At 41.7% G+C, this 282,559-nt stretch overlaps 7 protein-coding genes, 1 long non-coding RNA gene and 1 other non-coding gene across 23 annotated transcripts; 4 read left to right on the top strand and 5 right to left on the bottom strand.

Annotated features, from left to right (window-relative positions):
• The first annotated feature begins 17,856 nt into the window (after positions 1-17,856).
• On the top strand, positions 17,857-25,519 carry Ensa (endosulfine alpha). The gene is made up of 4 exons (XM_076861782.2): positions 17,857-18,049; positions 19,836-19,961; positions 21,562-21,728; positions 24,432-25,519. Exons 1-4 carry the CDS (start codon positions 17,993-17,995, stop codon positions 24,445-24,447), a joined length of 366 nt encoding a protein of 121 aa, XP_076717897.1. The 5' UTR covers positions 17,857-17,992; the 3' UTR covers positions 24,448-25,519.
• A 40,477-nt stretch (positions 25,520-65,996) lies between these two features.
• On the top strand, positions 65,997-70,870 carry Mcl1 (MCL1 apoptosis regulator, BCL2 family member). Of its 2 annotated transcripts, XM_076861779.2 has the most exons (3): positions 66,006-66,788; positions 67,005-67,252; positions 67,897-70,870. In XM_076861779.2, the coding sequence occupies exons 1-3, from the start codon at positions 66,122-66,124 to the stop codon at positions 68,011-68,013; spliced, it is 1,032 nt and encodes a 343-aa protein (XP_076717894.1). In that variant the 5' UTR covers positions 66,006-66,121; the 3' UTR covers positions 68,014-70,870. The 2 variants fall into 2 exon arrangements, with proteins under 2 accessions (XP_076717895.1, XP_076717894.1); XM_076861780.2 differs by lacking the exon at positions 67,005-67,252 and having other exon boundaries at positions 65,997-66,788.
• Positions 70,871-81,433: 10,563 nt separating this feature from the next.
• On the bottom strand, positions 81,434-92,742 carry Adamtsl4 (ADAMTS like 4). 5 transcript variants are annotated; one of them, XM_076861775.1, is made up of 19 exons: positions 92,656-92,741; positions 92,287-92,335; positions 90,257-90,361; positions 89,998-90,055; positions 89,343-89,683; positions 88,471-89,167; positions 88,135-88,237; positions 86,974-87,110; positions 86,499-86,703; positions 86,085-86,257; positions 85,873-85,984; positions 85,585-85,770; positions 85,287-85,416; positions 84,226-84,430; positions 83,775-83,951; positions 83,246-83,452; positions 82,962-83,141; positions 82,523-82,667; positions 81,434-82,384 (listed from the first exon to the last, which is right to left on the bottom strand). In XM_076861775.1, exons 3-19 carry the CDS (start codon positions 90,274-90,276, stop codon positions 82,248-82,250), a joined length of 3,213 nt encoding a protein of 1,070 aa, XP_076717890.1. In that variant the 5' UTR covers positions 90,277-90,361; positions 92,287-92,335; positions 92,656-92,741; the 3' UTR covers positions 81,434-82,247. The 5 variants fall into 5 exon arrangements, with proteins under 5 accessions (XP_076717890.1, XP_076717891.1, XP_076717889.1 ...); XM_076861776.1 differs by lacking the exon at positions 92,287-92,335 and adding an exon at positions 90,469-90,525 and having other exon boundaries at positions 92,656-92,716; XM_076861774.1 differs by lacking the exon at positions 92,287-92,335 and having other exon boundaries at positions 92,656-92,742.
• An 11,306-nt stretch (positions 92,743-104,048) lies between these two features.
• On the top strand, positions 104,049-112,723 carry LOC143403666 (uncharacterized). The gene is made up of 3 exons (XR_013091890.1): positions 104,049-104,314; positions 108,489-108,539; positions 112,401-112,723. It is a non-coding gene; the product is annotated as an uncharacterized LOC143403666 (long non-coding RNA).
• Positions 112,724-115,738: 3,015 nt separating this feature from the next.
• On the bottom strand, positions 115,739-121,680 carry Ecm1 (extracellular matrix protein 1). Of its 3 annotated transcripts, none has more exons than XM_076860475.1 (11): positions 121,507-121,680; positions 120,364-120,414; positions 119,991-120,092; positions 119,764-119,841; positions 119,601-119,681; positions 119,062-119,076; positions 118,594-118,916; positions 117,967-118,341; positions 117,246-117,466; positions 117,003-117,090; positions 115,739-116,418 (listed from the first exon to the last, which is right to left on the bottom strand). In XM_076860475.1, the coding sequence occupies exons 1-11, from the start codon at positions 121,574-121,576 to the stop codon at positions 116,188-116,190; spliced, it is 1,635 nt and encodes a 544-aa protein (XP_076716590.1). In that variant the 5' UTR covers positions 121,577-121,680; the 3' UTR covers positions 115,739-116,187. The 3 variants fall into 3 exon arrangements, with proteins under 3 accessions (XP_076716590.1, XP_076716592.1, XP_076716591.1); XM_076860477.1 differs by having other exon boundaries at positions 119,764-119,820; XM_076860476.1 differs by lacking the exon at positions 119,062-119,076.
• Positions 121,681-122,449: 769 nt separating this feature from the next.
• Tars2 (threonyl-tRNA synthetase 2, mitochondrial) lies at positions 122,450-139,943 on the bottom strand. 3 transcript variants are annotated; one of them, XM_076861764.1, is made up of 18 exons: positions 139,716-139,943; positions 139,286-139,482; positions 138,589-138,712; positions 137,352-137,476; positions 135,991-136,108; positions 135,803-135,867; positions 135,354-135,432; positions 132,496-132,642; positions 131,500-131,598; positions 130,820-131,037; positions 130,237-130,399; positions 129,708-129,845; positions 129,445-129,522; positions 125,103-125,203; positions 124,824-124,925; positions 124,608-124,680; positions 123,722-123,836; positions 122,450-122,903 (listed from the first exon to the last, which is right to left on the bottom strand). In XM_076861764.1, exons 1-18 carry the CDS (start codon positions 139,779-139,781, stop codon positions 122,755-122,757), a joined length of 2,157 nt encoding a protein of 718 aa, XP_076717879.1. In that variant the 5' UTR covers positions 139,782-139,943; the 3' UTR covers positions 122,450-122,754. The 3 variants fall into 3 exon arrangements, with proteins under 3 accessions (XP_076717879.1, XP_076717880.1, XP_076717881.1); XM_076861765.1 differs by lacking the exon at positions 138,589-138,712 and having other exon boundaries at positions 139,716-139,804; XM_076861766.1 differs by lacking the exons at positions 137,352-137,476; positions 138,589-138,712 and having other exon boundaries at positions 139,716-139,938.
• An 8,763-nt stretch (positions 139,944-148,706) lies between these two features.
• On the bottom strand, positions 148,707-243,795 carry Rprd2 (regulation of nuclear pre-mRNA domain containing 2). Of its 6 annotated transcripts, none has more exons than XM_076861760.1 (12): positions 242,798-243,795; positions 195,605-195,734; positions 171,220-171,320; positions 170,224-170,301; positions 168,921-168,973; positions 168,035-168,161; positions 165,372-165,547; positions 160,047-160,329; positions 157,438-157,698; positions 155,364-155,564; positions 150,454-151,635; positions 150,124-150,313 (listed from the first exon to the last, which is right to left on the bottom strand). In XM_076861760.1, the coding sequence occupies exons 1-12, from the start codon at positions 243,000-243,002 to the stop codon at positions 150,225-150,227; spliced, it is 2,886 nt and encodes a 961-aa protein (XP_076717875.1). In that variant the 5' UTR covers positions 243,003-243,795; the 3' UTR covers positions 150,124-150,224. The 6 variants fall into 6 exon arrangements, with proteins under 6 accessions (XP_076717873.1, XP_076717874.1, XP_076717875.1 ...); XM_076861762.1 differs by having other exon boundaries at positions 151,216-151,635; positions 242,798-243,794; XM_076861758.1 differs by having other exon boundaries at positions 148,707-151,635; positions 242,798-243,791.
• LOC143405314 (U6 spliceosomal RNA) lies at positions 220,798-220,900 on the top strand. The gene has a single exon (XR_013092028.1). It is a non-coding gene; the product is annotated as a U6 spliceosomal RNA (small nuclear RNA).
• An 8,967-nt stretch (positions 243,796-252,762) lies between the features above and the next one.
• Positions 252,763-280,529, bottom strand: Prpf3 (pre-mRNA processing factor 3). Its single transcript, XM_076861861.1, has 16 exons — positions 280,406-280,529; positions 277,767-277,956; positions 276,371-276,501; positions 274,168-274,314; positions 271,685-271,768; positions 271,285-271,505; positions 269,286-269,592; positions 268,544-268,710; positions 266,481-266,560; positions 263,586-263,729; positions 261,796-261,895; positions 261,512-261,625; positions 260,004-260,122; positions 259,638-259,721; positions 257,500-257,561; positions 252,763-253,119 (listed from the first exon to the last, which is right to left on the bottom strand). The coding sequence occupies exons 2-16, from the start codon at positions 277,909-277,911 to the stop codon at positions 252,973-252,975; spliced, it is 2,052 nt and encodes a 683-aa protein (XP_076717976.1). The 5' UTR covers positions 277,912-277,956; positions 280,406-280,529; the 3' UTR covers positions 252,763-252,972.
• Between the last annotated feature and the right edge of the window lie 2,030 nt (positions 280,530-282,559).

The following is a 282,559-nucleotide window of genomic DNA, read 5'->3' as shown; positions in this document are numbered from 1 at the left end:
CTGGCTGCTCATCACACAAGAAGCCAAAAGCAACCTCATCCTTAGCTATACCTCCCCTTATTCTAGCTAGTGTGTTTTTCACTTATTACCTGCAACCATCTGCAGTCCAGATTTTTTTTTTTTTTTAATTTTTAGTTGTAGATGGACACAATACCTTTATTTTGTTTTGTATGGTACTGGGGATTGAACCCAAGGCCCCACACACACTAGGCAGGAGGCGCTCTACCACTGAGCCCCAGCCCCAGACCCTATATTTTTTTTTTTTTAGATTGTTCCCCTATATTGGCCAGGCTGGCTTCAAAGTCCCAAGCCAAAGCAATCCTACTGCCTCAACCTCCCAAGTAGCTGGAACTACAAGAGGGTGCCACTGCACCTAGCCTGAAAATATTAAGTGAAAAATTCCAGAAATTGGGGTTGGGATTGTGGCTCAGCTGTAGAGCGCTCGCCTAGCACGGGCGGATCTGGGTTCGATTCTCAGCAACACATAAAAAAAGGCATTGTGTTGTGTCCATCTACAAAAAGGATTCTTCTCTCTCTCTCTCTCTCTCAAAGAAAAATTCCAGAAATAAATAATTCATAAGTTTTTTGTTTTGCAGTGCTGGGAAATGGAACCCAGAGCCATGCACAAGCAAGGCAAGAACTCTACCATTGGAGCTACATCCCCATCCTCTTCATAAATTTTAAATAAATTACATTACCATACATTGTTTGATTTTAATGCTACTTATTAATCTCTCTTTTTTAAATTTTTTTAGTTGTAGATGGACACAATACCTTTATTTTATTTATGTGGTGCTGGGGACTGAACCCAGTGGCCCATGCATGCAAGGCAAGTGCTCTACCCGTGAGCCACAACCTCAGTCCTTATTAATCTTTTTTTTTTTAATTTATTTTTTAGTTGTAGTTGGACACAATATCTAATATCTTTATTTTATTTTTATGTGGTGCTGAGGATCGAACCCAGGGCCTCACACGTACTAGGCAAGCACTTTGCCGCTGAGCCACAGTCCCAGCCCCCCTTATTAATCTTTTAATGTGCTTAGATTATGAATTAAATTTTATCATAGAAATATATGGGGAAAATATATCATTATATATGTAGTGTTGGTACAATCTTCAGTTTCTAGTATCCACTAATTGACTCAGATATACCCACTACAGATAAGGGAGTTGGAGGCAACTGTACCCTAAAAAACTGCTCCTGATTTTGGATCTTTGCTTTTCCTGTTCCTTTCTGCCTGGAGCACTTTTCCTCCAGGTAACTTCTTGAATCACATACCACCCAGATGTTGGATTACACATCTCAGGTATTTCCTAATCTATCTAATCAGTCAGTCACAAATAGAATAATTAATGCCCCAGACATTGTGCAAGTTTTTATGAAACTCCTCTGTTTTTCTTTATTGGATTTATTATATTCTAAGTTCCATCTTTCCTAACTATATGTCAAGTGTAAATCTATTATTTATTTAGTTAGTTTGGTACCAGGGATTAAACTCAGAGGCACTCAACAACTGAGCCACATCCCCAGCCCTATTTTTGTATTTTATTTAGAGACAGGGTCTCACTGAGTTGCTTAGCACCTCTCCAGTTGCTGAGGCTGGCTTTGACCTCTCAATCCTCCTGCCTCAGCCTCCTGAGCCACTAGGATTACAGGTGTGTGCTACCACACCTAGCTTATAATTTAATAAATCATTCCCTTAGCAATTGTAGTTGTTATACATTACTGTATTTTATATTTCTGCAATTCAGGGAATGAAACTCAGGACCTTGCACATGCTAAGCAAGAGCTCTGCCACCGGGCTACATCCCCAACCCCTTAGGTACTGCATCCAACTCTTTCGACATTACTCTTAGGCAAAGTTTGGAATGAGAAGTTTCTTAGTTTAAACTAGGCCTTGGCTTGATGTGGTTGGCATACACCTGTAATCCCAGAGAGGAGGCTGAAGCAGGAGGATGGCAAGTTCAAGGCTAGTCTCAGCAACTTTGTGAGGCCCTGTCTCAAAAAGGAAAAACAGCTGGGGATGTAGTTCAGTGATAAAGTGCCCCTCGGTTCAATTCTCAGCACCAAAATAAAAACAAAATTAGACCCTGTGGTGGATGCCTGTAATCCTAGCTACCTGAGGGCTGAGGCAGAAGGATCCCAAGTTCCAGGCCAGACTGGGCAATTTACCCAAACCCTGTCTTAAAAAGGGCTGGGGAATGTAGCTCAGTGATAGAGCAGTTGGCTAGCAAACAGGAGGCCTGGGTTCAATTCCCAGGACTGGGGCAAAAATAATTCTCAGCTTATATTATGCCAGTGTGTCCCAAAGAATCGTTCTTTTATTTATTTTAATATTTTTTGTTGTTATTGTAGATGGACACGATATCTTTATTTATTTATTTAATTAATTTATTTATGTGGTTCTGAGGAACAACCCAGGGCCTCATGCATGCAAGGCAAGTACTCTACCACTGAGCTACAATCCCAGCCCAAGAATTGTTCTTTTAAACATTTAAACTCATAAACATATTGTTTGTGTGTGTGTGTATATATATATACTTTTTTTTTTTTTAACTAGGAATTGAACCCAGGTCCTTAGTGTGTGCAAGGCAGGCACTCTACCACTGAGCTATATCCCCAGCCCTCATAATATATATATTTTCACCATAATTGCCTAAACTTGTATTTAACTAATAGTTTCCATTTTCTTTACCATTTAACTTGTCTTAAACGGCTTTCTTTTATCCCTTTCCTATAGCCAGTTATCAAGTTCTGCCAGCCTTTCTTACTATCCCTTATCCTTCTGTGCCCTTCCCTTCCCGCTGCCAATGCCCTTGTCAATAAACCAAAATCCAAAACCGGGGTGAGTTACCAGACCATGGAAAATGAGCGGAAGTTGGTGATACTGGGCCAAAATATGAAGATCTTTTCCTACAATTCTTTATGCCTCCTTTTATCATCTACTCACTTCCTTGAAGGAGATGAAATTTAAACTGATGGGATTTTTGTTTTATATTGTATTGTTTTAGTTTAAGCCTTTATTGAAATATACATAAAAAATGAACATAAGTGTACACCTCAATTTGTGCACACTCAACACACCCACATAATGAGCACCAAGGTAAGAAACAGAACTTACTAGAACTTCAGAAACCCCATCTTGTCCCTTCCCGACACTACCCTCCAAGGCCAACCGTTCTTACTTCTAACAACTTTGGCAGTGTTTACCTGAACACAGCTTACCTTAACAGTTTTTGAGGTAAATGGAAAAGATATAGATGGCAAACAATTGAGGAAAAGTGCTTCTTAGAAGCCTGAAAGGAAAAAAAAAATAATAATAAGCAAAAGAACAGAAGGAGGAACAAAGGGAATGAGGGGAGGGAGAATAAATAGAAGAGAGAATGGTGTTACCTGGTTGGTTGCCCCAGATGCCAACTGTGACTCTTCTTAAGCTTGTCTCTCTTCCACCCCCATCAGCCTCCCACCTCTCCCCATTTAACAGGATTTTCAAGTGGCAAACCTTTGACTCCAACTCTTCCTGCGTTTTAGATAGCACATTTGATTTTATAAGTGATCCATTGCTGGGGGGTAATAGTTGCCCCTCCTTTGAGTGCTTTTAAAATACAGTGCAATAACAAGGAGTTAGCTGATGTTACAGCAGTTAAAACTAACTTCTTAGGTCTGGAAAACTGATCAATGCAAATGATGTTTGTACATGGTGACAGATTATTTTGTCAAGTGAAAAACAATTGATTTTCACACTGTGAAAGATAAATGTTACACACACACACACACACACACACTCTTTGTAGTTGGACATAATACCTTTATTTTATTTATTTTATGTGGTGCTGAGGATTGAATCCAGTGCCTCCTACTTTCTAGGTGAGTGCCCAGCCCCTAAATGTTACAGTTTATATCTTGTACATACTGACCACAAGTTGGTAAACATGGCACCTGGAGCGGTTCTCTTCCAGGAACTCAGGCCCAAGACGCACTGAATGGCACGGGAACCCTCACCTCAAATCCCTGTGAATGGCCCAAACTTTGAATGGTGCACCTCCAATCACTGAAGTGGCGAGAACTCTCAGCCAATGAAGAAGTAGCAGCCCGCCCTGCTCCTCCTCATCCTTCATTAAGCCCATAAATATCAACACCCTGTTCCTGTTTGCTCTCTTACTCTCCCTCTCTTACTTTCTCTCTCTCTCTCTCTCTCCCTCTCCCCCTCCCTCTCCCTCCCTCCCTCCCTCCCCCCCTTCTCTTCTGTGACTGGCCGCCACAGTCCTGCTAATAAAATCTTGGACAGATAAACTGTTGTTTTGGCTTGTTGAGTTTACGGAGCTTTTTCCACCGTTCCTTACACCAAATATATTAGAAAATTAATATACGCTTTTTTTTTTTCTTTTTTTTTTTTTTTAGTGCTAGGATTTGAACCCAGGGACTCCCTACTACTGAGCTACATTCCCATCTCTATCCTCATTTTTTTAAGACAGGGCTCATTATGTTGCCCAGGCTGACCTTAAACTTGAGATCCTCCTTCCTCAGCCTTCTGATCCCTTGCATACATCTGCATTCTCTTTTGAGCCATCGTACTTGTTCTCTTATTTATATAAACTAATTTTCTTAGGCTACACTTAAGGCCAGACCTAAGTGTAAATTTGTGAAGGAGACAAGGACAGCACAGAGCTTGGTTAATTTCCTTGTATTCTCAGTCTGGCCCACCAGAGGGAACTAATGATGTTTAAACCCAGCTATTTCTGAAGCTTCGTAATTTTTTTTTTAATATCTTTATATTTTATTTATTTATTTTCATGTGGTGCTGAGGATCAAACCCAGGGCCTCGCACTTGCTAGGCAAGCTCTCTACCACTGAGCCACAACCCCAGCCCTGCATGACTATTTCCATGGCCATTTTTCTGCAGAATGCTACTTGAATTTTATAGTTATTTCAATTTATAACTTGGAATAATTTAGAATCTGCTCAGAAAGAAATTCAGATATAAGAAAGACTGGTGCGGTGGCACATGCCTGAAAGGCAGGAGGATTAAAAGTTCAAGGTTAGCCTGGGCAATTTAGCAAGAACCTTAGCAACTTGATGAGATTTGGTCTCAAAATAAAAAGGGCTGGAGCCAGGCACATGCTTGTATTCCCAGCTGTTCAGGGAGGCTGAGGCAGGAGGACTGAAAGTTCAAAGCCAGCCTAAGAATTTAGCAAGGCCCTAAACAACTCACTGAGACCTTCCCTCTAAATAAAGTATTTAAAAAAGGGCTCAGGATATGATTCAGTGGTTAATCAACTAAAAAACTCATTGACAACTAAAAAATTTTTTAAAAAAAGGAAAAACATTTATTGCTTTGCTACCAAAGGAGAAACCCAGCTGTGATTCTCCCTATCGTCAGGAACAGAGGGCTTTTACAGAGGTAACTTAGAGGGTCCATTCCACCTGTTCTTTGTCTGAAGTTGTAATTCACTTGTTAATTTGGAGATAGTCATTTCTGAGATTTTCTGGTACCATCCCCAAAGTGTGTATAACTTCATTCCCACCGTGGCTGTGTGCTCAGGGACAGATAACTGGGCCTAGGATCAGGAAGAAAGGTAATCCTGTTTCCCCTGAGATTAGGGACAAGGAGAGATTAGGGAGGAGCAGGGAGAGGAAGAGAAAGAAATATGTCCATTTAAAAAATAAGTCGCAGCGGCAGAGCAGCAAGGGCTGTATTCAAAGCATAAAGTGGACCACTGTTACACACCCTGGGTTTAACTCCTGTGCCAAGGGGAAACAAAGGGTGGACGCTGGGAGTGTATCTCAGCGGTAAATCACCCCTGGGTTCAATTCCTACTACCCACTGCCCACAAAAAGGAAAAAGACTGAAAATAAATATGTAAGAAGTTCAGGTTCTTTGTTTCTCCTTAACCCCTCAGTCCTCTTTGCTCTGCAGTGAATGGTATTCTCCCAGGAATCTAGGATTTATGACTGCTCTCCTTACCATTATCATCACCTCCATTATCATACCTGCTCAGGTTCTTATTCATTCCCCCAGTCTCCACCTCTGGTTAGGCTGCCCAAATCTTGAGTGGATCATCAGTCACAGAGATCTAGCTTCTGCTTATCCTCTCTTGTCCAATCTCTACACTCTTCCGCCATTAAACCTTTCCAACACAATGGAATATTACTCAGCACTAAAAAATAACAAGATCATGGCATTTGCAGGGAAATGGATGGCATTAGAGCAGAAAAAGAAGTGGGTCACATTAGACTGGGTAGAGAGAAGTGATGGGAGGGGAGGGGAGGGGAGGGGAGGGGAAGCAGGGAAGGGAAGAGCAACAAAATAAAATAGACAGCAAAATAAAATAGACATTATTATTGCTGTGGTTATATAGGTGACTGCATGACCAATGTGATTCTGCAACCTGTACACTCAGAGAAATGAGAAATTATATCCCATCTGATTCAAATGTATGTCAAGGTCATTGTACTGTCATGTGTAACTAATTAAAACAAATAAAAAGAAAAAACGATTTCCAAATCCCAAATTTTAAGGATCTAATTTTCCTGCTTAGAATTGCAGTTTCCTCTCGCCTTCTGAATCTCCAATACTGTAGCATGACTTATAAATCTCAGGATTCCAGCAACCTGAAAACCTCATGTACCGCTAATCCACAGGGGTTTCCAGATCACGTATTGTCAGACTTTCCTTAGGAAGCTTTTGAAAAATACATATTTCCAGGCTGGGGAATATAGCTCAGAGGAAGCACTTGCCTAGCATGCACAAAGCCCTGACTTTGATTGCCCAGCATTGTAAGAAAAAAAAGCCATTCATATATATAAGGTCCTTGCTTAGCATCTGGACACCATCTTCAGTGACAGCTGCCATTTTAAGGAAAATGTTACACTTTCCTGCCCAAGGGCATTTCTTAGAAAGGCTCACCACTCCCCGTACCAACCCCACCCCACCTGCCTGTTTTAGGACCCGCCCAGCTGATTCCTGAGCTTCCCCATAAAAGTCCCCAAACTCAAGCTTGTTTTGCCTCTCTTTCCTATAAACAGATGTCCGTTATTTGTCAGCTCTGACAAGTAAACTCTTGTGTGTATCTCTGCCTCCTGGCCTCTGAGTTTCATTTCTGGCTTACCCGTATATAATTTCCAGTTGACCTGGTGGTGCACACCTGTAGTACCACTTGGGAGGTTGAACCCAGGAGTTCAAGGTTAGTCCTGTCCTCTCCATCTTGAACCTTGTATGTCACTTAATGTTGACAACCTCCCCTCTTATTTATTTGCGTTCCCTGCTTCTGTTCTCTTTTGTTTCTCTCCTCAGCACTCTGATCATTTTTCTTTGTGTCACTTGCCAACTTTTCCCAGTCTTCCTGTCTTGGGATCTCTTTCTTCAACTTTCTCCATTGTGATCCTATCTATTTCTATGACTTTATTTACATTCATGTGAAAGTTCAAAATTTATACCCGTTTAGCCTCTACTTTTCTCCTAAAGTCCACATCTGCATTGCCTACAACCCTAAAATTTCAGATATGGAAGAGATCTCAGAGGCCATGTGTCCTAAGTCTTCATTGCTTGATTATCTCCACCAACAGGTCTGGTACAAGGGGTTGAACTCAGGGGCACTCGGCCACTGAGACACATAGCCAGCCCTATTGAAGTGGCACCCCCTTTCTCCACAGAAAAGCCCTCTTCACCATGGCTGATTTTAGGATTGTCAGCAAAAGAGTCTCTGCAGAAAAGTTCAATGTAGATAAACTTCCTATTTTCTTTTTGCCCTGTATACTTGGGCCACTGGCCGGCCCGGAAGATACCAGCACTCCAGGTGCTGGACACCCCTTACTAGTTTTTCACAAATGTATCCATTATAGTACTTTGTAGAAATGTGCAAACAAGGCTTCTCAGAGATGTCTGCATTTTTAAGATAAATTACAACTGGGCTCCATGGTAACAGCTGGCAGGGGAGGAAAGAAAGGGGAGAAGAAGCTCTCCCCTTCTCAGGTGCTGTCCTTGAAGAGTTAACTTGCCCAGAACAGTGAAAGAAAAAGCTACTTTTATGTGAACTTCTGTAGACTGTGAACTTCTGAGCCCCTCCCCTTACACGCTGGGTATAAAACTCTGAAATTCCCTGAATTCGGGGTTCAGGGGATTGATTGATTACAGCAAATGCTGTGCCCCCTGAACCTGGCTGCAGCCAAATACAACTGTTTCCTGCTATCTTTGGTGCCTTGCCTGGTCTGTCCTTACAACACTATTTTGTATTTTGCTTAGAGACAGGGTCTCACTGAGTTACTTAGCGCCTAGCTTTTGCTGAATCTGGCTTTGAACTCCTGCCTTGGCCTCCCAAGCCACTGGGATTAATGGCTCGCCTGACCAAGGTCATTGTCTTTTAATGAATCAGTGCTTTCAAAACTGAGATGTTCATTTTCTCTGTGTCCATTTCCATTCCAAATTAACTCCTTTTCAATTTGTTTCTACAAACGCTACCCCTGTTTTCGGGTGACGAGTCCTTGCTTCCCCAATGCTGAAGTTTAACACCAGAGAAGCACGCGGAGGCAAGTGTGGAGTGGAGAGTGGAAGCTTTATTAAAGGACAGCAGAAAAGACTTCTCCCTGGAGGAAGAAGGGGACCCAAGAGGTGGGAAGCAAGGAAGGGGGAGGTCTTCCCTCTTTTATAGCTAAGGTCTGCTTTCAGCTTCCCCACATTCCTGTCCTTTGTTCTCCGTTATCCGCAGTGATGGAAATGCAGGTGGGGATAGGTGGGCTGAAGCAGTAATCTAGGCAGAAGGACCTGGGGCGGCTTTTGGATTAGCATCTCCAGTTTGCTGGCAGCTGCTTCATTAACTTTTCCTTAGGATGGGCTGGGGCCTTAGGGACATTAACATTTCGATTTCCCCAAGTGCTGCTCTGGTTTCCTGGATTCCAATCTCAATAATGGCCTCCATTTTATTTATTTTACCCGATTTAGACCCGATTTACCTAACCACACTAACTACCTATCTGTAAATCTGGCTTCACAAATAGTCACCTAGAGGCAAACAACTTTTCTGTCAGGGGCTAGAAGGAAATTCTCCTTCAAAGAATAGCCTGACATTGGGCTGGGGATGTGGCTCAAGCGGTAGCGCACTCGCCTGGCATGCGTGCGGCCCGGGTTCGATCCTCAGCACCACATACAAAGACGTTGTGTCCGCCGAAAACTAAAAAAAAATAAAGAGATATTTAAAAAACTCTTTCTCTCTCTTAAAAAAAAAAAAAATAGCCTGACAGCCCCCTGGGAGGCATCCTGCAGCCACCTATCTCCCTGGAACATCCTGTGGTTATCAGGATCATCAGACATCTTGCAGCTGGCAGTTTTACCACCCACACCCAGCAACTGCCAATAAGAGAGCTTCCCCATCCCCAGCAAATAAATACCCCGTGTGAACAATAAAAATTTGCAGCTTGATCAGAACTCCTGTCTTGCTGTCATCTCTTGTGTCTCTTGTCCCTTCATTCCTCTCCACCTAGGTTCACTGCCCACGTTGATGTGTCCTGCCGGACGGGACATTTGGCGCCCAACGTTGTGTGCTCCAGCCTTTCACTGAGAAGGAACGCCGTCCTCCGGGAAGACTTGGCCAAGCGGAGCTCGCGATCGCTCGGCAGACACGACCGAGAGACAGATCCAGGAGGAGAGTGGGGATGACGCAAGGTGAGTGACCCACCATGGGACAAGCAGTTTCGTCACATGATTTGTTTTTGTCAGGCCTCAAGGAGGCCCTCAAGACACGGGGGGCGCGTGTTAAGAAAAAGGACTTAAAATTATTCTTTTCATACATAGGAGAATTGTGTCCGTGGTTTCCCCTTGAAGGGACCATTGATGGTAAAAGATGGCTTAGAGTAGGAGACTGTTTAAAAGATTATTATGAATCCTTTGGCCCAGAAAAGGTGCCTGTTCCCACCTTTTCTTACTGGAACTTAATTAATGAAATTCTTAAAAGTTTACCCTTTGACAATGGTACCTTAAAACTTGTCAGGATTGGGGAAGAGGCTATGCAAAAGACCTCTCGTCCCTCTCGTCCCCCCTCGGCATGGCCTTCAGTTAGTATAGACATAGACCCTTCTCAGTCTCCCCAGGACCCTGGGAACCTTCTTGATCCCCCTCAAAATCCCACCCTAATGAATAAGGCTCCAATGGTTACCAACCTCCTTTATCCAGTTTTAAATCCCGGAGACACATTGACCCCTGAGGAGGAGGCTACCTTGAAGAAGGTAGCAGCTCGCTACCATTCAGAAGACCCACCACCTCTCAGGACCCTGCCACAGCCTATAGGACTTACACATCCACCTCCCTCCTATATCCCTCCTGCCTTTTGTGCTCCGGCCCTTCAGGGGCCAACTGCCCCCTCAGATACTTTTTCTCCACTTCCCCTGCCTAACCTGGCTCCCTTGTGAGAGTCTCTCCAACATAGATGGGAACAGATCCAACTCTTAAAAGAATTAAGATCCCTTGACTCTGAGCTCCGCTCATTAGCCTTAGGCAGGGAGTCAACCCGAGCTGGCCCAAGGCGGTCTAATACAAAGACTAAGCCATGCCATTGGCCTGTTCTCACCTTCCCAGTCACCCGCAGTCAGACAGATAAGCCTGCTCAGGCTGAGGACAAAGACTCAGAGGAGGATCAAGAGGAGGAAGCGGAAACGGATCTAGGGGACAAAGCAGGGGAATGGCAAGAGGAAGATCAGGACTCAGAAGATGAGGAGTTCACCCCTAAGCAGAAAGGAACCCAGAGTGTCTACGAAAACTCAAGACCCACTGCGCCCTACCCGTTGGCTTTATTAGAAATCCACAGCGCACAATGGCTTACTCCTAAGGATTGGAAATTTTTGGCCTGAGCTACCCTCAGTGCCGGAGACTTCCTGTTATGGAATGCAGATTTCAAAGAGCACTGTCGGGAAACTGCTCAAAAAATTTTAACTAAGACCTCCTCTAAATTCTGGACTTATGTTAAGCTAGTGGGCCATGCGCCTTTTGACACTAACCCTAAACAGGCACGTTTCCCTGCTGAACTTTTGGCGCAGATTCAGATGGCTGGCTTACATGCTTGGAGACGCCTCCCTCAAAAGGGCTCGGCTACCACTTCCCTGGCAAAAATCCAACAAGGGCCTAATGAGCCTTATAGCGACTTTGTTGCCCAGCTTAACCTAGCCACGGAACGCTTGCTTGGACCAAGCGAAAGCAAAACCACCTTTATAAAACATCTTGCCTTTGAAAACGCCAACCCGGCATGTCAGGATGTTCTTCGACCACGTAAGGATAAAGGGGAACTTTCTGACTTTATTAGACTCTGTGCCGGGGTGGGTGCAGCCCATGCCATGGATCTCGCCGTAGGTACCACCTTTACCAAGGCCTTTCGCAATCCTGGCTCACGTACTTACTTTACTTGTAAACAACCTGGCCATTTTGCACTCGAGTGTCCGACAGGCAAACAAAGCCTAGGGATAGTGTCTCCTCAAACTGGGGCTAAACCGCCCCCAGCCACCCTTTGCCCTAGATGTGGTAAAGGTCGTCACTGGGCCAGTGAGTGTAGATCTAAGACAAATGCCCTTGGACAGCCTATTTCTTCCTGCTTCTCGGGGAAAACTCCCTGTGGGGCCAGCCCCAGGCCCTGACCTCCCCCAGGACAAACCCAGGGGCAATAAGGTTTGTTCCCTCCCAAACTTCCTCCTTGCTTAATAATTCCAACCCCACCCTTGCTGGTGATTGCTGGCTCTGCATGACAACAGGGGCAATCATGCCTATGGCAGTTCCTTTTAATTCTATCATAGACAATGATAATACATGCCAACCCGGATTTCCTTTTAAAGTACAGCCTATAGTTTGATCCTCAGCACCGCATACAAACAAAGATGTTGTGTCCGCCAAAAACGAAAAAATAAATATTAAAATTCTCTCTCTCTCTCTCTCTCTCTCTCATTTAAAAAATAAATAAATAAAAAAATAAAGTACAGCCTATAGGCACTTTTACATTATGTCTTTTAGGCACGATGCAGAATAATACCTGATATTGATGTTGGAGTTACTTTCTTTGGAAATTGCTCAACAGTACAAAATTATTTCTCACCCACCCCATCTCTTTGTCCCCCCAATGGCACAGTTTTTATGTGTGGAGGAAACTCAGCCTTCCCCAGGCTTCCAGTGAATTGGACCCGTGGCTGTGTTCTTGCCTTATTACTCCCTGATATAACTATTGTCCCAGGAGATGAACCTCTACCCATTCCTAGCCTAGACACCTTAGTCAAAAGACACAGGCGGGGCAATACAGGCCTTACCACTCCTTGCCAGCCTTGGAATAACAGCTGCTGTGGGCACAGGTACAACTGGCTTAGGCACGGCTATACACTCTTACCGTCGCCTATCTCAACAACTTATAGATGATGTTCAAACTCAATCAGGAACCATTAAAGACTTACAGGACCAAATAGACTCCCTGGCAGAAGTGTTCCTTCAAAACACTTAGATTTGCTGACAGCTAACCGAGGAGGTATTTGCTTGGCCCTAGGGGAAAGATGCTGCTTTTATGCCAATAAATCAGGCATAGTATGCACTAAAATTAAGCAGCTTCAAGAATATTTAGAAAAGAGACGAAGGGAACTATTTGAAAATCCCCTCTGGACTGGGCTTAATGGATTTCTACCCTACCTTCTTCCCCTATTAGGCCCTTTGTTGGGTTTACTTTTAATGGTGTCCATAGGACCCTGCATTATAAACTGGCTGGTACAATTTATTAAAGAACAGATTAATATTTTGGCCTCTAAGCCCATACAGGTCCACTATCATCATCTGGAGATGGAAGACCGCGCTGCGAACATTTAAAAGGATGTTCTACCCTTCTCTCAGGCTTATTTCTTAAGTTTACATCCCCACAGATCTCTCTTTCTTATATAAAAGTATAAGTAACAGCTCTGACCAACCATCTTCTGCCCTTGTCATAAGGGTTAAGTTATCGCTCCTCCATGGGCCCCTCCGCTTGGGGGAGGACACACCCATGGAGTGAAGACTTAGGCCATAATAACAGAGGGTGCAGGAAGGACTGCAGGAGGATGGATCCACGGATCCCAAAACCCAAGACCTCTGAGTGACACGCTCTGGTGATGGCGGTTGGCATGCTCTCCCCCCCTCAAAGCCATCTCCTCCAAAAACATGCCAAGGCCACCATGAAATCTCTCTAAGGCCTCCTAGAGGAACAGAGCCTCTATCACCCCCTAAAAACATGGCTGGTAAGGTATGGTCAAATATTTTATATAAGAAAGGGGGAAATGTCGGGGACTAGAAGGAAATTCTCCTCCAAAGAATAGCCTGACAGCCCCCTGGGAGGCATCCTGCAGCTACCTATCTCCCTGGAACATCCTGCGGTTATCAGGATCATGAGACATCTTGCAGCTGGCAGTTTTACCACCCACACCCAGCAACTGCTGATGAGAGAGCTTCCCCATCCCCAGCAAATAAATACCCCTGTGTGAACAATAAAAATTTGCAGCTTGATCAGAACTCCTGTCTTGCTGTCATCTCTTGTGTCTCTTGTCCCTTCATTCCTCTCCACCTAGGTTCACTGCCCACGTTGATGTGTCCTGCCGGACGGGACATTTTTCTATGTTCACTCAGCCACTATCTTGTAGGTCCCATTGTCACAGACACTCTCAATTAGGTTTACTGTTTTGTATTCCTAACAAAAGTATTTCTAAGTTAAATCCCAATTATTTTCCACCTAAAATTTGCAGGAGAGTCCAGGCTAGGCTGCCTATTGCTAATATTTTCCTGCTTGGAATTCTAAATATTTCTCAAACTCATTATACCAAGTTAATCCTCCTAAAGGACAGTTCTGTTTTGCCAATCTCTGTCCTACATTATCTTTCATTGATTATTGAAGTATTCACAAGTTCTTTACTGGCATTCTAAACCCTCCTTCTTCTGGCCTCAAGTATGTTTTGTTTTGGTTATTTAAAAAAATTTTTTTTTAGTTGTAGCTCTCTTCCTTCCTTCCTTCCTTTCTTCTTTCTTTTTTGTCTCTTTTTCTCTCTCTCTCTCTCTTTCTTTCTTTCTTTCGTGGTGCTGAGGATTGCAAGGCAAAAACTCTACACTAAGCCACAACCCCAGCTCAACTATGTTTTTTGGTGCCTATGTCTGAGAATACCCTCCTTTCTTCCCTTGTCTTTATCTGTAGAATGCCTAAATTCTTTTTTTTTTTTAAGAGAGAGTGAGAGAGAGATAATTTTTTTAATATTTATTTTTTAGTTCTTGGCGGACACAACATCTTTGTTTGTATGTGGTGCTGAGGATTGAACCCTGGCCGCATGCATGCCAGGCGAGCGCGCTACCACTTGAGCCACATCCCCAGCCCAAGAATGCCTAAGTCATTTAAAACTCATTTTAAAAATATATATTTTATTTATTTATTTATCTATCTATTTATTTATTTTATGTGGTGCTGAGGATCAAACCCAGGGCCTCGCATATGGTAGGTGAGCTCTCTACTGCTGAGCCACAACCCTAACCCCTAAAGCTCATTTTTTCCCTTTTTTTTTTTTTTAAAGAGAGAGAGAGAATTTTAATATTTATTTTTTAGTTATGGGCGGACACAATATCTTTGTTTGTATGTGGTGCTGAGGATCAAACCTGGGCCCCATGCCTGCCAGGCGAGCGCACTACCGCTTGAGCCACATCCCCATCCCTAAAGCTCATTTTTAATATCACTTCTGTCATTAAGTGTTTTTGGGGACTGATGAACCCAGCCTAATCCATTTTAAGATTGAGAACCATCGCATCACAAAGTCATAAAAAGTTAATTTCTGTTTTACTGTAAATTACTGAGATTTCTAAACTTGTTTGGAAGTCCTGCCCATACTCTGAACTCACCCATGCCTGGCTTTCCTTGACAAGATAACAACCCTCCTTGAAACTTCAGTGGCGCCTCATAAATTCTGATGTTGGGATCTGAATTTACTTCTATCTTGAAATATCACGCCATGTAGATCTTTAACCTGCTAGTTGTCTTTGTATTACACTTGTCAAAATCCTGTTATCTGTAAGTTTTCAAGACACCCCCCCCTTTGCAACTTTTTGTGCTATAAAACCTTGTTCCTATGTTATTCGGGACCCCCAAAAGACCACCAGAGACCCAAGATCGATGTAGGCAGCAAAGAGGTGTTTATTGCCAGCTAGCTCGGTCCTCTGCGCACACACAGCAACTGGTGACGCTGACAGCCCAGGGTTTGCAGCAGTTTTATACATTCTCTGGGGAAGGCAGGGACTTCACATACATCATAGCATCTCTTAGCAAATCATCACACACCATGGGAAAATCAAATAACAACTCTAAAACATGATTAGCACATTCACTGGCGGGAGCAAGTTGGGTAAGGGTGATTGGTTAGTACAAAAGGAGGATTCCTTTGAACTGATTGGTTTAAACCAAGAGGGGTGTACGTGCATGGTTTCTCAACACGTTATCAACCACCATAAATTACTGGGAGGGTCATCTGGCATCCCAGGTATTTCCCTGTCTCATGCTAATTGGTGGCTGCTAAGGGGTTGCTATGGGTCCCCACCTAGCCTGACTGAATCAGGGACACCTGGCGCAGCAGATCTCTCCGGTTATTTGTAGATAAACAACTCAGCAGGGTGGGAATGTGCCTAGGAGTGCTCTGTGGGTCTTTCCAAGGACAAGGGTCACGCCTGCTTCCTTGAATAGGCTTTGCTCTGAGGTAGAGTCTGGTTTCTCACCTGGAGAGCTGTGGTGCTGATCTCTAGCCCACCTTGGGGAAAGACAATCCTTGGTGACCAGCTTTCTTTGTATACACAATATAAGCTTACTTATATACTTCAATTTTGATTTAAAATTGGAGTCGGTGGTTGTGGTTCAACAGGACCTTAAACTGAATATGAGTCTTCCTTTGAACCTTTATAGAACTTTATACACACTTTTATTTCTATGCTTACCAGATTTTGCTTTATGGTAATAAATTATGGTAATAATCTGTGTATTCCAGTGTTTCTCAAACTATTGCATTAGAAGTGCACCAAATTATATAGAAAAATGAACAGAGAGCCCCAAAGCTGTCACAGAAGCTGTCTAAAAAATTAAAATCTAGGGCTAGGGATATAGGTCTGTTGGTAGCATGCTTGCCTCCTTGCCTCACATACAGGAGGCCTTGGGTTTGATCCCCAGCACCACCAAAAAAAAAAAAAAAAATTAAAATTTAATGTGAAAAAAATTAATGTGAACTGTGCAGCCTTATTAGGCCAATTTTTTAAAAAATAACTTTAGTTGTAGATGGACACAATGCCTTTATTTGTTTTTAAAATAAAGATTGAATCCACTGCCTCACATGTGCTAGGTGAGCACCCTACCACTGAGCTCCAATCCCAGTTCACAATTTTTTTTTTTTTTTTTTGAGAGAGAGAGAGAGAGAGTGAGTTTTCTAATATTTCCTTTTCAGTTTTTGGTGGACACAACGTCTTTATTTTATTTTATGTGGTGCTGAGGATCGAACCCGCGGCCCTGCGCATGCCAGGTGAGCGCGTTACCGCTTGAGCCACATCCCCAGCCCCCACAAAAATTTTAATATATTTTATTTTTTAGTTGTAGTTGACACAAAACCTTTATTTTATTTTATTTATTTTTACATGGTGCTGAGAACCCAGGGCCTCGCACACGCTAGGCGAGTGCCCTATCACTGAACTACAACCCCAGCCCCCAATTTTTGTTTTTAATATAAATATAGCATACTATTCAACTAACACTCCAGGAAGATATGTGTATTTATTAATCCTAGGGATCTGGGTTACAAAGCCCTTCCTTGCCACACCTCCACTAAAGTGTAATCTTGCTAAAAGGCAGAGACTGCTTTATTGTTATGTGTATCACCTGTCAAACCAATACAGTACCGTCCACAGAGGTTATAGTATTACATACACAAAAGTATATTTAATATATATAAAAGTGTATTATTCATTTATCTTTAAATATTTATTTTTTAGGTGTATATGGACACAACACAATGCCTTTATTTTTATGGGGTGCTGAGGATCTAACCTGGGTCCCGCCTGTGCTAGGCGAGCACTGCACCGCTGAGCCAGCATCCCAGCCCCAGTATAAAAGCATATTTAATATACACTTTTGTTTTGTTTTTTGGTGCTGGGCCTTCCACCTGCGAGGCAAGAGCTCTGCCAATGAGACATGTCCAAGCCCTTTCTCATTTTTTATTTTGAGACAGGGTCTCCTCAAATTACCCAAGTGGGCCCCGAATTGCAATCCTCATGTTCGCCAGTGGAGTAGGAATTTTAGGCACCAGCCACCTTGTCCGGCGCTAAATGTTCAGTGTACCTAGAACTGTGCTCCCAGTTTCCAGGAGTTTAATCCCATGGGATGGTCCTGACCGATTATGAAGCCCACCTAAATAGTGTTCTGAAAAAGGACTCTGGTTGGGATTCAGGCTCTCGGTTCCACACAGTAAGTGACACATCGAAAACTGAGTATCACTTTAAAGTCGACTCACTTTGATCTCGATATTTCATTTCGGGAAATCGATAATTTCCTGTTAACCTTGTGAAGAGCTTAATTCTCTCCAATTAAGAATACGGACTGAGGGTCTGCAGCCTACTGAGCAGTGGGTGATTGGAGCTGAAGGAAGTCGGAGCCCGCCCAAGAAGCAGCCCTCCCTCAGGTGCCCCGCAGGCTTCCAATTGGGTCTTGTGGCTCACTCTCTTTCCAGGTTGGTGTTCCGGCTTGCCCGTCGCCGCTATAGAACCCGCCTTTAGCCAGCAACGATTGGTAAATCGTTACGTCACTGCCCCATCTATCCCCTTCTGATTGGCTCTCATAGGAAGGGGCGGTGGCAACGTCACGGGCAAGAGCCGCCATTTTGACAGAGCAACCATAGTGACAGGAGCCGAAGCAGCAGCGCAGGTTGTCCCCGTTTCCCCTCCCCCTTCCCTTCTCCGGTTAACTACCCGGGTCCCCTACACTCCACAGTCCCGGTCCCGTCATGTCCCAGAAACTAGAAGAAGAGAACCCTGCGGAGGAGACCGGCGAGGAGAAGCAGGTGAAAAGGAGGGGGTACGGGTGGGCGAGCCGGGGGCGACCGTGATGGGGCGGGAGACAGTCTTTTGCCAGTGCGGATTGGTCGTCATGGGCTCAGGCTCTGCAGGGGTTGGTCACGTCTTGCGTCACGAAGGGTGAGTTTCAGTACGGGCTGGTGTTTTGGCTTTGGTTAGTTAGGTCCCTTGTCAGTCAGGGCCATACCCTTACTGATTGGCCAGTACTTCCTGGGCCCAAACCGTGGAAACTCTGCTGTAATTGGCCGAGCTTGAGCGTGGGGCGGGTGTTTGGAAAGGGGCTGGTGGTCCTGGATTGTGGTGTCTCCTTCGGTTATGGAGGCGGATGACCCAGCTGCTGGCCTGAGGCCCGCGTCCTCAATCCGCGAAAACATGCAGGTGGAGGCAAAGAAGTTGAAAAAGAACTCGCGCGGGGGGAGGGGAAGTAATCCCTGCCATGTCGAGTTCAAGTTGGCAACTTTCTTAGAGACCTGTGTTGGCGGTCGGGGATGGTCTGTCGTTCTCCTTCAGTGAGGACCACCAAGATTGGAGAGGACCAACGGGCGCCGTGGCGCTCGCCTGTCATTCCAGCGACTCGGGAGGATCCACGCTGGTCTCAGCACCTTGGCGAGGCCCTAATCAGTTTAGCAAGACCCTGCCCCAAAATAAAAAATAAAAAGGACTGAGGACGTGGATGGTTAAGCGTCCCTGGGTTTAATCCAAGGAATAGGACTAGGTTAAACCTAGAAAAAACGCTAACAGAGTCTTGACAAGAAAGACTGTTCCTCCAGATTTCCAAGGCAATGGAACTGGCCACCTTGATGATTGTATGATGAAAACACGAGCGCTGGGGTTTGTATTTTCACTTATGATATTTAGTGTTGGGCTCAAAGATTCATGAAATACACTTGGTGTTATAGCTAAGGGAAAATCCTCTAAAAAGAGCCACACATTGACTCCAGGTTCTTAAAAAAAAAAAAAAAAAATCAGTAAAGAGGAGCAGGGCACACAAAAGCAAGAAGATGACACTAGTGAGAGCCCCTGAAAGGCTTTTGGTCTCTCTGCATTCCCCAACTTCATCACTTGCCCCACTAAGATAGGCATTGTTTTCTTTTCTTTTCTTTTCTTTTTTTTTTCAATGAAAACTCACAAATAAGTACTAGTGAACCCACTGTTTCTTAATTTTCCTGAGGTTAAAAACTGTTTTCATCTGTAACTATGACCTTCCTACCACAATATTTGAAGAAATGTTGAAGCAATGCTGTGCCATTACTCAGGGGAAATCTTTGGAGAAAGCCACATAGCTAAGCCTCCTCCACAGGGAGATTTACCAGATGGGTTTCTTAGACTCTAAATAAGGAGAGAACATCTCAGAAGACTTATCTCCTTTGATTTCCCATTGGGCCTGCAGGACAGCCTACGGAACCCTCCTACTCATCTTGTATCACCAAATGCTCCCTCCAGCTTTTTTCTCTTTGTCTTTCCTTTCTGTGCTGAGTGAGCTATGGCTCACTCTTATTCAAGTATTGTATTTATACATTACCTTTAACCCAGTATTCACAGGTCACTGGGTTGGTTTCTTGGGTGTAGTGTGAGAAATAGCTTGTCTTCTCACAATAGAGTCATCTTAAGCTTTAGTGGTTTGAACAAAAGTCTAGCTTTAAGAGCAGAGTACAGATAGCTTGTTTATACCTGGGTGGATCTCCAGGAAAAGTTGATGGTAAATGGTTATCAGATATTGGAAGCAGTTGTTTTTTGATCTATAATTTTACTTCAATCATTTGTTTTCTTTAGGACACGCAAGAGAAAGAAGGTATTCTCCCTGAGAGAGCTGAGGAGGCAAAGCTAAAGGCCAAATATCCAAGTCTAGGACAAAAACCTGGAGGCTCTGACTTCCTCATGAAGAGACTTCAAAAAGGGGTACGGGGCACAATCTCTTACCCTCTTTCTTTGGACCAAAAAGGAGTTCTACGGATGATGTCTACAGAGGTTCTGTTGGTTGGGGGCAATTGAGAAGACAGGAATTAGAAACTTCAAAAGAGAGCTGCTGCAGTGACACACACCTATAATCCCAGTGACTCAGGAGGCTGAGATAAGGATTGCAAGCTCGAAGCCAGCCTCAGCAACTTAGTGAGCCCCTGTCTCAAAATAAAAAATAAAGAGGGCTGGGAATGTGACTCATTGGTAAACACACATGGATAAAACCCCCAGTACCAGAAAGAAAAGAAACTTCAAAAGAGGAAAAAATATATATATTGTACATCCCTGATATAGTATCAGTTCCCTTCTGGTCTCCCTCAATTAAGGCTTAAAGTAGTGACATTTGGGTATGTGGAAGAACAAGGGAATGAGGAAAGGATGCTCATAGAGACTGAAAATGCAGACTAGCCCAAGGCATTTAAATGTTTAAATAGTAGAGGTTTTAGGGCTGTGTTTTTTAGGGTTCAGAAATAAATTTAGGGGTATATTATTTCAGAGAAAGATCAAGCCATCTGTCATATAGAAATCAACTTGAAATGATTAGTCAGTTTGTTCATAGACCCTTAAAGTTAGCACCAGCCATCAACTGTAATCCCTCAAAAAACTTATTTTTCCTGTTCCAAGTGGTCTTTCTCACAAAGGGAAAATCTACCTTCATAACCATCTAGCTCCTAACCAGACTTCTTAGCCCATAGAGGTACCTTAAGCTGCTGAGGAATTATAAGACATTATACGAGAGTGTGCTTCTCTGGATGACATGGAAAGTGAAACACATCCCTGTGGAGAATCCCAATTATTGAGTCTTAGTCACAGATGATAACGTGATGCTGATTTGTGGTTTACCTCAGTGTAGGCAAGACAGGCGTAGGCAGGCTGTCGCAGCCATGGAACATGTGTGGGAGTGGTGGAAATCAGAGAGAAAACACATTATCCTCACCAGCAAGCCCAGTTTCTAATCCTGGTTTACGAGAATAATTTTTATTTTGAGGTTGATCTACTGCTAATTACTGAGACCAACCCAGATTGACCCCTTTATTCATCTTATTCATTTCTTTTTAGCACCACATTATTGCTTTGTACCTAGTAAAGTCCTCAGTCAGCCTTTATGAATGAAGTAAGTTATTTGGGTTAAACCATCCTGTACTAAGTAAGATTCAAAGGATGTAGGACTGTCCCTCAGCTCTAAAAATGCATATTCTTGCTGGGAACCTGCTTATATACCTGAAAAAGAACATACTGGGGAGAAGACATAGACACATGTTGGTTTTTTTTTTTTTTTTTTTTTAGTTGTAGTTGGATACAATACCTTTATTTTTTATGAGGTGCTGAGGATCAAATTCAGGGCCTCAGATGTGCTAGGCGAGTGCTCTACCACAACCCCAGCCCTGTACATATTATTAATATTAAACTGTGTATACATGAGAAATTTAAGAGATCTGAGTGTGGATGGGAGTTTATAATGGATGGAAGATGTGAATCTTCTTGCTTTTGAGAAATGCCAGAACTCCTTACTCACCTAAACCTTCATCTTGTTTCCTAGCAAAAGTACTTTGACTCAGGAGACTACAACATGGCCAAAGCCAAGATGAAGAATAAGCAGCTGCCGAGTGCAGGACCAGACAAGAACCTGGTGACTGGTGACCACATCCCCACCCCACAGGATCTGCCCCAGAGAAAGTCCTCACTCGTCACCAGCAAGCTTGCGGGGTAACCTGGGACCCCTCTCCTCCCCTTCCTCACCCCCTGGACTCTTATATATTGTAGGCAGGGATGGAATGGGCACATAGTCACATCTTCTCAGCGTGCTAGCTAGGAAGGACTTGAGATTCTGCTGGGGGATACTGAGAAGGTAATGTAGGTTGAAGAGGGGCTCCAAGTTTGTTTCTTGTGGCTGAGACTTCCATACCCTCACTGTAGCCCAGGTAGGTGCCAAGAAATAGGAAAGACTAGGATTGGATAATGCTGCATACTTTTTCTTTTGTGAGAAACTGGAAAGATATGATTTCTCCTTTTTAAAAGAGAATGTCTCCAGATTGGGAATAATGTGGCAGGTTTAACATCCTAAGACTAACCTGACATATTTGGGAAAGGTAGATTGAGACATGTTTTTTGTGCTTCTAAGTGTTTTGTCCCGTTAGGCTGCTATTGCTTCATGTTTTCATTATGGGAGGTTTAGAGAACCTGCAAAAAGGAAAACCGATTTGCTTGCCTAAGACTATAGTGCCCACTTAACCTCCTTTATTTAGTGTCTCTTACAGTTTGTCCTGGCTTGCAAATGATGTAAACTTTGGTGAACATTTCTGATGGAAAATGGGCACCTACTCTCTCTCTTCCAGCATGTTACTTTTGAAAGTTTTGTTGAATAGTGGATCTAAGAGCACTGATTCAGGAGTCAGAGATGTTTGGATTCTAGTTCGACTCAGTGTTGGCAGACTGTTGTATAACTTGGTAATGTCATTCAGCCTCTCAGCATTTCTGTTTCCTCATCTGTAAAATAGTTAAATATGTATAAGACTGATTTGATCCTAAAATTCTGTATCTGCCAGCAGAAAAACTTTGTGCTAGTTCATTATAAAACCAAAAGTGAGAAAGGCCCATGGGTGAACCTCTGCTTTGTATTACTGGGAAAATACTACAGAGGGGAACTAACTATTCAGGGCTACATGAAAAGGAAGTTTGAGATTTGAGGGCTTTATTCAGGCAACAGAACCTTACAGGTATCATGGTTTTGAGGGTCAAGAAAAAAACATAAGACGCTAGCCAGCAAAGATTTTTACCTCTATTCCACCCACTTTCCCTGCCTACTCTAGGTCTTAGCTGCTAAAAAGCTGCTCTGGCAGAGTTGGAGGGCCTGAAGAAACATGCTCAGTCAAGCCCATTTGAAAACCCATGTTTTTAGATGTAATTAGTTGCCAGGTGCATTATTAGGGAGAGAGAAAGAAGGGATAAACTGAGCTAGCCCCTCCCCCAGAACTAAATTCTACTGCAGGACTGGGGCAGCAGCTTCTTAGGAGTTCATTCACCCAGGAATCTGGGAAAATCTGCCTTTCTAGAGCTCAGTAACCCAGCTTTTGTGTGATAAGGAGAGGTAGCAGTGCTGATTCAGGAACAGGTGTAAGGTTCATGGTGACAGCATGTTCAATCTGGTTATTAACAGCTTGGCCTGAATCTTATTGAATGCAACCTGCTAGTTATGACAAAGAGGGTCAGGCTGAGAACCAACTGTTCAAGAAAGCAAGATTCTGTAATCCTTTCTTGCCCTTTCACCTCACAAATTCGAATATGTCAGACATTTGGCCTGTTGAGAATAACTGAACTTGCTGGTGTGTACAGGGGGGATGAGCTGGGTGTATACTACTCTCCTGACTGGCTGTTTTCTGGCTGTTATTCAGATTGGATAGGAAAAGAGGCTGGTGAGGAAGGAATGGAGAGAGCAGGATCCCTGAATTCCCTGGATCCCAAACTCCTTGACTGTCACTTGTAATTGTATATAATTTTTTTTGTGTTTCTTGCTTCATTTCCTCATGCTGTCATTCTTAATCTAAAGTCCATGTGGGAAGGGGAAAATGCCAAACATCATTGTATAGTTTCCTCAACTGTCCCAGCCATGTTGTACATAGATATGTCATGTTATTATATATATAAATATATATATAATTTTGTACGTTTTCTTCATCTCCGATCTTCTCGAATTCTGTACTTTTTTCTGTCTGAGCTGCTTTCTCTATTGGTCAGTTTGAGTCTTCAAGACTGATGTTCACAGTGAGTCTGGATTTAAGGAAAGAATAGAAGGAATAGGGAAATCAAACAAACTTTTAGTCTTACACTCTCACTACCAGATCATCTTCAAGGTTAAGAAACTAAAAAGCTACATTTCTATATGTGCCACCTGTTTACATAGTATGAAGTACACAGCTTCCTTAGCAAGAATGGGTCATCTCACGATCCAAATACAAATTGCTTTGGTCAAACCTAGATTATTAAATACACTCAAAACAACATGTGCCTGGTCTGTCCCTGGCCTCCACACAGTCACCACCTCTTCACTGTGCTGCCTCAGGCTTCACTGTAGCTGAGTGACTGTGGCCATGCCTCTGAAACCAAACCTGCTCTGAGCCTGGCAGTTACTCCCCTGGAAACCAGTTATTTTGCTCTTGTCCAAAGAATTGTTTTTCTGTGTTTTCCATGGGTTTCTCCAAAACGTCAGGAAACATTTTATTTGTGGATAGGAATTATTTTTTAATTTTTGCAATTCCCTTAAGGATAAGATTGAGGCATATACCAGGTAGCCTAATGATTAAGTGTGGAAGAATCATGGGATAGAGACTGGGATGGAATTCAAGGTTTTTCCCCTATTACTTGACAGTGTTTTGTTTTGTTTTGTTTTTTTCCTTCTGTGTTCGTCCGCAGTGGCCAAGTTGAATGATGCTGCCCAGGGCTCCGCCAGATCCTGAGACGCTGCCCTCCTGGGTCCTGTGCTGGCTCCTGCCCCTCCATGCTTTTGCAGCCAGGGGTCAGGAGGTGGCTTGGGCGCGGGCTGGAGAGGCAGAATCCCCTGCCCATTGGTGTCCCAGCACATGGAGCCCCTTGGGCTGAGCACCAAGACCTTGAACCTTTTTTGTTTTGCCTTTTTTTCCAAATAACTGTTGAGAAATCTCATGGGTGGGGTTGAGAGGGTGGGTGGGAGATTTGGGATTTAGAATTGATAAAAATATTCCTTACAATCCTCCCTCTTAACCCAGGGGCTAATGTGGGGAGATGTGAGGGGGAGGAAGTGGATAAGGGGTTCTAATTCAGCTCTGTAGACAAATGCCTAGTGTGGATAAAGAGGCTGTTGATGTACACAGAGCAGATAGGCCCTCTGGTTCTGCAGAGCAAGACTCAATGTTAATTGTTCATTTAAAAAAAAAAAAAAAAGTGCTTTCCTTGAAATAGATTTGCTATGGAGAGAAGGCTAGTGAATGTTGGGGAAAGGAGCCATGAGTGTGGGGAGCCCCAGTGAGCCCAGGGGACTTTTTCAGTATTTGAAATAAAAAACAACAAAAAAAGACCCATGAAAAAACCTAACCCAGAAAAACTCTGAAGCAGTTGGTGTGTTTATTGGGTTTGGGAAGGGGAAGAAAACCAGTGTGAAAACACTGTTCAGTGGAAAAGCTGGTGGGTGTCCCTGAGTTTCTAAGGAACACAGAGACCTTTAATATGGGATATGGCTGGGCTGCCTGTTTCCATCATGTAGGAAAAGGGAGCATTCCTTTGGCATACAGACTTTTCTTAACCCCTATACATTTCTTAAGATGCATCAAACTCAGGTCATGGCTCACAAAGTGAGGGATGTAAGGTATTTGATCCAAATGGCTTGTTGACATAAAGCGTAGTCTAGACTCAGCAAAAAAGGAAGCCTATTCTTCCTTTTCCCTTTCAACTATCTTTTCCTTTGCAAGTTCCCATGCCTGTGAAGAAGAAATGTGTATTATTAGTAATAAACCAAAAGAAATTAAGTCTTTCTGCTTGTGGTCAGCAGAAGGCAGAGTGACTTCTTTCATCATGACATGCCAACCTGCATTTCTGGAATCCTGCCACTGAAAGGAGTTAAAAGCTGCTTGTGAATGAAAGGTACTAAAGAAACATTAGCGAGGGAGAAACAACTCAGCTGCCCCTCCCTTCCACCATGCATCCCATAGATACTAGTAGATAGAAACCACTGGCCCATTTAGCCCTCCTTTGATTAGGAGAGTTGATCATGGTTTTTTGGCCAAATGTGATTAGCTTTTGTACTATTTATGCTGTGTGAGATAAACAAGGTCTGGGAGACAGATATTCCAGAGAAATCCCCATTGTGTTAAGGGATGGGGAGCACCTTGGAAACTGACAAAGGAATCTTGCTTTCAGCATCTGGCTGTTCCTACCTGCCCCCCAACCCCTGCCTTTTTTTTTTTTTTTTTTTTCTTAATCAGAAGCTTTCCAAGTAAATTTTCAACTACTTGGGATGTTTCTGGCTTGCTCTCTCCTGATTTAGCCAGGGGATTGTGGTATATCCTAACCATATGTCTGTCAATTATTTATTTAATTAATTTTTGTGGTATTGGGGATTGATCCCAAGGCTGCATGCAAGTCAAGCATTCTACTTCTAAGTTGTATTCCCAGCCCTTAATTTTTTTTTTTTTTTTTTTTTAAAGAGAGAGAGAGGTAGAGACAGAGAGAATTTCAATATTTATTTTTTAGTTATCGGGGCACAACATCTTTGTTTGTATGTGGTGCTGAGGATCGAACCCAGGCCGCACGCATGCCAGGTGAGCGCGCCACCACTTGAGCCACATCCCCAGCCCCCCCAGCCCTTAATTTTTTTGAGACGGGATCTTGTCTCACCAAGTTGCCAAGGCTGGACTTTAACTTTCAATCCTGCTACCTCAGCCTCCTGAGTAGCTAGGAATGTAGGATGCCTGGTCGCATCTGCCTTTATGAGCAGCAGGCTAGTCCTTAAGTGAGCAAGGTGGTATGCAGATATATTAATCTTTTATTTTTTTGGTACTGGGGATTGAACCAAGGGCCCCTTTACCTCTTAGCTATATCTCCAGCCCTTTTTACTTTTGAGACAGTGTTTCGCTAAGTTGTGTAGGGCTCTTCTTGAACTTGGTGTCCTCCTGCCTCAGTTTTCTGAGTTGCTGGGATTACAGGTATGTGCCGTTGCTCCCAGTGGCATGAAGATACATTAAAAGCACTCTCCCTCATTGTGAAGTTTATTGTCTAACTGAAAGAAAATGATATATGAAAAAGTTGTTTAACAGTTATAAACAAATCTTAAAAAGCTATATATTCTAGGGATGCAAATTAATTTATTGTTTATCATGGTGGATTGGTGAATGTTCTCAATCCCATGACTTCTTTCTGAGTACATAATCCCTGGTATAAGTTTGCCAAGTGGATAGGCTGGGGGATGAGGTCAGAGAAGCTGAATGTGGGATCATTTAGATAGTGAAATTTCATTTTAATACAGGTGAGGAAGTTGAAGTATAAAAATAAGTTACTTGGTGGGACTGGGGTTGTGGCTCAGTGGTAGAGCGCTTGCCTAGCATGTGTGAACACTGGGTTCAATCCTCAGCACCACATAAAAATAAATTAAAAACAAAGTCATTGTGTCCATTTAAAAAAATAATAAGTTACTTGGGCTGGGGTTGTGGCTTGGTGGTAGAGCACTTGCCTAGTATGTGTGAGGCACTGTGTTTGATTCTTAGCACTTCATATAAATTAATTAAAAGTCCATCAAGAACTAAAAAGTTTTTTTTAATAAGTTACTTGTAGGGCTGAGGATATAGCTCAGTTGATAGAGTGCTTGCCTCACATGCACAAGGCTCTGGGTTCAACCCCCAGCACCACCAAAAAAAAAAAAAAAAGTTACTTGTAAAGTGGCAAGGCAAGTTAGCTGAAGAGCCTGAGTTAGTATCTAGGTTTTCATATTATTTGGGTTTCCTTGTCCTTAATTTTAAGCTGTAGCTTTGGTAATCTTGAGTACAAAGAAATGTTTGTGGCTACCTATATTTCTGTTTGAAACTTGACATTTATTTTCTTTTACTCCCATATTACATACTCTCATATTCTGAAGAGCTAGGCAGCCAGGGAAAATGAATTCTGCAGTGCTTCAGATAATTATTCCTACTTGATATGTTAGCTAGGCATTTTCCAAAATCTATCATAGAGTTAAGCCAAAGACTCTTCTGCTCCAGCATGGTTGGGTGGTGATCATGCTGACAAGTTCTTGGCTGAGCCATCTTTATGGCAGCAGGAATGGAGTCACCATGATTGTCCAGCAGCATATTAAGCTAGTGTAGCCTGGGCATAGAAAAGGCAGACAAAAGAAAAGTAGCTCTTCTCTGTACATGTATTGGGATCTGTTCTACCCTAGAGATAAAAGGACAATATTGGCATAGTTCCGAAACTAAGGGAAGGAGAGTCAGGAAATGAGTTGTCAGCTGGATGTTATTAGAGATGGATGACTTATTAGTAAAGATAATGTAAAACTTCCCATGCTTGTGAATATTTTAATTTACAAATAATTGTTGACTACTCACTTTTGGATTGCAAATGTTAGCTATTGTTGAGTAGATAAACAAAGTAAGAGATGCTGTCTACCCTACAAGAACGTGTATAGCTTCACTGGAATTACAACTTGTAATGCAAGATAGTGTATGATTAATCAGGCAGTAGAATTCTGAGAAGGGAAAAATCCATCTGGACTTCTAGGTAAATATTAGTGAAGGAAATAGAAATCAAACTGGGCCTTGAAAGATAGGTAGTATTTAAATAATACAGTAATCATTTAGTAAGTGCCCACAATATGTGAGGCACTAAAATGCAAGGTGAGTGATATAGATTAGCTTTTTTTTTTCTTTTGTACTGGGGGAGATTGAACTCAGGGACACTCAACCACTGAGCCAAATCCCCAGCCCTACTTTGTATTTTATTTAGAGACAGGGTCTCACTGATTGCATAGAACCCCGCTGTTGTTGAGGTGGCTTTGAATTCGTGATCTTCCTGCCTCAGCTTCCAGAGCTGCTGTGATTACAGGTATGCACCAGCACCCTGGTTCCTTTTTTTTTTTTTTTTTTTTTTTTTTTATATGTAAGCATTCTTACTATACAAAAGAGAAAGCTAAGACAAAAAAAAAAAAAAAATCCCTTTAAAAGGAGAAAAGAGGAGGCTGGGGTTGTGGCTTAGTGGTAGAGTACTTGCCTCATATGCATGGGGCACTGGGTTTGATCCCTAGCACCACAGAGAGAGAAAAAAAGATTAAATTAACAAAGCTGTTGTGTCCATCTATAACTAAAAAAAAAATTTAGAAAAAAAATAAAGGAGAAGGGCTGGGGCTGTAACTTAGCAGCAGAGCGCTTGCCTAGCTGGCATGGCACTGGGTTCGATCCTCAGCACCACATAAAAATAAACAAATAAAATAAAGGCATTTTGTCTATCAACAACTACAAAAAATAAAAAAATAAAAAAGGAGAAAAGAGAAGAAAAAACAGAGGCAAAATTATTTTTCCCAAGCCTAAATCATACAGCTTCTTTTTTCTTTCCTTTTTTTTTTTTTTTTTTTTGTACCAGGGATTGTACCCCAAGTGTACTTACTTAACAATTGAGCCACATCCCAAGCCCTTGTTAATTTTTTGAAACAAAATCTAGCTAAATTACTGAGTCTGGCTTTGAAATCCTGATCCTCTTGCCTCTGCCTCCCAAGTCACTGGGATTATAGGCATGTGCCACCATGCCTGGCAAAGATTATCCATTTGATTTAACCTTTTTGAGACCAATTTTAATAGACTGGTTGAGATGGAATCTGGCTTGTAGAAATGAGTGATGTGGGAAGGTATTTTTTGTTTTAGAATGAAAATAAGTTAGGAATATTTGTTGGCTGAGCAAAGAGAATAAATAAAAGTTGAAATTCAAACAGAATGGTAATAAACAAAAAGCAGGGTTCTTAAAGATAAAGGAGAACATGCAATAAGAGCCCAGTAGATGTGGTTGAATTACACAATAGTCCAGTTCAGCAAGCATTTGTTGAGCACTTACTGTGTGCCAACGTCCATATTAGTGTGAGACTGGTTGGGAAGCCAACTCAGTAAGCACTTAGTCTCATCCTGCTTGAGATTGAAGGTGAAAACAGAATATGGATAAATTCCCAGATGTTTGTGATTAGGGGGTAAGTAATCAAAGGGAGTCCTTGTCTGACAATCAATTTTCTTTGTAAAGTAGGATGTTGAGTTTTTGATTGGGAATTAGGCAGGGAGCTTAAGAATAATAGCTAAGCTGCTCTCCCTCTGGAGATGGCCAGCATTCTCTCTTGAATATGTATTTTTTACTTTGCCCCCAAAGCTTCTCATTCTCAAGATGGCCAGTAATTTCCCTCGAATGCTGTGATTGTGTATTTACCCCAAAAGATGGCTGTCCCTTAAGATAGCCTACACTTTCCCTTGATTATGTATCTGCTTTCCTAAATAAATTTATGTCTAAAAAAAAAAAAAAGGAAAGAGAGCTTGGAGATGGTAGCTCAGTGGTAGACAGCTGGCTTAGCAAGCAAAGGCTCTGAGATCAAGCCCCCACACCACAAGAAGGACCGTAAACGGAAAAGGAAGAAAGCTAGCATTGTAGCTCTAGGGTAGAGCTTTCCTAACATGTGCAAAGACCTGGGTTCATTCCCCAGTACCACAAACAAAACACAATATTAAGGGCTGGGGATACAGCTCTGTTGGTAGAGTGCTTGCCTCACATGCTTGAGGCCCTGGATCTGATCCTCAGCATCACACAGACACAAAAGTATATTAGAAAGATATATTTAATTAATTTTGGTACTAGGAATTGAACCCAGGGGCACTTTACCACTGAGCTTTACCCCAGCCCTTTTTATATTGAGATAGTGCCTTTCTAAGTTGCCTAGGGCCTTGCTAAATTGCTGAGGCTGGCTTTGAACTGCCACCCTCCTGCCTCAGGCTAGAATTACAAGCATGGGCCACTGTGCCCAGCTATTAGTGCTGTTTTCTACAGCAGTACTCAGCTGCCTGGGTTCAAAGGCAGAGAAGAAGACATTGTGTAATTCCTGATAATTTTTTTTTTAATTTTTTTAGTTGTTGATGGACATTTATTTTATTTATTTGTACTTGGTCCTGAGAATTGAACCCAGTGCCTCATACATGCTAGGCAAGCGTGCTACCACTGAGCCACAACCCAGCCCATAATTGCTGATCATGATTCGTAGACACAAAAAGTAGACTGACGAGAAAAAGGGAAAGAAGGTCCTGGTGAAAGATAGTTTAAGGAAACAACCTAATTCTAGCTTAAATAAGAAACTAGGCTTGGGGCTGGGGTTGTGGCTCAGCGGTAAAGCGTTTGCCTAGCATGCATGAGGCACTGGGTTCGATTCTCAGCACCATATACAAATATTAAAAAATAAAGATCCATCAACAACTAAAAAATATCTTTAAAAAAAAAGAAAGAAAGAAACTAGGCTAAAGAGTGAGAAAATACTCAAGAAAAATCTATAAGGCCAAAGAGCAGATGATTTAGAGGTTAGAATTAAGCTAGAAGCTCTGAACATTGTAGTTAGAATGATGTTAGAGTTTAATATTTTGAGCTGGGCATGGTGGCACATGCCTATAATCCCAGCAGCTCAGTAGGCTGAGGCAGGAGGATTGTGAGTTCAAAGCCAGCCTCAATAACTTAACAAAGTCCTAAGCAATTCAGTGAAAGCAATTCAGTGAAACCCTATCTCTAAATAAAATCTAAAAAAGGGCTGGATATGTGGCTCAGTGGTTGAGTGCCCCTGGTCTCAATCCCCAGACCAAAATCAAAAAAGATTTTGATTTGATCTGGAACAGTAGTGCACACCTATAATCCCAGCAACCCAGGCTGGGGCAGGAGGATCAGAAAGTCAAGGCCAGCCTCAGCAACTTATCAAGGACCTAAACAACTAAATAAAACCTTGTTTCAAAAACTAAAAGGCCTGGGGATGTAGCTCAGTGGTAAAGTGCCCTGGGTTCAATTCCCAGTACAAAAAAAAAAAAATGATTTTAGAGTTGGAATTCTTCAGTGTAATAATATGGGCAATGGAGATGGGTGTTTGAAGTAAAGTAGGAGTTTTAAATTACTAAGAGAATATTTATATCCAGCTGTGAAGGTAGGTGGCTCCTACATCTGGTTTTGCACTGGTCTTGTTAAAAACTGAGGTGTTTTACAAAAGGAAAATAAAAGTCTCTGATTAGAAAAAAATTATGGAGGTTAGAGAGTTGGATCAATAAATCAAGATGTTTAAATGAATCCAGAATTTTCAGGAGTGGGTAGGAGATGAAGCCAAGTGCCAATACTGGCAAAGAAGTAACCAAAAATAGCAGAGAATCTAAACAGTTTGGCCTGATGAAATTAACTCCAAAACAGAAAGGGCCCTTGGAAGGGCTGAGGGTTAGCCCAGTAGTAGAGCACTTGCCTAGCACATGCAAGGCTTTGGGTTCAATCCCTACCACCACAAAATATAAAAATAAACATATTGGAGGAACAGTGGTCTGAAAATGATACCAAGAGGCTGTGTATCTCAATTCTCCCACTTTTTGGTATAGCGGGTGGAGGAACCCTTAGGTCAGCCAATAAATCAGTGTACTAGGAGAAACCTAACTGTAATTTGAGTAAATATGTTGAGGGGTAAGGGGTAAGTATCAGAGAAATGAGGGGACCAAGGATGAAAGTATGGATGAGTGGGAAAGTTCTGCATTTGGGGCACGGTTCAATGATTATAAAGATGGAAGATAGGCCTGGTGTGGTGGCATGTGCCTGTAATCCTGGCAGCTCAGGAGGATCATGAATTCAGAGTCAGCCTCAGCAATTTAGCGAAGCCCTAAGCAACTTAGATCATGTCTCTAAATAAAAATATAAGAAAGGCCTGAGGATGTGATTCAATGGTTAAGCATCCCTGGGTTCAATCCCCTGAACCAAAAATAATAAGATGGAAGATATCCAGGCATGGTGGTGTACACCTATAATCTCAGTGACTCAGGAGGCTGAGGCAGGATTGCAAGTTAGAGGCCAACCTCAGCAATTTAGTAAGAACCCTAAGTTGCTTAGCAAGACCCTTTCTCAAAATATAAAAAGGGCTGGGGATGTGACTCAGTGGTAAAATGACCCGGGTTCAAAAAAAACCCAGTACAAAAAAAAAAAAAAAAGGGGCTGGGGATGTGGCTCAAGTGGTAGCGCGCTTGCCTGGCATGCGTGCGGCCCGGGTTCGATTCTCAGCACTACGTACAAACAAAGATGTTGTGTCCGCCGAAAACTGAAACATAAATATTAAAAAAAAAAAAAATTCTCTCTCTCCTCTCTCACTCTCTCTTTAAAAAAAAAAAAAAAAGGAAAATAATTGTGCAATGAAATAAAATAACGTTAAGTTTCCCAACTTTGGTTTAAAAGTTGTCTCCTTTGCCGTACTTCTTTCAAGCAAAAACAAAAGAGAAGCAGAAGAAATTCAAAGAGCTAAATTAATTTAAGGCCACAGGGAATGTGCCCCTGGCCACAGCTGAAATTAACAAAACTAAAAAAATAAGCTATTGCTTCTGTCTGAGATGATGCTGACCCTTGATTTCATTCCTATTTAAACATCTAGATTCCTTACCACAATATCTTTTGCCACTTAACATCTAGAAAGAAGTGTTGTCTTGGAGTCTTACACATTTAAGAATAAAATTTTAGGCTGGGCACCTGTAGTTCCAGCTACTCAGGAAGCTGATTGGGAGGATCATTTGAGCATAGGCTTTCAATACCAGTCTGGACAATATAGCAAGACCCTGTCTCCAAAAAAGGGGGTGGGGGGCTGGGGTTGTGGCTCAGTGGTATAACACCAAGCATATGCGAGGCCCTGGGTTTGATCCTCAGCATCACATATAAATAAATAAATAAAGTTAAAAAAAATGGTAAGCATGGTCGCACATGTCTATAATGCCAGCTACTCAGGAGGCTGAGATAAAAGCATTACACATTACACAAGTTCAAGGCCATCCTGGGCAACTTAGGAAGACCCTGTCTCATGTCTCAAACAAAAGGGCTCGGGATGTAGCTCAGTGATAGACTGCTTGCCTAGCATGTGTGAAACCTGGGTTTGATCAGGCCCACTTCTCAGGGTGCTGGTGGTAGACAGGTCAAGATTCCACTCCTGAGAAGACACTGCAGGAAAAAGATAATAGAGTATTATCTTTTGATTACAAAGAAAAGTAAATAAACAAAAACAGAAGAGGATCCTTCATTCACTCATGTAAATTTACTGAACTATCATATAGCAGATCCTTTCTGGATTCAACAATAAACAGAGTAAAGCCTCAAAACCAACAAATCAGGAAATACAAAGCATACAGAAAAGTATTCTGTCTAGCTTTGAAGGGCCTTTGAATTCTACATTCCTCTGCTCTTGGGTTTTATAGTCTGATCCTGTGCTCAGATGCAATCATAGATCAAACTGTCTTCAATGACTTCCAACTGTCCTTTGCTACATCTTTCCTTAAAGAGACAACTGACCTAGAATTGCTCTTGTGAAAGAAAGGTGGTAGGGCTGGGGATGTGGCTCAAGCGGTAGCGCGCTAGTCTGGCATGCCTGTGGCCCGGGTTCGATCCTCAGCACCACATACAAACAAAGATGTTGTGCCCGCCGAAAACTAAAAAATAAATATTAAAAAAAAAAATTCTCTGTCTCTCTCTCACTCTCTCTTTAAAAAGGAAAAAAGAAAGGTGGTAGGTCTAGGTAGAGCCTTATTTTCTGACTCCCCCATAACCCTTCCCTTTGTACTTCCCAAAAGGCTAAAGCTTATGTAACTGACAAGGACCGGATTCACTGTGTGGTTTGGGTCTGTGAAACCCTAGGGTACAATTCCAGAACAATGGGAATATAGTGTCCCTTAGAGTTATACAAGTGGGTGGCGTTCAGCCTGCTTTCACAAGTTATGTAATCAACCAAATATATCTTAGGCTTGGCGAAGTACCCTTTTTCTTTTTCTTTTCTTGTTTAAAAATAGTTTTAGTTATAGAATGGACACAATAAGTTTATTATATTTTTGGTACTGGGGATTGAACTCGAGGGCATTCAAACACTGAGCCACATCCCCAGCCCTATTTTGCTATTTTATTTAAAAACAGGGTCTCATTGAGTTGCTAAGCACCTCACTTTTTGTGTGTGTGGTGCTGGGATTGAACATGTGTGCCTTGCTTTTGCTGAGGTTGGCTTTGAACCCTCAATCCTCCTGACTCGGTCTCCTAAACCACTGGGATTACAGACGTGTGCCACTGCACCTGGCTTATTTGCAGCGATTTTTTATGTGTTACTGAGGATTGAACCCAGTACCTCACATGTGCTAGGCAAGAGCATAACCACAGCCCCAATGTATCCTTTGATTTTTTTTAATTTTTTTTTTTAAGAATTTGAGAGAGATGAGCTAGGGATGTGGCTCAAGCCGTAGCGCGCTCACCTGGCATGCGTGCGACCTGGGTTCTATCCTCAGCACCACATACAAAAAAAAAAAACTAAACTAAAAAAAAAAAAAAAAAAAAAAAAGTAAATAAGGATTTTGAGAGAGAGAGAGAGAATTTTAATATTTATTTTTAGTTATGTTTACTGCTACCTATCTCTCACTTGAATTGCTGTAGTTGCCTCCTAACCGGCTTCTTCATGCATCAGCATAGTTTATTATCTAAGCATAGACAGTGTACTTTTTAAAACATATCAAGCTGGATGTGGTGGCACATGCCTATAATCCTAGTGAGTTGGGAGGCTGAGGCAGGAGAACTCCAAGTTCAAGGACAGCCAGCAGCTTCCAGGTCAACATCAACAATTTATCAAGACCCTATCTCAAAGAATAAAAAGGGCTGAGATGTAGCTCAGCAGTAGACTTGCTCTGGGCTTAATTCCCTGGTACCACAATAATAATAATAGTTAAATAAATATATATCAGATCACATCACTCCCTGATCAAAACCTGCCAGTGAGCCATGTGTGGTGTTGCACACTGCCATCCCAGCTACTTGGGAAGATTGCAAATTTAAGGCCAACCTGGGCAATTTAGCAAGAGTCTGTCTAAAAAATAAAAAAAGGCTGGGGGAGAGCTGGGTGTTATGGCACACACCTATAATTCCAGTGATTCAGGAGGCTGAGGCAGGGAGATTAAAGTTTGGAGGCCAGCCTCAGCAAATTAGCGAATTCTTAAGCAAATTTAGATCCTATCTCAAAAAAAAAACCCCAAAAAGAACTGGGATATAGCTCAGTGGTAAAGCACCCCTGGGTTTAATCCCCACTATTAACCAACAACAACATAAAAAGTCTAGAGATATAGTTAGTGGCAGAGTGCTTGCCTAGCACGTACAAGTCCAATTTTGCATTGCCAGCAATCCAAAAAAAAGTGGAGGGAGAGGTCTGGGATGTAACTCAGTGGCAAAGCATCTGCTTTGTATTCACAAAGTCCATTCAACCCCCAGTTCCAAATAAATAAATAAAAGGCATCTGGGGAGTAGCTGTGGATATAGCTGAATAGAAGAGTGCTCCTAAGTTCAGTCCCTAGTACAGCAAATAAATAAATTAGATAGATGATAAACAGATTTAAAAAAAAGGTGGGGGGCTGGGATTGTGGCTCAGCGGTGGAGCACTCCACCCACCACTCACCTAGCACGGGCGGGACCTGGGTTCAATTCTCAGCACCACATAAAAATAAAGGCATTGGGGGCTGGGGATGTGGCTCAAGTGGTAGCGCGCTCGCCTGGCATGCGTGCGGCCCGGGTTCGATCCTCAGCACCACATACAAACAAAGATGTGCCTGCCGAAAACTAACTAACTAACTAAATAAATAAATATTATTAAATAAATAAATAAATAAATAAAGGCATTGTGTTGTGTCCATCTACACCTAAAAAATAATATTAAAAAAAAAAAGACTTAATGGTGGTAGAGTACTTTCTTTAGTGTACTCAAGGCCCTAGATTCCATCCCCAGTACCACAAAAACCACCAAACAACAATAACAAAACACCTTCCAATGGCTGTCTATTTGGGATAAAATCAAAATAAAGCCAAATTTCTGGGGCTAGGGTTGTAGCTCAGTGGTAGAGCACTTACCTAGCATGTGCAAGGCATTGGGTTCAATTCTCAATACCATGTAAAAATAAATAAATAAATGTCCAACCACACACACACACACACACAAAATATATATTGGGGAAAAAAAATTCCTTTGCATGGCCTGTAAGATCTTTTGTGCTTTGGTCCCTGCTCTTTTTGTATTTCCTTTCTCTATAGCCACATTATGCTCAAAACACACTTGCTCTTTAAATATAGTGAAACTTATCCAGGTGCGGTAGTGCATGCCTGTCATCCCAGCAGCTTGGGAGGCTGAGGCAGTAGAATCATGAGTTCAAAACGAGCCTCAGCAAAAGTGAGGACCTAAGCAACTCAATAAGACCCTGACTCAGTGTGTGTCCCTGAGTTCAATCCCTCATATAAATAAATAAATAAATAGATAGATAGATAGATAGATAGATAGATAGATAAAGTGAACTTGTTCTTTATACTGCCTTTACATTTTGTGTTCCCTTTACCTGTAATGTGCTTCCCCTAGATTCATGCCTCTTCACCATTTTCAGGACTCTACTCTTCCTTGGAGATGCCATTCTGATTATGCTATCAAATCATCCTATCTATCCCCTTCACTTTCTGCTGCAGTTATATGGTAAATAATCATATTGTTTTCTTCTTCATTACTTTCTTCCAAGAATGAACATTTCATTAGAATAAGAACTTTGTCGTATTATTGATAAATTCCCAGCATCAAAAATGGGAATTTAGGCCAGGCATGGTGGCATTGTCAGCAACAAAAGGAATGGTGTTTGGCCAGGTATGGTGGTGCAAACCTGGAATCCTAGCTACTCAGAAGGCTGAGGAAGGATGATTGCAAGTTAGAGGCCAGCCTTGACAACTTGATAAGACCTTGTCTCAAATTTTTCAAAAGAAAGTGGAGATGTCACTTGATGGTAGAGTACTTGCATGGCATATGCAAGAAAAAGAGAGAGAGAGAGAGAGAGAGAGAAAGGGATAGAAAGGAAGAAAAGAAAAGAAAGAAAGAATGGTGTATGGCACATAAGTGCTCAATAAATATTTATGGGAGGAATGAATTGTTCACTATCTTTATAGTTCAGATTAATATGTAAATATTCAAAAAATATAAAGACTTTGCTAATCACCGTGGCACACATGTATAATCCCATTGACTTAGGAGGTGGAGGCAGAATGATTTAAAGTTAGAAGGCAGCCTCAGCTACTTGACACTATCTCAAAAAAAGTGGGATGGAGTCGGGGGGGGGGGGTTTGGGATGTAGCTCAGTGGTAAAGCATCCCAGGTTCAATCCCCAGTACCAAGTAAAGAAGAAAAATAAAAAAGATTGGCTTCTTTAAACAGGGTCTGGATGGCAGCAGCAATGGATAAATAAGCAGGAAAATAAAACCTTTAATGAGAGAACATAGACTGTCACTCTCCAAGCAATGCTGTGTCTACCTTTTGGGAAACTTCTACATGAGCCAAATGCTCATATTATCAGCCAAGGGATGGCTTTCTCTATAAGAGGTTAAAATGTCTTCTTGGGCTGGGGATGTAGCTCAGTGATACACTTGCCTACCATGTGCAAGGCACTAGATTTGATCCTCAGTACTGCAAAAGAAAAAACAAGTGTTATTATGACAGTAAGAGAGACAGCATTAACTACTGATAACCACACTGTGGTGGTGACTCCTGCAGGTAAGAAACATTTTGGTATGAATTGCAGCTAGGAGCTCATACTCCCATGTATTAGTCATGTGATAATTTTTAATGTTCTTTTTATAGTTAAATATACAGTAGCCAGGAATAGTGGCACATACCAACTCAGGAGACTGAGGCAGGAGGATCCCAAGTTCAAGACAGACCTCAGCAACATAGAGATACCCTGTCTCAAAATAAAAAATGAAAAGGACTGGGGATATACTCAATGGTAAAGCACCCTTGAATTGAATCCCCAATATGGGGATAAAAAAGAATGAAGGTCTGGGAGTGTGACTCAGTGGTTGAATACTTGCCTAGCATATATGAGGCCCTGGATTCAATCCCTGGCACCACAAACAATAATAATAAATAAACTTCAATTTATTGATAGAGGCACTGGATAGTTAAGTAGAAAACAATAATAATAAATGAACTATAGTTTAGTGACAGAGGCGTTTAGTATTTAGGTAAGAGTTTTTTTAAAACCTTTTCAGACATTTATCATGGATGGGTAATAGAGATTAAAATAAAATATGAACTTGGTAATTAAACTTATTATAATATTTAGATTGAAAATACTGGACTGAATAGAATTTGGTTCACACAATATATGAACTTTTCTCATATTATCCATATATTAACAACTGGACTACACCATCAATAAGCATCATTCTGCATTCAGTGGTACATGTCTGTGATCCCAGTTACTTGCAAGTCTGAGGTAGGAGGATCACAAGTTCAAGGCCAGTTGGGCAACTTAGCAAAACCCTATCTCAAAAAATAAAGAGGGCAGGATGGGGGGCATGGGAAGAATAAAGGAACTTTGATTGGGCAAAGCGGGGGAGGGGACATGAGGACAGGAAAGATGGTGGAATGAGGTGGACACTATTACCCTAGGTACATGTATGACTGTACATGGTGCAACTCTACATTGTATACCACTAGAGAAATGAAAAGCTGTGCTCCATTTGTGTACAATGAACCCACATGCATTCTGCTGTTATATATAACTAATTAGAACAAATTTAAAAAAAAAATAAAGAGGGCTGGGGATATAGCTCAGTGGTAGAGCACCCCCAAGCTTCAATCTGCAGTGACTTTTTTAAAAGTGTTTTTAAAGAACAGACGGGTTTCATTTTTTGTTGTTGCTGGGAATGGAAGCCCAGGGACTTGTGCGTGCTTATCAAGTGCTCTGCCACTGAGCCACACTCTCAGCCAACAAACATCATTCTTTCTTTTTTTATACTAGGGATTTAACCTGGGTGGGGCTTTATTTCTGAGCTACATCCCCAGCCTTTTTTTTTTTTAAGGTAGTCTCACTAAGATGCTTAGGGTCTCACTAAGTTGCTATGGCTGGCCTCAAACATGTGATCCTCCTGTATTAGCCTCCCAAACCAGTGGGATTACAAGGGCATGCCACCACACCCAGCTCACACACCATTGTTTCTTTCTTTCTTTCTTTTTGGGTACTAGGGATTGAACTCAAGGGTACTCAACCACTGAGTCACATTCCCTGCCCTGTTTCGTATTTGATTTAGAGACAGGACCTCACTGAGTTTCTTAGCACCTTGCTTTTGCTGAGAATAGCTTTGAACTCATGATCCTCCTGTCTCAGCCTCCCGAACTGCTGGGATTACAGGCATGCACCACCACACCCAGCTCTCAAACATCATTCATTGGGGGTAGGGGCAGTACAAGGAATGGAACTCAGGAGCACTTGTCCACTGAGCCACATCCCCTATTTTGTATTTTGTTTAGAGACAGGGTCTCACTTGAGTTACTTAGGGCCTTGCTAAATTGCTGAGGCTGGCTTTGAACTTGCAATCCTCCTTCCTCAGCCGCCTGAGCTGCTGGGATTACAGGCATATACCACCCTGCCTGGCTCAAGCATCATTCTTTTTTTTTTTTTTTTTAAGAGAGAGGGAGAGAGAGAGAGAATTTTAATATTTATTTATTTATTTTTAGTATTTGGCGGACACAACATCTTTGTTTGTATGTGGTGCTGAGGATCGAACCTGGGCCGCACACATGCCAGGCAAGTGCGCTACCGCTTGAGCCACATCCCCAGCCCCAAGCATCATTTTTGATGTAGTGCCAGTTACCTGCTATATAGTCCCAAACTCAATTAGTAGCATCAAATATTTATAGAGTATTTACATTTTTAACCAGATACAAAACTCTCATGTTTGAAATTCAAATATCAGCAGATTTATAGGGGAATTTTTTTGACACAGCAACTTACTGTTACTAAAATCACTCCATGTTGGTACCACTTACTCAGATACACAAACGGAAGTCCTGGCATCATTCAGTGATCATGAGTCCTGGCTTGACATTTATGTCCGTGTCTGGAGTGTTTTGTATAATTAGGGAAGTCTGAGTCATCCTCAAGCTGTTGCTATTGCATTTCTGAGTCATTTCCTTTTCCACTGACCCATACTAGGTATAGCTAGTTACAGAAAATATCCACGAGGGGCATGGTTGCACAAGCCTGGAGTCTCAGTTACTTGGAACATTGAGGCAGGAGGATCCCTTGAGCCTAGGAGTTTGAGATCAGCCTGGGCTTATCTCTTAAAAAAAGAAAGAAAAGAAATATCCCAAAGTACAGAGTTTTGTAACTAAAGGAACATAAAGATCATTGAGTTCTATGTTCTTGTTTTACAAATAGTGAAACCAAGATCTAGAAATCATATATGCTGCAGTTTGCTTTTCTTATACCCAAGGCCCTCTGTAGAAGCCAATTTCAAAGCAAATTTGGACTCCAGTTTAGATTATTTTTGTTAAAACCCTCATACTAGTTTGGAAGTCTAAGAGGAACTCAGAGCCAGGGAAATAAGTAGACAACTGGTATCCCTGTACTGTTGTCTGATTTATCACTGGTGCTTCTACAGTGGACGAAGGAGAGGCCTCCTGACCTCCTGTCTGTTCTTAATTTAGGGTTTCTCTTTCTTTTTTTTTTTTTTTTTTGGTACCAGAGATTGAACCCAGGGGCACTTAACCACTGAGCCACATCCCCAGCCCCCACTTTTTTTTGAGGGGGGGTTGTCTTGCTAAGTTCCTCAGAGCCTGGTGAGTTTCTGAGGCTGGCTTTGAACTTGGGATCCTCCTGCCTCTGCCTCTAGAGCCACTGGGATTATAGGCCTGTGCCCCTGCCTGGGTTTCTCATTCTGAACCAGGTAATTCTTTGTTGTAGGGGCTGTGCTATGCATTTCAGAATGTTTAACACCATCTCTGTCTTCTTCTACCCATGAGTTGCTTTGTTGGAGCAATCAAAAATCTCTAGGAGGTCTGGAGATGTGGCTCAGTGGTAAAGTGCTTGCCTAGCATATACCAAGGTCCTGGGTTTGATACCTAGTATGACAAAAACAAAAAGTCCCTGGAATGAGAACCTAAGGTTGATTCTTCTAACTCAGGCCTGGACCCATTTAGTTCTTATGATACTGCCTGTTATTCCTGAACCCTTGTACCTGGCTTCTCTTCCCCACCTTTCCCCCTGGGGCTACCGCACCTTTGCATTGGATCCTCCAACCTCTGTCTACCCTCAGTGGCCCCGAAAGTGGCACCTGGGTGAAAATGGGAAGCAAAAACTTCTGCCCTTCCCCTCTTGCACTAAGGGGATCCCCCAATTGGATAGGAATTTACATAACTGGTAAAAATAAGACAAAATATGTGCAAAGCTTAGCTATGAATCAGAGCCTTAAAGCCCTTTCTGGACTGGGGTGCTCAATAGGAGAGTTTTTGACATGTGTGAGGCCCTGCAATCAATCTTTAGCACTGCCAAAAAATAAATAAATAAATAAAAAGAGCTGGAGTTGTGGCTCAGTGGTAGAGCACTTGCCTGGCATGTGTGAGGCCCTGGGTTGGATCCTCAGCACCACATATAAATAAATAAAAGGTCCATTTACAACTAAAAAATATTTTAAAAAAAGAATTCTTTCCCCACCTTGAGGGTGTGCTGAGGGCTGCAATAAATGAGGACATACCAAGGGATTTTCTGTACTTAACTCAGTGGTCCCACTTACTTCCCTTAGCCTATACTCATCCTCACCGTCCTCACCAGTGCCTAAATTAGACAACACTGCAAGCTGTGTTGTCATAGAAAGACAGAAAACAGATGTTGCTATAGAGACTTAAACACATCTAGAGTTGTTTAGTTGAGTGGTTAGAAGTAACAGCAGTTCTTCCTAGGACCTTCCTTTTTTTTTTCTCCTTCTTAATTTTCTATTTCCCTGTCTCTTCTATTCATTTTTATGGTCTCCCTACTCCCAGATGCCACTTCCCACCCACCAATGATACTATTAAACATCTCCTTTGCCTCAGAAGTTACATTTTAAGAACACAATTATTTAAGTTTTTGAGCCTCAGTCCCTTCATCTATAAATGGAGCAGTGGTGCTCACCTGTGATCCCAGCAGCTTAGGAGGCTGAGGCAGGAGGATCACAAGTTCAAAGCCAGACTCAGCAAATTAGCTAGACCCTAAGCAACTCAGTGAGACCATGTCTCTAAATAAAATACAAAAAAGGGCTGGGGATGTGCCTCAGTGGTTAAGTGCCCATGAGTTCAATCCTCGGTACCCCCACCCCCCAAAAAAAGTAATATGGGAATAACAACAAAATAAACTTTATATAGAATTTGTTAAAAATGAAATCAGATATATTAGCTGGGCATGGTGGCACACACTTGTAATCCCAGTGGCTCAGGAGGCTAAGGCAGAAAGATTGCAAGTTCAAACCCAGGCTCAAATCTGACATAATTTTCATATGTATATATATGAATATACCACAGTGAATCTCAATATTGTGTACATCCACAAGACTGGGGTCCTAATTAGAATAAGATATATTCCATGTTTGTATAAATATATGAAACAGATTCTACTGTTATGTATAGCCAAAAAAAAAAAAACAAAATTTTTTAAAAAGCCAGCCTCAGCAACTTAGTGAGACTCCAAGTAACTTAATGAGACCCTGTCTCAAAATAAAAAATAATAATTAAAGAAAAATGGGGGATCAGGGATATGACTCAGTGGTTAAGTGTCCCCTGGGTTTACTCTCCAGTACCGGAAAAAGTAAAGAAATTAGAGATGTGGGCCATGCATGGTGGTGCACACCTGTGGTCCCCTAGACTCAGGAGACTATGACTCTGTAGTAAAGTGCTCCTGGGTTTTCCCTAATACCCACCTGGCACATACCCTGACTCAAAGTAAGAGGTTGGAGATGTACTTCAGTGGTAGAGCACACCTGGCTTCAATCTTCTACCCAAGAAAGAAAGAAGGAAACTAGATATGTGAAAAGGAATATGTATCGTGGCTGGCAAAGCAGATGCTTAATAAGAATTTGGTTCTTTTTTCTTTCTTTCTTTCTTTTTGGAGACAGGCTCGCTAAGTTGCTTAGGGCCTTGCTTGAGTTACTGAGGCTGACTTTGAACTTGTGATCCTCTTGCCTCAACCTACCGAGCCTTTGGGATTACAGGTGTGCCCCACTATGCCCAGCTCCTTTTTATTTTTTGAGACAGGATCTTGCTAAATTACTTAGAGCCTCGCTAAATTGCTGAGGCTGGCCTCAAACTTGCAATCCTCCTCGGCCTCTGGAATGAATGGGATTACAGGCGTTTCCCATTTTAGAAATCTTGACCATACTTCTCTGACAGTAGTGAAGTAGGAGGGTCCCTTATCCTATTTAAGTGACAGAAGAGCAGAATTGTACAAGAAGCTGGTTGCTTTGTTTTATCTTTGTTCTGTTAAGCTGGAAAATTGTTTTAGGGAAACAATCTAGAATGTCCTCTATGTAATCTGAGATGAAAACCACAGGGAACAAAATATATAGGACACAAAATCATCCTTGCCTAGCTAAAATGGCAGAGGATGAAGGAAGGAAGCAGAATGCTCTCTGAACCTTTCCAATTCTTCTTTTCTTTTTTGGTACTGGAGATTGAACCCAGGGGCACTGTACCACTGAGTTACATTCCCCACCCAACACCCTTTTTAAAAACTTGGAGACAGGGTTTAAATTGCCCAGATTTGCTGTCTGAGAACATCACATATTTATCATAGAAATAGATGTTGATACTCGTATATTTTTACCTCCTCCTGTCTCAGTCCTTCCCTCCCGGCAGCTGGGATTATAGATGTGCATTGCCATGCCCTGTGGCCTTTGGCTTTTCCTACCATCTTCCAGTAGACCCTTGTCGCAGAGGCTTACTACACTGGTGTACAAGCCCCAGGCTTCAGCTTGTTCCTACTGCAGAATTTATGTGTGCCCTTTGAGGGTTCTGACCCCCTCTAAAAACAAACAAAAATACACATCTTGTATTTTGGGCAAGCATGATGGTAATCAAAGCCATCTAATTTTTTTTCCCTTTTGGTACTAGGGATTGAACCCAGGAGTGCTTAATCGCTGAGCTACATCCTCAGACCTTTTTTTTTTTTTTTTTTTTTTTTTTTTGAGATAAGGTCTCACTAAGTTGCTTAGGGCCTCACTAAAGCCGATGCTGGCTTTGAATTGGAAATCCTCCTGTCTCAGCCTCCTGAGTTGTTGGGATTATAGGCATGAAACACTGTGCCTGGCTAGAATAATTATGGTATTAAAAATTAAATTTCCAGGGACTGCAGTTGCAGCTCAGTGGTACAGTGGTACAGCACTATATATATATAAAGTCCATTGCAGAGAAAATTCTAAAATAAATAAATAAATAAATTTCCAGCTGGGCACAGTGGCTCACACCTGTAATCCCAGCAGCTTGGGAGGCAGAGTCAGGAGGATTGTGAGTTCAAAGCCAGCCTCAGCAAAAGTTGGGGAGGTGGGCTCAATGGTTAAGCACTCCTGGGTTCAATCCCCAGTACCAAATAAATACATTTCTAATATAAAGATAATACTATTGGGCTGGGGATGTGGCTCAAGCGGTAGCGCGCTCGCCTGGCATGCGTGCGGCCCGGGTTCGATCCTCAGCACCACATACAAACAAAGATGTTGTGTCCGCCGAGAACTGAAAAATAAATATTAAAAAATTTAAAAAAAAATAAAGATAATACTATTTAATAAAGCTAGGCATAGTAGCACACATCTGGAAACCTTGTGACTCAGAAAGCTGAGGCAGGAGGATCACAATTTGAAAGCCTTTGAAACTTAGTGAGACCCTGAATCAAAATAAAATAAAAAGCAGGGCTGGGGATATAGCCCCCTGGGTTAAATCCCTAGTACCACATACACACACAAAAAGACTATTTTATAAAAATTTAATGAAGCTCAGAAAATATCTTTTTCTCCACACTAGTGTTTGAACCCAGAGATGCTCTACTACTGAGCTACAACTCCAGTCCTTTTTTAAAATTTTGAGACAGGGCCTTCCTAAGTTTCCCAGGCTAACCTCAAACTTGAGGTCCTCCTACCTTAGCTTCATAAATAGCTTAGATTACTGGTATGCGCCACCATGCTTGGCAGAAAAGATAATTTATCTAAAATCACTGATTAATGACAGACTTTAAAACCCATGGCTGTTCCCCCAACCACAATGTACAATTTTTATAGAGAATTAAGTTTATCCTAGTCATAAGCAATGGATTTTAGTGGGCTATAGACCTTAATGTGGTTATTTAAAAAAAAAAAAAAATTTTTTTTTTTTTTAGTTGTAATTGAACACAATACCTTTATTTTTTATTTATTTATTTTTATGTGGTGCTGAGGATTGAACCCAGTGCCTTTCACATGCTAGGCAAATGCTCTACCACTGAGTCCCAGCCCCAGCCCCTGTGGCTATTTTTATCCCTAAGGAGAGCATGGTCAGTCTCCTTCAAACCAATTTGATGACTACTCTATGACTTGTCTATGAAATATGACTAGATCACATAGACTGCAAATAAGGAATGGGAAAGGATGTAAAAAGGATGAGAAAAGACATTTTACACATAATATTTTAGCTTTATTTATTTATACTTTGACAGTCTGGGGATGGAAATCAGGGCCTCACATATGCCAAGGAAGCACTCTACCACTGAGTTATCCCTGAGCCCTTTTTTTTAAAAAAACTTTTCTGTTGGTGCATTATAATTATACATAATAGGGGGATGCATTATGCCATATTTGTCCATGCACACCCCAGCCCTTTTTAATATACATGTAATAACCACACCTAGCATCACATAAAATTTTAAACTATATGTTTCAGGTAAGGTACCAAAATATAATAGATATGAAATTCCAAAGGAAGATATAATTCTAAAACAAATTTCCAAGGACCAGTAGTTCCACAACTCTTGACCCTTCTCATCTATTTCAAGAGTATAAAAGTGAAGATAGCATTTACAAAAGAACCTACTTTTCAGGTAGGTAGTAAGATAGGGATTTAGGATAAAGAGAGAGGTACTGAATCTTAAAACATTCATAAGCCAATAAGATGCAGAAAACACAGTTGAGCAACAGGCCCTTGACCCATGCCCTTATAACTGAGGGAAATACACAAGTACAGGGAAAAGTGGCATGAAATTGTGCAGCTCCACCCTGGATCCACCTCCAGCCAGGCTCCTGATACAGCCTTCTATAAACATTGGACCCCAACCCTCCGAGGGGCTTCTCACTCTTGAGATAGCCTGAATTCTCCCTTGAATATGTGTCTACTTTCCTAAATAAACCTCTGTCTATAAACGGACAGCTAGCTGGGGATGTTGCTCAGTGGTAGAATGCTTGCCTAATATGTGCAAAGCCCTAGGTTTGATCCCTGGCACCACAAAATAAACAAACAAAAATTGACAACTAATACAAACCTTGAGCCACTTGTAGTTTCGTATGCCTGTAATCCCAACTACTCAGGATGCTGAGGATTGCAAGTTTAAACCCAGCCTGAGAAATTTAGAGGGACTCTGACTCAAAACAAAACTCAAAAGGGCTGAGGGTATAGCTCAGTGGTAGAGCACTTGCCTAGCATGTGTAATCCTTAGTACTGAAGAGGGGAAAAAAACATTGTGATGCAAAAAGCCCAGCTGTATATTTTGAACAACAGGCCCTTGGCCCATGATCCTATAGAATGAGGGAAATACACGAGTGCAGGGGAAATTGGCATGAAATTTCATACCTATAGGCACTTTTATTTTTATATCTTTTAAATTTTGAGACCAGGTCTTATTAAGTTGTCAAGGCTTTCCTTGAACTTGGTATCCTCCTGTCTCAGCCTCCCAAATTGCTGGGATTACAGTTATGTACCACTGCCCCCAGCCTATAGATATTATTTTGGATTGTTTTGATTTCATAATAATATATGAATGAACCAGGCATGGTGACACACAAGGCTAGCTTCAGCAAATTAGTGAGGCCCTAAACAAATTAGTGAGACCCTGCTCAAAATAAAAATAAAATGGTCTAGGGCCAGGCTTGGTGATGCATACCTAGAATCCCCGTGGCTAGGGAGGCTAAAACAGGATAATCCCAAATTCAAAGACAGCCTCAGTGCAAGGTGCTAAACAATTCAGTGAGAACTTGTCTCTAAATAAAATACAAAATAGGGCTGGGGATGTGGCTCAGTGGTCAAGTGCCTGAGTTCAATCCCTAGTACCAAAACAAAACAAAACAAAACAAAACAGCTGAGGACATAGCTCATTGGTAGAGTACTTGCTTAGAATGTGCAAGACCTGATTCAGAACCCAGCATTGGGAAAAACAGAAACCTGCAGGAGAGGTCAAAGCCTCCTTTGCTATTATCCAAAATCCCTCTTTCCTTCTTTCATTCCAGAGATAAACACTGTTTCCTTTTGGTTATGTATCTTTATTAAATAAACATGGAAAATATGGAAAGACACATAACCAAAAGAAGTTTTATACTTACAGAAGTATATAGTTGTATGAAACATTTTTAAAAAAATTTAAAACTATATTTATTTATTTTCATGTGGTGCTGAGAATTGAACCCAGTACTTCACATGTGCCAGGCAAGTGCTCTACCACTGAGCTACAGTCCCAGTCCTGAAACTTTTTAAATAAGGTAATATAATCTCAGAGACTCCAGTGGCTGAGGCAGGGAGATAGCAAGTTTGAGGCCAGCCTCAGCAACGTAGAAAGACCCTGTCTCAAAATAAAAAATAAAAAAGGACTGGGAATGTAGTTCAGTAGAAAAGTAACCCTAGGCCCTAGGTTAAATCCTCAGGAAAAGAAAAAAAAAAAAAAAAAAAAAAAAAAAATCCTGCATCAGCCTCCTGAGTAGCTGGGATTGGGATTACAGGCCTGGGCCATGAGGTCTGGCTAATTTTTTTCTTTATGATTATTATATACAGTATCTCATAGCAGGGATGTATCACAGTTTAACCATTCTGTTTTGGGATATACAGAATGTTTTCTTGTTTTCATTCTTTTTCCTACTATGTTTCAGTGAAAATTCTTCATATCTCTTACAGATAAATACAAATATTTCTCTAGGGTAAATATTGAAAGATTCAATTGCTGGGTCAAAAGGAATGTGCATTCAAAAAATTAATGCATGGGGGCTGGAGATGTGGCTCAAGCTGTAGCGTGCTCTCCTGGCATGCGTGCGGCCCGGGTTCGATCCTCAGCACCACATACAAACAAAGATGTTGTATCCGCCGATAACTAAAAAATAAATATTAAAATTCTCTCTCTCTCTCTCTCTCTCCTCTCTCATTCTCTCAAAAAAAAAAAAAAGAAAGATGAACAAGTTACTAAATACACACATGGATACACACAATTATATATAAATATATATATGTGTGTGTGTGTGTGTGTGTATATATATAAATATGTGTATGTAGATTTATGTATATTGTGGGAGACCAACCTCACACATGACTAAGTTAACTCCCCTGCTGGGTGATGTGGCGTCAGGCACCCATGCTGCTAGACTGCCCTGCTCTTCTAGGGTTCCAGGGACTGTGTCTTGCTACAGCCCCATGGGTGGAGCTAACTCATCTGTTCCTTTGTAATATAACCCCTTGCTATGTTTAGGGTAGAATGGTCCATGGAAGTGCCTTGTGTGTGTCCCCTTCTCTTACTGTGCCCTTGGGTGTGGCCTACCCAGGTGTCAGTCAACCTGCTGACAGTGGACATCATGAAAATAGACTCAGCCCCCTGAAACCTGACCCCTTGTCTCATCTGAATAGCTTCTCCTCAATAAAAGGGGTCAGCGTGTGCTCTTGCTCTCTCTCTTCCTGCAGACCCTTAAGGTAAGAGGAGCTGGGCTGGGGATGTGGCTCAAGCGGTAACGCGCTTGCCTGGCATGCTTGGGGCACTGGGTTGGATCCTCAGCACCACATAAAAAAAATAAAATAAAGATGTTGCATCCACCGAAAACTGAAAAATAAATATTAAAAAATTCTCTCTCTCTCTTTAAAAAAAAAAAAAAAAAAAAAGGTAAGAGGAGCTGCCATCACAGCGACCCCAAAGAAAAAGGTACTGTGTCTCTTGTGTGGTTATTCTTCGCAGAGCCCGGTTCACCTGGAATGACCTCTGAACCTTTTTTTTTTTTTTTTTTTTTTAGAGAGAGAGAGGTAGAGAGGGAGAGAGAGAATTTTAATATTTATTTTTTAGTTATCGGCGGGCACAACATCTTTGTTTGTATGTGGTGCTGAGGATCGAACCCGGACCACACGCATGCCAGGCGAGCGCGCTACCGCTTGAGCCACATCCCCAGCCCAACCCCTGAACCTTTTAGTTGTGAGAACAGAAACCTGGCAGTATATGTCACTTGCATTTTTTTTTTTTTAAATTTTAGTACTAGGGATTAAACCACTGAGTCATATCCCCAGCCTTTTTTTTTAATATTTATTTTTTAGTTGTAGTTGGACACAATACCTTTATTTTATTTATTTATTTATTTTTATGGGTGCTGAGGATCGAACCCAGGGCCTCACATGGGCTAGGAGAGTGCTCTACCACTCAGCCACAGTCCCAGCCTTCAGCTTTTTTTTTTTTTTTTTTTTTTTAACATTTTTTTAGTTGTTGATGGACCTTTATTTTATTTTTTTATATGTGGTGTTGAGAATCAAACCCAGTGCCTCACACATGCCAGGCAAGTGTGCTACTGTTGAGCCCCAGCCCCAACCCCTCCCCAGCCTTTTTTAAGTAGTAGACAGATACAATACCTTTATTTTATTTATTTTTATAAGATGCTGAGGCTCAAACTCAGTGCCCTCACACATGCTGGGCAAGTACTCTACCACTGAGCTACAACCTCAGCCCCATCCCCAGACCTTTTTATTTTTTACTTTGAAACAAGTTCTCACTAAGTTGCTAAGACTGGTCTTGAACTTGCAATCCTGGCTCCTTGTATGTTCTTTATGTTTTAATTGCTTTGCCTATATTTCTGTTGGTTTTTCTAAGCAATTTTTACTGCATATTATGCCTTATCTCATGTATATTCTTGAACTTTTTCTTTTCAACCTTGTCCTGGAGGTTAAAAAGAAAAAGTTCATTTGACCCATTTAAACTACATCTTGACTTGGCCTGCTAAAATCTCCTTGTATTCTGATTTTGCTATCCAACATATTCATTATCCTTCCACATTCTTGATCTTGATATCTACAAATATAGTTATCTATCATCAAAAAAAAATTTAAGCAGTATTGGGGATTTAATCCAGGGATATTCTACCACTGAGCTATATCCCCAGCCCACCCCTTTTTTATTTTTGAGACAGAATGTCACTCAATTACCAACCCTGGCCTGGAATTTGAGGTCCTCCTACCTTAGTGTCTCAGGTAGTTTTTGTTTTTGTGGTAATGGGGAGTGAACTCAGGAGCACTTTACCACTGAGCTACATCCACAGTCCTTTTTTATTTTATTTTTTGTATGTAGAGACAGGGTCACATTAAGTTACTGAGGGTCTCTATAAATTGCTGAGGCTAGCCTCAGCCTCCTGAGTCACTGGGATTATAGGTGTGCACCACCATGCCCAGCTCATTCTTATATCACCTGTTTGGGTCAATGACAGTTCTGCCACATTCTTTCTGGCTTCATTTCTTCCCCTATCTACCCTAGAGTCCACAATGTCTCAAGATACTTTTACTCCATCCTTAATTACCTTTGTTCTTTGGTCCCTCACCACTCCCTAGTCCTAGATCAATAACCTTTATACTTATTTATTCATTCAAGAACTATTTATCAGCTGGGTGTGGTGGAAGGCTGAAGCAGGAAGATCACAAGATCAAAGCCAACCTGGACAATTAAGAGACCCTGTATCATAATTTTCAAAAAAAATTTTTACAGGGTCGGGGATGTAGGTCAGTGGTAGAACACTTGCCTAACATGCACAACCGACAACAACAATAAAAGGAAATGTTTCTGAGGCACTAGGTATTAAGGATAAAGACAAGTTTTCATCACTCTGGCTGTTGACTGCTGATTTATGGGAGATGGTTAGTTAGCTACCAGAGGGAACTGGAAGGGAGACAGATGCCTTGTGAAATCCCCACAGATGTGCTCCTTAAAAATCTTTCTCTAGTCCCAACTCTGGCTTGTGTAGACCACCTTGTAGTCTACCTCTAAAGGAAAATAGATAAGTGCCAAATTCCCCAGCATTTATCTGTTGATGACATGTAATTTCCTGTCTGACTAAAGACAAGGATCTTTTTGCAAAGGCTTTTTAACTCAATCCTTTGCTCTTCTCTCTCTTCTGCAGTATTATACTGTATCAATTGTGTCTTCTCCTTTGTTATTTCTTTCATTCCACAAGGCAATTCTCTTTAACCTACAATCCCTTAACCTTTTTCCTCCTTATTCTAAAAGTCTTCCACTCAACCACCCTTCAGCAACTTTGGGGGAGTGGATAAGTGCTGAAGCAGGAGGATCGCAAGTTCAGGGTCAGCCTCAGCAACTTAGCAAGACCCTCAGTAACTTAGGGAGACCCTGTCTCAAAATAAAACTAAATAAATAAATAAATAGGACTGGGGATGTAGCTCAGTGGTAAAGGGTCACTGAGTTCTATCCTCAGTACTGAAAAAAATAGTTATACTTTCTGGGCTGGTGATATAGCTCAGTTGGTAGAGTGCTTTTATACATAAGACCCTGGGTTCAATCCCCACCACTACAAAAAAAAAAAGAAAAATGTTGTACTTTCTATCCCTAATTTAATTAAACTATTGACTCTTTCAGCTTTTTGCTTCATTATTAAATCTCCCTCAAAATATTCTAATTTCCAAATACAATGGCTTCTTTTCAGTCTTTATCTGAATTTTATTCTCTTGCCTTTCTAACTCCTGACTTTCTTCCCTTCATACATTCAAAATAAACAAAAAAAAATTGTGTGTGGAACTACTAATTTAGCCCAGGAACACCCTACCACTGAGCTATATACCCAGCTCCTTTTTTTTTTTTTTTCTTTTCCATATTTTTTGATTGGTGCTTTATAGCTGTACAACCACCTTGTTTTTTATTTTATTTTGAGACAGGGTATGACCCAGTTGCCCAGGCTGGCTTTGAACTTGTGATCCTCTTGTCTCCCCCTCCTGAGTTGCTGAGGTTACAGATGTTGGCCACCATGTCTGGCTCTCAAAAGTTTTTTATTGATTCCTTTCTGTGTGCCAGGCACAGGGCCAAGGTGCTGGGAAGACAACAGTGAAGACAGCTCAAGACTGTGCTCTCACAGAATCTACAGTGATGGAATAGTAACAAATAACCAGACTTCCATTTCCAGCAATATAACAGACTAGATGCTCTAAACAATTACTCTACTATAAAACACCAGCTTGACTGTATAAAAAACAAAAGCATGAAGCCAGAAATATAAAGCATGTGTGACATCATACACCTTTAATCGTAGCTACTCCAGAGGCCAAGGCAGAAGGACTAGAGGTTCAAGGTCAGCTTTGGCAATTTAGGGAGACCTGTCTCAAAATAAAAGTAAAAGGGCTGAGTATGGAGCTCAGTGGTAAAGTGCCCCTGGGTTCAATCCCCAACACCACACACACACAATAAAAGTAAAGCTGAAATGTTTGTGATCATTCTAGAGACATCTGCCAAATCCTCAGTGACAGAGCTTCGACCTTAAGGGTTTCACAGGGGATAGTGGACACAATCTGCGTAAAAAGTAGCTGAGTCAGGATCCCTCTGAAGCCAGATTTAAAGTTAGGTAGTTAGTGTAGTTAGGTAAATCGGGTCTAATATCGAGTGAGATCTAAAATGGAGGCCATGTTGAGAATGAATTCCCGGAAAAGTTGAGCAACTCTTGGAATGTTAATGAAGTCCCCAGAAAAGCCCTAGGCCCAAAGTCCATCCCAAAGAAGTGTTAATGAACAGCCCCCAGCAAACTTGAAGATGCTGACTCAGAAGTGCCCAGATTACTTCTTTGGCCCACCTGTGTCCCACCCCTCGGGCCTTCCCACCGACATTCCATCACTGAAAGAACTATAAAAAGGGGAAACAACCGCACTTCCACGGATTCCATCTCTTGGGTCCCCTTCTTCCTCCGGGAGAAGTCTTTTCTGCTGTCCTTTAATAAACTTCTAATTTCTACTCTGCCCTTGCCTCGGCGTGCTTCTCTGGTGTTATTCTTCAACATTGGGGAAGCAAGGACTCGTCACCGGTCAACAGCAGTACCTCTATGTAAGGGAAGGATTCCTACAGGCTCTCAATGAAAGAATAAACCAGAAAATACCCATTGTGAGAAGAGAGACAACAAAGAAATGTCCCTATGTCAATATTACCTTCGAATCAGGGGAGAAAAGACCTTCCCTAGCAGTTCACAAGCTAGTCCTTTAATGAGCTTATGGCCTAAATTCATACTACCTTAAATAAAAAGAAAAATTTCACACTTTTGTACTGGGAATTGAATCTAGGGCTTTATGCTTGCTAGGAAGCCTCTCTACAGGGGACACTGAGCTACATTCCCAGATCCCAGAATTTAAAGTATAGGTTGGTAGTATCACCAGGCACTTCAGAGAAATAAACATAAATCCTCTCTTTTTAAAAAAAAAAAAAAATGCACCTTTAATTCAAATCTTAAAAAATTCCTCACAGGGCTGGGTTGTAGCTCAGTGGCAGAGCACTTGCCTTGTGTGTGTGGTACTGGGTTCAATTCCTACCATTGCCCAAAATAATCAATCCTTAGAGATAAAGTTTCTTCAAATATGAATTCACCAATAAAAAGCCCCAAACTCAAAATAACAGGAAACAAGGGACCATGAATGAGAATGAGCAAAATCATAAGCAGAATTAGGCCTACAGAGACTATGGATATTAGAATTATAATACAGCAAATAAATGTTACCTTTTAAAAGTTTTTAGTTGCTGAAGATATTGCTAAATTGCTGAGACCAGCCTCAAACTTGTGATCCTCCCATGTCAGCCTCCCATGGTTCTGGGATTATAGGTGTGAGCCACCACACCCCCTGAAAATAGGATCTTTAAAAAGGTAATTCAAGTTAAAAGAGATCAAGAGAGTGGGCCCTAATCCAACACAATTGGAGTCCTTATAAAAAGAAACTAGGTGGCTATTTCTGCCTCTGGAGATTGCCAGCATTCAATGCATGTTCCTTACCTTACCCTAAAGGGTCTGTCTTTTTTTTTTTTTTTTTTTTTAAGAAAGAGTGAGAGAGAGGAGAGAGAATTTTAATATTTATTTTTTAGTGTTTGGCGGACACAACATCTTTGTCTGTATGTGGTGCTGAGGATCGAACCCAGGCCGCACGCATGCCAGGAGAGCGTGCTACCACTTGAGCCACATCCCCAGCCCAAAGGGTCTGTCTTGAGATAGCCTCTTCTTCTTGAATAAGTATCTGCTTCCCTAAATAAACCTCTGTCTATGCCTTTGGAAAAAGAGAGATTAGATCACAGTGAGGAACAGAAAAAGACTGTGAAGATACAGGGAAAACGGGGCTGGGGATGTGGCTCAAGTGGTAGCGCGCTCGCCTGGCATGCGTGCGCCCGGGTTCGATTCTCAGCACCACGTACAAACAAAAGATGATCCGCTGATAACTAAAAAATAAATATCAAAAATTTCTCTCTCTCTCTCTCTCTCTCTCTCTCTCTCTCCTCTCTCACTCTCTCTTTAAAAAAAAAAAAAAAAAAAAGATACAGGGAAAAGATAACTCTCTATAAGTAGCCTCAGGAGAAACCATCCTTCAAAACCTTGACTTTAGGATTGCTAATTTCCAAAGAAAACTAATTTCTGTAAATTAAGCAATTCAGTTTGGTGTTTTGTTACAGCAGCTCTCATAAACAAAGACATAGAAGATTTAATCTTTGATTTCTCTTTTCCTAATCCACCCATAGAATGAGTCCCATTAGATCCTCTTCTCTCCTCCTCTGTAGTCTCCTGAAGGAGAAAGGATCTGAAATTAGACCTGAATGCTAACTACCATTTAAAAACTGGCTTAGATTAGTTCTTCAATCTACATTTAACTTTCCCTTTTTGTAGAAATAGGGCAGGGAATGTAGCTCAGTGGTAGAGCACTTGTCTAACATATGTGAAACCCTGGGTTTAATCCTCAACACCACCAAAAAAGGGGTTGAGTAGAAACATCTCACATAGTTGTTTCTTATCTCATGAGAATTACCTTTTATTCAGTTCTCCTTATGTGGAAGAACAGGGCTAATTGTTCCTTTATCTTTTTGTTTATTTTATGGTGCTGGGATTGAATTTAGGACTTCAAGAATGCTCAGCTTCCCAAATTGCCCTGATTACAGACATGCACCACTGTGCCCCAAATTCTTTCCAGACAATTGCAACAACTTCCTAGGTGGATTCCCAGTAATCAGCTTCCCAACCCCATCACTTGCCTACTGCCTTTTGCAACCATATTTAAGACATTATGCATTGGTTCTTTGGAAAATGGTTCACTTAGTTATGCAGATATTGTAAATGTTGAAAATTTCATTATCCATATATAATGTGATACACACACACCACATTTATTAAAACCATAACAGTCTTTAAGAGTTGGGCAAAATGGTATACACCTATAATCCTGGCAACTCAGGAGACTGAGACAGAAGGATCAAAGGTTCCAGGTCAGCCTAGGATTATAGGCATGTACCACTGTGCCTGCTGAACAACCTTGTTGTTGGCATTACTAAGAAATCAAACTCAGGGCCTCATGCATGATAGATACACACTCTACCCCTGAGCTATATCCCAGCCCTGAATAATTATAGTTTGGATGTCAGTCAACCTTTCAAGTTAAAAGGTGTTTGATTAAAAAAAAAAAAAGACTGGAGGTATAGTTCAGTGGCACAGCACTTGCCTAGAGTACACAAGATAGATCCTGGGTTCAATCCCCAGCACAGTAATGAGAAAAAAATTTAAAAAGTTAATTAAGCTCATAATCCAAACAACTGAACCACTGCTTTTCCTGGAGACAACCATCAAACTTTGATATAAAGCAAAAGTTTTTTTTTTTTTTTTGTACTGGGGGTTGAGCCCAGGTGTGCTTTATCACTGAGCCACATCTCCAGCCCTCTTTTTTTTTTTTTAATGTTTCATTTTATTATCCCCTGCTTATTGGTTACCCTCTGTTTTATCAGAGACAGAGATCATTGTCCTTTTTTTTTAATGTCTGATATATCTGTTGAGTCTACAACTATTGTTGGCACTCCATATGTTTTTATTAAATTAATGGGGCAAGTGAATGAAGGGCCTGGAAGAGTAGGCTCCAGCCCTCTTTTTTGCTTTTTTTTTTTTTTTTTAAATAATTAATATTTATTTTTTAGTATTTGGCGGACACAACATCTTTGTCTGTATGTGGTGCTGAGGATCAAACCCGGGCCGCACGCATGCCAAGCAAGCGCGCTACGGCTTGGCTTGAGCCACATCCCCAGCCCCTCTTTTTTGCTTTTTTGAGACAGAGTCTCACTAAAGTGCTCAGGACCTCAGTAAATTGCTTTGAATTTGCGATTCTCTTGCCTCAGCTTCCCAAGTCGCTGGGATTACAGGTGTGTGCCAAGGCGTCTGACTAAAGCTAAGTATTTTACTTGGTACATTTTTTTTTTTATCTTACCCAAGAGAATATTAAAAAGCTATATATTAGCTGGGAGTGGTGCACACACTTGTAATCCCAGTGGGTCAGGAGGCTAAGATAGGAGGATTTTAAGTTTGAGACCAGCCTCAGCAATTTAGAAAGATCCTGTCTCAAAGTAAAACTAAAAAGGCCTGGGATGTGACTCAGTGATTAATCACCTCTGAGTTCAATCCCAGGTACAAAAAAAATAAATAAATAGATAGCCATACATTCAAGGGTTGAGATTCACTAAAATTAATTTTTATTGCTTCATCAAAGTGATTCATAAGTAAAATCCATCTTTTTCATCATTGAAAATGTGAAAACTGACTACTAGTACAGTTTTGTGTCACTGTCTTGATTTTTCTTTCTTTCTTTCTTTTTTTTTTTTTTTTTTTTTTGAGGTGCTGGTAATCAAAACACATGCTAGGCATGTGTTCTACCTCTAAGCAACCCCCCAGCCTTTTTTGTTTTGGTACCAGGGACTGAACTCAGGGGGAACTTAACCACTGAGTACATTCCCAGGCCTTTTCTGTATTTTATTTAAAGACAGGGTCTCACTGATTTGCTTAGGGCCTCACTATGTTGCTGAAGCTGGCTTTGAACTCGGAACCCTCCTAGCTCAGCCTCTAGAGCCACTGGGATTATAGGCACATGCCACTGTACCTGGCTTTTTCTTTTCTTTTTAAAAATTATTATTATTGGGATTGGGGATGTGGCTCAGAGGTAAAGTGTTTGCCTAGCATGCAGGAGACCCTGGGTTTGATCCTCAGCACCACAAAGAAATTTTTTAAAATTATTATTATTATTACTTTGTGGTACTGGGAGTTTATCTTGGGGTGCTCTACCATGAAGCTACATCCTCAGCCTATTGATTGATTGATTGATTGATTGGCAGGATCTACTAAGTTGCCAGTGCTGGCCTCAAATTTGTGATTCACCTGCCTTGGTCTTCCTTGCTTGGATTAAAGGTGTGCACCACAGTGCCTTTTTGGGGGGTTGGAGGGGATTGGCTGGAGATTAAACCCAGTGACACTTTACCACTGAGTTACATACCCAGATCTTTTTTCAATTTATTTTGAGACAGGGTCTCACTGAGTTGCTGAGCATCTCACTAAGTTGATGAGGCTAGCCTCAAATTTGTGCCTCCCTCAGCGTTCCAAGTAGCTGGGATTATAAGTGTGCTCACTACACCAGGCACCACTGCCTGTCTTATGCTATATATATAATTTTTTTTAAAGAGAGAGTGGGAGAGAGAGAGAGAGAGAGAGAGAGAGAGAGAGAGAGAGAGAGAATTTTTTAATATTTATTTTTTAGTTCTCGGCAGACACAACATCTTTGTTTGTATGTGGTGCTGAGGATCGAACCCGGGCTGCTGAGGATCAAACCCGGGCCGCACGCATGCCAGGCGAGCGCGCTACCACTTAAGCCACATCCCCAGCCCCTATATATTTTTTTAATATTTTGAGTTGTAGATGGATACAATATCTTTAATTTGTTTATTTATTTTTATGTGATGCTGGGGATCAAACCCAGTGACCCACACATGCTAGGCAAGTGCTCCACCATTGAGCCATAACCCCAGCCCATTGTTTTGTGCTGATTTGTTAGCAGTTTTACTCTCATTGCTTTAGCATGAACAGTGTGAAAATCAGTGAAGGAGGCAAATAACATCTTAATATTGTAAAAATATTTTTTACCTTAAGGATTGCCTCCCACAGGGATCAGGGGACTCTTCAGTCTGTTTACCAGGCTTTGAGAACTGATGCCTTAGATCCTTACAACCTCATGAAGTAAGAATACTGTCACTCAAACACACTCAGAGATAAAATCATTTGCCCAGAATCCAGAGTTGGTGAATGGTGGGGCTGGGCTGAGCTGATTTGAAGCCTGTGTCCTCATACAGACCCCTCTGCATTCTACCCCTGGTACTTCCTTGAACAGGTCAGATTATTTTGCCTCTCTCTGTCTGTATATGTACCTGTTTGGAATGTTTTGTCCTTTCTCTGCATAGCTTGATATTCATCTGAAATCATTTTCTCCCAAGGCAGAGTTGATTATTTCCTCTTCTGTGTGCTCATGCATTTTGCTGATAGTTTTATTTTGGTACTAAGCTTGTTGTTTTCATTTTTCATATGTTTATTTATTTTTTTCTCTTTAGTGACTTTTTTTTAAAAGACAGGGAGCGGGCTGGGGGTGTGGCTCAAGTGGTAGCCCGCTTGCCTGGCATGCAATGCGGCCCAGGTTCGATCCTCAGCACCACGTACAAACAAAGATGTTGTGTCCACCGAGAACTAAAAAATAAATATTAAAAATTCTCTCTCCCTCTCTCACTCACTCTTTAAAAAAAAAAATAAATAAAATAAATAAAAGACAGGGAGGGTCTCACTAAATTGGCTAGGCTGACCTTGAACTTGTGATCCCCCTTTCTTGGCCTCTCCAGTAACTGGGGTTATAGGTATGTATCATTGTGCCAGGCAGTTACTGATTTTTATGTCTTTTTAAGAAATTTTGGTAAGGATCACTTGAGCCCACAAGTTTGAGATCAGCCCAGACAACACAGTAAGACCTCTGTCTCGAAAAATTAAAAAAAAAAAAAAAAAGGAAAAGAAAAATATGCAGTTTTGGCTGGGTACAGTGGCACAGGCCTGTAATTCCAGTGGCTTGGGAGGCTGAGGCAGTAGGATTGCAAGTTCAAAGCCAGCCTCAGCAATTTAATGAGATCCTGTCTCAAAACAAAAAATAAAATAAAAACAGACTGGAGCCGTGGCTCAGTGGTTAAACACCCCTCGGTTCAATCCCCAACACACACACACACACACACACACACACAAATGTAGTTTTATTATCTGTGAATACTGTCAGTTTTGTTTCTTCCTTTTTATCCTTGTTCCTTTTCTTTTTCTTTTTCACTCTACTCCAAGAAATATAAACAGTGATAGAAAGTTCCCTTCTTGTCCTTATTTTATTTACAGTACTGAGGATTGAATCCAGGTACTCTCTACCACTGTGCTATGCCCCCAGCCCTTTTTATTTTTTATTTTGAGACAGGGTCTCTTTTAGTTGCCCAGGCTGGCCTTGAATTTGCGATCCTCCTGCCTCAGCCTCCTGAGTCATTGGGATTACAAGCATGTACCAGTGTGCCTGGCTTCTTTTCCTTAAAGAGAATGCTTCTAATATGCTACACCACTAAATGGGATTGAAGATTGCTATAATGTTTTTTAACATTTTTTATTTGCCTGATTAGTTATACATGACAATAGAATGCATTTTGACACATCATACATATATGGAGTATAACTTCTCATCTGTCTGGTTGTACATGATGTAGAGTTACACAGGTCATGTAATCACATATGCACATAGGGTAATAATGTCCGATTCATTCTACTGTCATTCCTACCCCCATGCTCCCTCCCCTCCCTGCGGTAGTAGTGTTGGCAGTGATCCAGTTTATAAGGTTAAAGTTCTCTTCCTTGTTTGAATTTTACTGAATGCCATGTTGATTTATAATGATTCAGGTTTGTTTGTTTGTTTGTTTTGCTTTTGGTACAGGGGATTGAATCCAGGGGCACTTAACCACTGAGCCCAGTCCCTACCCCTTCTCCGGAAATTCCCCCCTCCACCCCGCAGGGGGCAGTGGGGCAGGGTGGGGGTGGGGGGGAGGACTACCAGAGATTGCACCCAGGGGCGGTTTACCACTGAGCTACATCCCCAGCCCACCCACAATCTCCGCTTTTTTTTTTTTTTTTTTTTTTGAGACAGGGTCTTTCTAATTTGCTTAGGGCCTCACTAAATTGACAAGGCTGATCTTGAATTTATGATTCTCCTGCCTCAGTCTCTCCAATTGCTGGGATTATAAACAGGGATTACATGGAAAACATGCCCTGCTAGTTTTCTTTCTGTACCAGGGATTGAACCAAGGGGTGCTCAATCACTGAGCCACATCCCCAGCCCTTGTTAATTTATATTCAAGACAGGGTCTCACTAACTTGCTCAGGGCCTCATAAAGTTTCTGAGGCTGACTCTGAACTTGTGATTCTCCTGCCTCAGCCCCCAAGCAGTTGGGATTACAGGAGTATGTTACCATTCCCCACTACCCAGTGTAGTGGTTTTTCGGTTTGTTTGCTTTTTGTGGTGCTGGGATTTGAACCCAGGGTCTTGTGCATGTGAGGCAAGCACTCTACCAACTGAGCTATATCCTGGCCCTAGTTTTGTTTTTAATTTCTGGGATGGACCTGGTGCATGCGAGGCACGTGCTCTACCACAGAACTACATCCCCAGCTATTTTATAATTCTTCATTATGTACCTAAAGACAAGGGACATGCCTTATTTCCTTTTGTATCCCCAGCTTAATAACTTGAGTGTTGAATGAATGACAATCATTTATAATTATACTTCTCTCCCAAACCAGTAGGCTACTTCACCACAATTAGTTTTATCAGTGTTCTTAAAGTGGAAGGAGGGTTCTGGAAAGCTAAACATGTTGTAATTCTTTTTTTTTTTAAATTTGATGTGAACAGTGATCCGGCTGTTTTTTTTTTTTTTTTTTTTTTTTTTTTTTAAGTGGGTTTAGAACTTTATTTATTTATTTTAAGAGAGAGAGAGAATTTTTTAATATTTATTTTTTAGTTTTTCGGCAGACACAACATCTTTGTTTGTATGTGGTGCTGAGGATCGAACCCAGGCCGCATGCATGCCAGGCGAGCGCACTATGGCTTGAGCCACATCCCCAGTCCCTGTTGTAATTCTTTAAAACAAAAACAAAAACAAAACTCTGGGGTATGTCAGAAAGGAAGAAGGGGAGAATGAATATCAGATAAGTCAACTAGCAATGTTTGTCACACCTGAGAGATTGCTAAACTCTAATTATATGCCAGTGATACCTGTGGAGACTAGGTGTCATTATGTTTACACAAAAATTATTGATTATGGTGGGACGAACTGATGATAGAGGAACAATATGAAAGATTATGGCAAAGGGAACAGGAGAGGAAAGAAGGAAGGTATAAATTTGCCATTAAGCTTAAAGGGGAAAAGATTATTAGCCTTAGGTTAGAGGAAGAGAACAGGTTACTCCAGTAGTTCTGGAAATTTACATTAACAGAAAGTCTCTCAAAGCATGAGTTTATATGGGACCTAAAAAAGAAAAAGAAGCCAGGTGCAATGGTACAGGCTTATAACCTCAGCTACTCAAGAGGCGGAGATAGGTACAGTGGTAGTCCTGAAGTGCGACTCAGGAGATTGAGCGAGACATATCCCTTGAGCCCAGTTGAAGTCAGCCTGGGCAACATAATGAGTCCCGCTCAAAGGGGGGAAAATTCCCTGAGGACAGGACCTCCAAGAGATCATATTGGTTCTTGTCTCTGCTGCACAAACCCTTTCGCCTACTGGTGAGAGCAGTGGTTCTCTAAGAATCTAGAAGGTAGCCACCCATTTACCTTGTGTAATACAGATAACTATCTTATCATAATGTCACATTCTATCATCATCTTAGTCATTAAGTCCTATGGACTCTGCCTCCACAGAGTTTAAACTGACCTTCTCTAATTCTACTTTACTATCACTCAGTATTTTTTTTTTCTTCTGTACTTGGGATTGAGCCAAGGGCACTGTACCACTGAGCTATGTCCTCAGCCCTTTGTATTTTTATTTTGAGACAGGGTCTCATTGCCCAGGCTGGCCTCCCACTTGTGATCCTCCTGCCCCAACCTCCCAAGTTGCTGAAATTGCAGGATGTGCCCATGCCTGGCTTACCATTATTTCTTGGCTGTCATGTTGCAGTGGCCTCCTACTTTATTTCTTTGCCTCTAATCCTTTCTCTCTTAATCTATTCTAATACAATTAATGAAGTTAAATCATAGCAAACATCATGGTATCCTAGTGTTAGTGGGATTACAGGCCAGCTGGGATTACAGTCCTGTGCCACCACACCCTGCTTAACCATATTTTAAAGACTATGAACCTTGTTTACCTATTCTGCTTATGCCCAAATACCTCTTTGACTGACTTTCAAACCCTTCAGTAATAAGGCCCCATCCCACTTTTCTATATATCTTGTTATTAACATTTCAATTTATCCATTCAACAGTGGAGCATCTGCCATGAGCCAGGCATAAGTAGGATTACAAAAGGAAGCAGGGTGAGTGTTCTCATCAAGTGGATAGCATCAAGAAATTAATAAACCTAAAGAGTAGACAGTGGGGAAGAAGGAAAAACTAGGGGTATATGGTACTCTAGAAGGTACATGAATAAAGTGTTCCAAATGCACTAATCAATCACATCAAAGACTGCTTGAAGTCAGGTAAAAGGAAGGTTGCAAAAGATCACTGAGACCAGTGATAATATCTACAAGAATGGTTTCTTTGGAGTGGTAGGAATGAAAAGTTAACTGAACTGGGCTCAAGAGAGAAAATGAGTTTAGGAGGTTGAAGTTTTTGCTATACAAGGAAGCATCAAGTTGGGCCTGGTAGTGCATGCCTATAATTCCAGCAGCTTGGGAGGCTGAAGTAGGAGTTCAAAGCCAGCCTCAGCAATTTAATGAGGCACTTGCAACTCAGTGAGACCCTGTCTCTAAATAAAATATAAAAAAAGGGCTGGGGATGTGGCTCAGTGGTTAAGTGTAAAACAGATAATATCTTATCATAATTCACATTAAGCACTCCTGAGTTCAGTTCCCAGTACAAAGAAAAAAAAAAAAAAAAAAAAGGAAGCTCAAGCTGGATGTGGTAGAATAAGCTCTACAGTCTACTCAGAAGTTTGAGGTGGGAGGGAGACTTGAGTCAGGAATTCAAGAAAAGACTGCACAATATGAAATCCTGTAACAAAATAAAACAGTATTAAAGAATTTTGGTTAAGTTTGTGAGAAAGAATATTAAGTTTATATACTGATGAAAATGTTTCCATAAACAGGATGATGTGTGATTATAAAGGGATAACTGCGAGTACGTCAGTAGGCAAAGGAGATAGGATTCAACCCACATGTGAAGAGGCTGATCTTAGCAGAGGTTTATTCATTTTAACCACAGGAAAGGCAGACAGGATGGGAACAACAGCAGTAAATTAGTAGATTTAGGGAAGGGAAATGAAGTTTTCTCTTCTGATTCCTTCAGTTTTCTGTGAAGAAGGGAGGAAGAAATATTGGCAGTTTGATAGGAGATTCCAAGAGACATTTAGGAACATAGAAGAGTAAACTAACAAACTGCAGTAGAATTGGTGGACTCCAGATTTCTTGGTTTATAAAGTGAAACTTGCATTTCTTTTACAGCCTCTGAGAAAGGAAAAGCCATTGCTTTTGCTATTTCCTCAATTTCCTTGCACTTCACTACCTGATAAAATAATATTTTGGGTTGAGCTTGGTGGCACATGCCTTTAATCCCAGCGACTCTGGAGGCTGAGGCAGGAAGATTTCAAGTTCAAGATCAGCTAGGGCCAGGGCTGTGGCTCAGTGACAGTGCACTTGCCTAGCATATGGGAGGCACTGGGTTTGATCCTCAGCACCACATAAAGATTAAAATAATTAAAAAAAAAAACAAACCAGCTGGGATAACAGTCCTGTTCCTCACACCCTGCTAAACCATACTTCAATGACTATGAACCTTGTTTAACTTATCCTGCTTATGTTCCTCAAGTACCTTATTCTCAAATTCTAGCTATTATTATTTTTAGAGATCTTTTAACCTTCAATTGAAGTTGACATACATGGCATATAACATAAGATTCTTGTTCTCTGCCCTTTTATTTAACCCACATAAGACTTGCTCCTCATCCCATTTTTCCTCAACCTCCGAGGTGGCACTCCTCTGTAGTCTCAACAGGCCCAGGGGGCTGAGGCAAGAGGATCGCAGGTTCGAGGCCAGCCTCAGCAACTTAGTGAGGCTGTAAGCAACCTAGTAGGACCCTGTCTCTAAACTCATAAAAAAAAAAAAAAAAATTAACAAAACACGGGCTGTGGATGTGTATCAGTGGCTAAGCGCCCTTGGGTTCAATCCCTGGTACAAAAAAAAAAAGAAAAAAATTGAGGCTTATTTGTGGCTCAGCGCTCGAGCGCTCTCCTAGCATGTATGAGGCCCTAGGTTCAAATCCTCAGCACCACATAAAAATAAATAAAATAAAGGTACTGTATCCATCTACGCCTAATATATACATATAGAAAAGGCTGGGGTTGTGGCTCAGTGGTAGAGTGCTTGCCTGGCATGCACGAAGCACTGGGTTCGATCCTTGGCACCACATATATGTAAAATGAAGATACTGTGTCCACCTAAAACTTAAGAATAAATATTAAAAAAAAAAAAAAAGAAAGAAAACTGGCACAAGCCGGGCAAGATAACGCACACCTAGGATCCCAGCGCCTCGGGAGGCTGAAACAGGAGGATGGCAAGTTCCAAGATATCCTGGTCTCCTGAACTTTAGGAGACCCTGTCTCAAAAACTTCAACTGAGCGCCGCTGAGCAGAACCCCCAGTAGCCGAGAGGAAAAACAGACAAAACCTCTGGCACACAAAAACGGGGGCTCGCGAGTCGGCGCGTGGACCGAGGAGGAACCCGATCACGTCCCAGACCGCACGAGGCGGTGCCGAGGCGCACGAGCCCGAGAGCGCGGAACCGCCGTTACGTAACCGGCAGCCGGAGGCCTGGAGAACGGAAGTCGCCGCCCCGGCCCCGCCCCGGCCGGTAAGAGCCATGCGCAACTCTCCGGAAGCTTCCGCCCCTATTCCCCTTTTATGGTTTTTCGGTTTTTCTGACGCCAGCGCGTAGGACCGGCTCTAAAACCGTGATCTAGGAGCGCCTCTCCCACTCCTTACTTCCGCCTCCTTTGAGAGAGGAGTCCAGGCCTCCGTAATCTTCTCGCACGGACTGGAAACTGTGGTGGCGGCGTGCGATGTTCGGCCTTAAGAGGAACGCGGTCATCGGACTCAACCTCTACTGCGGGGGCGCCGGGCTGGGGGCCAGCGGCGGCGCCACCCCGCCGGGAGCGCAGCTCTTGGCCGCCGAGAAGGAGGCCGCGGCCCGGCGAGAGGCAGGGGGAGGGGAAGCCGGCGCGCTCTCGGGCGGAAGCTCCCCAGCCGCCCAGGCGCAGGACGCCCGAAGGGTCGCGCGGCCGGTGCCCATTGGCGCCGAGGTCCCCGACGTCACCGAGACCCCGGCGAGGCGACTCTTCTTCGCGCCCACCTACTGCGTGTCGCCGCCTGAGAAGATGGAAGCCCCCGCCGCCGCCATGTCGCCCGAAGAGGAGCTGGACGGCTACGAGCCCGAGCCCCTCGGGAAGCGGCCGGCGGTCCTGCCCTTGCTGGAGCTGGTTGGGGAGGCCGCCAAGAGCCCCGGCGCGGACGGGTCGTTGCCGTCGACGCCGCCGCCCGCGGAGGAGGAGGAGGACGAGCTGTACCGGCAGTCGCTGGAGATCATCTCGCGGTACCTCCGCGAGCAGGCGACCGGCGCCAAGGACGCGAAGCCGCTGCGCGGGTCGGGGGCCGCCAGCAGGAAGGCGCTGGAGACCTTGCGGCGGGTCGGCGACGGAGTGCAGCGCAACCACGAGACGGCCTTCCAAGGTAAGGCGGCGCCCGCCGGCCGGACGGGCGGGCCGGGCCCGGTGCTTTTGGAAGTGCAGTCCTGTCCAGAGACGCGGAAGGGGGGATGGCAGTCGAGTGGGGCCACCCCAGCTCGGTAGCGTCAGTGTAGAGCGACCTCCCCGCCGCGGGTGGGCAGGCGACCGCGGCCCGGCCGAGACAAAGGGGCCACGAGGACGTGCGTGCTTTTCTCCCCAGGCATGCTTCGGAAGCTGGACATCAAAAACGAGGATGATGTCAAGTCTCTGTCTCGCGTGATGGTCCATGTTTTCAGTGACGGAGTAACAAACTGGGGCAGGATTGTGACTCTCATTTCTTTTGGTGCCTTTGTGGCCAAACACTTGAAGAGCATAAACCAAGAAAGCTGCATTGAACCCTTAGCAGAAAGTATCACAGACGTGCTCGTAAGGACAAAACGGGACTGGCTGGTCAAACAAAGAGGCTGGGTAAGTGAGGGCCAGGCCTGCCGCGGCGGCGACTAACTCCGGGCTCCCGGGCGCGGGCTGGACCCCTGCCTGCCGGGCGCTGGTGAAGAAGGGGTTTGTAGGGAGAGTGTGTGGCCGTCCTGAATTGTATCAGAGGTCCTGGTTTTCTGTAGGTTATTGTAATTCAGTCGGATAATCGTCAGACCCGTGGACTCAAACCCTGAAGAAATGAAAGTCCCCTGGGTATAGTCATTAAGATACATTCCTAGGAGGTCCCTTACTGGATGGGACCTGTGTTCAGCATAACACCCAGATGGTTCTGATGCAGAGGGTACTTAACCACAGTGAGAAATACTGATCTGCACAGTTAAGCACTTACGTGGTGGGGGTTTGAGGTAGTAATTTTTGGCGTGGGGTGGGTCTTTTTAGGTTGTCATAATATGACCAGTAGTACAGTAAAGTGACATTTAACTGTTATGGGTGCTCATTTACTGAAGGACTCCAAAAAAATGTCTCGCAGCCCAAAGATGAATAATAATTGGTTCATCACTGCTTTGGTGGGGGTGCCTTATTAGACATTAAAATTCATCTTTTCTGTGTATATGGTGTTTTTAAGAGGGCAGAAACCCATACTTGAAAATGGTCTTTTCTTTTTTGTTTTCTAGGATGGGTTTGTGGAGTTCTTCCATGTAGAGGACCTAGAAGGCGGCATCAGAAATGTGCTGCTGGCTTTTGCAGGTGTTGCTGGCGTAGGAGCTGGTTTGGCGTATCTAATAAGATAGCCTTGTAAGTGCAATAGTTGACTGTTAACCAACTCCAGCCACCAAAACTTCTGGGAAATCAAATGTATTTATGGAAGTTGGACTTCAAGCTCCCCAGGCTGTAACCTCCAAGAGTGTCACTCTAGCAACCTAGCCAGAAAGCAAGTGGCAAGAGGATTATGTCTAACAAGAATAAATACATGGGAAAAGTAGTCCCCTTTGAAGAATTCACTGTATGAAAGAAGCAAAGTTCACTTTCAGCACCAAGCAAACTGGGAGGCCACAGAGGAGGACTGTTAGATTTAATGGAAAAACTTAATTTCCTTGTCTAGAACCAGAAGAGAGGTCAGTAGCCAGACTAGTCATAAAATTCATTAAATATGCCCGCCGAATTCATTAATTTCCCATAGTGTGAAAAGAGAAGTACTGGCGATGCCAGTGATCTGTAAAGAAAAATTTAAGCTACAAGTAATTGAGCTATGACTAGAAGCCTCATTACTGTGCAACAGTGAAGGGAAGCTTTTCCTCTGTGATTAGCTTTCTCCCATATATTTTCTTGAATAGAAGATCCAAGTGTTCAGACTTTTATGCCTGTTCTACTTTGGCTTGATTTGAATGAGTCTCATTAGCATAGTAATTGCCATGAATACTTGACTTAAGGCTCATTTAGTTACAAATGTGGAATATTCTCATTTTTTAGGACAGAAACAGCTTGTAAATGTATTTGTCTGTAAAAATGTGTATATTTTTACAGAGAAAATATTTCTGTGAACATAAAGGGAGAAAAGTCTTGAATTTAAATTTTGAAAATTGTAACTTCTGTAGTTAGGAGTCTATTTCTTCTTACAGCTTTTCTATTCTAAACTTTCTCCAGGTCAGTTCTAGAGTATATACAGAATCAATTTGTAATTGTATGCAACCTGGTTGTAGTGGGACAAATCTGATTTATAACTATGCAGGCTTTAATTTTCCAATCTGGTATTGGTAAGTATTCCTTAGATAGGTTTTTATTTGAAAAACCTGGGATTAAGAAGTTGTTGAATGAAAATTAATCCTTTCACTTGGTTATGTATAGGTTTTCAATAATTGAGTCTAAGTGGAGTTTTGAGAGGTTGTTTTTAGGGGTGGGGGGAGTAGGCTAGTGATTTAAAAATAATGGGCTCTGATTAGGCAACTAATCATTTGAGTTCCTTACATTTGACCTAATTTAACTGGTAAAATTTAGACTGAGTGAGTGAGCTCATCTTTAAAGCTTTTACTGAAAGATTTTCAGCTGTTCCAAGTGGGACTAGTTAGCATTGTTTATAAAAAGATAACATCAGGTGGATGAAAGACATTTGATCCCTTGTTTGCCTAATAAGTTATAAAATGATGGCTTGGAAAAGCAGGCTAGAGTCTTAACTATGGTGCTATTATGGGGCTTGCTTGTTCAAATACAGGTTTAAGCCTCATACATCAATAAAAGAAATACTGATTCTTTTCTATTAATGATTCCCAAGCTTTGTTTTGAATTTTTCCATTGTCATCTCTGTTGATTTCAAACCTGATGTTGTATTGAACACATTTACTTCCTGTCCTTTGTTGAAATATATGCTGCTTGTTCTGCTCCCTCTTCAGATATTTATATCAATGTCTGCATCTTTACCCTGCCATCCCTGAATTTTACTAGACCTGTTAATTTTCAGCACTATGCACCTGAGTGACCCCTTTCCTCCCTAATGCCCCCCCCTTCCCCCAAGAGTCAGCAGATCTTCATCTTTTATGGATTTTATCCTGTTGAGAGGTAGTGATGGGTGCTGGAACAATAAGTCAATGGTGGTGGGAGGAAGTCTCTTTTTCATGGATTGATAACTTTTCAGTTGCTTTAAACCTGTTCTGTGGGGGAAAAGGTTTCAAAAGTCCTTTTAAGAATTTTCAGGAGAACATCATTTTACATTGGCTTTCTGAAGTCCCCTTTGTATATGAGTAAGCTCACTTAAATTTTACCTGAAGAAGTGAGCTCTGTTAAAACAACCTCAAAGAGTCTTTATAAAAGCTAGTGGTAAACTGAAGAAAGCTGTTGTAACAAGGGTCATTTGAAAGCTTCAGCTCCAAAACATGACCTTTAGTCTGTGGACTCCAGATAAAAATAGGTATGAATAAAATGACTAAGAATGTAATGGGGAAGAATTGCCTTGCCTGCCCATCTCCAGAGCCATAAGGTCATCTTGCTAGAGCTATTTTTACCTATGTATTTATCGTTCTTGATCATAAGCCAGTTATTTATATCATGTCTATCTCTAAAGACCTAAAAGCACTTTATGTGGTTTTTAATTAATCTTAAGATCTGGTTTAGGTGACTAAAAGGACTGTCTCCCCAAATCCAGTTGTGGAAATAAGGCATAGACATAAATTGGTGTTTAGAAGCACCACTTCCCAATTCACTAGGCGTGACTGCTAAAAGTAGGTAGACTGGATCTTAGTTGGTATTTGGGGTCCAGAACACTGAGGGGTTAGAGAACCCAAATGGTTTGGGAAGAGGGGGAATAATTGGTTTATAGGGAGAAGAGGCACGTGGTCCAAGTGCTGACTAGCTGCATAGTTCAGGCAAATCCTCCAGAATGGAAAAGGGAGGAGCTGCTTGAAATGGCTTTCTCAGCGACTTCTGTTTGTTTTCTGCTTCTCTCAGGGAAAAACATGCAGTCCTCTAGTGGTGTCCATGTGCATTCTGTGGGGTGAACACTTTGGTTCTGGTTAAACAGCTAGTGTTTTTGACAGCTGTTCCAGGAAGAATTGGGACCAACTACAAATCAATGTGGGTTGTAAAATGTAGTGTGTTTCCCTAACTTCTGTTTTCCTGAGAAAATAAAAAAAAAAAATCATTTTTTTTTTTTCCAAATGTAAGGTGTGATATGGGTCTTTTCTATTGACACTTTTCTTCCCCCTCTTAGGCAAGCCTTGTTAGGGAAGTCAGCTGAGCAAATATGCATAGATTAATATAGAGCAAAGAGTTTCATTTAAATTAGAGGTGTTGGGTGGTCACAGGTTTTTTTTTTTTTTTTTTAAGAGAGAGTGGGGGAGAGAGAGAGAGAGAATTTTTTAAATATTTTTTAGTTCTCAGTGGACACAACATCTTTGTACGTGGTGCTGAGGATCGAACCCGGGCCGCACGCATGCCAGGCAAGCACGCTACCGCTTGAGCCACATCCCCAGCCCCAAACACAGGTTTTTTTATGAAAGTAAGATACATATTCAGTGGAGCATAGGGGCAATCTTAACAGAGTCTTTTGGGGTAAAGCAAGGAATGTGGATGTTGAATGCTGTCTACCTCCAGAGGGAGAGAGAGTTAAGGTGTTGGTTCTTTAATAAAATGTATTACTACTGCACTTTAGAGTGATTCTAGTACTTCAGTTAGAATACATTTAATACAAAAGTCAAAATCCCTGTCCAGATTTGAGTCACCAAGTATATTTCTGAGGTGAGGGTTTGTTTAAAGTTGTTATTTCATGGGGCGGGGGTGGTGGCTCAGTAAGTAGTAGGGAGCTTGCCTCGCATGTGAGAGGCACTAGGTTGGATCCCTGAAACCATATTTTAAAAATAAAGTTATTGTGTCCATCTACATCTAAAATAAATAAATAAAAAGCTGTTATTTCATGTTCCCTCTTAACTTTTTGAAATGAAACTAGAAGAATTCAAGTTTTGAGGAAGTTCTTGGTACTGTTAAGTGCTTTTCCCCCTTCCTCTCCCAAAAAAGGAGATGATGATGATAGTCAATTTCAAAAACTTGAGCAAGCCCTTATTTTCAACTATCTTGAAAGGGAGCTGAATCACCATGGAAATGTGCAAATGAGAGGTTTGCATGCCGATTTTCAGCCCTTAGCACAAAATGCTAATCAAACAAAGATTCATTTTCCCATTTAGTTGTGTATTTAACATCCCTTTTCACACAAAAGCACCCTTCTAGAGCTTCATTACCAGAAGGCAATAATTTTCTATTATAAAACTGCTTTCTACAAATGACCCTCCCAAGCATAGAGGTGTGATGGGAGAAAAGTACCCACTTAAGGACAGACAGGAGGCTCCAAATCTTGGCCTGGGTCAAGTTCTGCCCAGTGCTCTTGCTCCCACTTGTATTGTTATATGAATATTGGTAGCAAAAGTCTTACAAGTTTTACACCTTAAAGAACTTTTTTTCCCTGGGGGGAGGGGTACTGAGCCGCATCTCCAGCCCTATTTTGTAATCTCAGAGTTACTGGGTGCACCTCAGTTGCTGAGCTTGACTTTTGAACTCAGATCCTTCTGCCTCAGCCTCCTGAGCAGCTGGGATTACAGGCATGCCGAGTGCACAGCACCTTAAAAACTGATCAGATAGTAACTAGGTAACCTGAATCACTAGAGGAGTCAGTAGTCAACACTTCCCTTTATTTGATACCACCAAACTTTCAGTTCCTGTTTTGTGATTTTTTAGAGGCAGGTCCTCATTTATATTGTTTCCTTTCAAAAAACTTCTCTTAGGCTGGGGCTGGGGCTCAGTGGTAGAGCGCTTGCGTAGCACATGTGAGGCACTGGGTTCAATTCTCATTACCACATATAAATAAAGGTCCATGAACAACTAAAAAAAATTTTTAAAATATTTTTTAGTTGTAGTTTGACACAATACCTTTATTTTATTTATTTTTATGTGGTGCTGAGGATGGAACCCAGTGCCTCACACGTGCTAGGCAAGTGCTCTACCTCTGAGCCAAAACTCCAGCCCCTAAAAAAAAAAATATATATATATATATATTAAAAAAAAGTTTTTCTCTTGGGTCTGGAGGTGTTGCTCAGTGATAGGGTATAGACTAAGCATTTGCCTTCAATCTCTGGGTCCCAAAGGGGGAAGATGTTTTCTTTAAAATAATTGTGACAGCTAGTGTGTAGCATAGTTCCAGTCAGATGCCCAAAGCTCAGGCCATTTTATTCCTGGAATTCAAGAGGATCAGCTGATTATTCTACTACTTTTTTTTTTTTTTTTTTTTTTGCTTGATTTATCCAGTGATTTCAGAAATTAGTGTTTGTATCATTCAGAAGTGGGTGGGTGGGGGGTACACCATGGATTTAACCCAGGGCTACCACTGAGCTACAATTCCTAACTCCCCCCCCCCCCCAAGACAGTTTCACTAAATTTCTGAGGCTGGCCTCAAAAAAATTTGCTATCCTCCTGCCTCACCCCTCAAAGTTGCAGTAATTGCAGGCATGTAATTCACACCATAATCCATTTAGTCCTTTGGAATTTTCCCACACTCTGTTCAAAGGCCTTAGTTTCAAGATTTGAAATTTTAATTCTGTCCCTCTTAGTTGCAAAGTTGTTACAATGTTTTATTTCAGTGCTCTGGATCCAATACCAGGCCTGAGGCATGTTAGGGGAGGGCTCTACTACTGGGCTACCTCCCCAGCCCATATTATGTGAAGCATGTGCAAAGATCTGGGCTGGGAACCTGCATCTAGGCTGATTATCAAACACCTCTTAGAATCAGTTTGATTGTTTTTTGGAGACAGGTTTGCCATGTTGATCAGGCTAACCATAAACACCTGGGCTCAAGTGACCACTCCTGCTTCAGCCACCTGGCAAGCATACTTCCATGCCAGGTCAGAACTGCTCCCCACCCCCATCCCCCTTGGTCCTGAGATTGAACTCAGGGGTACTTTACCACTGAACTATAGTCCTTGTCCTTTGTATTTTTAAAATTTAAATCTTTTTTTCCACATTTTTCATAGTTGTAAGTAATGATCAGATTTGTTTCTATATATTTGTACAGTCGCAATTTATTTTGAGACAGGGTCTTGCTAAGTTGCTGCTGCTAAATTGAGGGAAACAAGTTTTTGAGTATAGATTTGGGAACACTCCAATCTCTGCAGAACAACTTTGATGTGGGACAGCCCCTGGAAGTTAGTTAACTGGACCCCCAAAATGCTGAATGGTAGCTGCTACTTTCCCCAATTTTGTTCCCATGGGAGACTTGGTTATTGCTATTCCCACCCTGATTCAAAAAACCAGTTTGCTCTGGCCGCCCAGACTTCCCCACAAGCTGCATTCCTGCCCATGAGCTCATTGTTTTGGCTTCTTTACTTGTATAAATCCACAGCCAGTGCCAGAGGTCTCAGCCCAGAGCCCCCTAACTGGCTGAGGCTGCATTCCATTCAGAATTTCACCACCCCCACTTGGTATTCTTCCCGCCCTCATGTGGTCACATGTGTATGTTTATTCAAGTTAGCTGGGGACAAGGTGTGCTGGGAAAGAGAGCCAAGGAAGCAGACAAGGAGAAAAAAAACATTTAATGTTAGGTTTCACCTTAGGTTTTCCACTTTATTCTTATTATTAAATATTTCTTTTTTTGCTACTAGGGATTGGACCCTGGGGCGCTTAACCACTGAGCCACATTCCCAGCCCTTTTTATTTTTTAATATTGAGACAGGGTCTTACTAAGTTGCTTAGGGTCATGCTAAATTGTTGAGGCTGGCTTTGAATTTGTGATCCTACTGCCCTCAGCATCCTGAGCTGCTGGGATTACAGGTGTGCCCCACCACGCCTGGCTCCACTTTTTTTTTAAGAAGGCATCCAGGCAGAATGGCACATATCTGTAATCACAGCTCCTTGGGAGGTTGAAGCCGGAGGATCACAAGTTCAAAGCCAGAATGGACAATTTAGCAAGATCCTGTCGGAAAAGGGTGGAGATATAGCTCAGGTAGAATGCACCTAGGTTCAAACCCCTGTCTTGAGGGAAAACAAAACAAAGCAGTTTAATTGAAGGGGTCATGGCAGCAAGGCAGGGGTCTTCCAGTTAAGAGGAGAAATTGGACTCAAACTCTCAATATTTATTTTTTAGTTATTGGCAGACACAACATCTTTGTATGTGGTGCTGAGGATCGAACCCGGGCCACATGCATGCCAGGCGAGCATGCCACTGCTTGAGCCACATCCCCAGCCCAAGAACTCACTTTTTTCACCCCAGATGAGGTAGGCAGATTCCAAGTTCTAGGCCATTCTAAGCAATTTAGCAAGCCCTCAGCAACTAGGGAGATTCTGTCCAAAATTAAAAATAAAAAGGACTAGGTCAGGGAAAAGGGGCCCCTGGATTCAATCCCCAGTAACAAAAAAGCAAAACAAATAAACAAACGAAAAACACATTTAGGCCAAGGATACAAAGATATAGCTCAGAGATGGAACACTTGCTCAGCATTTACAAGGCCCTAGGTTTTTGTTTTTTATTTAAAACCAGGGACACTTAACCACTGAATGATATCCCCAACCCTCCCCCCACCCCTTTTTTAAAATTTTGAAACAGGGTCTTGCTAAGTTGCTTAGGGCCTAGCTAAATTGCTGAGGCTGGCCTTTAACTTGTGATCCTGCTGCCTCTGGAGTCCTGGGATTACAAGAATAAGCCACCACACCCAGCTAGGAGGAGCTGGTTTTGAAATTTTTGCCATACATTTTGTAATGTACTGAGCTGGTTTTGACTCTTAGGTTTTTTGATCTAGGAGACAAAAAGAGAGTTTCCCTCGGAAACATTGCTTTCCTGTGCATTTTATTTTTGAATCTTCTATGCCTGTCTATCCTGCATTTTCCATTCCTTTGGTTGCTTGGAGCAGTTCCCACCCATCTCCTGTCCTTGGTGGAAATGGGAGGAGAGCAGACAGCTGGGCTGCTGTACTGGAGCAGCTGCAGAGTTTCACTGCTTTGTTACTGAAATTTCCTGAGGGCAAGATATCTTGTTTATTTCCTGTTGACCTTGAGAGCCCAGATCTAAGGAAAGGTGGGGCACACCTCAGGTGAAGAGATATTATAAGGGTGTTTTCTTACTCTGTGAAGTTTTGGAATCATACTATATGCTTAAGTAGAAAACTCCTTTCCTCTCCCCCCACTCCTCTTCGTGATTAAAAAAAAAAAAAACTGCAAAGGCTGTGAGAAGTGAGAAATTTCTCATTTCTCAGAAATCCCTCATGAGGCAGAGAAGAGAAACAGGGAAACAACTTTGTGTTGAAATGCAGGGTTGTTTTTTTTGTGTGTGTGTGTGTGTGTGTGTGTGTGTGTGCGCGCGCGCGCACACACACGCACAAGTGCATGTTTTGAAATGATACAGCTTGCTTTCAGTTTGTTTTGTGTTGCTGGAGATTGGACTCATGGCCTTGTGCAGGCCAAGCACATAACTCTCCCATTGAGCCACACCCCCAGCCCTTGTTGTCAGTTGTAAGAGACAACAAACAGTACTACACAGGAGCTTGGTAATAGTGATGAGGAGCCAGTGGTTGCCTGCTGCTTTAACCCTTACCCCCACCTCAAAGTTTGATGGTTGGAGCCAGATCTGAAACAGGATGGAGGTCTTCTACCTTCCTTTCCCTGTTATGAGTTATGAAGCACATATCAGTGCTATTGAATTATAAACTAGTAATATAGAATAAGGATTTGGTAAGAAGTCTCAAGTAAAGATTATTTTTAGAAGAAATGCAGTTGCATTGCTTTCAAGTACACAACATAAACACTACTTTGAGTTTGTCCTAGAAAAAAAAAACTTGTTAATTAGGATTTATTTTTTCTTTCATTCCCTCCTTCACTTCCTCCTCCTCCTCCTCATTTTTTTAGATAGTGTCTCACTTAAGTTGAGGTCTTGATAAATTGCTGGCCTCAAACTGATCCTCCTGCCTCAGCCTTCCATCTCGGATTATAGGAACGTACTGCCTTAACCAGTGCATTTATTAATTATTTTATTTTATTTTTTTTAAAGAGAGAGAATTTTTTAATATTTTTTAGTTCTCGGCGGATACAACATCTTTGTTTGTATGTGGTGCTGAGGATCGAACCCGGGCCTCACGCACATCAGGCGAGCGCGCTACCGCTTGAGCCACATCCCCAGCCCATTTATTAATTCTTATTCCTTACAAGTCTACAAAATCCTGTTTGGTTGGGTGTGATGGCATACACCTGTTATTCCCAGTGATCTAGGAAGCTGAGGTAGGACTTGGCAACTTAGCAAAAACCTGTATCAAAAGAAAAAATAAATAGGGTTGGGATATAGCTCAGTAGTAGAGTACTCTGATTCCATCTCCAAACTGGAAAAAAAAGTTTTTTTTCTAAAGAATATTCATGACACCTTGAAATGGAATAAAATTAAAATTTCAGGGCTGGGGATGTGGGTCAACCGGTAGCGCGCTCGCCTGGCATGCGTGCGGCCTGGGTTCGATCCTCAGCACCACATACAAACAAAGATGTTGTGTCCGCCGAAAACTAAAAAATTAATTTTTTTTTTTTTTTTTGAGAGAAAGAGAGAGTTTTAATATTTATTTTTTTAGTTTTCGGCAGACACAACATCTTTGTTTGTATGTGGTGCTGGGGATCGAACCCGGGCCGCACGCATGCCAGGCGAGCGCGCTACCGCTTGAGCCACATCCCCAGCCCCCCCAAAAAAATAAATATTAAAAAAAAAAATTTCAGTGTGGAGGCTGGGGCTGGGGCTCAGTGGTAGAGCACTTGCCTAGCACATGTGAGGCACAGCATCACATAAAAATAAATAAATAAAAATAAAGGTATTGTGTCCATCTACAACTAAAAATATTTTTTTAAAAAATTTCAGTGTCATAAATAAAGTCTGCTTGGAACCAGCATGTCTATTTGTCTACTTATCATCCATCTATGGCTACTTTTGTACTGCAACAAACAGAGAAGAGTAGTTGCAACAGAGAGATGACCAGTAAAGCCTAAGATATTGACCATCTAGTTCTGTAAAGAAAAATGTTGCTCAACCCTGAACTAGAGCTGAGGAGTCTCATTTTGTGATGAAAGAGGCAGGCAACCTATAATCCCAGCTGCTTGGGAGGCTGATGCAGGAGGATTGCAAGTCCCAAGCCAGCCTCAGCAATTTATCAAGGCCCTAAGCAACTCAGTGAGACCCTGTCTCTAAATAAAATACAAAACAGGGCTGGGGATGTGGCTCAGTGGTTAAGTGCCCCTGGGTTCTATCCCTAGTATCAAAAAAGAAGAAGAGAACTAGCAACCTATCTCAGAAAAGTACCACATACAATTCCAACTTGGGGCCTTTTTCAAACTACTGGGGCTCTTCCTCAGGCCACTGCAGCACTGCTCTCTGGCACTCAGAAGAAACGAGCTAATCTGTCTTGTTTCTGTACCTCCCTTTCAATTGAGGTGACTTGTTCCCTAGGAGCTGATTGTCATGTCTCATATTTTGGATTAGCCTTGGACATTTCCTTCTGGAATCTACCCACCTTCAAACCTCAGCCCTGAAATACCTTCCTCTTGAGTTGTCTCTCACCTCCTAGGTCAAGGAACCCAAGATCAGTTTGGTGATTGTTGCCAGTTATGCTGAGTTAACTCAAAACTGTTTCTCTTGTTGACAGGCATAGACTTAGGTACTTTCCTGAGACTTTCTACTTCCTGTATAAAGGAGGAGTCTCTCACCTCTTCATTACTTGCCTGTGACAAATAAACCCCTCATGCTTTAACTTCCCCCACCCAGCAGCAGAGATGATGGATTTGAAGGGTATTTTTTTTGGGGGGGGGTACCAGGGGCACTCGACCACTGAGCCACATCTCCAACCCCATTTTTGTATTTTATTTAGAGACAGGGTCTCATTAAGTTGCTTAGCACCTCACCATTGCTGAGGCTGGTTTTGAACTCATGATCCTCCTGCCTCAGCCCCCGGAGCCGCTGGGATTACAGGCGTGTGCCAGTGTCCCCTGTTTGAGGGGTATTTTGGGAAGAAAGGAAATAAGAAGCCTATGCCTACTACATCTTATCTCCCCAAACCATAATCTACTCTAGCAAGATGCTCCAAGGTTCAATTTACTCTGGTGGGAGAGGATGTTAAGATGGAATCTGTTACACTGGGGAGAAGGAGAGAGCAAGAAATTAAAAAAGAATCTGCTGGAGAGGATCTGCATTTTGTTCTCTGGCCCTCGGCTGGCAATGTCTACTTAGATCCTCAACCTTACTTCTCATATGTTTTCTGAAAGAAAAAACATGACTTTAGACTGAGACACTCTTGAACTAACTGGGCCAGCAGCCTGGTTCTTGTGTTTTTCACTCCCAGTTATCAGAGAGGCTGAACCTGAAAGAGTGGAGGGGAAGAGAATCAGGCCACCCCTGCAGCTGTGAGCACCTGCTTACAAGGGAGGCAAGACTAGGGGGTTGGGGAAGTCTAGGAGCTAAATTTAGTCCAAAGTCTGCAGCTTAAATTGGGTGGGTATTTACCCGCTGGGAGGGGGAAGGGAGAGGAATCCTGACCCAAATGAATTTTTGTTTCTTTTTCTTTTTTGGGGGGGGGGGGCGGCTGGGGATGAACCCAGGGCATCACATACTAAGCATGATCTGCCACTGAGCTACACTCTCAGCTTCCAGCTGAACTTCTGAGACATAGTTAACTCCTAAATACACCTGGACTAGAACCACCATCTGGTCCCCCAGCAAATATTTGAAAATGAGGAGTCCTGGACATGCACTGTCCATCTACATGCTTGATTTCTGTACGTGTCAAATTTGTCCCTATCACCACCACACTCCCATTTTGATTCTCGGGGTCTAGTTCCTCTGAACTCTTACCTAAAATTCCCCCTGCCACACCAAAACCAGGGGCTCCTCCACCACATCTCTCTGCCCTTTGGGTGACAGCTTCCTCTCTCAGACCCTCCGTAGAATTTCAGAGGTGTCTGGCCACACAACCCCTGTCTTGGGGGCCAGGAAAAGGGGTTGCTTGGGGTCAGGTTCCCCTTCCTAAGAACTTCCACATTGTCTAGAGGAAGGAGTCCATAGGGGCTGCACTGAGTCCTAGCTTTCAAGTGAGAGGAAAAAAACAAACCCCAGATGAGAGCCACTTGAGAAATGAGAGTTGGAGACAGTGAGGGGACTCCAGGGGTTCTGGGAAAGAGAAAAGAGGTGTTGGAGGCTGGGGGATCCCCACAAGGAGAAATGGCTTCTTTCTCCACCTGTGATTGGTTCTCAGACTCAGACCAAACTCCAAACCTGCCCAGCAACAGCCTTAAGAGGCTAAAGAGGGAGGGGAAGGGCTGGCCAGTCAGCTGAGCTGCGCCTCCACCCAGCTGGCAGCCTGTTTCCAGGAACTGTGGGGAGCGCTGGGGTTCTGCACTGCACCTCCTCCCCTCCGGACTCCACTTTCAGCCTCTGGCGTCTGCAGACTGGCTTAGGTCCCATTTCCTTGGTTCCTCGCCTGTTTGACTCCCCTTACAGATCCATGGGGAACCCACCTGACATCTCTTTAGACTGGACTGTGACATCAAGGCTGGACTTTCCCTTTCCTTGACCCTTTTCCTCTCTCCTAAGTCTGTTTCGTTTTCCTTCCCTTCCATCACTCTTTTTGCCTCCTTCCTCATCCAGTCTTCTTCCAAGATGCCCAAATTCTTCCTTCTCAGCCACATCCAGCCCAGGGAAGGCCTGAGTCCCTGTGAGGGGAGGATGACTGCTAGAGAAACCCTGACCCCCAGGCAGCTCTGGTGTCCTTCACTGTCATGGGGTTAGACTGTTTCTTCAGGCCCTTTAGCAATGGTCTTAGCCAGCCAGCCAGCAGAGGGGAGGCAGATATGGGAAGGTTGCCTCAATGGAGGGGCAACTACTCCTGTCACCCCTTGGGAAATCTGGTCTCCATAAGTAAGGAACTCAGGTGTCAGAACTGCAGGGTCACACCACCTCAGAAAGTTATTTACCTTGAGGAAAAAAATGGAGGGGGTGGGGGAGCAGAGGGAGGAGACTAGGGTGAGACACTTCTGAAGAATGTGTCCTTGGCAGGACATTCAGTACTGTGGGCGCTCCCTCACCCAGCCCCAAAGCCCTTAAAGGCAGGCCAGGCTCCTCCTCCTCTAATCATTTCCTCTTCAAGGGACAGGGGGCCAGAAATCATGCCCCCACCCCCACAAAAAGCAATAAACCAAGAGCTTAACAGGAAAATTGCTAATAAAAGAAGGGGAGGCAGAAAGACAGGGCCAAAGAGAAGAAGAAAACAGCCCCAAAAGGCCAGCAGCCATTCAGCTCAGCCTCGATTGAAAAAAGTACTACTGTGTTCCCAGACTTTACAGAGAGAGCCTCCCAAGAACCCCCATAGCTCAGGATCCAAGATCCCAACTTCACATCTAAACTGGGAGAAGTGGTGACTCCTAGTGGCCAGTGAGTGACCTGCAAGACTGGGGCTGGCCAGGATCCTCTCCCTTTGACCCAGGCACGTTTTTTGGTTTTATTTTGATATTGGGGATTGAACCCAGGGGGTGCTTAACCACTGAGCCACATCCCCAGCAGCCCTCCGCTTTTTACGCATTTTTTTTACCCTTTATTTATTTTTAAGTGGTGCTGAGGATGGAACCTGAGTACCCTTCCTGCCTTCAATTCTGACCTCACACTGCTTAGGTGGCTCAGATGGCTGTGTTCCCACAAGAACAATGAAAGGCATATTTCTTATTTGTCATAATCAACTTTAATAAAAAATAAATTAGTTCTGGGGAAGGAACTATTTTAGGAGGTGGGAAGTAGGGACAGAGGCTAGAGTGTCTTATGGTAACATTTCTTTTTTCCACCCTCTGCCCAACTGGTCCCTGTTCCAAGAGGCAATCCTTTGTGGGTAAAGCAGGATTGATATGGCTGACCTCCCACCCTTAGCTAAGTAGGGAGAAAGGAATAGAGTCTGGGTAAGGGGAAATGGGATCAAAGACAAAAGGGTGGTTCATTTTTAGTTTTTGGAGTACTGGGATGGAACCTAGTACTTGTCTTGGGCATGCTAGGCAAGTGCCCTACAACTGAGCTCCACCCCCCAGTCCAAAAGGATGGTTTAGAAGATGTGAGGCCTGAACATAAGAAATGAGGTTTAGGGCACAAAATTGTGTTTGATGGAGAAGCCACACTTTTTAAGTAGCTCAGATTAGTAAGGAACTGCAAACTTGCTTTTCTCTCAGCTTAGAAAAGTCTCAGGGAAACAAGTATTGTCCCCTCCCCACTCCTTATCAATTTAAATAATTTCTTTTTGAGAAGTGACACACATGTAAGGGGGTGCACACCCCTGCAGGCCCAGATGCACATCTGGGGACATCTGTGCACACACACCATACATATACAGACCCAATCACACATCTTGATAGTCCCCTTCAGTCACTTTGCCCCTGTAGTCATCCTGGAGGACACCCTGGTGAGACTGAGGCAGTCTAGAGAACCAGGGAGTACAAAGTGGGTTGACTGATGAGACTATATGGCATAAGAAAACATAGGAGAGAGTGTCCTGGAACCATTTCAGGCAGGCTCCAGGGGGCTCCGCTCCAGGACATGGGCACAAGAGCGGCAACAGGTGGCTGTGTAGTAGGGGTAGACGCAGAGCCGAGCCTGTACCACCAGGGGGCAATGTGGAGAGCTGTCCTTGCACTGATCATCTGAGGACAGAGGAGGCCAACAGGTACAACTGTTCATCCATACAGAGCTGTACTCCCCTCCCACTGGTCCTCTCTCTCCTCCACCCAGACTTCAGCCAACTCCACTCTGTTGGGGGTTGGGGAGAGGGGGCATTTTACCAGGGCGTTGGTTGCAGGGTTGGCTGTTACAGGGTCGTTTCCTGGAGGGTCGCAGGTGTGGAGGGCATCGAGTGCTGAGGGTCTGGTTGGCACTCAGGCACTGGATCTCTCTTGTCTGTGTGCCCCCCTGGCAGGAGCGAGAACACTAGGAAGAACACAGCTATCATATCAGACTTTTGCTGACCCCAGGGTTCCTCTTTAACCCCAGGCTACCACCTTCTTCTCTGAAAGGTAGTGATGGCACATTATCTGGGGACATTATGAAATCTCAAGTGGAGAAGGCCCACCTGTCCTCCAAGTCTATAGAAAACAGGACAATGTGAAACCTCAGCTGGGCTTGTCCTGGGGCTCAGAGACTTGGGGTAGGGCATGCAGTGTGATGAGCACTCCCCCTTTTCTGGAGGCCCAGGCTGAGCAGGGCAGGGAACCAGGCACTCACCGGACTCCAGGGAGTAGCAAACCATTGGTCCTGGCAAGGCTGACCCCGACAGGGCTGCAGAGCAGGGGGCCTGGGCAGGTGGGAACAGTTGCTAGGAGAAGTCACATTGAACTCAGTCCCCAGTTTGGACACACAGATGACATCTCTACGCTGTGTGCCAGAGCCACATTCTGAGGAGCACTGATATAGGGGAAGGGAAAACAGAAATCATTCCCAACTGGGGATGTGAACTCCCGCTGGGACTGGAATCCCCGCTCTGTCCCCCTCCCAGACCCTCAGCTCACCTCCCCCCAGGGCCCTGTGTACCAACACCGTGTGATCTCACAGGGCCCCAAGCTGCAGGCACGCATGTCAGGAGGGCGGCTTCCTGGTGGGCAGCTCTGCTCACTGGTTCCTGTTCCTGCTTCCTCTGGTCCTGCCCTAAGCATCTCCCCACTCCTGAGACAGACCACAGAACGTCTCTGGATCCCTGTCCCACACTCAGCTGAGCACTGTTGAGAATTAGAGTGTCCTGTATGAAGGGAGGCTGCTGGTGACTGGAACAGGAAGAGGGGGCTTTGGGATGGAAGCATCCTGGGTCCTGTTCCCAGAGGTTTGGCAATGCCCCAGAGGTACCAGCTGGGCAAGGGTAATGATGGTTGCATGTCCAGAACCCTGACGTTTTTCCTCACTTATTTCTGAGTTCCCAGTATAAAGCACATAATAGGTATCTTTTCAATAAATGCATTTTGAGCTGTGTTGAGAAGACTGAGAGGATGGACTGAGTGGCGTCACCAGGGACAGAGGACTTGGTTAAGGGGCTGTGGGGCCCACCTTGGAACTCCATTCGCTGTGGAACCAGGCTGTGGTACAGGGCCCCATGTCACAGGCCTCTCTGCTGGGGGGCTGGGGGGGGCCCGAAGCACACTCCTGCTCATGCACTTCCTTGCCGTTGTTTCCAACACAGCGAACTTGCCTGCTCCTCTGACCTCGGCCACACCGGACAGAACACTTGAGGGGGTGAGGGGGAATCCATGAACCAGGATCTGCCTTTGATAGTCACCCCTACCCAGTGGGTACAAGCTTTTGTGGGTTGAGGAGGAGGTTGAGCCTGGGGCTCCAGGCCTCCAGTCTCTGGTTCATCTCTTATATGACATATATTAGGATTTCATATGAGATCCTGTTTGTAAAAAGTTTCTGTAGACGAAGAAGGAAGTGGAAAAAATACTAATCTAGTTCATTGATGTCCAATTCTCTGGGGTCCTCCTGGCATAGGCCCACTTACCTGGCTCCAGGCAGAGCCCACCTCCCAATGGCCACAGAGGCGTAACTGACAGGGCTGGGTCACATTGGGCCTGGGAAGATGTGCACAACGTTCCGGAGGCACAGAGGAGCCACCTGCCCCAAACTCTTGCCGGCAGTGCAGCTGGCGGTGCTGGGTGCCTGGGCCACAGGAGCGACTACAGGATGTCCACTCACCAGTCTCCCAACTGTGGGCACAGGCAGGGCAGGGGAGAGGGAGAGACAGGAATCAGATGTGTGGGGTTGCCGTGTGCAAGGAGAAGAAACATACTGGGCTTGGGGCCCCATGGAGGAGAGTGGGCACCTGTAGCATTTGGAGTCTGGTTCCTTGTGGCAACTTAGACTGCCACTGCCGGGGTTTTCTTGCTGTCTATGGGGTGTCAGTCATTCTAATCTTTTCTTTCTTTCTTTTTTTTTTTTTTGAATATTTTTTTAGTTGTTGATGGACCTTTATTTTATTAATTTATTTTTATGTGGTGCCTCACTCATGCTAGGCAAATGCTCTACCACTATGCCCCAGCCCCAGCCCCAATCTTTTCTTTTCCTTTTTTGGGTACAGGGGATTGAATCCAGAGGGCTTTACCATTGAGCTACATCCTTAGCCTTTTTTATTTTTTACGGCAGGGACAGGGTCTTGCTAAGTTGCTTAGGGTCTCACTAAATGCTGAGGCTGGCCTTGAACTTGTGATCCTCCTTCTTCAGCCTCCCATCATTGGAATTATAGGCATGTGCCATCCCATTTGGCAAAAGGAATTGGATGTTTGCCAGTTAATTTCTCTTGCCTCTTTCGATTTCTGTTTTTTCTTTTTCCCCCTTGCTGCTGGTGATCAGACCTAGGGCCTTACCCAGGCTAAGCAAGTGCTCTACCACTGAGCCACATCCCCAGTTATCTCAACCATTTTAATCTAGTATTGATTGTCTCTTTGCAGCCGGGAAATGTCAAGTTGAATGCACAGTCCAGGTAAGATCCTGTGAGTAGGGAGCAAGTCCAGGAGCAATTTGTGTGTTTCTAGTATCCTGACCCTCCTTGTGGGCTCTACTTACTATGGAGGACACGGGGGGTTGTGGCAGGGTTCAGGGTTGGCTGGAGGCCTGGCACCCATGGCACAGTTGTGTTCGTCCAGCTCCTCTCCTGACTCTCGAGAAATGCACAGGAAAATGGGGTGCCAAACACCTGAAGGGGAGGAAAGGGTAGTCAGGGGAAGCAGGATGGTTTAAACCCCAGTTTCCATGGGGTCCCAGGTCCCAGGTCAAGGTGTGGACCCACGATCTAGGATATGCAGTTGGAAGTGTCGAGTTGGGCATCTGGACTGAAATGTCAGGAACATAGGTCTGAAGTCACCTTCTCCACAGGACGCTGAGCACTTGGAGTGTCCCACTTGTTTCCAGTATCCAGCTGGAGACCCCAGGGGTGTCCTGAGATGGGCAGGGGCAGGCATCTGGGGGATCCGTACCTGGCGCTGGAGGGTGCCTGGGGTCCGGACTGGGCGGGGTGCTGAAGCAGCTGGGGGCTCCCCCCTCAGCCTCTCTGAGCAGGGGAGTTGAGAAGGCAGATCAGACGCTTCCTACCACCTGGAGCTCCTCTCGGCTTCTCCGCTCCTCCTGGGTCTGGGGGTCAATGGAGGCTTACCAGGCTGAACCCGATGGATGGGAGACTCCGCAGTGGCGCTCTGGGGGACTGGAGGTGGTGAAGCGAGGACATACTGATAAAAAACCCCAGGGTTATCCTCCTGAAAGATCATCTGGGGGAGAGAGGAGGTGATGGGGGGGTGTGGGGTCCTCCCACGGGACCCCTATGGCTCTGCCTTAGAGGACAGGCCTTCCTCTCAGCCCCCGGCTCACATAGACATCCACAGGCTGGGTTGTGGGGCCGTCAGCTGACAGGCTCTCTGCCTTTCCCTCCTCCCGAGGAGGACGGTTATACTGGAAGACAGTTCCACCAGCTGCGTAGGACCCAGGGGGATCCACAGCCCAGTTCCCATTGATGATGGACCTGCCCCCAGGGCCACGAAGAGCTGAAAGGGAGAGATCCGGAACTTGGAGGTTAGTCATTCTGTCCTCCTCCCCACTACTTCCTGACCCTTCCGTGCATCCCACCCAGCGCTTAAGATACCCTAAGCCATCTCAGCTTCCTCATTTCCCCAGAAAGAGGGGGAACTTCTCCCTGTTTGACTTGTGTGTCGTGCTGAATAGGAGCCTGGGAAGCAGAAGCGAGAGACCAGAGGGAGGTGGGACAGGACGGGGCCAGGTGCTCACCAAGGTAGTTGGAGCTGGGCCGGTGCTGGGCAATCTGAAGCTGGGAGGCACCAGCGGGAATCCAGAGGATCTTCTGATAGCCCAGAGGGCCCCCTCGGTCCGTGAGGTTCCCCGAAATGAGGCGACAGGTAGAACCGTCACCCCCACAGACTCCACAGCCATCTGGACGCTTGCCAGACCCGAGGATGCCATCACAGCCAGGGCTCTGGGAAGAGTGAGGTGAGGCAGGGTCACATGGAAACCAGATGCCCCCTGACTCACCCTGGTCCACGCAGGGCCCTCAGCTCATCACCAGCCTTGCTGTGGTGCTCTTCACCAGCCCCAGCGCCCCGGCCACACTCAGGGATGGGGAGAGCCTGACAGAGCCCTCCTCAGTGTGGCAGGCCAAGCTTCCCCTGGGGGCGTCTGTTACTCTGTGGTTGTAACGATGACTGAAAGAGACTCTGTGTGCACATGCACACCCTTCCTCCCTCACCAGACAGCGTCCAGCCACACAGATGTCGGGGGCTCCAGGCTGACACAGGGTCCCATCCTGGACCTTTTCAGTGTGACGGACGTAGAAACGGAAGCCGCGGGGACGGCAGTTCAGCTCACAGCGTTGGGATCCCTGAACTAGAAGACAAGGTAGAAGGTTGGTTAGCCAGGGTCCCTGGTGAGAGACCAAGCAGCTTTACTGATATCACCTTGGGACATCTTGAGGTCACGTGAATTGGTGTGACTGAAGGAAACATAACAGTCCCGCACATTGAAAGACGGGTGAGAGGGCTGGGGACATAGCTCAGTTGGTAGAGTGCTTGCCCTGCATGCACAAGGACCTGGGTTCAATCCCCAGCACCACCAAAAAAAAAGAACAGAAAGAAAGACTGGTGAGAGCCTGGCATGTCAGGAGGTGAGGCAAGAGAATCGCAGCTTTGAAGCCAGCCCCAGCAACTCAGCAACACTGTAAGAACCCAGTGAGACCTGTCTCCAAAAAAAAAAAAGACTGTTGATGTGGCTCAGTGGCTTAGCACCCTTGGTACCAAAAACATAAGAAAAAAAGAAGAAATGTTGATCAGGTCAATAGAGGCCATGAGACCATCAAGGTTTGCTTTTTGTTTGAAATGGGGTTTCTCTATATTGTTCAGGATGGTCTCAAAGTCCTGAGCTTAAGTCATCCTCCTGCCTCTGCCTTCCAAGTAGCTGGGACTACAGGTGCTTGTCACTGCCCCTGGCCTTAAGGGACTTCTACCACCTATGATTACACAAGGTCCAAGCTTATAAGGGTTGTCTTGGTGCAACTGAAACCACCAGGACCCATGGCACCTCTGCTCCTACTGTGACGTCTGGACAGAACCTCCCGGGTCACATCAACTTCCCACCTCTTAGGATGGACATATTCCCAGAGGAAGCTAACCAAAGGACACTTCTGGATACCTCCCTCTCCCAGCCTGGCGCCTTTGCTGACCACCTGTCACCATCTGACATCTAAAGTCCCCTCCCCTTTCCAGAGCTGGGCTAAATCTCTCTGGCCCAGCTCAGGGGAGTAAGAAGGTATGACAGAAGAGAAAGAGAAGGCCTGCGTGGGGAAACACGGGGCCCAGAGTGATGGGGCCCTCCCTCCATCACGCCCACCTGCTCCCCGCAGCCAGCACCTCACCTTCAGTGAAGGGCTCCCACTGGTACAGCTGACCCATGAATTCCTGGGAGTCAAAGGCTGCGCACTGTAGGGCCCGGGGATCTGGCTGCTCAGGCGGGCAGGGCTGAGGTGGGGGAAACAAAAGAGAACCAGGAAGGGATACTTGGGTGTGGGCCAGGGCTGGATCTGGGGAGCTGGGGAGGGTCGGGTCTTTGAAAGAGCCCCTAACCCCCACCCTGAGATCAGATGCCAGAACCCTTCTCCCTCAGGTCCAGGTCAGACAGGGACCCAGACTCAGTGTTAGGGAGCCAGATTGGAATTCTGGGCTAGGGAGACAAGGCCCAGGGAAGGACTCACCCCTTGGCTGCAGGCTCTCAGCTGCTCAGTCTCCCCAGAGCATCTTGGGACAGGGCTGCTAGGAGCAAAGAGGCTCCAGAGAGAGCTGGAGTGGGGTCCAGCATTCAGCAGAGGGAACCAGCCATCTGGTGGGTGAGGGGCAGGCTCCATGCGGGACCTATAAGGATTTCCCCCAGGTCTCCAATGCCTTTGTCTCTGCTGACCTTGTCCCCGAGGGACAGAAGGGAAAGGGTCAAGGCGGCTTCCTGCTACCCAGGGACTGGCCCAACCCTGAGAATTTGGCATTCTTGGTTGAGAAGACATAGGGAAAGAGCCACTTTCTCCCAAGGAAGGGGAAGGTGAGGGAGACCCTGTGCTAGAGGCTTGGGCTATGGGGTGAGGCTGTGTGGGGACAGGACTGGTTCTTGGGGGCACCTCGTTCTGAGCAGCTTCAGACTTTGGGGGTTCTTCTGGGAGGGATGGGATATGGGCAGATGGTTCTGGAGAAGGGAGCTGAGTCTGGGAGCCGTGGTTTGCAGAGGATGGCTCTGCTCTGGGACTCAGGGATAGAAAGTGTCCTTCCCTTCCTGAAGAGGTCTGGGGAAATTCAGATCTGGACGACCTCCGGGGGTGCCTGCGGCTCCTATGCAGTGGCAAGGCAAAGGGCACTCTTCCATAGCCGAACATTCCTGGCTTGATGGGGTCTCGAACCCGGGACCTGAAGAGGTGTTGCAGACATGGGGTCATAGCTCTGGCCATCACTGACCTGCCTCTCCAGCCTACTTCTTGGCACCAAAGACCAACTTCCTAGACCACAGTGTCCTTTACTGCCCTTTTCTACACCAAGCCCCAACCCCTTTACCCAAGGCCCACCCCTGTCCTCATAGCCTTACCTCTGTGGCCCCTGAGCTTCCTGGGTCTCTTCTTTCCCTAGTTGGGAAGCAGGACCTCGAAGGGGGCCACCCCTTCCCTGAGGCGGTGGCCTGTACAGGGAGTGGGTTTCTCGGGAAGTCTGAGGTCTAGGGCCCTGACCCCGGGGCCGAAGGGCTTCTGGATGTCTTGGGGGTCTGGGAGGGAAGGGCAGGCCTGGGCGGAGTTGACACATCCGGCTTCTGCGCTGCACCCCTACCCCACAGGGCTGGGAGCAAGAGGCCCACTGGTCCCAAGATCCCCAGACACCCTCAGGGCCCCGGCCCTCCTCTGGGGGTGTCTGAGGAGACTGTTCAGACAACACCTACATAGAGAAAAAGGGCAGACAGAATTAGAGTGACCTGAGGGGGACCCTCCAGGTACCTAGTCCAGGCCTGGAGCTGGGCAGTTGTTACTGGCTGAAGGTCAACATCAGAGGCGACCTCAGCCTTCGGTGTCCTTGTCAAGCGTTAGGGAGTTAGCAAGGGAGTTGAGGGAGTCAAGCATGAGGGAAGGGGACCACAGATCAGCAGAAAGTGTGGGAAATGGAGACTTGGCCTGGGAGGCAGCGTGGGAGGCTAGGTGAGACAGAAAGACCCCAGGCAGGGGCTGGTGGCCGCCCACTTGCCCAGGGCTCACCTCCTGGTCCAGGCAGAGCTGAGGGAGGGACAGAAGCAGCATAAGACACAGGCGGGGCCTGCAAACCAAAGGCCAGGATGCACCAGCAGAGCCAGAGGTGTTGCGACACCGCCCGTCCCTCCCCCCTCCAGCGACTCCCACTTCTGCCAACTTCTCAGAAAGCAGAAGTTTCTCCTCACTTTCCTGCACCCTCCCAGTGACCCGTCCACCCACATCCATGGATGAGCCTTCCCTCCTCCCTGGCTGCCCCTCCTCTTACCTGCCCACCCACTTCTCCATCTCTCCGCCCCGCACTGCCCCTGGGCAAGGGAGGAGGGTACCGGCCAGGATCCCTACTCAGGCATCAGGGCGTGGAGACTGCGCTCTGCAGGGACAGAAGCCGGTGGTTACCTCTTCAGCAAGCTGGAGGGCTGAGAGAGGTGACTCCTCAGAAGGACATCTCGGGAGCAGGGGTGGGGGGATGAGTCCAACCCTTTATGATCTGAGGGTGGGAGCAGGAAGGAATGCTGCCTTCTCCATCTGCTGAAGCTACAGGGTGGGGGTCTGACCTCAGCCTCCCAACTCAGCTTGGTCCCCTCCCCTTGGCCCTGTGGGGACTTCTCAGCTCCTCCCTAAGTCCCGAGGAGGGGCTGTGTAGGGGGCAGCGCAGGCCCAGAAGCTGTTCGTCCTCAGGATTTTATCTGGCCGGCTCCTGCCCTCCGAGGCTCCTTGGGAAGGTGGGCAGCAGGCTGGGCAGGACGTCAGACACCCCCCCCTGTTTCCTACCTGACTCTGGCCTTTTTTTCCCTTAGCCAAGCTGCTTTATGGATGGAACAGGCCCATCTCAGCCTGTCTCTGACGCTTTTGGCCAAGGAATAAACTAAGTAGGTTGATGGCTTCATCTCTAGAGAAGAGGGTGATTTAACTCGCCTCCATGCCAGCATCCATTCAGCATGGGCTCTGGGGGGCCTTATTCATGCAGTTATTTTTCTCTTGGGGCACAGCTGTAATGGCTGGGGAAACCTGGGAAGGACAGCCATGCAGCCAGAGCTGCCCTTGCTGCCCAGTCACAGTCCTTTCATTCTGGAATGCTGGGAAGTCCATTCTGGAGTCTAGCTCTGAAAACTGGGGAAGTAGGGCTTGGTCAAAGCCTGACTCACCCACCCATGCCCTCCAGTCCCTTCCTTCTCACTATGAACCCTTCCCACCCCCATCCCCATCCCGTCTTAGTTCTGCTTTCCAGGAAAAAAAAGCACTGTTTCTGTTGGATCTGAAAGGCACCCGTTGAAGAATCCAAGGAGGCCGAGCCAGCTTAGGGGCAGGAAAATGCAGAGGGAAGGGTAGGAATGCGCTTGGGGGTAGCACCACTCAGCTCCAGCCTCTCTGTTGGACCACAGGACTCAGAGTTGGAGGAAGGGATCAAAGTGGCCGAGCCACACGGCAGGGCCACCTCAGCTGCTTGGAGCTGGAGAAGGGGTTGATGGTGGCCTCTCATTCCCCTGGCTGGGCTGGCCACTGAGGTCAGCAACTCCGCCCTGATGGGAGGGGGAGATAGGGTTCCAGAGAAGGACCCACATTCCAACCCAACTCTCAGCCCTCTGCCTGGATGTAACTTGGGGATGAAGGGAAGCAGAGACAGGCTGATGGTCACTGCCTGCTCCACTCCCCTCGACTCCCCGGGTCTATTCTTGCTGCTTCTCTTCACGGGTCTACCCAGTACACATAATCCTGTCCTGAGCTGGCTTTGGCAGTTCCCTGGAGAAGTGAGGGGTGGGGGTGACGTGAGCTCCTGGGGTGGGGCCAGTCCTGGCTCCCTCTCTGGAAAAGTCTCACCCCACCCTACCCTGCACAGCTGGGCAGGGGGCCGATACCCTCTGCTCTGTGGAAACAGACACACATTTGTGCTTTCACCCCTTTTCATGTCCCTCATCTGGTGTCTCTCTCTGACCAAGGTGAGGAGAGTAAAGGTCAGAACTGGTCACTCTAGTGTCAGGCTGGACCCTGGTCAGGACAAACCTGGGCTCCTTCTGGCCACACCTCTCACTCTGGCCAGTAGAGATCAAGGAGAGCGACTGGAGCAGAGCTAATCCCTTCTCCAACACCCAAGGGACTCTAGGAAATGGGCCACTGCTGGTGGGTGGGGGCTAGATAGTGTGGTTCTGGGCTGGCCATGGAGAGTCCCTGTCCTGAGTCAGAATTCCTTCTTCCTCATCCGGCCCTCTCCTGGGGCCTGGAGGACTATCCAACAGGTGTCTTTCCTTTGGGTCAACCTCCTGCGCCATCAGGTTGAGCTGTATCAAAGGCACTCACCTGCATGCCTGTCAGCGACCCTGTCCCTCAATTCCAGGAGTGAAAGTGTCTGTCGGGGGTGGGGAGGGAGGACATGTCCTCGAAAAGCATCCCCCTGGAGGAGGGAGGCAGAGGCGCCAGCGCGTGCAGGGAGGTCTTGGGTATGTTTTCCAACTTTACTATGTGCCTTGCAGGAAGTTTGGCTCATTGGCCGCCCGGAGGATGGGGCCAGAGTACCGGCGGATCAGACCCCCTCCCCAGGAATTCAACCCCAGGGGCTGGAGGATGGTCCGGGGTCGTGGTGGGGGCGCGACCGCTCAGCTCCGGGAGCGGCGGCGGCGCGGGCTGGCGGTCTAGGCGCGGGACGGGTGGGGACAGGGGAGGCTCTACCTGCTCTGCGCGCCCCGTCGGCCCGCGGACCCGTCTGCGCCCGGGCGCTCTGAGCAGCCTGGCTCGGCGGCGGCCACTGCGGCCCCGGGCCGGGCTGGGGACACGGCCGCCTCCGGCCGAGGCTCCGCCCCGCGCCCCGCCCCACGGCGCCCCGCCCGCCACGCGCCGGGGCCCGCGCCCCTCGGCCCGGGGGTGGGGACCCCCGACCCCACGGCCGCGCTCGCCGGGCCACCCAGCCGAGGCCGCGGGCGGTCGCCCTCGGTGCCGGGCGCCCCCGACGGCCGGACTGGGAGGTGCCGTGAGTTTGGAGGCAGCGGTCGACCCCGGGCGCGGTCCCCGCACCGCCTGGAGCTCAGCGCCCCAACACCGCCGGCCTCCGGACCGACTGTGGTGGGAGCACCGTGCCTTCCCAGGCTCGGCGGCCTCCAGGGCCGCAGGGCCCCGGGGCCTCTGTGCGGGTGGCCTGGGCAAGCCGCTGGCCCCAGAGCGGAACGCTGGCCTCGGACCGAGTTGGCCCCGCGCGACCACAGATCCACACGGGTCAAGGTCCTGTCCTCCCCACGGCCTGCCTGCAAGCCCAGCCAGCTCTGTCCCCCGTGCGGTTCCGAGTGCTGAGGACCTCTGCGAGCCTCGTTTCTCCATCCACACCGCGTGGCACCCAGGCAGTAGCGCGAGGAATGTGAGCTAATGACGAGGCGGACTGACCCCACCGTGAACGTCCGCCGTGAACCGGGGGTCGGTCCTGTGATCTTAGAGAATACGACAACCTCTCTGCCGCCGTTCTCTCATCTCTAAAGTGGGGCTAACTTGACGTAGATAGACTTGAAGATAGGATCCACTTATATTTGCAAGAATGCACCCAAGCTCAGAAGTGTTGGCGACATCGGGGAGGGGTGCAGGTTTGGAGAGCCGAGGAAAAGGCTTTCCCATTTTACTCTGTACATTTGGATTTTTTAACCACATGCATTGTCAATGTATTCAGGTTAAAAATAAGTAATATTTGTAAAACGGCGGACATAGTGGAGATGATAAACGGTTACTATTTTTTTTTAATTTTATGTTTTTTGATACTAAGGATTGAACCCAGGGGTGCTTTATCACTGACCTCCAGCCCTTTTTATTTTTTATTTTGAGATAGGGTCTCATTGAGTTGCTTAGGGCCTCGCTAAATTGCTGAGGCTGGCTTTGAACTAGCCATCCTCCTGAGCAGATGGGATTACAGGCAGGTGCCACCGCTCTGGCTGGTCACTACTACCTTTAAATTTTTATTTTATTTTATTTTTTTGATTAATGTTGTGGCTAATTGTGGGACTTGTTTTTATTTTTTTAATATTTATTTTTTAGTTTAGTTGGATGCAACGCCTTTATTTTATTTATTTTTATGAGGTGCTGAGGATCGAACCCAGGGCCTCGCAAGTGCTAGGTGACTGCTCTACCTCAGAGCCACATCCCCAGCCCTACCTTTACATTTTTATTTGCCATTTACTCATGAGTCCAGTTTTGTTAAATCTATTCAGTGCTTTAAAGCTGCTTTTTTTCTTTTTTAAGAGAGAGTGAGAGAGGAGAGAGAGAGAAAGAGAGAATTTTTTGATATTTATTTTTTAGTTATTGGCGGACACAACATCTTTGTTTGTACCTCGTGCTGAGAATCGAACCCGGGCCGCACACATGCCAGCAAGCGCGCTACCACTTGAGCCACATCCCCAGCCCCTTAAAGCTGCTTTTATTTTATTTTCTCCTTGGCACTCGGGATTGAACCTACGGGCTCTCTGCCACTGAGCTACATTCCTCACCCTTTTTATTTTTATTTTGAATCAGGGGCTCACTAAATTGCCTAAGCTGGCTTCTAATTTGCAATCCTCCTGCATCAGCCTCCCAAGTAGCTGGGTTTATAGGCCATGTACCACTGCAGGCAGTGTAACTGCTTATTTGTAAGTGACTTGAACACGCTTGCCTGTAATACCAGATGGCCTCTACAACCCCCTCTACACCCCCCCCCCAAGGCCCTAAGTAACAGTAAGAACTTGTCTCTAAATTTAAATATATATGTATGTATATAAAAGGGTTAAGGATGCAGCTCAGTGATTAAGCTCCCCTGAATTCAATGCCAGGTATCAAAACTAAATAAATAAATGTGATTTGGAACCAGCATGGTGGGACATACCTGTAACCCAGTAACTTGAGAGGCTGAAGCAGGAGGATTGAAAACTCAAGGCCAGCCTCAGCAATTTAAAAAGGATGTGGCTCATGGTAAAGAACCCTGGGTTAAATCTCTGATAATAAAAAAGGTTAAAAATTAAAAAAATAAAATAAAAGTGGCTTGGAGGTCAGTTAATCCTGGGCTCAGCAGAAGCAGATATTAGGTCTAAGAATATCATGGGTGAAAATATAAAATGCTTTTAGGGTGGGGATATAGCTCAGTGGCAGAGCAAGTTCCTCTGTTTGATCCCCAGCAAAAGAACAGCTTTTATTTCACTCATTTTGCGGTATTAGGAATAAAACTCCAAAACAGAACAATATCCCTAGCACTTCTTTTTTATTTTTTTGAGACAGTGTCTTGATAAATACCAAGCCTGACCTTGAACTTGCTATCCTACTGCCTCAGCTGGGTTTGTTTTTTTGTTTTTGTGGCACTAGGGATTGAAACCAGGGGTGTTCTACCACTGAGCTATGTTCCCAGACCTTTTTATGATTATGAGACAGGGTCTTGCTAAATTGCTAAGGCCGGCCTGGAACTTGCCATCCTTCTACCTCAGCAACCCCTTCTACACCCGCCCCCCACCCCAGTCATTGGGATTACAGGTGTGCACCACCATGCCTAGCTTCCCTGGGTTTTTATTTTTCAAGATACTCTAGTTAGAAATATGACAGATTACTAAAAGCAAACAACAACTTCAAACAGGAAGCACATCACAAACAGGACTGCGGGGCACATTTACTGCAGGCCTTTATTGGTGCCTCTCAAAAGGTACTTGGGTTCTGGTCCTCCTTTTTCCCAAAGGGCTTGGGAAGAAAGGGGTTAATGACCCACTCCCAGCAGGGTGGTTTATCAGGGACTCCTGGTACTAAACAGTCCCAACCCAGAGGCATATTTATAGTTCTGGGTTCTGAGGGGAAGCCCCTTTGCCCAGTTCTCAGAGTACAATGCAGACCAAATGCCTCCTGGGAGGCCAAGGGAGATATTTTAGGTTAGGTAGTTTTCAGTGCTGCCCTGTCACAGCCTGTCAGCTAACACTTATCTAGAAAGAGGCAAGGGAAAGGTTTGCCTTTGACATTTGTAACTGATGAGAACTGAAGGTCAAAAATAGTCCCTTCCATTAAGAAATGGTGACCAAAGAGCTCTCACCACAGCTGCCACTCTCCTGGTTTAGTGGCCTGAAAGAGTTGCATAAGGAAATTTCCCTAGTCAGGTACGGTGGTGGACGCCTGGAATCCAGCTACTCAGGAGGCTGAGGCAGGAGGATCACAAGCCCAAGAGCAGCCCAGGCAACCACCTAGTGAGAGCCTGTCTCAAAATAAAAAATAAAAAGGGCTGGGGATGTTGATCAGTGATAGAACACCCCAGGTTCAATTCCCAGTATTAAAAGAGAAAAAAAAAAATGAAAGAAAAAAAGAAGAGAGAAATTGTCCTATGCCTTAGTAACTTGTGAAGTATCAGATTAAGTTTGTGGAAACTGTCTTAAGGATAAAAAGATAAAAAGAAGTTTGTAAGGGCTTGGGATATAGCTCAGTGGTAGAACACTTGCTGAGCATGCTCAATGCCCTCAATTTGATCCCCAGCATTGAAAAAAGAGGAATTCTATAGCTGCCTAATGGTGTAGCTCAGTGGTAGAACTGTGCTTAGCAAGAGAAGGGCCCTAGTTTCAATCCTCAGCATCATAATAACATAGCTAGTATGTCATAGCATTCCTTCTATTCTGCACCTGAGACATGTGAGCTTTACGCATCTATCTCCCTCTGTCCTCATTAGGCAGAGACTGTCTCATCATTTACAGATTTGCAAACAAGAAGAAATTCCAGAAATTTGCCCCGAATCTCATAGCTGGTAAAAGAGAGAGCCAGTTTTCCTTTCCTTTTCTTTTTCCCCCCATTGCTGGGGACTGAACCCAGAGGTGCTTTACCACTGAGCACATCCCCAGCCCTTTTTTATTGTGAGACAGGGTCTTATTAAGCAGGTTGTTGAGGCTGATTGTGAACTTTCAATCCTTCTGCCTCAGTCTCTAGAGTTGCTAGAGCTACAGGCTTGTGCCCCCTCAGCTGGAGAGAACCAGTTTTCTAATCAGGCACTGTTATCCACGTATGTTGTGTGCAAGTGAAATTTTTAAGTAATGTATCTGAGAATACATTCAGAAAGTTTTGTGTTGAATTAACACAGTTTTAAATTAAGGTCTAGTGTGAGAGATTGTCCCTTTTTTTAAAATATTTTCTTAGTTGCCAGTAGACTTTATTCATATGTGGTGCTGAGAATCAAACCCGGTGCTTCACACATGCTAGGCAAGTGCTCTACCATTGAGCCCCAGCCCCAGCCCCAGCCCAGATTGTCCCTATTCTAATACTGATTTTAAAGCCAATGTGTACAGGTCAGGCCCTGAAACTTTGGTGTAGGGTCATAATAACTATTTCTTTTTATTTTAATATTTTTTATTTTTAGTTATAATTGGACACAGTACCTTTATTTCACTTATTTATTTTTATGTGGTGTTGAAGATTGAACCCAGGGCCTTGCGCATGCAAGAGGAGCACTCTACCGCTGAGCCACAATCCCAGCCCCATAATAACTATTTCTGAAAAGCCTGGTGTTTGCCCTTCTGCCCCTCAGAATCATGGTTTGCTGAACTCCTTTGTTCCAAAAGAGACAATCCATGCCAGGCTGGTCTCCAGCCATGAATTCCCTGTTCTAGTGTATTGTCACCTTCTCTCACACTGTTCTGACTCACCATGCTATATTTTTTAAAATATTTTTTTTTAATTGTAGATGGACACAATAACTTTATTTTACTTTTATATGGGGTGCTAGGGATTGAACCCAGTGCCTCCTGCATGCTAGGGGTAAGCACTCTACCACTGAGCAACGACCCCAGCCCCTCACCATGCAATTTTGTTTTGTTTGGGGGATTGAACCCAGGGGCTCTCTACCACTGAGCTACATCCCAGCCCTTTATTTCTTCATTTCCAGTCAGGCTTTTGCTAAATTGATCAAGTTGGCCTGAATTTGAGATTCTCCCGCCTCAGCCTCCTGAGTAACTGGAATAATAGGCATGTGCCACCGTGCCAGCTCTAATGCTGTTCTTTTGACCTATTGGCCTTGGCTTGGCCCAGTTAGCCCATGGCCCATGACTGTTACGGGAGCACCCTGACACCTCCTGTGTTCTCCCAGGAACCCAGAGGGTGGGGACCTCCTGTGGTGTTGACCTTTGTATCCACCACCTTACCTCACTCATAGCAGGCATTTAACAAATGCTTGTGGGATGAACCCAGGAGCAAGTGTGCTGAGCACTGCCTCTGCTCTGGCCACATTCCAGCACTTTCAGGCTGTTGTCTCCCTCCGCTGTCCTGAACTGGCTTTGGGGTGTTGAAATAATGGAGAAACAGGATGTGAACCATTGGGTAAGGCGAGGATCAAGGCATGAATAGGGTGTTCTGAACACCTAATCACTGCTCTCTAGATGTCAAATTTGGTCATAAATTCCCACAGCCAAAATCAAGAAAACTTGAAATATAGTACTTCCATATTTCAAGTACTAGTGCTTCTCAGGCAGGCCCAGGGGACCTAGTGACAGATTTTGCCTCTGTACTGCCCTGAGCCATATGACTGTCTGCTGACTGGTGTTCCCAGAACAGGAAGTACCCAGTAAATATTATGGAATTAAATTGATCAGACATGACCTTGGCAGTCATTTAGGTCTACAAACCCATCAGTACTTCGACAACTATGTTAAGTGGTTTGAACTCCTGTCACTCCTCCTTGCATCCGTATTGGGAAATAGCCATGATCTAAGCTTCTGATCAGGCCTCCAGAATAGTTGAGAATGTTTGTTGACTGCTAACTGGGAAGATTTTTTAGATGATTCTTTGATGCATTCTCTACATACTGTTTTATAGATTTGATAAAATGATGCCTATGGGCTGGGGATGTAGCTCAGTGGTAGAGTACTTGCCTAGCATGGGTGAGGTCCTGGGTTCAATTTTTCAATTCTGCAAATTAAAAGAGAGGGGTGGAGGGCTGGGACATAGCTCAGTTGGTAGAGTGCTTCCTCACATGCACAAGGCCCTGGGTTCAATCCCCAGCACCACACCACACACACACACAAAAAAAAAAAAAAAAAAACGGGGGGGGATGGAAAAGATTGCATTAAGTGAAGACTAAAAACATCATCATGATCCCAGAGCTCTTTGCTGAGGATGCTTTCAGATTCCATCAGGACTCAGGTCAGGATTTGCCCATGACACAGAGTACATACGTGTGTGTGTGTGTGTGTGTGTGTGTGTGTGTGTTTTAAATATACTTTTTAGTTGTTGATGGATCTTTATTTTATTTATTCACATGTGGTGCTGAGAATCGGACCTAGTGCCTCACACATGCTAGGCAAGTCTGTACCACTGAGCCACAACCCAGCCCTTACATGTATTTTCATAGTGGGTTGATGATAACGGGCCAGCCCTGTGCTGAGGGGTCAAGGGAAATTACATCACTATCTGAACAGAACCTGTCTTCTTTGCTAAGAAATCTGGCAACAGATGTGGCACCAGGCCTGAGTTCCGTGATATTGCCTCAACACGGCAGGATTGTTGCGTCATGGAGCTCGGGGACCAGAGTGTGAGGTGGCTGTGAGCGGGGGAGGCTTAGCAGCGGCTGAGGGAAGATGCTGTGGGCTGAGAGGTGGGTGTGCACTGCCCAGTGGGGACAGAAGGAAGAGATGAGGGGCCAGGCCTGTGGGCTCGAAGCATTTTGAGAGAATAGAGTGACTTATTGTTTCATTCCTAAATCTGGAATTGCTTTACTGTGCCGACCACACATGACCCTGTGCCCAGTTCCCAGATCAATTGCAGATATGGAGTTAAGGGCAGAAGAGGGGGAGTTTTGTCTTAAGTAAGGAAGGTGACAGAGACCAACTCTTTTGCCCTCAAGAGCTCTTAGAGCATATAGTAGACCACATGGTAAGGGCCCAGCTTCCAACCTGTCCACTCATTCAGATGTCACGTTTCCAGGTACAGCAGAGGTACACGGAGAAGTCAGCTCCGGAAGTGACAGGGCCCTGTCCCTAGTTTTGGGGAAGGAGACCTTCTTTCAGAGTCAGGGAGTAGAGCAGAGGGAGCAGGCAGGAAAAACCTGAGCGAGTTATTTCCGCCAGCTGAGCCTCAAGACAGAGCTTCTTCCTGGGCTGGTGGCCATGGGTCCTGGGCTTCTAGCCACAGGTCTGCCTCAGGGAGGGTGATCTTCCCCACATGGGTCTTTTCTGGTGCCTAGAAGTTTCCTTACTTCAGAGAATGCCAGTTTGGTGCCAGATTAATCTTGACAAAATGTGCTGAGGACCTAAGAAAGGCAGACATAAAAGGGTAGGAATAAAGGTGGCCAGAGGCGGCAGGCCAGCCAAAGGGGAGGCCGGGCTTTCATACCTACCAAGGCCTTGAAGTCAGAAACCGGAGTCAGGGCCCGCTGCGAGGGAGCCCAAGTTGAGGCAGGAGGGAAAGCGCTTGGCCTCCAACCACAAGCCCAGGCCCATGGGGTGGATGGAGAGGGGGATGAAGGGTGGGGGGGAGACCTCCCTTCTCTGCTGTGGCCTTCCCTGTCCTTGCAGCTCTGGGTCTGATCCGGTCTCTTCTCTCAGCTTGCAAAGCCTTTGCCCTCTGGCCACAGCCTGGCTTTCCAGTTTCAGGCCCCAAACCGGAGGAAGCACCGCAGCCAGGGCTGGGCCCACAAGCCCCTGCAGAGAGACGACTCTGTTCCTGGGGCTGCCTGAGCCCTTCTCTCTCCCTGGGGGCAGCTCAGTCCACCCCAGGGAATCTCTCACTTTGGTGTGACTGACAAGTGTCTGTGGAGGTTGTGAAGTAAGGGGTCCGGTCCTCCCCTTGGGTGGCCTTGTTCCTGAGCTCCCTGGAGCCCCTTCTGCATACCTGAGTGGCACTCCCTCCTCTCAGGGATCATGAGCCATACTAATTGGGGTCTCAAACATAGGCTCCTAGGAACAAGTATGTCTCAATTTCTCAGCAATTTCCATTTCAGGAATCACTTAGGGGGCTGGGGACATAGCTCAGTTGGCAAAGTGCTTGCCTCGCATGTATGAGGCCCTGGGTTCAATCCCCAGCACCACACACAAAAAAGAATCACCATGGACCTGTGGGATTCCTACCCTCCTCTGTGACTCCCTAGTGCCATCATATTGGTGCAGGTGGAGGTGGCTCCTCCAGGGGGATGTCCACGGACTCTCCAGGTGCAAAGGCTGGTTACTTTGGCCATGATACAGCCGGGGTCACAGTCTCAGGCGAGAGAGAAGCAGCAAGTGCCCCTGTGAGACTTAGAACATATCAACCTGTGACCACGAAGACCAGAGCCAGTGAAGGAGGGGCGCGAAGGGGTCTGCTCCCCAAACCTTCTCCCTCCCCAGGCTTCACATTCCATGTGGCTAGAGATGTTCTTTGAAATCATAAAGTCATTTTCACTCCTTTCCAGCCTCATTCTAGAATAGTGAAGAACTTTAAATATCTTCTTGCCCAGTCTCTTATTTATTTATTTGTAATCCCGAGCCACTGGGATTACAGGCATGAGCCACCATTCCAACCAGGCCCTTCACTTTACAGGTAAACAAATGGAGACCCAGGATGCACCCTTACTCACCTTGGCTTCCGGGGCAAACAGGGTTAGCTTCAGACCTTCATATAGGCATGAAGTCCTGGTCTTTTGAGCCAACAGGTTTCTTCTTCACATATTCGCGGGTCCCCTTCCACCTGACTAAGCTCTCCTCTCCTCCTGTGTGAATGACAGTGATCAATGCAAAAGCTTAACACTTTACCCGTGACACCCATGGCATGCCTTCTGTCCTTTCTAACCTCACATCCTACTCATTCTTTTTTTTTTTTTTTTTTTAAGAGAGAGAGAAAGAATTTTTTAATATTTATTTTTTAGTTCTCGGCGGACACAACATCTCTGTTTGTATGTGGTGCTGAGGATCGAACCCGGGCCGCCCGCATGCCAGGTGAGCGCACTACCGCTTGAGCCACATCCCCAGCCCTCCTACTCATTCTTCAAGTGGCTCAAATGCCACCTCTTCCAGGAAGCCGATGACTGGCCCTGGCGTGACTTCTTCCTCCCATCTGTATTCAGCATGCAGAATCCATGGCGCTCATACCACAGTGTGACGGCAGGGAGGCTGCATCCATGTCCTCACCACTTCAATAATTGGAATATAACTTCTCAAGAGCAGTGGCCTTGCCTCCCATGTCTGGGTTTCCGTGGCAGGATCTGACATTCGAGACCTGAGGCCAAGCACGGTGGCACAGGCCTATGATCCCAGCTGCTCAGGAGGCTGAGGCAGGAGGATTGCCAGTTCACGGACAGCCTCAGCAACTTAGCAAGACCCTATCTCAAACTAAAAAGTGCTGGGGGCATGGCTTTGTGTTTGTTATGCTGGTGCCACACACACACACACACACACACACACACAGAGTGATAAGATTCTAGTCACTTCTTGTGGAATACATGCACAAGGAGGAGACTTGAGAAAAATGCTTAGGAATGTCCTCTAGGCCATTGTCCCAAGTGAACCAGGGACACAAACTGAGAAGAAAGTGTCTAATTTAAGGAATGATAAAGTTCCTAGCGTAGCTGAGGGCAGGAGCAAGAACAGAAGGAAAGGTGAAGTAGACCCCAAGCAACTGAGATCAGAACTTCGGGGTCGGGCTTGCTGCAGAGATGCAGGTTGAGACAGGAGGTGACCCATGCTCACCCCTCTCACCACAGGCACAGGCTCGACTGTCTACAGGTCCCACGTGTGGCCAGGCACACTGACTGGGTGACACTGGCCCCCTAATAGAATTTCAGTTACAAGAAGTTGTTCTTCTGGAGATGGGAACTGGGACCTGCTCAGGCCCAGACATTCACCTGGCTCTCCGGGTTTCCCACTCTGCCTTCGGCCCATCTCTTCAACTTGACTCTTTTCACATCCAGGCTCCCAGACTGGCCAAGTATTTGAGCATTCCCAGGTGCCTTGTCTTGGCCAGTGTGGCAGAGATCTCCCTGTCTCAGCCTCCCAGGAGCTGCCTCAGGCATTTTGAAACTCATTATTATCTCTTTTCTCTCCCCAGCTCAAGTACATCATCTCAGTTTTTTGTTTTTTGTTTTTGTACCATGGACTGAACCCAGGGACGTGGAACCACTGAGCCACATCCACAGTCCTTTTTAAAAAATATTTTATGTAGAGACGGGTGTTCCTAAATTGCTTAGGGCCTCACTAAGTTGCTGAGGCTGGTTTTGAATTCATGATTCTCCTGCCTCAGCCTCCTAAGCTGCAGGGATTGCAGGCATGCGCCACCACCCCTGGCCAGTACCTCAGTCTTCAAGGACTTTTGTGCTGTGGTGCTGGGGGTGGAATCCAGGGCCTTGCACATGCTAGGCCAGCACTCCACCACTGAGCCGCAAAGGCTTTTGTGATTCATGACGTCATTTGCCAGTCTTAAAATTTCATGAAATAGGAGTATGCCAGTGGGCATCACTTCCATTTACCACCCGAGGAAATGAGGCACCATGGGGGGCAGAACGGGGGCCAGAACCGTAGTCTCTGGACTCTGACTCCTTTCCTGACTGAGGAAGGGCGAGGGATGGGAAGTTAGGCTGCGGTTTCAGGCACCCTAAGGAAGGAGCGGGTGCTCTTACCCAGGGGAACCTACAGCTCACCAGGGCAGGCAGGGACATGAAGGAGCATAAGGCATCCCCTTGTGTTGCAAAGCAAACAGCCCAGGAAGTCGGGAGCTGCCCCAGGCCACAGGGTCAGTGAGTGACCACAGAGGGAGAAGCCCTGGCCCTGGAGTGTGGGCTCCTCGGTCTGCGCAGTGTGGTCTAAGCCACCTGTGGACCTTTGTTCTCCAGTGCCTGGGTGTGGAATGATCCATTCAGCAGATGTCTGTGAGACCTCTGGTGAGTCACTTTGTTCTTATTTATGAGCAGCAATGCTCAGCTCCCTGGCCAGATGTGTGTAGGGAAGTATGGATCATGCTATTGGGTCAGTGTTCTGTGGGGTTTAAAATAGGTGATACACACAAAGTTCTCACTTGAACAGTGTCTGGCCCACAGTAAGTCCCCCTCAAATAGTGGCAGATACTATGATTTAGAGTTTGAACATTCAAACACTATTTGTCTATACAAGTGTGGCTAACTATGCTCTCACCCCTCAAGGGAAGCCATTCTTCAGGCCTCAGCATGAAGCTGTTGAGCAGTCTGGATTGTTCCACAGCCCGAGAAGAGCGCCTCTTTGGTTTAATTGACCTTGAGCCACCCTCAAGTCCATTCTGAGTCCGGAGCCAGGAGGACCCCATCTGCTCTGCAGCCTGCCAGGGACCTGTCATCAGCAGCTGACTCTAGTCCCTGGCTCGTGGCCCCAGATTACTAGGGATCTGAACACCAAGAGGGGCTCGTCGCTGCCCACTGACTGATGACTGAGAACAGGTGGGTCCTGAAAGCCAGCCAGAGCCTATTTGTGGTGAGGCAAAGCCAATCCAAGCCAAGATCTGGAGACACTAAAGAGAACATTCCTACCTCCATTTCTGTCTGCTGGGAAGGCTGGGCACAGGTAACAGGCAGAACAAGGTGAGCCTTTAGTGAAAGCCAGCCAACACACTGGAAATGGACCCTTCATAAAAGCAGTTACGAGCCAGGTGTGGTAGTGCATGTCTGCGTGGGACCTGGGACACAGACACAGGAGGATCTCAAGTGCTCCACAGCACAGGCCCTCCCCGTTTGCTCTTGCCCAGGATCAGTCTTTTACAATGAAGAGAGTTTTTCAAAATAAGTCCAGCAAGCTGGGCACAGTGGCTCAGGAGGTGGAGGCAGGAGGATTGCAAGTTTAAAGCCAGCCTCAGCAACTTAGCGAGGCCCTGTCTCTAAATAAAATATAAAAAGGGCTGGGGATGTGGCTCAGTGGTCAAGTGTCCCTGGGTTCAATTCCATATGAAAAAAAATATATATATATATGTGTGTGTGTGAATATACATCTCCAGCATACCCTTGTACAGGAGGAAAGGAGAGTCTCCCTCCCGCAGCCCTCCCTTCCCCTCCTCTGAGGTGACACCTTGTGTCTTTGCTGAGGCGGCCTGTGCATATGCAAGCACACAGCACACATGTCAGTACTTTCCTTTCTCTGCCTTTCTTGGATCACAGAGTCTCCCGGAGGTGCTGATTAAAGCTCTGTGTTCTGATGCAGAGATTAGATGGCTCCTGCCCAAGGATGACACACAAATTTGTGACGCAGTCCACATTTTTTGTGAGAAAACAAAAACAAAAAAATACTCTGGGTTCTTTCCCTGAAATAGGGCCACGTGAAAGTATTGACAGCTTCAGGGGTTCACACATAACTCACTTATTCTCCTCAGGAAGGAATTCTGGTTGTGGCTTACAGCATCTGGGGCTGATCTACACTGGATCTCCTTAAACCCCGTCCCTCCTCCCCACCATGTCTCCTACCCTCTGGGATCCTGACAAGATTCCAACCAAGCACCTCCTTTAAGTCCTTGACAAGACAGCTAAAGTGAGGAGACGGCTACTTAACGCCTTCTTCCAATAGCTTTTCATTATGTTTAGAATAAAATAAAACATAAATTCTTTTTGTTTGTTTATCTGTGGTGCTGGGGATCAAACCCAGGGCCTCACTTGTTAAAAACATGCTCTGTCATTGAGCTTCGCTCCCAGCCCCATCCCTAATGATGCTTCGGGTTTTGTTTTGGTATTTGTTTCCTTGTGTTACTGGGGATTGAACTCAGGAGTGCTCTACCACTGAGCTAAGTCCCCAGCCCTTTTAATTTTTTGAGACAGGCTCTTGCTAAGTTGTTGAGGCTGCCCTCAAACTTGTGATCCTCCTGCCTCAGCTTCCCAAGTAGCTGGGACTACAGTGCAGACCACCACGCCCAGCTGAAGTTCTTCCCATGACCTAGAAGGCCTGACCTCGCCCATCACTGCTTTGTCCTACCTACTCTTTATCCATCATGTCAAATCCAGTTCCAGCCAGGCAGGGTGGCACAGGCCTGTGATCCCAGGCATGGGATTGGGAAGCTGATGCAGGAGAATCACAAATTTCAAGCTAGCCTCAGCAATTTAGCGAGGCCCTAAGCTACTTACTGAGAACTTGTCTCAGAAAATAAAAAGGGCTGAGGATGTGGCTCAGTGGAAAAGCACTGGTTTTAATCCCCAGTACCCAAAACAAACAAACAAACAAACAAAAACAAAATCCAGTCCCACCTCAGGGTCATTGCTTAATTTGTTCCCTCTGCCTGAAAGGCTGTTTCCCCTTTGCTGGCTCCTCAGATGTCAGTGCAATGTCATTCCTCTGAGAGGCCATTCCTAACCTTCAAAATGCTGCTCTCCACCCCCAGCACCCTTTCTAATATCCCCTTTTATTTTTACTTTGCCCCCTTGGGGACACCTGCCACTTCTGAAAATACCTTACATTGTCAGTCATTTCTGGTTTATCTTCACTGTTAGGCATCATGCTGCGCAGTAGCCTCCTGGCCTGCCATATCTCAGCACCTGGACAGGGCCTGGCACGCACTGGGCACCCAGCCAGACGCCGTGGAATAAAGGACCCTAGTGGGGATCCGATGAGAATCTCAATCCTGTGACCGACCACAGGTGGCTGAGGACAGTCCCTAGCTCCTGACCAGGCAGAGGTCCTGCCTCATTCCTCTGTTGCCTAGCCTGCCCCCTTCCCACGTCTCTGGAGCCACTCCCTCCCAATCAGCATCTAACAAAAACTCTTTTGTGATGTAGGCCTGGGGGATTTTATCTGAGTCAGTTGGCCTCTGCAGCTCCAGCTCAGCTGAGTCCAAAGGTCTGCTCAGCGTTTCCAGTGAAACTGCCAGCAACCCTGCGGTCTGAGGGCTAGAGCTCCACCCGGGGAGCCTCTGCTCCTGGCCTGTTCAGTCCAGGGTCTTGTGGATAAATGCTGACCAACAAAACAGGAAAAGTAAAGCTATTTATTCTGAGCGTGCAGTAGCAAGCTGTCACTTGCTACAAAATTCACAGTCACTTGAATTTTGGCAGAGATCCAAAGGTGGCTCAAGGAGTGAGAAGGATTTCTGGTGGAAAAGGGAGGCCTCAGGAGGGCCCTGATTAGAGGCTGTGGGCCTGGAAGACCCACTACCAGAAAGGGAGGCATCCCTGTGTGATTATCAAGGGTGCGTCTTCTGCTTTCTCTGCTTGCTCCTAAATTGCAAGGGAGGACACAAATTAGGGAAACTGTCAGTTATTAATCAAGTTCTGGTCATTTGGGGCTGATTGTTTTATAGACAATATAAAAGTTGAGGAAGCTGCTTTGCTTCCTCAACTCTCACAGAGATGGCAATCTGGCCTCTTTCTAGTCTGACTTCCTCTGTATTTTATTTATTTATTTAGTTTTGGGCTGTACTGGGGATTGAACCCTGTGCCTCACCCATGCTATGCAAGTGCTCTATCCCTGAGTTAAGTCCACATCCCTTTTGAGACAGGGTCTCACTAAATTGCCTGGACTGGCCTTGAACTCCCGGGATCAAGTGATTGGTCCTCCTGCCCACGTCTCCTGCGTAGCTGAGACTACAGGCACACACCACCACAACTGGGTGAGGGTTCTATTTTTATTTATTATTATAATTTTCAGTATGGGGAACCCAGAGCCTTGTATGTGCTAAGCATATATTCTCACCACTGAGCCACATCCCCAGCCCCAAGAGTTCTAATTTTTTTTTAATTGTTGATAGATCTTTATTTTATTTATTTGTTTATATGTGGTGCTGAGGATCAAACTCAGTGCCTCACACATGCCAGGCAAGTACGCTACCGCTGAGCCACAGCCACACCCGAGTTCTAATTTTTTTATGTTTATTTTTTAGTTATAGGTAGACACAATATCTTTATTTTTATGTTAATGTGGTGCTGAGATTCAAACCCAGTGCCTTACACATGTTAGGCCAGTGCTCTACCTTTGAGCCACAACCCCGCCCAAGAGTTCTATTATTTTTTTTTTTTAGTTGATGGATCTTTATTTTATTCATTTATTTATATGTAGTGCTGAGGATCAAACCTGTGCCTTGCACATGCTAGGCAAGCACTCTACCACCGAGCCCCAGCCCCAGCCCCAAGAGTTCTATTTTTTTTTAAGAGAGAGAGAGAGAGAGAGAGATAGATACAGAGAGAGAGATCTTTTTTTAATATTTATTTATTTATTTATTTGTTTTAGTTTTCGGCGGACACAACATCTTTGTTTGTATGTGGTGCTGGGGATTGAACCCGGGCCACACGCATGCCAGGCGAGCACACTACCGCTTGAGCCACATCCCAGCCCCAAGTTCTATTTTTGTATATGGGCCGGCCACCATTCATTTGTACGTCCAGTTTCTTGGTCTACATGGATCTGTGAGACACACAGGATGTGTGAAAGGGCTTTGTGTGTTGTGTAGGTCCTAGTGTGAGGGAAGGCCGTGGCAACCTGATGGAGAGGGCCTGTCTCATCAAGACGAGGAGACTGACTGTCAGCACTGGGTAGTGACAGTAACAAAACCAGCATTTAGTGAGTGTGAGTCACTGCCTTGAGCCTTCATAGAACCCCCACAATAATCCTAGGAAGTGGTTACTATTAATATCTTCATTTTTACAGATGAGGAAACTGAGGCACAGAATGATAAAGGAAATTGCCTAGGATCACAAGGTAAGCATCAGAGGGGAAAAATGGTTATATTGTTGTGCTTTGTAAAAAAATATTTATTTTTTGTGGTACTGGGGACCCAACCCAGTGCCTTGCACAAGCTGGGCAGGTGCTTTGCCACTGAGCTATATACCCTTACCCTGCTTTACCCATGATTAGTTGCAGCTGTGCTCCCCTAAGTGCTACCTTCTCGGTCCAAGTTTTTGTCCTGGGCTGGGACTACTGCTTAGTGGCAGGGCCCTTGCCAGAAGGCCCTGGGTTCAATTTCCAGAACCACAAAAATAACCCAAAGTCTTTAGCTGCATGAGGTGAAGTGCCTATAGTCCCAGCTGCTTGGGGGAACAGTGCTGGGGGCTCCCCAGAGCCCAGGGGGTTTTAGCTAGCCTGGGCAACATAGCAAGAATGTCTCAAAAATAGTCTTTGTCCTTGAATGTTTGTCCTTTTGAATCACTATTAGTCACAATACAAAAACAACTACTGCTAAGTACCAGGTAGGGTTTAAGCACTGGCACATGTCAACTCACTTAATCTTCTTCTTCTTTTTTTTTTTTTTTTTAGAGAGAGAGAGAGATAGAGAGAGAGAATTTTTAATATTTATTTTTTAGTTTTCGGCGGACACAACATCTTTGTTTGTATGTGGTGCTGAGGATCGAACCCGGGCCGCACGCATGCCAGGCGAGCACGCTACCGCTTGAGCCACATCCCCAGCCCAATCTGCTATGATTTTTACTTATTTAGTTTTATGTTGTGCTGAGGATCAAACCCAATGCCTCACCTGTACTAGGCAAGTGCTCTACCGTTGAGCCACAACCCCAGTGCCCCCAGCGCCCCCAGCCCTTTTTATTTTGAGACAGGCTCCTGCTAAGGAGGTGAACTTGTGATCCTTCTGCCTCAACCTCCCAGTTGTTGTGCCATTGTGCCTCTTTTATAGAAGAAAAAACTGAGGAGCAAAGTAACTTCCCTGAGGTGGCCCAGTTCAGGCCTCTGGGTCTTGAGTTTGTACCTCCGACTCTGCACCACAGTCCCACACTAGTCAATTAGCGGATGGGACTACCATCAGTCAAGTCCATAGCGACGGATCTATGGTAGCCTATGGCTAACAGCTATCCCCAAGTTGGTGGCTCTTACTTTTCTGAATCACAAATTCCTTTGAAAATCTGGTAGAAGCTACAGACACTCTCCCTGGGGAAAAAAAATAAAAAACATGCAATTCTCTCTCTCTCTCTCTCTCTCTCACACACACACACACACACACACACACACACACACACACAGAGTTTTGTACACACTAGGAATTTCTCAGGTGCCCCTTGAGCCTTTTCAAGGACCTCACTAGGCAAGTGGGCAACAGTGGAAGACAGCTGGGGTGAGTGTCTCAGCCTTGGGATGGTCCTGAGTCTGGAACCAAGGGAAAGCCTTGAAGTTCTAAAAGGTTACATTTAATGAGACAATGGAAATAAAATTCCACATTTATTTTCATTTACTTAATCTGTGAAAAGAAAAGAAAGCAGTCTGTCTGACCAGACCCCTTTGGACTGATCTGATTACCCAACTTCTCTCCCACGCCCAGATAGTTGAACAGTGCTGGGGAAATCTCAGAATTCTGCCAATTTATGCCAATGCATTTAGGGTTTCTAGTCCCAGTGGGGTCTTTAACACGGCTTGGCAACTCTTACTTGTAGCAGACAAATGCTCACACCCAGTTCCCGCAATGGTCATTCTAATCCTTCTTTAATGACTCATTGAGCTTTAAAAATTTTCATGTGATAGAAGCACAAATTTTCATTCTTATCCCTTCAAGACTGTTTCTCCTTCCACCTATGCTCTTGACCCTTCAATCTTTTTTTTTTTTTTTTTTTTTTTGGTAGATATTTATTTAGAGGCTACCATGAATGGCACTGGGCCAGACTGTTGATATCCATCATAGTCCCTGCTCTCAGAGAGGCAGAAAGACCTCCATTCAACAAATAATTACAATTATAATGAGAGATACTTTAGAGTATTATAGGATATATTGATTTGGAGACTTTAGGAATATCTCCCTGAGAAAATGACATTTATAGCTAATTCTTTAGGGATGATATGTCAGTTAGGAATGCTTTGAGTTACACATAACAGAAACCCTGACTAACAGTGAAACCATATGGATGTTTATTATTTACTCATAATGCCTAAAGCAAAGGGCTCTTGGATCTTTAAGTGGCTCAATAATATCAAGAGCCACAAGTCGACAACTCTGCAATTTTCTTTTCTTTTTCTTTCTTTCTTTTTTTTTTTAGAGAGAGAGAGAGAGAGAGAGAGAATTTTAATATTTATTTTTTAGTTTTCAGCAGACACAACATCTTTGTTTGTATGTGGTGCTGAGGATCCAACCTGGGCCACATGCATGCCAGGCATTGAGCCACATCCCCAGCCCAACTCTGCAATTTTCTTAGCTTTTCCTTCAGTCTAAAGAGGACTGTCACAAATTCAAGTGCGACTTCCTTACATAATATCATCCCAAATCAGAACAGAGATAAAAGGCTCTGGTTCCTGAACAGCCTTCTTGCACAAATCCATAAAAATTTGTCCACAAATTCCCTGAAGTCTTCTTCCTGTGTGTTTCTGGCTGAAAGTGGGTCATATGCCCACCCCAGATAGGTAAAAGGAAGAGGGTGACCATGATTGACTTAGACCAGTCGTGATATTTTTTTATCATATGGCACAATGAGAACCCTACAAAAGAATGAAGTTGGAGCCCTACCTCACAGTACATATGCAAATTAACTCAAAATGGATCAAAGACTTAAGTATAAGACATAAATGAACAAAAACAAACAGAAGAAAACAAGCAAGGATAAATCTTTGTGTCCTTGGATTTGGGAAAGTTTTCTGAGATATGACACTAAAAATACAAGTAACTAGTGAGGCATATTGACACATTCCTGCAATCCCAGTGACTCAGGAGGTAAAGTCAGGAAGATTGCAAGTTCAAAGCCAGCCTCAGTAACTCAGAAAGTCCCTTAACAATTTAGTGAGAGGCTGTTTGAAAATAAAAAAATAACAATTAGGGCTGGGGATATAGCTCATTCCTAACATCCATGAGTTAAGTCCCCAATATAAAAAAAAAAAAAAATCTGATAAAAGTATAAGAAAAAGTATAAGAAAATACTAAGGGCTGGGGTTGTGGCTCAGAGGTAGAGCGCTTGCCGAGCATGTGTGAGACCCAGGTTCTATCCTCAGCGCCATATAAAAATAAATAAACAAGGGCTGGGGGTGTGGCTCAAGCGGGAGTGGGCTTGCCTGGCATTAGTGGGGCCCACATACAAACAAAGATGTTGTGTCCGCCAAAAACTAAAAAATAAAAAAATAAACAAAATAAAGATAGTGTGCCCTCTATAACTAAAAAAAAAATAAAAATAAAAATAAATAAATAAAAAAAAGAAACCATTCATGGGAAATGATACAAAAATTCTAAACAAAATATTTGGAGATTTAATCTGGCAATAAATAAAATAATGATACATCATGTCCAAGTGTGTTTATGATTATTTTAGTATGCAAGCTAAGTGCAACTTTTTGAAAGTCAATTTATGAATTTACCACATTTAACAAACTAAACAAGCCACATGAGGTGGTGCATGCCTGTAATCCTAGTTACTTGGGAGCCCAGCCTGAGCACTTTAGCCAGACCCTGTCTCCACATAAAATAAAAAGGGCTGGGGATGTAAGTCGGTGGTAGAGTGCTTGGCTAGTACATATGAGGCAATGGGTTCAATCCCTAGTACTGTTAAACAAAAAACAAAAAACAAAAAACAAAAAACAAAAAAAAAAAATCCAGCATTACAACTAAATATCTTAACTGGCTTTATTTTCAATTCTTAGAATTAGGCAACACTTCATTTCATAAAAGAACATTCCTATGGGCTGAGCTGAAGAGGTTGGTTTTATACAAAGAAAGTCTGAAGAAAGAAGCAACACAAGAACAAATAGCTAACTGGTATTTCAATTACTTTCCTTGTAAAGTGGATTACTTCCTCTTTCAGAAATATTTACTATAGGGCTGGGGCTGTAGCTCTGTGGTAGAGTGCTTGCCTTGCAGGTGTGAGGCCCTGGGTTCAATCCTTAACACTACATAAAAGTAAATAATAAAGATGTTGTGTCCATCTACAACTAAAAAATATTTTTTAAAAAAGAAATAAAATTTACTTCTGTTAATGTGGATATATATATTTGTGGGTATGTATGTGTGTAGTGCTGGGGATTGAATGTTAATGGATATTAAACTATAGTGCTAACATTCTTGAGATGATGTTTCGGTCCTTTGTATTTTTAGAATATTTTGCACTCTGCCTAACACAAAAAGGCTTGTGTTTAATAAGATGAACTTTGCACATACATCCAATGCTTTGCACACCTTTCCCTTCCTTTCTAACAAAATCCTACTTAAGCTTGAATTCCTTGTGAAGCTGACAAACCGAACCCAGGTAATGCCATCTTAAAGATTGGAAGCCATTTCATCACAAAGTCATGAAAAGTTCATTTGTTTTACTGTAAAATACTAAGATTTCTATTTGGCCTGACCATAATTTGATGTTTTAAACACTTGCTTGGGATTCCTGCCCTTGCTTTGAACTCCCCCCTGCCTGGCTCTCCTTGACCAGATGACAATCCTCTCTGAAATTCCAGCTGCTCCTGGTTAACTCTGATGTTGGACTAAGTCTGCTCCCCACCTTGAGATGGTAAAACAATGTAGATCATTAACCTGCTGTCTGCCCTTGTATAATGCTTGCCAGAACCCTGTCAGCTGGAAGTTCCCAAGACACCTCTCTCTTTGTAACTTTTTGGGTTATAAAAACTTCCCTGTAATCAGACCAGCTACTTTTCTTTGGCCCTGTTTTTCTGGGTGAGACAGTCGCTGATCAGCTCTCTTATGTACACAATATAAGCTTGCTTTAATTTGGTTTAAATTTGAGTGGGTGGTCTTTCTTCACATTGTGGTTCAACAAAGCTTCAGCACATTTCTCTACATAGTTAAGAGAGCTCTGACTACTTTATCTTCCACCCCTAAACTGAACAAATTACATATTAATAGTTTATTTATACAACTAATTGCTGTAAATGTTAACACTGTCACCTTTTCTTGCTAACAAAAATCTTACCCTTGCTTCCAGGCTCCATCCAAACTCACCTCCTCCCATTAATAGTTCGTTAGAGATACATGCACATCCATGTTAACTGCAGCATAATTCACAACGACAATTTATGGAATCAGCCTAGGTGTATATATAGTATACAAAAAATGTAGTATATATACACAATCGAGTTTTTTTTTCAGCCATAAAGAAGAACAAAATTATGTAATTTGCAGAAATATAGATGAGCATTTTGGGCGAAATAAGCCCAATTCATAGACAAAAGTTATGCTTTCCCTCATATGTGGAAGCTAAAAGGGAAAAACGGGAAAAAAGAGACACCGCGAAGTAGAAGCATGACATTAATGTAGAGGAGGGGGCAGGGGGAGCTGGGGGGGTACAGAAAAGTGTAACTGATCAAACTGTATTTTTATATATACTACACTGTGCTACTGCACCGCAATGAAACCCATCATTCCGTATAATGGAGATGAACAAATTAAATGCAAAAGAAAATACAAAAAAAAAAAAAAAAAAAAAAAGTTGGCTGGTGCCCAGGCGTTGGTGTTAACTCCCAGCCCTGGGCCTCACAGCCACCCGGTCACCGTGTGGGGTTCCTTTCCTCCCCTCCCACCCAGTGCGTGGCCAGAGCTCGGACGAGCTCCGCTGCAGCGTTGGGCTCCACGCCGGGGGCGCGAGAAAGTCTCCAGCGAAAACAGCTGTCTCTGTGGGCGGGACCTCCCGTCCGGGGTCGGGTGCCGCAGGCCAGAACGCAACGGACGCCCGAGGCCGGCTCGGACCCGGCGGCGGCCACCGGCGGAGCCCGCCGAGCACTTGTCCCGCCCCGTCCCGCCTCCCAGCCGCGCAGGCGCATCTCGCCCCACGCCCGCGCAGGCGCAGTCTCGCCGGCGTGGGACGCTGAAGGGTTTCCCGCCGGCAGACTCTCGTGCTGACGAGGTGGGGAGGCCTGCCGGCGCGGGCTGGGGGAAGACCGTCTGGTCAGAAAACGAGTAAAAAAACAAAGGACTGTGGAGGGAAGGGAAGTGGCGGGTGTCGCCTGGAGCTGCTGGAGAGCAGTTCGCCCAGGCTGGGGCGGCACCGTCCTTCTTGGCCCCCCGCCCAGGCGGGTGAGGAGATCTGGTGCGCCGCGCGGCGTCTGGGCAGTGGGTTACACAGGCCCGCCCTGCGGCCCAGGGGTCCAGGGTCCATTTTTTTCAGCTCCAGCCTTGAGGCTACAGGTTTCCTGGGGGCAGCTTCGTAGGGCTTGAGAGTCACTGTCACCGCCCCTTTTCTGGTCTAATTTATGGCCCGGGATTCTAGCCCCACTTCCCTGGGAATGGGCACGACACTAGGAACTGGCCTCCTGGGCTCCTGCTTGGGGTCGCTGCAGCTAGACATTGTAAGAAACAAACCCAGGTCCGTCCTCTGACTGAATCACCTTTCAGCAGCACCTGAGAGGAAGACGCCAGCCTGATGCTCCTGCAGGAGGCATCCTTCTGCCCGATACTGCGCCTGGTGGTCAGAAGGTCTGACCACCCCGCCTCGAGAGGCCATCCTCGCTACACCCTGCTGCCACTAAGCCCACTCTCACCTGCCCTCGTCGGGGCAGCCTAGAGCACAACATCGTTATGCCCGCAAACAGGTTCATGGACTGATAATAGCTCCAGGGCAGCGGGGCACGGTGGTGCATGCCCGTAAATCCTAGCTAATTGGGATTCTTTCACAGTACACAGACAGGGGTCCACTAAATGGATGTTGAACGAATCAGTGCATGAACTTCAAAGATTAAAAATGGGGATTTTAAAATGTCAGTCTGAGGGCTAGGGTGTAGCTCAGTGGCAGAGGCCATGGGTGAGGCTCTGAGCTGAATACCTAGTACAAAAAAGAAAAAAAAAAAAAGGCTGAGCTGGTTTGGGGATAGAGTTCAGTGGTAGAGTGTGTGCACTCTACCACTGTGAGGCACTGTGTTTGATTCCCGATACCACAAAATTAAGTAAAATGTCAGGCTGAGTGGTGGCATTTTGGGAACTCATCAAGAACGTGAACTACTCTTTTTTTAGTGTTTATTTTTTTATTAGACAATTTCCTTTGTTTTTCTTTGAGGCTCAAGGAGTACATTATTAAACATAAATTCTGTTGGCTCCCATATAAAATTATTGGAGATGATGCTAAAACTTTTAACAGTAAGAGAAAAACACCCAAATATAGGCATGAACCATCTTTTTCACCTTGAAATTGGACAGCTAACTAAAAAAGGTTGCACTCCCTTTAAAATGTGTGAATAAGTTCAAAATGACAAGTAGTAAAGTTAAGTCATTTAGTTATGGTCTCACCACAGTCTGTGGAACATTGTCTGCTCCTTAGTGAGGGCAGGGCAGTAGGCCTCAGGGGCCAATGAAGGAAATCCAAGCAGGCTTAGAGGGTGTGTTTGTGTGTTACAGACAATGAGGACACCAAATCCAAGAGGTGGTTACTATAATGAATGTTCAAGGAGGGTGGGGTTCCCCCCATCTGATCCTTCAAAGCTCTGGAGTGACTCATTCTTCCTTGGACTCAGGGGTAGGGCTGATATTTGTTCCCCCTGTTGGGACCTGCTCCCCCTGACCCCTGGCATCCCCAGTGTCTCCAGCCACTAGAGCCACATTCCTCAAATAATTGATGTTGAAACAGTTGATCTGTTCATCCCCAGGACTCAGATCACAGCAGAAGGCAGAATCTCTCCAGAAGTTCCGTCGGGGACCACACAGATCATCCACGAAGGCTGATTTCTGATGAACAAAAGGAGAAAAGCAGGGGTTGTGGCTGTGGCTCAGTGGTAGAGTGCTTGCCTAGTAAGCATGAGGCACTGGGTTCAATCCTCAGCACCACTTAAAAATAAAACAAAGATATAGTGTCCAACTAAAACTAAAAAATAAATATTAAAAAAAAGGAGAAAAGCAGAGACGATGGGGGTGGGGAAATGTCAGAGGTCCAGTGTGGCTACTTGGGTGCCCAAAGTCCTCCTCTTGCCAGCTTGTACTGCTCACCCCTGGGATCCCTTCCTGGAACCCAGAGATAGTGCATGCCTGCTTTGCACAGCTGGATTCCTTGTGGCTGACAGATGTGCACATCTGTAAATGCCAGGAAGCTTTGACGCCCAGAGAAGGCATAATAGGAACTAAGGAGTGGGGAGCAGACCAGATCAGGAATGAAGACTCTAGAACCAAGGAAAAAAAGACCTCTTCCTCAAGTCCTCATTGTTTCTGTGGGCTGATTTGAGGTACTAAAGAAAAGGGGCAGCCTGCAGTTATAGCCCCTCTTCCCCCTCTCCTGCATTCCTCTGGAGACTGTGACCCCTTCCTCACACACTTACCTCCTCTTCAGCACAGCAGGCCTGTTCCGGAAATGGCAGGTTACAGCAGAGGGCAGTCATGTTCTGGATTAGCCCAGGAATCTGTTTACTATGTTGGTGTGAAAGAGGCAGGAATCAGGATCTCTGGGCGTCTCTTGGCACCCGAGCGGTACAGGGAGACTATGTTTTTTTTTTTTTTCCTTCCTCAAAGGACACACCAGAAGGAAGGGAGGAGTATTGGGGGAAGATCTGAGCAAGACTCACTGCTTGGTAAGAACTCTTCGGTTTCCACAGAGATGGCCCATGAGGTTGGGAGTGACTCGGCCGAGATCAAGGGTCAAAATGTCCCTGTCATAGTTGGGATAGGGAGCTTGATGGGCAAAGCACTCATCCCGGGCAGGGCTAGGAGGGTAGTGGCAACAGGAGTGGTGGTGGGTCTTTGTAGCCTGCTCCTTGTCACAGTAGCCATCCAGGGTATCCTCCCACTGTGGGCCAGAGAGAGAGAAGTCAGAAGCTTGGACACTTGTTCCCTTCTCTCCTCACCATCTACTCCCCTTATCACCCCGAGTTCTGAAATGAGGGACTCCAACCCAAGGGGTCAAAGGGAAGGCAAAGAGCCACTGGGCGAGGAGACAGCTATGGATGGGTGGGCTGGGAAGGTGGAAGGGAGGAAGCACAGAGGAGGATGTGTTGGCCACAGGAGACGAGCTGGAACAGTATGTGATCAGTAGGTGATCAGGTGAGGCCAGAGCTGGATGGACGGGTGGCAGACAGGTGGACATGGGGGGGATCATGGGTAGATGAGGCCAGGACGTAGTATAAAGGCTCAAGATGCACAGATTCAGATGATGGACACAATGGGTGGACGGACAGTCACAAGCAGACGAACGCGGACGTGCTCACAACAGGGAGTACATGGATGGACCGTTGGATGCAGAGGTCGGAGATGCAGACAGGCTCTCAGGGGCCTGGGATGCCCACTTACGGCCTTCCATATACAGGTAAGGTTGTTTCCCTGGCGGCAGCAGCGCTGGAACTCCATTTCCAGCTGAGTCAGGGCATGTAGCTGCCTTTGGATGGGATCAGTGGCTGGGAGGTTGCGTGGCACAGAGCGGAAGCGTCTCAGGTGGCAGATGTTCTTGAAATTGTCCAATGTGGGCATCCCAGGGGGAAAAGGCAGCTCCAGGCCCAAGGAAATACCAGGCTGGTGGGTGGGGCAGGCCTGGAGCTGGTAGTGTGGCTGAGGAGCTGCCTCCTGGAAGCAGGAGTATCGAGCCTCCCCTTGCTGTCTGCAGCACCAGTGGGGTCGGGTCTTGACTGAGAACTCGGCCTCACAGAACCGGGTCATTGCATCCTCCCACTAGAGTGAGAAGGTGGGTCAGGCCCAGTAACTCATTGTCCATTTTCCTTGCCTTCCTCCCAGGCTGCAGGAAAGGACCCGGGACAGGTGGAGAAGAAAACAGCAGTGGCTGCCCTCTACCTTTCCTACTGGAGAGGTCCAAGGTAGGGCCAGCAACGGGACCTGAGGTTCCTCCATTCCCAGGCCTAGGTGTCTACCCCTTAAAACATACACATGCTGCCTGGGGGCTTACGGACACCCCCAGCATCTTACCACAAGCCTTGCACAGTCCAGGCGGTTGGTGTGGCTGCGGCAGCGACAGCAGCGGGAGTATCCAGTCTCCAGCAAATTGAGGGTCTCACCCTGGCGACTGAGGTGGGAGTAGCCAGACTGTGGCAGGTTCCAGGGGCCGTACACCACATGTTGACGTTCAGGAAGACAGATCTGGTTCAGATTGTCTGGAGAAGGCCGCCCGGGGGGGAAGCCATCCAGCCGGTATCCCCAGCCCCCCCGGAACCGGCCCTGTTGGCAGTGCTGGGCTGGATTCCAAGAGTGAGGCTCTGGGGGATCCTGGCGCATGGGGGGAGCTGGATTTTCTAGAATGGGGAACAGAGGGGGAAGAGAGAGGATGGGAGGAACTGACAAAGGCCAAGTGAACTGGGAGGATTGAAAGAACTGGGGGTTAAGGAGAAAGGGTTAGGAGGGTAAGGGTAAATGAAGAAGTTAATCTGTGGTTCTTACCTTCGGATTGACTGACTGAAAGGAAAAGAGAATTGAAGCATGAAAAGTGTCACCCTCAGAGCTGTCCCTTCCTCCCACGTTTCTGCTCCCTGTGCTGATTCCCTGCTCCTCTCCCTGGAGTCTTGAGTGGTCATGCAAGGGTATGGACAGACAGATGCTGTCACTCACTCACTCTCTGCTGGGAATGGAAAATCTCCTCCTGGTATGGGAAAGGTGGGTTTACTGGGGTAGAAGGAGATGTATAAGCAAATATCACATTGGGATGGGCATTTGTAGAAGATAGGCACCTGGCTAGCCCCCATTCATAAAGAGGAACGCAGTACAGAAGTGAAAATAAATGCTATTTTTGTGTCATTTAATCATAACTATCAAACAGGTATTATTTCCTCAGTTTTATACATGAAGAAACTAAAGCTTGGTAATTGAGTCATGCCAGGTTACATAAATGGGAAATGGCAGCGCCTGTTTTTTGTGCTTTCAAGGCCCTTGCTCTAGGGTAAGGCTAGGTGAAGGTGGTGTGTGCAGAGAGAGTTGCTTACTTTCCTTCTGTTCAGTACGGGGGTGGGGAGGGGGCAACTCTTCTTGGAGGGGGATGGCTTCCGGAGGAAGAGGCGGATCCACTGCAAGACAGAGGGGAGGGAGGACTGCAAACCAATGTCAGCAAGATCTTAGTGGGAGGTAGGAAAGTGGGCAAGCACTCACCTTTCTTTCCATTAGAGAGGTGGGGAGGAGACAGCTCTTCTTGGACAGGTATGGCTTCTGGAGAAGGAGGAGACTGTACTACAGAAGGAGGAGTGTGTGAGCAGCTCACCCCTGCTAGCCAGTGGGGAGAGGGGTGGAGCTGCTTCCCTCCTTCCCGTGTTGAGAGCCAGAGTATCTCAGATTAGAGACTTGAGGGGGTAACTGAGAAGGGCACGGTGGGGCCTTACCTTCCCTCTGTCCCTCAAAAGGAAGGTCATGCTGGGAAGGGTCAAGGTGATACACAGGGAAGCCTCTGGCCTGTGGTGGGGAGGGAGGTGCTGCGTAGCCAGCTAGAGACAAGAGGAGAAACTCTGAGTCCCCCTGCTCCTCCTGGACTCTCAGTTCCATAGTTGCTCTTCTAAACTTATTTCTTTGCTTGCACAGTGTGGATTGAATTTAAGGGCACTCAATCCCTGAGTCATACCCCTACCTCTTTAAAAAAGAGGCAGGATCCTGATAAATTGCAGAGGCTGGCCTTGAATTTGTGATTCTCCTGACTCAGGTTCCCTAGGTGCTGGGATTACAGAAGAGGGCCACCACACCTGGTCCCCGAACTCTTACCTTCCTGAAGGTACTCTGATCTCAGCTCCTTTTGCCCTGGAGCCTTGTGACCTGGAGAGAGGAAATCGGCAGTGGTTTTAAGGGGCCCTTTCTGGCTCTGAGCAAGGAATGGGGAGACTGTGGAAGTCAAGAGTGTAGGAAGATGACAAGACGTGGCAATTACCTCTATAATATACTTGTCCCATGTCCCCTCATCACCCCCACAAACACCTGGATATTATTGACAGGGTTCTGAGAAAGCCTGGATATTCTGCCTGGCTCAGAGACTGAGTCTGAAGGTTGGGAGGGAGGTTCTGATTTCTCCTGTCAGTGTCTCTACCTCAGGGGTTGTGGCTGCCCTTCCTGTAGCTGCTCTGCTGTGGTGCCCCTCTGGCTTCAGAGGAAGAAGCCGAACCTGAGCTGGTTGAGCCCTCACCTGCCCACTTCCTCCACCAATCTCCTGTGCCAGGCCCTTTAACCCTCTTTAGGCCTTGTGAGAAGGAACTCCAGCCAGGAGTATAAGTGCCTCACTTTAGCTAGTCTCAGCTTCTCCTCAATTTAGGTCTCAAATTTAGGACCTGCAGGATGGGACAGGCATAGAGAAGGAATCTCTGGTGACTGATGTGCAGGAAAAAAAGAAATTAGGAACTGGGAGGGATGATAGTGAGCAGGGCTTTACACACTAGCTCTCTTGCCCCTCTCGGCAGTTTCCCTCCAGAGTTCCGTTTCGTTGAGGCATCAAAGCAGTGTGTTTATGCCCAGCAGTGGATGAGACTGAGTGGACAACCCCTTAACCCTTCCTCTAACCAGACAGTGAGTCAGGCAAGGCTCTCTGGGTCAGCAAACCGGTTTTGAGCAGCCTGGGGGCCCCTTTCCCCGCTTCACCTGCCTCGGAGTCCCTCCACCACATACCTCCTCCCCAGGCCGGAGTTCCCGTCCCTCTGTGAATCCACTTACCTGCTCAGTTGCCTACTTGAATCCAATTTTATTTCTTAGCAGTAACCTCTAGGAACCCCTCTCTGTCTGCTCCCGCCTCCCTGGTTAAAAGGTCCAGTTGGCCAGGCCAACCTTAGGCCTGCTCAGAAGAGGGAGGCCAAGTCATCCTGCTGGTGATGAGCTGCCTAGCCAGAGCCCTTCCCTAGTGCTGACCCCACCCCTACTCACCTCCCTCAGAAGTGGCAGAGGCGACAGCCAAATAGGCCAAGACCAAGGCTACTCTGGCCATGGTCCCCATCCTGGAACAAGGGCTGGTCACCGGCCACCTAAAAGCTGGGTTGTCTCAGGCAGACCTGGATGTGAAGGAAGGGCTGTGCTGCAGGAACCCTGCTGCTCCAGCTGCTGCTACTGCTATTGTGAACTTCAGGGCCAACTCTGGCTCCCTTTTATATGTTGCCTGTTGTTATCTCCCGCCCCCTTCAGCTTCCTGCCATGACTCAGTGCAGCTGCTCCTCCTTTAGCAGCCACTCCTTCCAAACTCATCCTGAAGCCTCCTCAGAGGACTGAGAAGAATGAAGGTGATGGGAGGAAGTATTCCTAGGACCCTAAGAGAAACCCGTTCAGATCACGGAGCAGCAGACATCTGGGCCCTTAGTTCATGCCTCACTTTTATGTTTCATGCTGCCTCCTGCGGAACAGGGACCTGACAACCTATGAAACTGGGTCTAGGGAACCAGGGCACTAAGGAGCTAACATTGGGAACAGGATAGCTGCCTAAGGTAGCTCCCTATCAGTGAGAGTTGTCCCCAACTCTGGGCAAGGGTAACAAAGTGGAACTCCCATGGATTGAACTCAGGGGCACCCGACCCCTGAGCCACATTCCCAGCTCTTTTTTGTTATTTATTTAGAGACAGGATCTCACTGAGAGTTGCTCAGCGCCTTGCTTTTTGCTGAGGCTGGCTTTGAACTCATTATCCTCCTGCCTCAGCCTCCCGAGCTGCTGGAATGACAGGCGTGCGCTCAGCAGCCCTTTTGAGATAGTGAGACCCTAAGTTGTTGAGGCTGGGGCTTTGAACTTGTGATTCTCCTGCTCAGCCTCCCGAGCTCCCATTCCCAGCCAGTGTGGAACTCCCTTTTGTCCTCCTTTCAGGAGTCAGAGATCAGACACAAATATAGCAGCTTCAAGTTTATTTTTTCCATTTAATTCTCCTCACATCCAAACACCATATCTTCCCTCCCGCTGTGGGGTCCCCAAACCAAGTCTCTTTTTGCATTGCTGGGAATAGAACCCAGGACCTCATGCTTGCTAGGCAAGTGCTCTGCCACTGAACTGCCTCCCCAGCTCCCAAGTCTTTTCAGGAGAGCAGACACATGCAATTCTGAGGATTCTGGGGGACTCCAGGCTGTTAGTAGGGCTCGGGTTTATCAGGGAGGCTGACGGCTCTTGCAGGTCTCTGTCTCATGTGTGAACAAAGCTCAGAAGATTTCCTCAGCATTGGGGACCCTGGTATTCTGTAGCTCCAGCAGCCGTTGCACAGCCCTGGTCAAGTCCCACTCCCCAAGTCGGCGATTACTGCGAGTCCGTATGTTCACTGTTCTCTTACTCTGCTCTTGCTGGCCAACCACTGCAGGAAGAGGAAGGGAGGTTTGGGAATCTCAGGATAAAGTCACGACATGGGATATTTCCTTTTGTTTTGCAGAAACTTTGCAGACTTAAATCTTTAGGAAGGGTGGAAGCAGAGTCTAGATATGGTTTAAAGAATACATTTAGCTGTGCCTTCTCTCCAGTTCACTGCTCATCCTGAGAAGATAAGGAATGCGGAGCCTGGAACATTATTATCATTTCTGGTCAGGAGCCCCAGGGTCAGAGATACTAGAGTCAGCCAGAGAGAGCCAAACAGACCAAGAACTAGACACAGAGAAATGGTATGTGGGACTGAGAAATGTGGGGCAAGCAGTGGGGTGGGAGGCGGAGGTAGAGGAAGGGGAAGACAGCAGGACTGGGACACATGTGCAAGTCCATGGACTGCGGGGTGGCTTGCTCCAGGTGCTGGTAGGTGAGGGGCGTACACCAAACTAGAGAATCAGGTGGAGGAATTTCTGTTCCTTATCTTCAAGAGCTCTGAACTGTGGTGAGTGAAGAGAGCAAGGCAGTGCTAGACTTTTCTCCTTAAGGCTTCCTCCTTAATCCTTAGGGCTGACTCCATTCATGTGCAGAATAAACAAGGCTAATTAATTAATGCCTCACTAACCTTTCCCATCCCCTTTCTCTTTGATATTTCCTTTTGTTAATTAACCCCAAAGAACCCCCCTAGGGTGGGGTTAATAAGAGGAAAACTGTTCTGAGGGACAGAAGTGGTTGTGAGGAGGCACAGGGTCAAGGAACTAACTTAAAGAAGAATGAGAGACCCAGCTCCGAGGTTCTGGGCTGCCTCTCTCTTACCAAACTGGAAATTGTAGTGGGCGAGCTGGGCCCGGCGCACTCTCCGGCTGAGAGTCACTCCAGAATCAGCATCCAGGTCGCTGACAAGGCCTGCAGCCTGCAGATTCTGTTGAATCTGGGACACGTTTGGTGACAAGAAATAAATTCAATGGAAGACTGAGGAGCTAAGACAGTCAAACATCCTTCTTCATTGGTGTGTCCCACTTCCTATCCCTCATCCCCTGCCTCAGTGCTCTCCATAACAAAAATTATCTTTTTCCTCATCTCATTGCTAAACTGAGGCCTCCTCTCCAACCCCAACCCACAGCATCTGTGTCGACTCCTACTGGAGAAAGCCCTCCATTATCCCCTGGACTTTGCCTGCTGCTCGCCCTCACCTCTGGTACCACCCATATTCTCGATTCTCTTTAGAAAGGAAAAATAAAACCAGCTTTACCCAAGATCATTTGTGTACCCCTCACTACTGAACTACAACCCCAGATGTTCATTTATTTTTTATTTTCAGGCAGGATCTTGCTAAGTTACCTAGGCTGACCTTGAACTTTCAGTCCTCCTGCCTCATCTTGCCTCAGCTTCCCAGGTCACTGGGATCATAGGTGTGTATCACCATGCCCAGCAGGTCTCAAACAGTAAGTTATTTGTTTATTCTAATTTGTTATACATGATGGCAGAATGCAATTCATTTCATATATACATACAGAGCACAAAGCAGATTTTACTTTTTGGAGAGAATTTAGAGCATAAAGGAGAGCTGCCACTCAGGTGCAGTCTGGTGGCTCTAAGGGCTGTGCCCTTCCCACTAGCTGGTGTAGCCTCTTCGTACCCAGTGCTGGCACCAGACTCCCTACTGTCCCTTTCTGCCCCTTCCTTGAGTCCAACTCCTCACCTCTCTGGCATATTCCTCTTGCTCCATTCCCACAGGGATGACCACTACCTGGAATGGGGACAGCCACAGTGGCCTGGATGGGAGGAAACAGGGTGGCAAGTATTTATTTCGGCTCTGGCCAGAAGTGTAGCTGCAGGAAGCAGATCTGGGACATGAAGTGAGACAGGAGCTGGAGTATAAACTCCCTGTCGTGAAGGCCAGCATCAGATAGCTCACCATTTTCCCCCACAGCTTTCTGCCAGCACTCCCAACAGCCTTTCCACAGAACCAAGCACTGCTCTGTGAATGAGGACTGGCCGCTCCAGGGCCCCCGCCTGCCTTGGAAGGAAAAAGAGTGAAAGTATCACAAACTATGCACATAAGATCACCTTCTAGGTGCACAGTCCTGGCAGGGGAAGATGTGGAGGTCTGATTCAGTTTCCAGGGTGAAAATAGGAGTGGGAGTTGCTCACCATCGGCTGTCAAGGGAAAGGGGGATGGGAAAAGCTTCTGTACCCCTTGTACTGGAGGTTGAATCTCAGGGGCAGCTGGAAGTCAAGCTGAATTGTTCCACACTGATGGGGCCGACCCAGGGCATCATGGAGGTGCACATCGATCTGTAGGAGATGGACAGGAGGACATGAGGGAACAGAAGCAGTATCTTCCATTACCTGCACCATGTGCTCTCCCACCTACACGTCAGGGCTATTTGGAGAATCACGTCATCCACTGTGATCCCCCTCTCTATGGTACTCCATTTCACTATGGCAGTGGCTCTCTCCCATTAATGATGCTCTTATCCACGCCCTAGCTCCTCTGGGTTCCTCCTCACAGAGACCTGCAGCCCCATGCACACTACAGCTAACTACTGGTCCTCAGTGCCCCTCTCCCAACCCCAGTGGCTATGCTTCTGAACAGTGCCCACACACCCACTCTGTGTGTGTGTGTGTGTGTGTGTATGTGGTGTGGTACTGGGGACTATATTCAGGGTGGCATGCTAGCCAAGTACTTTACTACCAACCTACATTCCTAACCTTTTAGTTTATTTTGAGAGAGGGTCTCACTCAATTGCCCAGGATGGCCTCAAATGTGTGGTGCCCTTGCCTGAGCCTAGTGAGTAGCCACTTCAGACTGCAGGCATGGGCAACCCTGCAGGGCCTCCAACACCTACTCTGACAATTACTACTACTACTGGCTCTTCAACTCTTCAGTTCCTTTATTCCTCTTTATTCTCCCCATCCAGAGTCCTTCTGTTTCTTTCCCCATGCAGCTGTGACAGTTTTTTAGTTCCTTGTACGATTCATTGTTCTTTTTACTTCCATGTGGCAAAATGCCATCATGGCAGCATCTTAACCTCCCATTGCCTTGACTCTGCAATAGAAAGGCTCTGTGCTGCCAACTTGTCACAGAACACACAGATGCAAAAGCAGAGATTAATGCCACCATGGAAGTCACGGTTTCAGGACTCAACTGGTCCCTTGCTGCTGCCAGCAATTCTTTGGCTATCCTGTTGTGCTCAGAGATTTTCAAGCTTTTTTCCCTCTGTCTCTCTTTTTTGGGGGACTGGGGATTGAACTCAGGGGCACTGGACCACTGAGCCACACACCCAGCCCTATTTTGTGTTTAAATTTATTTAGAGACAGGGTATCACTGAGTTGCTTAGTGTCTTGCTATTGCCAAGGCTGGCTTTGAACTCACGATCCTCCTGCCTCATCCTCTGTAGCTGTTGGGATTACAGGAGTGCACTATTAGGCCCAGCTTCTCTGTCTCTTTTAAACTATTATCTCTAGCCTTGAGCACACTGTTTAACCTTTCTAAACTTTTTAAAGTAACAGATATTTTATTGCCTTGTTTTATTAATGAAATCAATCAATAGAACATTTTCATTATTCTTTAGTGTTTTCATTTACTATTTTTTGAGCTGCTAAATAAATATCCTGTGCTAGACAAAACATTTGGGACATAAAAATGAGCCAGGTGCAGTGGAACATGCCTATAATCCCAGTCACTTAGGAGGTGGAGACAGAAGGATTGCAAATTTGAGGACAGTTTCATCAATTTAGCAAGATCCTATCTCAAAAATAAAATAAAATAAAAAAGGGCAGGAATGTAGCTCAGAGGTAAAGTGCTTGCCTAGCATGCTTGAGGCCTGGGGTTCAACATACATACTATTATTTTATTTTTAAAATAATACTAAGAGTTTAAAGAATTTATAATAGTTGTACTAAGGAGTAATATTTAAAAAAATAACAGTATGTTACTGAACAATACCAGCACATCCCACAGTAGCTAATGAACACTAAAAAGATTTTATTTAGCTGCATAGTTCATATTAGGTTTTTTCTTTTTTTTATACTGGGGATTGAACCCAGGAGTGCTTTACCACTGAGCTATATCTCCAGCCCTATGTCTCATTAAGTTGCTTAGAGTCTTACAAAGTTGCTGAGGTTCATTTTGAACTTTGGATCTTCCTGCTTCAGCCTCCTGAGTTGCTGGAATTACAGGTGTGTGCCACTGTGCCCAGCTTATGAAGAGAAAGGGGATACAAAAACTATAGTATATCTTCAACCCCCTAACAACTCTCCTCTCTTCCACTCCCATCTCAGCAAATGATTCTGCGTCTATCTCATGAAGAATTCAGTTGATACTGTGGGATAAGAATATAACTCAACTTCTTTCACCACACATACACCTCCTTGCATCTATCCCCAGCCTTTCCTCTTGCCCTGGGCACACTGGCAAGGTGGTCTCTTCTGCACAGGGCTCCCCAGGAATTTTGTACTTTCCTCTTCTGCAATCTTTTTCCTTATAATTCACTTTGACACCCCACAAACAAGTCCCCTTCTCATCACAGCACTTAAACATTCTCAAATCTCTCCCTTCATAAAAATTTTTGACTATTCAGATCCCTTTCTGCCTTTAAAAGAGCCAAAATTCTTGAAAGAATTATGTTCACTCATTCACTTCTGTCTGACTCCATCCCCACTGGAAAACAGTCCTTCAAAATCTAATAGCCACCAGGTATGGCAGCACACACCTATAATCCCCACTACTTGTGAGACTGAGCAGGAAGACTGAAAGTGTGAGGCTAGCCTTAGAGGGTTAGTGAGCTAGGTGCAGTGGTGCACGCCTGTAACCCAGCGGCTCAGGAGACTGGGGCAGGAAGATCTCGAGTTCAAAGTCAGCCTCAGCAATGTCAAGGCCCTAAGCAACTCAGTGAGACCCTGTTTCTAAATAAAATACAAAATAGGGCTGGAGATGTGGCTCAGTGGTTGAGTGCGCTTGAATTCAATCCCTGGTAACCCCCAACCCCGCCCCCCCAGCCCCTGAAAAATAAAGAAACTTAGTGAGACCCTGTCTGAAAATAAATATCAAAAGGGCTAAGGATGTACCTTAAATAGTAGAGTGTTCGCCTTATATGAACAGCCCTGGGTTCAGTCCCCAGTACTGCAAAACAAAACCAAAAGGAGCACCTAATAGCCTTTTGCATTTTTGTCTGTTTTTTTTTTTTGCTTGTTCCTTTGCAGTGCTGGGAACTGAACCCAGGGTTGTGGACATGCCAGGGGAGCGCTGTCTCTCTGAGCTACATCTCCAGTCCTCTGTGCATGTGTGCGGTGGTTTCGTTTTGTTTTTGAGGTAGGGTTGTGTCCCCAGGTTGGCTTCATATTCCCAGGCTGAAGTGACCCTCTTGCCTCAGCTTCCTGAGTAGCTAGGACTATAGGCCACATTCCAGGCCCCTGCACTGAACTCCTAACAGCCTTTTTACTGAATTTAGGCAACATTTATATTATTTTTTCCACTGATTTTCTTTCTTTACATTTATTTTTTTCTTCTTCCTCTCTTCTCTCCCCTCCCCACTTCCTTCCTTCATACCAGTGACTGAACCCAGGGGCACTTTACATCCCCAGTCCTTTCTATCTTGATACAGGGCCTAGTAAGTTGTTTAGGGCCTCATTAAGTTGCGGAGGCTGGCTTTGAACTTGTGATCCTCCTGCTTCAGTCTCCCAAGCTGCTGGGTTACAGGGTGTGCCACCATGCCTGGCTTTTTTTCCAATTTGCCATGAGTTCTCATCCCTAGCTCTGGTCTCTACGTACACTGTTCCTCCAGAGACATTTCTTTTGTGGGGACGGGGGTTTGGTCAGGGGTGATGGGAAGATTGAACCCAGGGATGCTTTATACAGCTTAGTGAAGCTGTATCCCTGTCCTTTTTATTTTTAGTTAGGGTCTGTTGGCAAGACTAGCCTCAAACATGTGATCTTCCTGCCTCATCCTCCCAAGTTGTTGGGATTTCAGGTACGTACCATGGTGCCTGGGCCAGAAACAGATTTTTACTTGGTCTATAAATACATTTAGACTGGAGAGTGACCCCTTCAGGAAGCCTTTCCTGTCCCCTGAGCCATAATAACCCCCTGTTGTGCCCCCTTAATAGCTACACAGCACTGATCCATGGTGTTGACGTCTCCTATTTATCTTTCACAACTCTGCCAAGTTCCATGGAAGCAAGAAATGTACTGCTCTCTCTCTCTTTTTTTTTTTGGTATCAGGGATTGAACCCAGGGGTGCTTAACAACTGAGCCACATTCCCAGCCCCTTTTCTTGCATTTTATTTAGAGATAGGATCTTGCTGAGATGTTTAGGGCTTTGCTAAACTGCTGAGGCTGGCTTTGAACTAGCAATCCTCCTGCCTCACCTACTTGAGCCCCTGGGATTATAGGCGTGCACCACTAGGCCCGGCTTGTACTGCTCTTCTTTACATCCTATGTTAAGTTTAAAAATATTTCTTTGTATCACTAAATATTTTTAAAAAACAAACCAAAATTTGAATAAGTAAAATTCTAAGCAGAATCCCTAGTTTACCTTAGGTCCATAGAAGGCACCATCTCCAGGGTTGAGGTCCCAGGGTTCTCCAAAATCCTCCAAGGCCTGTTGAAGGACCTTTAGAGGGCATGCAACAAGAAAAGAGTACATCATCTGAGACTTCACTTCATCTGAGCACGACACACCTCCAGTCCAACTAATGATGTCCTCAGCATATTCCTCTGAGGACCCTGGTTGTCGTATTCCCTCCCCTTCCACTGGAGAGTGATCCATCTGCCTCCACTTCCCTATCTGCTGCTCACCTGCTCAGCCTGATCCCAAAGGCAAGGTTCTCCAAGGAAGCCGGATGGCCGGGTGGACAGTGCCAGACGGAAGGAGAAGCCAAGAACAGCATAGACAGAGCGTAGGAAATCAAGACAGCTTCGGATCTCTGTTTCCAGCTAGAGGTAGGAAATAAGAATGGGTGAGCTGTGGGGCTGGGGCTCAGTGGTACAGCGCCTGCCTGGCATGTGTGGGACACTGGGTTTGATCCTCAGCACCACATAAAAATAAATAAAATAAAGGTATTGTGTCCATCTACAACTAAAAATTTATTTAAAAAAAAAAAAAAAAAAGAGAGACTGAATGGGTGAGCTGTGTGCCAGCTGGTGATCTGGGGTGATGATACTTTGGGGAAAACAGGGGCAAAAACATAGACAGCAGAAGAAAGCTGGGGGCGACAGGTAGGGAACTTGTAGTATATCTAGAGGGCAACTGAAAGAACGGGATGTTGGAGGTCGGAGAATGAAAGGTGACTCAAAAGACCCTTTGGTGGAGCTGGGGAAGGGCTACCTGATCTGGTGCACAGAAGATGTGAGCATCATCCTGTTGGAAGCGCCACAGCCGGGTCAGTCCCCCCAGACTGCCAGAGGCCTCGGCTCGGTGCAGGGCTCCAAAGTCAGCCAGTCGCATGGGCAGCTCTCGCCAGGATCTGGGCCGATGGGCGAATATCAAGCTGAGATTGGGGTGGGGAGGGGTCAGGGCTACAGGGAGAACTAGCCCTTGAAGACTGCTCCTCCTGGCCTTAATCTGCTTATTTTCTCTGCATCATCGACTACCACCTTCTCCACCTTGGCATGTGCTTTCACTAAGTCCTGTCTGAGCCATCCTGATTCAAAAGTGAATTTCTGTCACTTAGTAACAGGCATCATTTACTGTGCTTCTGTTTGTGACAGGTACAGCCTTGATGTTACTTTTAAGGAGACCAAGACCCAAGAGGCAGAACAATTTTTTCAATTTCACATCAAGAGTCAAATTAGGTGTCTTAGTACTCATTCCAAGGTGCTTTCTATGACTTTATATTTAGCAGTTAAAACCCCAGCCCAGGGGCGGGGGTGAGAGGGGAATGACCCAGGCCTCCTGGCTCCCAGCTTACCAGTGTGCAGGGCAGTTCATGGGCTTGAGGGCGAATGTATTTGTGGGATGCCTGGCAGAGCAGTCCCTCTGGGAGCTGGTGGACCTGTCAGAGCCTGGGGGCTTCAGGGCAAACATGTCTTCCCTATAATGCTCCCAATGCCCTGACTGTTCCCAGAGTTTCGTAGAAAACAGTGTGGGGGTTTTCACCTCTGAGAAACCACGGCGGGCGTACTCAGCCTGGACAGGAGGGTACAGACATGGGAGGTCAGTGTAACTGTGAAAGGAGAGGCAGGGAAGGACTTGGTTGATACTCCTGGGCTCTCAGATCATTCTAGCTGGTAGTCATAAGCTATTAAATACCACGTCCCATGTACGGTGTGCATGCTCCCCTACTGCACACCTACAACTACAGCACCTTGCTAAAGGTTTCTAGCACTTTATAGCATTTATGTTTATGTTTCTGATCCCACTTTTTTTTTTTTTTTTTTTGGTACTGGGGATTGAACACAAAGGTACTTTCACTGAATTATATTCCCAACATTTTGCCTGAAACTTGTAAACCTCCTGCCTCAACCTCCTGAGTCACTGGGATTATGGATGTGCACCATGCTCCCTGCCTGATCCCTCTTTTAAAACTCAAAATATCTTGGCTTCTTTCCCAACCCTCCCTGGTCTTCCCTGAACTTTGGTTCCCCTTACTCTGATAAAAGCCACCAGCGCATTATACACCCTTGTCCCTCGCGGCAGGAAGAAACAGCTCCCAGGGCTCAGTTCATGGAAGAAGAAGAGCTCCTGTTCCTGGGGACAGAATGGTAATTGTTACAAAGGAGAAGGGAGGGCTTTAGAACTACAGGAAACAACCGGCAGAATAGTTCACTTTGTTTGACTGACTCTGTAGGAGACCAACCTTACGCTGACTGAGTCACACTCCCAGGCTGGGTGCTGAGGCGCTCAGTCACAGAAATGTGGCAGAGCTTTCCCCACCCTTCTTGGGTGCGAGGGTCAGTGTCTCGTGCATGGGTGTGTCTTGCTACAGCCCCATGGGTGAAGCTACGCTCATCTGTTCCTTTGTAATCTAACCCCTTGCCCTGTTTAGGATAGAATCTTCCATGGAAGTGCCTTGTGTGTGTCCCCTTCTCTTACTGTGCCCTTGGGTGTGGCCTACCCAGGTGTCAGTCAACCTGCTGACAGTGGACATCATGAAGATACTCAGCCCCCTGAAACCTGACCCCTTGCCTCATCTGAATAGCTTCTCCTCAATAAAAGGGGTCAGTGTGTGCTCTCACTCTCTCTTCCTGCGGACCCTTAAGGTCAGAGGAGCCGTCACAGCAACCCCAAAGAGAAAGGTATTTGTGTCTCTTGTGGGGTTATTTTGTGCAGCCCAGTCAGCCCAGTTCAACTGGAGTGACCCCTGAGCCTTTTAGTAGCGAGAACAGAAACCCAGCAGACTCTATCCTGTTTCTGCAATCTGGATCCTGTATGGGTGTGGTGGTGCAGGCCTGTAATCCCAGTGACCTGGGAGGCTGAGGCAGAAGGATCTCAAGTTGGAAGCCAGCCTTGGCAACTTAGTGTGGCCCTCAGCAATTTAGAGAGATTTTGTCTCAAAATAAAAGACTGGAGATATACCTCAGGGGTAATACCACTCCTGGGTTCAATACCCAATACCAAAAAAAAAAAAAAAAAAAAGGTTGGTACCTTTCCAATACGTCTGTGGTCCCGCAATTCCGCTTCCTTCTTTTGCGCTTCCCAGGCCTTCAGCAACTCTGCTGTGGGGAAGGAAATCCCTGATACTCTCTGCAGTGCTTCTGGAGCCCCTGAAGTCCTCCACAAGGATGATGAGTTCTGTAGGAGGACAGAGGAAATCAAAGGCAAGATGAGGCCAGGCAAGATGACACAAGCCTTTTTTCCCACTCAGTACTGGGGATGGAACCCAGGGGCACTTTGCCTCTGGAGTTGCTAGGATTATGTTATGCACACCTACAATCCTAGAGACTCTGGAGACCTAAGGCAGAAGTATTACAAGTTCAAGGATACCTTAGCAAGACCCTGACTCAAAATAAAAACTGAGAAAGAGTTGGAAACAGTTCAGTGATAGAGCACTTGGCTAGCACAGTGAGGCCCTGTGCTCAATTCCAAGCACCACACAAAGGGATGTGTACGATGAGGATAGAGTGCACCAACCTCTTTTAAGCCTCATGATACTCTCAATGTCAACGTCACAGCTATGTCCTTTGACAATGATCCCACCTCATCTCCCTCATCACCTTTTCTACCATCAACAGCAGGGTGGCCCCTCCATCCTCTCGACTCCCTGGCCACATTCACAGCCTTGGCTGACTTGATTCCTGCACACGACCTTGTCAAATCTGACCTTATCAGGCACTACTTTTTCCTCCCCATTCTCAGCCCAACCAGTACCCATGTGCTTAATTCCTTCCTCTTCCAGCCAGTAACTGCATAGGGGACTAACTAAATTCCAGTCAAATGTCCATCTGTCTATCCCCTGTTAGAAAAGTAGTCAACCTTTCATACTCCAATCTATTACTGTCAAGTGAAATTCTTTCTTTCTTTTTTTAGTACTAGGAGCTCAGTCCAGGAGCATTTAATCACTGAACCACATCCCCAAACTTTTCATTTATTTATTTATCTTTAATAAACTTATTATTATTTTTAAAAAAATATTTATTTTTTAGTTTTAGGTGGACATAATATCTTTATTTTACATTTATGGGATGCTGAGGATCAAACCCAGTGCCTTGTGCATGCTAGGCAAGCACTCTACCACTAAGCCACAACCCCAGCTCCAATAACTTTATTTTTATTTGTTCATTTTTATGTGGTGCTGAGGATCAAACCCAGGGCCTCACACATGTGAGGCAAGCACTCTACCACTGAGCTACAGCCCCAGCCTGCCCCATACTTTTTATTTTTGAGACACGGTCTCACTAAGTTGCTTAGGGCCTTGCTAAGTTGCTGAGGTTGGCTTTGAACTCACAATCTTCCTGCCTCAGCCTCCTAAGCAGCTGGGATTATAGGTGTGTGCCACCACACCTGGCTTGTTCTTTTCTTTAAAGATACTATCAGAGCCTATTTTTCTCCCCTAATACTGGGACAGAACTGAAGGCTTCATGCATGCTAGGCAAGCACTCCACCACTGATCTACATCTTCAGCCCTGAAACATCCTTCTTTTTTGGCGGGGTACTGGGGATTGAACTCAGGGGCACTCAAAAACTGAGCCACATCCCCAGCCCTATTGTGTATTTTACTTAGAGACAAGGTCTCACTAAATTGCTTAGCACATCACTGTTACTGAGGCTGGCTTTGAACTCATGATCCTCAGCTTGAAACATCCTACATTTTATAGCACATTTCCTCAAATACTTTCTCCTGTGTCTGTTGACTTTCATTGTTTCTATGATATTAATTTACCCATAGTACCGGAATAGCCTCATTTTGTAGACAGGGAAAATGGGTAAGGAGGCTTACCCAAAGCCACACATCTCATTAGAGGCAGAGTGAAGAGTAATGCAAAGGGCTAAGTTTTCAATGCAGGGCTTTTGTTCTATATTTCTGCCTGTCCCTTTGCTCCCTGCTCTAGCAACTTGCCTCGTCCAGGAACAACATTTTCACAGAAGGCATGCGCTTGTCTGAGGTTATTTTCCCTGTGCCTGTCAAATGGTATTCATCCACCCTCCTGGCCCATGCACCCTCTCTCTTCAGGCTTCTTCCCCGTCTAGCCTGCTCACTCTTCTGCTCCATCTTCCTTTTAACATTGATGTCAGACTAAGGATTTTATTTTTTTTATTATTATTTTTTAAAATTATTTATTTTTTAGTTATAGGTGGACACAATGTCTTTATTTTACTTTATGTGGTGCTGAGGATCGAACCCAGTGCCTTAGGCATGCTAGACGAGTGCTCTACCTCTGAGCCCCAGCCCCAGATCAGGATTTTATTTTTTTCAGTATTGGGGATCGAAACCAGAAGCATTATACCACCCAGCTCAGTGAGGATTTTTCTATTTTAAGATAGGGTCTTGTTAAATTGCCAAGGTTAGTCTTGAAATTGAACTGCCTCAGCCTCGTAGCTGCTGGAATTACAGGCATGCACCACCGTACCTGGCTCAAACTATGGAATTTAAATTGACTTCTGGCTAGGTGTAGTGGCACATGCCTATAATCCCAGCTAACTCAGAAAGCTGAGGCAGGAGGATTGTTAAGTTCAATGCCAGCTGGGCAACTTACTGAGACCCTATCTCAAAATAAAAAGGGCTAGGGATGCTCTTCAGGGGTAGAGTACCCTTGGATCAATCCCCAGTCCTGGGGATTAAAGAAGGGGGCATTGAATTGGTTTCTGGGCTCTGGCAGGATATGCAGAATCTGTCATCAAACCAGGAGATTTTTGAGTGCAGGGACTAAGTATCTTTCTCCTTCTGGGTTCCCTCCTTAGCCACAAGAACAGAGAAGAGGCTAGGAAAGAAGATCATCTTTCCACTCTCTTGCTCACTCCTGTGAAAACAGGAATCTCAACCTAACTATTCCTTCACAACTGACCGTTAGCAGCTTCAGTTTTCCAATCTGTCCAGTGTGCCGAAGGTGGGGCCCCTGGCAAAGATCAACCAACATGCCACACCTGGGAGAAAGAAGCCAGTTAGTGCTTTCTAGATTCTAAAGTGCCTAATTTTCTCCTTTCCATGGTCATTAGTTGACTGAAAAAAATGAAGAGGAAGGAACTATTCCACAGACAGAGCAATGGCAGATAAAAGTCAATTCTTCTTCCCATTTCTCTTCCAGGAGTAATATATCATCTTTTTATCTTCCTTCCCTTATCCTATTTTTTACCTTCTTCACTGCTTCCCCACCTTGCTCTGTTTTCTCTTCTTTTTTTAAAAAAAACATGCTAGGGATCAAACTGAGAGCCTTGGACATGCCAGCTAGGCAAGCACTCTACCCACCTCCGTCCCAGCCCTCTCCCTGTTTTCTTTAATCTTGACAGCACTCACCCATACACTGTTGCTGTTGGGCCAGTCACTTTCTCCTCAATCAGATGAAGCTTAAAGGGGTTATCCTAGAAGGAGGCAGAAGGGAACAGTAATGCAGAGTCTTTATTCCCACAAAGACGTCCTGGGAAAGAGCTACCCATTCTCTCAAGCCTCAGGCTTCCTCCTAAAAATATGCTTTATTACCCCACCTTGAAGAGCTGACGAAGCTGATCCTGGGAAGCCTCCAGTCTCCGGAAGGGTTGTGCAGCAGCTGCAATCTCCTGGCAAATCCGCTCCAAAATAGGCAGATCTGTGCCTCGCACTGTCCTGTAAAGAGGAGAGTTGGTTGGCTTGCTTCCTCTAAGATGCATCACCTGGATGACACACCAGTTGGTCAGGGGGTAAAATTTTGCTCTTCAAAGAAAAAAGAATTTAAGATGGGTGTGGTGGCACATGCCTGTAATCCCAGTGGCTTGAAAGGCTGAAGCAGAAGGATTGTGAGTTCAAAGCCAGCCTCAGCAATTTAGCAAGACCCTAACCAACTCAGTGAGACCCTGTCTCTAAATAAAATACAGAAAAGGTTGGGGATGTGGTTCAGTGGTTAAGTGCCCCTGAGTTCAATCCCTGGTACCAAAAAACAACAATAACAAAAAAATCCCAAAAACCAAAAAACCTAGAATTATGGGCAAAGACAGACAAACAAGAAGAAAATAAATAGGAAATAAGGTACAGCTCCTCTACCCACTGTGATGCTGGTGATCAAACCCAGGGCCTTGTGCATATTAGGCAAGCACTCTACCACTGGGCTGTATACCCCAGCCCAAGGTTAATTTTGGAAGAAAATTTCTTTTTCTTTCTTTCTTTTTTGAAATAAATATGGTGCATTTTTTTAAAAATATCTTTATTTTATTTTTATGTAGTGTTGAGGATTGAACCCAGTGACTTGCGCATGCCAGGTCGGCACACTACCACTTGAGCCACAATGGAAGAAAATCTGTATGCTTAAATTTAAGTTGAGCTAGACATAGGGAGCTAGGCATTACCTATTATCCCAGCAGCTCGTAAGGCTGAGGCAGGAGGATCAGAAGTTCAAAGCCAGCTTCAGCAATTTAGCGAGGCCCTAAGCAAATCACCCTGTCCCAAAATAAAAAATAAAAAGGGATGGGGATATGACTCAGTAGTTAAGCATCCCTGGGTTCAATCCCTAGTATGTATGTACATATAAGTAAATAAATGAGGTTGGGGAGGTAGCTTTGTGATAAAGCACCCCTTTTCAATCCTTAGTACTAAAAAATAAATAAATAAAATTTAAGTGTAGGGACTCTGGAAGGGCAAAATGAGGACAATAGTAAATAAGGAGATGAAGCAAAATTTGAAGAATTCATGAAGACTACAGGAGGTAAGTTTTAAGCAGAGTTAAATGAAGAGGGATGTGACCTAATGGTGATGTTGGTGCCAGTATCACAGTTGAGGACTTGAGAGGCCCTCACCCAGATTTCTCTTCCAAACTGAACACTCCTGAGGTTTCAGAAACCATTCCAGAATCATTCTCCTTCCTTGTGGAACTTACCGCTCTTTTCCCAGGAAGAAATCATGGTAAAAGCCACATTGTGTACTTGGACCTCGGCATAGAATAGCACCTAGAAATCGTTCAGCTGCTGCCCCAAGGACATGGGTGCTAGAGTGCCAGAATATCTAGGTTCACAAGAAAAGAATTCATGAGTTCATAAATTTCTCTTAACCCCTGGATCTTTGATCCTTTCCTCAGAGAAGCTGATAGGAAAATCAATATGGTTCATTTAAGAATAAATATCACAAAATGCAGAACTGACTTTGGAGGTGATCACTAAATACTAACAAGTTAGAAAATAAAGAAGAAAAAGAAAAGCAGAAAGCCAATATCCTTTATTTTTTTCAGTACACAGAAGCCACAACTCCACTCCTAAATCCTTGGTGCTTCCCAGTCCTACAGTATAGAAGCAGGAAGCCAGTCTTGTTTTTTGGTGCTGGGGACTGAATCCAGGGCCTTGTGCATGTAGCTCGGCAAGCATTCTACCACTGAACTACACTCCAGCCTTGTTTAGTCTTTTGATTCTACTTTTTTCAAGCTCAGGAATCTAGTGCAATGCAGCTACATTTCTAGGATTTGGTCACTGTCCATACAAAGATGACATAAGAACCGCATTTTTCTGGATCATTGACAAGGTCTATGTTTTCTGAGCTGACATGAAGAGAACAAAGTGGGAGAGGACCAGGCTGTTTACTCAGTTGTGAAAGCCATATTAGAACTGTATACCATGGATGACTTACAATGTATGTGTTCAAGAGTTAAGGAGGTTGAACAGGCCTATTGTAATTCTGCTTTTCAACTTATTATTTCTTCCTTTTGCTAGCACAAGTGATGTTTGCTTAATAGACTAAGACCAAGTAAAAACTTTCTTCAAAACCAGGTGTAGTGGCACATGCCTGAAATCCAAGCCACATGGAAGGATGAGGTAGGAAGATCACAAGTTCAAAGCCAAATTCAACAACTTAGTGAGGTCCTGAGCAACTTAGTGTGAGACCCTGTCTCAACATAAAAAATAACATGGGCTGGAGATGTGGTTCAGTGGTTAGACACTCCTGGGTTCAATCCCTGGTACCAAAAAAAAAAAAAAAAAAAAAAAAAATCAGGTTGTTAATAGAGTCTGACAAGTCTCCATCCCAATTGCAAATGGAGAAAATGAGGCAAAACAAGTGTAGAGTCTCCTACTTAATTGCCTCTTATTTTGCTAAGCACTGTACTCAACCATATGGAAGAAACTTACCGCTTTCCCTTCTGGGGAATCAAATGTCAGAAATCTGAGATCAGAATCTGTCTCCAAGGGTCGCTCCAGATCATAAGGTTCTCCATTCACTTGCGCAGCCACTGCTGTATCTGCTAGTGTTAAACTTCAGCAGTGGAGAATGAGGATGAAGAAAAGCCCAGGTTACAATCTACAGGGGAAGGAGGAGCTAATCTCTTGACAGTTCTCAATCTACAAAGGGGAAATGAGTTTGTAGAGCAATGAAACCTATCTTGCCTCATGAATGCTAAGTGCTCTACTACTGAGCTACATCCCCAGCAGATAACAGAGTAAGGGCAGAAACTCTCAAACTAATGCAGATAAAATTTCTTAGGAGCTGCCTATGGTGACCCATGTCTGTAATTCCAGCCACTTAGAAGGGTGAGGCAGGAGAATCACAAGTCCCAGTCCAACCTCAGCAATCTAGCCAGGTCCTAAGCAATTAGCGAGACCCTGTCTCAAATTAAAAAATTAAAAGGGCTGGGGATGTGGCTCAGTGGTAAGCGCCCCTGGGTTCAATCTCGCAGTACAAAAGACAGTAATAAAAACAAAAACTCAGGAAAGGCTGTCTCAACGGGGATGACACAGAAGTACGTAGACCCAGTTTTCCTTCCCTGATCAGGTGCACAGTAAGAAAAGGGCAGAGGTGCTTGGTTTCAGAACAGGACGGGCCCGATACCTGATCCGTCGGGCTAGCTGGTAAGGGGTCGTGCTCCACGCCACTGCCTCCACCTTCTGGCCTCCAGGAAGGGTCACTATGATGGGCCGGGGTTCCCTGTGTGCCTTGCTGGCTAACCGCTTTACCTGAGCAGCCCATAGCTCCTCAAAGAGACCGAGCCGTTCTACCAACCAGGGCGCAGGGGCCGGCACGGAGGCCTGAGGGAAGAGGTTAGGCGTAAGCAGGTCCCATCGCTGGGCACTGGGGTGGCCCTGACCCTAACCCTTGGTGTAGAAGAGGACTGGGTGACAGAGGGCCTCAGACTGAGGTGCTACGGGCCTCTACCCTCCCCGGGCCTCTGAAGAGTAAGAGATGGCTAGTTTTAGGGCAGGGTGGCCCGGTCCCGAAATACGTGGCCCGACGGCTGGGGAATTCGGGGTACCTCACGCACCGTGTGTAGCTTGCGGGCCGGTAACTCGGGGAGCCGTCGCCGTCGCCACCCCGGGAACCAGCCCATGTTCCCTCCAGCCAGCGCCTGCGTCCTCGGGTTAACGCCGGCTCTTTCACCAGATTCCTTATTGGCTCTACCCCAACAATGTCAATACCTATAGGTTATCAGAGCTGTCACTCTTCCCGGGCACCACCGCCCGGAGCTCCCAAGAGGCACACCCCCAGGCAGCACCAGCCGCTGTGAGAGTGGTTCCGGTGACCCGGAAGAAGGAAACTGTTACACACACCTGAAACTGAGAAACCCGCGGCGTTTCAGCCCAAGCCCCAAGCAGCAATAATGGTCCAGCGCCTTCGAGAACGGGCAGAGTTCTCCAGAGCAAGAGTGGGACCGAAACGACCGGAAATGGCAACAATTTCCCTTTAACCATAAATTTTCTTATACATGATCCTTAAGGCAGGTTGGAAACTAAGAGCTTGACTTTGGACAAACCGAGGATAAATCCGGACCTACCATTAACTTTTTTTCCCCCCTAACTACTTAATTTCTCTAAGCCTAAATTTTCTTATTTATAGATAAGAATATCTATAGTATCACTCTCAGATGTTTGGGTAAATTTTATATAAATGGTCTGGCAGAGGGCTTGGTATATGGTAAAGAGCAACAGCAACAAGAAGTTATTATAATAAATGGAATAACAGCTTTAAGGCTGGTCACCCTCAGAGCCCCTTCGTACCCATGGTACTTAAGAGGGACCTTAGCTATCTCTTGATCTTCCAAGACCTGCCCACTCAGGCTTTCTTCACTAGTACACTCTACTCCCACGCACTTCCCCACCTCCTGCCTCTGCTCCCTACATAACTTTTCGGCTCTCATTCCCACCCCAGCTCCCAACTTCCTTTATCCCTTCTCTCCCTTTCCATTGTTATATCTGTGATACAGGATAACCCCATATTTGATTAGTTCACACAGTAAAAATAGAAACATGGTCGGATTTGTAGCAAAGGATGAAGGGAAATGAGCTTGTGGGTGACTGAGCCTCTCAGTAATTCTCATTTAGTCCCCTCACCTGGGAGTAGGGATGGTTAGAGTTGGTTCTCCAGTTTCATTGGTGATGGAATCAAGGGTTGTCAGAGAAAGCTGTTTAATCTAGTTTTCCAGAAACGCAGGAAATTCTTGCACCACTCTGGATCTTGGCTCAGTCTTCTGGTATGTTAGACACCCTGAAAGGAGAGAGAGGGAGAGAGGGAGAGAGGGAGAGAGGGAGAGAGAGAGAAACTGTGGGAGAAGATGATTACTTGTGTGTGTAAGGGCAGCACAGTCAGAAGATAGTAAGTTTGTTTTGTTTTGTTTTGTACTGGGGATTGAACTCAGGGGCACTCAACCACTGAGCCACATCCTCCTCAGCCCTGTTTTGCATTCCATTTACAGGCAGGGTCTCATCGAGTTGCTTAGCACCTTGCTGTTGCTGAGGCTGGCTTTGAACTCTCTATCTATCCTCCTATTCCAGCCTCCCAAGCCACTGGGATTACAGGCGAGTGAGCACCACCATACCTGGCCAGTAGTAAGAATTTTTAAATGGCATTCAGAAATGGTGACAACAGGCAGAACTTTTCTTGCAGTTGTGCTCTAAAAGGGCCAAGGGAGTGTTATATTGCAGGCAATAAAATGGTAAGTGCTTGATGATTATTAAATATGTACCAATTACTGAATTGACTTGAAGCACCAAACGATATGTACACTGACACAATTTCTTTAACCATTTTATCTTGCCCTCTTTTGTTAGGATTGTAGGAATAAAGTAGGCTGTCCTGGGATGGCATCTCCTTATACTCATCCCTCAAACATTTACTGACTGCTTAATATTGTGTACAGTGCACTGATTTGGGTGCTGAGGAGATGCTATCAATCAACTACCACATCATCACCTTTATAACTGGTGTTGCAGTGGGGGAAGGTATGTCAAGAGTTATGCCATCCCACCCTTCATAGCAAGCAAGCACAATGTCAGCAAAGGTCAATTCATTATTGGTTCTTCTATAACTTCTAACTAGTAGATGCCTCAGCCTCAGGGAATTTTGACCCATCAAGTCTCTGGGGAACATCCTGAAACTTGCTGTCCCCTCTACCCCTGCCTGCCAGAATACCCATGAACATCTGCGATGTGCCAAGTGCCATGCTTTCGCTCATTTGTCAGGTAGTATTCCTATGCTCCCTTTAAAACATGGAAAATTGTCCTCAGAAAAACCAAGCTTTCTCTCCGACTCCACAACTTGGGTTGTCCACTTTGTCTCTTGGACCAGAATGCTTCACTTTTCTCTATGCAAATACTTATGGCCAAGTCCTTTAAATAGGGTGCAGAGGTATTGTCCAACTTTTCTCTATCAGACTGAAGTTAAGAAAGAAGCATGGAGGAAATCTTAAGATTTCCATACAAGTGTAGGGGAAGTGGAATCTTAAGTAGAAGTCATCCTAGGCCCTTAGTCAAATTTTAGGAAATTCTCAGCTTTTATAATAGACATCCTGGCCTGGGGGTGTGATTCAAGCGGTAGCGAGCTCGCCTGGCATGCATGTGGCCTGGGTTTGATCCTCAGCACCACATACAAAGATGTTGTGTCCGCTGAAAACTAAAAAATAAATATTAAAAAATTCTCTTAAAAATCCCTCCTGCACAAAAGTATATGTAGGAATATTCTCCATTGAAAATCAAATATACTTTCCACTTTTCAGGATCAGAACCTATCTCCAAATTTATCTTAGCTCTTAGAAGCAAATTCCCCCAAAGTTCCTTGTATCAAAAAGATAAAGGTATTGGAAGGTTAGGGGGGAAAAAAAGAAAATAAAAGGTTTATGTCATTGCCACCAATTTCATGTGGTTTAAGATGCTGAGGACTGAACCCAAGGCAAGGCATACTAGGCAAGAACTCTACCACTGAGCCACGGTTGCAGCCTAGAAATAGTACAGAGGCTAAAGGCATGGGGGTGTGTGTATGCAGATGATTTAAAAAACAAAAATTAATTTCAGATATGAATGAAAGGTCTAGAATGGGGCCAAGCTTTTACTTTAACTGTGCTTTAGATGCCACAATGGGAGAAAAATCCAGAAAAATTTGAGTGGATAAGAGAGGAAAGCTTCTTGTCAGGGGCATGGAGATAAACTGAACTTCGGCTTTGAAAAACAAAGGTTTGGGCTCACCTAAAATCTTCACAAATTTCCCTTCCCAGAGACATCTCTTGTTTGTAGAAGAGAAAGGAGAAAACAGACATCCCTCACCCCTGGCCTCTTAACACCGGTTTGTCAGGTGGAGGCCAGTGTGTGTGTTGGGGGGGAGGGTGGGTGAGTGGGAATAGAAATATTCTAAATTCAGGAGCCAGTATAGGGATGTTTCATTTTAGGGTAGGGGTAGAGGAGAGAAGCAAAAATACTCTTAAAGGTCCTAGGCAATCTATAGGCCCCTATGTACAACTAAGCCCCACTTTTCTGTAAAATTTCAAAACAACCCTTCACTAATCTCTACTGGATGCTGTCCATATTTTCCTATCCATTCTATATTATCCCAAGAAAAATGTATTGGTGTCAAGTCTTCTCTTTTCTGCAAATTATTTGGCAAAGGACTGGAGTATTTCCCAAACTTAAGGAGATACACTGGGGAGAAGGAAGTCAATTTGCTGGAATATTTAATTTTCTATGAACCTACGCACGTCCAGGATAAACTGGTTTAGCCAACACCCTTTTGAGTCAAACACACAAAAAAGTACTATTTGTTTCTCAGTTGGCACAGCAGAACTAACTAGTCCCTCGACCCACACCTGTATTCTCAACTTTTTGACTTTTGTTTAGGTGAGAACAAAGAGAAAGTTCTGGGGGAAAAAATGGAGAAGGGCTGGCATTGTGGCTCAGTGGCAGAGCGCTGACCTGGCGTGTGGCCCTGGGTTCGATCCTCAGCACCACACATAAAATAAAGGTATTGTGTCCAACTACAACTAAAAAACAAAATATTGGAAAAAAATGGAGGAGCTAGGGATATAGCTTAGTGGTAGAACAAGAGCTTAGCAAGGGTGAGGTCCTCCTGGGCTCAATCCTCAGCAACAACAAAACCAAACCACCTACGGGATCTCATCCTTTCCTCCTGTCCACAACTTGGACTAGGCAAGGGAGTTGTCTGCTCCCTCGGCACCATCAGAAGTAGGTCTCCAGTTCACATCACACCTACTCCTTTCCTTCACAGCAAAGGCGCCCCTCAGGGCTGGGGCTGGGGCTGAGGGGTAGGGCACCACATATAAATATACACTGACAACTAAAAAAATGCCTTTTAAAGAAAAGTATCTGTCCTACTGGTGACCCTCTAGCAGCCTTGTTAGCGCAGCCTCAGTGAGTTATTACTCAGCAACTGTGGACAGCAGCTGATCAGGCTTGGCTGCACAGTTACTCATAAGCAAGTATGAGACACCCCAATACCCACCTGATGGTGGATTATGACTACACACGGTAACTCATCCCTTCTGTGTAAGATAGGCTTACCTACAGTGATTTAGGGGGAGGAAGTTATGAGTTTTCAACAATGTACACAGAAAGGCCAATGGGGAAGTCTCAAGGCTGTGACTTTCTTAAGGGACAGAGAAAATGAGGTGGGCAAGACCAGTTTCCAGGAAAGCACAGGAAGAAGGGGTGAGCTACATTCCAGAGGCAGCCAGCACAGAGGTGCACTGTACTTGCTGGGTGTGTGCCTAGGCTGTTGCTATTTCAGAAGTGTCTTGGGGCACATATATGTAGCTTCACGTAATCAAACCTGCTATTTAGAGCCTTCTACCCTGCCAGTGACCCAGGCCTGACCCACATGCAGTGACCAGCCCTCTTCACCACCCCTTAAAGCCAACATTCCATTATTAAGCCTCACTGGGTTATGATAAGAAGGAATGGGGTAAGAAAGGAGGGTTAAGTTAGGATTCTGCGTGACAGGTTGCCAATACGCAACAAGGGTAGACGTGGGGAAAGAACTGGCCAAAGGATCCTTACCACACCCTCCCCACAATTCTATGCCTGCTTTAAAATACTTCTTGGCTCACAATTGTACAACTTTTGGAAGACACACAATATCTAAACAGTATATATCCCACTTCATCACCAACCACTTCCTGAACATCTTGGTCTCACCCCACCCATTACACAATTATACCAAGGATCAAACAAAACTCACAAGGCCATGAAGATCTGAGGCTCAGATAGCCTTTAGGGATAATAGCCACAGAAGTCAAAGGGGACAGCTGGACAAGATCAATGTGAGGGGAAAAGTCAACCACACAACAAAGAAAGCTATATTTTATTAAACTGGAAAACAAAATATTGGGGACAAAGATTTTTTTTTTTTAAAGGAATGGTTAGAAGAAAGTGTAAGTGGTCATAAGGAAGGAATGAGACGGATGGTCTGTGGCCACTCTGTGGTACCTCAGAAATGTGTGAGCACACAGGCCACTCACTCCCCCTTCCCCACATACCCTTAGACCAAAAGCCAATACAACTGCATCTTCAGAGATACATCCAGGATTTTCTTTCTGTATTCTGTAGCTGGTTTCACCTTCAGCCCCGAACAGTCATGTTGGATCTTTGCTGGAGAAAATTTTGATTTTCCAACCACAGGTTTGCTCCTCAAAGCAGCAGTTTCAGCTCCTGGAGAAGTTCCCTCCTATTTGGACTCACCAGAGAAGCCAGGGGCCCTTGAACAAAGCCCCAATCTCAAAGAAAAATGTCAAACCTTTAGAACTAGTTATTTTATTAAATGATATCAATACACATTTCAAAAGGATTTCATAGTTGTTGCCTCTAAAGCATGTACTTATTTTGTTTTCCACACTGAACACGTGAGAATATCACCAACATATCTAATTTTAATCTTAACAGGCACCCCCACCAATTTAAAAAAAAGGGGGGGAGGGAAGAAGGGAAGCAGTAATTTACAGCGGCTTCAAAACAGTAACAGCTGAAGCTTAACTGTGTGAACAGGTAACTTCAGGACTGATAGTGAATATTCTGCAATTGGGAAGTTTAGCATATTCACATTATCTAGATAGGTTTGCTGTACCATATATACCACATTGTTTTCCTGGTATCAGGATAAAAATCCTACTTTGGAATCAACCTTCCCTGGAATCAACAAAACTCTATTTACCTTGACTCTTAGGCAGGCAGAGAGAAGCAGGGAGGGAGCTCTCATGTTAGCTGGCTGAAGAGTGAACCCTTACAAAATACTTAAGGACCCTACTTCTGACACGTATCACTAAAGTGGTACTAGTGTATTCACTAGAATTCTTTGTCTGTGATTTTACAGTGAGCACCAGGACCTTAGTAATAATTTCTCATATTTTGCTTTCATATGAGTCATGTCCTTGCTAAGACACAGTATTTATACTTTCTTTAAAAAATATCCTGTTTATTTTTTAAACTCAGGTTGAAATACAAAAGTCAGAGCATGGTCTTGGAGTTTTAAATCACAGACACAGAAAGAATAAAACCCCTTTGTCTCATGTTTATGAATACCAGAAATGTCTTTTTTTGTTTCACTATATCACATATATACATTGTTGTCTTCATTTACTGCTGTAGCGATTTCCTTAAAATTAATAGCGGACAGTCTCATACAAATCCTCATTTCCATCCTGAAACAAATGTACTGAGGACTCTGTGGCAAATGAACAAAAACATCCCACAAAAACCCAACGCCTTAAAGGGCCAACTTTGAACTGTACAATGTCTTCCTTTCAAGGATCAGCCATCATGTTTTTGAGGACAATTACCCTGCCCCAGTACTCAGGAAGCCACTTTCCTGACATTCCCACGTTTTCTGATAAAATCAAATGGTCAGAGAGCCTTTTCAAGTAAACACTACATTAGCTTAAACAAGAGCAGCAGAAATAATTCACATTTTTTAATTCTAGAATAAAAAAAATCCCACTTAATTTCTGCAAAAAAAAAAAAAAAATCAATTCTCAGACAGAATTTCCCTTACCTCCACCCCCATTCAGTTATGCTTTTTCACTAAACAAATGCCTTAGGACTCAAAATAACTATGCTTCCTTTGCTTTGCTATACTATATACCCCATCCCACACACACAAGGTCATGGTATCATGCATTTTTGTGGAGACAGCTACAGGGCAAAGAGGCTTGAGGGTCAAAGAAACAAAGAACAGCGGGCTCAAGACCAGACACGCATTAGGAAAATGAACGAGCTGGCGCATGCTAACCACAGAACACAAGGTGAGCCCAAATAAATAACGTGGAAAACATCACATAAAAACTCCCAAGCTATGATGGACACCTGGTTTAAGCTGCTTTCTCTGAAAGGCAAGTTTATTTTGAGACAAAAAGTCATCTTTTGTCACTATATTGCTCACCCTCCTCCACCTTTGATATTGAACTGGAGAAATCCAAAGCAATCCCCATCCTTCCTCATAGTTAGTACTGTACTAACTTGGGAGAAAATATATGAAATTTGCTAGGATTCCTTCAAAAACTCAACACATACTGTTTTACTCATCTATCTGGAGGTTTACCAGTACCTTGGGGTAAAACAAACAAACAAACAAACAAAAAACCCACCCCCCACCAAAAAAAATTAGTAAGCAGTTTTTTGCTTTTCAGGGTCCCTAGATACAAAGATTAAACAAAGTACAGTGATAGTCTTTCTCCCAAATACTAGTTGGAGAACACAAACAAACCTTTTAGTCCAAGGAGAAGGAAAGTATACCTCTCTCATGTAAAAAGAAAAGCAGAAACATTTTTTGCCTCCTGTTGAGCATAAGAAGTGGGGATAAAGCTGGAGCCTTGAAATGTGAGAGATTGCTATCTGCAGAGTGGGGGCAATTTGGATTTTTCAGGTCTTTCTTTTTCTCTGTAATGACATGAATAGTAACACCTACCTGTTTCCAAGACACACTTAAAGAAGTATAATATAAAGTACTACTGAATCTCCTCTTCTGAGTTACCAAGATTAGGGGTGATACAGGACTGAGGCAAGGGGGGAAACCAAGCTGAAGACAAATATTTTCCTTTCTCTAATAGTTAACGTTTGCTGAAAACCACCAATGAACACCATGTTAGAGAAGTAAAATTAACTTCTATAAAAAAAATGCAGGGATAATATTTCATTTGCATCTTTGTATCAACTGTCAACTGTAGTGACTTTCTAGTTAAAATAGAAATGAAGATCGAGGGGAGAAAATAAGAAAGAAAGAAAGAAAGAAAAGCAAAAAGCAAGAGCTTGGTGCAAGATGCCTGGAAATGTGTCCTGTTCCCTCTTGCTTACAGACAGGTCCCAGCACACCTCAATGGTTCCTTCCTAGTTTGATGTATCATAGGCATATATCCTTATTTTAACCTGGAACTTATATTCAGCCCCCTTTCATTCCTTTTAAAAGGAGAAAAATTTTGACCAGTATGGAATGAGTTTTGTATTTCCTCAAAGATACTGCCTGATAGTACTTTAGAGGAAGGGTCTGATTGGAGGAAAAAAAAAAGTAAAGATTTTAGGAAAAGGGGAAAGAACAACATGCCTTTAAAAATGAAACAAAGAAACCTGACAGAAAAAAATAAAAACCAAAACTAAAAAACCCTGACAGGCCCAAGATCTTCCACATTTCCTCCCTTGCAACATCTCCTGGCTGCCAGCAGGGCAGAGCGAGAACAGGGAATCACACTGGTTACAACAGTTACTTTGTTGGAGAAGGAAGAGGACAGGGGTCCTTCCATCACTACTACAGAAGCCAACCCCAAAATAACACCCCAACATTGCACATATTATTATCTGAACTGATGGAAGTTTTATTTCAAATGTAGTTATACTCTTTAATAGATGGGATAAAATAAAGATTGTTTCCTCCCCACTCCCCAAGCCCCCAGCCAAATGAAGTGGCTTTGGTTGTATTTCTTTCTTAAATACAAATAGCTTGGAGAAGGAAGTAAGGGCTGTAGGAGGAGGAACTGGATTGAATAGTAAAATGTAAGCAGAGATGACTTTTTAATTTGGAAGGGAGGCCCTTTATCATAATAAAAAAAATAAATCAAGGGAGGGAAAACAAATAAAAACAGCAATAAACCAAACTCCTACTTGCAATGCTCTCTAGACTGTTCAAAATGCTTCTTTCCCTTGGTTTCCATCAGTACCTGGGAGGGAAGAATGGGCGTTTTGGTGCAAAGAACGGAGGGCCCCTAGTGAAAGGTGGCCTGGGTCTCTTTAAACTGTGGAATGGGTCTCTGCCGAGAAAAGGTTCCCTAGGCCGAAAGTCTGGCCGGGGACTCCGTAAAATCATACCACTCCGGTTGATGGTGTCTCTGTGTGAGGGACCCAAGGGGGGGCCACTGCCGCTGTTGCCGCCTCCCCCACCTCCTCCATGAGCTGGGCCCAGGTGCTCCAGAGAGTGGGCGGGTAGGCTCAGGCTCTCCCGCACACGGCTAAGGCCAGGGCCGTTGAGGTCCCGTTGGGTGGGGCCCCCATGGTCCCTGGGTCCTGCGAGCACCCCAAAATGCTCAGCCAGGGTCCCTTGAAGGAGGGAGCTATGGTCCTTGGGAAACACTGCCACAGCCCCTGCCACTCCGTGCTCTGCCAGTGGTGGGGTTGGGAAGGGTACAACTCCAGAGTGGTCAACAGGGGGCGGAGGAGGGGGCGGAGTAGAAAAGGGGACACCACTCCCCCCACTGCTGCTATGCTCCCCGGGGGGTGGAGGAGGGGGCGGGGCAGGGAAGGGAACTCCGCTGTGCTCTCCAGGAGGAGGCGGTGGGGCAGCATGGGCCAGGGCTGCCTCCTTTGTGAAGGGATTCGTAAGATCCACAGAGGGCAGATGAGCGGGCGCATCCCGAGAGAAGATACCACTGTGATCCTTAGGAGGGGCAGGTGGGGCAGGTGACGGCCCCACTGGCTCTCTCTGGAAAGGTGTCCCATGTTCCAAGGGGGACGGGGGGAGATGATGCTCAAATGTTGAGTTGAAACTGTTGGAACGAAAGTTGCCGACACTCTCCTGAAATTGGGGTGCCCGTTCCTTGTATGGTGCTGTTTTAAAGCCAGTGAGGCCTCCGCTGCCCCCACCCCCAAGGGATGCCAAATCAGAGGCACTTGAAGGGCCATTGTCAAAAGAGCTGCCTGATGTGCTCAGGTCGAACCAGCCCACCCGTGAAGCCTCGCGCCCATGTCCTCTATTCCCCTTTCCAGGAACTCGGATGGACTCTACGGTCTGTATCGGCTCCCCCGACATCCTTCTATTAGCTGCATTATGGTAGCCCAGAGTTTCTATCGGGGCCCCTTTTTCTTCTGTGCTATCAGGCAAGTCTAGGCAGGAGGAGGACACGCGGGTTTCTATGCGGTAGTGCTCTTCTTGTTGCTGCTGGTCAGCGGTAGTCAAGCTGGGCTGGGTGAGGTTAGAGAGACTGACACCATCATTTGAAGTGCCCTTGTTGGGGGTCTGGCCAAAATGCTTGTCATCTGAGGGCTTGCGTGAGGCGTTTTTAAGCATATTCTTAAACTCAATCGTCGAGGTGGTGGAAATGGTGGAGGCCAGGACTTTCTCCACGCCTGATGTGGGTGGGTGGCCCGTGGGAGCAGCCAGGGTATTCTGCGGAGAGAAAAGGGAACGATGTGGGACTGGGTGAGGAGAGTCTGGGTACTGCTTCTGTGGCAAACTGAGATGCCCAGTGGTAGACTGAGACAAGCTATTGTGGTTGGAGTCGGGGGTGAAAAATGAATCATTCTTACTCGGTGATGGTGACCGGTCAGACCCAGGTTCGTTCCCTCTTATGCTGAAGGCACCAAAGAGCCCAGGGGAAGAAGCAAGACGGTCACAGTTCTCACTAGAGTCCAGGAGGGCTCTTACAGATGGAGGGAAGGCTGACTTTACCCCAAATTCTTGGGCCCTGTGGCTATAACTGGACAGGATTGGCTGGTACTCTGGGGCATCAGACACCTTGCTGGACTTGAGAATAGATTTGGCTGGTTTCTTCTCCAGGTTCATCATAGCAGAAGGTGGAGGCCCTGAGTACTCAAAATCTCGGTAATCTTCATCTTCATGGAAAGAAGTATCTGGATAGAACTTTTCCTGTGAAGAGTCCATCAGGGAAGACGGTCTCTCCATTCCATCAGACGGTTGCTTATAGGGAGATTCGCTGCCCAGGCCAAAGGGTCGATATGTGGATACAGAATTGGAGAGCTCCCGGGGGAAGTTTTCATCTCTCCCAGGGGGTGGTGATCTTGTACTGCTGGGTGTTGAAGAACCCGGGCTAATGATCTTAGAAAGCAGGGACATAGTATCTACACTGCTGGACGTAGGCTTGTCCATCATCTCATCCTGGGTGGGTGTTCCACTCCGTTCATCCCGTACAGGGGTTCCATCAATGTTGTCGATTGAAGTGCTAGTAGGGCCACGCTGGAAGTCTGAGGGATGGCTCTCGGATGGGGCACTGGACCCCAAACTGCTCAGGATTGGGATATTTAAGTTTAAGCCACTGAAACCAGGATTACCTTTTAAGAAGTTGTGGATCTTCATTTCCAGGCTTGGGGAGGTGGACTCTGACTCCAGTTTTGGCTTGGAGATCTCTGAAGATTGGCACATGGCAACTTCGGTAGGCGGGGCAGCAGGGCTAGTACTGTGGGTACCTGCAAACCCTAAAGAGTTGGATGGCAGTTTAAACGTAGTGCTTGGAAGCCCTGGACTTTGCCCAATTGATGTCTTGCTGGCTGAAGTTGAAGAGACTTCAGAAGCTGATGAATTAGGAGAATAGTTGAAGCTTTTGGGAATAAAAGATTGGGTATTAGAGGACACATTTCTTCCTTTTATGGTAGAGACTGTGGTGTTGGCAGGGGAAGCTGATGTGCTCTGAGATGCAGCTTCACTGGATGGAACTGGGTTCCCAGTAACACTCTGAAGTAAAGATGACAGGCCTGTAAAAACAAAGATTAGAGGGGTTAAAAAGAACAACTCCCTGCCATATAATAAAAACAATGTAGGCTTATGAGATCCTCACTCATTCTGGTGGGAACCAGATGGATTTTAAAATATGAACCCAAAGGGAATCCAGACCAAACAAGTACTGGCTCAAGGTCATAAAAAGCACTGGACTTATTTATCAATCCAAGAGAGAAAAATCACTGAAATGTTTCCCGCGTAGTTCATAAATTCGTCCAAAACAGCACAATAAAAGGCAACAGGAAGGGAGAGATTCTCATGTCAGAATCACTCATAGTTGAAACAAGGCAAAGCAGGAAAAGAAAGGAAGCAAAATTATTCTTAAAACAACAACTTAAGCCAGTATTTCTTAATGTTTGACCTGTGGAAATGGTTCTCAAAATGCAAACAGATATCCTGCCCTACCTTTCCTTTCCCAGCTCCACAATCATCTCTAAGGTTAATAGTACACACTGTGACTCCTAAGAGGGAGAGAACATGTGCAAACTTGAGAAATCCATTAGAATGGGGAGTACTTAGTTCCAAGAAGTATCTCTTGCTAGACTGGTTGTTACCTTTTAGAAAACAAGGCTATCAAATCTGATTGTAAAATGTAGCAATAAAAATGAGATAAACACACACCACAAAGACTTAAAAGCCAGACAAACAGGGGTACTGATCCTTTCACAAGAAAACAAAATTTCTATTCTATAACTTGGAAAAACCAAGGATTATTGATTAATTAAAACTGATAATGATGAGATTCAACCCTATTCAATGACAGACAAAACCTCCTCAGAAGTACTGAGAAAGAGCTCTTTGGGACAAAGGTTGAAGGTTCATGAAAGCAAACTACTCCGTAGAAAATGTTTTAAAAAATATTTGATAAATGTGGCTCAGTGACATAGGAAGTCCTTGCACATATGAAGCCCTGGGTTTGATCCCAGCACCACATAAAAATAAATAAATAAAATAAAGGTATTCTGTTCGTCTACAACTAAAAAAATATTTAAAAAATAGTTGACAAAGAGGTAACAGAAGAGCAGATAAATTTAACCATGTTTTGGAAAATTTAATGAATTTCTGGTCATAAATGAAAACTTTATTTCATGCAAGTATATAAATTTTTCTCTTTTTGGTACTGAGGTTTGAATCCAGGGCTTCTTGTATGCAAGAGAAGCACTCTACCATTGAGATACATTTCCAGCCCCATATGTAAAGATTTTAGTTAATAAATTGTACTAAAACTTATCCTTAGCAATGATATTGTAAAAGAGTATTTCATAATTTTATATGGTAACTTTGGTTAATTAATGTCTTCAAAACATCAATTTTAACCCATATTTGCTGAGATTTAAGGTGTGAATAATTTTAGGGCCACTCCAGTATTACTTTTTATTTATTTATTTATTTTTGTGTGTGGGAAGAACTGGGAAATGAACCCAAGGGTGCTTAAACACTGAGCCATATCCCCAGACCTTTTTATTTTTTATTTTGAGACAGGTCTTGCTAAGTTGCTTAGGGCCTCAATAAGTTGCTGAGGCTAGTCTTGAACTTGTGATTCTCTTGTCTCAGCCTCTTTAGCTGCTCGGATTTTAGGCATAAGCCACCATGCCTGGCAAAATTCTAATGTTTCCTGTTTTTGTTTTTGTTTTTTAATTTTTCTGTAATCTAATATCAATGTTAGATAATATCCAAACAATTGATATTTAACTTCAGTTATCCTGGGGAGAGGGGAGGGAAAGCATGTTTCATTCTGAAAAGTTTCCAGGCTATACAATTTTTCCTTTCCTAACAGTTTAATTTAATTTTAATTTCTAGCAATCATTGTTGTCACCAAACCCAGAAGTCCTCAAGTACTATAATGTGATACGTAATAATGTCATGTAACTTTTTTTTTTTTTTTTAGAGAGAGAGAGAATTTTTTTTTTTTTTAATATTTAATTTTTAGTTATCGGCGGACACAACATCTTTGTCTGTATGTGGTGCTGAGGATAGAACCTGGGCCACACGCATGCCAGGCGAGTGCGCTACCGCTTGAGCCACATCCCCAGCCCGTCATGTAACTTTTAAAAGATATTCCAGCATATCTTTAAGATACTGTGGGATAAATTCTTCAAAAGATCATCTTGTTAAGATAGATACCACCCAGATTTCTGGAATAAATAAAATTGTCTTTCACCATTAAACATTATTTTGTGTCGAAAATCTGTAAATAAGGACTATGGACCCTTATCACAGAACCAAGTTTTAAGAGATTTCTTGGAGACATATTTATTTATTTATTTTTATGTGGTGCTGAGGATCGAACCCAGGGCCTTGCACATGCTAGGCAAGTGTCTACCTCTGAGCCACAACCCTAGCCCTCTTGGAGACATTTAATAAACACATTTATTTATGCTGCTGGACACAGTCCTTTGAAAGTTATAGAATTCGACTTTCTATAAGTAAATAAAAGTTGATGAACCACCTTGTTAGTCCACAAAAATTGTTTTTTTTGGGGTTGTCATTTCTTATTCTGTCAAAACATGCTTAATGGGCTGGATGTAGCTCAGTGGCAAAGCGTCTGCCTTGCATTTCCAAAGCCTTGGGTTCGACCCCCAGTTCCAAAAATGATAAAAAACAAAACAAACAAACAAACAAAAAAACCCAAAGATTTAAAAAAACAAACAACAACAACAACAAAAAACCCAAAACATGCTTAGTTCCATGCAACTTTTTCCAGATGACAAAGCCCAAGTCCACACGATACTGTTTCAGAAATCTAACCGAAGGAAAAGCTTTAAGGTGTAGTTTCATATGTTAATCACACAAATGAGTTCAAGATTTTTGTTGTTACTATAAGATATAGCAATAGGAGAGGGATTGAAAAGGAGAAATCACAAGCATGTCAATCCTTCAGATGAACTGTTCCTAAAATCAATGGTTCAAGATGTGCCATAGTATTATCATCAACTACTGATTGCTGGTATCAATATATGGAAGCTATGTATCTATGTATTATTACTTTATAGTAACTTTGGTTAATTATTAATTATTAATTCTGTGTAACAAAATTTTCTATATCTTATAACAAAATTCACCATAATACAGTACTTGACTGATCAGTTACAAAACAGTTTACGAAACAGAAAATTAAGAGATACCTATATTACTATACTCACACAGAGCACGATTTCTCAAGCTCAGCACTTTTGACATTGTGGGATGAATAATTCTTTGCTGTTGGGGGTTTTCCTATGCATTATACAATGTTTAGCAACCTCCACATGGCTCTGACCCACTAGTATCCCCTTGCCTAGTCGTGACAACAACAAATGTCTCTATTCCTTGATACATGTCCCCTAGAGGCCCCTGGTTGAGATTACTGACATTGAGTATATCACTACAATGAAGATACTGTTATGGTATTTATCATTTATTGCATAATTATACTGAGGTATTTAAAAAGGGTTATGTTGGTATCTGGAAAAAAAAGAGTAGAGATCAGATTGACCTTAAAAAAAAAAAATTTAGAAACAGGCAGTTTTACATGCAAAACACACTTGCAAAGCTGGACAGAGGGTCAACTGAGGCAGAGAGCATACATTCATGAAAACAAAAAGATGAGAATCAGGAACTAATTGTATTATACATTTTGTGCCTTTGGATTCCTCAGAAATGGAATACGGGATTAAGCCAGGGACAAACACAATTCAAGTCCCCCTTACAGATATCAGTTTACCTTGTAGTGCAGGGGCTGACTGTGTCTGGGTTTTGGAAAGAGCAGATAGAATGCTCTCTGGGGTGATCTCCACCTTGGAGAGAATATTTGCCAGAGGGTTGTGAGATGTTGTTGTGGCAGGTGCAGGTGTTTTCAGGCCACTGGTGAGGTTGCTGGGACTGGTAGGAGTTCCTGGAGAAGGTCTTGATGCAGGACTGACCCCTGGTGGCAGAAAGATGAACTCAAGAAAACGCAATTCAAAAATGACCTTTCAGTTCTTTATATTTTCCACTCACTTCAATGAGTCTGATATGTTTAACAGAAATTCTTCTCGTCTGATTCACAAATGGTCCCTTATCATGGAATGTACAAAGAGAAAAAAAAAATCTGAAAATTAAGATATGCTACTTCTATTTGGAACATCCTTAAAACAACCAAGTATAAAGTTATTTTCTTATATATTCATTAGTTTTAAGAACTCCAACAAAGAGAAACTAGGCAAACTGCTTTTTTTCCACTACCAAATAGTTCCTATACTTAAGAGCCCCATTAGTACTCAGTAAGCACTGCTGGATGACGGATGGTCAGACCCTCTGCAATCGCAGAAGATTGCAGGACTCTGCTACGGCATACTTCCGTGTCTTGCTTTTGAAATAATGATCGTTATGTTTTTTACATTTCAAAATGGTTGATTTTAACATATAAAATGGTATATAAAGAGAAAAACATTTGACTATTTAAAAGATGATAAAAAACTATGAATAGATTATTTCACAAAGAAACAGAAATAAGCAAATAGAAGAAAGTTTTAACCACATCTTTAATCAATGAAAAACATTAAAACAATTTGTAAAGGTTGAATGTGACACAGATTAAATGAAGTAAAACAGTAGAGAAGGTGAGGAACAGAAACTTTCATATACTAGGTACATAAAATAGTATATATTCTTGGATATCAATTTTGTTATAACATATGAAAAGCCTTTTAAAAACATGCTAATTCTTTTTTTGTGTGGGGGGAAGGTCTTTATTCAACTCCACCCCCCACCCACCCCCTGGTTCTGGGGTGTTGATACATGACCTTGCACATGCTATGCAAGCACTCAACCACTGAGCTACATCCAGCCCAAGAGTCTCCATCTTTTAGAAGTATGTAAATATTTATGATGAAATTAAATGTTTGGACTGGGTGTAGTGGCACATGCCTGTAATCTCAGTAATGTGGGAGGCTAAGGCAGGAGGATTCTAAGTTCAAGGCCAGTTTTACCAATTTACTAAGGCCCTAAGCAACTTACTGAGGCCCTATATCAAAATACAAAAAAGGGTTAGGGATGTAGCTCAGTGGTAAAGCACCAGAGTAAAATCCTTAGTATGGGGGGGGGGGGGGGAGAGAAAAAAAAGAAGTTTAAATTGGAAATTTCTTCAAAATAATCCAGAGTGAATATGGTATAGATTTGTCAGGGTTACCCTATTATAACTGAGTGATGAGTACATGGGATATTCTACTTGCATACATTTTCATTTAGTTTTTCTTGTGTATATGTGTGTGGTGCTGGGGACTGAACCCAGCACTTGGCCGTGAAACAAGTTATATCCCCAGCCCTTTTATTTTTTTAAAATCAATCAATTAATTATTTTTTTGGGGGGGTACTAGGGATTAAATTCAGGGACACTCAGCTGCTGAGCCACATCCCCAGCCCAATTTTGTATTTTATTTAGAGACAGCCTCTCACCCAGTTGCTCAGCGCCTCACTGTTGCTGAGCCTGGCTTTGAACTTATGATCCTCCTGCCTCAGCCTCCAGAGCCATTGGGATTACAGGCGTGAGCCACCATGTTTGGTTATTTCAATTATTAAAAGAATTTTTAATCTCTCAAACACTCACATACACATATACTTGTAAGAATAAATAAATATAAGTGATTTCTTTTGGGGTAATATGATGACAGATATTTATTTTACTCACTGTGCTAATTTTCTAATTTTTCTATATTTTCACTGCATTTTTTAAACAAAATTCAACAACAAAACAGACTAATGGCTCAATTTTAAAAGCTAGAAATCAGCTTTTTATCTTCTTCACTAGGCTTACTTACCAGTATTTTTCATGACTGATGTTAGGCTGCTAAGGATGGAACTAATCTTTGCCAGATCCACGTTAGCCAGGTTTGGCAAAGCCAAAGCTGGGGACGGGGACAGAAGAGAAGTATTCACAGGCTTTGGAAGAGGTGGGGTTGCTGTCATGGTCACAGGCACTGGGGTACAGGAAGAGGCCTTTGGGAGAGTTTCTGTTGGCTTTGTAGGTACAGAAGTAGAGACAGCTGACTTCTCCACAGGTTTTTCCTTCCTGTCCTCCACTGTTTCAACAAAGAGAAGATATGATATTACATCTTCCTACTTTCTAGGCTTTGTTTTAAATATGAAATAAAATGTCCTAATATTTTCTAATTTGAGGGTTTAAAAGCACTATAATTCTAGAGAAAATAACCAGTCACTTTGTGTTTTTTATTTTAAAGTCATAGTCTTCATAAATTATTATTTTTGATATTTATTATCATTCCCACCTTCTATATCTACTTAAAAGGAATTTCTCAATTATCCTCTTGCTTGCTTGCTTGCTTATTTATTTATTTATTGATTGATTGATTGATTGATTGTGGTGCTGGGGATTGAACCCAGGACCTTGCTTGTGCATGCAGGGCAAGCTCTCTACAAACAGAGTTATATCCCCAGCCCCCTTATGATTCTTTTGGATCTTCTGAAAATTTGTATATTCAATGTATACATTTCTGAAACAGGAGGGAGAGAGGCTGGGGAGTGACATGAGGATTCTCAGGAAAGTGGAAGGAAAAGGAAATGGCAAAAAATAAAAAAATGAAAGGCTACTCCTGTTGCAGCCGCCCGCCCCCAAATACAGATAAGTAAAAATGTGAACATTTCTGGAAAACACTTATTTGGTACACATTTGCACTGTCCCTTGGAAATGGTATTTGTCATCTTTCCTTTTTCATTAACCTGAGAATTTCTTAGTGACAAAAGCTCAAGAGCTCTACACGTATTTTTGTTGCATTTTCTAAGCAATTTCTTTTCTTTTTTCTTCTTCTTCTTTTTTGGTACTAGGGTGCAATTAGGCTCTAATTTGAAACTGCAACGTTTTACTTCTTGATAATTGCAGCTTTGGGATTCTGGATGGTCAAAAGTGACAGAGAAGAAAGAATTCTGGTATAAATGCCCCTTCCTCTAGAGCAGTGCTGGCCAAGAGACATATAATTCAAGACACATACTTAAGTTTAAGCTTTCTAGCAGCCATGTGAAAAAAAAAGAAATAGATACATTTTGATAATGTGTATTTATCTTGACATATCCTAAACATTTTAATTTCATTGTTATAAAAATGAAAATCATTAATGTGATGATATTTTTATTTGAGGAGGTACTGTTGAGAATCCAGTGTATACTTTCTAATTATATAACATCCCAAGTTGCGCAAACTATATTTCAAATGCTTAACAGTCACATTTTAGCTAACTACTGCTATACTAAGTCTTGATCTTCAGCAGTGATTCTTTTTTTTTTGTTTATGCTTCTTTTTTTTTTTAAATTTTATTTTTTTATTGGTTATTCAAAACAATACAAAGATTTCAGAATCACATCGGTTACACATCCACATTTTTACATAATACCATAATAGTAACTGTTGTATTCTGCTACCTTTCCTATCCTCTACTATCCCCCCTCCCCTCCCCTCCCATCTTCTCTCTCTACCCCATCTACTGTAATTCATTTCTCTCCTTATTTTTTTCCCATTCCCCTCACAAACTCTTATATGTAATTTTGTATAACAATGAGGGTCTCCTTCCATTTCCAAGCAATTTCCCTTTTCTCTCCCTTTCCCTCCCACTTCATGACTCTGCTTAATGTTAATCTTTTCCTCCTGCTCTTCCTCCCTGCTCTGTTCTTGGTTGCTCTCATTATATCAAAGAAGACATTTGGCATTTGTTTTTTAGGGATTGGCTAGCTTCACTTAGCATAATCTGCTCTAGTGCCATCCATTTCCCTGCAAATTCCATGAATCTTCTGAACTGGAAATGAGGACATCTACCCCATTCACAATATCCTCAAAAAAAATAAAATACTTGGGAATCAACCTAACAAAAGAGGTGAAAGATTTATACAATGAAAACTACAGAACCCTAAAGAGAGAAATAGAAGAAGATCTCAGAAGATGGAAAAATATACCCTGTTCATGGATAGGCAGAACTAACATCATCAAAATGGCAATATTACCAAAAGTTCTCTATAGGTTCAATGCAATGCCAATCAAAATCCCAACGGCATTTCTTGTAGAAATAGATAAAGCAATCATGAAATTCATATGGAAAAATAAAAGACCCAGAATAGCAAAAGCAATTCTAAGCAGGAAGTGTGAATCAGGAGGTGTAGCGATACCAGATTTCAAACTGTACTACAAAGCAATAGTAACAAAAACAGCATGGTACTGGTACCAAAACAGGCGGGTGGACCAATGGTATAGAATACAGCAGTGATTCTTAACCCATGTAGCATACCATACAGAGATGAATATTACCTTAGTGTTCTAATACGTACTAAGCTATCTTTTAATAACTACCCATAAATGACTGATTAATATTAGTGGGCAAGGAAAACACAGAATAAATTATCTACTAATTACATAAGGACATACCAATGATTTTTGACCCATCATCTTCTACATCTGAGAGTTCCATGTCTTCCACATCACGATTATCAGTCACAGGTTCAGGTGTGGCAGATTTCTCACTCTCCATTGTTGGTGACCGGGATTCCTCACCTCCCATTCCCTGAAATGGGGACTCCGAACCAGTTGGGGAGGGAGCATCCATACTTGGGGAAGGGACTGGTGATTCTTCAGGATCAGGAAGGGTTGACTTCAACTGATCCAATTTCTTCTTTAAATTGTTTACTCGGTTAGCAAAGGTTTTGTATGCCTAAAAGAGAAAAAGGAGTTTATTTCCCTGGGAAAAGGACCAAGAAGTTACCATTCCAACTCTGATCAGATTTACTCATCATTACAACATCACTGGCTCAAAACAAGAAAATAACAATCTGTCAAGCATGTAATACTTTTTAATTCTTTCTCTGTCTCTCAGTACTGGGGATTGAACTCAGGGGTGCTTTTCCACTGAGCTACACCTCTGGTCCTTTCTATTTTGACAGAGGGTCTCATTACATTGCTGATGCTAGCCTCAAACTTTTGATTTTCCTGCTTCAGCCTCCCAAACTCTGGTTGTGTGCCAGTAAGCCTGGCTCTAATCTCTTAAGTGAATATCAACATCCACAAAGTTGCCTAAGTTACAAATCTAAAGAATTCTTAAAAAAAAAAAAATCTTTATTATAATAATTTACTTATTTTTATGTGGTGCTGAGGATCGAACCCAGAGCCTCACATGAGTGAGGCATGCACTGTGCCACTGAGCCCCAGCCCCAGCCCCAGCCCTTTAAAGAATTCTTTAGCCTGGAATACTTGTTTGTGACAGTTTGTTGAACTTCCCTTGTTTTTGATGAACTCGAACAATGTTAAAAATACTGTTTAGATATTTTGTAGACTGTCAAATGAGATTCATTGGCTATTTTTCTCATGATTAGATGGGGGTTAATGGTTTTTGGAGAAAAAGACACAGAGATAAAGTGCTATTGCCATCACATTAAGGGTATAATCTACCACTGTTGATGTTAATATCAATTATCTGACTTAAATCCTACTGATCTCCTGATTGTTTTAATTGCCAATACCTTAAAGCTATAGTGGCACTAAGGATTTTGAGACATAGTCTTCCTAGGTGGCCCATACTGGCCTTGAACTTGTAATCCTAGTGCCTTAGCCTCCTGAGGAGCTGAGATTACAGGTGTGTGCCATATGTTCATGATGTTCTCCTTTAAAAATTTTATTTACTTGTTTATTTGTGGCACTGGGAAAATCAAACCCAGAATCTCCCACAAGCCAGGCAAACACTCAGGCACTGAACCACAATTTCAGCCTCAATGATGTTCTCTTTTTGTCTAGTTTTCCTCTTCTTACAGTAAAAGCACCAGTTATACTTGACTTGATCATATCTGCAAAGACCCTGGTTCCAAATAAGGTCATATACTGGTTTCAACATAACTTTCCAGGAGACACAGTTCAACCCATAACAATTAGCAAGAAAAAACATCATAATGGACAAGACTGGAAGATGTGACATTAATCAAGATATCAAGGGGAACACTATAGTTAGTAAGATATATCAAACTTGCGGGCCAACTGACAAAATGAAAGAATATGTGATATTTCTTCTAAACATAAATAACTTCAATCTGATCACAAATAAATACCACATATATTCAAACTGGGGGAGATGCACAAAAGATTTGATTTGTGATCTTCAAACATAAGTTTCAAACATAAGTCATGTAAGTCAAGAAAAAAAAACTAAGGAACTGTTCTAGATCAAAGGACAATAAAGAGAAATGACAAATAAAATTTATTAATACTAGACAGGATCTTTTGCTATTAAAATTGGTTAATTTAGCTGGGCACAGTGGGACATGCCAAGAGACTGAGGCAGGAGGATTGCTAGTTCAAAGCTAGCCACAGCAACTCAGCAAGACCTTGTAGCTAAATAAAATATAAAGAAGGGCTAGGGATGTGGCTCAGTGGTTAAGTGCCCCTGGGATTAATACCAGGTACCAAAAGAAAAAAAAAAATTTAAGCTTAATTTTGAGATGGAGTCTTTGCTATGTCACACAGGGAAGCTTCAAACATGCCATCCTTCTGCTTCTGCTTCACTCTTCCAAACATCTGGGATTACAAGTAGGTACTACTGCATTTGGCAGAACAAAGAATTTGAATGCTTTTACTACAAAGTAGTGATTACATCATACTCCATAAATAGGGACAATTTTTATGTGTCAGCTAAAACAGAAAAACACTCAAGGGAAAAAAAAAAGACAACTATGGTTGAACTGTGTCATTTTTCTCTACCCTCCCCTATCTCAAACTCATGATGAAGTCTGGTCACCTCAAAATTTGACTCTATTTACAGAAGGTTTTTTTTTTTTTTTTTTGGTACCAGAGATTAAACTCAGGGGCACTCAACCCTTAAGCCACATCCCCAGCCCTATTTTGTATTTTACTTAGAGACAGGGTCTCACTGAGTTGCTTAGCACCTCACTATTCTGAAGTTGGCTTTGAACTCGATATTCTCCTGTCTCAGGCTCCCAAGCCACTGGGATTACAGGTGTGCACTACTGCAGCCGGCTAGAGAGAGAATTTTTATAAAGGTAATCAAGTTATCAACTGAAATAAAGTCTTTAGGATGGGCCCTATCTAATATGATTGGTATCTGGACATAGTGTATACACAGAGGGAAGGTGATATCAAGAGAGATGGAGAAAAGATAACCATCTACAAACCAAAGAGAGGTCTCTGATAGATCATTCCTTCAAAAGTCCTCAGAAAGAACCAACTCTGCTGATACCTTGATTTTGGACTTTTAACTGTCAGACAATGAGACAATAAATTCATGTTGTTTAAGTCATCTAGTCTGAAACAGTTTCAATATTATCAGAAACCACTAATTTAGAAAGTTCTGCAAACCCCAAGCCAGGTAAATATAAAGAACACACTTAGGCACATCATTGAATGACTAATGAAAACCAAAGATAAAGTATTAATAGCAGCCGAAGAAAAAAAGACATTTTATATTTAAAGAAGAAATTATAATAAGAATGATTTCTCACTGAAATGGTGGATACACGCAGGACAAAAGAACATGCTTTTTTACTTTTGGTATCATGGATTGAACTCAAGGGCTGTTGACCACTGAGACACATCCCTAGACCTATATTTATTTATTTATTTATTTATTTATTTTTGATAAGCAGTTTTTAATCCATAAATACAATAGGTATTTTGGCCACTGGGAAACAAAAGCTGTAGTATCAAGAAAGGTCTGATATGTCTCAATTTTGTAGTCTCCATTCAGTGTATTTAAGGTTAACTAAGGTTGACATCAAAATCTTTAAAGATAGGCAAAAAATTCATATTAAAAAAAAAAAAAACCCTCCTATGGAGGTTAGAATAACAGTAGGTAATATGATTCCAGAAGTTAAAAATTATTTCACAACCTAAAACTTCAGCTTAGCAAACAGATTAGATTCCAAAACTGATTCATCCCTATTAAGATGTAAGCCCTTAAAAAAAGAATATGTCTGTATATGTAGACATGTATTTACAAAGAATCAGATAATCTTTGAAGCAGCCTTAGTGTTTCCTTTAAATTGGTCTGGAAAGAACCTTATATTAGCTTCATGGAAAGGATTAGCCGGCTTCTTGGTCTAAGGCTAACACGGTGATCATTTGTCTAAGGCTAGAAAGGTACCAACATGATGTAAACCATCAGGAGAGGAGAAGGAGATGAGGGCTTTTCCTGGCAGTTGGTAGCTAAAATTCAAGGGATTCTTAGAAAATGACACAATGGCAGCCTTTCTTGTCTTTTTCTTTCCGAGTTGGTTCCGGTGAAGGAGGACATTCTTGCTCTTGAAATTTCCTTATAACCCAGACAAGTTCATGAAATGCTTGATCTACATTCATCCTAATCTTTGCCGTTGACCACTAAGACACATCCCTAGACCTATTTTGTATTTTATTTAGAGACAGGGTCTCACTAAGTTGCTTAGGCACTTTGCTTTTGCTGAGGCTGGTTTTGAATTCTTGATCCTCCTGCCTCAGTCTCCCAAGCCACTAGGATGAAAAGCGTGCACCACTGCACCTGGCCAAAAGAACATGTTTTAAGTGCAAAAATAATTGCTACCCTAGAATTCCACACCCAGTGGAAAAAAGATGCTCCAAACAAACAAATTTAAAGAATGAACTACCATCTTATCTATAGTCAAAGAAATCCTAAATATATTCCTCAGCAGAGAGACAATTATCCCAGATAAAAGAACAGGGATGCAGGGTTTTGTTTTTCGGTACATGAGATTGAACCCATGCTTAACCGTGGGACACATTCCCAGTCCTTTTTATTTTGAGACAGGCCTCACTAAGTTGTTGAGGATCTCTCCAAGTTGCTGAGGCTGGCCTTGAACTTGTGATCTTCCTGTATGTCCTTTTCAGTTGCTGGGATTACAGGTGCCCACCTGAAGCAGTTAGAAGTCAGAGATCCGAATATGGATTTAAGCAGCTGCCCAGTGCCAAGGTGATAGAATTGAGTTTAGGTCCTGCCAACAAAACACTGTCTTTTCTTTCTTTTTCTTTCCTCTCCCTTCTGTGCTTTCTTTTGGGGTATTTGTAATTGAATCCAGGGACACTCTAGCACTCAGCTACATCTCTGGCCCTTTATAATGTATGCATGTATTTATTTTTGAGACAGGGTCTTGCCAAGTTGCCCAGACTGGTTTCAAATTTGCGATCCTCTTTGTTTCCAGAGTCTTTGAGATTACAGGTGTGCATTACCACACCCAGTACACCATACACTCTTACAACCATACAGAGTAATTAAAACTTAAAAAAAAAAAAAAAAGAGCAAAACACTGCTTCTTTACTGCTTCCTTCAGAGGCCTTTTAATGGGGGAGGCAAAAAAGTCAGTTTACATGAAATTTAGCAACAGAATGTTTTCATTCGGTTTTCTGAAAGAAAAAAAAATAAACAGTACATACACTGGTTTCTAATCCCAATTTATGTCCTATAATAGTAATTACAGGTGATTCTTCAGGATAATCCTTTTAAATACCAAATCGTTAGGCTTTCAGTACAGCATAATGGTTAGGGTTTGTATGAGCTTTACAATCAGAAGGACCCAGGTATAATTCTAGTCGCCATCACTTTTTACTACCTATATTACCTTGTATAAAGTCACTAATACTTCAAAAGTAAATTGGTTCATCTGTGGCGATAATAATACTTATCCTTAAAGTTAGATACCACGAGTAAACAGTCTCTGGCATACCGTAAGCACTCAATATAAGATAGCTGTAATTTTTACTTACATTGGCCACAACTTTTACTTCTTTATACTGTGCTTCATAGAAAATTCCAGCATTTTCCAGTGCTTCTGTTAGTGAAGGCCCATTTTTCACCTGCTTATCCAGTCCATTCACAAATTCTTCCAGCTTAGAGCTTGCCTCTTCAAATTCTTTAGAGAATTTCTTCCCCCCAGTTTTATCTAAAATAATAGAGAAGGTATTTATTTTGTAAAAATTTTACTTTTTTGAGGACAGTCCCTGTCTGTGAATCAATTCATGTGAGTCTGTGAACCTCTTTCTGCTTGGTGTATAATTTGTGTGTGTGTGTGTGGTGCTGGGGATTGAACCCAGTGAGGCAAGCACTCTACCAACTGAGCTATATCCCCAGCCCAGTGTATAATATTTTTTGTCTTAGTTTTATTTTTTTTAAATATTTTTTCTTTAGTTGTGGATGGACACAGTACACTTACTTTATTTGTTTTTATGTGGTGCTAAGGATCAAACACAGAGCCTCATGCATGCCAGCCAAACACTCAACCACTGAGCCACAACCCCAGATCTTAGTTTTATCTTAAATCACAAAACAGATTCATGTGGATCTGCTAAAGTGAAGAAGAGAGGAGGTATCTATAATTAAGATAAAGATGAGCTGGGGCTGGGGCTCAGAGGTAGAGCACTCACTTATCATGTGTGAGGCACTGGGTTCAATCCTCAGCATCCCATAAAACAATAAATAAACAAAAATAAAGGGATTGGGTCCATTTAGAACTAAAAAAATAATTAAAAAAAAAGAAAGAAAAGGAAGTTCAACTAAAACAAACTTTGTTGTACTTCTTTTCTTCACAAATTTGATGCTACACTGCTACTTAGGAGTAAGAATGAAGCTCAATTCTGTTCACTTATATTGTACCAACGTTCAGAAAAGTAAATGGATCTTTTTGTATACCACACTAAATATCCTTTTCTCTCTGAAAAAGATCCTTAGTAATTTGATATATACTTCTTTTCCAGTGACTTGGCTTTGGAAATGGACATAAAGTTTGGCTTTGCCTCTTTTTTTTTTTTTAAAGAAAGAGGAAGAGAGGCAGAGAGAGGGAGAGAGGCAGAGAGAGAATTTTTTTATATTTATTTTTTAGTTTTTTTGGCGGACACAACATCTTTGTTTGTATGTGGTGCTGAGGATCGAACCCAGGCCGCACGCATGCCAGGCGAACGTGCTACCGCTTGAGCCACATCCCCAGCCCCTGGCTTTGCCTCTTATCAGCTGTGTAACTTGACCAAACTACTCATCTCCTTATGAAGTGAAGCCTCAGATTTCTCATGAATTAAGAGATTTTTTAGAATGCTTCTGGGTTGTTGTGAGAATTAAATTAGATCACACTTAATTAAAGTATGGTGCAGACAATCTCTAAACTATGGAGCCAACCTAGATGTCCTTCATTGGATGATGGATTAAAAAAAAAAAATGTGGCATTTATACACAATGGTATATTACTCAGCAATAAAAAGGAGTAAGATCATGGCATTTGCAGGGAAATGGATAGCATTAGAGAAGATAATGCTAAGTGAAGTTAGCCAATCCCCCCCTCCAAAAAAACAAATGCCGAATGTCTTCTCTAAGGGGGGAGACTCAAAATGGGGTTGAGAGGGAGGGCAAGGGAGGAAGATTACCTCTAGATAGGGGATGGGGTGGGAGGGAAAGGGAGGGAGAAGGGGAATAGCATGGATAATGAAAGGAGACCCTCATCATTATATGTATACAATACATGTATGAAGATGTGAATTTGGTGTCAACATATCTTATATATAATCAGATATGAGATAAATTATTGTATAATGGTGTATTAAGAACCGTAATGCAAAATAAATTAATTAATTAACTTTTAAAAAAATAAAGTATGGTGCAGAAAAAAAATATGTGCCAAAATGAATAGCTAGTATTCATTTACTCACTATTTCAAAGAGATTTATCAAATGCCTATTATGTAATAAGGACTGCTTTAGACACTAGAATAGTGACAACCAAATAAGGATAGTATTATGTATTAATGAAGCTTACATTTTGTATTTGGTAGTATGAATATATATATAATTTACAAAGTAAGGAAATGAGAACAACTGAATAGATTTAAAAAAAATGTTTTTTGAACTTGTAGATGGACAGAATGCCTTTATTTATTTTTATGTGGTGCTAAAGATCAAACCCAGTGCCTTACACATACCAGGCAAGCTCTCTGCCACTGAACTACACCCCTAGCCCAACTGACTAGATTTTTTTTTTTTTTTTAGTTGTAGATGAATACATTACCTTTACTTTTCTATGAGGTGATGAGTGAGGATCAAACCAGGGTTTCACAAGTGCTAGGTAAGCACTCACCACTCAGCCACAAACCTGGCCCCAACAAACTAGATTTTACAAGGCATTACAGTGACTTATTAAAGGGCACATCCAAACCAATTAATCACACATATGAAATACAGATGTTTACATATAATTAAATACATCAAGAAAATGAGAATAAGAATTTAATTTATATGAATGAAGTCACTATTAGGAAAATCAGAGATACCACAACTGTTTTTAAGACCTAAAGTTCTCTGGGGTAAACCAGTCTTAATTACCTGAAAACTCTAGATGTGGAAAGAAAAAATCTGAATTATTTTATTTAAAAGAATATAAGTATTACCTTTTAAGCATTTGAGGGTTTCTGTGCTGCATACATCCACCCTCATAGTTGACAACTGTTTCTCCTTTAATTCTATCTGATCTTCTGAGCGCTTATATAGCAACAGTTCTTCAATGAGGGCCTGAGACTGAAGACAGACCAGAATCATATTTCATTTATAAGATCATTCAATTGTTTCTCCTTTTACCTCTCCCTTCATTTTTTTTTTCTCACAGTCAGGGATATCAAAGATAATTCTCGTGTCAAAATTATATCTCAGTTACCTACTTTAATTATTCAAAGTTAAATTATGGATACAGGCTTAAAAAACAGATAAAGGTCCACTTAAATTTTTTTTTAAATTTTATTTTTTGGTACTTGGGATTGAATCAGGGGTAAAAACCACTGAGCTACATCCCTAGCCTTTTAATTTAATTTTATTATTATTTTTTAGACAGGGTCTTGCTAAGTTACTTAGGGCCTCACTAAATTGCTGAGGCTGGCTTTGAATTTGTGATCCTCTTGCCTTAGCCTCCTCAGTCACTGGAATAACAGGCATGTACCAATGCACCCAGCTACTCACATTCTCTTTAAATTTTAGTTAGATAAACATTGTCTTCTCAACAAAAATTCTAATTTAGCAGAATTTCCCTGATGAGCCTTCTTGTTAACATAAATTCAATACAGAACTTAGTTGATACCACACAGTCTGGAAGGTTATATTTCTCATTAGACACATAAAATTCTAGACAATCTAATCCCAATATGGATTTTATTAGAATGATTCAAGCATGTTTAGAACATAACCAATATAAAATTTAGTAAAAATAAATCTTACTAAACTATATTAAAAGGGATAAATAATGTTTTGCTCTAGTTAATATATTTAAGTTAACATTTAACTTACTCGAAACTCAGCAACTATCTTAGACTTGAGAGCAGCTTTTGGATTCGTGGATGCTGTTGGAATTAAACAAAAAGTCATTAAGAATACAAGGAGTTGACTAAACTCAGGAAAAATCTTAGCTGTATAGTAAGGGTGTACTCTTTGAACATATGGCAAACATGCACATTTAAATCATACTATACTTCTTAGAATAAATAATGAACTATGAAATTTAAATACTCCCAAACATAGTCAATATAAAAATAAACTATTTAGATAGGCCTAACCAACTTACCTCTAATTGGACCCTGAAGTCATGGAGTCCTAGACTCACTGATTTGGAGATACATGAAGTACCTGCTTTTTCTATACTGACTGAGAATGTAAGAGAGTCTCAAAACCTCAACATGACGATGTTTAGGAATAGGACATTAAATTAACCCTGAGCGCTGGTTGAAAAATTTACTTACAATTATCAACTCTATTCCCATATGATTAGTTTTGGATTTATTTTCTGTTAACTCACTTCACAGCAAAAACAGGCAAGGACAGTTCTCAGTACATTATCACTGTGGATGAACTATGGCTGGAATGATGACTCTTGTTGTTCTAAGCATGCAACTTATGACCAAGAAGATGTCAGAGGACTCCCCTTAACCATGATGAATATCATATGCTTGATGGAGCAAACCATTGCAAATGTCTTGTTTCACCTCCCAATTCTCACTTTTACCTTGTTCCCTCCATACCTTCAAGTCTCTCAATATTCCTCAGTTTTCCCACAGAAGCCTATCACATGCAGTATTCCACTCCCTTGATCTCATGCTGGGTAAACATGATAAACACAACAGGAGCTCCAGTTAGAGAATGAGCTTCTTGCCAGGATATGAGGCCCATGTCTAATTGGTAGAATGTATCCCCAAATCTGAAGGATTTCATGGCTCCTATAAAATGCTTCTCAATGCCTAGTCTCTTCTTCAGCTCTGTGGTTTAATGCCAGCTGCCTCTAACTTCATATATCTTTGAACCTGAGAATTAGCCTGAGCACTATCAAGTTTTGTTTTGTTTTTCTTCTTTCAATCCCCCAACTACTCTTGAATTTTCACTCAATTAAACCCTTTTTCTGCATTTTCTTTGTTTAATAGTGGTTTTAAAGAGGTGCCTTCATGGTAGCTTGTTTAATGTAAGTCATTGGGAGCCTCCCCGGCCTGGAAAACATAGGCTTGCCCATGGTTTATGCCAGGTACGATGTCAAATGGTCTACATTTTCTTCTGCTCCAAAAAGAGGAGGTAATTTTATATTAGTTGAGATTTTGTTCCTTACTTTGTGATTTCTTCCACTGCTTGTTCGGTTGTTTGTTCAGATTTTCTTTCAGCTGCTTCTGAGTTTTGAAAGTGGTACCTGGAAAACATTTCGGTTTTTGCAATCTGGCATCATGGGAAGCTGTTCTGTCTGTCCACTTCAGTGCCAAAGTTGTAGTATGAAAAAAGGCAATCCGAGACTGTGCTGCTTCTTTCTTTTCTTTAATTTTTATTAAAATTATATATATATACACAAAAACACCCACCAGATCTAAGAAGCTATCAAACAATTTCTATAAGATATTACTGATTCTGAAAAGAATAGGGCAGAAGGCTTAAAATATCATTTAACAAATTCAAATGAAGAATTTAACAGCTTCTTAGAAGATGCTATTTTGAAAGCAAATTTCTAGTCAAATAATGATCATGATAGCAGATTACCCCCAACTTCTATTCCATGACTCAATCACGTGCATCAAATACATAAGGACAAAATTACTAAAAAAACAAAACAAACAAACAAAAAAAACAAAAACAAACAAAATTACTAAAAAAAACAAAACACAGGTATCTAACTTACTGCAAACCTCAATCAAAACAAAGTCTGAAGACTGCCAATATATACTTACTACCAAAAAGCTTAGGAAGAAATTAAACCCTGTACAAAAATTCTCCAATAGTAAAAGAACACAGTAGCATTTATTTATTTGAACAATGAAGAACACTTTTGAAATATTCAAATAAAGCAAATGCAGGAAAATAATCAGATGACTATCATCACTTATTATGTTTGATTTTTTTTAATCAATAAAAACAAAATCCAAATCCCTGCCTCTCAAATCAATTCCACTTAAATTTTAAATTCAAAGAGATCTAGATTTTTATAAATACTTAATTTTAAGCAACAGGACCAGATTCAAAATTTTGTTTTTAATTATTATACAACCAGACTGGGTCTATAGATACATAATTGTACAGAGTGACTCAATTTTTGTTTTATGAGAGAAAAGACACTTACTCAAAGCCTCTCTCAATGCCACAATCATTTCTTCTGGGTATACATTTCTATCTTCCCAAATTTTAAAGATTCGTTCTATAGACTTGGAGACAGATGGATCCCTGAAGAAAAAGAGATTATAAAAAGATTGACTCACATTCAAAGGTAGAAATCTAAAAATCAACAAAATTACTATTTTCCAAGTTTTTCCTGATGTTTATTTTAAAATATTTTTTTCCTAAATACTGAGTATTTTTATGATTAGATTGATGAACCAATTTGATTTGGAATAAAAAGTTTTCATAAAATATAATTTTTTCTTAGTGTTTAGGGTTAAAGAAATTGTAAAAACTTATTCAACACTTTTGTCAAGGACAAAGAGAAGGCTATGGATGACATACTAAACTTTGTGATGGATATGAAGTAGATGCTAGTCAATGCACTAAATGACACAACTGGTATTCCAAAATATAGGTTGAATCTAACAAGATGAAATTTAATAAGAACCTGGTTCAAAAAATAAAACAAAATCCAAAATAATTCTGCCACTAAAAGACAAAACTTAACAATACTGTGCACTGTATCCCCCCAACTCCCCACTGCCTTTAAAAAAATTTTTTTGGGGGGATTGTAGATGGATACAATACCTCTATTTTATTTATTTATTTTTATGTGGTAATGAGGATTAAACCCAGTGCCTCACACATACTGGGTGAGTGCTCTACCACTGAGCCACAACCTCAGCCCTCCCCCATTGCCTTTTATTTTTAACATTTTCCCCATTTTAAAAAAATTTTGTTCTACTTAGTTACACATGACAGCAGAATGCACTTCAATTCATTGTACACATAGAGCCCTATTGCCCTTTAAAGGCAATAATTAAACAATTTTAATAAATCCTGTTTCAATATGTTGTCTAAAAAACTATCGAATGATACTTTAAGAATACATATCTAGAATGAGGGAGTTGAGATGTTATTGTTATTGTTTGGGCTCACATATGAGCTTCTCAGTTCAGGTTGATTATCCCACTTTAAAATCAAAGTTCTGAAAGAAAAAATGAGACATAATTACCAGAATAAAGAATTATGTCACTATACCCTTGCACCCTGACACACACACTGGGGCTTAACCCAGGATTATGCACATGCTACTTTCCAATCCCTTTTTATTTTATTTTACTTTGAGACAAGGTCTCACTAAGTTGTACAGTTGCTCTCAAACTGCATCAGCTTCTGAGTAGCTGGGATTACAGACATGTGCTACTAAGCTCAGCAAAACTATGTTTTAAGTGAACCATAGAAGGAATAAGAAAAAACAACGTTGAGAGGCTTGTGAAGAAGAGCAAGGAAATGAATCAGTGACAGGTGTAGTGGTGCACCTCTGCAATCCCAGGTGTCGGTCGGGAGCCATTCTCACACATGACTGGGTGACTCCCGGTTAGGGTCTGAGGCACTCTGGCTGTGTCGGAGCTTTCCCGGCCCTCTCCTGTTGAGAGGACCTGTCCGTGTGGGGGTGTGACTGACCACTGACCCCGGAGGCCCAATCACTGACCCTGACCTTGGAGTGCAGCCCCCCCTTCAACCTTCATTGGATGGAATTATCCCCTGAGTTTCTTGCTCCCCAATAAAAGGCTACTCCCTGGCGTGCTCGCTCTCTCTCTCCTGCTAGCCCTGAGTAATCCTTGCTGCCCTGCCAGGCGGTTAGCAGTTAGAGGAGGGAGAGGGGAGCCGTCTCGGACCTGGTCATAGAAAAAGGTAACTGAGTCTGTGTGTTTACTTCGATCTCTGCTAGCTAACTTTTATGCCAAGAACCTCATTAATGAAACCATTGCGCTGGCCGCATGGTAGACCCAGGGACTCCAGAGGCTGAGGCAGGAGGATCACAAGTTTAAGGCCAGCCTCAGCAATTTAGAGAAGACTCTCAGCAACTTAATGAGACTGTCTTAAAATAAAAAGGACTGGGGATGTAGTAGCTCAGTGGTAAACAGTGCCCTTAGGCTCAATAAAAAGATCAATCAGACTGATATGATCCTAGAAGACAAAATAAGGACAAAAGAAGACAGATATAGGAAAAGAAATTTTGTACAGATCTGAGAGAGAACCTTCTAACACCCTAAAACAGATCTGTCAAAAGATAAAATGGGAGCTTCTTAAGTGAACTCATCAAACCATAAAGAAATGAAAGTAAAGATAATAAACTAACCTAATATCAACATAAGAGTCTATGTGTTCACAAAGGATTTCCTTTTTTTTTTCCCTAAATATTTTTTTAAAATATTTATTTATTTATTTATTTTTAGTTATCGGCAGACACAACATCTTTGTTGGTATGTGGTGCTGAGGATCGAACCCAGGCCGCACGCATGCCAGGCGAGCGCACTACCACTTGAGCCACATCCCCAGCCCAGGATTTCCTTTTTTTCCCCTAAGAATGAATAAAAAAAAATAAAACAAAATTGTATTAAGATTCTAGAAAATCATATTTTCTAGAGGTTTATTAACTACAATGGAAACTGTACTTTCATTTCTTCCTCATTTTTTTTATGCTGAGATACTTTTTCTCATAAAATACACACAAGTAAAACACTGACAAAATTATGGGAAAGTAAAGAAAAAACTCGAGCTGGGGATGTGAATCAAGCGGTGGCGCTCTCGCCTGGCATGCGTGCGGCCCGGGTTCGATCCTCAGCACCACATACAAACAAAGATGTTGTCTCCATCAAAAAAACTAAAGAATAAATATTAAAAATTAAGGAAAAAAAAAAAACTCCACTCGCTTTCACCAAATGGAAATTTATAGGATAATAGTTTCAACACTACTTGTCTTTCATAATTTTATCCTATGAATGTTGATATTTGGAACCAATTATAAAACACACACAACACACAAATTGCATTCTATTCTTTTCACTTAACAATCATTTCCCAATGTTCCAATCAACTCTTTGGCCTTGCTAAGTTGTTGAGGATGGCTGGCTTTGAACTTGTGATCCCCCTGCCTCAGCCTCTCAAGCTGCTGTGGTCACAGGGGTGTGCCACTGCGCCTGGCTTTGATTTTTATTCAATATTCCCAAGTACAAATTTATTAGGTCTCACACTATTTCCTTCTAAGGCTATTCTGAGGTATCTCATATATTTTATTGACAGTATGTATGACTGACCCTTCTTCCCATTGCTTACTTTCCAGAATAAAACTGATTCAGAATTTTGTTGATGGTAAAGTATGTCAGCTGTTCCTTTTCAGTTAGCATTTTTTTTTTTTTTTTTGGGTACCAGAGGCTGAATTCAAGGGTATTGGACCCCTGAACCACATCTGAGTTGCTTAGAGCCTTGCTGTTGCTAAGCTGGCTTTGAACTTTTGATTCTCCTGTCTCAGACTCCCGAGCCACTGGGATTACAGGCGTGCACTACTGAGCCTGGCCATTATTTTTTTGGCAAGAGTTCTATCACTGAGCCCTAGCACCCCCTTCCCTTTTTAAACAAACAAACAAACAAACAAAATATATACTTTTAGTTGTAGATGGAATCAATACCTTAGTTTAATTTATTATTTAAAAAATATTTTTAAATTGTAGATGGACACAATACCTTATTCATTCATTTTTATGTGGTGCTGAGGAATGAACCCAGTGCCTCACACATGCCAGGCAAGCACTTCACCACTGAGGTACAAACCCAACCCCCCATCATTCCTTTTCATAATTTTTTTGAAGTAGGGTCTCTGCTAAGCCTCAGACTCCCAAGCCCAGGATTATAAGCGTGTGCCACCCAGCCCAGCTAGGCCTCTCATTCTAATCTTAAGTTTTCCAAATCCTTATTTCTCTCTTTTTTTAAAAAAAAAATATTTATTTTTTAGGTGTTAGTTGGGCACAATATCTTTATTTATTTATCTTTATGTGGTGCTGAGGATCGAATCCTGGGCCTCGCACTTGCTAAGTGAGAACTCTACCGCTGAGCTACATCCCCAGCCCTCTTAATGCAATGTAATTTCCTCAGAACTATATTCTAGTTTGTTCTTTTTTACTTTTTCAGAATTCTTATTGATTCTTTAATAAATCTTACCCGCTGTTCATTTTATTTAATCTTTAATATTCCTTGCATAGGTGTTTTATATAGTCTGTTTAATACTTGGAATATAAACAACTCATGGGAGGCCAGAGTCAAAATCTGTTGGTTCTCACTTGCGGTGGTGGTTTATTTCCCTGTGTTTGGAGATCTTTGACTGTGAGTACCTATTTGTTTGATCTCAATCCATGGGACTTTTTGTGGCCTTCTGGATGACAGGGAGAACTAATGATACAAAGTTACACTAGCCTCCTCCAGAGCCCCTCTAACTGCTTTGGTCACAGGGTACTATTGATATGAGTATACTGGGTTAATGTCAACTCGGCCATTCTAATCTGTTTCATTCCAGAGTCAGCTAATATTTTGTCAATTATGTAGCAACTGGTACCTCTTTTCTTGTATAATCACAAAAGCCTGAAATTTTTGAACTTTAGGTAATACTAAAATACTATTTTTAAAAATCAAGGAAAAGGGCTGGGGATGTGGCTCAAGTGGTAGCGCGTTCGCCTGGAATGCGTGCGGCGCAGGTTCGATCCTCAGCACCACATACAAACAAAGATGTTGTGTCTGCCAATAACTAAAAAATAAAAATTAAAATTCTCTTCTCTCTCTCTTTTAAAAAAAAAAAAAATCAAGGAAAAGACCTTGCCTTCATAGTAGCTTCTTTGTTGATCATCTGTTACTACCCATAAGGGCAAAATTTACAGAAAAATACTCTTATGGAAGAAAAAAAGCAGGAGTGACAGTTTGGATAGTAACTAATAATAACTCAATGTTAAAAATGCAGTGTGGGGGCAACTGGGGTTGTGGCTCAGAGAGGTAGAGCACTCGCCTAGCGTGTGCAAGGCCCTGGGTTCGATCCTCAGCACCACATAAAAATAAATAAATAAAAATAAAGGCATTGTGTATAACTAAAAGAAATAAATATTTTTGAAAATGCAGTCTTAGGTTTCTTTTTTTCTTTTCTTTTGCACAATATGGGGGATAGGGTCTTCTACATTGCCCAGGCTGGCCTTAAATTTGTGATACTCAGTCTTCTGAGCTGCTGATATTATATGAGCCACCATGCACAGCTCTTAAAGTAACTTGAGTAAGATAATACTGCTGTAGTTAGAATGGGTTAAAAATCTAATTAACATTTCTTAAATCCTCCACCTGCTAACTTAGATTTGCTTAATTCATTAAGATTCTTTAGAAATACACTCTTGGCTGAGTGTGGTAGCACAGGCCTATAATCCCAGATACTTTAGAATCCCAGTTACTGGGGAGGCTGATGCAGGAGAATTGCAAATATCAAGCCTCTCACTAGATAACTGAGTGAGACCCTGTCTCAAAATTTAAAAATAAAAAGGACTGGAAATGTAGCTCAGTGGTAGAGCACTTGCCTAGCACACACAATAAGGCTTTGGGTTTAATCCCCAGTTCCTCGAAATAAACAAATAAACCCCCAAACATTCTGATGGCTTCCAGAGCAAATGATTAAAACCTCACTTTGTCTTATAGATTGTAAGTAGTGTTTTGGGGTTAGATTTCTGCATTTATAAACTTACTTAGTAGGTAATTTCTGTGAGCTTCAGGATTCTTAGCTAGGTTTCCTTATTTAAAGAAACACAGAGATCTTAAATCCTATAGTTCAATCATCTCTTGCCTTTAGGAATTTTCCCAAAATAAAATCTAAACAAAATAAAGTCTAGAATAGCAGTTTTCCTTACTTTGTTATCCTATATAGTAAAGCACTGACTATATAGGATATCTGCAACTGATCATGATTTCAATTTCTATAGAATTTACTATTTACAATTATTACCATAGATATCATACACTTAGTTATAAACTTTTCTTACTTGATTTATAACAATAACAAAAAAATTAGTTGACCTTGCAGAATTGGTATGATATTCAAGAGATGCTTTCTTGCAAGTCCTATCTCCACCACTTTAAAACAGCAAGGTCTAGCAAATTATTTCATAGTATAAAGTTCTGAAGAATACAAGTGGAAGTACCCAGGTGTCACAGTTAAAATACAACTAAACAGCATAATCACATGCTTCACTTAGGGGAGTACTCCTTTATCAATATCTTATCACCAGGACATTATCAGAATAATGTGCTATTTCTGTTTTTTTTTCTTTCTTTTCTTTTTTTTTTTTGGTACTAGGGACTGAACCCAGGGGTGTTTGACCACTGAGCCACATCCCCAGCTCTTTTCTATATTTTTATTTAGAGATAGGGTCTTGCTAAATTGCTCAGGACTTGCCAAGTTGCTAGGGCTGGCTATGAACTTTCAATCCTCTGCCTCAGCCTCCCAAACCGCTGGAATTATAGGTATGTGTTACCACTCCCAGCTTTAATGTGCTATTTCTTACAGATTCTTTTTTTTTTTTTTTAATATTTATTATTTAGTTTTTGGCGGACACAACATCTTTGAATGTGGTGCTGAGGATCGAACCCGGGCCGCAGGCATGCCAGGCCAGCGTGCTACCGCTTGAGCCACATCCCCAGCCCCAGATTCTTTTTTTTTTTTTTTTTCTTTTCTTTGCATTACTGGGGCTTGAACCCAGGGAGATGCATAGGTAAATATACACCTAAGTAAGTATTTACCCAACCCAAGATGGGTTGCACAAGTATATACCCAACCCATCTTATCGGTTCTTAGTAAATAATTGCTAAATACCTGAGAGGAAGACTAAACAATAGGTCAATTTATAGGGGAGGCAGTCAATACCTTAAAACAAAAACAACAACAAAAAAAAAACCCCCAAGGCTTAGAAATACTAGATGAAAACAGATCTTATCTCACTTTGAAAACTCAAAAACTTGCTGCTCTGTATCTTCTAAAATTCACACTTATTCATTTATGACACAAAAATTCCTTAGTGTATAACTTGGTTTTTAGTTTTACAGTGTCTCTGCAATGCAAGTTTAATCTTCTTTTGTTTTTATTCCAGGGGTTAAACCCAGGGGCACTTAACCACTGAGACATATCCCCAGCTCTTTCATTTCCTCCCTCCCTCCCTCCTTCCTTCCTTCCTTTCTTCCTTCCTTCTAATCAGTTACACATGACAGCAGAATGTTCTTTGCCCCTTTCATTTTTTGAGATAGGGTTTCATATTTTATCTTCAGACAGTTGCTTAGGGCCTTGATAAGTTGCTGAGGCTAGTCTTGAATTTGTGATCCTGTTGCCTCAGCCTCCTGAGCTATGTGCACCACTGTATCTGGCTGGAAGTTTAATCTTGCTGTAAAGAAATTTATAGATATTTGTTCTTTAAGTTCCCCCTTCCCCCACCACACCAGTTCTGGGGATTGAACCCAGGGCCTCCTTGTGCATGCTAGGAAAGCACTCTACTACTGAGCAACATCCCTAGTCTTTTTTTTGTGTGGTGCTGGAGATTGAACCCAGGGCCTTGTGCATGTGAGGCAAGCACTCTACTCTATATCCCCAGCTCTAATTATATTATTTTAAGACAGGGTCTCAGTTGCCCAGGCTGGCTTCAAACTTGCAATTTTCCTTCCTCAACCTCCTCAGTAGCTGGGATTTTTGCGTGTGTTTTCCATGTTGTAAGGGTCTTTCATCCCCTATAATCATAAAAATATTCATATTTTCTTCAAAGTTTTTTCTTTGGTGGTGCTGGGGATCAAACCACGGGTCTCATGAATGCTAAGCACAAATTCCGCCACACAGCCAGCTACAACTTCAAACATGCTAAGATTTTGTTTTTCATATCAAGGTAATTCATTTGTAATGTGTGTGTGTGTGGGTGTGGGTGTGTGTGTAATAGGAAAACATTTTATTTTTTCTAAGAGAAAGTATCATAAGTATCATATCCCAGAATCTCTCATTAAGTGTTCATTTTCTAGGGGCTGTGGCTGTGGCTCAGTGGTGGAGCACTTGCCTAGCATGTGTGAGGCACTGGGTTTGATCCTCAGCGCCACATATAAATAATGAATAAAATGAAGGTCCATCAATATCTTTAAAAAAAAGAGTTCATCATTCCCCAAGTGATTTAAATACAACTTCTACTATTGGCAAAGGTGACCACAAACATATAGGTCCACTTCTGTGCTCTAGGTTTTGTTATTTAAGTCTATTTCACCATTCTACACCACAATGCTTAAATTCTACAAAGTTATTACATTATGAATGTTTCTGTTCCATTAAAAAAATTTTTTTTCTTTTTTCTTTTTTTTTTTGGTACTGGGGATTGAACTTAGGGGCCCTTGATTACTGAGCTACATCCCCAGCCCTACTTCTCTAAGACACAGTCTCAATGAGTTGCTTAGCATCTCGCTTTTGCTAAAGCTGGCTTTGAACTTGAAACCCTCCTGTCTCAGCCTCCTGAAGCTGCTGGTGGGTGCCACCATGCTTGGCCAATTTATTTATTTTTAGGTGCTGCTGAAAATTGAACCCAGTGCCTTACATGTACTAGGTAAGCACTCTACTATTGAGCCACAATCTCAGCGCTTCATGTTACCCCAAGGTGATAGGTAGTATTCAGCAGGTAGAGCCTTTGGGAGGCGATTAGTGCCCTTATAGACTTTCTGTTGTCCCAAATTGCAATAATTGGATCTTAACTTTTTATTTGAATTATCTATGATATTGCAAATAACTGAAATGTATCTATTTTGTTTGCTATCTGGTATTCCAAAATGCCATAATTTAACCACTTTATTGCAGGAAAATATCTGACTTGTTTCTAATTTTTATTCTCATGAACATTAACAATGTCACTGTAAATTGATCAATTCTCTTCTATTGATCTTGCTGCACCTGTTTATGGGCATAAACATTTAGCTTGAGAATGAAAATCACTAGATCACAGGGTATAAATAACAAACTGCTTTTAAAAAGGTTGTACCAGCTGGGCGTGACGGCACACGCCTGTAATCCTACTAGCTTGGGAGGCTGTAAACCTGGTAAGACCCTGTTTCAAAATAAAAAAAGGGTTGGGGATGTGACTGAGTGGGACCAAAGGGTGGGGAGGGGAGTAGTACCAGTGGGACATGGTGGCCATTCCCAGAAATTTAGTAAAACACTGTCTCAAAAAAGAAGGTATGGTGGGGGGTAGAAAGATAGTGGAATGAGACGGATATCATTAACCTAGGTACGTTTATGAAGAAACGAATGGTGTGACTCTACCTGTGTACAACCAGAGAAACGAAAAATTGTGCTGGGTTTAATCTTTAGCATAAAAATAAATAATTATTAAAAAGAAAAAGCAAGGACCTTGGGGGGAGGGAAAAAAAAAGGTACGGTGATTTAGCTCAGTGGGATAAAGTGCCAATTCAATCCACAGTACTAGGAAAAATAAGTTTTTTGGATCAATCAATTCTCATTGACATCAGTATATGAGAGTTTCCATTGCGTCATAATTTTTCTAATGCTGGTATTGATGAACTTTAAAATTTTTGCCCTGAGAGATATTCATATTGGTATTTTCTTAAAATATTTTTTTAGTTGTTAGGTGGACATAATACCTTTAATTTGTTTATTTTTATATGGTGCTGAAGATCAAACCCAGGACCTCACATGTGCTAGGCAAGCACTCTACCACTGAGCTACAAACCCAACACTGGAATGACATTTAAAGGTTAGAAAAAGCAGAAAGGATTCTCCTTTTGGTGTTTGGTTCTCAAGTGAATCCACACACAGCAGTCCAGGTAGCAAGGGCTGCTTATGCAGTTCAGTGAGGAATGCTCTCCAGCCTGTTTCTTTGCTACTACAACAGCAGACAGTATTACAATAATCCACTCTCTCCTCGGGTCTAGATCTCACTTGGAGGAGGGACTCCTTAGATCTAGAGATTGTAGTTGCTTTCTGTACATTATACTATCACAGCTTTTATTTGTTTTAGTAGTTAACCACCTGAATCTACTTAACAATTCTTTATGTTAAATTTTCCCTATTTAAATTACTAGTGTGTATTTTTCTTTCCTGATTGGAAACTGACTGACAGAGTATATAATGATGTATTTCAGCAGTTCTTGTGCTGACAGGTGCTATTCCAAAAGAAGGCAGAAGCAGAAAGAAGAGTTTAGGCATTTGCTATTAAGTCAGATATTAAAGGGTGTGTAAGAAGGTAATATAATACTACTGTCCTTATCAATTGTTTTTAATGTGCTTATTTCTCATTAAACATTTCATTAAAATGTTTTTTTATTTTTATTGTTCTAAAAGTGATTAACAGTTGCTGGACTATAGTCCCAGCAACTCTGGAGGCACAGGCAGGAGGACTGTAAGTTCAAGGTCAGCCTAGGCAACTTAGTAAGATCTTGTCTTAAAATTAAATAAGGTCTAGGGATATAACTTATGGTAGAATGCTCCTGGGTTCAATTCCCATTATTGCAGGTGGGGGGTGGGGGAAGAAGTGATTAATAGGGAAAAAAACGATCAATATATATATTCAAACAATTTCCCAGTTTTAACTTCTAACATAAATGCCAGATAAAACTGTCTTTCTTCTTTATTTGCAATTCTTTATGTATTGTGGATGTGAACCTTTTGTTAACTGCACTGTAAATATTTTCTCCTAATTTGAGGCTATGAGGCTCGTCTTTTCACCCTTTGAATAGTGTCTTTTTTGTGTGGCTGGTAGTACTAGGGATTAAATCCAGGATCTCCTGCATACTAGACAACCATAATCTACCAATGAGCTACATCCCAGTCCAAATATTTCAATTAAATCGACAAATGCATTAAAATAGGTTGGAAATAATCTAGAGCTTACATATATTACTAATAGTATTGTAATTATTGTATTATTATTATTATTATTATATAAATATAATTATATTACTACATCCAGGGTCTCCTGCATTCTAGGCAAGCATACTCTACCAATGAGCTACATCCCAGTCCAAATATTTCAATTAAATCGACAAGTACATGAAAATAGGTTGGAAATAATCTAGAGCTTACATATATTACTAATAGCATTATAATTACTGTATTATTATTATATGAATATAATTATAGGGCTGGGGATGTGGCTCAAGCAGTAGCAAACTCGCCTGGCGTGCGCGGGACACTGGGTTGGATCCTTAACACCACATAAAAATAAAATAAAGATATTGTGTCCACCTAAAACTAAAAAATTAATATTAAATAAATAAATAAATATAATTATATTACATGCTACATTTAAGTTTATATAGATGTTCCACATCTGGAATGAGATGAAATGGGTTAATGTATCTGAATTCAATAATCTTATGAGATCAGATCAAGAGATATCCTCCTATCTAGTCTTCAAGAAGACATATAGGGCTAGGACTGTAACTCAGTGGCAGAGCATTTGCCTAGCATGTGTGAGGCACCCGGTTTGATCCTCAGCACCACATAAAAAATAAAAAAAGAAGATACTTTTCTTTCCTGATTATAATACTGTCCTTATCATTTCTTTAATATTTATTTTTTAGCTGGACACAATATCTTTGTTTTATTTATTTTTATGTGGTGCTGAGGATTGAACCCAGGGCCTCACACATGCTAGGTGAGAGCTCCACCACTGAGCCACAACTCCAGCCCTCAATTGTTTTTAATATGCTTATTTTTCATTAAAATGTTACTTACAGCAGTTATAATATACTTCTTCCACATTCAGGTATTTAATTACATGGAATTAATATCTGTGTATGGTAAAAATGGAATCTAATTTCACTTACTTATGAAAAAAGTCAATATCAGCATTATTTATTAAAATATTCATTTTCTACCACCTGCAGTGTCTTACAAAAATCAAGTATACATAGATACATTAGTCCAGTTGTAGGCTTTCTATTATGTTCCACTAGTTTCTTTGTTTATCCTAGACCAATATTACACTGCTAAGTGCATTCTACTACTGAGTAACATTTCTAGCCCCTGAACCAGGGTCTTGCTAAGTTGCCTAGGTTGCCCTAAACTTGTGATCCTGCCTCTCAGTCTCATGAGTCACTGGGATTACAGGCAGGTGCCACTGTACCTAGCTATTTATTTTAGTTTTCTAATCAATTCTGGTTATCTAGTAGAGCAAACCCTCCCACCTTGTTATTCTTCAAAATTTTCTTGTCTTTCTTTTACCATTGGTGGTGGACAGATAGGACAGAAGAACGTGGTTCATCTGCACTTTCATTTGAAATTCAGTCAATTTGTAGAATTGAAGAGAAAAAAAAAACAGCCTCAGATCTCACTGAAGATTGTGTGAGATTTATAAGTCAGTATTGTCAAATACTCAATCTTTCCTCTTTACAAATATTTATTTTGGTACAATGTTTCTTTTTTTTTTTTTTTTGGTACCAGGAATTGAACTCAGAGGCACTGGACCACTGAGCCACAACCCCAGCCCTTGCAATTAATTGTTGATACTTTAACATTAAGTTTTTTTAAAACGATTATACACTCTAATCTGTTATTTTTATCTTTTTTTGGGGGGTACCAGGGATTAAACTCGGGGGCACTCAGTCACTGAGCCACATCCCAAGCCATATTTTGTATTTTACTTAGAGACAGGGTCTCACTGAGTTGCTTAGTGCCTCACTTTTGCTGAGGCTGGCTTTGAACTCATGATCCTCTTGCTTCAGCCTCCTGAGCCACTGGGATTATAAATATGCACCACTGTGCCCAGACAGTATGTTTCTTAATTATATCTTAGAATTTTCTTCACAACCCAGTTGATGCCAAACAAGGTGATATCCTGCCTTCTTGTTTTAGTTCTCATGCTATGAGCAAATATCCTTTCTTTTTTTTTTAAAGAGAGAGTGAGAGAGGAAGAGAGAGAGAGAATTTTAATATTTATTTATATATATATTTTTAATCATCGGCGGACACAACATCTTTGTTTTGTATGTGGTGCTGAGGATCGAACCCGGGCTGCACGCATGCCAGGCGAGCGCACTACCGCTTGAGCCACATCCCTAGCCCAGCAAATATCCTCTCTACAGTCTATTTAATGCCATGTTTCTTAGAACTTTTTGTGCATTTTGTTGATGATTTCATTGTTTAGAAATAGCTCCAGAGAATAGTGCCAGATTACTGTCTACCATCCCTAAATTTAAGAAACCTGTGATATGCCCTAGGAAGCAAAGTGTGTGTTACAAAAATGTTATTCAGGAGTTAGTTACAGTGCTGCTGGCTGTGAGTTCAATGTTAATTAATCAACAACATATATTAAATAAGGTTATTTAAATAGAAATACTCAAAACAAGCTTACTATATTCACTGGTTGATGAGCTGTTGTAATCAGGTGCTCACAGGAATCCAACTCTGTATACCCTGTATTTCCCTGAGGAGCTATAATGATTCAGCATGCACTAACTGTGTGAACAGGATAATTTTACAAAACATAAGTGCTACAAATAATAAGAATAAACTGTGGACTGGTGATATAACTCAGTTCAAAAGCACTTCTGGGATTAATCCTGGGTAACCAAAAACAAAAACAATAACAACAAAATATTGTATTTCATTTTTCTTACCAGTAAAAATGATTAGTTGAAATGTTTGCTGGGTGTGGTGGCACACGCCTATAATCCCAGTGGCTAGGGAGGCTGAGACAGGAGGATCACGAGTTCAAAGCCAGCTTCAGCAATGGCAAGGTGCTAAGGAACTCAGTGAGACCCTATCTCTAAATAAAATACAAAATAGGGCTGGTGATGGGCTCAGCGGTCAAGTCCCCTCGAGTTTAATCCCTGGTTACCCACTCCCCCAAAAAAGTTTTTAATTTTTCTTATTTTCTTAAATATGATTAAGATAATGAATTATCCTGTATTGATTGGAGTCCCCAATCTTGCTAACTCTAATTAATGTCAGTTAGTTCATCTGTAGATTCTTTTGGGTTTCCTATGTATACAGCCATACCTTTAAAATCAGTCACAATTTTGTTTGTGTGTTTTCTAATTCTTTCATTTGTACCATATATTTATTTTTCTTGCCTTATTGCCCTGGCTAAGAACTTCACTGCAAAGCACTGGGCATCATCCTTGTTTTGACAGCTGAAGTTTGTAATTTTTGGAAGAAACTCACCACTAGACAGAAGTCCCTTTCTATTACTGAGTCCTTTTATTAAGGAATGAAAATTTAACTCATTTTTCCTACATTTTTTTAAATCATCACAAGATTTTTCTTTTAATTCTCAAGCATTAATTTATTTTTCAACTAAACCATGTTTCCATTCCCAGGATAAACCCTATTATAGTTAAGATGATTTATCCTAATTATGATACACTAGACTCAGTTTTTTTTCTATCTATGCTCATAAATATAATTCTATTAATTTTTTTCTTTCTCATCTTTTCCTAGTTGGGTTTTGGTGTCAAAAGTTATTCAAGTATCATTAAGATGAGTTGAGAAACATTTTCTTTGAAAAAAAATTGTGCCTTAATACTGGAATGATTCTTTTCCTTCAAAATTTGGTAAAGAATATAGGTCAGGGATATTTCTTTCTTTTTGACACTGGGGATTAAACCGAGGGGTACTCTACCATTAAACTGCATCCTCAACCCTTTCTATTTTTTAGTTTTAAATGTGAGCCAGAGTCTCACTAAGTTGTCCAAGCTGGCCTTGAACTTACAATCCTTCTTCCCCAGTCTCCTTAGTTGCTAGAATTACAGGCATGTGCCACCACACCCAGTTCAAATTTATCTACTTCAGATACTTTTAAAGGAACTTAACCACTGCCTAAATTTTCAAATTCATAGGTATCCTTTTCTTATGGCCTGTAACATCTGTAATAATGTCCTCCTTTTGACATTGCTAATAATATTTATACCCATTCTTTCTTGTGGTGATGAATCTCATGTAAAATTTTTCAGTTTTATTATTTTTCTTAAAAAAACCTAATGTTTTTTTTGTTAACCTTTTACTATATATTAGTTTGGCTTTGCAGTATCTTATTCCTAATTTTTATATTATGGGGAAATACATGCAAAATTCGTATATTAACTTTTTGTGTGTATACACTGGGGATCAAACCAAAGACCTTAATAGCACATACTCTATCACTGAATTATACCTCCAACTCTGTATCTTAACCTTTTTTAAGTGTACAATTTGATAACATTAAGTATATTCATAGTGTTGTGCAATTATCACCACCATCCAAATTTCCAAAATTTTCTTTATTGTGCAAAACTAAAACACGCATGGTGGCACATGCCTGTACTCCCAGGTACTTGGGAGGCTGAGGTAGGCCAAGGTGGGAGGATTACAAGTTAAAAGCCAGCATCTTATTGAGGCCCTAAAGCAACTTAGAAAGACTCTGTCTCTCTTTAAAAAAAAAAAAAAAAAAAAAGCTTGGGATGTGGTTCAGTGGGGCAGTGTTTCTGGATGGATTCAATCCCTGGTACCAAAAAAAGCCATAAACCACCCCCAAACAAACAAAAAAAAACAAACCCCTGAAACGCTATACGTATTAAACAGTAATTCCCCATCCTACTCTCTCTACTCCAGCCACTGGCAACCACCATTCTTCTTTCCGCCTTCATGAATTTGAATATGAGGTACCTCACAACATATTTTGAATAGATTTATGTTCCTTTAGAAGTATTTTATTTATTAATCTGTTTAATCTTCACGACATCTCTAAGAGACAATCTGCACTATTATTCTCAATTTACAGGTGAAAAAAGAAGCACAAGAAAGTTACATAGCTATTCCAACAAGTGATAGCTTTTTAAATCAAGGCAACTTGATTCCAGAACTGGCATTCTAACTCTGCTGTTTCCCCCAAAAGAGGAGATATACCAAGAATAAACACACACATAGGCAAGGATGGAAAAAACATCAAGATATTATTGCAGAGGCTTTAAGTGTCTTCCTCAGTGCTTGAACCATCTTAGTTACTTACACGTTTCTCTGGATATGGTACTACTATGTAAAAAGAAGTCAGCAAAGGCTACTGAGTGACATAATCTCATTTTTCCATATTTTTTAAAATACTTTTTAAATTATAGGCGGACACAATACCTTTATTTTATTTTATGTAATGCTGGGGTTCAAACCCAGTACCTCATGCATGCCAGGCGAGCGCTCTGCCTCTAAGCCCCAGCCCCAGCTCCTCATTCTTTCATATTTTTTAATGTTCAATTTCCAGTCTTAAAATGGTTTTATACCACTGATTTTATCATCAGTATTCTTGTCTGCAAAATGATAATCTTTTTTTTATTTTCGGTACTGGAGATTGAACTCAGGGACACTCAACCACTGAGCCACACCCCTAGCCCTACTTTGTATCTTATTTAGAGACAGGGTCTCACTGAGTTGCTTAGTGCCTCACCATTGCTGAGGCTGGCTTTGAACTTGGGATCCTCCTACCTTAGCCTCCTGAGCTACTGGGATTATAGGCATATGCCAATGTGCCCAGCTCAAAATAATAATCTAGTGGTTTGAGAATTAAAGCAGATAACAAAGATAGAAAGGACTTTGTTAAATCATAAAGCAATATAAAAATATATTTTAATCAATGATCAAAGTATTTACTTGGTAACATTAATTTGAAATAATAATAATGGCATAAATTTCCTCTTTATCATCGAAATCATCAAACCAGCAGCTAACATTTAAGTGTTTGAATTCCAGTCATTGTTCTAAGACCTTGTGTGTATTAGTAACTCATGTATGTATTGTACTCTATGGGATAGTAATATTATCGGTTCTTCATACAGGTAAGAAAACCGAGATTAATTTAAATTGCTTAATGTTATAGAGCTGGAAGGTGGTATAGCTAGGATTCGATCCAAGTTGGTTACAGAGCTTACAGTAATTAATTATTAAAACATATCTCTCTAGGGCTGGGGATGTGGCTCAAGCGGTAGTGCGCTCGCCTGGCATGCGTGCGGCCCGGGTTCGATCCTCAGCACCACATACAAACAAAGATGTTGTGTCTGCCGAAAACTTAAAAAAAAAAAAAAAAAAAAAAAAATATATATATATATATATATATATGTATATTAAAATTCTCTCTTTCTCTCATTAAAAAAAACAAAACTTATAAAACATATCTCTCTAGATCTCTGAACATCTATGTAGATGAGTGTGAAGTGAATGAAAAAGATAACAGAAACTGGAAAACAAGATGGGGGTATCATAATAAAAGAAATACATCAAAAAGAACAGTAATAATGGGGCATTAGCTGAACACAGTGGTGCACATTTATAATCCCAGCTACTTGGGAGGCTGACGAAGGAGGATAGCAAGTTCAAGGCCAGTCTGGGCAATTCAGAAAACTATCTCAAAAACCAAAAAGGGCTAGGGATGTAGCTCAGTGGTAGACAGCCCCTGGATTCAATCTCCAGTACCACAATAAAAAATAAAAATTAAATTAAAAAGAGGTGTGTGGCAGGGGATTAAAAAGCAGAGAGAAGGGCTGGGGTTGTGTCCCAGTGGTAAAATGTTTGTCTAGCATGTGTGAGGTACTGGGTTTGATCCTCAGGATCACACACAAAAAATAACTAAATAAAATAAAGGTACTGTGTACATCTACAACTAAAAAATATTTTTAAAAAAGCAGAGAGAAAAGGAGGAACAAACATTAACAGAAGAACTAGTCACTGGCAAGTGACTAAGAAAGGAAGAAGCCATTATAGGATGAAAAAATTTTGAATTAGATTTAGGAGGGTTACCATGACAGAGAAAACTAATAAAGCTAAGAATAAAAATAATCTGAGTCCCAATTCCAGATCTTTAAACTGGTTTTATTTTTATTTATTTATTTTTTGAGAGAGAGAGAGAGAGAGAGAGAATTTTAATATTTATTTGTTAGTTTTCGGCGGACACAAATCTTTTTTTTTTTTTTTTTAAGAGAGAGTGAGAGAGGAGAGAGAGTTTTTTAAAAATATTTTATTTATTTATTTATTTTTAGTTATCGGGGGACACAACATCTTTGTTTGTATGTGGTGCTGAGGATCGAACCTGGGCCGCTTGCATGCCAGGAGAGCGAGCTACCTCTTGAGCCACATCCCCGGCCCAAACTGGTTTTATTTTGATTAAGTTCTTCTTCTTCTTCTTTTTTTTTTTTTTTATGCTGCTGGAGATTGAATCCAGGGCCCTGTGCATGCAAGGCAGGCCCTCTACCAAATGAATTATATCCCCTGGTTAATTTCTTAACTGTTCTGGGCTTGTTTTCTCATTTTGTAAAAAGCAATAATAATACCCAATATGCTTATCTGCAGAGTTGGTTATTGTGAGTTTAAAATAACAGTTATATAGTAATTTATAACATTCCCACATAAATTGTACAAGCTGATTTATACAACTGTAAGGCATACTATTGCTTTATAAATTCTGAGCTCATTTTATCATATAACCCTGACGTTCCCAGGGCTTCTGGGGTTTCCAGGAGATAGGTAAACACGTGGTCAAAAAGCTAGATACACTTATTATTAGTATATGGAGTTTATAGTTAAATCCATTCATAGAAACAAAAAGGGAGTTTGACAGTTTATAGTCTGAATATGAGAGAAGACTGCCAAACTTCACACTTCCAAATAGCTTCAAGACTTTTTTCACTAGCTAATGATTAGTACAGATGTAATAAGAAACATTTTTTAGTGGTGGACTAATTTCAAAGCATCAAACTCATTATTCTCCCCAATGCTTTTCCCAATAAAAGGCTTACATATAGTTCTCCACAAGCTTGAAACAAAATGTTAAAATGTGAGGCAGGCACTATACCAACTGAGCTATATTCCCAGCCCAAAGATGAAAATTTACAAGCACAAATGAAGCTGGACATGGTGGCACATGCCTGTAATCCCTGGAGATTGGGAAGCTGAGGCAGGAGGATCGTGAGTTCAAAGCCAGCCTCAGCAACTTAGAGAGGCCCTAAGCAACTCAGTGAGACCCTGTCTCTAAATAAAATACACAAAAGGGCTGGGGATAAGGGTCAGCAGTTAAGTGTCCCTGAGTTCAAACCTCAATACCAAAACAAAACAAAACAAAAAACAACAGCACCCCACAAATGACTGCTTTTTTATGTGGTGCTGAGGACAGAACCCAGGGCCTCCTACGTGCTAGGCAAATGCTCTACCGCTGAGCCACATCCCCAGCCCACAAATGACTGCTTTTTAGGAAGTCCTAGAATAGTGATAGAATTCCACTAAGTTCCACTCACATCAAAAGTATACCTATTCTCACATAGTTCTGACAGAATACAAATGAACTTTCAGTTCTTAAGGGGATTCTTTTGCAATCCATTGAAGTAACTGCTGAGCAGAGTAATTCATAGTTTCTTAAATGAAATTAATAGATTCCTTGTGTTTCAAATGGAACTTTCAACTATTATGTTCTCACAATGATGTACATTCAGATAAACTTGCATTTTTGTCCCCTATTTGGATTCTGGACACAAATAGCAAATAAGTATCATCAAATTGGTTTACCTTCATTTATACCCCTCTCTTATATATTTTCATTATATTTTATGTAATAATAACTAGCACATCTAAAATAAAATTTCTAGGTTTCCAGCCAATGGAATTTCAAATAAAAAAGTGAAAAGTAAAATGAAAATTTAATAAAAGGAAGTTAAATAATTGGAAGAAAAAGTTTCCCAACTGTGCTAGGGCAAATTCTTGTAATCTGAGATCTTGTCTCCCTCTTTGGTCATCTGTTTTAACATGTGACCACAAGTCTATGCCATATATATATACACACACACACATACACACACACACACACACACACACACACACATATATATATTTGGGGGGGATGGTACTGTATTTTAACCCAGGGGCAATTTATCCCTGGGCTACATCCCCAGCCCCTCTTTTTTTTTTTTCTTGGTCCCAGGAATTGAACCCAGGTATACTCGACCACTGAGCCATATCCCCAGACCTATTTTTGTATTTTATTTAGAGACAGGATCTCACTGAGCTGCTTAGTGCTTCACCCTTGCTGAGGCTGGCTTTGAATTCTCAATCCTCCTGTCTCAGCCTCCCAAGCCACTGGGATTACAGGTGTGAACCCCCGCATAGCCTCCCTTTTTAAAAATATTTTTTTTCAATTGTTTTTTTAAAATTTTATGTATTTTTTTATTTTTTAGTTTTCGGCAGACACAACATCTTTGTATATGGTGCTGAGGATCGAATCCGGGCCACAAGCATGCCAGGCGAGTGCGCTACCCCTTGAGCAACATCCCCAGCCCTTTTTTTTCCAATTGTTGATGGACCTTTATTTATTTTATTTTATATGCAGTGCTGACAACAGAACCTAGTGCCTCACACATGCTAGGCAACTACTCAACCACTAACTCACAACCCCAGCACCCCTAGTCCTTTTTTTAATAGTTTATTTAGAGACAGGTTTTCACAGAGTTGCTTAAGATCTCGCTGAGTTGCTGAGGATGTCTTTGAATTTGCAATCCTTCTGTCTCAGCCTCCTGAACAGCTGGGATTACAGAGGTGTGCCACCATGCCCAGCCCCTAGCCCTTTTTATTTTGAGATAGGGTCTCCCTAAATTGCTGAGGCTGGCCTAGAACTTGCAATGATGCTTTAGCCTCCTGCTTTTTGGGATTACAACCGTGCACCAGTGCATATGGCTCCTATACCAACTTTTAACCAAGTATCATATTAAAAAGATTAAAGGAATAAAATAAATGCCAAAATGTTGAGGTATCTAACAGGTTACCCACAGCTTAATTTCATTCATCAGATGAGCTTGTTTGCCAGCAAGATAATTAATTAAATCTATTTGTTGTGGCACTACGGATTTAATCCAGAAGCACTCTACCATTGAGCTACAATCCTAGCCCCCCCCTTTTATCACAATATCTTTATTTTATTTTTTTTATGTGGTGCTGAAGATCGAACCCAGGGCCTTGCATGTGGTAGGCAAGCGCTCTACTGCTGAGCCCCAACCCCAGCCCCAACCCTAACCCTTTTTATTTTTTATTTTGGGACAGGGTGTCACCAAGTTGAAGAAGCTGGCCTTAAACTTATGATACTTCTGCCTCAGCCTCCCCAGTAACTGACATTATAGGCATCTGACACTATAAACCCGAAGCAGCTGCTTTTAAAAATACATGTTCATAGGAGGTCCGGTGGCGCATCCCTGTAATCCCAGTGACTTGAGAGGCTGAGGCAGGAGGAGCATAAATTCTAGGTCAGTATCAGCAATTTAGCAAGGCCCTAAGCAACTTAGGAAGACCCTGTTTCAAAATAAAAAGTAAAAAGGGCTGGCAATGTAGCTCAGTGGGAAAGTGCCCCTGAGTTAAATTGCCAGTACCACAATAAATAAACAAATAAACAAACAAATAATAAATTTTAAAAATCTGTACATAATTAATAAGACAAGTTGTCAATCTTATATATATAATATTTATTTTGTGTGTGTGTAATGTTCAGGATCAAAACCAGGGCCCTGCACATTCTAAGCAAGTACTCTACCACTGAGCTATATCTTCATCCCAACAATCTTATATTAATGTTTTAACTAGGCCATGAAATCAAAAAGCCTATGAAACACGAGGCTAAACTGTCAAGAGACTACAGTGAAGCCAGGTGCTGTGGCACATACCTATACTCCAGTGACTTGAGAGGCTGAGGCGGGAAGATCGTCAGTTTAAAACCAGCCACAATTTAGCAAGACTTTGCCTCTAGATAAAATACATAAAAAGTGGGGGACTGGGGATGTGACTCAGTGGTTAAGTGCTACTGGGTTCAATCCCTAGTACCAAAAAAAAAAAAAGAGAGAGAGAGAGAGAGAGAGAGGGAGGGAGAAAGACTATAGTGATATTTATGGCAGAAATTCTTGGTAAAGATCATCTAGCACACTGGTCTCTTACTCAAAATTACACTGGTTTACATTACATAAGGAAGCAGCACTGATCAGTACAATAGCCCTTGTCAGCCTTCAGGGGAAATTCTGGCTACTTAACTCCTGGCAACTATGAGAGCTTAGGCAAGGTACTTAACTTCTCTAAGCCAGTTTCTTTTTCCTTAAAATGAAGATAATAGTAGTACGTACTATATAAAGCTGTTTTCAGAATTAAATGATAAAGAATTTTGTATATTATTTGGTCAAGTAGAAGTATTCAATATCCAGAGGCTCCAGAGGCTGAGAGGCTAAGCAACTCAGTGAGACCCGGTCTCTAAATAAAACATAAAACAGAGGTGGGAATGTGCTCAGTAGTAGAGTGCCCCTGAGTTCAATCCCCTGTACCACAAAAAGGAAGTTTTTAACAAATGGTACATGTTATTTTATGTACTTCTGAGGTGTGTATAAATATTTATTAATCCTATTGCAATATTAAAGTAGACATTTCAAGTTACTCTAAAGAAGGAACAAGGTTCATCCAATTCGGAATGTGTTAATACTATATATGGGTCATTGCCAATAAATGTGTGATTTGAAGAAGTATTTAGCTATTGTAATTGTTCCAAACGTGTTTTTTTAATTTATTTTTATTTTTAGGGGGACACAATATCTTTATTTTATTTTTTTTATGTAGTGCTGAGATTGAACCCAGTGCCTCATGCATGCTAGGTGAGCACTCTACCACTGAGCCACAACCCCAGCCCTTGTTCCAAGTGTTTATATGTAGTTAAGAATGTATCTCTTGACCGGGCGCACACCTGCAATCCTAAGGCAGTAGATCACGAGTTCAAAGCCAGCCCTGGCAAAAAGTGAGTCAAACAATTCAGTGAGACCCTCTCTCTAAATAAAATACAAAACAGAACTGGGGACATAGCTTAGTGGTTGAGTGCCCGAGTTCAATCCCCCCTCCAAAAAAAATAATGTATTTCTTAGCCAGGCGCGGCGGTGCATTCCTGTATCCTAGTGGTTTGGGAGGCTGAGGCAGGAGGATCACAAATTTGAAATCGGCCTCAGCAACTTAGTGAGGCTTAAGCAACTTAGTGGGGCCCTATCTAAAAAAATAAAAAGGGCTGGAGATATGGCTCAGTGGTTAGGAGATCCTGGGTTCAATTCCTGGTACCAAAGCAAAAACACAACTTTCAAATACAGACGTAATACAAAGAAAACACAATTAATACAGGGTAAAATGATCATATATTTTATATATATATATATATATATATATATATATATATATATATATATATATATACACACACACACACATATATATAAATAAATATATATAAATATATATAAATATAAATATATATATAAAACACACACACACACACACACACACACACACACACATCCACCAGAATTCCTCAGATGTATGGATGTTTAAAATACCTCCCCAAAAAAGGACCCATGAATGATCAAAGTTTAGTAAATGCTGCTTTGAAATTAGCATTGTGAAGATCCCCAAAGAAATGAAATTATCGATATAATAATGTGCACTCAATCTTCAAGACAGGAAAGTTAGTATGGATCATTCTCCAAACTAATTTGAGCATGGAGTACTTCCTTCTTTGACTATTTTCACAGGCATACACTGTAGGAAATACCAGATACAAATTCTGCTAAGAATGAAATAAATCAATATGGTGTTGAAAATAAGTTGTCTTTAATTACATTTCTCTTTAATTACACAGATTTTTCTGGACACAGGAAATGTATACCTGTAATTCCAGCAACTTGGGAGGCTGGGGAGGAAGATCACAAGCTCGATGCCAGCTTGAGAATCTTAAGAGAGACCCTGACTCAAAAAATTTAAAAAGGGCTAGTATGTAGCTTGGTGGTAGAACACCAATGGTTTCAATCCCTAGTACTTCAGTAAACAAACAAATAAATAAATATTTCAAAGGAATTGGGAATGTAGTTCAGTGGTCAAATACCCTTGGGGTTCAATCACCAATAACACAAACAAACAAACACAGATTTCATGGGGGTAGGGCAAGATTTCAGAAATAGGAAGAAGAAATAAAATGTGTTTAAGGAAAAAAAAAAAAGTAGGAGGGGAAGCCTGGGGTTAGCACAGTGGTATGGCACCTGCTAGTGCACATAAGGCCCTGTGTTCAATCCCCAGCACCACAACAAATAAACAGAAGCAGAAGTTAGAAAGAAGCATTGTCAGAGGCATGACCAGGAGATACATTTGGTCAAGCAAGGGCAGAAAAGATCAACTTTTTAAAACTTTTTTTTAAATACATTTATTTTTTAGGTGTAGATGAACACAACACAATGCCTTTATTTTTATGTGGTGCTGAGGATGGAACCCGGTCCCACTCGCGCTAGTCGAGGGCTCTACAATCCCAGCCCTGGAAAAAATTCTTTAGAAGAAAAATGTGTAAATTATCAGGAATGTACAATGAGCCATTTGGGCAAATATCTTCAGATCTTCAAGCATGTGCAACTACTATGGTTCTTGTTACTAGGTGAAAAGGAAAACTAAAATCCTATATTTTCTAAACTTAGATCCCAAAGAGTAATGAGAATTTACTTACTTCACTAGAGCAGCTGCTTCAGGAAGTACATCAGCAAACGACTCACGGAATATGATTGCATTTTTCCGTTTACAGTTCTGTATGACATCATTGGCAAGGTAAAAGAGATTCAAACGGTGTGGATATGCAGCTAGAAATGACAAGAGACAATAAAAACCAAATGAGTCATTTTATACTTAAACTTACTCCAAATATAGTGTTCTCAAACAATAGCTGTTTTTTTTTTCTTTTTTACACAGATATAAAAGGATGGATGAATAAACTGACAAATGATCTAATCAATCTTTTTGTACTAAGAATCTTGACTACCGGTTAAGTTTCTGCTTAAGGCACTCAAGTAGATTTCTTCTTCACTTTGTACACATCTGGTGCTAAAGATAAAATTGTTTTCCCAAATATTTGGGAAGACAAAAAAAAAAAAAAAAAAAAAAACAACAAAATTGAATACACTCAACCTGTTGCAGCAATATAAAGGTTAGTGGAAAGAACATGGCCTTTGATATCTAATCAGAATATGACTTATGCTGGGTAGAGTGGCACATGCCTGTAATCCCAGCAACTCAGGTGACTAAGACAGGAGAATCACAAGTTTGAGGCCAGCCTAGGCATCTTAGATCCTGTCTCAAAAACAAAACAAAACAAAACAAAACAAAAACAAAAACAAAAAACAAAGGCTCAGTGGTAGAATGTCCGTAGGTTTAATCCACAAAATCCCATAATAAAAAAAGAATGTAGGGCTGGGGATGTGGCTCAAGCGGTAGCGTGCTTGCCTGGCATGTGTGCGGCCCGGGTTCGATCCTCAGCACCATATACAAACAAAGATGTTGTATCCGCCGAGAACTAAAAAATAAATATTAAAAAATTCTCTCTCTCTTAAAAAAAAATTATAAAAAAAAAAAAGAATGTAATTGTGTAAATTGCTTAACATTACTATACGGAGAATTTTTTCATCAACTAATCCAAATACTGCTTGGGCATACCTAAGTCCTACCATCTACTGGAAAGTAAGTTCTACTTTCATTGCTAGGTAAGTGTCCTGGGAAATAATTTGAATCTATGTACATACCCTAACAAGGCAAAATCTTTTTCTCTCTCTCTTTTTTTTTTTTTTTTTTTTTTTTTTAAGATAAGGTCTAGGGGCATACACCACTGGGTCCAGTTAAATTCATTAACTAGAATCTTGAGCAAAGCCACCCAAGTTTCAATAGTACGCTGGGAATTTAAAAATTCATATGGATAATCCATCACATTTTTCTAGTTTCTCAGATTCCTTATCTCAAATTCAGTGACCTCTAAGAACCACCCCTTGTATATTTTAAATTTCCTTCTGACCACACTCTCCCACTCCTACTATATTTTTTCTTCAATTTCATCAAGATCTCACTTTTTTATTTTCTCCAACTCCTCAGTCTTTTCTAGTACCCAATTCTTTATCAATTCCTGTGAATTTGATCTATTATTTAAACAGTTCTTTCACCCAAATCCTCATTTTCTTTTCCTTTTCCCCCTAAATTAGCCTTGAAATGTATACTCAATAAAATCCTAAATTTGGATTTATCTAATTGAATGTCTTTACTGTACCTTTTAATCTGTCATTTAGTTCTATTGATAAAAAATCATACCAAGAAGATTGAAACCATATAAACTCATAGTCTCCTTCTTCAACTGTTTCCTGTTAGAATCCTTCCACATGTCCTTAATTATTAATTAGCATCCTCTCCTCTCTTCATTTGCAGTAAGGGGTATTTCACATTTATACCACCCATCAAATCCTATCTTACTATATCCCTTCTAGCTCTCAGGAGATGACCTTACATGCTATTTCGCAGAGCAGAAATAATTAGATGGGAATCATTTTCTCTCAAAAAATGTACAGTAGTCCCCCATTCCCACAGGAATTCCAAGATCCCTGAAAACAACCAATAGTAGAAAAATTTCATATATGGGTATCCTTAACTTATGAAGGGGCTACATCACATGTTTAAAATATTTTAAGTTGAAAATGCATTTCTAACCTAATGGCATAGTTTAGACACAGTACACTATAGAGGATCAGCTGTTTACCTCATGATCACATGACCTTTCATTAGCAAGCTATAGTTTGCTGCTGCCACCCAGTATTGCAAGAATATCGTATAGCATAATGCTAGCACAGGAAGAAATAAAAATTCAAAATATAAAGTATAGTTTCTACCATGTATCACTTTTGCATCACTGTAAAGTTGGAAATTTTTATGTTAAATCACCTTAAGTTAGGGACTGTCTGTTGAGTATACTGTGTTTGGTGCTGGGGAATAAATCCAGGGCCTTGTATATGTTAGGCAAGTGCTCCACCACTGAGCTATTCCCAGAACCTATGCTTTTTCCTACACATACATTAACAAACTCTGTGCCTGCTCTATCTGAACTAAGCACTTACCATCTATTATGACCATAATTTTTGCAGCTAACTTTTGGGGTATGATAGTAAAATTCAGCACAAATTTTTTTCTACTTTTTCACAATTTCACAGAAGATTCCATACTGTGGATCTCAGCAACTTCAGAACATGGTTTCCCCTCCACTTTATTAAATAGATAGATGTTTTCACTTAATTCATTTGGTCCCACCACTCCATGTGTGGAAAACCTATAAAAACTGAAATTGAACTATTAACCTATTTTTCATGTACCTGTGTTACTGCATGATTCACAGAATTGAAAACTTGGAACTCCAGGGATTAAAGGAAGTACTTTATGGCATCTCTTTGGCATACCAACTTTCCAATATCATTACTCTTGCATTTTTTAAAATATTTTTTTAAGATATAGATGGACTCGATACCTTTATTTTGTTTTTATTTTTATTTTTTAGTGTGGTGCCGGGCATCGAACCCAGTGCCTCATGCATGCTCTACCACTGAGCCACAACCCTGGCCCTTCATTACTCTTGCATTTTGAGGCCATAATTAAGTAAAATAAAGGATACTTGAACACAAGGACTGTTAATACTGAGACAGGCGATCACACAAATCAACACAGCCACTAAGTGACTAATATGTTTGTAGTAAACACAGCATGGATATGCTGAACAAAGGGATGATTCACATCCCAGGCTGGAAGGAACAGTGCGATGTGAAAGTTCATCCCACATTATTTATTTTTGGAATTTTCCATTTAACATTTCTAGACTGCGGTTGACCAAAAGTAATTAAAACTGCAGAAAGCCAAAGCATAGTGAATCCATATTTAAACTTACCCAGATAAACTTACCTAGTGCAAAGTGTCATTTCTCCTATTAAAATATAATCCGTCTACCATGTACTGTTCCTAGTCTCCCTTTTCTCCTTGGGAACCTTATAACTCCATTAACTTCTAGTTTCTTATATTTTAAGCTATATGCTATTTATATATTTACATTGTATTCCTTCTGACATTTATATGCATATCTCTTCCATCTTAAATAAGCATTCTTCTTTTTTAATATTTACTTTTTAGTTGTAGTTGGACATATATCTTTATTTTATTTATTTATTTTTTACATGGTGCCGTTTCCAATATTTCTCAAATACAGGTCCTCTTCTCCTTTTCTTCCTAGGACTGCTCTTTGATGAGTTTCATCAATTTTGATCTAAACCAGTACTACAACAGCTTCCTATAGGTTATCTCACCTCTAACACTTGATTCCCTCAAATTTATTTTCTACATCATTGTCAAACTTATCTTCTAAAAAGCAAACGTTAACCAATTCTTCCTCATATCAAATCTGTCAGTAAGCTCCACTGCTCACTGGACACAGCAGGATACCTTACCCTCCTTTCAGGATCTATGTCTTCTCTTCCAAACTCACTGCTTCCTCTTCAAATTCAAAATTTCTTCTTTAATGTAATGAATTACTCAAAGTTCCCAGAAACCCTGCTATTTCCCTCACCTCTTTCCCTTTCCCTCTCAGAATTTTCTTTTTCTATGACAATCCATTCTGAATAACTATTCATGATTTCTAGTCATCCATAGGAAAACATCCAAAATTTTAAATTTGATCCATGTCAGATTCTGATTGCCCAACTTAATCACTACAACTCCCCAAAGACATCACAAACTATTTGATTACCACTTTCCCCAATGTAAATCTTCTACATTACAGCACTACAGAAATTAAGGAAGAATAAGAGAAGTTAGCTAGCTAAGGTAGTTGAGAAGACGCCTAAAAGGCAGGGGAAAATGAGAAGGTCCATCTTTATTGTTTTTCAAATCCTTTTGCAACCTGTTTCTTGCTTACCTGCTGATCCTCAACTGCAGTCACCCCTTACAGCTCCATCATAGTGAAATACACCTTGTTCTCATCTCCAAACTCCATTGTCCATCCTTTGTCTTGCTAACTGTTTCGACAATCATAATTCTTTTTCTTTCTTCAGGTCTCAGCTTATAGAACATCTTCTATAAAGCATCCCCTGACTCAACAAGACTATGCCTTTAGTGTATTCTGATTTACACCTATTACTTGTCTGTATCTCCATTAGATTTGAAACTTCCTTAAGGCTGGGATTCTGTTGTGTTTACTACTACATCCTCAATAACTGATTCAGTATTGTATTTATTTTTCATTATTTGTGAGTGAGCCTGGGCCAATTGTCCTGTAGAATATTTCACCTTCTGGATTTGTATGGTTACTTTTTTATGGTGTTATGAGCTTTTAAAATTATTTGTAAGGCTGAAATCAGTTGCTTATCCTCAATAACTGAATCAGTACCCAATTAATACTAATGAAATGTCTAATAGGCAGAAAGAAAGGGCAAGAGCATCCCAGAGAGAACAAGTCATAAGCAAAGGTGTTTACCAGGACTGTACAATGTGTCTTTCGTCTCTGAGGAGATAGAGACTTAGACTGGAATTTTAAATTTATTTCACAAATACTTACATATATACTACTTTTATATGCCTGGCACTGTTCTAAAGATGACACAAATGTTAACTGATATTCTCACAGTAACACTCTGAGGTTGATACTATTAACATTTCTCTCTCTCTCTCTCTCTATCTTTTTTTTTTTTTTTTGTGGTGCTGGGGATTGAGCCCATGTTCTATGTGCCTGTGAGAATACTTGTCTATATCTGAGCTATGTCCCCAGTTCAATATTTCTTTTTAATAGACGGAATTGAGTGAAATGTCCAAAGGCACAGCTATTAAATGGTGTAGCTGGGATTCAAATCCAAATGGTCTGGCTCCAGAGTCCATGCTCTTAACAACTATCTATATTTCTGTCTCACTAGGAAGATTTGCACGGAATAACAGTAAGGAATAGACAAAGATGATAAATTCTGGTAAGACTTTAGCACCAAATTAAAAAATTTTAGTGTTTATTCTGTGGCCAGTAGAAGTTGAATATGAAGGTCATGAAAAGCTTTTATAGAGGAGAAACTTTTAGAAAAAGCAGCAATTGAGCTGGGTGCAGTGAAGCATGCCTGTAATTCCAGTGGCTCAGGAGACCTGGGGATGTGGCTCAGTGGTTAAATGCCCCTGGGTTCAATCCTTGATACCAAAACAAAACAACCAGCAACTGATTTCAGCATTAGAAATAACTTTAAAAGCTAATAACACCATAAGAAAGCAACCACACAAGTCCAGAAGGTGAAATATTCTACAGGACAATTGGCCCAGACTCACTCACAAATTAGTGGCATAAAACGTGCTGGACGCATTAAGAGAGATTTAAGGGATAAAGTATTCAGATATAATTAGAGTTTCAACCGATTGTTCAATTACATTTTTTAGATCAACTAAAGAAATTATACATGTGGTCTGGGATTAGATAAAATGAAAATTTAATAAAATGTAAATGAAAACATCAACTGAAAAAGAAAATACAGTAATTAAGCTGGTCACAGCTGCACATTTGTAATATCAGCAACTTGGGAGGTTGAGGCAGGAGGACCACAAGTTCAAGGCCAGTCTTAGCAACTTAGTTTGGGTTTCAATTAAAAGGGGGTTAGGGTGGAGTATAGTTCAGTAATAGAGTGCTCCTGGGTTAAACACTCACTCAATGCCACAAAAAACAAACGTCAACAAAACAAAACAAAAAAACAGTTCATTATAGTGATCTCATTTTAGAAAAAAATTATCCCTGTATCTTTCTTTATATGAAAAATTATCATAGAGGAAATGAAATTAAGATTTGTAGCACCGATCTCTAAGAGATATATATGTATGTAGTTTTCTTTTTACTTGTAGGTGAACACAATATCTTAATTTTATTTACTTATTTTTATGTGGTCTGAGGATGGAACCCAGTGTCTCATATGTGCTAGGCAAGTGCTCTACCACTGAGCCACAACTCCAGCCCTATAGTTTTCTTCTTTTTACTTACTTGTATTCAAATTTTCTATAATATATATTTGCTGCTTCCATAATAAAAGGTTAATAAATAAATACAATCATCTTTTCCCTGAAAATCTGACTCGTTTTCTTGACATACTTTATTTTCCATCCTGAATCTTGCTTATATACTACTACAGATTCAAATATCCAACTGCCCACGCAATAGTATTCTCTTGGATGTCACCAGACAGCTCACAGTTAGTATATTCAAAAATGACTTTCTGATCTCTTCCTCCAAACTGTCTCCTCCTATATTCTTCTCCATTTCAGTAAATTTTATTCTGGTGGCTTCAGCCAAAAATCTTTTTTTGTTTTAATTTTTTTTAAGTTCTTGATGGATCTTTATTTTATTTATTTGTATGTGGTGCTGAGACTCAAACCCAGTGTCTCATGCATGCTAGGCAAGCGCTCTACCACTGAGCCACAACCCCAGCCCCAAATAAGATAACAGTTTTTTTTTTCTTTAAAGAGAGAGAGAATGAATTTTAATATTTATTTTTTAGTTATCGGTGGACATAACATCTTTGTTTGTATGTGGTGTTGAGGATCGAACCTGGGCCGCATGCATGCCTGGCGAGCAGGCTACCGCTTGAGCCACATCCCCAGCCCAGCCAAAAATCTTGAGTCATCCCAGTCTCCTCTCTTTCAACTCAATATCAGCTGATCTCACTAATGCTACTTTTGAAATACAGACAGACTTTCAAAGTTACAAACATGAAAAGGAAGATCAGAATAAATCTATGGTATTGGATTATAACTGGAAGTCCTGATATAAACACATCTATATACAGGAAATATGCAAATGAAAGCATATGTGCATATACATGTGTGTAGACAACTATTTTCTAGATGTTTCCACTGAAAAGGTCAAGAAGTGACGATATTCTAGTATCAAAAAGCACCTGTATTACCTAGATTTTGGTTTCTATGGGGGGACTAGGGATTCTTGGTGAACTTACTTTAGGCCAGGTGAGAAAGTACAAGCTCTGCTTGAAACCATTTGTATCAGAAAATAAATAAAGGATTCAAACAGTGATATCAAAAGAAAATAGGGAGCCAGGCTTGGTGGTGCATGCCAGTAATCCTAGAGGACCCAGAGGCTGAGGCAGGGGATCACGAGTTCAAAGCCAGCTCAAAAAAAGTGAGGCATTAAAAGCAACTCAGTGAGACCCTATCTCTAAATAAAATACAAAATAGGGCTGGGGATGTGGTTAGGTGGTTGAGTTCAATCCTGTACCTCACCCCTACACCCTGCCAAAAATTAAAAGAATACAGGAACCAGCTGGGTACAATGGCTCACATCTGCAATCCCAGCGACTCAGAAGGCTGAGACATGAGGATCTTAAGTTTTAGGCCAGCTTCAGCAAATTCATGAGACTCTGTCTTAAAAAAAAGAAAATAGGCACCAGCTTGAAGGGTTCCTACTGGCCAAATCTATGACAAGTGTCAAAATAAATAACAATAAAGGAATATCAGGATTATAACACACTGAATAAAACAGGAATCCATGATATATACTGATATAAATACATAGGTAAGTAAGTGAAGAGAAGGGGTGGGGAGAAAAGCTCTGTTTTATGATCAAATGCCAACTAATAAATGTAGTAGAAATTATATTAGAGATTAATGTTTGGTAACCATTACAATAAAAAATGACATAAGCAATAATCAATTGCTAATGGATATTGAAGCTAGTAAGAGAAAGTTTAATGAGGAAAGGATAGTTACAGTGTCTCAAATTATTTTACCATAAAATTCTCATTGGCTTTAGAGTGGAGAAACCTAACCAAATAATAATAAAAGTTAATGTCATTTATTGATATTATGTTGCTCTAAGAGTAATGCAGGAAGAATACAGCATCATTTATGTGGTATTTGCCCCAAAAGGCATAACCTGAATTTTATAACAGGGAAACATCAAACACAAATTAACACAAGTTCATTTGGATATTCTACAAACTACTACTACAAACTACTCTTCAAAAATGTCTGGGTCATTGTTTGAGTCCTTCTTGTTATTGCTATAACAAAATATCTTAAGTTGAGTAATGAATTAAAACAATTTTTTTTTGCGGGGGGAGGGGGGGAGGGATGACAGTAGAGAGTCAACTCAGGGATACTTGACCACTGAGCTACATCCTCAGGCCTTTTTTAAATTTTGAGACAGCATTTCACTATATTGCCCAGGCTAGCCTTGAATTTGTAATCCTTCTGCCTCAGTCTCCTGAGTAGCAGGGATTACAAGCGTGTACTACCAAGCCCAGACAGAAAATATTTATTTAGCTTAAAGAGCTTAAGGGTTTGGTTTTTTTTTTAATATTTATTTATTTTAGTTGTAGTTAGACACAATTTGTTCATTTATTTATTTGTTTGTTTGTGGTGCTGAGGAATTCCAGGGCCTGGAATGTGCTAGGCAAGTGCTCTACTGCTGAGCCACAACCCCAGTCTGAGCTTAAGGTTTTAAAGTCTAAGATTGGGTGGTCCCATCTGACCTCTAGTGAGGGTCACCTTGGCTGCACCACAACATGGACAAGGATCTCAGGGTGGGAGCAAGTGTGGGGGAGATAGGAAGCCAGAGGAACTCAGGGATCAGGTTTTGATCAGGCCAGTCTTGCTACGGAGAGAAGTAGTTCATTTTGTGATACCAGTATTAACACATTCCAAGGGTGATACCCCAATGACCTAATTAATTCCCACTATTTCCCACCTTTTAAAGATTCCACTAACTCTCAACATCACACTGAGGACCAAGCCTTCCAGCAAATGAAGATTTGAGGAACACACTCAAACCATATCTAAACCACAACAGTCATAGAACACAAAGACAAACCAAAGAAAATGTTAATAAGTGGAGACTCTGGATGTGTACAGGAAAGCTTTGTAATATTCTTACAATATTTTTAAAGTATGAAATTATTTAAAAATAACAAGTTTCGAGGATGGGGTTGTGGCAGAACGCTTGCCTAGCATGTGTCAATTTTCAGCATCAGATATAAATAAATAAAATAAAGGACCACTGACAACTAAAAAATGTTAATAAAATTTAAAAAATAAAAATAACAAGTTAAAAAAACAGACTTCAGTCCAGGCACAGTGGCACACGCCTGTAATCCCAGTGGCTTGGGAGGCTGAGGCAGGAGGATCACAGATTCAAAGCCAGCCAGAGCAATAGCGGGGTGCTAAGCAACTTTATGAGACCCTGTCTGTAAATAAAATACAAAACAGGGCTGGGGATGTGGCTCAGTGGTTGAGTGTCCCTGAGTTAAATACCCAGCTCCCCCTGACCCCCCAAAATAGACTTTAACTTCTACTTAACATCTCCACAACTGCCTGGTCTAAGTCACTATCTATCACCTTAGCTTGAATTAATATAGTAGCCTTCTAACTAGCCTTGCTGTTTCTCTTTACCCCACTTTGGTATAACTGCAACTCAGGAGAGTATGATCCTTTAAAAAAATAATTCTGATCATACAATTCCACTGCTTAATTTTTTTTTTTTTAAAGAAAGAGTGAGAGAAAGGAGAGAGAGGGAGAGAGAATTTTAACATTTATTTTTTAGTATTTGGCGGACACAACATCTTTGTCTGTATGTGGTGCTGAGGATCGAACCCAGGCCCCACAAACACCAGGCGAGCGCGCTACCGCTTGAGCCACATCTCCAGCCCTGCTTAAATTTTTTAATGTTTATTTTTTAGTTGTAATTGGACACAATATCTTTATTTTATTTATTTTTATGTGGTGCTGAGGATTGAACTCAGGGCTTTGCACATGCTAGGCGAGCACTCTACCACTCACTGAACCACAACCCCAGCCCTATTTAAATTTTTCAATAATGGTTCATTCCTTAGGAGCAGTAAAGATCAAAGTCTCTGCAATGACCTGTAAGTACTAAAGAATCTGTCCCGGTCTTATCTTTCTGATCTTATTTCCTTATCACACCCATTCCTTTCCAGCTGCATTGGCCACCTTGCTGTCCCAGAAGGCCTACAACACACATGATGGGTTCCTCCTTCAAGGTCTTTTGAGCTTGCTGCTCCCTCCCCCTAGAACATTCTTTCCCCACATTTCTCATGGTTCAGCCTCTTCTCACCCTTAAATCTTTGTCCAAATGGTACTTTCTCAGTAGGTCCCTTCTTGAGCATTTTATTTAAAACTGTAGCATCAAACCAATAACACTCCTATCCATCCTTCTTTGTGTTACGTTTTTAACTTGTTATTTTTAAAGAATTCCAGACTTTAAAAGTATTACAAGAATATTGCAATGAACTCTTGTGTACCTTTCAACCAGGTTCCTATTATTAACATTTTACCATATTTCTCTCTTACTCCCTCTCTTCTTGTCCTCTTCTCCCCCCATCCCTTGCCAGTACCGGAAATTGAACCCAGGAATGCTTAACCACTAAGCCAGATCCCTACCTTTTTTTTTTTTTTTTTTTTTTTTTAAAGAGAGAGTGGAGAGAGAGAGTGAGAGAGAATTTTTTTAATATTTTTTTTTTAGTTTTTCGGCAGGCACAACATCTTTGTTTGTATGTGGTGCTGAGGATTGAACCCGGGCCGCACGCATGCCAGGCGAGCACGCTACCGCTTGAGCCACATCCCCAGCCCCTTACCCTTTTTTTAAATTATTTTGTTTTCCTTTAAATTTTGAGACAGGGTCTCAATAAGTTGCTTGGTAAATTGTTGAGGCTGGCCTTGAACTTGCAATCCTCCTCCTCAGCCTCCCAAATTGCTGGGATTACAGGCAAGTGTCACCATACTGGGCTGCTTTATCTCTCTTACTGTTCTCTCTCAATATATACATGTAAAGTCAATTAGTTGCTTTGTGGAGAATTAGCAAGAAAAGATTATCTGTAAAAGCACCAAGGCAATAGAAAGAAAACCTGAGTATCACACTGCTCTACCACTATATGAGAATGATCATATATTGTCCAAACTGGGACACGCTCAGACCCTATCTCTAATAAAAAATAAAAAGGACTGAGAATACAGCTAAATGGTAAAGTGTTCCAGGGTTTAATTTCCAGTACCTAAAAAAAAGGAAAAGAAAAAAAGAAAAAGCCATATCTACACTAAAAATTTCAAAGTAATATTTTTTAAAAATAATTATTAGTTGTCAGTGGACTTTTATTTATTTATATGTGGGGCTAAGTATCTAACCCAATACCTCGCACATGATATACAGGCGCTCTGCCACTGAGCCACCGCTCCAACCCCTCTAAGTAGTATGTTAACATTCATAAGGCTATCCAATTCGTTAAATAATTTGTTTTTGTTGTTGTTGTTGTTATTGTTGTTTATTTGCTTTGGTACCGGGGACTGAAATCAGGGGCACTTGGTCACTGAGTCACACCCCCAGCCCTATTTTATTTTATTTAGAGACAGAGTCTCACTGTGTTGCTTAGGGCCTTGACATTGCTGAGGCTGTCATTGAATCCTCCTGTCTCAGCCTCCCAAACCGCTGAGATTACAGGCATGCCCAGCAAATATTCTGCCTTTTTTTTTGGGGGGGGGGGGGAGGGATGGAGCTGGGGATTGAACCCGAGGCGAGCATTCTACCAAATGAGCTACATCCCCAGCTCTGAATTCCTTAAATAGTTTACCACAAGAATTTTATCTATAAGGGAATGAGACTGTAGTAGCTCAGTGTAGAGTACACATGTGTGAGGTCCCAGGTTCAACCCCCAACAACAACAAAAAATAATAATAAAATATTAAACTATTGTACAATTATTAGAAATCTCCTAATCTGCTAGGAGAAGTGTCATACATCTGTAATCCCAAATAGTTCAGGAGGCTGAGGCAGGAAGATCAATAGTTCAAAGCTCGGGCTGGGGATGTGGATCAAGCGGTAGCGCGCTCGCCTGGCATGCGTGCGGCCCAGGTTCGATCCTCAGCACCACGTACAAAGATGTTGTATCTGCCGATAACTAAAAAATAGATATTAAAAATTCTCTCTCTCTCTCTCTCTCCTCTCTCTCTCTCTCTTTAAAAAAAAAAAAAAAATAGTTCAAAGCTACCCTCAGCAATTTAGCAAGGCCCTAAAACAACTCAGTGAGACCCTGTCTCTAAATAAAATACAACAAAGGGCTGAGGAGCTGGGCATGGTGACATACACCAGTAGTTCCAGCAGTTTGGGAGGCTGAGGCAGGAAGATCTTGAGTTCAAAGCCACCAGCACCAGCAATTTAGGGAGGCCCTAAGCAACTCCCTATCACTAATAAAATATTAAAAAGGGCTGGGGATGTTGCTCAGTGGTTAAGTGTCCTCTGAGTTCAATCCCTGGTACCAAAAGAAAGAAAGAAAGAAATTTCCTAAATTCAAATTCCCAAAGTCTAAACAGAAAACTGTCTGGTGTTATCAGTGTTTTAGAATAGCCAGAAGAAAATTAGGACCCAAAAGTCCACTAATAGGGCAGTTCCTTTATTCAACTCACAAAATCATTTTAACTATTTTCAAACAGAAAACTTTATGTAGAAAATATAAAAATGGTTTGAAAAAAAAAAATACTAAAAGGTAAGTCAACCATGTCCCGTGCTTCCTTTTTCTTTTTTTGCAGTACTGGGAATTGAAACCAGGGCCTCAGAACATGCTAGGAAAGTGCTCTGAGCTACTCTACCAGCCCTTTTTATTTTGAGACAGGGTCTTATTAAATTACCCAGGGAGCCCTTGAACTTGTAATCCTCCTGCCTTAGCTTCCTGAGGCTAATCTCATACCTGGGATTACAGGTCACCACAACCTGCTGCTTTCCTTTATTTTCCTAAATACTGAAAAACCTATATCCTAATTTAAGATTCAGTACTATTGATTCTAAAATACTATTGTTTAGGGGTTGGGGTTGTGACTCCGCAGCAAAAGGCTTGCCTATCACAAGGGGGCCCTGGGCTCGATCCTCAGCACCACATAAAAATAAAGAAATTAAATAAAGGTTTAAAAAATAAAAACTATTGTTTACATTATGTACCATTAAGAAATCTTAAAAATACTTCCAACTAAATGAAACCATTGACTAAAAAACTATCCTCTAATTTCAAACACAATAAAATGTGGGGGAAAATTATATATTTTATAATTGGTGGAATACAAAATTTCTAATTTCATTCTTTTCTAGTCCACTCCTTCTGTCACTTCCTTACTTTAATTCCTCATCACTATTACTGGTATCCAAACAAATGCTCTCTGCCTCTATGTAGTTTCATTACCCTTCAAAACATTTTCTAGACTGCTGGGAATTTACCCCCCAGATGTGCCTGCTTCTGTGTATGAACACTTCTATATTTGAAGATATTCTCTGTAGCACTATTTCCAACAGAAGTCTGGAAATATCCTAAAAGTCCTTAATAGAGACTTAGCCAAATAAGTTATGTTACTACTGTACAAGACTAATAAAACAAAACAATCCAGGTGTGGTGGTGCACGCCTGTAATTCCAGCACTTGGAAGCAGGAGGTTCACAAATTGAAGGCCAGCTTCTGCAACATATCCAGGCCTTAAGCCACTTAAGTGCGACTTTTTTTGGGGAGCGGGGGGACCAGGGATTGAACTCGGGGCACTTAAGCACTGAGCCACATCCCCAGCCTATTTTGTATTTTATTTAGCGACAGGGTCTTGCCTAGTTGCTTAGCGCCTTGCTAAATTGCTGAGGTGGCTTTGAACTTGCAATACTCCTGCCTCAGCCTCCCAAGCCACTGGCATGTGCCACAGTGCCCAGTGCTAAAACTTTTTTTGATAAACATGTATGTGTACAAGTACAAAAAAACTCAGTAAGAAAATAGAAGAACTGTTTTAAAAAGAACTAAGTATATACAAGATAATGATGGAGGGTACCTTTTCCATTTTATAACACATGTATTACTTAACTTTTATTTGCCATGAACTTTTAATAATAATATAGTAGTTTTTAAAAAAATATTTTTAGGGGGCTGGGATTGTGACTCAGCAGTAGAGCGCTCATCTAGCATACATGAGGCATTGGGCTCAATCCTCAACACCACATGAGTATAAAATAAAGATATTGTGTCCACCCAAAAAACTAAAAAATAAATACTAAAAAAAACTACTCTTAAAAAAATTTTAGTTATAGTTGAACACAATACCTTTATTTTATTTATTTATTTTTATGTGTTGCTGAAGATTTAACCCAGGGCCTCGCACATGCTAGGCAAGTACTCTACCGCTGAGCCACAACCCCAGCCCAATAATATAGTAGTTTAAAAAGAAAACAGGTGCCAGGCATGATGGCACACACCTATAATCCCAGTGGCCTGGGTGGCTGAAATAGGAAGGTCTCAAATTCAAAGATAGCCTTAGGGACTCTGTGAGGCCCTGAGCAACTTGGTGAGACTCTGTCTCAAAATAACAAATAAAAAGGAGTGGGGATGTGGCTCAGTGGTTAAGTGCCTCTCAGTTCAATTCCTGGTACCAAAACCAAAACCAAAATCAAAACCAAAACAAACAAAAGAACTAACTGGTGCCTGGCATGCTGGTGCCTGCCTATCATCCCAGTGAGCCAGGAGGATCACACATTAAAAGCTACCCTTACCAATTTAGATAGGCCCTAAGCAACATAGTGAGATCTTGTCATAAAATACAAATACAAAAAAGGCCTAAGGCAGGAGGATGGAAAGTTCAAAGCCAGTTTCTGCATATTAGGGAGGTCCTAAACAACTTAGAAAGATCCTGTCTCAAAAAATAAAAAGGGCTGTGGCTATGGCTCAGTGGTTAAGTGCTCCTGGGTTCAATCCCTGGTACCAAAAATTAAAATAAAAAATAAAAAGCAAACTGATTAATGGCTCCCTAATATTGCAGTGACTCTAACTTGAAAATAAACTTCCCTTAACTACATAATCTAGTATAGCTATCTTCCCAAGTCTTACATTTTCATTCAAATATTTGGAACAGGCAATCAACTACAATGGTAAGATATGACTCAACTTTCTCATCTACCATCACTATTTTTTCTTTTTAAAGAGAGAGAGAGGGAGAGAGAGAGAAGGAGAGGGAGAGAGGGAGGGAGGGAGAGAGGGAGAGAGGGAGGGAGGGAGAGAGACAGAGAGAGAGAGAGAATTTTAATATTAATTTTTCAGTCCTTGGCAGACACAACATCTTTGTCTGTAGCGGTGCTGAGGATCGAACCCAGGCTGCACGCATGCCGGGAGGCGCGCCACTGCTTGAGCCACATCTCCAGACCCCTACCATCACTATTTTAAAAAATAGTTATGTAGAGGCTGGGGCTGGGGCTCAGTGGTAGAGCACTTGCCTTGCACGTGTGAGGTACTGGGTTCAATCCTCAGTACCACATAAAAATAAATAAATAAAGATATTATATCAGCTATAACTAAAAAAAGAATTAAAAAAATAGCTATGTAGTATTGAATTATATGTGTGGGAATACAGATATCATTGTGGCACAGACAACATAATTTGGTAATCATTCCCTAGTACCTCATCATACCCTCCCTCTTGATTCCCTTCTTCTACTCTATTGGTCTTCCTCCTATTTTCATGAGATCCTTCCCCCTTTTAAATATGCCTTGTCCCACTCCTTTCTAGCATCTGCATATGGGAGAAAACATTAGGCCCCTGACATTCTGACTCTGGCTTATTTCACTTAGCATTATGTTTTCCAATTCCATTCATTTACCTGCAAATGACATAATTTCATTCTTCTTGAGGGCTGAATAAAACTCCATTGCATATATATATGCTGGGAGCCATCAGCCAAGTAGGTATGACAATCTCCTTGCCAGCTTACTCCCATGCTGTCTAGTGGAAGGACTTCTGAAAGGTGACCTTGCTCAAGGACCAGGGCAGGATCCATGTTTAGGGTGTTCCCCCTTTAGAATAGGGCGGTTTAGCATAATAGGAGATTAGGGTGTTCCCCCTTTAGAATAGGGTGTATCCTGCTGCTGAGTTCCTCTTGAGTTCTTGGGGTAAGTGAAATTGCTCGCCCCTGAGTGAAGGTGAGAGAATGGGTGACCATTTCAAAAAACAATGTGTTCTCCTTTTGATTTATTTTGTTTTTATTTCAAGTTGCCTGTTCCTAGAACTTTCTCAGGCAAACTGGGGAAAATGGTTGACTCAAGGTTTGAAGTTGTTCGCCTCCAAGGAAGAGAAATTGTTAGAGAAAGGAGGCACCCCAGTAAGACCAAGAACAATAAGGATATATGTTGATACAATACAAAGATGTAGCCCATGGCTTTTTAAAGATGAGTTATTAAGCATATCAATGGGGCCATCATGGTATCCTGTAGAAGGATTTTTCTTCAACAAGAAAGAGATGGCTAGTTCTGTTTACTACGCTTGTCTAAGATCTTGGTTTTTACAGACATCTGATTAATTTACAAAACTAGAGTGTTAAAATATCAACCACTAAATATGAAATCAAGTACTCTTTACTTATTAAGTTCCATAAGGTAATATATTAATCATTATGTGTGTTTTCATAAATTGGTGAATGGAAAAATGTTTAATATTGCTTTGGTCTATGTCTTTGCTGAAACAAGGTTACTAAGTGTTAAGATTCTATCAGGTGTAATTTACATACAAAGAGTATAAGAAGTTTCAATTGGGTTTCAATTACAGTATTATAGTACCATAAAAAAACATGAAAGTATTTCATCTTATTTAAGTGGAGTAATTTGTCTAGATCAGAAATTTTATAAGGGTTATTTCAGAATGTAAATTTATAAAAAGGGTTAACGGCTTAAAAAGAGATATAAAAAGATTCAAGATGTGAAAATATATTTTAATATGGAAGGTTAAAAGAAAAAGAAATGTTTCTAGATGAGATAATCTCTATGTGGTAAAGTAAAAACTTGTAAAATGCCATTTAAAAAAATTTTGAGGAAACTAGACTTACTTTAAAAGTTTGAGAAAGGAAGAAAGGGAAAAAAAAGGTATTTGTACATGGCAGATTGAGACAAAGCTTCTTAATGGAGTAAAAAAGGCCTTTGGTTGAAGGGCAGCCATGTAAACTAACATGAAAGCGATTTAAACAGAATCTAAGCCTCGTTTAAAATAGTGAAGCTATAGGTGGTGAAAAAGTACATTTAAAAGTACAGTATAGATGATAATTAAAAGGCTTTAAAAGGTTAATTTGAAGGTGGTTAAGATGCCTTCATGAAGGAGGAAAGATTGCGTCATTCAAAGCCTAGTTAATCTTAAAAGCATTACTTAAAAAAAAAACATGAAAATGGGAAGATAATAAGATAAAAGATATTTAGATAAAGAAGATTAAAAGTTTGAAGTGAAAAATTTTAAAGACAGAAGTATAGAAAGTTAAAAAGAAAAAAAGATAAAGAACATGTAAAAAGAAAAGATATAGGAAGATAGAGAAGATGTAGAAAGACAAGAATTTTAAACCCACAAAGTAGGAAACAAAAGAAAACTAGGAGGAAAAAAAGCAACTAAGGGTGAATGTACAAACCTTAGAAAACTAGAGGATAGAAACAAGATAAAGAAAATGGTTGACTATGTCAAGTAAGGTATTTCAGATAGAAAATACAAAAAGCTAAGACAACTATTAGATACAGATATTCAAGATAGAATTAAAATGTACTTATTAAACCAAAAGAGGGAATTGGAAAAAGGTATATATCCCCCAAAGATAAACGTAAAATAACCTTTTTTACTCTAAACTTTTTAAATTTGGATTCATCAGGACTTAGTGCTGCAGAAAGACATATGTATCCAAAAAATGTTCATAAGCCTAAGGTGCTTTGGAAAGATATTCTAACAGGACAATGGAAAGGTCCTGACCCAGTGATTATCTGGAGTCGGGGTTCTGTTTTTGTTTTTCCATAGGGAGAACAGCAGCCGATTTGGATTCCAGAAAGACTAACTAAAACGATTTCTACAGATCGAAAAGAAGATGATTTGACTCAAATCCAAAACAGCTGATATCCAGAACTCCAGCTTGGCCATTCTTACATCTGCGACAGTGATTAACAAGGATGCTTTTTTCAATATCTATTTTATTATTGCATTTTTCCACATCATAAGGCTCTATTTTTATTTTTTGAGCTCATACAAACCTAGGTTAATGTTTTTCTGATCAGTTTTATTTTTTGACTGGAGTTTTTAAACATTGCAATGGAGATTTCACCTAGGTAAAGCTACAAGGCCTTTATTATTATCTTATGTGTTGTACGTTTGTTTGCACATTTGTGTTTTGTGTTATATGTCTGTGTGTGCGTATGTCCATATTTCATATATGAGGAGCGCTCATGAGAAAATGGATCTGAATTATTTTTTTTTATTATTCACGTGATTTAAATGGCTTAATTTAAATTAGGTAAACAGCTGTTAAGGATTATTTTTAAAGGTGGTTAGCAGATCTACTTGTTTACTAATTTAAATCAGGTAAACAGCTGTTAAGGATTGTTTTTTAAGTAGGTTAACAGATCTGTTTGTTTACTTTCACCTATTTTCTTTATCTATTCATCTGATGAGGAATACCTAGACTGGTTCCATATCTTGGTTATGGTGAACTGGCTATACAATGGCATGCATGATTTACTACAGTATGTTGATTTTAGATCTTTTGGATCAATACCAAGGAGTGAGATAGCTGGGTCATGTGGTGGCTCCAATCTTATTCTTTTGAGGAATCACCATAATGCTTTCCAAAGTGGTTAAACTAATTTGCATTCCCACCAACAATGTCTAAATGTTCCTTTCTCCCCACATCCTTGCTCGCAATTATTGTCCTTTATGGTCTTTTTTTTAATTGTAGATGAAAACAATATCTTTATTAATTTATTTTTATGCAGTGCTGAGGATCAAACACAGTGCCTCACATGTTCAAGTCAAGCGCTCTACCACTGAGCAGCCCTGTTCTTTGTATTCTTGCCAACTGCCAAATTAACTAAAGTGAGATGAAATCTCAGTGTAGTTTTGATTTACTTTTCCCTGACTACCACAGATGTTGAACATTTTTTCATTATTTGTTGGCCAATTTTGTCTGTTTTTGAGCTTCATAAAAGTGGCCTTTTACTATTTGTAATTTTTTGGTCATTTTCCCACTCAATGTTGTTTCTAAAAGAAATCTACCTTGTTAGGTATAATTTGGTACACTCACTTCTCTGCAGTAAATTATTTCATTGTGAATATACCACAATTTTAACCAATCAACTGTTAGTGGACTTTTGGGCTATTTCTATATTTTCCGATAAAGAACAATGCTGCTATGAATATTTTTATATCTATATCTCAGGGCATATGTGCAAGAATAAAATTGCTGAATTATAGATCATGCAAATATTTGGCCAATTTGTTTCACCTTTAAGACCCTATTAAAAGTACATTAAATACATCAATAAAATTCAATATTCATAAATGATAAAAAGTCTCAGGAAACTAGGAATGTAAGGGAAGTTCCTCAAAGGACAGCCACAAAAAGCCTACAGCTAACATCAAATATAACTGTCAAAGATCGAAAACTATCCCTCTAAAATGGGGGAGGAGGAAGCAAGGATATTGGCTCTCACTCTTCTTCTAAATGATACTTTTGGTTCTAGCCAGTGCAATAAGGCACCAGAAAGAAATAAAAGTCTCATAGATTGAAATAAAGAATCTAAACTATATTTGTAGACAAATACGCGTACAGTATATATGGAACATCACAAATAATCTACAAAGTAGTTACTAGAATAAATGAATTTAGTAAGGCTATTGGATATCAAAATTAATTGTAGTTCTATGTAGTGATGAAAAGCTAAAAATTGTTTTGTTCCACTGATCTGTATGTCTGTGATTTTACTAATATCACAATTTTTTTGTTTTTATTTTTTGGGTTTTTTCAAGTTTTTCATATCTCTTTACTGTCTCTCCATCCAGAAGAATCCCTTTACCTCTCACTATTCTTCATGATAATGAATTCTTCTAAGATACATATCTGGACAGGAATAGTGGTACACGCCTATAATCCCAGTAATTTAGAAGACTAAAACAGGAGGACAGCAAATTCAAGGTCAGACTCAGCAACTTGGCCTTTAAAAAAAATTAAAATAAAAATAAAAGAGCTGGAGATGGGGCTGGGTGCAACTCAGCAGCAGAGCACCTGTCTAGCATGCAGGAAGCACTGGGTTTGATCCTCAGCACCACATAAAAATAAACAAATAAGATAAAGGCATTATGTCCATCTACAACTACAATCAATCAATCAATCAATTTTAAAAAGCTGGGCTGGGGTTTTGGCTCAGTGGCAAAGTGCTTGCCTTGCACATGTAAGGCACTGGGTTTGAGCCTCAGCACCACATGAAAATGAATAAAGAAAATAAAGACATTGGATCCACATATAACTAAAAAAAAGTTTGGGAGGAAAAAAAAGAGCTGAGGATATGGCTCGGTGGTAGCATGCCCTTGAATTAAATGCTCTGACAACTTAAAAAAAAAAAAAAAAATTTCAAGACAGCTGTCCTACAAGACATTCGGGAATTTACCAGTTTTTAGGAGATTGAAATTAAATACTTCGGGCGAGAACAACACATTCTACATTCCCCAGGACCCCCACAAAAAAATAAATAAATAAAATCTTCTCCATAATCTTTCCTGTCTGATGTTACACTTATTAAAAAAACAAAAACAACACACACATTCTAAATCCGAACTGGTGTCACTCTTATAATCCCAGCTACTTGAGAGGCTGATGAAGGAGGATACCAAGTATGAGGCCATCTTGGGGAATTTAGCCACACCCTATCTCAAAGATAAAAAGTTTTAGCCAGGCAGGTGGTATATGTCTGTAATCCCAGCTGCTTGGGAGGCTGAGACAGGAGGATTGCAAGCTCAAGGCCAGCCTCAGCAACAGCAAGGTGCTAGGTGCTAAGAAACTCAGTGAGACCCTGTCTCTAAATAAAATACAAAATAGGGCTGGGAATGTGGCTCGGTAGTTGAGTGTTCCTGAGTTTAATCCCTGGTACAAAAAAAAGAAGAAAGAGGAAGAAAGGAAGGAAGGAAGGGAGGGAGGGGAAAGAAAAGAAAAGAAAAAGAAAAATTAAATATTTCTGTCAAGAACAACACATTGAAGTTGGGCGTGGTGTCACTCTTTTAATCACAGTTACTTCAGAGGCTGATGCAGGAGGACAGCAAGTATGAGGCCATCTTGGGCAACTTAGCCAGACCCTGTCTCAAGATAAAAAGTTTTAGCTGGGTACAGTGGTACATGCCTAAATCCCATTGGCTCAGAAGATTGAGGCAGGAAGATCTCAAGTTCAAAGTCAGCTTCAGCAACTTAGTGAGGCCCTGAGCAACTAGGGAGACCTTGACTCGAATTAAAAATTAAAAACAATAGGGATATCAGGGGCGGAGGTTGTGGCTCAATGATAGAACACTCTCCTGGCACGAGTAGGCAACGGGTTCAATCCTTAATACCACATAAAAAAATAAAATAAAGCTATTGTATACACCTACAATTAAAACAAAGATGTTAAAAAAAAAAAAAGAAAAAGAAAGAAAACCAACAATGGGTATATTGCTCAGTGGTTAAGCACCCCTGGGTTTAACACCTGGTGCCAAATAAATAAATAAAGAGATAAAATTTTTAAAAGGGGGCTAGGGAGGTAACTCAGTGGTAGAGCACCTCTGGGTTCAATTCCCAATACTGCAAAAATTAATTAAGTAATTAATTAATCAATAAAAGGGCTAGGGATGTATTTTAGCAGTACAGCTTAGTACCAAAAAAGAACAGAATACAACAACTGCAACACTAGGCACCACCTACTACCTAACAAGAGATCATTTTTAGGCCATTTCACTACTATTGATACAAAGTTTTCTCTTCACTGTGAAGGTATAGTTTCCCCTTTATAATTCATAAAGTGATCAATAACCTAAAATTGTCAATTCATAATTTATAATCTGTGGGGTAGTATTTTCATACTCTAAGAATATACTGTTCCTCAGGGATGGGGTTAGGGTTATCTTGTAATCTTCCTGCCCCAGCCTCCTGGTTGCTGGGATTACAGGTCTGTGCACTGGACCCAGCTTGTTTTTTCTTAATGAACATCACTAAGACCTCAGGGATTCTTTTTTCCTCATTTACTATTGTCATCTTTCTTCCTTTTTTTTTTTTTTTCCTTTTTCTTCTTTTTTGGTACTTGCCCAGGTGTGCTCTGCCACTGAGTCCTGTTTATTTATTTATTTTGAGGGGGCGGATACCAGGGATTGAACCCAGGGACACTGGACCACTGAACCCCATCCCCAGCCCTATTTTGTATTTTATGTACAGACAAGTGTCTCACAAGTTGCTTAGTGTCTTGCTTTTGTTGAGGCTGGCTTTGAACTCACAATCTTCCTGTCTCAGCCTCCTGAGCTGCTGGAATTATAGCTGTGAACCACCACACCTGGCTTTATTTTGTATTTTGACACAAGGTCTCCCTAAATTTCTGAGGCTGGTTTTCTGAACTTGTGATCTTCTTGCCTCAACCTCTGGAGTCACTGTGATTATAGGCATGTGCCATCATGCCCAGCAGCACTGTTTTTTTTAGTCAGTTAAATTCCTTTTTTGTACCAGTTTTTACATCCCACTCCAGACTTCTTCTTCACCTATCTATCTCTAGCTGCACTATCTCCCTGTCTACTCGACATTTCCACTTACACTAAAAGACAGCTCAAACTTAATATATGATCTCATTTGTTTTTTAATTTATTTATTTATTTGAGAGAGAGAGAGAGAGAGAGAGAGAGAGAGAAAGAAAGAAAGAATTTTTTTTTAAATATTTATTTCTTAGTTTTTCCGGCGGACACAACATCTTTGTTTGTATGTAGTGCTGAGGATTGAACCTGGGCCGCATGCATGACAGGTGAGCGCGATACGGCTTGGGCCACATCCCCAGCCTTGATCTCATTTATTTTTGAGCACCTTCCTAGCTTTCTGGCCCAAGATTCTTCAAGGGCCTAGCATTTTCTTCACAGAAAGATTTTAAAAGATTTTATTCATCATTGTACTTATTGACCTACTCAGATTTTTTAATTTTTCTTGGATCACTATTGGTTATTTTTTTATTGGCCAATGTCCATTCAACAGAGTGAAAGTGTAAAGTTTCTTAGCTGCAAAGGCTGAATTAAAGTATAAAAGTAAGTATTGTTAAGTTCCTCTGCTACACCCAGAACCTGAAATTCCCCAGGCAGTTAAGACAACGCCCTACTGGCCATTAAGCTGATTAATAGCCTAGGGCCCTGTGCAGCTTGTCACATAGGCATTTAGGCCCTAAAACCAATCAGTTTGAATGTGTACCCACTTAGGAGTGACCAATCACCCCCACCCAATCTGTCCCTGCCAATGAATGTACTAATCATGTCTCAAAGTTGTTGTTCAATTTTCCCACGACTCATGCTGATTTGTTCTAATGTATGCAAAGCCCCCGCCCTCCCCAAGAAGTGTACTTAAGCGCTGCTCAACCCCTGCCCAGGGCTCTTGGCTGCTAGCTCTTCTTGAGTGGGCTGAGAGCCCCAGCGCATTGGAATGGATCCTCAATAAACCCCCTTCTGCAATTGCATGAGTCAAGTCTCTTGGTGGTCTCTTCCTCTGACATTTCACCAGATCCTTACAAGAGTCACCAAAATTCTACATTCATTGGCATAAACTTGTTCATATCTTTTAAATTTCTACTTTACCTGTAGGTACATCTCTTTTTTCATTCCTAATATTCATTAACGTTTTCTCTTTTTTCCTTTTGTATTTATTAATTCATTGCTGACATTTTTATATCTCTCTTCAATCTTGACCTTATTCTGTTGTTCTTTAACTTTTTACAAGGTATGCTTAGCTCATTAATTTTCAAGCTCTTGCATTTTAGGCTATAAATTCCCTTTATGTTTTACTAACCCACTCCAGACTTCTTCTTCACCTATCTATCTCTAGCTGCACTATCTCCCTGTCTACTTGACATTTCCACTTACACTAAAAGACAGCTCAAACTTAACATGTCAAAACAGCCAAATGCTGAAGCACATTCCTATAATCCCAGCAGATCAGGAGACTAAGGCAGGAGAACTGTGAGTTCAAAGTCAGCTTCAGCAATTTAACAAGACCCTAAGCAACTCAGGGAGACCCTGTCTCTAAATAAAATACAAAAAAAAAGGTGGGGGAGGGGGCTGGGGATGTAGCTTGGTGGTTAAGTGTCCCTAGGTTCAATTCCTGACACCAAAAAAAAAAAAAAAAATTAAAACAAATTTTTAAGATCCCCAAAATCTTATCCACCTAAAACTTTTTGTGTTGGGATATACTCGGGCTTGAAAACATGGATGCTTTATCACTAAGTAACACCCCAACCCTCTTCATATCTTGCTTTGAGAAAGGGTCTCCCTAAATTGCTGGTATTATAGGAGTATACTATTGCTCCCAGTTTCCATCTAAAGTCTTTGCCACATAGTTAAAGGCAAATCCATCCTTCTATCAACAAGGTCACAACTTGGAATTGTTATTTTTTTTTTTTTTTTTTGAGAGAGAGAGAGAGAAAGAATGAATTTTTAATATTTATTTTTTAGTTTTCGGCGGACACAACATCTTTGTTTGTATGTGGTGCTGAGGATCGAACCCAGGCGGCAAGCATGACAGGCGAGCACGCTCCTGCTTGAGCCACATCCCCAGCCCTGGAATTGTTATTTTAAATTTTTTTTTTTTTGGTAGTTGTAGATGGCCAGCATGCCTTCATTTTATTTGCTTATTTTTTGTATTTGATGCTGAGGATGGAACCCAGTACCTCACACGTGCTAGGCAAGGGCTCTGCCACTAAGCCACAACCCTGGTCCCTGAAATTATCTTTGATTCCTTTTTCTCAAACTCTACTACATCAATCTGTCAATAATTTGTTCTACCTTCAAAATATATCCAGACTCTGTTTGTTTTGGTAGTGCATACATTAATAGTAGAATGACAACTGAGATTAGCATGGCCCCTATAAAAGGATGACACACAAACTGGTGAAACACTCCATTAAAATATATACACACATACAAAGTGGCTATATATGTGGAGATATACACATATTATTGATATACAGAATATCTATATTATAGATATACATATAATATCTAGAATATATACCTATTATCTCCAGAAATCATTTTCTTATCAGCGCTATTTCTGCACTCCTGTTTGTGCTTAAGCTACCTTTATCTGTTACCGGGACTATTATTCTTGCAATAGGTCTCTCTGCTTCTTTTTCCTCCTTATACTTGACTGTTATATGGTAATGGGTGATCCTTTCCAAAGTAAGCCAGAACATGTTATCCTCTGTTCAAAACCCTCCAATGGGGCTGGAGGTATACTTTAGTGGTAGATTACATACTCATTAATAAGCATGTGGGAGGCCCTATGTTCAATCCCTAGCACCACCTCCAAAAACAAACCACTAAAAAGCCCAACAGTTTAAAAAAAAAAACAAAAAAAAAAACATGTCCTATGTTATCTCCCTTATCTCTCTGATCTCATCTAGTTTTTCCCTTACTACTTTTTTGCTGTTCTAGAAAACTGCTCCTTGAACATACCAGAAACACTCATACTTATGATCTTCGTCTAACTCTAACTCGATCCTTGGTCTAGAATCCTTTTCCTTCAGATATCCATCAGACTGACTCTTTCAGTATCTTCAGGGCTGTACTGAATTCTCACTCTCTTAATTAAGCCTATCTTAACTGCTTCCTTTTATATAGGTAAAGTATACCCTATGCGAAATGTTTGGGACCAGAAATGTTTCAGATTTCAGAGCATTTTGGATTTTGAATCAGATTAAGTATGCTAAACCTGCACTACAATCTGTCCTACATTCCCAGCATGAATTCCAATGTCCTTTACCCTGCTCTACTTTTAACCTTTTCCCTAAGACTTTATCACCATCTATCATACTAATTTACTTTTCCATTTTATCTATTATCTATTCCATTTTCCTATCAAATGTTATCCCCACAAGGTCAGAAATTTTAATATATGCATGATGGATCCCATGTGGCACACTGTAGGCACTCAACAGAATAAGTCACATTCGCTGGGTGCAGCGGCACATGCCTGTAATCCCAGTGTCTCAGGAGGCTGATAGAAGGATTGAGGGTTCAAAGCCAGCCTCAGCAACAGCAAGGCACTAAGCAACTCAGTGAGACCCTGTCTCCAAATAAAATACAAAATAGGGCTGGGGATGTGGCTCAGTGGTCGAGTGGCCCTGAGTTCAATCCCTGGTAAGCGCCACCCCCAGCAAAAAAATAATAAGTCACATTCCTTTTAGCATGTAGTATTCTCATTACCATTTAGTATTATGTATGCTTAAATTTCTACTATGATTTCTTCTTTGAATCAGGAGTTCTTTGGAAATTCATTATTTTAATTTTCAAAGTAGAATTTTTTTATTTTTCTTATTAGCATCTAAGTTCTACCTTCTAAGCATTGGAGTGAAACTGCACAGATCTGTATGATACAGAATATTTGAAGCTATGCAAATGTTACATTAGCATAGGACTATTGTACATATAATTAATTAGTTTAAATATACTTTATTCAAGAATTTGTATTTCCTGGACTGGGGATATAGAGCAGTGATAGATTTTTTCTTTGCCTAATATTTTTAAATTATGCTTATATTGAAATTTTTTTTTCTTTTTTTGCAGTGCTGGGAATTGAACCAAGGGCCTTATACATTCTAGATGCTAAGTAAAGGCTCTACCACTGAGCTACATCCCCAGCAACTCCCCGCTTTCCACCTTTTTCTGTGGTACCAGGAACTGAACCCAAAGCCCCAAGCATGCTACTAGGCAAGTGCTCTAGCACTGTACCACATTACCAGTCCCTAGCAGCTAACCTTGGAAGATTTATCACACAATAAAGACTTCTGCTAATTTTTTTAAATTTTTTTAATGGGGGGGGGTCCTCACTATGTTGCCCAGACACACCTCAAACTCTTGGTTCAAGTTACCTTTCAAGTTCAAGTTCAAGTTCAGCCTCCTGAGTAGTTAGGACCACAGGCATGCAATTATTTCGTTATTTCTTTTTATTTTATTTGCAGTACTGAATATGGACCCCAGGGGCACTCTTTCACTGAACTACATTCCTAGTCCTTTTTATTTTTTATTTTGAGACAGTGTCTTCCTCAGCTACCTAACTGGCTTCAAACTTGTGATCCTCCTGCCTCAGTCTTCCATGTAGTTGGGATTACAGGTGTATGCCCAGTATGTAAATATCTTTCTTTCTTTCTTTTTGGTTCTGGGGAATTGAACCCAGGAGTGCTTTACCACTAAGCTATATCCGTAGTCTTTTATTTTTTACTCTGAGACAGGGTCTTGCTAAGTTGCTAAGGCTGGCCTCAAATATGTGTTCCACCTGCTTCAGCTTCCCAAGTTACTGGTATTTAAGGTATGTGCCACAGGGCCCAGCTCAAATTATACTTTTCTTGACCTACAAAATAGTAGGTAGTAGTAGACACAATACAGTTTATTCCGTTCTGACTTTAAAAAAAAAAAAAAAAACTTCACCAATTAAATACTTATTTTACACAGATAATATTCACTTAGGCTTATTCTCTTAATTATCAATTATTTGCTTAGCATTGCTTTTTATTGCTTAGACCTTCTGGATTATTTTCCTTTAAATGGAGTATATATCCTTTTGAAAACAATGGAGATCTGCTGGTTTCCAGCTTTATCTTTCTGGAAATGTCTTCCTTTTGTCCCTGTTCCTAAGTAGCTTTGTGCTGCGCATGGTGGCACATCCCTGTATTCCCAGTGAATGGGAGACTGAAGCGGGGTGATTGCAAGTTAAAGGGCAGCCTCAGCAATGTAGGGAGTCCCTAAGTAACTTAGTGAGACCCTGTTTCAAAAGTGAAAAAAAATAGGGGCTGGGGTTGTGGCTCAGTGGTAGCTCTACCAAGCGCTTGCCTAATATGTGTGAGGCACTGGGTTCAAGCCTCAGCACCACATAAAAATAAATAAAATAAAGGTATTGTGTCCATCTATTAAAAGACAAAAAAAGCTAAAAAAAATAAAATAAAATAAAAAAGGACTAGGGATGTGGGTTAGTGGTTAAGCACCCCAGGTTCAATCCTTGGCATTACAATAAATAGATAGATAGATAGATGATAGATAGATAGATAGATAGAAAGAAAGAAAGAAAGAAAGAAAGAAAGAAAGAAAGAAAGATAAGCAAGCAAGCAGGGGTGCTGGGATGTAGCTCAGTGGTAGAGCACTTGTCCAGTATGCACAAGGTCCTGGGTTCGTAATACATACATACATAATACAAATCCTACTCTATTTACTATTCAGTTCTTCAAATGTCCCTAACTCACTTCTCTCTATCCTTGTCATCTCTTTTGCTAAAAAAGACTGAGATGGCTGGGGATATAGCTCAGTGGCAGACAGCTTGCCTAGCATCCCAATGCTCTGGGGTCAATCCCTAACACAGTACAAATAAAAATTAATAATAATAATAATAAGGGCTGGGGATGTGGCTCAAGCGGTAGCGCGCTCGCCTGGCATGTGTGTGGCCCGGGTTTGATTCTCAGCACCACATACAAACAAGATGTTGTATCCTCCAAAAACTAAAATAATAATAATAATAATAATAAATATTCTAAAAATAATAATAATAAATATTAAAAATTCTAATAATAATAACAATAATAATGGCTGTGCCTAAAGGAAAAAACCCTGCATAACAAAAGATCTCTCCTTGGGGAAAGAAAGAATTTAGACCTTCATTCAGGCAATCTTTTCCAAATGAGCCAAGACAAAAATAAAAAGTCCAACATTTTTTGAACTGCAGAACAAAGACAGATGGATTTGAAAGCGCTATTCAGGAGGGTTAAATCTGGCAAAAAGATATGAAGTCCAACCCAACCATCTACATCACACCTGGCAACTACAAAGGTGCCTTAGGCAAAAAGAGCAAAGTCAAAGGACACAGCAGAGTCAGTAGCAGCCAATGACTTACATTATAATGACTGTGCATAGTCAACATACATTTATGTTTCTACAAATTTGTTTTTGATGTCCTAGGAAATTAGGATTTTTAAACCATGAAATATATTAAACATCTGTCCTCACTAATTTGAGTTCAGTTTTATGAACTCTAAAAGTTTTGAATAAAATCTATATCATACTAATACCAGTATCACACAAGCACACGTACACAAGCCCACACATGCAGACACACACACACACCCCTTTGGTTCAGCATGTAACTATTTATTGTAGCTGTTATTTTATACGTAGTTACTTTCTTTTAAACACACTTGCCCTTGCCCCTTATGTCTTAAAAATCATCTTTTATTCTTCCTCTATATCTTTACTATTATCATTTGGCTGTGTGTGTGTGTGTCTAGTGGTTGTCATTCCCTGATTCTGATCCTTAAACACCTTTGCTTATATTTGGGATGCCTTCTTTCACCTCTTTGGAAAATTGCTTCCTTCATGAAGCCTTTCTCACTATACACAACTCTGCTCTGCCATGAGAGTTTTCTAGAAAATTTTACATAAACTTTCCCAAAGCTAGCTATATAAACCACTAATCACATGAGATACCAAAAACAACAAAGGGACTCCAAGGTCATGTAAGTTTGAAAAATGCTCAATATCCTATCCCCCTGGAAATTCAAAAAACATTTCATTAAAGATACTAAAGTCTCGCAGCATGAAAACAGATTTAACTTTCATTTGGTAATTCCTAAACTTTAACAGTGAAATCCTAAACTAAACATCACCTGTTTTGGGGAAATGCTGTTTGTACAGAATACAAATCTTTACTGTTATTTTACTATATACTATTGTATATATTCTATGTACCTTCTCACATTCATCAGTTTATGTATATGTGCTACATGTCAATCCGAGGGGAAAAAAATCCATGTTCACACTTTGATATTATTAATTTATTTGTTTATTTTGGTACTAGGGATTAAACCCAGGGGTGCTTAACATCCAAACCACATTCCCAGCCCTCTTTTATATTTTGAGAGAGGGTCTCTGCAACGTGCTGAGGCTGGGCTTTGAGCTCATAATCCTCCTCCTGCCTCAGCCTCCTGAGCCACTGGGATCACAGGCTTCCACCAGTGCACCTAGCACACTTTTGGATTACTGACCTTAGAATTTCACATAAGGTATGCAGATTAATTGGAAGAATTTAAAGCTTAAGCAAACAGACCTTCAAGAAACATGGTGTGTATACCAAAAATGCATTTCAAATGACAGTGGTTTGCTACTTGTTGAGTTTTCTGAAATTCTGGTAGTTTGCAAAGCACTTTATGTAAATTATTTTATTTAATCCCACCAACGATAATATAAAATGGGTTATACTACTATTAGCTTTAAGAGGCTAAGTTGCAACTATAATATCAATTTGAGTTCAAAGTTCATGTTCTTTACCAATTAACTACTATACAATATGTTTCTTTATAACCATAACAAAATGTGCACAACCTTTCTAGAAGGAGTTCTGAAAGTAAGGTGTGAGGTTAGACTTAAGAAAACTTCATTAAGTTCTTCAACTTCTTCTAGGTACTGAGGATGTAATGGTAAACAAAATGAAGGCTCTGCTATCACACGTTTACATTCTATTTGGGGGTAAGGAATTCCACATACCACATCTCAGTAAATAAGTATATTATATATATCATATTGCCCAAGGAATACTATAAAATACCAAAACACACTGAAAGAAGTGGGAAGCAGTCTAGCACAATGCTAAAGTGTTGACCTCTTTAGTCAAAACTGCTTAAATTTAAAACTGGCTCTACTGTTTTAAGTAATATGGATTGAACCTAGGGGTGCTCCACCACCTGAGCAACAACCCCAACCCTTTTCATTTTTTATTTTGAGACAGGGTCTCACTAAGTTGCTGAGTCTGGCCTTGAACTTGTGATTCTCCTGACTCATCCACCCTGAGTCACTGGAATTACAGGTGTGCCCACCATACCTGGCTTCTACTGTTTACTATGTGCCATGAAGAAGTTATTTTACTTCACAAAGCCTTTGATGACTTCATTTATGCTGTTTATTATTTTGCTTATCATCAATAGTTAAGTTTACATACATATCACCAATAGACTTACTCAGCAAATAATACCTCATGAATTGTCATATTAAATGAATGTGAGCTATTTTATTAATATTTTGAAGTTAACTACACTAATGACTAGAAATATTATAAAGAATATTATTAAATAGAACAAAGTACCTGGAAGCAACTTGGGCTTTGAATCCACTGCATTGCTTTTCTCCCACTTATTTTTAAGCTTTATATTTAGCCACCTTGAAACCAGGTATGGTTTTCTATAAAAGTTCTGGCATTTCCCCCACAATAATCGTTAACTTCCCAGAGAATCAATTTATAAAAATTTAAAGTGAGCATAATTTATTTCTCACAGAGCTGATGTCAGGATTTTAAGTAACATATGTATGATATCTAGTAAATTATGTTCAGTAACAATATTGGCATTCCAACAAAAAGTGATACCTCTTATAAACTGGTAAAGAAGATAAAAAGTTACACTATGGTACTTCCTAGAATCAATAATTTTTGTTCAGTTTATACCTTAGTTATGTATGCTCCTTATAATTCTCTCTTAGCACTCGGTATAGTTTTACAGAGTAAGCAATAAGTATTTCCAAATCCATTTTTAAAATTTTATAAATCTGAACATAGTAATATACTATAAAAGAACTTTCAATTATTCAATTAATACTTTTACCTCCTGGATACAGAGATCACCATCTTAAAGAATGTGTCACACTTGGGGCTGGGGTTGTGGCTCAGTGGTACAGCACTCGCCTAGCACATCTGAGTCACTGGGTTCAAACCTCAGCAGCACATAAAAATAAAATAAAGATATTATGCCCACCTATAACTAAACAATAAATATTAAAAAAAAAAAAAGAATGTGTTACACTTCATTTTGAAAACTAGCATGAGGCATCTGGGGTGTGGTTCAGTGGTAGAGTGATTGCCTCCTGTGTGTGATGCACTGGGTTTGATCCTCAGCTCCACATAAAAATAAATAAACAAAATAAAGATACTGGGGCTAGGGTTGTGGCTCAGAGGTAGAGCACTTGCCTAGCCTGTGTGAGACACTGGGTTTGATCCTCAGCATCACTATAAAAATAAATAAAGGTACTGTGTACACCTACAACTAAAAAAAAAAAAGTTAAAAAAATAATTAAAAAAATAGATACTGAGTTCATGTATAATTTTAAAATATTTTTAAAAAAACTAGCATGATGTTAGTTCAGTGGTAAAGCACTTGCCTCGCATGTGCAAGGCCCTAAGTTCAATCACCAGCCTCTCAAAAAATAAATAAATAAAACAAAAATAATATAAAGTGGGTTGGGGATATGACTCAAGTGGTAGTGCACTGGCCTGGCATGCGCGAGGCACTGGGTTCAATCCCTAGCACCACATAAAAATAAATAAAGATATTGTATCCACTTAAAACTAAATAAACAAATATTTTAAAAAATAATAATAATAAGTTGAGTTATAGTTCCTAATATTTTTCCCTTTCACAGTACAACTTTTGCTAAACAGTAATAAATATTACATATTAGTAAAATTATATTGTTATAATGTGTGCATGTATGAATATGTATAACAAATCCCATCAATATGAAACAACAATGAATGTGTAAAAACAAATCCCATAACAATAATATACCCCCCCAAAAAAAAGTGGGGTGGGGGGAGAAATACTTCATGGCTCTGCTAGTGAGAACCAAAAGAACTAGAAAATAAAAATAAATGAAATTAAATCACTAAAGTGAAGTGGAAGGAAGAAGAGAGATTAGGGAGAGAAGTCAAAAACTACAAGTATAATTTGACCCCAACTCTTTAATATAGTACATTTCTTTCATCAATAAGCCTATGTATGGGGCTGGGGTTGTGGCTCAGTGGTAGAGCTCTTGTCTACCATGTGCGAGGCACTGGGTTTGATCCTCAGCACCACATTTAAAAAAAAAAATTTAAAAAGGTATTGTGTTCACCTACAACTAAAAAATAAAAGTTAAAAAAAAAAAAAAGAAGAAGAAGAAGAAGCCGATGTTTCAACTTTTCTCTAAAAAGAAAAGAGTGGGCTAGGGCTGGGGCTCAGCAGTAGTGCACTTGTCTGGCATGTGTGAGGCACTGGGTTCAATTTTCAGCATCACATATAAATAAATAAATTAAATAAAGGTCTATCAACAGCTAAGAAACATTTTTTAAAAATAAATAAATAAAATAAATAGAAGAGAGTAAGAATGAGGTATTTTTTAAAAATATTTAGGGCTGGGGATGTGGCTCAAGTGGTAACGCACTCGCCTGGCATGAGCAGGGCGCTGGGTTCGATCCTCAGCACCACATAAAATAAAGATGTGTCCACCGAAAACTGAAAAATAAATATTAAAAAATTCTCTCTCTCTCTCCTCTCTCTCTTTAAAAACAAATATATTTATTTTTTAGTTGTAGTTGAGCACAATACCTTTGTTTTATTCATTTATTTTAATGTGGTGCTGAGGATACAACCCAGAGCATTGCATGTGCAAGGTGAGGGCCCTACTGCTGAGCCACAACAACGGCCCAAGAATGAGGTATTTTTATAAACTATCTTACCTTGGCTAGAAAAACTTTAATGCTGCTGGGTGTGGTGACACAAGCCTGTAATCCCAGCAGCTAAGTAGGCTGAGGCAGGAGGATCAAAAATTTTAAAAGAGCCTCAGCAACTTAGTGAGACCCTGTCTCAAAAAATAAAAAGGGCTAGGGATATAGCTCAGTGGCCGAGCATCCCTGGGATCAATCCCCAGTACAGAGCCAGCCTCAACAACAGCAAGGCACTAAGCAACTCATTGAGAACTTGTCTCTAAATAAAATACAAAATAGGGTTGGGGATTTGGATCAGTGGCCGAATGCCCTTGAATTCAATCCCTGGTACTACCCGCCCAAAAGAAACAAAGAAAAGAAAAACTTTAACGCTTCAAAGCACAAATGGATTTGTTGCCTTTTCCCAAAATAAGTAACTAGCTAGGTTCTATCACTTTGCACAAGATGTACATTTCTCCAGTGTCTATAATTAAAATCTGTGGGGATGCTGGAATCCCAAAGTATTACAAAACACCAACTACTTTTTGTTTCGGTGACAGATGAGAAAGTCAAGATAATTTGTTATAATGATGTTAAATTCTTGGGGAATTTTTACTATGGTCTTTGAGCTCCTGCTACAGATTAAACTAAACTCTATGTACCCTTAGTTTTCAGACAGTTGAAATTTTAAAACCACTAATCCAAATCTCTCTACTTGGAGGAACTGCTGTAAAACAATAAATGTATGGGAAAGTGGAGTTAAAAAAAAAAAAGGAGAAGAAGGGGCTGCAGTGGTAGCTCTGTGGTAGAGTGTCTGCCTGGCATGTGTGAGGCCCTGGGTTCCATCCTCAGCACCACATAAAATAAATAAATAAAATAAAGGTATTAAAAAAAAAAGGGCTGGGGATGTGGCTCAAGCGGTAGCACGCTCGCCTGGCATGCGTGCGACCCAGGGTTCGATCCTCAGCACCATATACAAACAAAGATGTTGTGTCCTCCGAAAACTACAAAACAAATATTAAAATTCTCTCTCTCTCTTAAAAAAAAAAAAAAAAAAGCATAAGCTGGACATGATGATACATGCATGCCTGTAAATCCAGCGACTCAGGAGGCTGAAGCAGGAGGATCAAAAATTTAAAAAGAGCCTCAGCAACTTAGTGAGACCCTGTCTCAAAAACTAAAAAGGGCTAGGGATATAGCTCAGTGGCTGAGCACCCCTGGGATCAATCCCCAGTTCAAAAAAATAAGAATCAATACTGATTGATCAAAAAGAGAAGGGCGGGGTTGTGGCTCAGTGGTAGAACCTAGCATGTGTGAGGCCCACTGGGTTCAATCCTCAGCACCATATATAAATAAATGAATAAAATAAAGATCCATCAACATCTTAAAAAAAAAAAAAGTATAAGAGAGAGGGGCTGGGTTGTGGCTCAGTGATAGAGCTCTTGCCTCACACACGTGAGGCACTGGGTTCAACCCTCAGCACCACGCTAAAAAAAAAAAAAGTTTTTGTGTTCCTCTACAACTAAAAAATATTTTTAAAAAGTCTAAGAGAAAAGAATTTTGGATGCAGCTATTATATATAGCTTACAAAAGGAAGGATGCCAAATTACTAAGAATAAATCAGTGGGCCTCCACTCCCTAAGAAACCACACACGTCCATAGACTCATCCCTTTTCAGCAGACAAAACAGATATTAAAGTGATTCTGAGGTGGCCTGTTTGAACAAATTTTCATATTAGTATTTTTTCCACTGCAATTGTAATTTTCCTCTGAAAATATTTCCATACCATGTTGAAGTCTATCAATACTGTTTCACACTTCAAGTTGTAGGAATGTTTGCTTTTAATTTTTATCAGTGCATTTAAATTATATAGAGTAAGAGATTTCATGGTGGCATAATTGTATATGCATATAAACATACTTTGACCATATCCTTCATTACCCCTTTTCCCGTCCCCCACTACCCCTTCCTCTCTCTCCCTGCTACTTTCATGTTGTCTTTTTTCCCCTGTCTAAATTTCAGAGGGAAAGCATGTGGTACTTGTATAGGAATGTTCATCTATTACACAATTTAATAGTTAGCTTACTATGGGATCTGGTACAATAAATGTATACTTTACACATTACATTGTGTTAAACCCAGCTAGGGCCAAGTATATTTCATCCTTTTCCATGTGAAACAAAGAATCTAAATGAAGAACATAAGGACTATTTTTTATAAAGTCTCATAATACAGCTATAAAGGCTTGTTTAATATATATTGACTTTAGAAATAAGGTAGTTCCATGTTTTAAAAAATTGCCAGGAAAACACAGAAAAATATTATCCACACTTCTATGAACCTAGTGTAATAAAATAAAGAAAAGATGATCAAGGCATTCAAAGGGGAGACAGAGACAGATAATGCAATATTAACCTTTCATTTTTATTTATTTTTTTGATACTGCATATTGAACTCAGGGGTACTCTACCAGTGAATGACATCCCTAGACTATAAAATTCATTTAAATTATACAGTTGAGGTCGGGCACAGTGGTGCATGCCTGTAATCCCAGCAGCAGTGAGGCTGAGACAGGAGGATCATAGGTTCAAAGCCAGCCTCAGCAATGATGAGGCGCTAAGCAACTCAATGAGACCCCATCTCTAAATAAAATACAAAAGAGGGCTGAGGTTGTGGCTCAGTGGTTGAGTGCCCCTGAGTTCAATGCCTAGTAAACCACCCCCCAAAAAAATAAATAAATTGCACAGTTTAGTTGTTTTAGCCTAATTATGTAACAGTGGGCTGGGGTTGTGGCTCAGCAGTAGAGCGCTCACCTAGCATGTGTGAGGTCCTAGGTTCGATCCTCAGCACCTCATAAAAATAAACAAATAAAAATAAAGGTATTTTTACAACTACAACTAAAAAATAAATATTTTTTAAAAATATGCAACAGTTACCCCAAGGTGTCTATTCGGGCCATACATTGTTTTAGGGCCAGAAAGCTGGAAGAGATCAACTAGAGAATCAATATAGATTAAGAAGTCAGTCTAACAAGAGAGAGCATTAAATATGATAGAGCAGAGGTCCACAGAGAAGGCTCTCAGGCATTCTGGCATCTTAGATGCCTCTACACACTTGATCTAGTGTATTCTTGGTTTAGATTTTTTCTGAGGCTCCAGGTAAACCTTATCTCAATTCCCCAAAGAAATGATCTATTTTAATCTTTTTCTTATTTCTCCTCTTGGTTTAGCCTCACTAGATCCATGGAGCAGTACCTTTGCTGTAACCTCCAATGATAAAGTTAATATTACAATACACAACAGTGCACACTTATAATTCAAACTACTTGAGAGGCTAAAGCAGGAGGATCACAACCAATCTGGACAACTAAGTGAGACCCTGTCTTTTCATTAAGTGCTAGAATGCTTGCCTAGCATATATAAGAACCTGGATTTAATATTCACCACATAAAAAAGTTATATTTATAAATTATATCTCAGTAAAGGTATATTTAAAAATAGACACCTAAAACAACATCAATATATTCACAAGTTTGAGGCCAGCCTGGGCAATTTAGCAAGACACTGCCTCAAAATGAACATAAAAAGGGCTGGGGATATAGCTCAGTGGTAGAGTACCCCTGGGTTAATGCCTAGTACCACCATAAACAAACAAAACAGCTAGCATGAACAACACCTTGGGTTCAATCCCTGGCAGCACCTCCAATCATAAATCAATCATATCCCTCCTCTACTCATAGTTCAGTAACTCATTCAAATAAAAGCCTAAGGGCTAGGGTTGTGGCTTACTGTTATGTGTGAGGCACTAGGTTCGATCCTCAGCACCACAGAAAAATAATATGTTCCTTTAGCTCAGACATACATTAACCTCAGGATCTTTATACTTTTCTGTTCTTTTGGCTTAAATACTCTTGCATGCCTTCATATCTATATTGCTTACTAACTTACCTATTTACTCACATTTCACCTTTTCAGTAAGGCCTTTCCTTCTAGTCTAGTTTAAAACTGCAAATCTCATAATCTTCTTTCCTACTTTTTATTTCTTTATAGTACTTATCACCTTCTGATACATTTATTATCACTTATTTACTATCTTTGATGCCTATCTCCTCTTACTAAAGTATAAACTCTTGTTACGATAAAGATTTTTGTTTGCCCTCTGGTATTCCCAGTGCTGAGACAGTGCCTGGCACAGCTGCTCAATAAATATTTGTTAAGGGTTAACAAATCAGGAGTACAGTGGGAGAGGAAGAATAACTTTTTGTTTTAAATACCAGGGATCAAACCCAGGGGCAATTAACCACTGAGCCATAGTGGTCTTCCTAAGTTGCTCAGGGCCTCACTAATTTTCTGAGGATGATTTTGAATTTATGATCCTCCTCCCTCAGCTTCCAGAGCTGCTGGAATTATAGGCATGTACCACAGTGCCTAGCAGGAAGAATAACTTTTAAGGATCTATAACATAGTAAGGAGACTATGGTTGAAAACAATCGCTTGTATATTTCAAAATACCTAGTAGAAAGAATATTATGTTCCCAACATACAGAAATGAATTATGTCTGAGGTGACAAATAAGCCAGTTACCTTGATGTGAACATTATATATTATAAATGTGCTAAAATGTCACACTATACCCCCAAAATATGTACAGTTACTCTGTGCCAATTAAAAATAAAAATATATTTGCTGAAACTATAGCTCAGTGGTAGAGCTTTTACCACTGAGCATGAGTGTGACTCTGGGTTCAATTCTCAGCACTGCAAAAAAATAAATCTTTAGGGGGATGGGATTGTGGCTTAGTGGTAGAGCACTTACCTGGCAAGTGTGAGGCGCTGGGTCTGATCCCATCTCAAAATAAAAAATAAAAAGGGGGGGGGCACGACCGGGGGTTGTAGCTCAGCAGTGCAATGCTCTGGTTCGATCCTCAGCACCACATAAAAATAAATAAGAGAAATAAAGGTATTGTGCCCAACTACAACTAAAAAATAAACATAAAAAAAAACAACCCCAAAAGGCTGGGGGCGTGGCTCAGTGGTTCAATGCCCCTAAATTCAATCCCCGGTATCTACTCCCCTCAAAAGTAATATTTAAAAAAATAGAGCTAGGCAAAATGGTGCACAGCTGTTAAGTCCAGTGATGCAGGAGGCTAAGACAAGAGGATCACAAGTTCAAGGCTGGCCTCAACAGCTTAGTGAGACTTTGTCTCAAAATGAAAAGGGCTAAGGGGCTGGAGTTGTAGCTCAGCAGTAGAGCCCTCACCTCTTACGTGAGGCACTGGGTTCGATTCCTAGCACCACATATAAATAAGCAAATAAAATAAAGGTCCATCAACAACCTAAAAAAATTTTTTTAAAAATGAAAAGGGCTAGGGCTGTGACTCAGAGGAAAGGGCACTCACCTAGCTTGTGTGAGGCACTGCATCATATAAAAATAAAATATGTATCCACCTACAAAATGAATGTTTAAAAAAAAATAAAATAAAAAAGGCTGCAGAGTGCCCATGGATTCAACCACCAGTATCTCCCTCCCCCCACACACACAAAAGAAAGGAAGAAAAAAAAGGCAGTATTATACTTATCTCATAATTATGTATGACTGCTGTGGACTAAAATATTTTTAAACGCTTTAAATATTAAAAATAAATACTGTTGAAAGAACTAAAAGTAAACTAGTGATTTGTAAGCAAAATCCATCTTAGAACTCTTAAGTCAGAATTTGTATTTAGTCCACCTGTGTTATTCATTTGTATACATATATAATTAAAACATCATTATACTCTACAAGACTAGCCCACCTATCTGCAACACAGGATAAGATTACAAAGAATGTAAACAACAAAAAAGGACAGGCTACATTTCAGAGGCCAAACTCGAGAAAATGGTCCCAGGCCCTCAGATTAGTGGAATATCATATATAAAAGAGCAGGCTGGTGGTGTACCCCAGTGGTAGAGTACTTGCCTACCATTCCCAGGACCCTGGGTTCAATCTCCAGTATCTACCACTAAATAATAATAATAATATATACATATATACAAACAGCAGACTGAACTCTTCACTGATCATAATACATTCAAATGTTTTGCCATAAAAACCTCTTAATTATTTCATCTAAATAAACCTTTTATTTAGAGAGGCTTTTATATAGAAGACACTTTAAATGTGTTCAACTTGTTTTCCCTTTTTCTATTAAACAACAACAACAAAATGATTGTCACAACAGCAAAAAACAGAAGGGGGAAAAATATTTAAAAACCCTGATATTTGCTATGAAGAAATAATAAATGTTTGAGAAGATAGATGTTTACCCTGATTTAAACATTACACAGGGGCTAGAGATTTGGCTCAAGCAGTAGCGTGCTCGCCTGGCATGCGTGCAGCCCGGGTTCGATCCTCAGCACCACATACAAACAAAGATGTTGTGTCCGCCAAGAACTAAAAAATAAATATTAAAAAAAAAAATTCTCTCTCTCTCTTTAAATAAATAAATAAACATTACACAATATCTATGTATAGAAACATCATATTGTACTCCATCTATACATATAACTTTTATGTGCCAATTTAAAAATCAAAATAAATGGAGCTGAGGTTGTGTAGCTCAGTGGTAGAGCACTTGCCTAGCACCTATCAGGCCCTGGGTTCGATCCTAGGCACCACATAAAAATAAATAAAATAAAGGTATTGTGTCCACCTACAACTAAAAAAAAAAAAAAAAAAAAAAAATTAAAATCTCAACATTCCAGTTATTCTATATGGCCTAAGCCTGAATAAAGAAGCATATTATCAAAGGTTTTCTGCACTGTAGAAAATATTCTATGAATAGGAAAGGCTATGTAGTATATTAACTAAAAGTGCACCCTCTACATCAAGAATGCCTGGGTTGGGCTGGGGATGTGGCTCAAGCGGTAGCACGCTCGCCTGGCATGCTTGTGGCCTGGGTTCAATCCTCAGCACCATATACAAATAAAGATGTTGTGTCTGCCGAAAACTAAAAAAATAAATATTAAAAAACTCTCTCTCTCTCTCTCTCTCTCTCTCTCAAAAAAAAGAATGCCTGAGTTTATCTTGGCTTCACTATTAATTAGCTCTGAAACCAGAGGCAAGTTACTTAACCTCTCAGTGCCTCTATTTTGTCATCTGTAAAATGGGGTTTATAATACCTATTTTAAAAATTGTGAGGACAATGTTTTTAAAATTTAATTCTGAAAGAATTAGTATGTGTAAAATGCTTAGGAACATTTGGCACATAGTAAGCACTTAACAAACATTAGCTATAAAATTATTACCAGCTTCATGATCCACTTAAAGTTCATGAGACTCAAACTGAGAGAACATTACCATGGATAAAAAATGTAACTGAGAGCTGGGGGTGGTGGCACGGGAATGTAATCCCAGAGGCTTAGGAGGCTGTGACAAGAGGATCTCCAGTTCAAAGTCAGCCTCAGCTATGGCAAGGTGCTAAGCAACTCAATGAGACCCTGTCTCTAATAAAATACAAAACAGGGTTGGGGATGTGGCTCAGTGGTTGAGTGCCCCCGAGTTCAATCCTTGGCACCAAAAAAAAAAAAAAGTAACTGCACTTTGTAGACCTCTGCAACAAATAAATCCTCTATGACTATTTTTCTACTCTGTTTGTCTCTTTTGTGAAAAACATAATAGACTGTACTTTAACTTGCTTCAAAGTAATGAAGAGGAGGGGGTAAAAGATATCCATGAAAATTAAAAATTAAAAAAAAAAAAAAACTGACCATAGAGTTGATAAGTACTGAAGTGGGGTGATGAAAAGAAAGGTAGTGTCATTACCTCTTTATTTTTGTATATCAAATTTATATCAAAAATAGCTTAAAGGCTGGGTTGTGGCTCAGTGGTAGAGCCCTCACCTAGCACATGGGAGGCCCTGGGTTAGATCCTCAGCACCACATAAAAATAAATAAATACAATAAATGTATTGTGTCCAACTACAACTAAAAGATAAATATTTTAAAAGAAAAATACCTTAAGGGAAATCAACAGATTTTGTGTTCTACAACTAAGTAGCAATCACATTTCTACTATTTCCTGAAAAAAATCATTAAACTCACACAGCTCTCCAAAACAGACCAAGTATTTAATAATTAGAAATAAGACAAAATACAGCAAATCATAAAGATACTTATTTTTATTGAGAGTATTTTAATTGTTAAAAGATTTAGAGAAATAAACATTGTAGATGGAAACACAATGTTGAGAAAAAGGAAAAAAAAAAAGGTGAAACAGGCGCTAAAAAGGATCAACTGCTGAATAAAATCCTGGGTTCTAGGATACACTACAAAGTCCATAAATTACAAAAGGATTTATCAAACTGCAAAACCCAAACCAAGATCATTTGTTACTATATAAAACTATATTAATAAAATAGATTCCCTCTGCTGAAAAAGAAAGAAAGAAGACAAAATAGAGGTATCATAAACATAGTATTTTACATTTTTTTTAAGAGACAATTTTTAATATTTATTTTTTAGCTATCAGCGGACACAACATCTTTGTTTGTATGTGGTGCTGAGGATCGAACCCAAGCTGCACGCATGCCAGGCGAGCGAGCTACCGCTTGAGCCACATCCCCAGCCCCGTATTTTACATTTTTTTCTACTAGTTTTTCAGAGAACTTGCAACATTCACTATCACTTCAGGGAGTCTAGTCCAACATATCTTCTACCAACCAAGAATGTAAATTCTACCACTGTACCCAAAACAAGGTTCTGTCATAATTTATTTTGAATATTCAGGATTTTAAGACTATTTTCACCTGAATTATCATAGTAAATAATTTCAATTTTTTATGTCCTAGGTTGCGTGCTAAAATACATGCATTATCTTCTTATACCTAGATAACAATCCTATGAAAGATCATTATTATCTCTACTTATTGATGAGAAATTAAGGATCACAGTTTAAGTACCTCACATAGTATGTCACCCAAGATGAAGGGATTGAGTTAAGATCTGAACCTAGGTATAATTCCAAAGTCTATGTTTTTCTACTTTTCCATACTGATTATCATTATACATTAAAAATGGGAAGAAGTCAGGGATGACGGCACACACCTGTAACCCCAGTGACTCAGAAGGCTAAAGCAGTGGGATGGTAAATTCAAGGCCAGCACTGGCAATATTAGAGAGGCCCCAAGCAACTAGAAAGACCCTGTCTCAAATTAGAAAAAAGGGCTGCTGATATAGTTCAGTAGTTAAGTACCCCTGGGTTCAATCACCAGTAACAAAAATAAAATGAAAGAAAAGAAACAAATGAATAAAAATGGGAAAGAAGAATGAAGTATAGAAATGATAATCAGGTCAAATTGCATATCACATCCCTGTAAGAGCCACATCCAGAACCTGCACATTTTTGTAAATAAAAAATAGGGCTAGGGATGTGGCACAGTGGTCGAATGCCCCTGAGATCAATCCTCAACACCAAAAAAAAAAAGCAATTCTGTTCCTCAAGTATCTGATTATTTCACACCATTGTTGATAAATATTTAATGATTGCTTTACTAAATGCCACATTCTGTTCTAGTTGCTTGGAGATATAGCAATAAACAAAACACAGGTTGTCATCTGACAAAGGAAAATAGACAATAAACATGTAATAAGTGATTTCATATACTGAAAATAAGATGACATAATAGCAACTGAAGGTGAACAAGACCTTTCTGAGGAGATAATATCTGAGGTTAGATCTAAATGAAGAGAAGGTAGGATCAGAAAAGAACTAAGAAGCATGCAGAGCAGTTAAGTATAGGGTCTTATGCTGTAGACCACAGTAAAAGAAGTTTAGAACTTAATGCTGCTGCAATGAGGTATCAAGGGAGGGTTTTAAAGCAGAGAAAAGATTTTAAAATAACCATCTGCTTATACTACTGAAAGATAACTTTTTGAAATCAGAAAATGAGAGCTAGGGATATAGTGAAGGGGTAGAGTGCTTGCCTAACATGCAAAAGTTAAACCCTTGGTTTAATCTCCAGTACCAAAAAAAGAAAAAAAACAAAGAAAAAAAGACAATAAACACTACAGCAAGCAAAATTTTAAAATGTATGAAGAAAACTGGTTAATCGGTGTGGATCTTCAGAGAGCACACTTGCTTTCAGTAAATTATTTCCTTTATAATTTATTTTTCTTTTTGGTGAATAAAAGTCTCTTATGACACATTATTAAATCAATGATTAAAATGAAAAGAACGCTGAGGACTGGGGATGTAGCTCAATAGAGCACTTGAACAGCATGCTGGAGACTCTAAGTTACATCTCCATCACCACAAAAATTAAATAAATAAAATAATATCTCTGGAAGCCAGGTGCCGTGGCGCATGCCTATAATCCCAGCGGCTTAGGAGGCTGAGAGACAGGAGGATTGCAAATTCAAAGCCAGCCTCAGCAAAGGCAAGGTAGGGAAGTGCTAAGCAATTTAGTGAGACCCTGTCTCTAAATAAAATACAAAATAGGGCTGAAGATGTGGTACCTGTCCCCCCCCACACACACCCACACAAAAAAAAAAATCTCTGGAATAGCATTTACTTAAATTACATAGAGATCTGAATTACTAAATCGTGGATGTCAGGAGAGAAAAAAAAAAAGCAAAAGTGGCATCAGGAAAATGGACAGAAAGATTAGAAATTTCAAATACCTACTTCACAATTTTGTCTAAAGTAGACTTAGCAACCAAATTCAAACTAATGTAAGTCTAACTGTAAAGAAATATAAAATTAAGAGGCCAGGGACATGGCTCAGTGGCAGAGCACTTGCCTAGCTTGATGAGGCACTGGGTTCGATTCCCGGCATCACATAAAAACAAATAAAGGTATTGTGTCCATCTACAACTAAAAAAAAGAAAGAAAGAAAAAGATTTTAAAAAAAGAAATATAAAATTAAATGAAAATGTGGTCCAATACACAAACTATTTTCATTGTACCCTTCACCACTCATTTGAATAGGTCTCTCAAAAGTCTTTATTTAAGGGTTGGGGATATAGCTCAGTTGGTACAGTGCTTGCCTCTTATGCATAAAGCCCCAGCACAAAAAAAAAAAAGACTTTATTTATAATCAAGTTTTGTAAGTACAAAATGACTATGAATTACCCCTACCCATTTTAGAAAGTTAAATTCCATTCCCCTAGGAAAATCATACCAGGTTTAATAAAGTCAAAAGCTTTTATAGTTAAAGAACTACACAAACTATACAGAACAAACTTCAGCTGAATTATTTCCTTCTTAGAGCAATCATTTTTTCACTTTTAAGATATCAACAGAGGAAATAAGCTCAGACATAGTACATGGTATCAACACAGGCAGAAAAATTCTGGCTCCAGTGTATCACATTATTACTGACTGGGAAAAAACATCTGGTAATTGTCATTTATGATCCCACAAGGTAAGGACAGGGACCACCTTATTCTTGCAAAGGATGTAATCATAAGAATTAAAGCAGTAGAACAGAACAGCAGGAAATATAAAATGCTTGCATAATTTAGTAAAAACTTTGTAAGACAGAGTGGAGAACTGGTTCTCGTGCTCACATTAGCACTGTTTGCTCCCTGTGGTGTACCAAGTACATTAAACATTATTTTACAAAGTTAATGGTGGAGCCAGTTCCCAACTACAAAATTTTACTGAGTAACCATTAGCAACCTGACATTTCTGAGCGTTAATGTGCTCTTTTTGAAAACCATGGTTAAAAATCTAGTTCTCAGCTGAGCCCAGTGGCATGGTCCTATAATCACAGCTACTAGAGAGGCTGAGGCAGGAGGATGGCAAGCTCCAGGCCAGCCTGGACAACTTGGCGAGAACCTGGATTAAAATAAAAAATAAAGAGGGCTGGGAAAGAAGCTCAAAGATAGAGCACCCCTGTGTTCAATCTCATTACTCAAACAAACAAACACCACTTCTCAGTACATTATAAAGTATATTATATGGAATAATGAAATGTCGGGCCCATACTAGACACATGATAAGTCTTTGATAATGATTGCTAGCTTATTTGATGTTCTAGGTTCCAATGTTCTAGGTTTGATCTGCTATTGGCAAAGAGATTAACTAATCCTGTCTTTCTCTACTAACTAAATTTTTAGTATTATTATTCAAAAAACCATAAGAAATGTTTCCAAATCCAAGTTCCAACACAAATGGTTTGAAGCATTGGACCTATAATTTTTCAAGCTTTATCCAAGGTAAAGACAAATCAAAACACTGCAGGGGCAATGCCAGAAGTAGGATAAGAAGTAAGAATAACTGAATGACCAGTCTCACTGGTAACATGCTATAGAGAGAAAGCAAACTAAAATTCAAATAGATGTATGTGAAGTTTGGGTTAACCCTCTATTCTCAGCAGGAAGTGACTTCTCCACATTTTCTCCTAAAGAATTTGAAATCTTTTGGAAAAATCCATGCTGAATGGACCTCTTTTCTGTAGTACAGCACCAAAGTGGGGGGAAACACACACATACCAAGGCAAAAAAACAGTAACTAAGGGGAAAAAAAAGTATCATATGCTTTAAAAAGCACGTTTCCCGTTTTGATTACCTATGAAAACAAATTCAATACTGTAAGAAAAATAAGTAAATAAATTCTATACTTCAGGTATCTAAAAAGTAGCCAAATATGCCTTCCACGATAAGGTCTTAATGATGACACTAACTATCCCAATTGTTTCTGGTCCGTATCAATAAGTCTTTATTTTATTGCAGCAAACACAGGTAAAAGGAGAGCAGGTAGTCGGTCGCCCCAGATCCACGCAGAGCTCATGCTGTTTCCTGTAACACCTATCCAGGTGAGTCCTCCTTCAGCACACATCACAAGTTTTAGGGACATCCAGATAAGGCCATCCTCACTACATATCACAACTTTCAGCTCAGCAGAAAACACGAAACGGTCTAGCACCGTCTGGCTAAGTGAGTGGACTTCCCATGCTGAAACGTCCCTGATCTACACCAGGAGAACCGGAGACGACTCACAGCAAGGCCTACAGGAAATAAACGGACGCGACAATCTCGGTGGGGCTCAGGGGAACGCGCAGCCCACTCGCAAGCTCCGTCTGAGCTGAAAGGGGAACATCTGGAAGGCTCTGGGCCCAACGGCCCAAGGTCACACCAAGTCAGAGGCAAGAAAATATCCAAGAAATGGACCTCCTGCGGTTCGGGGCAGCCCGGCCCGGGCTGGGGAGGTCGGTCCCAGCTTCCCGGCGAACCAGCCCGAGCGAACGCAGCGGCTCCGCGGGGAAGCCCCGAGCGTTGCGGGCCGTACTTCCTTCCACCTCCCAGCCTCCCGTCCCGGGCGCCCAACAACTCACATCTCCGGAGCCACTTCATCCAATGGTAGACGATAGTGCTGTGGTGTTTCTTGTTCTCTATACACCAAGACGACAAGCCTTGAATGGATTCCATGGTGTTGGTTACCGACTGGAATTTTCGATCCAACGAGGACTCCAGAGCCCCTGCCGAAGAGGCTGACGAGGAGGAGGCCTTACTGCTGCCTCCGCCGCCGCCGGCCGCCATCTTCCCGGTTTGCACAAGCGCTGCTGCTCCTCTGGCGGCGGCGGCGGCGGCGGCGGGAGCGGGCAAAACAATCACTGCGAGTGCGTGGAAGCCGTAGACGGGGAGGGAGGCCAGAAGGCGGGGGAGTGCACGCGCTAGGCTCTCCTGGAGGGACGGAGGGGAGGGCTCGCTGCCCGGCACGCTGGCGGCTCCTACGCGCTGCAAGGTGGGGCTGCGGGCTCGAAGGTTTATCGATATTTGTTCAGGGGTCGTGTTTAAACCAGTCAGTAGTCAGGAGAGAAATACGACGAAAACAGAAGCCTTTCAAAACGCCTGGCGCCGAGACTAATGGTTTTTTACTCTTCGGCTCTCAACGCTAAGGCCCTTACTCACCCCTATCACCACACTCCTGTGAGCCAGGGCGGGCGTTAATATCTTAAATTTAATATTCCCCGACTGTCCCTTCAGTTGCAGAAATCTTTCTCTCTCCTTAGATTCTCTTGCACAGAAAAGGCCCAAGGCTACCTAGTCAGGATTTTTTTTTGCAACGCAATAGCACCAAAGGGACAGCAACAGCATCGCGCACGCGCGGCCTGGCCCCGCCCCCCCGCTTCCTCCTCAACCTTGAAAGCAAAGGGAGGCGTGATGGCGGGGTAATCTGACCAATCAAGGGAAGAGTTCGAGAAGCGCGCGCAGGAGTCCGCAAACCCTCAGGGCCAAGGAAACGCTTCGATTATTTGTGCGCCTGCGCAGCAGATCTGCGCGCAGCGGACTGAAAGTAAAAACCCAGAGGGAAGGAGGAAGGAGCTAATCAATCTAAGGAGAGGTTAGAGGGCGGGGCCCAACACTCCGCTCCGCCTTTCGCTTCCTCGCGGGATCGCTCTCTTGTCGCTGTTTCGCTCACACAACAGGGCCAGGAAATTCCCACTGCTCCAAGTTCACTGTTAGTTCTTGGCGTCTCCAGCTGCTGCCATCGCTAACGGGGCACCGACGCGTGACAAAATGGCTGGCAGCCATCTTGCAGCGCCGCAGAAGATGCGCATGTGCCGGGTCCAACGAGCCATTCACTACGCAGACTCCTAGAACAGTCCATTACAGGCTCCCCTGGACGATACCATTCCAGCCAGTCGGCTGCATAATCCAGTTGTAGGAAGAGGAAATAATTGAGGAAGTGAAACAAAAAATTTTCCCTGTTAAACATTTGGAGCGAGGAAAGAATGATTGGCAATATATGACTTCATTTTGGCCAGTTACGATCTCAATTGCTTACTTACTACATTATAGTTTTACAAGAGCCTTAAATATCGGTTGATGAGCACAGCCAAAAACCAATCATTCCATTATATCGGCTTATGTAGATCTTCTGGGCAGATTTGCAGGTTCATGTGTTCCCACTGTACAGTGCAATTTTAAGTATTTTATGGCTCCCCAATATGGTTCGTGAGGCAAGGAGTCTTGTCAAGTTCACGTCTAGCATTAATTCAACAAAAAGTTGTTGAATGTTGGAATGCTGTTTGAGATTTGTGGGAGTAACAGTAAAATAGGCAAAAAACGTTTGGTGCTTAGTGGCAGGAGACCTTAAACAAGCATATTTCAGTGCATAATGAGTTGTATAAAGAAATAGAAAGAAAAAAAGAAAGAAATAGAAAGCAGAAGGTGTAGAGAGTGTGTGACAGAGAAAGAAAGTGAATGTGAAGGGAAGTGGTATGGTGAACTAGCAAGGGTTCTGAAAGAAAATGATATCTGATGTGGACCCCGAGAAAAAGATGAGCAAGCAGATATAAGAGGGGACAGGATAGCAGAAGGAACGCTAAGTGCAAAGACCCTAACACAGGAAATGAACAAGGAAGCCAGTTTGGAAGAGAATAAGAGAAGGGGACATGTGGTACAAGATGAGTTAAGTTGGAGAGGGGAAAATTTCCTGGTAGGGCTTTGAAGGCCACTGTTAAGGACTTTACCAGAGGACAAAATTTCAACAAATTTGAAAACTAACTATGCACAATACCACATGCCTGTAGGAGGGCTGTGGCAGAAAAATCACAAACTGGAGGCCTATCTCAGCAACTTAGCAAGGCCCTAAGCAATTTAATGAGACCGTGTATAAAAATTAAAATAAAGAAGGACTGGGGATGTAGCTCAGTGTGTACAGCACTGCTGGGTTCAATCCACAGTTAAAAAAAAAAAAAAAAAAAAAGACTAACTGGCTTTATGGTTAAAACCAGGCAATATTTCATTCCATAAAATATGAGTTTTTTTGTTTTTTTTTAATTTTTTTTAAGAGAGTGAGAGAGGAGGAGGAGGAGGAGGGAGAGAGAGAGAGAGAGAGAGAATTTTTTAATATCTATTTTTTAGTTATCGGCGGACACAACATCTTTGTTTGTACATGGTGCTGAGAATCGAACCCGGGCCGCACGCATGCCAGGCGAGCGCGCTACCACTTGAGCCACATCCCCAGCCCCAATATGAGTGTTCTAATGAGCTGAAGGGAAAAGTCTGTCATTATTAATCAGAAAGGGCTGAGGAAGGCAGAAATAGAAGAAAAAACATTGTTCAATTCAAATTCTTGTAAAAGTTAAAGCAGGATGCTTTCCTTTTCATGCTAGCTATGAATGACCTATTTGGAAATTTGGCTATTATCCTGATTTCTTGAAAGGTTAAATAAACAACAGTTTCATTTTGTGACATGGATCTTTTTAGCATGAGTAACTTTAGTTTCCCTTGTTTTGTGGGCTTAGTGCAAACCAGTGGCCTCCTATAAATTTTATTTAACAATTCTGAAATAGGAAGCTCTTTTAGTGAGAGAAGTTTTAAGCAAAGAAATTACATGGTGACTATCCTGTCATGTTTTGTTTGGGTTTTTTGGTTTTGTTTTGTGGTATGGGGGACTGAACACCAGTGAGCTATATTTTTTTGAGATAGGGTCTTACTAATAGCCCAGTGCTGTCCTCAACTTGTTATCCTCTGCCTCTGGAGTACTACAAATACAGGCATGTGCCACTATGTCAGGCTCATGTGATGTTTTTGCTACTGGGATTAAACCCTCATGCTTTTTCACTGAGCCACATCCCCAGCCCACCCTCCTCCCCACTTCCTAAACTGCTTAGCCTTCACTTAATTGTGGAGGCTGGCCTTGAACTTGGGATCCTCCTGCCTCAGTCTACCAAGTCACTAGAATTATAGGCATGCACCACCACATTGGGGGCTAGGGTTGTGGCTCAGAGGAAGTTCACTCACCTAGAATGTGTGAGGCACAGGGTTTGATCCTCAGCACCACATAAAAATAAAATAAAGGTATTGTGTCCAATTACAACTAAAAATTATATATATTTTTTAAAAGATCACACTGGGGGCTGGGGTTGTGGCTCAGTGGCAGAGTGCTTGCCTCACATGGGTGAGGCACTTGGTTCAATCCTCAGCACCACATTAAAAATAATAGGGCTGGGGTTGTGGCTCAATGGTAGAGCGCTTACCTAGCATGTGTGAGGCACTGGGTTTGATTCTCAGCACCACATATAAATAAATAAAGGCTCATCAACAACTAATAAAATATAATAATAATAATAATAATAATAATAATAATAAATGAACAAAATTAAGTTAGTTGTCTTTACAACTAAAAATATTTAAACAATAAATAAATAAAAGGATTGCATTGGTTGCTAGGTTGAAAACAGACTTTAGAGCTACTAATTGGGAAACTGAGTAATCCAATTAAGAATTGGGCCAGAGGGATAATGAAATAAGTAATGACAAGTGACATCAAAGTCTGAGGCTGGGCACAGTGGCACACTCCTATAATCCCCAGCAGCTAGGGAGGCTGAGATGGGGGAATCATGGGTTCAAAGCCAACTCAGCCTAGTCAGGATGGAGCCTAACATTTTGCCAGAAGGAGTGGTTGAGAGGTGACACCATGGAGCCATTAAGATGATGATAATTAAATTAAGCTGTGTATAATTGCTGTGACTGGATGATGCTGGATTTAAACAGGCTGTGTATTCAGTTGTATATGGACCCCTGCTGTCTGGCAATAGGGAGGCAATAGGGCTGTGTATTCAGTTGTATATAGGGCAATTGGGCTGTGTATTCAATTGTATATAGACCCCTGCTGTCTGGCAATGGGGAGGCTCCTGCTGCTACTTTGGAGTTTTCCAGGAGCCTGGTGGAGGGTGAGAGAGTTCCTGGGGAGTTCGGGCAATAAAGGATTTCCTGTTTGAACCTACAAGTGGCTCCTGACCTCCAGCCAGACTGCAGCATTTGGTGGCCCGCTGACTCGGCTGTGGCTCTCAACAACTCAGTGAGACCCTGTTTCTAAATAAAATACAGAATAGGACTGAGGATGTGGCTCAGTAGTCGAATGCTCTTGAGTTCAATCCCTGGTATCAAAAAAAAAAAAAAAAAAAAAAAATTCTGGATATACTTTGAAGTAGAGCTCAAAGGATTATTCACAGATTTATGTTGGGAATGAGAAAAACAAATGAATCAAAAGTAGCACCAATGGTTTGGTGTTTTTTTGCTCATTTTGGAGATGTGGTCTTAGTATGTTTCCCAGGCTGATCTCAAACTCCTGGAGCTCAAGCAATCCTCCTGCCTCAGTCTCCTGCCCAAGGAGCTACGACTACTTGTAAATGTCAGCACATTGGACAAAGTCAAGGGTTTTTACCTGAGCAACTAGAACAGTAGTGTTTTGTTTTATGGTTGCCCCTAAAGATTCTTTCATAGATCTTTATTGCAAATCCTCCCAATACCCATGATATTTTAATATTAAAAAAGTACAACTTTATATATGATCATATATAGTACATAATAACTATGCTTAACCTAAGAGTAAGCACAAATTTTTTAAAATATTTTTTTTAATTGTAAGTGGACACAACACCTTTTTATTTTATTTATGTGGTGGTGCTGAGGATAGAACCCAGGGCCTCACACATGTGAGACGTGTGCTCTACTGCTGAGCCCCAGCCTTGTTAGTTTTCCTTTCTAATTGGGCATTTAACCCAGGGACACTTTGCCATTCATCCATATTGCTTCTATTTTTTTATTTTGAGACAGGGTCTTGCAAAGTTGCTTAGGGCCTAAATTGCTGAGGCTGGACTTGAACTTGCAATCCTCCTCTCTCATCTTCCAGTGGTTGGGATTATAGATGTGTACCAGCACACCTGGCCAAATATGTTCTTTTTATTAAATGCAGAGTTAAAGAATGAATGATTATAAATTCTGTTAAGTATTAAAAACTAAGCTGGGCATTATGGCTCATACCTGTAATCCTAGCAACTCAGGAGGCTGAGGCAGGAGGATCTCAAGTTTTAAGCCAGCCTTGGAATTTAGCAAGACCCTGTCTCAAAATAGAAGCCTATTGCAGGGTAGGGTGGCGCAGGCCTATAATCCCAGCAGATCAGGAGACTGAGACATGAGAATTGAGAGTTCAATTCCAGACTCAGCAAAATCAACTCAGTGAGCCCCTGTCTCTAAATCAAATATAAAATAGGGCTGGGGATGTAGCTCAGTGGTTGAATGCCTCTGAGTTCAATCCCCAGTATCCACCCCTCCAAAAAAATATTAAAAAGAGGGGTGAGGATTGGGAGGGAAGTAGCTCATCAGTAGAGTGAGAATCCCCAAGTTCAATCCCCACTACAGATAAAAGAAAAAAATTAGAAAGGACCTTCTCTCTCTCTCTCTCTCTCTTTTTTTTTTGGTGGTGCTGGGTATTGAATCCAGGGCCTTGTGCATGTGAGGCAAGCACTCTACTAACTGAGCTATATCCCCAGCTCCAAAGACCCTATCTCTTAAAAAAAAGAAAGAAAAGCTGGAAACAGTGGCAGAAAACTAGAGTCACAGCTAAATGGGTTGAGGCAAGAGGACTGCAAGCTCAAGGCCAGCCTGGGCAATTTAGCGAAACCCTGTTTTTTGTTTTTTGTAAGAGAGAGAAATTTTTTAATATTTATTTTTTAGTTTTCGGTGGACATAACATCTTTATTATTTTTATGTGGTGCTGAGGATCAAACCCAGCACCCCACGCATGCCAGGCGAGTGAGCTACCGCTTGGAGCCACATCCCCAGGCGAAAACCCTAAAATTTGTAAAAAGGGTTTAAAAAAGCTCAGTGGTTAACAGCCCCTGGGTTCAATACTCAGAACCAAAACAAAAACCAAAACAACTTTTCTAAACCTCTACAAAGGAGAAAAAACAACAAAAAACCTTATTAAAGCTGTTCAAAAGGGTTTGAAATAGAGTTTGATTAAGTTCACGGTATATTAATGACAGCATTTCAATATAGGATCTATCCTGAGAACGACATTGAAGAGTACATCTCTCTTTATCCACTCATTTTACCAAAAAAGGCAGTAGCTGCATTTGGCTCTATTCAAACAAACCATGGTTTGTCAAATTAAGCTCCACCACTGACTGCTTATAAACTTGGGCAAATTTTTTATTCTATGCCTTTAGATTCCTCACCTCTAAAACTTACTTTTAAGTTTTTAAAATAAGTAGGTAATGTTTACTGAACATAATGCTCAATACTGTGTGGTCAAGAAAGCTTTTTTTTTTTTGGTACCAGGTATTGAACTCAGGGGCACTCAATCACTGAGCCACATCCCCAGCAGTATATTTTATTTAGAGACAGTTTCTCACTGAGCTTCTTAGTGCCTCGCTAAGTTGCTGAGGCTTTATTTATTTATTCATTTTAATATTTATTTTTTTTTTTAGTTTTCGGTGGACACAACATCTTTGTTTGTATGTGGTGCTGAGGATTTAACCTGGGCCGCACGCATGCCAGGGGAGCACACTACCACTTGAGTCACATCCCCAGCCTGAGGCTGGCTTTAAACTCGCAATCCTCCTGTCTGAGCCTCCTGAACCGCTGGGATTACAGACATGTGCCACCATGCCCAGCAAGAATACCCTAAAGCAGGACTAGGGTTGTGGCTCAGCAGTAGAGGGTTGGCCTAGGATGTGCAAGCCCTTGGTTTGATCTTCAGCACCACGTATAACCAAACAAACATATAAGGGTGTGGTTTGCAACTATAGCTAAAAAAATAAATATTAAAAAAAAGAATGCCCTAAAGCACAGGGAAGAGTGATCTGACAAGGAGTAGTCTCATTTTAGGTACTTCATAGTGAATAATAAAAAAATACTGCTTTCAGATACTATTCAATGAATACATCTTTGAAGTAATGTATAAATTATTTATACATACATTTGTGATAAACAATAGGTCCCCTGCCCCTGGGATCTGCATTAATCAAGAAACACTAATAACTATTCAATTCTCTTAACTTGCAAGTCTCACGATATAATGTGCACTTAAAGCAGCAAAGTAGGTGTAGGCTAGGCTTTTTTTTTTTTTTTTTTAGTTGCCAATGGATTTTTTACTTTATATATTTATATGCGGTGCTGAAGATTGAACTCAGGGCCTCACACATGCCAGGCAAGCACTCTACCACTGAGCCATAGCCCAGTCTTTTTCCAAAGATTTTATCCTGCTCCAGGAATTAACAACTTCCCTTGTCTGGGGTAGTTTGCTTATGTCTAAAAAAGGGAGAAGTCTGGGGCTAGGGATGTGGCTCAAGCGGTAGTATGCTTCCCTGGCACGCATGCGGCCCGGGTTCAATCCTAAGCATCACATACAAAGATGTTGTGTCCGCCAAAAACTAAAAACTAAATATTAAAATTCTCTCCTCTCTTAAAAAAAAAAAAAAAAAAAAAAGGGAGAAGTCACACTGGTTTCCCTTAAGCCCTTTCACAGATCCTTGTCTTTTTCTACCTCTTTGATCCTAGGGATCCCTAGTACTGCCTTAAAATTGGAACTTTAATTAGAATCTGAAATATGTAACTTTTTTAAAAGGTTAAATTTTGTGGGGGGAGGTACTGGGAATTGAAACCAGGCACTCTACCACTAAGCTACAACCCCAGTAGGTTTTTTTGTTTGCAGGCAGGGTCTTGGTAAATTGGAGAGGCTAAATTTCTTTGTTGGTGGTGGAGGTGGTACCTAGAATTGAACCCAGGCGCACTTAATCACCGAGTCACATCCCCATTATTTTTTTTTTTAGTTGTAGATGCACAGAATAATTTTACTTATTTTTATTTGCTAAAAATGGAACCCACTGCCTCACACAAGCTAGGCAAAACGCTCCTTCATTGAGCTACAGCCTCACTCTCTCCAACTTTTTATTTTTTTAAAAATTTTAATATTTAATATTTACTATCACAACATCTTTGTTTGTATGTGGTGCTGAGGATCGAACCCGGGCCGCACGCATGCCAGGTGAGCGCGCTACCGCTTGAGCCACATCCCCAGCCCTGTTTTTTATTTTTTTAATAATTATTTTTTAGTTGTAGTTAGACACAATACCTTTATTTTACTCATTTATTTTTATGTGGTGCTGAGGATGGAACCCAGGGTCTCACACGTGCAAGGCAAGTGCTCTACCACTGAACCACAACCCTAGCCCTTTTTTACTTTTTGAGATGCAGTCCTGGTAAGTTGCTTAGGGTCTTGCTGAATTGCTTTGAAATTGTGGTCCTCTTGCCTCAGCCTCTGGAGCCACCAGGATTAGAGGTATGTAACACTGAGCCCAGCTGTGCTGAGGCTAATCTTGAATTTGCAATTCTCCTGCCTCAGACTGAACTGGGATTACAAAGTATGTGCTGTGCCCCCTTTAAAAAGTGTTTTCAAATTTTTTTTTTTTTTTTTAAATTAGGGATTGAATTCAGGGGTGCTTTACCACTGAGCCACATCCCTTTGGCCTCATTAAGTTGCTAAGCCTGCCTCTGAACTAGTGATCCTCTTGCCTCAGCCTCCACAGTTGCTGGGATTCCAGGAGTGTGCTTCCATACCCAGTTTACTGTTTTTTTGTTGTTGTTGATCCATTCCTAATATATACTCAATAAGCAATATGAAATGGAAGGACAGGCATTTGGACTTCAATGGATGCTTACCCTGATTCAAATATTAAAACAAACAAACAAAAAAAAAACACAAAACTCAACACACAAATATTAAATGCTAAAACAGAACCAATCACATTGAGTCAAATACTTAGGAAAAATAAGGCTGAATGTGTAGCTGAGTGGCAGGACCTAGCATGCATAAGACCCTTGGTTGATTGGGGATTCCTCAAATTAAAAAAGAGAAAGGGATGGGCTGGGGATGTGGCTCAAGCGGTAGTGCGCTCGCCTGGCATGCGTGTGGCCCAGGTTCAATCCTCAGCACCACGTACAGACAAAGATGTTGTGTCCGCCAAATACTAAAAAAATAAATATTAAAATTCTAAAAAAAAAAAAAAAAAGAGAGAGAGACAAAGAAAAAGGGGGAAAATGTATTAGTAAGAGACAAATTGAGCTAAAACTTGAATCCTAGTTCATCTTACCAACTGACTTACCCTCCTTAGATTCTCCCTGAGTCTATATTTCAGCCAGAACTAACATTCTCATTATATGCACCTATCTGAGGAAATGATTTCTAAGACCTGAGGTGATCCGTTAACTTTTGACTCCTATCAACTAAAGATTAAGGAATGGACACGATCTGTCTCCTATCCCTTAAACTCTCAACACTTCCCCTGCTTCATTCTGCCCCCAAAATCACTCGTTTTAGGATGAGGTCAGACATTCCATTACACTTAAACATACATATCCATTTATCCATCCATCATCCATTATATATACATAAATATTGTTGATAAATATGGTTTCCACAGCAATTGCTACAAGTCTGGAAATAAAGACCTGAAGACCCAAACTCTAATACCTATGATTACATGAAAAATATCATACCAAGTTTAAAAATAACTCTTTAATCATATGCACATAGGGGAATATAGGGTAGCTACCAGGCTGACAAGGAAAGGGAATTCTCCCTTTGCCCCAATGTCTGCTTGGCACAGTTCTGAGATCACACACACACATGTGGAAGTAGGTTGGGAAGAAGATTAGGGAGAGAACTGAAGAGAAAAAGGCCAGTGGGGTGAGGAAAGGGCTTGCAGTAGTTTCAGTCAGTGGACTCCAACACAGATTCACTTAGTGCAAGGTCCCAGTAGTGTTCAGCCCCATGCTTTTTGAAATGCTCACGAGCCATATTCTCTGTAGGGCACTGTTTAAATTTCATCTCTCCAAAGCTCCGGTCTTTGGCTGTACCCTGGGAAAGAGATAAACCTTTTAATAAAAACACTAGTTTCTCAGCTGGGCGCAGTGGCACACGCCTATAATCCCAGCAGCTAGGGAGGTTAAGACTGGAGAATCATGAGTTCAATGCCAGCCTCAGTAATGGCGAGGTGCTAAGCAACTCAGTGAAACCCTGTCTGTAATAAAATACAAATTAGAGCTGGGGATGTGGCTCAGTCGTCAAGTACCCTCCGAGTTCAATCCCCAGTACCAAAAAAACAAAACAACAACAAAAAAAAAGCACAACTTTTTTTTTTTTTTTTTTGCAGTGCTGAGAATCCAACACAGGTCTTATAAATTCCAAGAAAGCCCTCTAACACTGAATTATACTCTCAGATCAGCAATTTGTTATTTTTTTTATTTATTCATTTATTAGATACTTGGCACTGAACACCGGGGTGTTTAGTCACTGAGCCACATCCCCACCCCCCAACTTTTTAGACATTTTTTTTTTTGAGACAGCATTTTGCTAAATTGCTGAAGCTGGTCTTCAACTTATAGTCCTCCAGCCTTAGCCTCTGGAGTCACTGGGATTATAGGCGCACCACCACACCCAGCTCAATTATTTATTTATTTATTTTTAATTTGTTCTATTTAGATATACATGACATTAGAGTGTCTTTTAACATATTATACATATAAAGAGTATAATTTAGGATCCCGTTCTTATAATTGTACATGGTATAGAATACCCTGGTCGTGTATTCATATATGAACATAGGAAAGTTATATCCCATTCATTCTACTCTTTCCTATTCTCATTCCCTATCCCTTCTCTTCATTCCCCTTTGTCTAAACCAATGAATTCTTATTCTTTCTCCTCTTATTGTGTTAGCATCCACATATCAAAGAACTCAATTTGTTATTTAAATCAGATATAATGCTTTATTAAAAGACCTAATAAACATTTGTGCCATGAAGTGCCTACTTGAATGCTATTTTATGGTTAAAGCAATTATAATCTCTACCCTTGGACATTCATGAGTTTTCATAAATTTATACAGATGAATTCATACAGCTTCTCTTTTTTTCTTTCTTTTTTTTTTCCTGGTGGTACTGAGAATTGAACCCAGGAGTGCTTTCCCACTTAGCTATATCCCAAGTCTTTTTTTATTTTTGAAACAGGGTCTCATTAAGTTGCTCAGGCTGGCCTTGAACTTTGTGATCATTCTGCCACAGCCTCCCAAGTCTCTGGGACTGACTGTAGGAGTATACTACTACTGGCAGGGTTTAAGTTTTTAGACTAAAGGAGCAAGGATTCTATGCTCTAATATCTGGTTGAAATAGCACATCACAAAAAAAGATAATACAGGGTGTGTTGGGATGAACTTATTTCTCAGTGGGCCTCAAGGAATAGATGTGGGCCTTTGTAGGAAAACAGAGTTAGAGAGCCAGAGTCTGGAAGAACTCTTTTTTTTTAAAGAGATAAAGAGAGAGGAGAGAGAGGGAGAATTTTATTTTATTTATTTTTTTTAGTTTTTGGCTGACACAACATCTTTGTTTATATGTGGTGCTGAGGATCGAACCCAGGCCGCACGCATGCCAGGTGAGCGCGCTACCGCTTGAGCCAAATCCCCAGCCTCGGAAGAACTCTTTTTATAAGGTTTAGTGAAAACTGTGTATACATGCAGGAAGGCTTTGGGGTCCTGAGACAAAAAGCAGTTGGGTGGGAAGAGGAGAAACAAGAGGAAACTTGCAAAGAACTATAATAGGAAGACATAGTACAGGGTGAAATAGCATTCTCAGCAAAGGCACCAGCAGCAATGGCAGTTATAAAGTGATACCTAAAGAGGTTTTCAGGGGGCAGACTCCAATAAGGAGGCTAAAACAGAACTTGGCTTGTTTCTGACTCTGAGGGCTCTCAAAGATAAATGGAAGAGATGTGGAGGCTGGGCTATTAAATATGTAGGTAAGGATTTATGTAACACACAAAAGGTAAAATGATTAGTGTAATTTGTATGCATTAATTGAAGAGTCTGGGATAAGGATATATACTGTTAATAGCAATTTCTATAAATAGTGGTCTTGGGCTAGGGATGTAGCTCAGTGGTAGAGTGCTTGCCTAGCATGTGTGAGGCCCTGGGTTCCATTCCCATTACTGGGAGGGAAAAAAGTAAAAAAAAATTTGATACACAGAGCTGGGGATGTAGCCCTGAGGTACAGCATTTGGTCAGCATGTAGAAGGCCCTAACTTTAATCCCCTGCCATGCCAAAAAAAAAAAAAAAAAATAGTTGCTTTTGGGGCTGGGGATGTAGCTCAGTGGTAGAGCACCTGCCTGGCAAGTGCTAGCTCCTGTTTTTTCTTTATTCATTCATTAATTCATTCATTCATTCATTCATTCTGGTGCCAGGTATTGAACCCTGGGGTACTTAACCATCAAACCACATCCCCAGCCCTTTTAAAATTTTGAGACAGGGTCTCACTAAGTTGCTGAGGATGGCTGTGAACTTGAGATCCTCCTGCCTCAGCCTCCAGATCTGCTGGGATTACAGGCGTGCACCACCACACCTGCCAAGGTCCTAGATTTGGTCCTGAGTACCACAAAAAAAAATTAATAAACAAATAAAATAAAGAACAAGTTAACAAAAATAAGCACATTTAATAAATGGAAGATGAAACTGGGCATGGTAGCACAAGTTTGTAATCCCAACTGCTCATGAGGCTGAGGCAGAAGTTCAAGGCCAGCCTGAGCAAATTAGCAAGACCTTGGTTTGGGGATAGGTGGAGATAAAATAACTCAACCTAAAATAATAAAATGAAAACAGCAATAATGGTTCACTAACAAGAGTTCATGAATAGGGCTGGGGATGTGGCTCAAGCGGTAGCGTGCTCGCCTGGCATGCGTGCGGCCCGGGTTCGATCCTCAGCACCACATACAAAACAAAGATGTTGTGCCCGCCAATAACTAAAAAATAAATATTAAGAGTTCATGAATAAAAGAACTGACAACTCCTACCCTCCCCAGTGCTGGAGTTCAAACCCAAGCCCCCACACATGCTGGGTAAGTGCTCTATCACTGAGCTTCACCCTCAGCCTTTGAATGAATTGGATAAACTTTAAAAAGGTTCTGGTGAAGATGGATTTAGGTCATTTTATGAAGTATTTTCAGACTATTATCTAATTGGGTTCTCAAAACAAAACCTGATAAGAACAGCAAATAATATCCACATTTTTATAGACAAGGCAACAGAATTTAATATTGTCTTGCTCAGACTGCTTTTAATAAGCAAAACCCACTTTTGTTTGTTTGTTTTTTGCAATACTGGAGACCCAACCCAGAGCACTATATATATATTTTTTTGAGTGGGGCGGGGCAGCAAGTACAGGAGATTGAACCCCGTGCTGCCTAACCACTGAGCAACATTTCTAGGCCCCCCCCCACTTTTTTGTGGTGTTGAGGGTTGAACCCAAGGCCTTGTACATTAGAGGTAGGAACTCTAACTGAGCTCTATCTCCAGCCCAAGCCCTTAATTTTTATTTTGAGACAGGATCTAAGTTGCTGAGGCTGACCTTGAATTTTCAATCCTCTTGTTTCAAGTCTCCCAAGTCACTGGGATTACAGGCATGTGCCATCATGCCTGGCTCACAACTGTATATTCTTAAATCTAGGGTACTTCTTTCATCATATATATATTTATATACACACATACATGTACATACACACACACGCGCACACACACAATTCACTCCCCTTTTTTTGAGTCTCATACTCATAACTATGAAATAACTTTCAATTCAGAGCCAAGCACAGCAGCACATGGTTGTAATCCTAGCAACTAATGAGCTGAGGCAGAAGGATTACAAGTTTGAGGCCAACATCAATAATTTAGCAAGGCCTTAAGCAACTGAGTGAGATACTGCCTCAAAATGAAAGAAAAAAGAAAGGGCTGGAGATGTAGCTCAGTGGTGCAGTGCCTCTGCGTTCAATTCCCAGTACCAAAAAAACAACAAATAACTTTCAAGTGAGAACTTTTCCTGGTGCTAAAATTTTCCATACTTTTCCAGACAACATATACTATATGCTGATTAATTTAACAAAAATGTAGCTGTCTCTCACTCTGAAGATGACCCACATTCTCCCATCAATGTGTACTCCTAGCTTTACCCCCAAAGCATCTCTTTTTTGACACTGCCCCCATTCTCACTTAAATGTATCTACTTCCTAATTAAATGTCTTAAAACATAATAATTTAACTAAAATATAATCAGGAAACATTTGCTTCCAAATGTTTAAAGACAGATTCTAAAAAGAAACAGAGAAGTTTTATTTCATTTCATTGTTCCACTTGTATAACTTTAACCATCAGGAACGAGCTAAAGTTTTACTTCAATGCTTCACAAAGGATCACCTACCTCCCAGACTAGTACACATTTGTTGGTTTTCTTCACAGCTTCCTCATCAGATTCTTCATCATCTGGAAAAGACAATGTAGCTAAATTTTATTCTAGACTCATGACAAGAGACCACAGATTTAGATTCTAAACAAATAATATTCAACTCTACCCATGTTCTCTTAAGTATTATCATCTTTTTCCATGTACTGAAATCATGTTTTGCTTTCTGTTAATTTTTATTTTTCTCATATTAGAATGGAAGCTCCAAGAAGAAAGGGTCTTAATTCAACAAACATTTACTGAGGACCTACTGTGTGTTAAAAGCTGTACCAGACACTAAGAATAAGGAAATAATAGATAAGCAATCAACAATAAAAAGTTGTCCTAGGCACTCTCAGAACCAGGCTTCGGATGATGTCTATATGATAGGTTATTCTTTTTCTTTGTTGCTGTTGTTTTTTATTTTTATTATTATTTTTTTTAGTTGTAGATGGACACAATACCTTTATTGTATCAGTTTTTATTTTTATGTGGTGCCAGGGATTAAACCCAGTGGCTTACGCATGCTAGGCAAGTACTCTATCACTAAGCCAGAGCCTTGGCTCCTGATAAGGTATTTTTAAGGACTCCTTAGCCTAATGGAGGAGAGGCATGCAGATACATCAAATGAAAATATCTTAAGAATACTTGCTAAAAAGAATATAGATTATAGAACAAAAGTATACTTTAAATATGTTAAGGAGAAAAAGTACAGAAGGACCACACTTAGGTAAAGTTAAGAAAAGTAGAGTTCTCAGTCAGGCTCAGTGATAGGTGTATTTAGTCCTCAGCTACTCAGAAGGGTGAGGCAGGAGGACTGCTCAGACACAAAAGTTCAAGACCAGCCTGGGCAACATATTAAGACCCCAAAATGTCAGAAGTTGGTCTAGGTCTTCAAAGAAGGGAAGAATTAATTTTTTTGGGGGGGGGCGGTGCATACTAGGCATTGAACTCAGGGATACTTAACCACTGAGCCACACCCCCAACCATTACAAGGTCTCACTAAGTTGTTTTGGGACTTGCTAAGTTGAGGAGGCTAACCTCAAACTTGTGATTCTCCTGTCTCAGCCTCCTGAGTTGCTGGGATTACAGGCTTGCACCCCATGCAAGTGGGAAGAATGAATGCTGACATAAATATAATGGCTAGGAGAATGTCAAGTGTGTGTGTGTATGAATAAAAAAGTTGGGCAAAAGAATGAAAAATATTTTTTCATTTTTGGTACTGGAGATTGAACCCAGGGTGCTTTACCACTGAGCTAAATCTTAGTCCTTTTCACTTTTTAATTTTTGAGATAGATCTAAGGTGCTGAGGATGGCCTCAAACTTGTGATCCTCCAGCCTCTGACCCCCAAATTGCTAGGTTAAAGATATGTGCCACAGGCTGGGGATGTGGCTCAAGCGGTAGTGCGCTCGCCTGGCATGCGTGCGGCCCAGGTTCAATCCTCAGCACCACATACAAACAAAGATGCTGTGTCCGCCGAGAACTGAAAAATAAAAAATAAAAAAAAAAGAAAAAGAAAAAGACACGTGCCACCACAGCATGATTTTTTTTTTTTTTTTGGTAGTGCTAGGGATGAACCCAGGGCATTGCACATGCTACGCAAGTGCTCTAACCTTGAGCTATAATTGCACCAAAAAGTTTATCTTTACTTAGTAGGACTATAGCTCAGTTGGTAGAGTGCTTGCCTTGCATGCCCAAGGCCCTGGGTTCAATCCCCAGTACCACAAAATAAATAAATAAATAATTAAATAATTAAAAATTAAACAAATTCTTGATCAAAGCAAAAAGCTTTTAATGATCAGAAAATTTTTTTCACAAACTAAATATATTCATGTATCAACTATGCAGATTCAGGACAGACAGGGAAACCATCGATAATAGAAAAGCCTTAAAGGACAGGCAGAAAAATAATTTTAATATCCATGCATATGACCATGTAACAAATACTGTATAATTTCTAGCAGGCTCACAGTCTGAATAAATCTTACTGAAGTTCCTGAACGCTGTATATACTGTTAGCCGGAGTCTCTCAGGAAAGGATAAATGGACAGATGTACCATCCCTACCTCCCACAGATCACAGGACCCCCAATTTATCCCCTCTAACCCCCATTCACCATCTCCCTTTGTGTTAGATGTCTGTTCGTCCCACTTTATCCGATGCAGCATTAGACGCTTAAACTTCTTCTGAGCCTTGGGGCCTGGAAACAGAGAAGGAGAATTTTGCCAGAGCCATAGAAAATAATGGGATAGAAAGAACCTCTCAGCTCATTAATGTTCAGACATTAATGTGGTAGTTGAAGTAATCCCGGGAACTACATCTGTGGCCTTCTACTCCAAAAAACACAGAAAAAGTAGCCCAGTATATTATATCCAGGTATGGTTCTAAAACACCTTATTTACTCCCTTTTCCCCACAATGCTAATCACTCTAGGCTTAGGGTTGTCTGGGGACAGTCTCTCTCAAATTTTTTTCAGACTCACCCCCTTCCACTACTACCACGTTGACATCCTTGTGCAGTACCACCACCCCTGTCAGGTACAGTTGCCCAGCATTGGCCTCAATCTTGAACTTCTTGGCTGGGTTGCTCAAATTTCGAACTCTGGAGGAGGGAAAGCTTAGTTATGTCTTCAATTTTAGCAACAGTAGCTACCTGAATGGAATGGCAAACAAACAGATGAATCCAAAATGGTTCTCTCTCTAAAAACAAAGATCTTTTGAACAACCATATTTCCATTTTCTAATATTTCTGCAAAGTGTACAATTTACAACAAACAGCAGTTAATCAAAATTTACTCTATAATGAATTCTTTAGAAGGATATACTATCACCCAAAAATATTTATAAACTTCTGGGTAATGGTGTAAAGATCTACAAATTCTCCTTCTTCTTTTTTTTTTTGGATACCAAGGAATTGAACCCAGAGGTGCTTAACCACTGAGCCACATCCCCAGCCCTTTTTTACATTTTATTTAGAGACAGGATCTAACTGAGTTGCTTGGGGCTTTGCTAAGTTGCTGAGGCTGGTTTTCAACTCCCAATCCTATGTCTCAGCCTCCTGAGCCGCTGGGATTATAGGCATGTGCTAGCACACCCAGCTACAAATTCTTTTGTAGATGCCTAAAATGTAGTCACTATGTAAGCATAAAAATTTTCTAGAGGGCAGGAAAAACTGTTAGGTAACAATTACCTATAAAGAATAGTCCTTTAAAAAAAAAAAAAAAAAAAAAGTAGACCTAAGAGATCAAAGAAGAGGGAGAGAACCTTTATACTAAGTGCCCTTCTGTATTGTTAGAATATTTTTATCTTAATAAGCATTCACTACTTTTTAAATAATGTACCACGTTTATGATAAAAAGTATATAGTTTAAAAAATAAGTATATTTAATAAATAGAAGGATAAAATAATAAAAGGAAAACAATAAATCAACACAAAGGTAGAAAAATACTTACAACATACAAATTCATTTTGGAGTGAGGATAAAAAGATTACTGCAATACTCAGAAAAGTTGGTTGGGGGCTGGGGCTGAGTGATAGGCCACTTGCCTAGCACATGTGAGGCACAGGGTTTGATCCTTAGCACCACATAATAAACAAAATAAGGGTATTGTGTCCATCTACAAATAAGAATATTTACCACAAAAAAAAAAAATGCTAAGGAAAGAAATATTAACGCGTTTTGAAGAAATATGATATTTTATACTTCACAATAACAAACAATTTTTACTTAACAACTTGGCCTGAACAAGTATATTCACTCATTCATTATTCAAAATAAATGTTGGTTAACTAAGAAGACTTGAGATGAGGAAAAATTAGATAACAACAACAAATAAGAAATATTTAATTCTCCACTGGAAAAGAATGACAAGCTCTTGATTCACACTAGGGTTATTAAGCCAGAGTAGGAAGTGGTACAGGGTATACTTTAGGCCACAATGACTCTGTCTTGTGCACTAGATGGAAGGATGGCCTACTATGGACACCTACCTATATACAGATATGTGTACCCCCTGTGAAATGTCTTCTTTAAGCTTTTTAATTTTCTTGACCTTTCTCTGTTCTGCTGTAAGCTTTCGGGCAGCGTTGGCCTCTTCATGCGCTCTGTCGTGACAGGAAGGACATCCACAAGTGAGAAAGGCATTGAAGACCAGAGGCAGGGCTAAGAGAAAGAGAGAGCAACAGAGGACTCTCCCCTCCCTCCAAATATGGATCCCCCAAAAGTTTGAAAAAGGCACTCGCCCTGGGTTTCCACCCAATCCCATGGCACTTACTTCTGTCTTTTTGCCATCTGAGCTCTGACATGGGCTTCTACCTTTGTGGGGTCTTGAACAGCTTCTGTCCCTAATACTCGCATCAAATTAGAAATTCTCACTGCAGTGGAGAGAGGACAGCAATTAATCTCCTAAATTAGTTCTCTTGCTGGAATAACCTGTTATCTTTTCTATCAATTGATATTGTTACTTCTATTAAATCTCTGCTCAAAAAAATCACCCCCTCCAATAACTCCTATCTTGAAAATCCCACCAATTAACTGTTTTCACAGTTCACACAATTATTCTGAAAAATCGGTATGCATTTATGTTATGAAAGACAAGCAGCTGGGCACAACGTGTACTTCTGTAATTGTAGCTACTCATAAGGCAAAGGCAGGAAGATCACAAGTTCCAGGCCAACCTGGGCAACTTAGGGAATTATCTCAAAATAAAACAAATAAACAGCTGGTGATGTGGCTCAGTGGTAGAGTGCTCGCCTAGCATATAAAAGGTCCTGGGTTCAATCCTCAGTACTGAAAAAAGAAAAAAATAAATGTAATTTCTTTGGTATTTTTTGCTCTTATAGTATCTAAAAAAGGAAATCCTATATATACCAGTGCTCATTCAAAATATTAACTGAATGATAATGGTAACTACAAGGGTGAATTTTCTTACACCGAATTTTCATTTTAAAAATTAAAATATTAAATTTTATGTATAAGTCCATGCAAACACTACAACTACTACCTTAGCAAATTTCAACACTAGTATATTTTTCCAGGAAAATCAGAGTGTTAATATAGCCAATAAGTGACCTCTATCATGAATGTTTTGACCTGTCTTTTTCTTTTCTTTTCTAAGAATTTAACCTTAATTTTATCCATTTTTATGTGGTGCTAAGAATTGAACCCAGTGCCTCACGTGTGTTAGGCAAGCACTCTACCACTAATCTATGACCCCAGCCCCTGACCTGTCTTTTTTTTTTTAATATTTATTTTTTAGTTATCGGCAGACACAACATCTTTGTTTGTATGTGGTGCTGAGGATCGAACCCGGGCCGCACGCATGCCAGGCGAGCACCTACCACTTGAGCCACATCCCCAGCCCCCCCTGACTTGTCTTAATAAGAAAAGATACATAGGGGCTGGAGTTGTAGCTCAGTGGCAGAGCGCTTGCCTAGCATGCATGAGGCACTGAGTTCAATCCTTAGCACAACATAAAAACAAACAAACAAAATAAAGGCATATTGTTCATCTACAACTACAAAAAAATTTTTAAGAAACGATATGGGCTGGGGATGTGGCTCAAGCAGTAGCATGCTCGCCTGGCATGTGCAGGGCACTGGGTTTGATCTTCAACACCACATAAAAATAAAATAAAGATATTGTGTCCACCCAAAGCTAAAAAATAAATATTAAAAAAAAAAGAAGAAGAAGAAGAAGAAAAGAACAGACTGACAGGTGCAGTGGTATATGCCTGTTATCCCAGGGACTCAGGAGGCTGAGGAAGGAAGATCCCAAATTCAAGGCTAGCCTCAACCACTTAGCAAGACCATCAGCAATTCGGCAAGACCCTGTCTCAAAATAAAAAATTAAAAGAGCTGGGGATGTACCTCCATGATAAAGCACCTATGAGTTCAATCTCCAGTACCAAAAACAAAATAAACAAAGAAGATGGTAGGAATTCAAGGAAAGAACCCAAGAATGATTCTGAGAAATAGAAAGCACTCAAAAAGAGATGTTAAGGTTCTCTAGAAATAAAGAGATAAATCTGCCACCCTTTTTAATAGGCAGGGCTAAGACATGTACCTTTGGGTTCTGGAGGAGGCATCAGGCCCAGTCGGACTTTCTCTTGGAGTTCTTTCTGTGCTTCCCTCCTTGTTTGCCTTCGCAGCTTCTTCTGTTCCTTCTTGGTGAGATACACCCCCAGAGTAACTGGTGTGTCATTGTCAACTATCAGAGAAATAAGCATACCAAAGCAATAAGAATATTAGGGTCACTTAGGTAAATACCAATCACTTTCAAAGGATATTTAGCTGAGTTATCATTAGTTGTTTGTAAGTTGTGATAGGGAACTGCATGATTACATTTTAGAAATGGATTCTCATCTTTCATAAATAGTGTTCTAAGTCAGTTTTCTTTAAGCAGTTAAACCCTTTCACCAAATGAAATGTAGCAAATACAAAGAATAAAAAAATTAAAGCAGTTCTAGTTCCTCTTGGTGAGGATTTGGGGTAAGTGAAAGGTATCTAGAATTCTACTTAGATCCCACCTCCTACACCTCAATGTTTCCATGGAATGTGATTTGAAACTACTGGCTGAGATGATAAAATTTATAATTTTAAAGTCACAGCATATGGTAAGAATGCACTGAATTCATAACGCAAGTCTACACAATAATTTAAAACAAAAACTAGTTGGGCATAGTGACAGGTCTGTAATCCCAGCAACTCAGGAAGTAGAGGCAGAAGGATTGCAAATTCAAGGCCACCCTGGGCAACTTAAGAGAGACCTTGTCTCTTAAAACAACAACAAAAGAGATGAGGGGTCCTGGGGTTGTGGCTCAGTGGTAGAGCGCAGGTCGGCCCTGGGTTCCATCCTCAGCATCACATAAAAGTAAATAAATAAAATTAAGATATTAAATAAATAAAGGTATGCAACTGGGGATGTGGCTCAAGCAGTGGCGAGCTCGCCTGGCATGTGTGTGGCCCGGGTTCGATCCTCAGCACCACATACAAAGATGTTGTGTCCGCCGAAAACTAAAATAAATAAATAAATATTAAAAATTCTTTCTCTCTCTTTAAAAAAAAAAAAAAAATCTCTCTCTCTAAAAAAAAAAAGAAGTATGCGTCCAACTACAACTAAAAAATATATTAAAAATAAAAAAGAGAGAGAGAGATGGGAATATATTCCAGGGGTAAAATGTGACTGCAATCTACCCCCCTGTACCAAAACGAAACAAAACCCACATTCTTCTAATGATTTACACTATTTAAAGGTAAACAGAATCTGGTAAAATAAAAATAAGTAACTACATTACAGGTTGAATGCCACTAAGCTGAAAATACCAATTCTACCATGCTTCAAAATCCAAAACTCTTGGGCTGGGGATATAGCTCAGTTGGTAGAGCGCTTGCCTTGCATGCACAAGACCTTGCATTCAATCTCCAGCACCAAAAAAAAAAAAAAAAAAAAAAAATTTCCCAAACTCTTTAAGCATCATCAGCACTAATAAAATCTGCAAATACTTCAAAATCTGAAAAACTCTGAAATATGAAACACTCTGGTCCCAAGCCTTTCAGATAAGGGATATTCCAACTGTATCTAAAGGTCTCAATCTATTTTTCTTACTGGGAGATATTGTCAAGTGAAATTTACCAATTAGGCTATTTCCTTGGTTCATCTCAAGTCTGATGAAGAGTGTTAAAATTGTTTAGATCCACATAACTTTTGAGATCTCTACATACAAAAGGAAATTTCCAATGTACTTAGTGATTTACCCAAGGCATTCAGCTTGGTAAAAATACAAAAATGCAGCCACAACTAAAACCTCTCTTTTGACTGAGCCAATAAACTTTTGATACAAAAAGAAAAAGAAGAAAAGAAAAAAAATGAGCCAAGCACAGTGGCACACTCCTATAATCCCAGTGACTCAGGAGGCTAAGGCAAGGCAAGAGGATTACAAGTTTGAAGTTAGTCTCAGCAATAGAGCGAGACCCTCAGGAACTTAGGGAGACCCTGTCTCAAAATAAAAAATAAATAGGGTTGGAGATATAGCTCAGAGGTGAAGCACCCTTGGGTTCAATCCCTAGAATGGTGGGGATGGGGAAAAGAAACAACAAAGAATAGGAAAAAAAAAAAAAAGACTGAAGACAAAGATTAAAGATGATCAGGAATACATTGGTAGTGTACAAGACTGGAGTTGCCGTTTACCACTATTGCAAAAGTCCAACTTGTAATATACATCAGTGAGGCCATCTATAGACTGGGCCTCAATGCTCTACAGCTACATGTCTAATATGGTAGCTACTAGTCACCTCTACTATTTAATTAAAATTAAATAAAATAAAAAACCAAGGTCCTCAACTACACTAGTACAATTCAATGTTCAAGTGCTCAATAATCATGTGTCAGGCATGGTGGCACACACCTATAATCCCAGTGGCTCAGGAGGCTCAGGCAGGAGGACTGGGAGTTCAACGCCAACCACAGCAATTTAGCCAGGTCCTAAGTAACCCAGCAAGACCCTGTTTCTAAATAAAATATTAAAAAGAGCAGGGTGCGGTGTGCATACTTGTAATCCCAGTGACTCGGGAGCTAAGAAAAGTGGATCGCAAGTTCAAAGCAGCCTCAGGAATGGCAATGAGCTAAGCAACTCAGTGAGACCCTGTCTCTAAATAAAATACAAAGTAGGGCTGGGGATGTGGCTCAGTGGTTGAGTGTTGCTGAGTTCAATCCCAGTACCCCTCCCCCCAAAAAAAAAGTACAAAAAAGGCCTGGAGATGTGGCTCAGTAGTACCCTTGGGTTCAATCCCTGGTACCAAACACACACACACACACACACACACACACACACACACACACACACAAACACACACAGACACGTACGTGGATAGTAAATATTATCAGAGATGCAGAACAAGTCCATCACTGCTGCATAAAGTTCTGCTAGATAATGCCTTGATTGAGTAATCAATTCATTACCTGGAGGATTGAGCTGAGCTGGATGTTCAACAAGATTTGTGATTCCAAAATAATCTTCTCTCTTCGGATTTTCCTCTGTACTAAAATTGGAGTAAAAAAAAGATAACAGGATATATGGGTAGAGAGGATGCCAAGAAAGGGACTCTCAGACACACAAAGAAAAATTCCATTTTCTATTATGTGTTCTAGCTTTTTTTTTTTTCCAATGTTTATTTTTCAGTTTTAGGTGGACACAATATCTTTATTTTTATTTGCATGTGGTGCCGAGAATCGAACCCAGTGCCTCACGCATGCTAGGCAAGTGTGCTAACACTTGAGCCACATCCCAGCCTCGTGTTCTAGCTTTTAACATTATACATCTATAATATGTAATTAGATTATACATTATATTCAGTATGAGAAACCCAAGTCCCAGTAAGGCTAGAAGTTCTCTCCAAACTAGTCATTCTCAATCTTTTTTGTAGCCTAACACCCCTAAATACATACCACATTCTCTCATTAGTAATAATAAATACTTGAGATGGTGGCTGACAAAAGAAGAGTAGGAAAAGGCCAAAACACAGTCTTTTAAAGCCATATATCAAAATGATGGAGTAGATATAAAGTTGTCCAAATGCATTAATAAAACTTTATTTATCATTAACTGTACCAGCAACTAAGAATTGTTGTTGTGTTCTACACTGAATCTTTTTTTTTTTTAATATTCTTAGTTGTAGATGGACACAATATCTTTATTTCATTTATTTATTTTTATGTGGTGCTGAGGCTCAAACCCAGTGCCTCAAACATGCTAGGCAAGCGCTCTAACACTGAACTACAACCCCAGCCCTACAATTGGATCTTTAAGAAATGTAATAACAGCCCGGCACAATGGCCCATGCTTCTAATCCCCATGGCTCCAAAGGCTGAGGCAAGGGGATCCATCACAAGTTTAAAGCCAGCCTCAACAACTTAGCAAGGCCTTAAGTAATTTTAATTTGAGACCCTGTCCCAAAATAAAAACTAAAAAGGGCTGTGGATCAGTGTTTGAGGGCCCTTAGGTTCATTCCCTAGGACCAAAAAAATTTTTTAAATGTAAAACCAGCTGGGTGTGGTGATGCATACCTGTAATCCAAACGGATTGGGAGGCTGAGATATGAGGATTGCAAGTTCAAAGCCAGCCTCAGCAACTTAGCAAGGTCCTGAGTAACTTAGACCCTATCTAAAAATTTAAAAATTGAAAAAAAAAAAGGGTTGGGGATATAACTCCTTAGTTAAGCACCCCTAGGCTCAATTCCAGGGGTGATACTTAGAATATGTAGTTTAAGGGCTGGGGTTGTGGCTCAGTGGTAGAGAGCTCTCAGCTAGCATGCATGAGGCACTGAGTTCGATCCTTAGCCACATAAAGATAAAAAATAAAGATATTGTGTCCACCTTAAAAAAAAAGAATATGTAGTTTAAAAAATGTATTTAAATGTGATAATATATACAACTAAGATGCACCAATTAAAAAAATGTGGAAAAAAAAAAAAAAAAGAAAATTTAGTCAAACAAAAACCAAAGCAAAACATAATAAAATCCTCACCAGAGCTTTGACTCCTGCTACTTTACAGAAAAAAGAAAAGAAAAATATGCTAAAACCAAATAAGGATGTGTAACAAAAACAAATAGGTACTGGGTTCAGTCTCTAGCACCACTTAAAAAAAAGAAGAAAAATTTTTGCCAATTTGTTTTTATAGTTTATTTGTGTCCCTAATTCTGCTACATTAACAAAAAGCTTAAAAATAACCCATATTGTTTAAAAACATATGAGCTTTTGTACAGTTATCTACTTCCCTTAGATTTAACAATTTTATTTAATATCTACCATTTTTCCCATTAAAACTATAGCCTTGGGGCCTGGGGTTGTGGCTCAGTGGTAGAGCGCTTGCCTAGCATGTGTGAGGCACTGGATTCAATTCTCAGCACCACATATAAATAAATGAAAAAAATAAAGGTCCATCAATGTCCTAAAATAATTTTTAAGGAAAATTAAAAAACAAAAAACTAGAGCATTATTAAAAGGTATTAATTAACAAACTCACAGGTCGAAGCCATTGGGGATGATGTATGAGTCCCACCACTCAATTTCAGGAATATCGCCTTCTTTTAGCTCTTTCTTAGGAGCAATGAGGGCGAGCCTAGTTGAAGTATGAATGCCTGTTTTTCGAGCAGCCTGTGAAATCTCTGCCTGTAGCTTCTCCAGTTGAGCCTAAAAACAAGATAAACCAAGATAAGGAAGATAAACTGGAGCACCTCTTGTTAACTTTCTACATCTAACACAATGGATTCATAATATCTGAAAGAAAAAGAGTTGTTTTGCTTTATCCTTTAATTCATTTAAATACATCTCACCTCTAACTCACAGTGTAGGCCTCCAGCAGATATGCAGAAATGGGATTATATGAAAACCTCACTTTGAGAACACAAAAAAGGAAAGGCAAAACTACTTGAAAATATATTCCATTCAACTCTCTAGTTGTGGAAATTATATGTAGCAAATTTTAACACCAGGCTAGATTTCCTCAGTCACTCAGAGACCTTTGAATTGCTTCCCTCTACTGGCAGCTGCATGTGAAAATTTTCAGACTCAATATTATTTCCACCTATGTACAAAGTAACTAGAAAGAGAAATCAGCTAAAAATCATGTATTCCAGGAATATGGTATTTAAAGTTACTTATTGCTTAAAATTACCTATTTGTTCAATTTCCCATAATGAAAGAATTTATTTTCCTTTGCATCAGTTTCCTAACTTCTAAAGTCTGTTATACTCTAAGTTAGATACCTTGGTCCTTAATCGTTGAGCAATCTTCTCAAATTTGCCCTTGTCGTGAAATTTAAATGTTCGTCTTTGGCGTTGGGAAGGGGCAATTGAAACTCGGGGGTCAAAAAAAGTATTGGACTCCATGTCTTCTGATGGCTTTTCTTTTAGCTGTTGCTTAAACTGTTCCCTCTTCACAGCACGAATATTGGCCTTAAGGGTAGGCATGCGGTGTGTCAGCTCAATCTCCTTGCCAGTTGCATCTACAGTGCGACCTTGCTCATCTAGGATCAGTGGTGTAGGTTTAGTTTGATCTTTTAACTCTACTTTCCTGAAAAATATCCCACAAAGAAATAGAGCTGGAATATTAAGGCAAACAAAATAAAACAAAGCAAAACCCAATAAAGACAACTAGGTAAAATAATGCTAGGGAACATAATCCTATCAGGGAATAATAAACTCTGGTTTAAAAACATCAAACTGGCCAGGCACACTAATGCACACCTGTAACTACTAGGGAGGCTGGGACAATAGGAGTGCAAGTTCAAGGCCAACTGGGTCAACTGAATGAGATGCTGTCCCAAAAGGGGTTGGGAGACTGCTCAGCACTAGAGCTCTTGACTAGTAAGTGCAAGACCCTGGGTTTGATCCCTAGCACCACAAAAAGGGAAAGAAAAATTAAAAACATCAAACTGGAGCTGATATACTCAGTGGTAGAACACTTGCCATACAAGGCCCCGGTTTTGATCACCAAGCAATGCAAAAAACAAACAAAACACATTGATAAAACTAAACACACACACACACACACACACACACATCAAACTGGCCATTTGGATTTAGGGTACAAGTTAATTGATTTAATTTACAAATTATACTGAGAGGAATTTATAATCCTATCTTTCTTTATTCCTGAATCATTCTTTTTTCGTATGCACGCTATGCAAACACTCTACCACTAAGCTATATTTCCAGCTCTTCTAAATTCTTTTTTTTTTTTTTTAAAGAGAATTTTTAATATTTATTTTTTTAGTTTTTGGCGGACACAACATCTTTGTTTGTATGTGGTGCTGAGGATCGAACCCGGGCCGCTCGCATGCCAGGCGAGTGCGCTACCACTTGAGCCACATCCCCAGCCCCTCTTCTAAATTCTTGAGTCAGTCATGGGATGCCAGACCAATCACAAATGTTAAAACTAAAGTCTAATATCTTTTTCTTTTTTTGGTACCAGGGATTAAACACAGGGTTGCTTAACACCAAGCCACATCCCAAGCTCTCTTTTTTTGTATTTTATTTAGAAACAGACAGGGTCTCACTGAGTTGCTTTGGGCCTCACTAAACTGCCCAGGTTGTCCTTGTACTTAAGATCCTCTTGCCTCAGCCCCCCCCCCCCCACTGGGATTACAGGTGTATGCCACAACATCCAGCTAAGTCTAACATCTTTGTTCAGTTGTAGAGAACCTAAGATTAGGTCTCTTTCAATGCAATTCAGTGGCTAACAGAGTTAGAAATCCAGAAACATGCCAGGTTCAGTGGCACATGCCAGCAACATAGAAAGCTGAATCAGGAGGATTGTAAATTTGAAACCAGCCTCAGTGAGGCCTTAAGTAGCAATGCACGGAGACTCTGCCTCAAAATGAAAATAAAAAGAGCTGGGCTTGTGGTGCACGCCTGCAATCCCAGCAACTCAGTAGGCTAAGGCAGGAGGATCACAAGTTCAAGGCCAGCCTTAGCAATTTAGTGAAGCCCTAAGCAATTTAGCAAGACACTGTGTCAAAAGAAAACATAATAAGGGTTGGGGATGAGGCTAAGTGGCCCTGGGTTCACTCCGTACAAAAATAACATAACATAAAATAAGCTATGATAGATATGAGCCCCTGTGTTCAATCCCCAGTACACGTGGGGCGGATGAAACTAAGAAATTATTTTAGGTTCTTTGGAAAAAGACTCAATGACATTCAAAAGTATTTATTTCTTCTCAAACTTCAGAAATGACAAGGGATTTTATGAAATATATACTCACGGAGGAGCAATGCCCATGGCATGGAGATTAGCCAGGCCCACCATGTTGGCATTGCCAATGAGCCCTGGCTTCAGTGCCAGCTGGGCTTGGATTCGGGCTTGTAGCTCAGCTGCTTTCCTTGCCTTCTCAATGGCATCATTCATGAAAGTAGCAGCCTGGGAGGGCTGAATGGTGTTGCCAATTGGCAGACGTTCTGGTTGGGAAGAAGAAGGGGTCTTTGGCTGTGAGATAGAAAAAAAAAAGAATAGGGATTGAGATAGGCAGAAAGACACACATACACATACCTTGCTAGATTACAGCAGATGATTGTGGAGTGGAATGTTTTGGATTTTCATTTGAATGGATGGCAAGAAATTCTGTGATAAAGATGATTCTTTTCAGAGTAATCTGGGAATAATACCTGAGGTGTTGGAGGGCTAATGAAGCTCAGCTGTTTTTTCCTCTCCTCAATTTGTCGTGTTGCTGCCTCCATCATCTGTTTGATCTGCTCTCCAGAGAAGGAAAAATTGAAAAGTATTAATTTTTCTGTTTTATTTCTCCCATACAGGTTCCTAAATCCAAAAAAGTGTTCAGATCTACAAACCTTAAAGTTTCTGAATGACTCTACCATATTCTGTCTTTACCATAGACTAGAAAAATTATCATTTATTTATTTTTGGTACCAGGGATTGAACCCAGGGGAGCTTAACCACTGAGCCACATAGCCAGCCCTTTTTATATTTTATTTTGAGACAGGGTCTTGTAAGTTGCTCTGGGCCTCACTGAGGCTGGCTTTGAACATGAAATCCTCCTGCCTCAGCCTCCCGAGTTGCTGGGATTATACATGTTTTCCAACAGGCCCAACTAGCCTAAAAAATTTAATAAAGACAATAGACAGGTGAGCACTATAATTTTTCAACTTTTCTCCCAGGGCAGAACTGACTTATTACATACCTTGATGATTAAGGCTCAGACAAATCGGAGTAATTATCTTAATTCTGCCACTTACTGCCTGTGTTACCCTGGACAAGGTACTTAACTTCTAAAGCTCCCAAGTGTCAAAAAGGGTGAAAAAATAATATTAACCTTTCAAGACTATTATGAAAATGAAAACAATGCATACAAACATCCTAACAAAATGCATATAAATAATTATATTTCAATTGTTTAAAAAATCCTTGAATTCCAAATTCAGGTAACTATACATGATGGTGCAAAGATTTGTTCTTTAGCCTTCATAAACTCCTTATCCTGTCCTAAAGAACTTCAGAATGATAAGCCTTAAGAACATAGGGCTTAATATAACTCCTCTCTGATTTTCCACATAGGGCCTTCTTTTGGGCTTGGGCTGTGGCTTAGTAGTAGAGTGCTTGCCTAGCATGTGTGAGGCACTAGGTTCGATTCCCAGCACCACATATAAATAAATAAAGGTCCATCAATAACCAATACAATTTTTTTAAAAAGGGGGGCCTTCTTTCAAGTTGCTTCACGATATTCCCCTTTCAACCCCCTCTAATATGCGGGCTGAACCCAAGGGCACTCTAGCCTAAGCTACATTCCCAGCCTATTTATTTTCATTTTTAAAAAATTTGAAACAGAGTCTGTATTATAAAGTTGCTGAGGCTTGCCTCAAACTTGTAATCCTCCTGTCTTAGCCTCCAGAATTGCTGGGATTACAGGCCTATGCAACTGCACCTGGCTGCTCCAAGATATTATTTTTTTAAATTAGTTTTTAACACTTTTGTCAGTAGGTGATATATTTACACAGTTCGTACTTCAAGAAAATTACATGAGGGTACTGAATTCTTGTAATCCTAGAGACTTGAGAGAATGAGGCAAGGCACCTCAAGTTCCAGGCCATCCGCAGCAACTGTGAAACTCACTTGTAATCACAGTGACTCAGGAGGCTCAGACAGGAGAATTGAAAGTTCAAGACCAGCCTTAGCAACTTGGTAAGGCCCTAAGCAACTTAGCAAGACCCGGTCTCAAAATAAAAAATAAAAAGGACTGGGGACAAGCACCCCTAGGTATAATCTTCAGTACAAAAAAACTGTTAACAGTGCCCATTTTAAAAATACACATGCTTGGGATGGGGACATAACTCAGTTCATAGAGTGCTTGCCTTGCATTCATAAGGCCTTGGGTTCAATCCCCACCACCAAAAAAAAAAAAAAAAAAAAAAAAAAGAAAGGTTTTTACTGAAAAAAATATAAAATTAACTTAAATTTTTTATAAATAGATTATATTTTCTTTGTGTATTTTAAAGTTATTCTCCTCTGCTATCTAGCTAAGTTCTGATCATTTCATTTGATTTTCCCAATGACTTGATGAGGTAGATAATTGGGCAAACAAATGTATATGATACACATTGTTTGATACATAGTAGGTGCTCAGTAAATGCAATTTCTTTCTTTCTTCTTCTTTTTTTTTTCTTAAGAGAGAGAGAGAGAGAGAGAGAATTTATTTATTTATTTATTTATTTTAGTTTTCAGTGGACACAACATCTTTGTTTGTGTGTGGTGCTGAGGATCGAACCAGAGCCACATGCATGCCAGGTGAGCACGCTACCACTTGAGCCACATCCCCAGCCCCTAGTAAATACAATTTCAATAATCCTTAATTAGAAAACTCTGGGTTAAACCAAGAAATGCTAAAATATAAAGCAGGAAATAAAACTTCCCAAATGGGGCTGGGGTTGTAGCTCAGTGGTAGAGCTCTTGCCTTGCAGGCATGAAGCCCTGGGTTCTATCCCCAGGACCACAAAAAATAAACAAATAAAAATAAAGATATTGTGTCCATCTACAACTAAAAAAAAAAAAAACCTTCCCCAAATGCTAAACACTAATTCAATTAAGATCAACTCATTCAATCACTTTGCTTCTAGTCTAGTCCCTAGTAACTAACCTGGAGTTTAGTTAGCATTCCAGGGCTCTCCGAAGGAGGCCCAGGGATCACCTCTGGCTCCTCTTCTACCTCCTCAAAGCGGGGTATTCGTCGCTTCTTTACTCCAGATGATTCCTTGGAGATCTCAGAATCATCACCAAACACCTCCTAAAGAAACCCAAGATGAAAGAAGAATTGTATCCCTTCCCATCAGGAGAAGCAAAGAATCATCCTAGCCCCTACCAGCATTTTTGGCTTTTCCCAGGGGAATATGACGCAACCTTGCAAATAACTATTTGCCAGAAGCAGGGTCTTCTAGACTCTCCACCAAGTGGATCATTTCACCCAACTTCATCATTCTCCTACTCCAGCCAAGCAAATTTCATCCCCATGTTCCCATCTCAAGGCCTTCACAAATGCTACTGCCCACATCTGTTAGATTCTCCTTCAACTTTTCTAAAACCCCTGTTCCAAATCCTGCCTAAAACTCACCTCCTTCAGGAAGTTTTCCTCATTATAACCTTATCCCACTCTGATCAAACTTTTGTTTCACATTCTCTTAGCATTTAAGAGCTTGGTTTATATTAGGTTAAATTACATTGCTAATACTCTGTTTGTCAAGTGTTAGGTCTTTCAATGGTAGTATTTTCTCCCAAGTATGGTCTAAGCTCTTCTAGGAGAGGAACTTTCTTTTTCAGTATTCCCCAATAACACTTTGTTCTCATCAAACAATGGGAACTTAAATATGTTGACTAATTTGCAAGGTGAATTTAACAGGACCAAGAGTGGCCAACTGGAAGGGACAATGGGAAAAAGCAAATGTACACACCGGTGGTAGGCTTTGGGTGACATCCCCTCTTCACTAGGAGGGCTCGTGTTTTGCAAGGACATATCCTCAGCCAGGGGCGAGCGCTTCCTGGAACTCCTACAGTTCAAGAAAAAGGACTCTCCCATAATATATTGTGTGGAGTGGGGACTTGAATGGACCAAAAATGGGACCCATATCCCATGGCTATCTAGCCACATCCTTTGAGAAACCAATTTTATTCTTCCCACCCCATGGAGTCGCTTCATTTATAGTATGGCCTCAGCACTTACATAGTGGTATGCCCTATCATAATACAATCTTCACTGCAAGAATCTATATATATATTGTATATTAATCATTTCCCCTTAAACATAACAAAGTTCAACACAGTCTGAAATTCTATAACTTACCCTAAAATTTCCATAAAACTACTATTCATATTTTATAATCTGTGACTGTATTTTATTGTACCTCCCACCCTTTTTGAAATTGCAGCTTTTTTGGTTTTACAACAAGAACTATCTCTCATTCCTGTGATCACCCTACAAAGCTCTAAAACAAAAGGCACAAGAATTTCTATTTTTCTTTGTTCCAAGTCTGGCCAAGCAGACAGTGCTTGTCAACTCTTTGTCTCAGGAAAAGCAAATGGGATAGTGAAGGTATTAGAAGCACTTTGGAAGGTATAATGGGAGTCACACAAACACTTTTTTTTCCCCCCAAAGAGAAACAGATAAAGGGAAATGAAATAGAGATACTGGTTGCCCGAGGGAAATGAGATAGATCAGTTCCCTGACACTGATAATATTTTTAAAAAGGCCATGACAAATCAGCAACTATAGAATAAAATGTGTAGTATTATTGCAATATTGCTGGCCCTATTAGTACCCGCTTCACGTGGCCAAATGACCTGCAATATGCTATACAGCAAATACTAAACACTCAAGAACATAATAAATACTAGCTATTTTTAGGTATATTATATGCAAACACATTGCAGAGAAACCTCAATAAAGAAACAATGAGGTCTACCGTTCAGGTAGCAGTGGAGTCACATTCTAAAGCAACTTATAGACTTCAAATAAATCAAAGACATAAAACCTTAGAGCAATCAATTCACAGGTAATAGTAAAGCATGGGGTGAGGGGGTGTACAGGATAAACCTAGGGAGACGTGAGAACCAAAATTCCTAACTGGACATGAAAAGGACAAAGCTATCAATTGTTTCTTTGGAATATTTCAAATGAACTTAGGTAGTTCATCATCACAAAGATGGTGAAAACAACTCACCTCCTCTACGTTAGTCTAAAGACCTCTCTAAGTAATAGTGGATATCAATGTGTGACCCAAGTTAAGTCCAGCAACTTTGTCATCATTCAGAACACTCCTGAGCTCATTAGATAGTGAACTGTAACCTACCTTTAGCTCGCGTTTTCTGCTCCTATCACTGCTAGACTTAGAATGCCTAGAGCTTCGACCTTCCTCCACAGCTTCAAACAGTTTGTCCACAAAGCGAAGAGTAGAATCATCAAGAAAAGGTTTCAGATGGTCTGAAAGGAAAAAAGAAGTGCCAGAATTGAGAAGGTAAGAGTACAATCTAATACTAAGCAAATACCATAAAAGCACTGGACTTTTTTTGAAATAGGGTTCTCACTATGTTGCCCAGGCCGTTCTCAAACTCCTGGGCTCAAGAAATCCTCCACTACTGCACAAGGTTAATATTTTCTCTTTTCATATCTATGTATTCATTTATTCATTTTTTGCAGTACTGGGTATTGAACCCAGTGGCACTCTGCCACTCAGCTACATCCCAACTCCTCTTTCTTTTTTATTTTGAGACAAGGGCTCACTAAATTGCCCACGTGGGCCTTAAATTTGCATGCAGTCTTCTTACCTCAACCTCCCAAGTAACATTGGGGCACTTAACAATGGAGCCACATCCCCAATTTTTTTTTTTTTTTTTTTTTTTGGTGAGACAGGGTTTTGCTAGGTTGCTAAGGCTAGCTTTGAACTTGTGATCCTCCTGCCTCAGCCTCCTAAGTCACTGGGATTAGGGGTGTACACCACCATGCTCAGCAGGAGGGAGATGTTTTTTAAAGTTCTTTGTAGGATCCCCATAAATTCTGTTACACTGAATGATTCTACCATCTGAGGTAAAAACAGCTATAATTTTTTGAAGTAGGAACACAGCCAGAGTAATCTGTTAAAGGTGAGCACCAAAGCTTAAGATGAAGCTAAGTGCAGCAGCACACCTGTAATCCTAGTTACTGAGGCAGAAAGATTGCAAGTTTGAGACCAGTTTCGGCAAGACCCTGTTTCAAAGTTAAAAAATTTAAAAGGCTAGGGATGTAGCTCAGAGATAAAGCACCATCAGGCTTAGTCCTCAGTTATTCCCAAGAGAAAATTTTCAGATGAATAATCATCCTAACTTTCCCCAAATAGTAAATTGTAGATTACCATTAACAAATCAATCTCCATGAACATTTTTCATTTATTTCTTAAAAACTTTCATATATTGAGATAGCAATCTGAATCTGAATCTGAACATACCTGTCTGGCATATTTTCTAAGTAAATCTATGTTAGGTGGCTCAGTATGATAGTCAAAAGGGAGTCAATCTGAGATTCAAGATAGGCGCCCCCCTCAAAAAACAAAAAACAAAAAAAGCAGTAAGAAAAAATTTAATTTTAAGTTATTTCTACTACAAAGCAAGAGAACATAAGATGTGGTCTGACCTCTCTTTCTTTAGATATTCGTAACAGAAAGAATTTCGGGGTTATCCATGTTAAGTCAAAAGAGTTAGAATAGTACATACCAGCTGCCTTCTTCTTGTCCATGCCCTTCCCCACACAGTTCAATGCTGCTGTGACAACTGTGGGCTCTGAAAAACCCAGTACCCTCTTCACCGTCTTCTCTATCCATGGTTTCAGCTCATCCAGCTCCCTCTTAGACAGTGCCATTTTTCAGGAAAACAACAAAAGCTCAAATAGGACTCAATACTACACCTAAAAAGAATTCAAGAAAGAGTTAAATGAGAAAATAGGAAAAAACTAAGCAATCCAGGGCAGTGGTTTATAGATCAGAAATGCCCTGTCCCCCAGCCCTCAATCCCTTGGTAAGTTTCTCCACTTCATTTGAAGGCAAACATTCTCCCTAAAAACCATACATATGTGAAGAAGAAAACACAAGGAAATGGGTTCCATTTGATTTTTATCCTTAACTCGACATCAGTGCATCAATAACATCTATGGAATAAACTCTGGAAACACTTAGTTCAAGAAATGAGTTCTAGCTTCTTTTTTTTTTTTACCCTATCATATAAAGGACTAGACAAACATGTAACATTAAAACAAAGCTAAGAAGTCCATCCAGAGGTAAGCTTTTCTATTTCCAAACGAGCATTCCTGAACCTAGCCCTGACCTATGGATCTCTCTTCTAAGGATGCAAACAAGGGAGGATTTATCCTGGTCACTCATCCTGTATTAAGTCTCCTAATCTTAAGAATGTTCTGTCACATTTCATTGTAGTTATTTGTGCCATTAGGAATTCGAGACACAAACAATTGTGTATCATTTTTTATAGGGTCTGTCAGCTGACTTGAGCATGACCTCTCAGTTCAGAAAAGAATACCCTCATTTGGACTCTCTTCCTTTCCTTTTTTATCTTTTTTATTTTTTTAGCTCAGCAGAGAAAACAATATAAAAAAGACTCTCCACAATAAATCTTTATTATTTAATGCAACTTCATATAAAATTTCAACATTATTCATGTTTACATTTGATTTCCTCCCTAAATCTCAAATATCCTCACAAGCACAGAGAATTTCCTAATTTTCTGCATAACGATTATGACAGTCTATAAACTACATTGACCTCAATTTGTAAGCTAACTTCTTTATAACACTGCCACTCATTATAGTATGATATGAAAATCCATCTTTCAAGATGTTTTAAGTCATCTTCTAAAAGATACATTCTGACTAATTTCTACATTCTTGGTAAGTATACCCTCTATAATATATGCTGCCAAATAGTGAATTTAATTTTAGCATATGTGAACAAAGCAGATTAAAGTCATGAAATTAAGGAAGATTTTGTGCCTAAGTGACAAATCACGTGAGTAATTTACGGTGGTTCTATTATCCCACCATGAGAGCAGTACTGCATATCAATTTCTACTTATTAAATGTGCATTGTTGGGCTGGAGATGTGGCTCAAGCAGTGGCGTGCTCGCCTGGCATGCCTGCGGCCAGGGTTGGATCCTCAGCACCACATACAAACAAAGATGTTGTGTCCGCCGATAACTAAAAAATAAATATTAAAAAAAAAATTCTCTCTCTCCCTCCCTCTCTAAAAAAAAAAAAAAAAAAAAAAAAATGTGCATTGTTCAGGTAGGGCTGTAGCTCAGTGGTAGAGTGCTCTCCTAGCATGTGGAAAGCACTGGGTTCAATCCTCAGCACCACATACAAATAAAATAAAGGCATTGTGTCCATCTACAACTAAAAAATAAATTAATTAAATTAAATTTAAAAATTTAATTTAAAAAAACAAAGTAAACGTGCATTGTTCAAAGAAGCCTATACTAGCCCAAAAAGGGTTCAGAAGCACTCCAGGCACCAAAATCACTGAAAAGAGGTCACTGAGCAGTTGGGACACTGAGATTATACACCATTTACAAGCATTAGGCAAAGAAATCAATACATTTGAGTCTCAGTTTATTCATCTTAGAAAATGAGGACAACTGCCACAGCTACATCATACTTAATTCAAGTAACTCCTAAACACAAGCAGAGTACTTGCTGGGTGTTGAGGACATATACAACAATGAACAACACACACCAGAATCCTTGCCTTGACGACCTCTAGCCCACTAGAACTGACTCGCAGGCTAGGAAACACAGGCAAGTCGAAAACCCAAAGCAATAAACGAAGTACCCCTGTTACCAGATACTAACAAATGCATACCACTCAATCCTCCATGAGATGATGAGCAAAATAAACAGTCAATGGGCCAAAAAAAAGTTCCCCACAGTCACCAGCTTTGTCATTAACCACGGGGTTCATCACAGCTGCATGGTGGTGGGGAGCCGGCTACGAGAATGAGGCAGGGAGCTCTGAATGGGCAGGTACCAGAATCCCATCTCCTTGGGATTCCTTCCTCGTCTAGCTCCAGTTCCAGGTCCCCTGAAGCCCCGCTTTTCTACGTCTCCTCTCTGCCCCACGGGCCGGGTACCCCACCACGCTCCACCCCAACTCCTCAGCTCGGAGCTGTCCCCTTCCCGCCCCCGCCCTTCCCTCCCCGCAATCCCATTCCAGCGCCGCCTCCTGCGGACCGCTCTTCCCTCAGCTGCTTCCCGCTCAACTCTCCCGCCAGGCTCTTCCCCTTGGACGCAGCCCGGGCCCCAGTCGCTCCGACCGAAGGACACCTTTCCTGGGCCCGGGGCCACTACTCACCTCACAAACTTCAGCCCCTGAGACGGAGCCCGAACGTTACACCGGAACCGGAAACCGTCTGACCGCCCTCCGGCCTGCCGTCGCCACCGACACGGCCGCCGCCACGCTGAGGTCCCCCGCACGTGACCTGGGAGGGCCGGGCCACCGATTCGCGCAGCCGTAATCACCACTTTACTGAAGATAGCGCATGCGTGGCGGGAGCCTGACGCCGCTCTGGGCGGTCCCGGCCCTGGGCTTCCCCAGCGAGGTCGCTCCGGGGGAGGCGTCGCCGCGCGCGGAAGTCGGGTCGCCAGCAGTTTACTTTTGTCCAGAGTAGGTATGCGGGGCTGGGGCTCAGTGGCGGAGCGCTGGCCTCGCACGTGTGAGGCCCTGGGTTGCGTCCTCAGCACCCCATGAAAATACATAAATAAGTATTGTGTAAAAAATAAGTAAGTAAGTATACGGTCGGGCGCGGAGGCTCACGCCCTAATCCCAGCGGATCGCAATCCAGCGCGAGGGTCGCGAGATGAAAGCCAGCCTCAGCCAGAGAGGAACCGAGCAACTCCCTGAGACCTGTCTCCAGATAGACCTCAAACGGGGCTGGGTGTGGCTCAGTGGTCCAGGGCCCCTGAGTTAGTCCCTGGGACCCCCTCCAAAAAAAGAATGCCCCCGGCGGGGTGGCACAGGCCTGTACCCCAGCTACTTGTTACGCCGAGGCAGGAAGGAGTATCGCAGTTTTGAAGCAGCCTCTGCAATTTCAGGAGACCCAGTCTCAAAATTTAAGAAGGGCTGAGCAGAGATGTAGCCCAGGGTAAAGCGCCCCCGGGGTTCAATCCCCACAAAGAAAAAAAGGAGCAAAGGGAGAAAAAAAAAAATAGGCACGGTAGAATTATGCTTTAACTAGAAACGGGGCGTCTTCACTCATGCTCAAATTGGGCCTTTCCTGCACACCAGCACTAGCCGTCTCTCCCTTATCTTTTTTCTCATCTAACAGCGGTACATACCAAGTGTGGTGGTGCACACCTGTAATCCCGGTATTTATTCTGGAGAATTCAAGGCCATCTTTCTGCAGTGATACATGCATACCCATGTTTATAGCAACCCAATTCACAATAGCCAAACTATGTCCATCAATGGATGAATGAATAAAACACTGTGGTATATAGACACAATGGAGTTTTTTGTTTTAAAGAGAGAGAATTTTTTTAATATTTATTTTTTAGTTTTCGGTGGACACAACATCTTTATTTTATTTTTATGTGGTGCTGAGGATCAAACCCAGCACCCCGGCGCATGCCAGGCGAGAGCGCGACTGCTTGAGCCACATCCCCAGCCCACACAATGGAGTTTTATTCAGCCATGAAGAAGAATGAAATTATGGGATTTGCAAGAAAATGGATAGAACTTGAGACCATGATGTTAAGTGAAATAAGTCAAACTCAGAAGGTCAAGGATCACATATTTTCTCCCATGTGGAAGCTAGGAAAAAGCAAAAGAAAGGTGAGTGGTGGGATCTCATGAAAATCAAAAGGAGGTCAGTGGAGGAAAGGAACCAAGGGGTGGGAGGTAGGGAGAGAGTGTGGAAATATTGGGGAGTGATATTGGCCAAACTATATTGTTATACTATGTGAATATGTAACAACAAATTCCATCAATATGTACTATTATAATGCACCAATTAAAAATGTGGAAAAAAACAAAGTCAAACTGCCTTGATTTGTAGTCTAGCTCTTCTACTCATTGGTTCTATGACATTAGGCAAGTTACCTAAACCCTCTGTTTACTCACCAGTAAAATGGGATACATGAATGAACAAAAAATCCACCTCATATAACTGCCTGTGAGGACCACCAGAGGAAGTGAGGGGGTTGGATGGTGTGGTCCAGTGATACAGCATTTGCCTAGCATGTGTGAGGCCCTGGGTTCAATCCCCAGTACCACCAAACAAACAAACAGAAAGGCTGAGCTCAGTGGCAATTGGGGAGGCAGTGAGTCTGGAAAATCTCAAGTTTGAAGCCAATATGGGCAATTTAGTGACATCCTGCCTCAAAATAAAAATTAACGTGAGACATGAAAGAAATTCATACTCATTGTACCTGGGATTGAACCCAGGGGTACTTAACCACTGAGCCCACATCCCCAGTCCCCCCCACCTTTTTTTTGAAGTTGTCAATG

This window comes from Callospermophilus lateralis, chromosome 7 (assembly GCF_048772815.1).
Source record: "Callospermophilus lateralis isolate mCalLat2 chromosome 7, mCalLat2.hap1, whole genome shotgun sequence".
Lineage (NCBI taxonomy): Eukaryota > Metazoa > Chordata > Mammalia > Rodentia > Sciuridae > Callospermophilus > Callospermophilus lateralis.
This window is presented reverse-complemented; position numbering and strand designations above follow the sequence as displayed.

What these genes read in the sequence shown, in the direction of transcription:
- Ensa (XM_076861782.2), top strand. Translation starts at nt 17,993, where the DNA reads ATGTCCCAGAAACTAGAAGAAGAGAACCCTGCGGAGGAGACCGGCGAG. An exon ending in AGACCGGCGAGGAGAAGCAG is followed by an intron (nt 18,050 to 19,835) that starts GTGAAAAGGAGG and finishes TGTTTTCTTTAG; the next exon opens with GACACGCAAGAGAAAGAAGG. An exon ending in TGAAGAGACTTCAAAAAGGG is followed by an intron (nt 19,962 to 21,561) that starts GTACGGGGCACA and finishes CTTGTTTCCTAG; the next exon opens with CAAAAGTACTTTGACTCAGG.
- Mcl1 (XM_076861779.2), top strand. Translation starts at nt 66,122, where the DNA reads ATGTTCGGCCTTAAGAGGAACGCGGTCATCGGACTCAACCTCTACTGC. An exon ending in CCACGAGACGGCCTTCCAAG is followed by an intron (nt 66,789 to 67,004) that starts GTAAGGCGGCGC and finishes TTTTCTCCCCAG; the next exon opens with GCATGCTTCGGAAGCTGGAC. An exon ending in TGGTCAAACAAAGAGGCTGG is followed by an intron (nt 67,253 to 67,896) that starts GTAAGTGAGGGC and finishes TTTGTTTTCTAG; the next exon opens with GATGGGTTTGTGGAGTTCTT.
- Adamtsl4 (XM_076861774.1), bottom strand. Translation starts at nt 90,276, where the DNA reads ATGGAGAAGTGGGTGGGCAG. An exon ending in CATCCATCGGGTTCAGCCTG is followed by an intron (nt 85,771 to 85,872) that starts GTAAGCCTCCAT and finishes TCCCCTGCTCAG; the next exon opens with AGAGGCTGAGGGGGGAGCCC. An exon ending in CTCAGCGTCCTGTGGAGAAG is followed by an intron (nt 85,417 to 85,584) that starts GTGACTTCAGAC and finishes CCTCCCCTTCAG; the next exon opens with GTGTTTGGCACCCCATTTTC.
- Ecm1 (XM_076860475.1), bottom strand. Translation starts at nt 121,576, where the DNA reads ATGGGGACCATGGCCAGAGTAGCCTTGGTCTTGGCCTATTTGGCTGTC. An exon ending in TGGACTGTGCAAGGCTTGTG is followed by an intron (nt 118,342 to 118,593) that starts GTAAGATGCTGG and finishes TTCTCACTCTAG; the next exon opens with TGGGAGGATGCAATGACCCG. An exon ending in TTACCTGTATATGGAAGGCC is followed by an intron (nt 117,467 to 117,966) that starts GTAAGTGGGCAT and finishes TCTGGCCCACAG; the next exon opens with TGGGAGGATACCCTGGATGG.
- Tars2 (XM_076861764.1), bottom strand. Translation starts at nt 139,781, where the DNA reads ATGGGCTGGTTCCCGGGGTGGCGACGGCGACGGCTCCCCGAGTTACCG. An exon ending in CGGCCCGCAAGCTACACACG is followed by an intron (nt 139,483 to 139,715) that starts GTGCGTGAGGTA and finishes CTCTTCCCTCAG; the next exon opens with GCCTCCGTGCCGGCCCCTGC. An exon ending in ACCACAGACGTATTGGAAAG is followed by an intron (nt 131,599 to 132,495) that starts GTACCAACCTTT and finishes TTCTGTCCCCAG; the next exon opens with GAACAGGAGCTCTTCTTCTT.
- Rprd2 (XM_076861758.1), bottom strand. Translation starts at nt 243,002, where the DNA reads ATGGCGGCCGGCGGCGGCGGAGGCAGCAGTAAGGCCTCCTCCTCGTCA. An exon ending in GATGAAGTGGCTCCGGAGAT is followed by an intron (nt 195,735 to 242,797) that starts GTGAGTTGTTGG and finishes TGTCATTTCTAG; the next exon opens with CTGCATATCCACACCGTTTG. An exon ending in AGATAGTTGCTGAGTTTCGA is followed by an intron (nt 168,162 to 168,920) that starts GTAAGTTAAATG and finishes GTCTGTCTTCAG; the next exon opens with TCTCAGGCCCTCATTGAAGA.
- Prpf3 (XM_076861861.1), bottom strand. Translation starts at nt 277,911, where the DNA reads ATGGCACTGTCTAAGAGGGAGCTGGATGAGCTGAAACCATGGATAGAG. An exon ending in ATCCCCAATGGCTTCGACCT is followed by an intron (nt 266,561 to 268,543) that starts GTGAGTTTGTTA and finishes CTCCAATTTTAG; the next exon opens with TACAGAGGAAAATCCGAAGA. An exon ending in GCCTCCTCCAGAACCCAAAG is followed by an intron (nt 261,896 to 263,585) that starts GTACATGTCTTA and finishes TCTCCACTGCAG; the next exon opens with TGAGAATTTCTAATTTGATG.